Source organism: Balaenoptera physalus, assembly GCF_965194825.1.
Source record: "Balaenoptera physalus genome assembly, chromosome: 20".
In the NCBI taxonomy this organism is placed as follows: Eukaryota; Metazoa; Chordata; class Mammalia; order Artiodactyla; family Balaenopteridae; genus Balaenoptera; species Balaenoptera physalus.
The window spans coordinates 63,411,566-63,696,783 of NC_138901.1; the positions used below are offsets into that span (position 1 = coordinate 63,411,566).

Below are 285,218 nucleotides of genomic sequence, written 5' to 3' on the forward strand. Positions count from 1 at the left end.
AATCACTAATGATCGCATGTGCTCCGCATGTTTGCAAAATACTGGTGAATTCTGGAGAATTTTTCTTCAGTAAACCTTCCTTGGTCATTTTGTGTATTCTCTCAAAATGGAATCCTAAACTCACGGAACTAAAAGACACTCCCTCGTTTTTCCAGGGGGGAGTTACTCAGGCCTAGGAAAAGGGCAGGTCTTTGGCCTTTTGTTGGATGGTCACCTTCTGGACCAGGGCCTTTGCACACTTCCCAACTTCCTTCTGAAGGATAAACACCATTCCCACTTGCAGCACCTACAATAAAACCCAGAAATAAAAGGGCATGTCTGTTAATGAGTGATAAAAACTTCAAATGAGGGAGGGCAATGATTATCACAAACTTTGTAAGTGCTGACCATTTCTACGCACTAGGCAAGGTGTCTGGCCTTTGGCTGGGGCCAGAAGCGGGAGTAAGTTCCAGCAGGACGTTCAAGGTTACAGCTTCAAAGACCCACCAGGACAGCTGCCGTGCGGGGCCCTCTGCAGATGAGCCCTGGGACGCCGCGGAGGCCTCTGCTTGGGCTCAGAGTAGGAAGTGGGGGCCTACGCGGACGCGGGGGGTGGGTGGAAAGGGCCAGCAAAAGCCTGGAGGGCGTTCGTGACCACGGAGGAAAGCCTGTCTGCCGCCTGTCACTCGGGGTTGGAGCTCTTCCCGCTTCGTGGTTCACGCCAACGGGTGTTTCCTCGTCTGCTCCCTCCACGCTGCCTGCTCTGGCTGGTGCACTGCCCGGGCACGATGGGGCGCCCACGGGGCTGCTCCTCAGCTGCCCCCCAGGGAGCACTCGTGAGCCCAGGCAGGGGTGGCAGGACCCCGTCGGCGGTGGGCGGGCAGGTGCCAGGAAACAGTGGCTTCCATTCAGCCGAAGGCAGCTGGCATTTGCCAAGGAGCAAGTGAGGGTTGTGACAGTGGCATTTCCTCGGACGCCCGACTCCCCGATCTTGAATAGCCGCCAGGCTCAGCCCGAAATGATCCCAAGCCGGCCTCCACCTCCATCCCGGTAAGAACCCCCCACCTGCAGGCACCTCATGGAACGGCTCGAGCTGGGCCTCCAGACGAAGCAGAGCTCCCCATCTTGGCAAAGGGCCCTTTGTTCTTTCTAATGATAGAGCTGCCGGGTTAGCACGTGTTCACCTGCAAAGTGTTGATGGTGCAGGGATGCAGGAAAGGGTAAAAAAAAAAATACCTCTGGGCCCCCTGGAGCTTCCATTCTACCGAGGAGGTAGAGGTTGGAGGTTCGTCTGAAGTGGGTGCTGGTATTTTTCACTCAAGACAGCCCCTTGAGCCAGTGATTTAACACCCTTTCCTTCCAAAGCCCTTGCTGGCGGAAGTCACCAGGCTTCGTGACCTCTTGCCCGCGCCCTTCCACGGGCCCCCGGAGGGCTGGTTGCTGTGCAGCTCCATTTCCTCGCCGTCGCCTGGCTGACAGCGAGGGGTGGGCACCTTGACCCCGGGCCCTTCAGGCTGCTCTCTGATGAGGGTGGGCCAGGAGCAGCCCCAGCCCCGTTGGGCTCCCTGCAGAGCTCTGGGAAATGTGGAGCCTTAGAAGCTAGAAACAAGGAGACCCATGTAGAATTTTTACACGCAGGTGATATAAAAACCCCAAGCTTGGAAAACCCAGCTCACTGTTGAGCTGATGCCACGAGGTGATCAGCCAGCCCCTTCCGAGTTCTCCTTTAACGAGAATAACCAGCCCTTGAGTACTTGCCGGGTGCCGGGCCCTCTCTCACGTAAGCCGTGTGATAATCTTGTAAGTGCATACTTTTCCCTGTTATAAATGAGGAGACTGAGGCTCTGGAGGCAAAGGAATTCTCCAGGGGATCAAGTCCAGGCAGCCATTAAAAACATTCCGTTAGCTTAAAGCAGTGGTTCTTAACACTTCGTGTGCATCAGGATCCCCTGGAGAACATGTTAAAATGGGTTGCTGGGCCTCCACCCCCCGCCCCTGCCCACAGTTCCCGAGTTGGTAGGTCTGGGGTGGAGCCTGAGAATTTGCACTGTAGCAAACTCCCAGCTACTGCAGCTCACGAGACCACACTTTTGAGAATCTCGGCCTTAGAACCTTTCCTGTAAATTGGGAAACACATGTTTTCATTCCCTTTTATTGGATGTGCCCATGCAACACAGAAGTGTAATTTGAGACCTATTACTCATTCACTCAAGCACATAAATCCTTTATCAGTATTCAGATATTTGTCAAAGCCAAGGGGACCCAGACGCCAACCCGCCGTCTCATTGCCTGGGCAGGTCTGAGGCCGTCCAGGCAGGTGTCGCCCCCGGGGGTGAGGCTTGGAAGAGGCCCAGACCCGCCTCGGCCCCCAGTGCATTTGCTGGGGACAGTGCACGTGTCACCCCTTCAGGGCTGAGTCCGACCAGGCTGGTGGGTCACACCGGGGTCCCTGTGGAAGCTTTTGCACAAATCCTGCCTGGCCCACTTCCTTCCAGCTTGTCCCCAGGTCCTCGATGCCACCTGTCCCCGAGGCCCTGACCAGGCCTCTCCTGCCGCCTCTCCCTTGCTGCCTCTTTTCAGGTCCCTCCCGCAGGGCTCGGGTGCCTTGTTCCCCTTCCTCTATCTTCTCCCTTCAGCACACGCTTCCTGGGGGCCAGCTGTGGGCCTGTCCCCGGAGCAGACACTGCCCACCCTCCTTGCTGCCTAGGAAATAAACCCTGATGCACTGCTGGGGTGAGTGACCTGCTGGGGGCAGCCTAGGTGGACCCGAGGTTCATGGACTCCTGATCTGATCATTGCAGCCTTGCCCCGGAACATGCCCACTGTTTGTTCCCTCAAGATACCATTTCTTCACGGTCCCAACACGCCCAGGCTGTGCCCTCCCTCCCCTCCCCCTCCCCTCCCCCCTCCCCTCTCTCCTCCCCCCTCCCCTCTCTCCTCCCCCCTCCCCTCTCTCCTCCCCCCTCCCCTCTCTCCTCCCCCTCCCCTCCCCCTCCCCTCCCCCCTCCCCTCTCTCCTCCCCCCTCCCCTCTCTCCTCCCCCCTCCCCTCCCCCCTCCTCCCCTCCCCTCCTCCCTCCCCCAGATGGACCAGGACCCCACATCAGCATTGCCCATGGCTGCCCACTGCTGGCCCAGCCCTTCCATGTCCTCACTCCGCATCCTCCTTTGCTGCCTGGGGAAGCTGTCCTCTTATCTTCTTACCCAGCTCCGGTCCACTCGCCCGTGCACAGCATAGCCAAGCCACTGACACAGGGTGAAGGAAAGTGCAGCATTTATTGTAGAACCCCAAGCAAAGAGAACTGGCAGCTCTTGCTCTAAAGACCCAGGGCTTTCAGGGAAGGGTTTTAAAGACAGGGTGAGGGAAAGGGTCAAGGGGTGTGTGATCAGCTTGTGCACAATTCTCTGATTGGCTGGAGGTGAGGTAACAAGGTGGTGGTTCAAGAATCTCAGTCATCAGCCTTCTGGTTCCAACCTGTCTGGGGTCTACGTGCTGGTGGTCAGCATGCAGTTAACTTCTTCCACCTGGTGGGGATTTCAGTATCTGCAAAACAGCTCAAGGATATGGCTCAGGATGTTATCTATAGCCCCTGAGGAACTAAAGGTCTTCTGGCTTTGTTCTATGGCTAAACTATTATTATTTTGTTTTGTTTGACTGTTTCCCTTTGTTTCTGCATTTTCTCACTTCTCTGATTAAATCTGCTCTTTGGACCTCCGGGAAGGCCTAGGAGGCTAAAGCTTTTCATCAGACAGGAGGTGGGGGACACGGGGGTGGATCTGTCCCCGGGAAGCCCCTGCGGGGCCCTGCCCGGCCCACTCTGGTCCTGCCCGGCCCACTCTGGCTCTTTCTTCGGAACTTGCGTCCCTTTCTCACTCCCACCCCAGCAAACTGCACTGTCCATGATGGCGACCCCGCCTGGGGCTCTCCAGTCACACCCACGGCCAGACTGTCATCTCCTGCAACTGCTCTACCTCTGGTTTCCCCTCACATTTCAGCCCCCAGCAGCCTCAAGCCATGCAAGCTTTGCAGGGTTACAGATGCCTCCTATTGGAATGGGTTGAAAGAGGGGTGAGAAGCAGCTTGGGCATGGTCCCAGGGGTTTTCCCCTCACCATTACTAGAGTTGGGCTTTGGAAACCAGCGTCGAAGAGCAAGTTCAAAAGCAGTAAGTGAGTAGTTTTGTTATAAGGATGACAAGCGGGGGCTGGGGAGGACCATGCTGATGTGGGACTTGGGTCAGTCTTCCCAGTACCAGTGTGGGACACGTGTCTCGTGCTGCATCGCAAACAACTTAGACACAAGGAGAAACGCTTCGAGAAACCATAGCTCTATCATGATGAAGACTTTGGTGTCCCAGATGCACATAGAGTGAGAATAACATTGTTACTTGAAATGTGAGATGGGGAAAAAAAGCAATATTTTGTACTGATGTATTCTTGTATATAATGTTATTTTAAATATGCATGTGTAACTAAATAAATTAGATATTATAACTAGACATCTGACTATTTTGTCAACATTCCAAAAAATTTGAACTCAGATTGATACCTTACTTTTTTTAAAATTTTTTCTTTAGGAAAATCGGGGTTTGCCTTAAATATAGGATCACTTATATCATTCATTACCTCCCTGTGGTCTGCTGAATAAAATCCAAATTCCTTATTTAGCACTGAACGCCCTGGCTGACCCAGCCTCCGAGACCTTGGAACCCTAGACCCTTAACTCCACCTCCCCACACTCTTCCCATGTGGGGTTCTGCGGACTTCCCCCCCTACGCTCTGCCTCAGGAAGCCCTTCCCCTTAGAAGACTCACTCCTCCCCCTCCTCCAAGACCCTCCCTGATGTCCGGTCCCCCTGAGTCCCCCAAGCAGCACATCCTCACACAGCATCCAACTCGGCCTTATCGCGGATGGGTCCTGGCCCCGTCTGCCCCACCTGATGTGAGCGAGCTTTCCCCAGGGAGCGTGGCCCAGGAGATGCTGGGGAAGAAAAGAGAAAGTTCGCTTTAAATGAACCGGGCTCAGCTCATGGTCTTCCTGGGCTCATCTGCCCAGAATCGCAACCAAGGCCTCCCATGCCTTAGGGGCTGAAGGGGTCCCTACCTGCTGGTGGCAAGAGGCTGACGTTGAGGTAGATATCTCAACCCAGGTCCAGCAGCTCACAGGTTGCCCAAGTGTCCTGAGACCCTTTCAGAAGGTCTGCAAGGTCAAAACTATTTTTGTAATAACACTAAGACGTGAATTGTCTTTTTCACTATGTGAATATTTGCATTGATGATACAAAAGCCATGGTGACCCCTTAGCAGGAATCTGGACACACTGTGCCAGTGGTCATTGTACTTTTCCCGGCCAGGCACTTGCCATTTAAAAAAGAGCCAGTTTCCCATAAGAGTGTCTTGATGAAGCAGTAACAATTATTAATTTTATTAAATCTCGACCCTCAAGTGCCTGTTTTTAATGTTACATGGGACAACATGGGAAGGACACGGGAAGCCCTTCTGCACAGTGAGGGGTGATGGTTGTCTCCCGGAGAAGCTCTGGCCACCCGCCGTGGACCCCCCCCCCCCCAGGGCACACCCGACAAGCCGGTTATTCAGGCTTGGGTCTTGCGAAGACATTTTCGTGAAAATGAAGGAAGCGAACCTATCACTTTGAGAAGAAAACACTGCCGGTATTTATTATTGCCCGGGATGAAATTTGAGTTTTCAAGCAAAAACTAGAATTGTGGAAAACTGATACTCACCACGGCGGCCTTGATAGCTTCCCTTCCTGAAAGACGTTTCTGATGAGATCTAATATATGTGTGATTTTTTTAAATATTGTATGATGAAATGTGTCATATTTGGAAAAGCAGTGTAACCCAATGAACCAATATTTTCCAAATGACTGATGCATGATGCACAAAACAAGTAGGTGAAAGATTGGTTCAATGTGTGAGACCCACCCATAGGGTATGAAGGGTTCCGAGATGAGAAAACTTGAGAACTGCCCCGCTGGTCCAACCTCAGGCCGGTGGAGGAAGCCAGGCCTTATTTGCACTGTGTTTGTTTGCATGAAAGTAAGTTTGATTCCACATGGTGCTATATCCTTGCTGTGGGGTCTTCGGCCTTTCCCTCACCTCTCTGGGCCTCTGTGCCTTCTGTAGAAACGGAGATAATGACTCTTCAGAAACAGATGGTGGCAGACAGAGTTCGCTGGCATGAGGAACATTTGGTAGTGCAATCGGAAGGTCTGGATGATGTACGATGAAGAAGAGGCTGGAGAGCTGGTTTTCTTTGGTTTAATTACAAAGACAGACCCACCCTAACCATCTCCCAACTAAGGCTGCCCTCAGGGTGCAAATCAGCGGCTTTGTGTGCAGGCCCTGGGCTTGTGTGCATGGGCTCCTCCTTAGAGGCGAGAGGCTTTGTTTATAGTCGTGCTGTAATCGCCAGGTGTGGGGAGAACTGCTGATCCGAGGTCTCCAGCCAGCACAGGAGGAAATGAGTGTTCTGTCCTGACCGCAGGGCGCCAGGCCACCTCCTCTGCCTCTGGGGGCCCCGTCTGAGGTCAGCGGCACAGCTGGCGGGCCAGCCTCTCAGGAAGGAAGCTCGAGGAGGCTGGGGGCCTCCCTCAAAGGAAGCAAGAAGCAGAACCACAGGCAACAAGGACCAAGACTGTGCACGGGGTCTCGGAGCAGAAAAGCAGAGGTCAGCGGAACCAGATGGAAAGCCCGAAACACAGGCGAGGTCAGCCCGGCATGGGGGGTGTTGGCAGGAAGTGGATGGGGGAGCAAGCAGCCCTGCTGTCATCCCCCAGGGGACTCACCACACCTGATCTCATGAGCCCCGGGGGCCAGGGTGTCAGATTCAGGGACAGTTCACGTTAATCAAGCTCCCACAGGCTGTTAACACACAAATACAGGTCAGAAGCCTTCTTACTGATTTCTGAGGAAAAGTTCAACTGTCAAAAAGTAAACCAAGGACTTCCCTGGTGGCGCAGTGGTTAAGAATCCGCCTGCCAATGCAGGGGACACGGGTTCGAGCCCTGGTCCGGGAAGATCCCACATGCCGCGGAGCAACTAAGCCCGTGTGCCACAACTCCTGAGCCCGCGAGCCACAACTACTGAGCCCGCGTGCCACAACTACTGAAGCCCGCACTCCTAGAGCCTGTGCTCCGCAACAAGAGAGGCCATCGCAATGAGAAGCCCGCGCACCACAATGAAGAGTAGCCCCTGCTCGCTGCAACTAGAGAAAGCCCATGCATAGCAACGAAGACCCAACGCAGCCAAAATTAAATTAATTAATTAATTAATTATTTTAAAAAGTAAACCAAAAAGAGCATTTGACACAATCCAACATGCCTTCACGATAAAAACTCTCAGCAAAATAAGCTACGAGGACATACTGTACAGCACACGGAATATAGCCAATATTTTATAATAACTATAAATGGAGGATAACCTTTAAAAATTGTGAATCACCGTATCGTACACCTGTAACTTATATAATATTGTACATCAACTAGACTTCAATTTAAAAAAGAATGCTCAGCAAAGTGGGAAGAGAGGGAAACTTCTCTCAACTCTGATGTTTTTCCGACCCCACAGAATGCACAACAGCAGGCGTGAGCTTCATGTAATCTCTGGGCTCTGGGTGGTGATGACGTGTCCACGCAGCTTCCTCGGTGGTAACAGATGTACTGTCTGGTGGGGTGTTGATGGTGGGGAAGCTGTGCGTGTGTAGGGGCAGGGGTACGTGGGGAATCTCTGCTTTCTGCCCAATTCTTTAACTGAGATAGAGTTGACGTTTAGCATTGTGTAAGTTCAAGGGGCATGACACGTTGATTTGATGCATTTATATTGCAACATGATTGCCACCGTAGCGTTGGCTAGTTGGCTAACACCGCGGTTGCATCATACAATCATCGTTTCCTCTAGGGGTGGGAACAACTTTCTGCTCAGTTTTGCTGCTGTGATGTTGTTCTTTCCTTAAAAACCTTACAAAGGCTTCTCATCTGACCCAGGGACCTGTGGGACCCTACAGCCTCCGGCCTCCTGTGACATCATCTGCAATCACTGTCCCCGGTCCACTCAGCCGCAGCCATGCTGGGCTACAGGCACACCCCTCCCTCGGGGCTTTTGCACCTGGAATTCCTCCACTCTGCATGGATCACAGCCTCACTTCCTTCAGGTCTTGGCTCCGATGTCACCTCAGTGAAGTCATTCCGGGTCACCTTTTCTTAAATTGGGCCCCTCCCCCCATACTTCCTCCCTCCCTCTCAGATTTACTTCTCTCCTTGGTCCCTGTCACTAGCTAACCTCCTGGCTATTTTATTTATCCTATTTATGGTCTGTTTCCCCCACTAGAGAGTAAGCTCCTCAAGGGTAGGCACTTTGTCCATGTCGTCTTCTCATAAACACTTGTTGGATGAATGAATAAGTGACGTGTCCAGTGGATGAGAATGCTTGTATCAGGAGATCCTGCAAAGCCACCAGAGAGCCAAAGCCCCAGCGGTACTGAGTGAGCTGGACCAAAGCCAGGGTTACTCTCCGACCTCGGGTAACAGCGTTGGAGGCCCTCACCCATCGAGGCAACTGAAATCCTAACCCTCTGTCTCCTTGACTCTGCTTTTTTACTCTTCCTAGGTTCCCAGACCCTCTTTGGTTGGCATAGACTTTCTTTTCTTCCTTCCTTCCTTCCTTTCTCTTTTTTTCTTTCTTTTTTTCTTTCTTTCTTTCTCTCTCTTTCCCTCTCTCTCTCTTTCCATCCCTCCCTCCCTCCCTCCCTTCCTTCCTTCCCTTCTCTCTCCTTCTTTCCTTCTTTCTTTCTTTCTTCCTTCCTTCCTTTCTTTCTCTCTCTCTCTCTCTCTCCCCCCCCCCACCTCTCTCTCTCTCCCTTCCTCCCTCCCTCCCTTCCTTCCTTCCTTCCTCTCTCTCTTTCTCTTTCTTTCTTTTTCAGGAACTGCCAAAGTTTTCGTGTTTAACAGCACAACTGACCAAGGTCCAAGATGTGAAGTTACCGTGTTCAGGAAACATGGGGGGGCAGGGGAGGGAAATCACTCTATAAACTAACTATGTAACATGTGCTAAGAAGAATGCACACTTTAGAATATAAAACATGTCCACGCGTAGTAGTTAGCTGCAAAAAGCCATCCGGCTTCTCTTGGCTTGTAGAAAGGGTGCTTCAGATTTCAGTGTAAATGAGCGACACTCAACTCTTCTGTGTGGCAGAGACCTTGTCTTCACCATCCAGCTCTTCCACCCCAGCTTGTGTCATGAGGTCTGCGATGTTTTTCTCCGGGTCATCAATGCGACTGCTCACGTCCTCAATTCTTCCAATGATCTGGCTGGACATGGTCTGCCATTTACCTTGCATCTGTTGCAGGAGTGTCTGCACCACTGAGGTGAGATCTTGCATAGTCTTGGGGTCAGTCTCGGCCACCTCCCTGGTTCCTGGCTTGGTGGTGCTGTCTCAGACCGTCACCTACACTTCCATTTGTCCCCACAGACTGGCACAGGCCTTCTTAAGAGATGCTCGACTTTACCACCTCACTGACCTGGAGTCACATTTTTTCTCTACATCTTGCATGAACTCTGCCGTGAGCCACTGTGCTGACTTTGAACTCCAGCTCTCAGGGCCAGTCCTCCAGTAAAACGTCTACTACGCCTGCTTCCATCACAGAAGTCCCTGGGCCCAACGCAGCAGACGGGAATAAAAGGAATGCCAGAGACATCGCAAAACAGAGGTGCTTCATTTAAATCCATTATCCTGGGAAAATGAAAGAGCAATTTTTAAAAGTAGAGTTTTATTTTTATACCTTAGGAAAAGCTAAATTTCAGATGGATTTTAAAAATTAAACGCCAAAGAAAAAAAAAAACTTCCCAACTAACACAGGAAACACAGAAGATGGGGGAGGCGGGGAAAAGAAATACATGTTTGCAAATTAAAAATGTGAAATGAGGGATACCGTAAACAAAGCAAAGGGTAAATTATGGATTTGGAAAAACAATAGTCTCAAGGCAAATGACAAAAGTGTGTGTATTATATAATTCCATAAAGAACTCTGACACATTCCATTAAAAGAGACAAATCACAAAAGAGCAAATCCAAATGGCCTACAGATATATGAAAAAAATGTGCATACGCCTTAGTTTCCAGGGGAAAACATATTAAAGAAAAATAAAACATCATTTTATTGCCCATAGACTGGGAAAATTAAAGCGGTAGAAATGGAACTGTGGCAGCACTTTAGGAAAGCAATCTGGAAAAATTCATTACATTTAAAAATCCATATACTTAGACCAAGCAATCCCACTCCTGGGAATCGATTCCAAGAAATAAAAGCACCAATACATAAAGGATTAATGTAATATAGCAGTGTTCATAGTGGCCAACACACACACACACACACAAGGGAGCAGTGAATGTCCAACAACAGAGAATGAGTGAATATATTCTAGTGCATCCACACGATGGAATGTTATGTAACCATTAAAAAAGGTTAACCAGCTTTGCTCCAGTTAACTTAAAGGAATTCCATCAGTCAATACCTGAGAATAGCAAAATTCAGGAAAGTTTATCATAGGATCCCACGTTTGTCAAACTGACATACAGGAGGGATGTTTTCCACATACATGTTTGTAAGCAGCGGTCTATATATATTTGTATATGACCGTCATTGCACGGGGAAAATCTGTAATAGGTTGCTGACATGGGTCTCATGGCAGGAGAGGAAGGGAGAGGTGAACGCAAATAAAAGGGAAACGAACAAGAAAGGGAAGGAAAGCGGGGGGTCCCGATAGCATAGCACCATTTATACTTCTCTGAAATCTACATATGTGAACACACAGCTAAACTTTAACATAGTTTAAAATAGACACACTACCAATATCCCTCTCACTCTCTAAAATTGTAAACAGATCGAGCAAGAGACTATGAGTATCTCTGCCAAGACTGGATGTCCCTTGTATTTTCAAATTTGTCTACACTATTATTCTGTAGCTTTTGTTACAAGTAAAGATAATATTAGAGGGGGCTTCCCTGGTGGCACAGTGGTTAAGAATCCGCCTGCCAATGCAGAGGACACAGGTTCGAGCCCTGGTCTGGGAAGATCCCACATGCCATAGAGCAACGAAGCCCGTGCACCACAACTACTGAGCCCTCATGCCACAACTATTGAAGCCCACGCACCTAGAGCCCGTGCTCCACAACAAAGAGAAGCCCCCGCTCACCGCAACTAGAGAAAGCCCATGCGCAGCAACAAAGACCCAATGCAGCCAAAAATAAATAAATAAATGTATTTTTTAAAAAAAGGAAGTTTAAAGATAATATTAGAAACAAGAAAATCAGGGGAGGTTCCCTAATACCTACCAACTCCCTATCACGGCCTGTGTAGCTGTACCAGGTCCACCCTCCTCTCCCGTCTTGTCTCAGCCCCTCTCCCTGCTTTACCTCCTGCGTGTCCCCGACAGCTCCCAAACCTCTCTCCCATCCAGGTGCTAAACAAACGCTTGTTGAATGAAGACCTGCTGTGTGCCCCCTTCACTCTCCCAGCTCCGCCTCCTTCATCCCCTGCCCACTGCCTGTACCAGCCCCCCCCAGCTTAGTCACCGTAGCTGGACCTGCACGCTGGGAACCCTTCCTTCCTCACGTGCACCCGACTCACTTTCCTGATTCACCTGAAACACCGCAGCCTCACCTGACCCCAGATTCAAGGAGCTGCTTCTCGTGCTATCTAGTTCTGCTCTCAACAGATCGCCCGGCTTGTGGGAAGCCCCGGCCGGCGCAGGACAGCTAAATAGAGAGACAAGATGTATTCATTCAACAAATTGAGGCTTTACTGTGTGTCAGGCCCTTTTCTAGGCCTGGAGGCTAGAGTAATAGATCTTTACGTCCCAGTGGGGAACACAAATGGGGAACACAGGCGAGAAGGAGGTGAGGGGCCACAGAGACAGAAGAGGGCTCCCGGCCGAGGGAACAGCAGAGGCAAAGGCCTTGATGGGAGACATGGGAGACATCCAGGAGGGACTGGAGAACCCCGGAGAGCCTTCCTGGAGGGGGCGTCTGAGCTGGGCCTTTGAGAGAGAACAGAGTCATGCCAGGCAGGATTAGGACAGCAGTGTGAAGGGGCGGGTGGGCTTGGGAAATGACTGGTCCATGGCACATCTGGAGCTGGTTTGTGGTGGGTAATGATGAGAAATAGAGACCTCCCTGGGGGTCCAGTGGTTAAGACTCCGCAATCCCAATGCAGAGGGCATGGGTTTGATCCCTGGTCAGGGAACTAAGATCCCGCATGCCCCACGGTGCAGCCAATAAAATAAAACAGAATAGAATAAAAATAAAATATAAAATAAACAAAGCAGGAATGGGTCAGGATCCAGGTCTCCTGACTCAGGGTCTGGGGCTGCCACAGCCTCTGAGGGAACCCAGAGAACAAAACCACTACCCACGTCCCCAAATTAACTTCCACCGATTTTCAAATCACCATCTGTCCAACCGATTGCCAGGAAACTGTGGTCCCTGAGGGCTGCTCCTCGTGGCTTCAGAGGTGAGGCAACTGGTCCTCCACCAGTGACACCAGCCCCAGAGGATGTCCCTGGGCTGTAGAATGCAGCTTATGACCTGCCAGGAGGAGGTTAAGACCATCCTATTACACTCACCAAATGGATAAAAAGACTGACACCACCAAGTACTGGTGAGAATGCAAAGCAGCAAACTCACACTCAGCTGGTGGGTGCAAGTTGTCCAACCACCCTGGAGTCCACTTTATTACTGTCAGTGCTGAGATGTGCCCTGCGGCCCAGCGACTCCACTGCTGGGTGTGAACCAAACAGAAACGTACGCACATGGTCACCAGAGTCCACATACACCGGACACGGCCTGGGTGCTTATCAGGAGCAGAACGGAGAGGTAACTCGAGGTTTCTTCACATTGTGGGACCTTGAGTAGCAGCTAGAAGGAGCGGATGACTGCAGACAACAAACGGAATGATTCTCACGTCCGTAATGCCAAGGAAGGAAGCCAGACACAAACAGAACTCAATCCACAACTGAGATATTATTACTCTCTTGGGGTCAGTGATTAGATGGGGCACGAGAGGGTCTCTAAGTGAATCCAGCCCACCCCAGCTGGTCAAGCCATCACCCGGGAGAGGCACCAGACATTCATTCCAGTCGGGCTGTGCCGGATCCACCAGCCCCACCTGAGCCTTTCCTGATGCGCCCCACCGGAACTCCAGACCCACAGAAGCCTCAACAATTGAAAAAAACAAGCAAACAAAAAAAGGGTCTTGTTTGAAATCACTACGTTTTTCAAGACAGCAATTGATTATCGAAACAATTTTCATCCTTGAGGGGCTGCTGAGGACAGGGACCAAATCTTTGTTGTATTCAAAGTGATGTTAAGAACATTTAACAATATTTAATACAAATAATACTGTATGTTAATATACAAATAAATAATTTTAATCATTCTTTTTTATTCTCTGAGTAAACTAAACAACGTATACCATTAAAGCCTCTTACCAACGCATGTAAGATGCAGCATGCATTACTTATTTAATTACTTTGATCATTCCTGAATAATTTAATATTTTGAAATTGTTGGGTGATGATTTCTCTAATGTGTCTGTCACTAGTTAGATGAGGGCTCGGTCAGAAATATGATTTGACAGTAGGGAACTACGGCAAGCTCTTCTTGAGACTTCTCCATGAAATTTGAAGTCATCAGGTGTTTTAGCATTCTTAATTTCAGAATAATTTCAGTATTCTTAATAAGTAGTGAATGTCTCTTGATATTAACTATGCTGTTCTTGGCTCTGAATCTTTCTTAATCCTTGTAAGAATCTCAGAGATTTTAAAATATAGTCAACATCTTTATCATCAAGTATATATAAAATAAGTCATTAGTGTGTCTAATTAGTTGGCATAATTTTGTTAATTTTTGTTCATCTTCAATCCACGAGGCTAAAACATCATGTGGATGAGTTTCCATTTAGTAAATGGAAAGATTTAAAAGTTTACTCTAATTTTCACTTGTGTCATTAGATAATAAGTTCATTATCATAGAATTAAACAATCTAAAATTCTCTCTTGGAATTGATACTTTGTTTTATTTCTGATAGTATGCCATATCTCTTTATTCCTCTTTCTTCCACTCACTTTTCAGAGTTTCCCTTACTTAGTTTTTTTTAAAAATAAATTTATTTATTTAATTTATTTATTTTTGGCTGTGTTGGGTCTTTGGTGCTGCACGTGGGCTTTCTCTAGCTGCGGCGAGTGGGGGCTACTCTTTGTTGCGGTGCGCGGGCTTCTCGTTGCGGTGGCTTCTCTTGTTGTGAAGCACGGGCTCTAGGCGTGCGGGCTGCAGTAGTTGTGTCTTGCGGGCTCTAGAGCGCAGGCTCAGTAGCTGTGGTGCATGGGCTTAGTTGCTCCGCGGCATGTGGGATCTTCCTGGACCAGGGCTCGAACCCGTGTCCCCTGCATTGGCAGGTGGATTCTTAACCACTGCACCACCAGGGAAGCCCCCCTTACTTAGTTTTATGTGTTCAGTCACTTTTTATCATTGGCTCAATTAATCCAGCAGTTCTCAAACTTTTGTCTCAAGAGACGAGACCCCTGACATGTTTACTGTATTAAAAATTAAAACTAAGAAGTTAAAAATATGTTTGTTCTTAGTTTATTTAAAAACACAATAATAAGCCCATTATAAATGAACACAAATAACATATTATTATGAAAAATAACTATATTTTCAAAAACAAATTTAGTGAGAAAATGATTCTGCATCATCAGTGCCAATATTGACACAATAAAAAAGACAATTCATATCTCTGTGTTTTTATGAAAAGAGTTGTGAACTCACCGGAACCTCTGAAAGTGTCTCAGAAGATTTCAGGATACCACGCTTTGAGGACCGGTGAAATGATCTACAAGCTTCAACAATACCTTGTAAAGATATTGCCTTTTCTATTATAACACGTAGTAGATAATGTATAATATCTTGCCTTTTCTATTATAACACGTAATAGATAATGTATAATATCTTGCCTTTTCTATTATAACACGTAGTAGATAATGTATAATATCTTGCCTTTTCTATTATAACACGTAGTAGATAATGTATAATATCTTGCCTTTTCTATTATAACACGTAGTAGATAATGTATAATATCATTTATTAAATCCAAACTCTTAAAATTTTTCATTTATTTATTATTTATCTAGCCACTCCCATTTTACAAGTTTTATTAAACTCTATAGAGCAGGATTGATAGAATTTTTAAACTGCTTTGTCATCCTAGGATAACAGGCTGCCTATCAAGTTTTAAGTCTTCATCCAAGTTCCATTATTTCAATCCCAGCTTTCAGATATTTTATTTCATTCTCCCTACTGTTTATTTGACATGTGCTAGTAAATATAAAATGTATGAAGGAAAGACTTAAAGCAAGTTAATTGATTTACAAATTTGTTGCATCTTCCAGAGATGCAACAAATTTGCAAATTTGTTTCTATATTTGGCTGAAATGCTAGACTTTCTCCGTAGCATAACACTGGGCACCATCTGTACAAAATCCATTAAAATTTTCACATAAATATTTATGACTGAAACCATTTTTCTTGAGCACTGGCCATCAAATTTAATGTATGATTTTAGATGTTGTTCTACTAGCTCCACATAACCCGCAAGGCCCACTAAACGATCTTCCAAGTCTTCAGTTTTGCAGTTTAAGTACAGTACAGGCAGCCCTCTATATCCGCGAAAGCGCAGTTGGTTGAATCCGAGAATGCGGGATCCGCGGATGTGGAATCCGCGGATACGGAGTGCCTGCTGAACTACCCATTTTATGTAATGACTTGAGCATCTGCGGATGGGTCCTGGAACCAATCCGCCATGGACATGGAGGGACGACTGTGTTACTTGTTTGTGGGGCCTACAGCCAGATGGGGAAAATTCGCGAGCACTCTGGGAGCTAGTGACTGAACGGCGCTGGAAGCCTGGTGGGCCTTGCAGATCAGGGTGGAGAATGCCTTGGGGGCCCGCAGAGCCAGGGGAAGGCCACGTGGTGGGGGTGTGCAGTGGAGGAGTGCTTCTTCCGCAGTGAGCACGTCGGCGAATAAAAGGCTCACTGTTTGGACCTTTACCCACCAACGTCGTGGACCCGGCAACTGACTTGGAGCTAGATGAGACAGAAAACTCCCTCGGGAGCTCACGACCAAGGAGTGTGGTGTGGCTGTGGAGGATGGTGAGCCAGCCTCTGCAGACCAGTCCCACCACCTGCAGAGGGTGATGGGGCTGCTTGGAGGGAAGTGGGCTCCCTGTCTCCCAAAGGAAGTGCAGGGTCAGAGCCTCGGCGCGTAGGCCCACCAGAGAGACTGACCAGGATGAGGGTGATGTGGACCCCCAGCGGAGATGGAGTCACAGCTACAGGTGGGGTCTGCCCCCAGCCTGAACCCTCGGGTCCACACTCCCAGACTATTAAGGAAGAGGAGATGATGGAGGATGGCCGGCTCATTGTCCGGAGAGAAAAATGATGGGGCTGGAAATGGTTGGGGCCCTTGTTTGCTCGTTGTCTGAGACTCCTTCGTAGGAGTTTTCTGGAGGATTGTGGGCCTCTGGACTGGTTACCCCCCCGCACCCTCTCCCCATCCCCTGTCCAGCCTCCTCCAGGGGAGGAAGGGCCTGGTCTTGGGGTGGTGGGACCCCACTCACATCACCCCCTTGGGCCTTAAGTTACTGAGTGATGAGGCCTGGTTTCCCAGTGCAGCCCTCTTGGGCGCAGTCAGTGTGATGGGGGAGGCGTGGGGTGTGGGCGGGCCGGAGGGGGAGCTAACCCTGGCTGACGACAGTGGGCAGGTGGACTGTGAGGGGAGGGGACAGGCAGAGGACCAGTTCTCAGCGCCAGGGAACCAGACTCGGGCTGGGTTGGGCATGGTGAGATGAGCATGCAAACAGAAGAGAGACGCAGTAGGCCCCCTACATTCGCAGGGGTTCTGTTCCGAGAGCACGTCTGTAAGTCCAATTTGTTCGTAAGTCCAACAAAGTTAGCCTAGGTACCTGACTAACGCAATCGGCTATATGGTACTGTACAGTAACAGGTTTATAATACTTTTCACACAAGTATATTATGTCTGCTGAAATAAGTATAAGTACTAGGGATCCAAGGAAATCATAAAGACCACACATAATATTGATCTCAGTTTTAACAAATGTGGTCACAGTGAAGTAATTGGATTAAAAAGATGATATCTGATTTTTATCTATCAATCCAATATCTATAATATCTAAAGTACATTCCTATTCAAAATTCTTCAGAGTGAAAATGGTTCTGATGAACCCAGAGGCAGGACAGGAATAATGACGCAGACGTAGAGAATGGACTTGAGGACACGGGGAGGGGGAAGGGTAAACTGGGACGAAGTGAGAGAGTAACATGGACATATATACACTACCAAATGTAAAATAGATAGCTAGTGGGAAGCAGCTGCATATAGCACAGGGAGATCAGCTTGGTGCTTTGTGACCACCTAGAGGGGTGGGATAGGGAGGGTGGGAGAGAGACGCAAGAGGGAGGGGATATGTGGATATATGTATACATATAGCTGATTCACTTTGTCATACAGCAGAAACTAACACAACATTGTAAAGCAATTATACTCCAGTAAAGATGTTAAAAAAAAATTCTTCAGAGTGAAATTATTTTATGGGCTTTAAATATAATTTTTAAAGAAATATTTTATTCTAAGGTTGCATATTTTATTCTAAGTTCTGCACTAGTACCAAAGAAATGAACACTTCTATTTTTTACTAGTACTGTACTCTATACAGTACTGCACAGTAAAGTACACAAAAGCACAACCACTTGTAGAGGATGCATGCACGTGAAAATGTACACCAGACGTGAACTAACTTAATGTGATTGGACACACGAACACACGTTCGCATCTTTGAAAGTTGCAACTTTGAAAGTTCGTATGTAGGGGACTTACTGTAGTTGAAGATGCGAACCAAAGTAGCAGTGGAGCCCACCCACCTTCCAGCCCTGCTCCCATAAACACACACATACAGGGCAGCTCTCACCCTGCCCAGAACTCGGAACCTCCCAGGAAGACGCCCTTCTTGCAGCTTGGCCTCCAGCCCTGGGTTCCCTCAGGAAGTCTAAAACCTTGGCTACGTGGTGAGCTTGCGGGACCTGGGTTTGTTTTCTGTCTCCTCCAACCTCTCTCCAAATCTTCATCCCATGCAAGTTCAGGGATGAGGCTTAAAACCTTAATAAATAGCATCTTAGTGTTTAATCTGTGGCTGGACCCGTGAGCAGCCCTGGAATCAGCCTTCTGGGGGTTCAGCCGGGGGCCCGTTCCTGGGCCCCTGCCAGCAGCCTGGGACGTGTGGGCAGACAGACAGACAGACGGACAGAGCACAGCGGTGCTCTGAACATTTCCAAGATAAACTGTATTTCTCTTTAAAAACTAAAAAACAAAACAAAGCAAAAATACTTGTCTGTGAAACAATAGACTTGTCGTTGATAATGATAGAGACGTTACAGCCTGACTCGTAAGTTTTCCAAAGTTGTAGTCTGTGGTCGCCTGGGAGATGTGCCACCCAGACTCCCCTGGGAGGAAGGACGTGCTGCCCAGCTGGGGAAGGACTGTCAGTCAGTCCCCAGTTGTCAGCTTCTCCAGGGCCTCAGCCCGAGAGCAGCCTGGCCGCCCGGGGTCACGCCCTCCAGGGCAGCCCCAGCTGGGCTTTTTTGGCTCAGCTCCAGAGCTTTCTGCTGGGGCGGCCCCGGCGTGGTCAAGCCTGGTCAGGGTTCTCCCCATGCCAGTCACTGATGTCCTTCCTGTCCCTCCTGTCACTGGTGTCAACCCCTAATGAGCATCTGCATGCCAACTCCAGCTCAGCATCTGTTTCTGCAGAGCCCAGCTGGGACAGCTGTTTTCTCATTTCAGTAGGTATGTGATTTACAAGAGGGAGCAAAGACCTAGGCTGCAATTACACATCGATGTTGATCTTATTCCTGTCTAAAGTTGTAGTAAATCCATCATGGTTGAAGATGTGTTATTCTTTTTAAACCACGAAGTAGATTCTGTTTAAGAAGTTTTTGAGGGAATTCCCTGGTGGTCCAGTGGTTAGGGCTCTGTACTTCCACTGCCGAGGGCCTGGGTTCGATTCTTGGTTGGGGAACTGAGATCCTGCAAGCCACGTGGCATGGCCAAAAATAAAAGTTTGTAAATAAAATTGTTTCGAAGTTAAAATTTTTTCATTTCCTTTGTTGTCACATCAATCAAGTATTTCCTTTAGGAGTTTTAATATTTCAGATGCTTTATTTGGACAACGGACTCATGATGTTTTCTGAAATTTATCCTTGTGATGTTTGAAAATATTCTTTATTCCAACCATTAGCATTAACAGAACATTATAGCCATTCCTGTGAAATATATGCTTAGCGTTTTAACTTTTAATAATTCAAGTTTTGAGCACTATTTGGGTCTAACAGTTATAGCAATAGCAAATATAAGCTGCTCAAATTTTTGGTTGAAATAATCAAATTGTTTTTCATTTTAGAAATGAAAATTTTATATTGATTCTTGCACAATATAGAAAGATGCTCCTGGAAATTCCCTGGCAGTCCAGTGGTTAGGACTCCATACTTTCACTGCCTGGGGCCTGGGTTTGATCCCTGGTCAGGGAACCAAGATCCCACAAGCTATGTGGTGAGGCCAAAAAAAAAAAAAAGAGAAGAAAAGAAAGATGCTCCTTGCTGTTGCCATGTTATCATAGTATCAGAAAATTCGTGGCTGGGACTTCCCTGGTGGTGCAGTGGTTACGAATCCGCCTGCCAGTGCAGAGGACACAGGTTCGAGCCCTGGTCTGGGAATATCCCACATGCCGCGGAGCAACTGAGCCCGCGCGCCACAACTACTGAAGCCCGTGTGCCACAACTACTGAAGCCCACGCACCTAGAGCCCGTGCTCCGCAACAAGAGAAGCCACCGCCATGAGAAGGCCACGCACCGCAACGAAGAGTAGCCCCTGCTCGCCGCAACTAGAGAAAGCCCACGCGCAGCAATGAAGACCCAATGCAGCCAAAAATAAATAAATTTATTTTAAAAAAAAGAAAATTCCTGGCTGAAGTCTATTTTTTATATCATTCCAGAAGATTTGTGTTTATGATTCAGAAGATTTGTGGTTATATTTTCTAAAAGCTTTAAGAAATATATCCAAACTTTGTTGTCTCTTCACTTTATGTGCTTATTTCCATATTCTACTATAAAATCGTACACGTATAAGCATCAAAGCTCTGCACACTAACAGTCCCAAGAATTTCAAAGCATCAGCAGTATGATCAAAGTAGAGACAATAGAACCAAAATAGAAGCAAACAGCAATGATGCGATTTGAAGAGAATAATTAACTGGTGATTCTCCTAATCTCAGAATGCCTGCCTGGGAGATGGGGCCGTGAACACTTGTCACATTTACTTGTCACAGGAGGTCCTTTTACCATCACAGCATCCCGTGGCATTTGGCTGATGAACTAAGTTTATGTTAGAATTTTTATTAGTAAGTGATTTCACCTCTCACTGCGGTTACTATTACACAATTTACTAACTGAAACATTTCAATAGTTTGTCAACAGGCATGTTTACACACACACACACACACACACATACACGCACAGTTACTAGAACAAAGAACAATGAAAGTGAATCAGACTGGCAACTTGGCATGCTTTCAGAAGTAAAGTAAAAGTCCCCCTTGCTTGCATTCCTGATTAAAGCCTAAATTTGACCCCCGGTCACCCTTCCTGACTTACCCACCCAGCCCCTGCTTCTCCACCCTCCCTGCAGCACCCACAGCCTTGGGCAGCTCGACCTGCCCCCCTCAACTCCAGTCCCTGGCTTGAGATGATTGCTCAGTGCACCTCTCCTAAGCGGGGCTGATCGGAATCGCTTCCTGAAGAATCTGGGGTTGAGACTGCTGGCTGCTGGCTCTCCGCCCTTCTGCCCTGTCCACGGAGCCCTGAGGGGAAGGAACAAGGAAGCAGACGTCTCCTCCAGTCCCAGGCTCTGCTGGGAACCCGAGAGCCACACCTGTATCCTTATCTACATTCCTCTTTTATTTCTTTGCTTTATCACATTTGACGTTGGTTATGTGCTTATCCACATAGTCCTAACTAAACACTAACTAAACGTCTCCTTAGCAAAGCTTTCCCACCCCACATGCCCCCCCGCCACTTCTCCTCGGTAGTGAGCCCTGAGGTCAGAAATCCTTCTGTGCATGCTGCATACTTTATTTTTTAAAGCAATGGTGTGTTCCTGGGGCCCCTGTTTAGCCCGTGCGTACGGGATGGGATGCAGGTCTGAATTAAGGGCTTCTAGTGGCTTCTTTAAAACATCTCCATGAGGTCCTACTGTGGGGATGTAATTTTAATGATATTAAATATAAACAGCTCAAAATTGTATATTGATTATTAGCTTCAATTAACTTCAATTCCTCGTGGATGCAACCTTGTGAACATGGCTGAGTTATGAATGATGTCTCATGCACCAGCTCAGCTGACAGAGGATACACCTGTCCTCACCTGGACAGTGAGGTGACCAGCAGGAAGGTCGAAGCACTGCTCCTGGAGGGTGCTGAGGCCCCACGAGGCACCTCAGCGACGGATCCTGAAACCAGCAGCTTCGGCACCTCAGGACGGCCTGGTCGGCTCGTGCTCTGCTCCCTGGGATGTTGGCTGTTGTCAGGTACTGCATGGGAAAGGCTGCCAGCCTTAGCCCAGGTGTGTTAGCCCTCCCCACTGCTTCCCTGCTGTCCAAAAATTTTATACCCATTGATTCTTCACAGAAACTTTATAGGAAGTGAATTCTCCAGGCGACAGTTAGATAAACAGCTCTTACACAGGTGTAATGGTCCATCCCTAGAACTGCAAAGCTTGCATTCTGTTCACCTAAGCACCACCTGGGGACTGGACAGAGGAGGGAAGGGGGAGACCCCAGCACTGGGCCGGGGTCGGGGAAGGGTTGCCTATGGCCAGCTTTGATCTCACTTTACCAACCCAACACACACTGAAATAGTGCTTTGTAGAGCCAGGCAATCTTCCAAGCTCTTTCCACATTTCAGTCCTTCAATCCTCTTAACAACTCAATGAAGGTATATGTTGATGTTATATCTTCATTTTACAGATGAGGAAACCTAGGCAGGGGAGGTGAAGTGGCTGGTCCAGGGTCCTACAGCCCGTAAGATATTTATCCCAGAGAACTACTTTTCAGTGAATTTTGGCACATTGAATCCTATATCCTATTTAAATACTCATGTTTAAAGAGAAAGGAAGATAGAGAATCTTTCAAAGAGGTAAGGAATCATCTCCACATGAATTTTTGTGTGTGTGTGCAAACTTGCTTCATTTGCTCTTAATTTTTGAAGGCTGCAGACTTTCACAGGGTCTAACACGCACCTGGGCCAGATTTTGAAGTAGAGAGGGAATTAGGTAGGTGTGCAGAGTTGGGAGCATAAACCCAAGACCCCATATTTTAAGGGTTTCAGGAAGGGGCCAGTTCCTCTCCGGAGATTTCCTCCGCTGACTGCCTCAAGGTTGGAGGTTCTCAGGGTCCCTGTCTGGCCTTCAGAGGTCATTGTGCAGGGATGGGCCTGGAGTGGGAAATGTAGCTCTGGAGGTGAGGGATAACCTGAGAGCAAATACATTAAACAAGTGAACATACAGTGCATGATAGGACCTGAGATTTCTGACATTCTCAAGCACGTGGTTTATAAAATGATTTCGTAAGACACCTCTTTGAGGGAAAGGTGACAAATAAGTTCCTTGTCGCTTGAACGTTAATAATCGGGTGGAAAAGAAAACTCCCTTATGTGATTTAAGGTAAGTCTGAGGTCACACCGGCAGGACACCGGAGGCGGGAAGCAAGCGTTCTCACTAGAGCCTTGAAATTATGCAAACCTGAGTCTGCGACCATTGGCAATTCTCGGGGAGGACGGTCCTGAGCTGTCATCAGCTTCTCACAGAAGCCAAGCGACCCCAAGAAGTGCAGGATCCCTGCCCTACACGACGTCGTGAGGAACCCTGAGCAGTAAACGCAGAAGGGTTGGGACTTGGCAGCGTGACCCCTGGCTTTGGAGAGCGCGGGAAAGGCCGGGCTCTGGGAGATACTCCTTTGCCCTCACCGCAGACCCGGGGTCCACTCTGCACAGGGATGCCCCTGTCCCTCCCGCAGCCGGTGTTGGCGACCCGCTGCCCCGAAGCCCGCCTCCTAGCGGGTCCAGCCCACGGCGCGCAGGCTCGCGCGCTCCCTCCCGCCTCCATCAGCAGCTGGGCACTCATTTTCCCGGCGGAAGGAGCGCGCCTGCCGCGCCGAGCGCTGCGGCAAAGAAGATGCGCTGACGTCGCGGAGGGCCGGCAGTCGGCGCGGAGCGGCCGACGCGCGCGTGCGGGGCCGCTGCGGGGCAGGGCGATAGGGTACTGGGCCGAGCCGGCGAAGGGCGGCGGCCGGCGCTGAGCAGTGCCCGCGGAGAGACCGAGGCGCCGACGGGCGGGGATGAGGGGCGCCGGGGCCCGCACCTTTACCGGGTGCGCGCGCGGCCCCGGGGGCGCCCAGTGACGGAGGCGGCGGCGCCCCTGCCCGGCAGCGCCGAGCCCGCTTCGCCAGGGAGCCCGCTTCGCCAAGGAGCCCGCGGCCGGCATGAGGAACGGCCGGGGCCGGGCCAGGCCTCGCTGACCCCGGCCCCGCGCGGCGCCTCCCCGTTTCCGCCCGGCCTCTCGGCATGAGCGCCCGCTCGGGCCCGGGGCCTCGGCTGCCCCAGCTCGGCGGCCGGCGGGCGCGCTCGGGGCCGGCGGGCCCGCGGTGCTGATCGCCGCCCGCCCGCCCGCCCGCGCCGACCCCGGGGCGCGGCCATGGAGGTGGTGGGCGACTTCGAGTACAGCAAGCGGGACCTCGTGGGACACGGGGCCTTCGCCGTGGTCTTCCGGGGGCGGCACCGCCAGGTGAGCCCCGCCAGCCGGGCCGGGCGGGCGGCGGCGCCTGAGGCGCGGCCGCGGCGGGTGCGAGGGGGCTGCGGAGGGGCCGGGCCGGCAGCGCACGGACCTCCCCGGTGGCCGGTAATTGCAGACCCAGCGGAAAACCGGCCGGCGGCCCGCGAGCCCGGGGCTTCCCCGACTTGGTGTCGCCTTTCCCCGCGCGGGGCCCCGACGGCCCCACCGGCCTCAGTCCCCGGGGCTGGGCGGGGCGCGGGGAGACCCGAATCGACCCGAAAGCGGGCTTAGCTTTTTTTTTTTTTTTTTTAAAGCTTTTGCTGTTTCGCAAACAGGCTCCCAGCAGGTTTTAGGATCTAAGGAATTTGGAAAGGCACCTCGGGCGTGGAAATAATCCTAGAATGCTTGGGCCAAGGGGCAGGTCCAAAGGGATGGCCTGGTTGCTTAGCCGATAGAATAATAAATACTACTGACTTTATCATGAGAGTAACTTAAAACTCAAGGGAAAAAAAATAGCGAAAACACGTTTAATCCTACCTAGCTGTCAAATCCTGTTTTCAGTTAACTACACCACCTCCCAGGTTATCCTCCATAACTTTTAAATAGTTGTAAATAAACTGTGTCCTTTTTTCACTTAATGCTTGTTACTACGTGGTCTTCATATTTATTTATTTTTACTGGCTATCTTGTAGGACATTAGCTTGCTACACCTTTAATTTATAAAATCATTTTCCTGTTAGAGATTCGGGTTCTTTTCTATTTTTCTTCTCAGTGCTGTTACATGAATTTGCTAAAAGCATCTTTATGCTTATATATATATATATATTTTTTTTTTTTTTTTGCTGTTGAATTGTTTCTGTGGAATAATTTCCAGGAGTAACAGTGTTTTTCCTTTCCAGAAAACTGATTGGGAGGTAGCTATTAAAAGTATTAATAAAAAGAACTTGTCAAAATCACAAATACTGCTTGGGAAGGAAATTAAAATCCTAAAGGTATGTTTCTTTATGTGGTATTTCATACTAGATTAAAACTTAAATGGATACACGATGACATCCTTTGCAATTTTGGTAGTTGGCCCCAAGTTTGAGAATGTTCACCGTTGCTCTCGTTTTTTGCACGCTCAGTTTTTTGAAGCATTGAGTACTGGGAAGCTATTTTTAAGAATAGATGTTTGTGGCTCTTGGCCAGTGCTTAGAGGGATTAGATGAAAACTGCTTTTAGCTTTTCATCATTTCTTTCCCTTAGTTATTGCCTTATTGTTTGAGAAGAGGCAGGTCCCTCTTACACATTATTTATCTCTTCTGCTGATTCCTTTCATGTTACAGTTAATTTTTTTTTTTTTTTTTTTGGAGAAATGGGGGCAGTTGGAATCTTTCTTCCTTATAAATTGAACAAAGTTACTTGGAAGTGGTCTTTTTATTTATTTATTTATTTATTTATTTATTTATTTATTTATTTATTTATTTAAAGTGGTCTTTTTAGATCACTCACAAGTACTGTTATCCCAGTGGGATGCTTTGAGGGAAAAAGAGAGTCTGTGGTCAAATAAGTGTGGAAAATGCTGTTTACTGAATACTTCTTGGAGAGTGATAAAGCACTTGACTCATTAAAGAAAGTCGAAAAAAATTATACAATGAAGAGACCAATTTAGGTGTGTTTAACCCAGTGTTTCCCAAAGTAATATAAACATGGAACCTTCATCTAACATTCATCAGAACTACTATTCTCTGGACAGCTCTTTGGTAAGAATTATAGCTTGTTGAATTATACTTCGTTTTCTTTTAGGCAAATCGTGCTTTTTAAAAGCACTTTGGAATTTTATGCCTTTCTTGTTAGAAATTGTATATTAAATCTGAAAGACTAGCAGAAAGTATGTGGTCATACTAACTCTGACCTTTATTTTGTAAATGAGAGTACTCACCTTGTTAAGAGTCTAAAAAATTAGGACAGTAAAAAAAATATTTAGGCCCCAAGTAAAGTTCGATCAGGCACATTTGTTTTTATTCTTCAGTAGACTGAATTGTTCTAATCTAGTAACAGAAGTATGGTATACTAGAAGTAGTATAAATGGATGTATATGTGTGTGTATACTTAAATTAATTTTATTTGTGTATTGGAATATTATAATTATTAGAATAAATACAAATATTTTGAATTCTCGATTTTCTTAACAGGAACTTCAGCATGAAAACATTGTAGCGCTCTATGATGTTCAGGTACCTTATTTTGGATTTTTAAAGAAATATTTGTATGTTAATAAAGAACTTAAGTTTTTTTTCTGTTTCATACAAATGTAAGTGAATCTTGACAGAAATAGAAAATTGCCTTATTCTTGTTGAAAAGATATATAGCTTGAGCTGTGTGTTTATTAAGAATTTGTTTACAGTAGCATAGGGCAGAAGGATAAAATAAATAATGGGCTGCATGAGTAAACTTTCTGACAGATGATAATATACTATAGGAGTCGTGTTGTCTTAGGTCAAGTCCAGATCTAGCATCTCTGTGATAAATGTAGAAAGGACTATATTGAGCTATTGAAAAAACCAGGTAGAGCTTTTTTCTTATTGCAAAAGCAACATTTGCTAATGGTGGAGATATTAGGCAATATGTGGAATAAAAACAAGGAAACTCTGCATATTCATCTAGGTTTGTCTGGGATTATCGCCATGGCATACAGTAGAGTTGCATTATATGTGGAGGTGGGAAGGCTGGGTTCTGAAGTTACTTTCTTTTTTTTCCTTTTAATAAATGTATTTATTTTATTTATTTTTATTTGTGGCTGTGTTGTGTCTCCGTTGCTGTGCTCGTGTTTTCTCTAGTTGCGGCGAGCAGGGGCTACTCTTCATCGTGGTGCGCGGACTTCTCATTGCGGTGGCTTCTCTTGTTGTGGAGCACGGGCTCTAGGTGTGTGAGCTTCAGTAGTTGTGGCATGTGGGCTCAGTAGTTGTGGCACGCTGGCTTAGTTGCTCCGCGGCAAGTGGGATCTTCCCGGACCAGGACTCGAACCTGTGTCCCCTGCACTGGCAGGTGGATTCCTAACCACTGCGCCACCAGGGAAGTCCTCAGAAGTTACCTTCTAAGGCAACATTTCTACATAGTCAAAATTACCCTTGGCAATCCTTTTAAAAAGGCCAACTTTGGAGAAAATTCCTGTTTTTTGGGTGGAGCACCAGAGCAAGTAGTTGGCTTGTATTTAGGGGCCATATTGTGCTTTATAAATCCCTGAATACTGGAATCACATGTGGCCAGTGGTGTTCACCGGGTGGGAGCCCCAGGGGTCTGATACTGAGGAGCAGCAGATTGAGCTTTTCCCTCCCCTGTGATTCCGAAGCAGACCAGGGTACGTGATGGGTGTTATCTTGTTCTTTTGTTTTGCTTAGTCTGGGCAGTGGAATTCCAGAAAGTAAATGAGCGTGTTATGTGATGCTGCCGTGTATGTTTCTAGCTGAAACCTATTCTGTATACACTCGTGTTACTCAAATTCATTCGTCGCGTGAGGTTTGAGGGGCTACGGTGGCCAGGCGTTTGTAAGTGCAGGGAACAAAGGAGCAAAGCTGTGAGTAGAACGACGTCCTTGCTCTTAGTGTGGTTAATTTTAGTGGACTGCTCTCCCTCTATGTCCTTTTAAAAATATATATAGTCGTTTTTCATGTAGTCATATCATACCACAGAGTATTTATTTAACTAAACCCACGTTACAAGATGTTAAGGTTTTTCCCATTGTAAAAACAAATGCTACGAGGAGAACACATAGCTTCTGAAGATACCCAGTTATTTCTTGTAAGTTGAATTTCTAGAACTGGAATTACTAGGACAAATAGCATGAACAGTTTTAAAGCGTTTGATGGCAGTGTGTGACTGTTCTCCAAAAATATTGCAGTTTAAACTCCATGCACAGAATATGTGCGTGCTGTGGGTATATTTTATTACCTATTTAAATGGGTGTAATTTATTCCTTCATTTGAGAAATTTCAAAGCAGCCTAGAAAGAAAGGGGAAAAAAGTTTAAAGTAAGAGTGATCTGATGTCACAGTCCCTATTGAAATGCCCGTTCTCCTCAGAGCTGTTTGTGTAGTTGTCTTCGTCTCCGTAGACAGAGGGCACCAAGTGGTGCAAGTCAGCGCCTCGTACAAAAATTGTTGAATAATATTAACTCTTAATTTCCCATCTTTTGAGAAGTGCAGAAAACCCTGTCAATTTCAGAGTAGGTCTTGCTTTCAGGGTAGAGAGTGTAGTTGGATTTTTTCTATCAGAATGAGAAATATTTAAAGTACTGGTTTTGGCTGCAGAATGAGATAGCATTAGGGAGAACATGTACTCAGAAACCAGAATTATGGAACACCTGGGAATGTCCAGGTGACTGCATGAAAATGTTTACTGTTTGGTGCATTGTGTACTCCTGGAACTAATTTGTAAAAATAAACTTAAGAACTATTAGTCAAATGAATCTAGCCTTGAGCATTTGGCTGTCCAGTAAACAGAGTTTGGATTTGCTTCCTGGATTCCGACTGTTCATCAAGGGGTACAGGGTGTTTGCACCATTCTCACTGGCCATCGCTTGTGGAGGTCCACCTCAAGTTTGTGTGCACTTTGATGAATTGAGAACTTTTGACATTGTTTGTAGTGATCAGGTTTCAGCTTGGATGACACTTAAAAAGAAACACGTTTTCCCTAATTACAAAAGTAATATATGCCCACGGTTAAAATATTCCAACATTGTCAACACAAATAAATTGGAAAAGACATGGCACTTCCCAGAGATAACCACTGTTTGTTATATTTATTTTAGAGTTTTCTAAATAGATATATGAATCTATAATCAAGTGGGAGGAGGCCAGGCTCCAGTGGGGGCGGGGAGAACAGGTCAGCTTCCCATGCAGATGCGGCCTCTGTGAGGAGCCGACAGGAGGGACGGGTGTGAGGACCTGGAAGAAGGGATGTGGTGGGAGTGCAGGCGGGAGGGAGGAGTAGCGCTGAGTGATGCAGGAGAGGGTGGAGGGGCCACATGGGGTGGATCTCTAGTCTGAGGACAGTGCAGAGCCATTTGGAGGGTGCGATCATGTCTGTTTTTCAGAAGATACGTATCTTTGAGCATTCTGGGCATGAGATAAATATTGTCAGTTGGGAGTACTTCCCTGCATGAATGTCAGTGACCCGGATAAACATCCACCTCTTGGTAATTTTTAGTGTAGTGAGAAAAGATGCATTTCATAGACGGTGCTGGCCAACTGACATCTGAGACAAAATAAAGCTGGATGTCTATTTTCATCATTTTCCAAAATAACTTTTAGATGAATTAAAGGCTTAAATCTGTAATCTAAGAGCTAGAAAGGTATTTTAAATCAGGATAAACTCAGAAGCCATAAAAGTGGTAGGGACATACAAAATTTTTTAAAAATTATTTCATAGCAAATAATATTGTGAACAAATTGACAGCCATAAAAAGGAACAAACTTGATACATGCCATAACGTATGAATCTCAAACATTATGTTGAGAAAAAGAAGCCAGCTATATACAGCTACTGTGTGATTCTGTTTTTGTGAGTTTCCAGAGGAGATGGGACTCGGCTAGGGTGCTAGAAATCGGGGCGAGCAGATCAGAGGTTGCTCCTTGGTATCAGGGATGGACAGAAAAGGGGCATGTGGGAACCTTCTGGTCTGATGGAATGTTCTGTGTTTTGACTGGAAGGGTAGTTACATGGTGTATACATGTGTCACAAGTCTTTGTACACTTAAATCTATACCACAATAAAATGCAAAAACATGCAGTTGACGAATGGCAGTTTGAGAACATACGTACAACCCGAAAGGTGACGGGCTGACACCTAAAATGCATAAAGCTTCTCACAAATTAAGGAAAAGACAACCCAAAGAGGAAGTGAGCAAAGGACACAAATTGCTGGTTCTCGTAAGAGAAATAAAAATGGCTAAGAAATGGGTGATATTCATGAACAAGTAGGGAAATGTAAATTAAGGTAACAGATGTCACTTCTCAGCCTTCCGGTGGGCAAAATTAAAAAGTGCAGTAATTCTTACTGGTGGGAGTGGGGGGAGGTGTAAGCTATTCTCCTGTGTCACTGGCACAGATGTGAACCGCTAGAGTGTTTTGGGGATGCTCTCTGGCGACACCTTGCCCCCGTGCCCTGAAGAAGAGTCCCGACACTGCGGTCAGAGCCCCCCCCCCCCCCCCCCGTAGTGCAGGTAGGGCGTGTCCCTCCTCTGTGCGGACCCCATTCCTGTGAGTGAAAGCCCAACCCCGGTGCCCCTGGCTCTGGCTCCCCTGCTCTGTGCTTCGCTGCTGGTGTTCCGTCTGCTCTGGCTTTCTTGTGGTTCCTGGAGCGCCATGTCCCCTACAGGGAGACTGTATGCACAGGACGGTCTCCGTGTCTGCAGCCTGCACAGGCACGCCCCAGCCTCCTTTAGGTCCTGCGTCAAGCGCTGTGCTTTCAGGGACGCTTTCTTTAGCCACCTAAATAAAACTGCAGTCCCTGCCCGGCACGGTCTCCCCTCCTCCCAAGCACCTGTCACCTCTAACGCGCTCTGCATACGTGTTTCTTCCGTTGTCTTGCTCCTGACCCTCCCTGCTTAGAATTGAAGACTGGGGAGAACAGGGCGTTTAACTCTGTGGGCTTTCTGCTGTATCCTCAGGACCTGGAATAGTGTCTTGTGTATAATAGGTAGTTAAAAAATCTTTCAGTCAGGAGAAATATCTGTCATCGTTAGAAATACACACCCTTTTACTAAGCAACCCAGATTCCTGGGCATCTCTCCCAGAGCCATAAAAGCTTGAGAATTAGGATATATGTCCAAGAACCAATATAGCTTTGCTTATAATGGCCCAAACTAGAAACAAGTCATATTCCTTAGCAAGGGAATAGCTTAATAAATGGTGATATAGTCACACTATGACATATGACCCACTTATGAAAAAGAGTTGTCTATATGTAGTTGACCTGGAGGGATTTCTTTGGTGTATTATTGAGTGAGGAAAGCAAGGTTCAGACATCTGTATGTGATATCCTATTTTTTCAAAGTAAAGTATGTGTATGTTTAACTTATGATTGTATGAGTAGGAGAAAGATATGGAAGGATACATACCAAATGTAAACATTGGCTACTTGGAGAGGTGAAGATAATTAAACAAAAAGGTGGAAATGAATTATATTAAAATTTTAAAAACCTAGCATGTACATGCTTCCTTTGGGTGTGAGTATGTGTACAAGTATTATAGATGCATGAAAACAAGACCACTAAGATATTAATAGCGCTTCTTTCAGATGGTGAGATTAAGGTGATTTTTTAACTTTCTTCCTTCAGATTTTATGTATCTTAAGTTTTTGCAATAAGCACATACTTTTTTTAGTAATCAAGAAAAAAAGCAATTTTCTTCTTTTGGGGAAAGGGGAAAACCTATTTTTGCTTTCTTTCTTTCTGTAATCTTTGGGCAATCTTCTGATTATGAATTAGCATTCCAGGTATTCTTATGTCAGGGAGTATATATAGAGAGAGTATTAGACCTAATCATTATGGTTAGAGAAAGACATATTCTCCATTATAAATTAATATGCATATGAGTTTCTTAAAGTATGTAAAACACTGGCTACTCTGTGGAGAGTGGGCACGGGTGGATATGGGGCCACCATGCTGCAGGTGTTTGGGTGGGTGAAGGCACCAGTGGAAACGGGGAGGCCTGGACAGATTGATGGAATGTCTAGGAGGCCGGGTTGATAGGACTTGGGTACTGTAGGAGGTGAAGAAGAGGGAATCAGAGTTGGCAGCTCTTTGTCGTTTGTGTTGAAGTGGTTTTCCCAGCTCTCTGGTCTGCTCCCTGACCCTTCCTTGGGTTCCATTTTGCTAGAGTGGCTCACAAAACTCAGAGAAAACTTACCAGATTACTGGTTTATTATAAAAGGATGTAACACAGGAACAGCCAGATGGAAGAGATGCTTAGGGCAAGGTATCCACCATGAGTGGGCCACTCTCACCAGATTTCATCATGTTCACCATCCTGGAAGCTCTTGGAAGCCTGTCCTTTTGGGTTTTTACGGAGGCTTCATTATAGAAGGGGAATTTCTGGATCATAGGCTATGCATAGGCCTAGCTTATACTGCCAGCGTATTGGCTTACACTGCCACCACATTTTGACAGTTCGTCACGCCACATCCTTGCCAGCACTGGGCAGTGTTAGCCATTCAGGTGATGAGATGTCTTCTTATGATTGTGATTAGCGTTTTCCTGATGATTCCTGATTTGAGTACCTTTTGTAAATCTATTAGTCATTTAAATATCTTTTTGAAATTCCTATAGAAGCTTGTTTTTCTATTGGGTTGTCTTTTTGTTATTAATTTGTTAGAGTTCTTTATATATTGTGGATATGAGTCGTTTGACAGATATGGGTGTTGTGAATGACTTACCCACTCTGACTTGCCTTTTTGCTATCCTAATCGTTTGTTTTGGTGAGTAGAAGTTCTTAATTTTAATGTAGTCCAGTGTATTGTTTCTTCCTTTTGTATTTAGTGCTTTTGTGTCATATTTAAGAAAACTTTGCCTACCCTAGGGTCATGAGGATGTTCTTTGTTTTTCCCCAGAGTCTTTATTGTTTTATCTGGCACATTTAGCTCTATAATCTACCTGGAAATGATTTTTGTATGTGGCGTGAGGTAGGGGTCACAATTAATTTACTTTTACAAAGGGGAGCCAGTTGATCTGTTGCTGAACCGACATCCTTCCCTTCTGTACTGTCATCTCTGCATTGCGAGCTCACATGTGGGGGCCTGTTTCTAGACTCTTTTCTGTCCCCTTAGCCTTTACCTCACTGTCTTTTTCAGTATAGTTTTATGATATCTAGTATCATACTTGATATCTAGTAGTATAAATCCTCCAACTTTTATTTTTCTTTTTCTACATGATATTTAGTTACTCTTGGCCTTTTGCATTTCCACATACATTTTGGAATCAACTTGTCAATTTCCACACATGCACAAAATCTCCTTCGATTTTGATTGGGACTATACTGAAACTTAAGGAGAATTTCTTTGTGGAAAGGTTTTAAATTATAATTCAGTTTCTTTAACAGATACATACCTTTTCAAATTTTCTACTTCTTGTCAGTTTTAGTAAGTTGCGTTTTTCCTCAAATTGTTTTTCAGTGTATTCATTTCATGCAAATTTTGGCATACTGGCATTGAGTTGTTCATAATGATATCCTTTTTTTCCCCTTCTTTTTAGAGAATAGGTTTTTTTTTTTTTTATCAAGTTAATAAGAACTTTGAGTAGGGAAGTGATGCAATGAAATTCATTATGTTTAGTTTTGTTGCTGGAAGTTCTGGGGAGTAGTTGAGGAAGTGGATGTCTTAATATTAGAAGGGAGGATAAATATATATTTAGCTTTGGAAAACCCTTGGTGTGGTCTGGCTCACAGGTATGTTGGCCTCACTTCTCAGCCCTTCTGACCCTACAAACATTTCTTAGTTCTTCCCTGGGCTCCAGTACCGTTTCAGTTTTGATTTGTCTATAGATGGCTTGATTGGTTTTGCTACAAAATGAACGTTTTTTTCTGCTTCTGTCGCTGACTCTTCCTGGCACTTGCAGCTCCTCCTGCTCCAGGTTACTCGGGTGCTTCACGTAAAGGACGGGCCTTTAGCAAGGGGGGTGTGGGAGAGAATGATTGAATCTATGGAGATTTTCATTGCTTCAAAGGGGGGCAAAAGAAGGTCTGCCCGAGAAGTCAAAGATGTTAAAGTATTTCTGTCTTATTTATTATTTATTGAATGAGTGAGTGAATGCTTGGGAAAACTGAGTGGTTATGTGTACCCCCAAAATTGTGAAACCCAAGACGGGAATGTGTCTTTGTCATATTGAGGGAACAGAAGTTCTTTGTGTCTCCTTAGCCTCCCCTTAGGAGTTCCTCGCTCTCTTTCCTCTGCAATAGCTAGGTGCTCTTACGTGATTAAACAACACTGGTTTGAGATAAGATTTTTGTATTTTATACTTGAGAAGAAGAAAATTTTGTTGAAAGTTATGTTTAATGATTTCTCACGTGATAAAATGTCTTCCCTTTGCCAGCAATTCCCAAGTAATGTGATTGCCTTCAAATATACAGAAAAACCAGAAAAACAAAGAACTAAGCATCCTGGATCATGTATTCCAGAACTCAGATTGTGCATTTAGTGTTGCTAGGGAGGATTTATCAAGTCATTGCTCCAAATCGTAAACTTTTCAAAGTGGAAGTGCTTCCTTGAGGACCAGAGAATCCTTCCTTTTTTCCACAAGCGGTAACCATAACCAAAAGATGAATCTTTCTTCCAAAAGATGAATGTTTCTTTAGTTCTTTCCGTGAATAGAATTGAACTTTTTCATGACTACATTAGCGTCATTGAAGCTGAGGTGCTATGTCATTGTTTTGGGGATTTTAAATTTCACTTACGAATGGATTTTGTGATTTCATTTTACTTGTTTAAAATGGACACATGTACTATTTTTATTAACTGTCATTATTTTTTAAATTTGTGCTTAATTTTTTCTCTAATCTAAACCATATTTAATATGTTTTCTTTCAGGAATTACCCAACTCTGTCTTTCTGGTGATGGAGGTAGGTAGTATACAGGTTTCTGTTTAATTTATTTCACATTTCTTTTGATTAATATGTACTTTAAAATTGATGGTAGGTTATTTGAAAATTTGGATTAATAAAGTTGATTCAGTGATTTAGATTCTGTTTTATAAGGAATATAAAATTTTAAAATATTGATTCTATAATTCTTATAATTTGTGTGAGACTAGATTTATATTCTATACCAATGTATTTTTAATTAAAGTTAACTGATAATGAATTAAGCTTGAATCAGTGTCTTATTTTAATTACTTTTTCTTTTATATATCAGTATTGCAATGGTGGAGACCTGGCAGATTATTTGCAAGGTAACTTTTTTACTTTGTCAGTGTTCAGTGTAGTAATGTAGTCTGTTTAGTCTTCATTTACTTCTGAGATATGCTACCCCTGTTTTCTGTACTTGTACAGAAACACTCAGTAAATATTTGTGTGTGTGTAATTGTGGTCACTCTGCTGACTGACTGTCGTTTGTTGTGGTTTTGCTCCTAAACTTTGCTTGTGTATAAGTACTTGTTTATGTGTGCCTCTCTCTCGGACAGTTTGAGAGGTAGGGTGTCTCCCCAAAAGAGAAAAACCAACAGAATTTCTTTTCAAAAGACGCTAGTGGGCTGCTGTCAGTGAACCTTTAGTCCATTTCATTTACTTCACAGAAACAAAACAAAACAAACCATAATGGAAGAATGTATCCAAGAATGTGTTTATTAATGTGAATGTTGCTCGTAAGTTTTTTAAAATGTTATAAGGGATTAAGTGTAACCTTGAAATTACTATGTGGCCCAGAGGTAAGATAGTTTGTGGCCCAGAGGTAAGATTTTAGTGCTAGATGTTGCTAGTATCTAAAGTGTATTCATGTAGGACAGTAAGTGCTCAAATCAAATTGTGTGCCTCAAAAGTGCTTTTTAAAACGACGTTAGATGAGGCCAGCACCTACTTGCTTGCCCCTTAAAGATACACGGGGAGTAGGCAAAAAGACAAGGAGAGGTTCGTCACTCAGCCTAGAAACAGGCCATGGCAGTTGATGGTAAAAACACTAAGACATCAGTAAATACACCCACAAAGGGTATGGACAGTTTACAGAAGAGAAGCAACATATTTTAAATGTTCCAGTAAACAATTCCAAACAATTAAAAATGAGATTTTAAAAATCTTTAAAATATAAAATGTTGCTGAGATTTGGAAAGCCATGTAGAAATAATGTAAAGAACACAAGGATTACTCCTTCTAAATACAGCTGAAGCTCCTGTAGGCCCTTCTGTGATCCTACTCCGGTCCCTCCCGCTTAGAGACAGCCATTATCCTGACTGAACTCAGGAGTTTAGTCCATGTGTGTTTTTGTTTTTGTATTTCCCTGAGGTTCTTTTTTAAGAAATTCTCAGTTTGATAAAAAGATTTTTCAAAATGTCATTTCCTAGTGGATACAGTGCAGAGACAGGCCCTTTCTTCACTGCGGGGGGAGAGGAGTTGGAGCTAGAAGACACCTTGCCTTACCTTCTGGTCCGCCTCCGAATCTTGAACTCCTTGACTGCTTAGTGATCCTGATGAAAGCACCTTTCCCTGGGGTCAGGTTGAGGGGCACCTTAGCCGTTTAGAGCCCTCCCTGGAGTATCGGTTTCCTTCTTTCACAGAGGTCCTGTTGGCTGACACAGGCGCTCATGCTGCTGTAGCGGATTTGTTAGCTTCCACAGCACTTTTGTCTGTGATGTTGAACTCTGCATTGGATATTCCAGAGCAATAGTGTGAGAACAGGAGACCCAAGAGTACAGAGCTTACCTGAATGCTGCAGTCAGGCAGGCAGGCTGGTTTGCAGTAGTTCTGTTGTTCATATAACTTAATCACTATGCGATTTTGGTCATTATTTAACCTCTCCCTGGTCTCCAGCTGCCAGTTGAAGAGACATGTAAACTAAATTTAGTCCTTAAGGAATTGTCTAGAGCTGTACTCTTCAATATGGTACCATGGACCACATGGGACTGTTGAGCTCTTGAAACGTGGCTAGTCTGAATTGAGAGATGTGCTGTGATGTAAAACACACGTTGGATTTTGAACACTTCATAGGAAAAAAGAATGATTATATCTTAAGTTTTTTATATTGATTATAGGTTGAAATGATAATATTTTGGAAGTGTTAGATTAAATATATGTTATTCCACCAGTTTCTTTTCATGTTTGAAAATGTGGCTACTAGAAAATTTGAAGGTACGTATGTGACTCACATTATATTTCTGTTGGAGAGCACTGGTCTGGAAGATCTGGCGGTCAAAGGTCGGGCTGGTCTAATGCCACCAAATCACAAGACAGCTATTTAGTCCTTTTATTTGCTTTGATAAATAAAGTCCTTTTTCTATCAAAAGATAGAAAACAAATTCTATCAATTGCAAGTTTTAAATAAGACAAATTGTAGCGTAGTTGGTAAGTTGTGCTTTAATTCTAGCAGGTATCTTCAGTGTGGCGGCCACAGCTGAGCCCGCCCTGCTAGGGCGAACTGCTCAAGAGCTCATTCATCTGAGAGCTTTCATGTTAGCTGTGCCTCTAAAATGTTAAGCTTTTAACGCGAGAATTTCAATTTATGGGATTGTGTTGAGAGTAGGCATCCTGTGTTCGTAGAAATATGTGAATTTTTACTGTAGTTTGTGCCCAGAAGCAGCCTAAACTAGATCATTAATTTTTCCCCGCAGGAACAGTGTTAGAATTCGGACTCTGAATCAAATAAACCCTAAGTCTATTCAGTAGTGTGTCGTGGGGCAATGATACAGGTTCTGAGCAGCCGTAGTCATTTAAAGTAGCAAAATTTTTCTAAGCCCTAGAATGAAAATGTAAATGAATGAAATGGAAGAAACTGTACCATCCATTTTATTTCTTATTTTATTTATTTATTTATAATACATTTTATTTATTTATTTATTTAATTTTGGCTGCGTTGGCTCTTCGTTGCTCTGCGTGGGCTTTCTCTAGTTGCGGCGAGTGGGGGCTACTCTTTGTTGTGGTGCGCGGGCTTCTCATTGCGGTAGCTTCTCTTTTTGGGAGCATGGGCGCTAGGCGCGCAGGCTTCTGTAGTTGTGGCTCACGGGCTCTACCGGGCAGGCTCAGTAGTTGCGGCGCACGGGCTTAGTTGCTCCGCGGCATGTGAGATCTTCCCAGATCAGGGCTTGAACCTGTGTCCCCTGCATTGGCAGACGGATTCTTAACCACTGCGCCACCAGGGAAGCCCTACCGTCCATTTTAATTGTTTCAGTGTAATTTAAGTAAGACATTACAAAAATAAAGCTCTAGTTGATTTGATACTCCCACTAATGTACAGTCATTTATGTGTTGCCACCTGCAAGAAAGTAGATCTGGAAGAATATACTCCAGAGGTAAACAGTGTTCATTCATCTCCAGGATGGGACTAGGGAAGATTTCACTTTTTATATGTTTTAGTGTATTTGGATTTTTATTTTTTAATAGCATCAGGAAAAGAACTCCAAAGAATTTTAAAAAAGGGATAGGTTAAGAACTGCCCTCACAGAAAAAAAGTATTTGATAATTTTTTTAAAAAATAAATTTATTTATTTATTTTTGGCTGTGTTGAGTCTTTGTTGCTGCGCGCAGGCTTTCTCTAGTTGCAGCGAGCAGGGGCTACTCTTCGTTGCGGTGCACGGGCTTCTCATTGCTGTGGCTTCTCTTGTTGGGAGCATGGGCTCTAGGTGTGCTGGCTCAGTAGTTGTGGCTCACGGGCTCTAGAGCACAGGCTCAGTAGTTGTGGCGCACGGGCTTAGTTGCTCCGCGGCATGTGGGATCTTTCCGGACCAGGGCTCGAACCCGTGTCCCCTGCATTGGCAGGCGGATTCTTAACCACTGCGCCACCAGGGAAGCCCAATTTGGTAATTTTTAAACCGTGGGGATTTAGTTTATTTGAAGATGTTAAGGACATAAACTGTCACGTAATGTGTCATTAAAATGATTTTTAAAGTAACATTTCACTTGTTCTGGGTGTTTATGGAAAGGTTATAAAGAACATATTCTAGAGTTGTATGGGCAGAAGTATGTTCACAAAGGCTTTAAAATGGGGCCATGGATATTAAATCCCTAATGCAGATTCAAGGAATGACTTTCAGACCCATTGTCATGAAGTATATATTTGTGTACTGCCCACATTTGAGTACTTATGTGCCAGGCCTTTTTCTAAAGTCTCTATTATTAAATATGCTGTCGTGCTTGATTGTTACAACAGCCCCGTGTGGTTGGTCTGTTTTCAGCTTTTTGTAGATGAGGACGGGCACAGAGGGGTCGTCCTCCAGGGTCACGCAGTAGGTGGAGGAGCTGGGATTTGAGCAAAGGCAGCCTGACTCCAAACCAAGCTCCGTTCCGTTACACGCTCCAGTGGGCGCGTAGAAACACTGCCGTTTGCTGAACAGCGACTGCCCTCAGATCATTCCCACCCCCTCTTCATAGTACTGAAGACGTGGCTCCTTACGGGGGTCTTTAGTTAGGAGAGATGCTGCGGTGAGGCCGTGTGTTGGCAGCAGGGAGATGAGAGGAGGCAGGTGTAGGGCCGCAGACCCCGGCAGGCCCACGGGGAGGTGATGCCCAAGTCTCGCCAGCCAAGCAGTTCACCTGTTTTTAATTCTTGCTCAGGTAATGGCTGGAATTAAATATGGACATTTATCCCAGGTATTTGATATGAAGGGGACTTATTTTTGGCTTGTGGAGGAGACTCACGTTTGTTGAGCACCTCTTGGTGTGCTCGTTCTTCCCAGTAAAAATGGGAAAGGAAAGCCAAAAAGGAACACCAGTGAAAATGGAGGATGCAAGTGTAAATCAGCTCTCTTTACAACAGATTGATTAAAAATTTTGAGATATCCGCTCTCTCTTCACAGACTTAAATTGTTAAAGTAAAAACAATGAGAAAATGCGAATCCCAGTTCCGTACTCCCTCAGTGTTCTCCTCAGAATACGCAGATGATACTTGAATGTTGATGGAGCGCCTTTTCTCCCAGCTAAAGGCACTCTCAGTGAAGACACCATCAGAGTCTTTCTGCATCAGATTGCCGCCGCCATGCGGGTCCTGCACAGCAAGGGCATCATCCACAGGGATCTCAAGCCCCAGAACATCCTGCTGTCCTATGCCAATCGTAGGAAGTCCACTGTCAGTGGTATTCGCATCAAAATAGGTACCTGGCTATGTATTGTCTCATGCAAAGAACATTTTTGGGACTTGGTATTTTTAGATAATTTTAGTTCAGCTTTGTTAGAATGATGGATTTTGTTGAGACACTTTAAAAATTTTTATTGAGTTCAGTGAGGTACATTTGGATATGGGAACCCTTTACGTTATTGGCAGCAGGTGCTAGACGGGGCCAGAGACCCCATGCTAGGAACTCTGAGTGTGACTCCCAGCGGGAAATCCTGCTTCTCCTTATCACAGGGAAGCTAATGTATCATGGTTGCTGGCAGCAAATTAATAGCCCTGATTCTTTACAGCTTGTTGGATTTTAACGTAAGGGATCTGAGAGATCATTTAGTTCAGGCTTCTTACTTGGAAGGTTTTTTAGCACTCTCAAGATTATTTGAAGCAGTTTATAATGCTAGATTTTTTTTAAAGCTTTTCTCTTCATTGGTGGAAAAATAATTATTTAGCAGTATTTTAAGAAATCTCTGATATTTTATGGGTTACATCTGGTATCTGGAGGAGGACAAAAACAGCTCCAATTCTATACCTGGTATTGATATTGGATGAGAGCTGTATTAATGAATCATGTATTATAAGTAGCATTTTCTCTTGCAAAGTGTGGCACTCCCTTCTTGGTTACAAAACTGGCAGAGCAGTGACTTGTGCAGTTGGTGATGACTACTGTTTCTTAACTTGTTGAAAGTGAGGTAGCTCTGTTTTCTTTGGTGGACAGTCTTATTCAGTAGGCTTTAATTTCTCACAGTTCTTTTGTACCCTCTTGTATCTTTAAAGAGTCATATGATCTGTGTTAACTGAGCAAAGGTGTCATTTGATTTTCTCCTTTTTATTTTGTGAAATAGCGGATTTTGGTTTTGCTCGTTACCTACATAGTAACATGATGGCTGCAACGCTGTGTGGGTCTCCAATGTACATGGTGAGTGTTTGCACCCTTGTGTGTTTACAGCACAGCAGCATAAGCATTGGAATTTGAGTATAATGCTTGTTTCCAAGTAAGATGTGATTTTATATATAGTCTGAGTTTTTATTATATTACAAATGTTAATTCTATTACTGATAATGATATAATGCAGACGTCTTTTGCTCTAGTATAGCAGACTATGAAAGTCTGTCATCTTTGCCCATTGGCATTTATTTTTTAACATGATTAGTTAGTTATTATGGTAGAAATCTCCTGTTAGATTAAATTGAAAACAAAAGTTGATGAAATATGGTCATGCTATACATAATGTATAATTTTAGGAATACTTAAAAAAAAAAACCTTTTGGGGTACCTCTTCAGCTGTAGGATGTAGTCATCTTTTGCATGTTGTCTCTTTAGACAGGATCCCTATATTGTAGAAGTGTTTTCCATCAGTGTCACACTTAACAGCTGAAAAAAAATCTTAGTTTTCCGCTTTATCCTCTCCTGTGGTTACTGTCAGGTCTAATAGGGTGAAGCTGTGAAACTTCTGAACTAATGTGAGGTGTTAAGCCTGGAAATACCTTAATTCTGGAACTTCAGAATCCTGTGAAGTAAATAAATGTACCTATTTCAGTTTTAATTTAAAATGGGTTTATGTTCAATTAGGGTTTATTCTAATGTAAAATCACTTTGAGCTAAGGGAACTAGTAATCAAAGTTCAAAAAAATTTTTCTGTATTAGACTTACTTTTTCTTGATCATAATCTTACTGCTTATATAGCAAATGTTATAATTTAATATAATTAAATACTATTTTGCACTTCTTGAGTGTGAAACTAGTTCAGCCTTGAACTAATAGCCTTGAGGATAGACAGAGTGCTTGGGCTGATTATTAAAGGGAGGTGGCTCAAGAAGAAATTTACTAGGGACAATAAATAAAAATGTTATGCCTGGAAAATAAAATTTCACTACCTTTTAAGTGTATTTGACATTCCTATGTAATGCTATGCTTGCCTTGATTGATGGTATTTTTAAAAAGCAACATCTATTGAGAGGATGGGAAAATAGCTGTGACAAAGCAGCAGAGAAAAAACATTTTTATTTTTTTGGCTGCTCTGAGCGGCATGTGAGATCTTAGTTCCCCGACCAGGGATCGAACTCACACCCCCTGCATTGGAAGTGCGGAGTGTTAACCACTGGACTGCCAGGGAAGTCCCAAGATAGTTTTCATTATTGTATTTTGCATAACAGATTTTACATTATTTTAAAAGTTTTCAAATGACAGGAATAATATAGCAAACACTTGTGTACCCACCATCCGTATTTAACAAAGTTAACATTTTGTCATGTTTGCCTTGATCTTTTTTTAGAAAGAAATAAAGTATTTCAGAAACAGTTCATGTGCCCTCCGTAGCCCTCCTTTTCCCATTTCCCACTCTCCTACTCTCCTACCCCAGAAGTAACCTCTATCCTGTAATTGGGGTATATTTTTCTTTATTATTATTTTAATACTCTTTCTGTATTTTATGTGTCCATAATATTGTATAGAAATGTTTGTTTCTGCAACTTGCTTCTTTTAATGCACGGTTGTTTCTGAGATTTACCAGTAAGCCTCAGTGTAAGAATGTGGTTCTATATTCGTTGCAGTATCATTTGATTAGGGCAATATCACAATGTGTTGTTTTTATTTTTGTAGTTTTGTTAGGAGTGTGACCTTTTCCAGCTAATTAATCCATACATATTAATTATGTAAATGACCTAATGCATGTCTCTTGAATTGTTTTATCCCCAGGCTCCTGAGGTTATTATGTCTCAACATTATGATGCCAAGGCCGACCTGTGGAGCATAGGGACAGTGATATATCAGTGCCTCGTTGGAAAACCGCCTTTCCAGGTACCTTGACTTTTTTTGGATGTGCTCAGTTTGAGGATCCTCTCATTTTGCAGTTGCCTTTGACTTATAAAATGGGGAATACAGTTGACCCCTGAACGATGTAGGGGTTAGGGGTGCTGACCCCTCGCAGTGGAAAATGTGCTGTAACTTTACAGTCGGCCCCTTGTACTTGCTGTTCTGCATCCGTGGGTTCAACCAACTGCAGATCGTGTAGTACTGTAGTATGTATCGAAAAAAAGTCCCGGCACAGTTCAAACCCATGGTGTTCAAGGGTCACCTGTACTTTGAAAGTAGTATTTCTGGTTCCTCTGTGACTTGTTTTGATTTTGTTAACAGGCGAAACTGCTGTAGCGAGCCAGAACATCTTTCGCTTTTTCCTTTTTTATCTGCCTTCCCTTGTAGTTGGACTGGGCCTGGGGCCGGTTAGGTTCTCCAGGCTCATGAAAGCTGGTGCGGCTTAGCGTAACGACCTGGTGGGAAATAGGTGTGAACAGTGAGGTCAGCGCCTCCTGCTTAGCCTGGCTTTGGGGTCCTGGAATCCACGTGAGGGCTAGGGCAGGTCTGGGAAGATCACTGGAGACTGTCCCCAGCTCTCTATTCCTGTCACTGCTGGGTGAGAGGTAGTTATTTAGGCTTTATGGAAGTTACTTTGAGTAGGTCTTCCTCTCCCTTAACATCCTGTCAAAAAGAGGCCTCCTAGGATATAATCACAGTGATTCCTCTTGAGTTCATACTGCCCAGTTACAAAGAGGAGTTTTGAATCTGAAAACTGGAACAGAGTGAAATTATTTGCCCAACATGGTTTTTAAAAGTCGGTGACACAGCCAGGTTGAACACTGCATTTCCCAACCTAGCTTGGCCGTAGAGACGGTGTCACTGATTCAGCAGCACTTACCATGAGGGTGCTGCTCGTTACTGCGGCAGAAGAGCAGCAGTCATCTGAGCTCTCTGCCTTGAATCCCTCGAGGGTGAACTACACCCTGGTCTTACACAGTAAAAACACACCTGTTGGGTAGGCCATGTAACCTCCAGAGTAGTAATTCTTTTCTAAGTTTCAGGCCTCTCTGAGAATCTGACCTCAGAAAAGGTACATTATTATGCCCAGATGTGCAGAATTCACGTACAATTTCAGAAGTGTGTTAAGTTCCTCGTGCCCATCTGTGGCTCCTTCAGCATTTCATGGCTTTCAAGTTCAGAGTCTCTGTTCTATAGCAGAATGTGAGCTTCGATCATATGATTTGGAATTTTTGCCCTTAGTTGTTTAGGAAATTAAATGGTTTTCTTCCCTTTTTTTTTTTTTTTTGAACAGGCTAATAGTCCTCAAGACCTAAGGATGCTTTATGAGAAAAACAGAAACTTAATGCCTAGGTATGTGTTTTGATTACACTGGGTTTTACCATTTGTCAATACAGTGTTATCTATTTGAATTCTATGTGTTTTATGTTTTTCCGTTATTGAATCTTTTTTCAATTAACAGTAAGGAGAGCTTTCATTTTAACAGGAAATTAGAAAATTACTAGTGTATCATAGGTGCCTGTATGCTGTACCATTTTCTTTCTTTTTAAAAATGTTAAGTTTATTTAAAAGAAAAAGCTACAGAAGTTATATGTATTCTTTGAGGGGAGGGAGATGCAAACAGAATAGATGGGCATAAAGTAGAAAATAGCTAGGCTTTCCCCTAGAAAATAGCTAGCTCTAAAATAGCTAGAGAGTCCCCTAGTTAGATGTAACGTATTTTGTTTAATCAGATCCCTGTTTTCATTTTTTTGGATACTACAAACAGGCTTTAGTGACGAGAGATTGTGTGTGTGTGTGCGTGCGTGCACGTGTACACACATTTGTGCATTTCTTTAGGATGGACTCCTAGAAATGGAATTGTTGGGCTTAGAGACACTCTGTCCAGCTCGGCTGGCCCTGTTTGCACTGCTGAACAAGCAGTGCGCTCCTTTCCTGCGTTCTACCAGCAGGGGTTGTTACCAGTCTCCATGCCTCCCAAGCAGGGCCAATTAGCTCTTCATTTAACTTGCATTATTCTCTTTACTAGTGAGGTTGGCTCGCTATTTGTTTAACATCCTTCTGTAGTTTTTATTCTGTGAATTACCTATTCCTATTACTCACTTTTTTTTATTGCCTTGTCCTTTTTTATTGGATTTCAGGAAGCTGTGTTATTTCTCACTTGTATTTATTTAAGCTCTGCCCTTTTGCAGACAGAATTGGAGGTGGCTGTTTGTCTAACAGAGAACTCTGTAGCAACTGTTAGTGCTAGGTCGACATTGTGTTAAAACTCAGGATGGTCTGTGCTTGTGAAGTGCTTTGTTCTCGCAGATATTCCAACAACAGCAATAAGAAGCACAATGCAAGAATCTTCCCAAATTGATGCTGCTTTTCAAAGGCAGTTGCTTAGTGTTTGTTTGTTTGTTTTTTCCTTTAAGGAGTGAGGGTCTGCCATGGTCCTCTTGGTATAAAATGTAGGATTTGTGAAACTGCATATACATTTTCATTTACTGTAATGAAGGCGAAAGTCGTGTAGTTAATATATAAACTCACCACTTAGGTGGTTTTTTTTTTCCTTTCTTCCCAGCATTCCCAGAGAAACATCTCCTTATTTGGCTAATCTCCTTTTGGGTTTGCTTCAGAGAAACCAAAAAGATAGAATGGACTTTGGTAAGTAATATTTTCAAATTTTGTATGTATGCTAGTTTCTAATTTTATTTTTGTGTATTCCAAAATTTTTTTTTAATTTATTTTTTATTGAAGTATGGTTGATTTACAATGTTGTGTTAGTTTCTGGTGTACAGCAAAGTGATTCAGTTACACGTATGTATACATTCTTTTCATATTCTTTTCCATTATGGTTTATCACAGGATGTTGAATATAGCTCCCTGTGCTATACAGTAGGACCTTGTTGTTCATCCATCCTCTATATACTAGCTTGCATCTGCTAATCCAAAACTCCCGCTCCATCCCTATGCCCCTACCCTCCTTGGCAACCACATGTAAAGATTTTTTTTAAAGATACTATAGATGTTTCAGAAGAAAATGATAATCAGTTTTACTTTTCTTTCTATCTCTTTGTCTTTTTTCTTTCACATATTTTGTAAATGTATGGAAGGTATGTAAATAGTTAAGATAATCGATAATTTAGAAACTATTATCCTATTTGTCGTTCCACTATTGGCCGACATTTCTCATGGTTACAGAGCAATCTCAGTTTAATTTCTCCATCTGAAAGATAAAAATATTTACCAAACTACATGACTAAAGTTTAATTCCAATTTTTACCAAACTTTAAGAAAAGATATAGTTAGACTATTTCATCTTTCCCCCGTACGGAAACTGTTAGAGCTACTGTCTACTGAGAACATTTACTGGGACGGTGAACTGAGTGCTTCTGAGTGTGAGGTAGTTTAGACTGAACCTCACTTAAGCTCATTCCTGATTTTGTATTACCTGGTGAACCTCTGTGCTGGGCTGTGCCATTCTCCTTGTCTGCTCTGTGCTATTTAGTAACATACAATTTGGAGACTTAATGATAAATGAGATGGTCTTCGTGAAGTTTTAAAGAAATAACGAAATAAATTATACAAACAGGAAAAGAGTAAATTAATGAACTGCCCTGTACTTACCTACCTATTTATCTTTATCTAATTAGCAGGCTTACTGTGTAGGTTTTATCCTTGGTGAATAGCTGAAGAAACTAAAAATCAAATCAATAGCTTTTTAAAAAATGTGAAACCAGCTGTAGGAATATTTCTTCTGGGATAGAGGAGTAGAGTTTATTATACAAATCAGCTGTCTAAGATTTCCCGCTAGGACAGTTAAGAGCCGTAGTTCACAGAGTGATTCGCGAGGGCCTGGTCACAGTTCTCCGTGCCCTTGTCTGTTTGAAGACGGCACACACTAGAGGACGCGTCTACTTTAGTCGCCTCAGGGGTGCTGTGCTGCTCATGAGAATTCACACCATTATTTTAAATTTTTCATTCATTAAGAATTACTTATAATTTGATGGGTTTTATGGATGGTTTATAAAATAATGTGCTTTTACATTTAAAAGAAATGGAGTCTATGTAAAGAAGTTAATAATAATTATGTATGATCTCAAGGATATTATGTTGACTACATTGACGAGGTTAACCTATCTGCAAAAATCAACATCAGTTTAATGGTTGCATTCTCATTTTCATTATAGAAGCATTTTTTAGCCATCCTTTTCTTGAGCAAGTTCCAGTAAAAAAATGTGAGTACCCACTTTTTACATTTCTACTTAAAGAGTGAATGCAAGCTTAAGGAAAAATTAGTATTTGGAATTACAAAATTAATTTTTTATGTGCTTCTCAAGATTTCATTGAGCTTTTCTTAAATATTTGTAGTTGTGTTTATTTAATTACAATTGTGTTTTTCCTTCCAAGTCCAAATTGAAGGAGTTTAGTAATTACTGCATTTTTGGTTTCACCCATGGGAGCTGTAATAAGTAGGTGAATGTAAATTTTTGGCCAACACAAAGCTGTAGTAGTTGTGACAGGCTTGCTAGTGGACAGCTCGTGTAATCGCACTCTCTTTGTCGGTGTTTCTCCCCCAGCCTGCCCGGTTCCGGTGCCCGTGTACGCCGGCTCCGCCTCTGAAGGTCCCTGTAGCAGCTCTCCATCCTGTCGCTTCGCCTCTCCACCTGTAAGTCCTGGTTGTATTAAAGGTAACGTTAGAGCCTGTGATATTGCATCTGCTCACAGAGCCTGCAGATGCGTGTGGGTATTCTCTTTATGTGTGGAGTTTCCTAGCGCAGCTGAGGCCTGGGCAAAGAGTGCTGTTGTTGAGGCCCTCGGTCTGGACTCTGCCGTATCTGGCTGTGCACACTTCAGCAAGACGTGTCCCCTCTGACTGGTGGACACAGTACTCTCAGCCTTTCGTGACCAGCGAGGTGGGGAAGGATGTCACTGTGACACGTAGATAGGTAATTCGCATTTGTTTCATGAATGTCATAAACATCGGTCTGGACAGTTATCGTACATAGAACTTCCAGTGGTGGACGAGCGCCCTCTGAGCGGACTTCACTGCCTTAGACCCCGTAGTCATGGTGACGGGCCCTGTGAGCCGGCTCCACTGCAGCCTCTTCCCTCCCCAGGGCTGCCCGAGCCGTGTACCCCGTGGCCATCTTCCCTGCAGTCTCAGTGCTTCTTCCTGATCCTGAGAACTTACGGCCACTTCTGGTCATTCCTTCCTTCTGCTCTGCTCTCCCAGGTCTTGCCTTTCTGACTTCTGTGCTTTTCTAGACTTTCCCCCACGTTTCTCTTGCTGCCTGAGAGGGCTGTGACCTTGAGACTTTTCACAAGCCAAGGCCCAGGGGCCATTGTGTCAGCCACTGCAGGTATTTTCTAGACTGGCCTGGCAGACGTGCATTTCTTGAATTCTGCTGGCAGAAGGGTCGGGGAATCGCAGAGGGAGCTGGTTGGGCGATGAGCAGCTTGAGGCTTAAGAGTCTGGGGCGTGGGAGCTTCCACATCCCTGACTTGCCACATTGCCTATGACAGGTGACTCAATCCCTCTGAGCCCATTTCTCATAAGTAAAGTGAGTATAAGTTACCCACTTCATGGATAAATGAGCAAAAGCACCTACTCCAGTGCCTGGCACACAGTAATACTCAGGAAGTGGCAAGTGCTGTTAGTCTTATTTTCCAGGGAAACCCAGTACCCCACAGAGAAAGCAGATGCTGCAGCAGCCTGTTGCAAACGGATGAGTCCTAGAGCTGGCAAAAAACCTTTCTGCACAGCCCTGCAGACTCAAACCAAACAGAAAAAGCAGATGGACTAATAAGACTTACATTACAGTCCCATGAATTTAAAAAAACTAAGAGGGGAAAAAAGTGTTGTCTATTTCCAGTTTCAGTCTGGAATATAGGAAAACACTGGATTTGGAGCGACTGGGGAGAAATGCAGAGGAACTGCAGGGAAAGACCGAAGGGTCTGTTTGGAGCCGGGCAGGACCAGCCTCAGCGCTGGCCCTGCTGCTTGCTCACTGTATCCTACGGGGCGGGTCAGTTCCCAGGCTGAGCTGAGCTTCCTTGTCTGTAACGCCTGGTTAACCTCTGGTTGAAGGGGAGTGGGTGGTAGTATGTAGTGAGTACTTGATAACTGTAGCTACCATGATGGAGCACGTATGTGATACAAGGTGACACGTGGTGTGAAAAGCAGAGATGGTGCTGGAGAAGGACAGCTGGGGAGAACCTGAGTGTGGGGAAGCCTGGGGGATGGTAGGACCCCAAGGGGAGGAGAAATAGAGGGGCCGCCAGGAGGGACGCAGCTGGGAAGTGCTTTGACTGGACAGAGTGTGCTGGGCTTTTGTTGGATGGGGATGCTTTGAAAGGGAGCGCAAGACAGCAGCGCGTCTTGGGCCGCTGGGAAGAGCGGAACACGTGCTCGCAGGGGGAGGGGCGAGGGGCGGGGGAGGGGAGACATACTTAGATGCGCAGAACTTCGGTGGAAAAACCTTTTTTTGAAGGCCTTTTTGAGAAGCTAATGCTTGAAGTGAAAAGAAGGAAATCTGGAAATAAGAGGAGAGCAGGAATAATATAATATAATATAATGTAATGTAATGTAATTTCCAGTTAGTGAGATTAGAAAATGGGATGGTTTGATAGGCCTTGCTTTCAACATAGTCTGCAAAAGTGAGAGGACTTCCTATAGGCACTGCCTTCCTTCCTAGGGCTGCAGCAGACTTGTACTGAGGGTGGCCAGCGTGCAGGCAGGCCCACGTAACATTCTCTTTTTTACATTCTCACACAAATATCCAGCTGCTACTTCCTTCCAGAGAAATCTTTGAAAGGTGAAAAAGAAAAACTCTGTAACAAAAAACTCAAATCACTCTTTTAGTTATGATACTGGCTATAGGCTAAATGCTATTTAGATAATATCTCTTGAATATCTGTTGCTTTAATGACATTTATTAAATGCCTACTTTATGTGAAGTTTTGGTTGATACCAGTGGAAGATATGACCAGATCCCTTCATTGAGGAGCTTTTAGTTTAATTGTGTGGAGAAGAGTGAGGTAAAGCATCGCTATAGAATCATATGTATACACGCCTTTACTGCCTGTGGGAGTGTGGATGAGGGGCATGAAATCAGACTAAGAAGCCAGCAAAGATGCTCAGGAGAGGCACTGAGCTGAGTTTTTTGTTTTTGTTTTTGTTTATTTATTTATTTATTTTTGGCTGCGTTGGGTCTTCGTTGCTGCGCACGGGCTTTCTCTAGTTGCGGCAAGCGGGGGCTACCCTTCGTTGTGTTGCGCAGGCTTCTCATTGCGGTGGCTTCTCTTGTTGCGGAGCACGGGCTCTAGGCGGGCGGGCTTCAGTAGTTGTAGCACACGGGCTCAGTAGTTGTGGCTCGCGGGCTCTAGAGCGCAGGCTCAGTAGTTGTGGCGCACGGGCTTAGTTGCTCCGCGGCATGTGGGATCTTCCCGGACCAGGGCTTGAACCCGTGTCCCTTGCACTGGCAGGTGGATTCTCAACCACTGTGCCACCAGGGAAGCCCTTGAGCTGAGTTTTGAAGGAAGAGTAAGCACGGTGAATTTGTAGAAGAGTGGTGTTGTAAGCAGAGGAATCCCTGTGGAATGGTGACCCGCTGAAGGAATCTGTAGCCGTCCTTGGCCACAACGTTTATTAGAATTAAGTTCAGCTCCGTAGTCTCCCTGGCCACATTTCAAGTGCTCATAGCCACATGTAGCTGGTGGCCGCCACGCTGGATAGAACAGAACTCTCCCATCGTTGCAGGAAGCTCTGTTGGACAGGCTTCTCTGACGATTCAGTCTGTAGGGTGCAGAGAGCTTTGGTGATGTGCTGAGGGGAAAGCAGAGCCAGAAGGGTAGGGAGAGGCTGTGTCTTGGCAGAATTTGGGCACCGAGCAGAGGCTGCCAGACTTTTTGTGGTGAGCCATTTGAGAGATTCTAAGTGGAGGCGTCACCTGATCCGCTGTGTTTTAGCGAATAAACCCCTCTGTACGCAGGTGGAGGATTGGATCGGGGACACGGAGAGAAGCCTCTCCACCAGATCAGAGAGAACAGCCTGTGACCATTGCAGACTTTTCGGTTTGGGTTTGGTTTTGCTTTGTTTTTATTGAGAATGAGGACCTGAAGTAAGTCAGCAGTAGGAAAGGGGAAGACGAGGGGCCAGGAGGAGCAAGGTGAAGCGTTCGTGGCACTTGGATTGCTTGAACTGGGGACCTAAGGAAGAGGGTGATCTTGACGGGACCCAAGTGGGTGGACTTCGATGGAGCCACTCAGCGAGGGAGCACAGAGGCGATGCGCTGGTGGTGTGCAGGCGCGGGGGCAGGCGCCGGGGCAGCCTGGGAGAGGCAGAGCTGCAGTCGTCCCTCTGGCAGTGGTAGCCGAGGCAGGAAGGTGAGAGTGACCCCTGGTGAGGCTACGAAGTGTGCGGAGTGGAGGCCCAGGGTGGCCCTGGGGAATCCCGCAAGCCACTCCTCTCCGTCAAGGGGCAAAGGAGACTAAGAAGTAGCGGGGAAAGCAAGAGAGTAGGGTCACTGAACGGAGGGGGTGGGTCAGGAGGAGAGCGGCCCACAGTGTCGGAGTCGCAGAGGCAGGCAACTGAAGGCATAGAGGAGCCTCCGGAGAACGCGGCCACAGGGGTCCCCGGTGGGCTTCATAAGGGCGGCTTTGGTGGAGGGTTGAAAGCAGGAGGTGGGTTATGGTGGGTTAGGCGACACACAGGGGGTGAGGAATTGGGGTCAGTGAAGACTGAAGTTTCAGGAAACGTTGTTAAGTGAAGAAGGGAGAGAAGATGGTAATTGAGAGGGTTGCATTGATTTGAGATGTGGAAAAATTAAACATGTTTGTGTGCAGAGGGGAAAAAAGCCAGAATAAAGGGAGAGGGTGAAAGTGTCAGGAGCAGAGGGGAGTGATCTGGGTCCTTGAGGAGGTGGGGAGAATTAGTGGAGAGATTAGCTTTGAACGCAAGAAGCATCTCTTCCACCCAAGTGGTTGTGGATGAAGGTGATTTTATAAATAGCAAAGGAAGAAACTGAGAGAGTTCCTGCCTGGAAAGAAATGGCACTGGAAAGAAATCGTGGAGTTAGATACTTGGGATCCAGCCCAGCTCAGCTGCTCTTCAGTTGGCAGATTTCCTCATCTTCTGAGTTTTGTTTATTTATATATGAAATGGATTTCAGAACAGGGCCGAAGTTAGATCATAACACGGAAAGCTCTTAGCAGTGCCCAGCCCGTGGTAGGTGCTCTATAATGTTAGTCCCTCCATCTTCCTCTCTCTTATAACCTTGAAGCATAAGTGCTCTTCAAAAAGTGATAAGGAGAATTTATATCATGTGTATGTCAAACACACACATACACACAAAGAAGTGATCAGGAGATTTGAGACTGATTTCATTGCTCCGTGACCTTCAAAGGAGCGCCAGCAGTTTAAGACTGGGGTTTAAAGAGCATTTTGTAGTATTTTTCTTTTTCTTAAATAGAAACAAAGGTTAAACATGGTAATGGTTTGTTTTAGTGAAACACAACTAACAGTGAATGATTACTTTCTTTCTTTGGGGCTATGTGGGTGGAAATTAAATGTAACTTAAACATTCAAAATGTAAAACTATTACGTGATTAAACTACACCTAAATTTAAAAAACAAAACAAAACATGGTAATGGGGACCTAACACAATAAATTATGAAGTTCATTGTTTTAGGAAACTGTTGTATGATGAAGACATTCAATTAGAGTTGTCACTAGTGTCCTTGAAGTGGGCAAGTGTCAAGAGGTCTATAGCTACTTACGCCCACGTATCTTTAAATATCTTTATATGCTTTTCTTCCCTTCCTGTCCTATCTCCCACAAATCAACTCCTTCCTCTGACAAAAAAAGAACACAAAAGGAACACACCCACGCCTGTAAGGTTTTCTAAATCTCTCCTTCTGGAAGTGTAAATAATCTCTGTGCTTACATGCCCTTATCCTTACTGTTAACATGGTCTCTTGCTTTCCCTTTTATAATGTTTTCTTCATTGGAGATTTAAAACTTTGTGTGTGCAGGATGTCATTAATTTAAAGTCCCTGGACGTTTTGTTTTAGTCATTAAGTAAACAGGTATTGAGTATCTGCTTTGCTAGGCCATGCGCTGAAACGGGGATGTGGAGATGATAAAAACTCACCTGAACCATTTCAGGAGAGGCAGCGTGTACATGTGATAACTGGTATGATGGTTTTTTTGTTGTTTTGTTTTGTTTTTTTTTTTGGTATGATGTATTTTTAAGTATCATTTTTGGAAAACATTTTAGAAGTCATTATGCAAAGACACTTTAAACTGTGCTTTTCTAAGGGAAAGATTTTCCAAAGAGATTTTTTAAAATCTTAAATGGAATTGAACTCTATGCCACTTTCATGAAAAAAATATTCCTTAGTCTGATGGCTATTCTGACTTGCATTTTATTATGAGGCCACTTTTAATTTTATGTTGTTAATTTTAGTCCCTTCCAGATATGCAGCATATTCAGGAAGAAAACTTATCCTCCCCACCATTGGGTCCTCCCAGCTATCTCCAGGTGTCCAAAGGTTCTGCCAGTACTAGTAGCAAGAACTCTTCTTGTGACACGGATGACTTTGTTTTGGTTCCGCACAGCACCTCGTCAGACCACTCATGTGAGAATCTTTTCTGCTTGTACACATTATATTTCTGAATTGACTAGACTAGCATTTTTTAACCTTCATATCACGCTCTCTCGTGTAGGACACCTTTTCAAATGGACATTTTATTTAGTTGATGGAATTCGCAGAACTATCTACCTACCTTCCTGTAATCTGCTCAGTCATCTTCTATAAGACAGTAACCTTGGATTCTGAAGGTAGATGAAAACTTTGTAGGAAATGATCTCAGATTCTGTTTGTATCCAAACAGAAAGGAATAGAGAAGCCAACATAATGAGAGAAATTAAATTTAAGGAAAGGAATTAAAAGAAGACCTCTTTTGGAAGAAAACAGAGTCAAAGGTCTTAAAAACAGTCTGGATGGTGCTTCAGGAGCTACTGGCCTGAGTTCAGGAATGAGTCTCATAAATTTACAGGAAGAATTTTTTATAAAGGAAGCAGAATCCAAGCTGACTAAATACAGTCAGGGTTCTGTGGAACAGTGAAGGGCACCAGAAAACCTACAAAAAGAGAAGTTAGACAAAACCATGAAAAAGGACGGAAACATGGCTTGGAAATTTGATTACTTTCAACAAGTGAATAGTACCCAGTTGACCGTGTGCAGATGTAGAAGGTTGGAGACGTTTGTATCAAGAGGTCTCTAGTTGTTTGTCAAATACGTATTTAGCAGCTGCTTACGTTCACCCCTGCGCTGGCTGTTGTGAAGGCTGTGGCCCTAGACCAAACACGCGTCGGGGCTGGTTGGCTGGGGCAGGGGAAACACACGGCACATAAGGCACGCGGCGGGCCCTGATCCGTGTGCTGAGAGCTGGGAGCTGCCTTTAAAACTCATCCTGTGTGGCGGTTTTATTTCACTAAAAAGTTAATTAAAACTTTTAAAATTGTGAAATATTTCAAACAAAATAATACGGCAGATACTCAGATCATCCACCGTGCTAATTTTATTTATGTCAACATTTTGCCATATATGTTTTAGATGTCTTTTTAAAGGAATAAAGTGCTGTAGGTACAACCAGAGCACCTTGCATCATTCTTCTCTTGCCAGAGATGTATTCTTCCTCTTGATCTGTAATTCTAATATGCCCCTGTATCCATAAAGAACATAAAATATTTTTATGATTTTAGTTTCAAGTAAATGTTATATAGAATATTGTTTTCTATAGTTTGCTTTTTTATTCATATTTTTGCTGTATATCTAGATCTATATCTAGGCGTGTATCTAGTTATTTTAATATATGATATTTATAGTGCAACTAAACCACCATCCATTTCCCTACTGATTATGACTTGGAACATTTCTTTTTACTGTTCAAAATGTGTTATAAGAGATGTCCTTGTGCCAGAATTTCTTCCAGGTGGATGCTCTAGATATGTATAACTTTAACTCTATAAAATATTGGTATAAGCAAGTTGTAGCCACTAACACTTCTGCCATGCTGCCCCAATGTTATCATGGTGCCTTCTAAAGATTTTCATGGTTTTTTTTCATATTTAACTTTACCTGGAATTAATTTGTGTAGATGGCATAAGGGCTCGATCAATTACCCTAGCATTATTTATTGAATATTCTGTCCTTTCTACACTGATACGCAATTCCAGACTTGTCGTATCAGGCTTATATAAAGAATTTGTTTCATTGTGTGTGCGTAAGATGGGGTGGAAGGTGATGGTGGGGGGCATCCTAGAATTCTGTGGAGTCACCCGGGCTATTCTTGGCCCCCTTTGCCCCCCCCCATATAGTTTAATTTCAACTTGAAAATCCTACAAAAAACCATTTGGGGATTTTGACCAGCATTGTACTGATTCTCTAAGACCTATTCAGGGACCTAGAGAATTGTCTGCTCAAGAATGTTTGTGTGTTTGTTCCTCCACTTACTTAGATTTCTTTAGTGTGTTTTGATGCATGTTTATACTTTTCTACGTAAAGGACATTCACACCTTTTGTTTTATTGAAGTTACCTTTGGTTTTTTTTGTATTGTATAAATGTTGTCTTAAAAACATTTCTTTTTTTCCCAAACTGCTCCTGTCGAGGTCTTTTTATGCTGCCAAATCCCAGGGGTCATTTCTCAGTCCTCATCTTTTTGATGTGTCCACAGCATTTGTTACGGTTGACCACACCCTGCCATGTAATTAGTAAAAATTTGTTATTGTGAAGTATATCATATGTATAAGATAGTTTTGTTTTTTGTTTTTTTTTACTTTTTTTTTTTTTTTTTTAAACTTTTGGGTTTATTTAATTTTATTTATTTATTTATTTATGGCTGTGTTGGGTCTTCGTTTCTGTGCGAGGGCTCTCTCCAGCTGTGGCAAGCGGGGGCCACTCTTCATCGCGGTGCGCGGGCCTCTCACTATCGCGGCCTCTCCTGTTGCGGAGCACAGGCTCCAGACGCGCAGGCTCACCAATTGTGGCTCACGGGCCCAGTTGCCCCGCGGCATGCGGGATCTTCCCAGACCAGGGCTCGAACCCGTGTCCCCTGCATTGGCAGGCAGACTCTCAACCACTAGTGCCACCAGGGAAGCCCCTATAAGATAGTTTTTTAAAAGATTTAATTTTTCCTTTTTGGCCACGGCACGCGGCTTGCGGGATCTCATTTCCCCAACCAGGGACTGAACCTGGGCCACGGTAGTGAAAGCTTGGAATTCTAACCACTAGTCCCTCAGGGAGCTCGCCAAGATTTAATTTTTTAGGTCAGTTTTAGGTTATACAACAAAATTGAGAGAAAGGTACAGAGATTCCCCATATACCCTTATGTACCCCTTATTGCATAGCTTCCCCCGTTGTAATCATCAGTCACCAGAGTGGTACATTTGTCACCAACGATGAACCGACATTGACACATCATAATCACCTAACGTCCACAGTTTACTTCAGAGTTCACTCTTGGTGGTGTACATTCTGTGGTTTGGACAAATGTATAATGACATGTTTCCACCATTGTTATTATACAGAGCATTTTCACTGCCTTAAAAATCCTCTGTGGTCCACCTACTTATTCCTCCCCACCTAACCGCTGGAAACCACTGATTTTTTTTTTTTTTTTTGAAGGGGACTGCGGCTCCTGCATTGTGGGTGGGACTTGTGGCTCCTCTGTACAGCTCTCCCTCCCCCTTTCCTACTTTTTTTTAAATTGAAGTATAGTTAATTTACAATGCTGTGTTATTTTCAAGTGTACAGCAAAGTGATTTAGTTATACATATATGTATATATGTATTCTCTTTCAGATTATTTTCCATTATAGGTTATTACAAGATATTGAATAGAGTTCTCTGTGTTATACAGTATAGGTCCTTGTTGGTTATCTGCTTTATATACAGTAGTGTGTATATGTTAATCCCAAACTCCTAATTTATCCCTCCTTATCCCCTTTGCTAACCATAAGTTTGTTTTCTATGTCTGTGAGTCTATTTCTGTTTTGTACATAAGTTCATTTGTATCATTTTTTTAGATTCCACATATAAGTGATATATGGTATTTATCTTTCTCTGTCTGACTTACTTCACTTAGTATGATAATCTCTGGATCCAGCCATGAAGCTGTAAATGTCATTTTTCATTCTTTTTTATGAGTAATTTCCATTGTGTATATGTACAACGTCTTCTTTATCCATTCATCTGTTGATGGACCTTTAGGTTGTTTCCATGTCTTGGCCATTGTGAATAGTGCTGCTATGAACATACGGGTGCACGTATCTTTTTGAATTAGAGTTTTCTCCAGATATATCCCCAGGAGTAGGATTGCTGGATCATATGACATCTCTATTTTTAGTTTTTTGAGGAACCTCCATACTATTCTCCATAGTGGCTGCACCAATTTACATTCCCACCAACAGTGGTGGAATAGGAGGGTTCCCTTTTCTCCACCCTCTCTCCAGCATTTATTATTTGTAGACTTTTTGATGGTAGCCATTCAGACTGGTGTGAGGTGGTGTACCTCATTGTGGTTTTGATTTGCGTTTCTTTAATAATAAGTGATGTTGAATATCTTTTCATTGGCCTGTTGGCCATCTGTGTATCTTCTTTGAAATTTCTGTCTTTTAATTGTGCATTTAGACCACTGATGTTAAAAGTGATTATTGCTGTACCTGGATTAGTTTCTACCATATTCATTACTGTTTTCTGTTGTTGTCCTTGATCTTTGTTCTTGTCTTCCACTCTTTTTCTACCTTTTGTGGTTTTAATTGAGCATTTATTATGGTTCTATTTTCTTTCCTTTCTTAGCATATCAATTATACCTCTTTTTTATTTTTTTTAGTGGTTGCCCTAGATTTGCAACATACATGTGTAACTAATCCAAGTCCACTTTCAAATATGCTATACCATTCATAAATAGTGTAGGTATCTTATAATATCAATAACAAAATAATCCTAATTCCTTCCTCCCATCCCTTGTATCACTGTCATTAATTGCACTTATATATAAGCTACATAAGTATGTCTGTATATATACACATAAGATATGTAGGGAAGCATACATAACTGAGTACATTGTTGCTGTTGTTATTTTGAACAAATTGTTACCTGTAAACAGCTCATGGAGCTCAATATCAAAAAAACAAACAACCCAATTAAAATACGGGCAGAAGACCTAAACAGACATTTCACCAAAGAAGACATACAGGTGGCCAAGAGGCACGTGAAAAGATGCTCAACATCACTAATTATTAGAGAAACGCAAATCAAAACTACAATGAAGTATCACCTCACACCAGTCAGAATGGCCATCATCAAAAAATCTATAAACAATAAATGCTGGAGAGGGTGTGGAGAAAAGGGAACCCTTTTGCACTGCTGGTGGGAATGTAAATTGATACAGCCACTATGGAGAACAGTATGGAGGTTCCTTAAAAAACTAAAAATAGAACTACCATATGACCCAGCAACCCCACTACTGGGCATGTACCCTGATAAAACCATAATTCAAAAGGACACGTGTACCCCAATGTTCATTGTAGCACTATTTACAGTAGCCAGGACATGGAAACAACCTAAATGTCCAATGATAGGTGAATGGATAAAGAAGATGTGGTATGTTATATACAGTGGAATATTACTCAGCCATAAAAAGGAATGAAATTGGGATTTGTAGAGATGTGGATGGACCTAGAGTCTGTCATACAGAGTGAAGTAAGCCAGAAAGAGAAAAACAAATATCGTATATTAACGCATATACGTGGAATCTAGAAAAATGGTACAGATGAACCTAGTTCCAGGGCAGGAATAGAGACGTAGACATAGAGGATGGACATGTGGACACAGTGGGGAAGGGGAAGCTAGGACGAATTGGGAGCTTAGGTTTGACATAAATACACTATCATGTGTAAAACAGATAGCTAGTGAGAACCTGCTGTAAAGCACAGGGAGATCAGCTCGGTGCTCTGTGACGACCTAGACGGGTGGGATGTGGGGGGGTGGGAGGGAGGTCCAAGAGGGAGGGGATATATGTCTACATATAGCTGATTCATTTCATTGTACAGCAGAAACTTAACAACATTGTAAAGCAATTTTACTCCAATTAAAAAATAATAATAAAAATAAAAGTTTTTATTTTACCTTCACTTATTCTTTCTTCAGTGTTCTTCCTTTCTTTATGTAGATTCGGTTTTCTGATCCATATTATTTTCCTTCTCTCTAAAGAACTTCTTGCAAGGCAGATCTACTGGCAACAAATGCCCTCAATTTTTATTTGTCTGAGAGTCTTTATTTCTCCTTCATTTTGGAGGATAATTTTGCAGGGTACAGAATTCTAAGTTGGTGGTTTATTTCTCTCAACACCTTAAATATTTCCCTCCACTCTCTTTCTGCTTGCGTGGTTTCTGAGGAGAAGTCTATGTAATTCTTATCTTTGTTCCTCTGTAGGTATGGTGTTCCTTTCCTCTGGCTTCTTTCAGGATATTTTCTTTATGTTTGATTTTCTGTAATTTGAAAATGACATGCTGAAGTGTAGTTGTTTGGGGCATTTACCCTGCTGGGTGTTTTCTGAGCTTCCTGGATCTGTGGCTTGGTGTCTGACATTAATTTGGGGAAATTCTCAGTCATTGTTTCAAATATTTCCTTCTGTTGCTCCTCTTTCTTCTCCTTCTGGAATCACCATTATGCATATGTTATACCTTTTATAGTTGTCCCACAGACTGTGGATATTCTGTTCTGTTTTTTGGGTGTTTTTTTTTTTTTAAGTCTTTGTTCTCTTTGTTTTTGGGTTTTCAAGGATTCTCTTGAAATAATACTCTTGCTCAGAGATTCTGTTCTCAGACATGTCCAGTCTACTAATAAGCACACCAAAGACATTCTTCATTAATGTTACAGTGTTTATCTCCAGCATTTCTTTTTGGATCTTTCTTAGGATTTCCATCTCTGCTTACCTTGCCCATCTGTTCTTGCATGCTATCTGCTTTCCCCATTAGAGCCCTGAGCATATTAATCATACTTGTTTTAAATTCCCTATCTGATAATTCCAACATCCTCACCATGTCTGGTTCTGATGCTTGCTCTGTCTCTTCAAAGTGTGTTTTTTTTTGCCTTTTGATATGCCTTGCAATTCTTTCTCTTTTTTTTAAAGAAATAAGATTCTTTTTTAAAAAAATAAATTTCTTTATTTTATTTATTTTTATTTTTGGCGGCGTTGGATCTCCGTTGCTGCGCACGGGCTTTCTCTAGTTACAGTGAGCGGGGGGCTACTCTTCGTTGCGGTGCGTGGGCTTCTCATTGCAGTGGCTTCTCTTGCTGCGGAGCATGGGCTCTAGGCGTGGGGGCTTCAGTAGTTGCAGCACTTGGGCTCAGTAGTTGTGGCTCGCGAGCTCTAGAGCACAGACTCAGTAGTTGTGGCGCACAGGCTTAGTTGCTCCGTGGCATGTGGGATCTTCCCGGACCAGGGCTCGAACCCATGTGGCCTGCGTTGGCAGGCAGATTCTTAACCACTGCGCCACCAGGGAAGCCCTGTAATTCTTTCTTGATAGGCGCACATGATGTACCGGGTGAAAGGACCTGCTGTCAGTAGGCCTTTAGTGATGTGGTGGTGAGGAGTGGGCGAGTCCTGTGATTGGGGCTCTGCCTTGCGTTGAGCCTGTGCCTCTGGGCTGTGAACTTCACAGGTGTTTCAGATTCTTCCTCTCGCCTCAGGTGGAACAGGAGGACTACAGGGGCCTGGAGTTGGGTGTTTCCCACCCACCCCCCCAATTAAATTACTGAGTTTAAAGTCACTTGAAAGCATCCCCAGACTTCCCTGGTGGCGCAGTGGTTAAGAGCCCACCTGCCAGTGCAGGGGACATGGGTTCGATCCCTGGTCAAGGAAGATCCCACATGCCGCGGAGCAACTAAGCCTACGCGCCACAACTACTGAAGCCCACGCACCTAGAGCCCATGCTCCACAACAGGAGAAGCCACTGCAATGAGAAGCCTGTGCACCGGAACGAAGAGTAGCCCCCGCTCGCCGCAACTAGAGAAAGCCCACGCACAGCAACGGAGACCCAACCCAAACAAAATCAAAAACAAAAAATCCTCAATAAAGAACTTAAAAAAAAAAAAAGAAAGCATTCATTCCCCTCTGGTGGTTATGCTACCAAGTTGATATATGATTAGGTTCCATCGCTTCATTTTATTTTTGATTTCTAGAGCTTGTTCTTTTCTTTTGACTTAATTTTGTTTCGTAATGATGTATGATTCCAAACTCAAAGCTACAAAATGAAGAGGTGAACTCTTAGTGAACTCCAGCTTCCAACCCTGTCCCCTCTGCCCCGTTTCCTCCGTAGGAAACTATTGTCTTTAAAATCGACTCCTTCCTTGCCCCTCTCTTTATCCCCTTACCCTGATTCACTTTCCTTTTATCCATCTTATCACTGCCTGGTATTATTACCTTCTTTCACTACTAGAATGTAAGCTTCATGAGAGTAGCGACCAAAGTAAATGTATTTCTCAGTTCCATGTGTGGCCATTCAAAAGGATATTTATGATTATTTTTTTCCTTTTTGAGTATTTTGAGGTTACCACAGTTTATTTTATTTTTAAAAATTTATATTATTTGGTCAACACTGCTATTTCACATCAACACATATGAATTATACCTTTGCAGCCATGTAAAGGTCACACAGGGCAGTATGATCTAGTGGGTATAGAGGTGACAGGCCCCTGTGTTCTGAGCTGCGCTCTATTCCCTTAGACGGATGAGGTCTGAGCATGAAGATGGCCTGTGGCATCTGTGTCCAAGAGGCCCCAGTTTCATGACATCTTGTTCAGCTACCCGTGCAAGACACAGGAGAGTGTCACGCAGGAGTGCGGGTGCTCCAGCGTTAGAGTGAATTAGACTTCGGATACAGGCAGCTGTACTAGAATGTGACACACGTGTTCCTAAAAGTCACCACACCCTGCAAAGTAGTTCAGTAAAAACCACAGAGTTTATGGGCAAATTGGGATTAGGAGCATAACACTCAAAACCTTTGTCTGTGGCACATGAAAAGGAACATGATAAAAACAGCACAGATTTTGCACATGTTAAAAGGTGAAGAAATACGTATACACTGCAATAAGTATGACACTTTACCCTGAAAAGACCTGATGTTGGCAGCCTGTGAATTCAGCTGGGTGCAGTGTTCCGTGCTCACCTGTTGTTACTCATGGGCAGAATCACAACATAAGCAAATGGTAAATTTGTACTGTGATCAGATTGTTTCCTAATAGTCATGTTGGAACAATATACATTTTTTAAACAGGTGGTATAGCAGAACTGACTGTATTTTTCTCTTTTTCCTTTAGATGATATGCCGATGGGCACTGCTGGCAGACGTGCTTCTAATGAGTTCTTGGTGTGTGGAGGGTATGTTTGCATATATTTCACTAAACATTTTTTCATATTTTTTGTGTATGTGAGTAAAGTTATAGAGCTCTGTGTTCTTGATGTAAAATTTATTTTGTTTCACTTTTTTAATTGTGTTAAAAAACATAAAATCTGCCGTCTTAACCATTTTTCAGTTTGAGTTCAATAATAGCATTAAGTATATCCACAATGTTGTGGAACAGGTCTCCATATACTTATTATTTTTTTTAATATACATTTATTTATGTATTTATTTTTGGCTGTGTTGGGTCTTCATTGCTGCGCGCTGGCTTTCTTTAGTTGTGTCGAGCGGGGGCTTCTCATTGTGGTGGCTTCTCTTGTTCCAGAGCACAGTCTCTAGGTGCACGGGCTTCAGTAGTTGTGGCACGCGGGCTCAGTAGTTGCGGCTCGCAGGCTCTAGAGCGCAGGCTCCGTAGTTGTGGCGCACGGGCTTAGTTGCTCCACGGCATGTGGGGTCTTCCCAAACCAGGGCTTGAACCCGTGTCCCCTGCATTTGCGGGCAGATTCTTAACCACTGCACCACCAGGGAAGTCCCTCCATATACTTTTATATGGTTATATATTATATTGTTATATTTAGATCTTTAATCTATTTTTAGTTGATTTTTGTATACGGCATAAGATAAGGAAGGGTCCAGTTTCATTTTTTGCATGTGGATGTCTAGTTTTCCCAGCACCATTTGCTGAAGAGACTGTCCTTTCTCCATTGAGTGGTGCTGGCACCCTTGTCATAGATCATTTGTCCATGTATGCAAGTGTTTGTTTCTGGGCTCTCTATTCTGCTCTACTGGTCTATAGATCTGTCTTTATGCCAGTGCCACGCTGTTTTGATTACTGTAGCTTTGTGATATTTTTTTTTAATTTATTTATTTTTGGCTGTGTTGGGTCTTCCTTGCTGCACATGGGCTTCCTCTAGTTGTGGCGAGCAGGGGCTACTCTTCATTGCGGTGCACGGGCTTCTCATTGTGGTAGCCTCTCTTGTGGAGCACGGGCTCTAGAGCACAGGCTCAGTAGTTGTGGTGCGTGGGCTTAGTTGCTCTGCAGTATGTGGGATCTTCCCGGACCAGGGCTTGAACCTGTGTCCCCTGCATTGGCACGCAGATTCTTAACAACTGCGCCACCAGAGAAGTCCTGAGATATGTTTTTAAATAAAAAAGTATGAGACCTCCGGGAATTCCCTGGTGGTCCAATGGTTAGGACTCAGTACTTTTACTGCTGTGGGCCTGGGTTCAGTCCCCAGTTGGGGAACTAAGATCCCACAAGCCGTGTGGTGCAGCAAAAAAAAATAAATAAATAAAAAGGAGAAGTATGAGACTTCTAATTTTATTCTTCTTTTCCAAGATTATTTTGACTATTCAGGGTCCTTGCAGATTCCATATGAATTCTAGGATAGATTTTTAAATTTTTCTATTTATGCAAAAATTGCCATTGGGATTTTGATAGGGATTGCACTGATCCATATAAAACACTTTGGGTAGTACTATTGACATCTTAAATACTAAGTCATCCAATCTATGAATATGAGATGTCTTCTTTAATTTCTTTTAGCAGTGTTTTGTAGTTTTCAGCATACAAGTCTTTCGTCTCCTTGGTTAGACTTACTCCTCAGTATTTTATTCTTTTTGATACTATTGTCAGTGAGATTGTTTTCTTAATTTCCTTTTGGGATTGTTCATTTTTATTAAATGGAAATACAGCTGATTTGTGGGTGTTGATTTTGTATCCTGCACCTTTGCTGAGTTTGCTAGCTCTAATGTGTTTTGGGGTTTTTTTGCATGTGAAATCTTTAGAGTTTTCTACATTTAAGGTCATGTTATCTGTGAACAGAGATCATTTTACTTCTTCCTTTCCAGTTTGAAAGTCTTTAATTTCTTTTTCTTGCCTAATTGCTCTGGCTGGGAATTCTACGTTGAATAGAAGTGTTGAGAGTGGCCATTCTTGTCTCATTACTGATCATAGAAGAAAGGCTCTCTGTCTTTCACCATTGAGTATGCTGTTAGCTGTGGGCTTTTCATATATGACCTTTATTATATTGAGGTAATTTCCTTCTATTCCTATTTTATTTAGTGGTTTTATCATGAAAGGGTGTTGGATTTTGACAAATGCTCTTTCTGCATCAATTGCAATGATCATGTGGTTTTTGTCCGTGTTCTGTTAATGGTGGTATACTGTAAATCCCATTTGGTCATGGTGTTTGATCCTTTTAAGGTGCTGTTGAATTTGGTTTGCTAGTATTTTGTTGAGGATTTTCACATCAAATTTCACCAGGGATATTCTGTAGTTTTCTTGTAGTGTCTGTGTCTGGCTTTGGTACTAGGGTAATGCTGAACTCATGGAATGAGTTTGGGAGTGTTCCCTCCTCTTCAAATTTTTGGAAGAGTTTGGGTGTTTGTGTTAAGTCTTTAACTGTTCGATAGAATTCACCAGTGAAGCCATCTGGTCCTAGACTTTTCTTTGTTAGGAGATTTTCAATTACTGATTCAGTCTCATTACTAGTAATGGGTCTGTTCACATTTTCTTTCTTCATGATCCAGTCTTGGTAGTTTGTGTATTTGTAGGATTTTTTCTGTATCTTCTAGGTTATCAGTTTGTTGGTAAGCCGTTGTTCATAGTATTCTTTTAAAATCCTTTTTATTTCTGTGGCATTAGTTATGTCCCTTCTTTCCTTTCTGATTTTGAGTCTTTTCTCTTTTATCCTTAGTTAATCTTGCTAAGGGTTTGTCAATTTCATTGATTTTATTTAAAAAAAATAAACCAACTCTTAGTTTCCTTGATTTTTTTCTATTGTTTTTCCATTTTCTCAATTTTCTTTACCTCTCCTCTAATCTTTATTATTTCCTTCCCTCAAGTGGAAGACAACCAGAATCTTAGAAAAAGAGTTCTGAATAAATCAAGATGCACAATCTGTATATGTTCTGACATCTACCTGTTATTTCCTTCCTTCTGCTAGCTTTGAGTTTAGTTGTCTTCTTTTTCTAGTTCCTTGAGGGATAGAGTTAGGTTGTTGATTTGAGACCTTTTCGAATGTGAGATACAAACTTCATCTTAGCACTACTTTCACTGTATCCCATAAGATTGGGTACATTGTGTTTTCATTTTTCTTTTTCTCAGGTTATTTGCTGATTTTTTCCAAGAATTCTTCTTTGACCCATAGGTTGTTTAAGAGTTGTGTTGCTTAGTTTCTATGTATTTGTGGATTTTCTAGTTTTCCTTCTGCTGTTGATTTCTGGTTTCTATCCTTTGTGATTGATTGGAAAAGATACTTTGTATGATTTAAATTTGTTAAGATTCATTTTGTGGCCTACCATGTGGTATGTCCTGGAGAATGTTTCCAGTGCATCAGAGAAAAATGTGTTCTGTCAGTGGGGGGAGTGTTCTGCAGCGTCTGTTAGGTCCTGTTGTCTGTGGTGTTGTTCAGGCGGTTGTTTCTTTATTGGTCTTCCATCTGGTTGTTCTATCCATGATTGAGGGTGTGGGTTCAGCCTGCGATTATTTTTGTAGAATTGTCTTTTCTCCCTTCAAGTCTGTTATGTATGTGCCTCATATATGTGGTAGTGCTGATGTTTGGTGCATGAATATTTATAATTGTTATGTCTTCATGGTTAATTGACCCTTTTATCATTAAATAATGTCTTTTTTTTGTTTCTTATAACAGCATCTGACTGAAAGTCTATTCTGTCTGATGTTAATGTAGCCACCCCTGCTCCCCTTTGGGAACCATTTGCATGGAATATCTCTTTCCATCCTTGCACTTCCAGCCTTATAGGGAAAGATTTATTACTGCCATTTTGTTACTTTTCTGTATGTCTTGTGGCTCTTTTGTCCCTCATTTCCTTTCTTACTACATTTGTATTTTGTTGTTTTTTTCAGTACTGATATGCTTTGATTCTCTTCTCATTTCCTATTGTGTATATTCTGTAGGTATATTCTTTGAGGTTACCATTGAGAGTATATAAAATAATTTAAAGTTATAGCAATCTATTTGAAACTGATAACAATTTCAATCACATATAAAAACTCTACTCCTATAGAGTATAAGAGTATACTGCCCCCCACCTTTATGTTACTGATGTTCCAGATTACATCTTTATTTAGTGTTTACCCATTAATATCTAGATTTATAATTTGGGGGTACTTTTGTCTCTTAGATTCTTTTTTTTTTAATATTTATTTATTTATTCATTCATTCATGCATGCATGCTGCGCTGGGTCTTAGTTGAGACATGGGGGATCTAGTTCCCTGACCAGGGATCCAGCCCAGGCCCCCTGCATTGGGAGCGCAGAGTCTTAACCGCTGGACCACCCAGGAAGTCCTTAGATTTTCTTTTTATTTAAATATGAAATAATGGTTCCAAAAGTTCTAAAGTGACACTTTAGAAGATAATCATATTGTTTGTTTAGGTAACTAAATATATAATCTCTTTATCTCTGTAAGGTTGTAATTGGGCAAAAATGGGAGAGTTTGTGGCTTTTTTAGAATTACAGAAGGGCAAAAGAAGGAAATAACTCATCATTCTTAAGGCCCAGTACTGTCCCTGATGTTTTAAGGTATGTTGTAAATTGAACTGAAAGTCATCGAAGGACGTGCTGTTTCTGAATTTATGAAAAGCAAGGAAAGAAACCAGCTACACTACGAAATGTGGACCTCAGATGGGTTATGTGCAGGGAGAGTCACACAGTGTATTTTCAGTCTTCATCAAAGTCCAAGTTCCTTGGGAACGCTTACTGCACTCACAACTTTTGTAAACATTCCAGTCATCTCTACTCTTGAACTTCCTGTTCTTTTACCCAGCATATTTTCCTAGAAGTATTTTTCCTCTTGCATGAGGAGTGCATAGCAGAGTGTGAGCAGATGAAGCTCCGTTTTGCGGCCTGTGGCTCTTTCCTGTTGTTGCAGAGGGGCGTCTGTCCCCTTCTTCTTACAAGTCTTCCTCCTCAGTATGCAAGTATGCATGTGCAGGCCAGTAGACTTCTGTAAAGGACAAGTGTGGTTTTTTTGGCTTTATGTATATTTTCAAGGTGATCATTTCTTATTCACATTCAGAAGTGATCATTTGGCTTCTTATAGAATTTCCTCTAAATACCACCAATGCGTCAGATGAAAGGAAAGCGGTCTCACTTGTATTTCTTTCCTTTTTCAATGAATGATGTCTGCAGGCAGTGTCAGCCCACTGTGTCCCCTCACAGCACAGCCACCCCCATTCCCGTCCCTACTCAGATAAGGAACTACCAGCGCATAGAGCAGAACCTCTCCTCCACTGCCAGCTCTGGCACAAATCTGCATGGCTCTCCAAGGTAAGCTAGCAGTTGCTTCCTTTCCCAGTTCTTCCTTTCTTTTAAAATTGTTGCTGTGATTGAAAGATCTGTTAATTTCCATGGTCAACTTAGACTCTTACCTATGTGTATAATGGAGATGTACAAAATTGAATAATAATAAATTTCTTTGTAATGGGTCTATTTAAATGATATTTAAGCTTGGCTGGGTAATTAATATAGTATGAGATATATATATATATATATTTGTCCACAAGTATAATTATTTTTAAGAATTGAGGAAGAACTTGTTAAAAAATGAAATCTCACCAGTTTTAGCAGACTATGTACATATTATTTATTTCTCCCACATCCTAAAACCCCACTCAAGTAGAAAAGGAATGACAAAGGTATAAGTCCACAAAGACAAGTAAAACGAGAATAAGTATTGAGTGGGTGAGCACTTCGGACACATTTCTGGAAGTGAGAAAGAGAACAGCGGAGGGGTGCCTGCTGTCGCCACCGGGCAGGGTAAGTGTGTGAGCAGGTGGGGCTCAGGCAAAACAGGGCAGCCGGAGTCTTAGCTCAGGCGGGGTGGCCAGATGGAGGCGGACGGCTGAGAGCAGGAAAGCTGCATCTGGAGGAAAGCGCATGAGTGCAAAGAGAGGAAAACTTACGTGAAGAACTAGTACCTGAGAGCTAGGTTAGAGACTGCATCTGTAAGTAAGAACGAAATGCTACTGAAAACAAGCGAAGTAAAAGAGACCTCTTGGACATTACAAAATAGAATAACTGAACTAAACAAAAATAAATGTTGGAAGACAGAGCTGAGGAAATATTTGAAATAGATAATCAAATCAAGAAGATGGAAAGTGTGAATTAATAATACTCTTCAAGGATTAATTAGTTTAGGCATTCTAGAAAGAAAACTATAATAGCGAGGAAGAAAATTTCCAGGAAATAATTAAGAAAGTTTTTTCCAAAATTGGAGGAGACAAGATTTTAGATTAAAAGGACCCACCAAAGGAATAGCTCAGTGAATGGAAAAGGATCCCCACCGTCTTGTACGATGTAAACTAAGAAAACTTCTAGGAAGGGCGTTTGGCAATATCTGTGAAAATCAGTAATGCATATATCCTTTGACCCATCAGTCAGCTTCTGGTAACTTATTCTAAGATACGTATTCCTTGCCCGTGTATAAAATCGTATGTATACAAAGTGGTTAATTGTTATAATAGCAAAGGATGAGCAACAAGCCCAGTGCCCACCAGTAAGGGACAGATTTATTCTGATCCATCTGTGACAGTGGAACACCTTCCAGAGAGAGTCAGGAAGCTCTCTGTGTGGTGAGGTAGGGCAGTTTCCAAGGTACATTATAAAATGAAAACAGCAAAGTGAATAACAGCGCACTAGCAGTGGTTCTCAAAGTGTGGTCTGCGGCTCCATTTCAGAGGGTCCATGAGGTGGAGACTGTTTCCATGGTAATTGCAGGATACTGTTTGCTTTCTTCACTGCACTGACATGTGCACTGTTGGTGTGAACACAGTGATGGGAAAGCTGCTGGTGCCTCAGGACACGTCACAGGAGTGGTTCCCGTTCTGCCGTTAGCCCTGGTCTCTTTACCTCCACACACTTGTAGTTCTGAAGAGTGTCTTTAGTGAAACAGTGAAAGGTATTATCTCTCTTTGAAAATCTCGACCTTGAGTGGAAAGTAGGCATAAAGCACCTTTGCTGCACATCGGAGTAGCGGTCCTAAGGAAAAGCCCTTGTATGGTTGTTTTCATTGTGAGCTGAATTTTAGCCACTTTTTCATGGAACACCTGGTGCTTGAGAGGACAGCTGTGGCTGTGGTGTTGACAGCCATTTTGTCAAAAGTGAACTAAGTTGGTGGTGATATTTTGATATGAGTGTGACTTTTTGATATTATATAATGCGTCAGCGTTTGGAATATCTGCATAACTCTGTCAACCAGTATTTTCCAAATGACCAAATTTTTTAAAAAGCATACACAGATATAAGATCCATTCCAAGTCCAAGATACTTTTGCCAGAGAATGGAGTTTAATGGAACAGAGTACAAATTTTACCGATGTGGTTTCAGATTCCACATTGCAGCTGATCTTAGAAATGACCACTTGCTGAGTTTGGGGTAGCATCAAAGAGGAGTGTCACAGTATCTGAAAGGCTACCAAAGTGCTTCTCCTATTTCCAGTTACAAATTTATAAGGCAGTATTTTCTTCATGTACTTCTCCCAAAATAACACGTATAACAGACTGAATGTAGAAACAGTTATGAATACCCAACTGCCATCTCTTGAGCCAGACATTAGAGATTTGCAAAATGTAAAATAATGTCATGCTTCTCAATAATTTGTTTTGGAAAATATTTTTCATAATCTTGTGTCATAAGTTTATTATTTTTAATGAATAATTACAAAAATTTCTCAGTTTTAACTTCTAGTACCATAAAAATCAATAGATACAATAAGTTGCATAAATAAAAACTCTCTGGTATCTTCAGTAACTTTAAGAATATAAAGGGGATATAAGACCAAGAAAGTTGAAAATGATTGGTATGGAATCTATTACCTTTGTTAAAACAAGATGAAAATAAGATTATATATTCAGTTTGCTTGTATTTGAATTAAGGAACTCTGGAAGGATACATTAGAAACTAAAAATAATGGTAACCTTTTGAGCAGGATTGAGGAAGTGTTGGGAATTAGGTAGACGGATACAAGGATGGGAGGGAGACCTCACTCTGTATAATTTTATAGGTTTTATGTTTGTTGCATATGACTATGTTCCATATGTTTAAAGAATCGACTCCGCGGCATATTGTTAGGAAGTTTTAGGAAAAAAGAGAGAAATAAAGTCCTAGAACCTGCCGGTGAGGGAGTAATATTATTTTTCCCTTTAGATCTGCGGTGGTACGAAGGTCGAACACCAGCCCCATGGGCTTCCCCCGGCTGGGATCCTGCTCCCCGGCGCCGGCAGACGCAGTACAGGCGGTCGGACGAAGACTCTCCACGGGGTCTTCCAGGCCTTACTCACCTTCCCCTTCGGGTAAGGAGAATTTATAGCAGTTGTTTCCAACCTTTTTTCATTATGACCAATGCGACATGACACTCTCTTTAGGAACACTGGCTCACGATGGCAGTGAGTCCCAGCTGACTGGGAGCCGTATCCCGCCCCTCCAACCCTACCCTGCTCTGATTCCCTCTTGAGAATCTCTGTATAAAGCCATTCAGACGGCTGTCGGAAACTGGGTAATATAAATGGATCTTGCGGATAAAAAGCATCTCCACTGGGTTTGGGCTCTAAACACCAACTCAGAAACCCTCGGTGAAAGTACATAAAATGCCTACCCTACTTGGCACTAGGAGTTAGGAGGATTAAAAGGCAGTAGAGTACGTGACGGCGCTGGGTTACGTCCACCAGAGGCCTTCCCGCTGCGGAGGGACCGGGGGGCAGCTCCACTGCGGATCGTCCCACCTCTCCTGGACACCGCGGGCAGCAACGCGGGGAGCTCGAAAATAGCCGCCCGAGGCACGCCGGGAGGCCACAGAACAGCCAATCCCAACCCCACAGGAAGACCTCGAACCACATTTTCAGGGGCTTAACTAAGAGAAAACGCTCCAGCTTCAGAACACACGCGAGAGAGGCCAGGGCAACGGAGATCCAGAGTCCGTGAGCAGCGGCCCCCTAGCGGCGCCGTGGGGGAGAACGGGAGCAGGGAGGGCCAGCGCGCACGCGCACACACGCACACACGCACCCGAAGGGGGAGGCCCCACCCTCTGTCTCCGCCCCGGCGTAGGACTGGGAGGGAGGGGCGTGTCTCGGAAGCAGGCGGAGCGAGCGGGACCGAAGCCTCGCCCAGGAGCCGCGGTTCACAAAGCGAAAACCACAGTGATCGTGTTTTTTAAAAGTTTATGTCACCACTTCCCCTGTGGCAGTGGTGTGGACACTACTTTTAGCTGGAAAATCTTGAAGCAAAGTCTTGGCCCCTCTTCGCCCCCTCAGAGGCCCCCGGGCCCCCGGAGTTTGCGGACGAGGCCCCAACCCTTGCTCTCAGGGAGGCGGCCCTCCCTCGGGGTCGAGTCTCTGCCCGCTGTTCCGCCGCTGCTGGAGACACACGTCTCTCGTCTGCTTGAGATCCCGGAAGCTTTCCCCGCCTCCCCCTCTTGTTAATTCGGGTTCGCAGCGGTAGATACAAAGAAGGGGCTGCAGAAATGTGCACGGAGCGCCTGGGCAGCCGCCGTGAGGAAGCAGGGGCCGCAGGGCGCCCCTTCTGACCACCTTGTAGGCCTGACGCCCGGGGGGAGAGGGCAGGAAGGAGGGGTGGGCAGGCGTCTCGACGGCCGGTGAGTTCTGAGGAGCGTCCCCAGGCGCAAGCCACCCAGAATCCCCGTGACCCACACAGTCGGGCTGGGCCAGCCGGGGGGCAAGCTCGGCGGGAGGGGAGTGCGGCGGGTGGAGGGGCAGCAGCTGGGCCCCGGCAGCCCCACACCCGAGACCCACGGCAAAGGTTTGCCTGGCTCTTGCCCAGTCTCTGCCCTCCGGGTGGGTCGTACGGTGCTTTGATCTATCTCAGCGTGCCCAGCACGCTGTCGCTTAGTACATGTGAGCTGAACTACATCTTCGCTAGTTGAATGGTGTCAACTGTAATGTGCGATCTGTGCATGTGTCGCCTCTTCCATGCTGTATTAGTTGTGAGCCATTTTTCCGTGCTTTGCCCTTCCCTTCTTCACAGTTGGCACCATTCCTGAGCAGTTTAGTCAGTGCTGCTGTGGGCATCCTCAGGGCCAGGAATCCAGGAGCAGGAACTGGTCAGGTAGGAGATGGACTCGCAATGTTAATAGTTTAAATCCCGTCGTAAGTGAATTTGAGACATGTTTTTCCAGTCATAACAAACCAACAGAATTTATGGGAAGTATTTTCTCTGCTCTCCTGTCTTTTATGCTAATGTGCTCTAGCGTATCACTGCCAGTTGGTTCTCGCCTACGTATAGGATTCTTTTATGAAACTAAGTTCTGGGAATTACACAACTTGGCTAAACTCCGGTTGTTGTCTCACAGATAATGAAAATCAGTCTAGAAGATGAAATTTCATTACTTTGATTAATACTGGTTTTGATAAGAGCTACCAGTTAGCATCAGATAAAAAAGAACTATGGATGTTTATTTGCTTTATTATCTAAAATATATATGCCTGAAAAGATCTGCGCAAATCACACTTTGATAAGTCAGATTTTATTGTATGTGCATTTGAGGAGTTGGGCAGTGAAAGGAATGCTGTGTTACTTAGAAAAGCACTCTTGGGACGTCTCTGGTGGTGCAGTGGTTAAGAATCCGCCTGCCAATGCAGGGGACACGGGTTTGATCCCTGGGCCGGGGAAGATCCCACATGCCGCAGAGCAACTAAGCCCGTGCGCCACAACTACTGAAGCCTACACGACTAGAGCCCATGCTGCACAACAAGAGAAGCCTGCACACCGCAACGAAGAGTAGCCCCCCATCTCCGCAGCTAGAGAAAGCTTGCGCGCAGCAACAAAGACCCAACGCAGCTGCAAAAAAAAAAAAGTTTAGAGGTTTTTTAAAGAAAAGAAAAGCACTCTTTTCTAGGTTTAGTGTTTCATATTTTGTGTTTCTTTAAAAATAAAGCTTGATTAACTTTGTCCGGATCATAACATTTTGTCACTGTTTATTTGTGTATGTGTACGTATATACACACATGTGTGGCAGAACCCAGTTCTGAAAAATGAAATAGTAGATTTAGGAGGAGATTAAGCCATGAGTGGTCAGCAGCAAGAGCTCCTGTTTGTTGGGAAAGATGATGGTTATCAGCCACTAAGAAGGTTTGTGTGTCTTTAACGTTCTTGGTGGTAGTTTGGCTTGCAAGAAGCTCCAAGGAATTTGTAACCGGAGCCCCAGGCTTAGTGAATGTCAAGTCAGCAACAGCAGGGTTTGTGGGGGGGAATTCCTTGTTATAGCCAGCTGTTCATCATATCAAGACCCCATCACCCAGTGTCCCCTTAAGAGGCAAGAATATCTGTGGACAAGTGTTTTCTTTGTAGAGAAGATGGATACTTTAGGTTTTAAATGAATTTCGTGAAACTGACAAAAATAAATGTGCATATGCTTGTTATTTTTAGACAAAATAAAATCCAGGAAAAGTATATTATCTAATTTTCTTTCCAACATTCTTTTTTGAATAAAGAGCTATTCTAGGTTAGCTTGAAAAGTTTCTTTTAGTTGCTATGTGAGAAAAGAGAATAATTACATTGATAATACACACATACGTATCGATATGAAGAGTGGAAATCATCTCGTTCCATGTAGATTTTTGTTGTTTTCTTTGGCTTTACGCACTCTTTAGCTCTCTGTGGTGCTGACTAGACGTTACGTTAATTGAGTTGTGTGCCCGCTGTTGGTAAAACAGCCGACAGGCCCGTGATCACTAACCCCTGTCTCCTGGGAAGGCCAAAGGCAGCGTGCTTGTCACTGTTTGTAAAGGATGCCAAAAAATGTCTCTTGCCAGGTGAACAACTTTTAGAGTATCTCACGGGAAACAAGACATTCATTGGAACTCTCCTTGAAGAGGTGTCTTCTTAACTCGCCAGTTCCTGCCCTGCACGTCTTCCCTGTGGGTTAACGCTGTCTCTGTCCCCGGCAGGCTCTCCCGTGCCGCAGCCTCCGTCGCCGCAGCCACTCTTGTTGGGTGCTAGACTGCAGAGCGCCTCCACCCTCACCGACATCTACCAGAACAAGCAGAAGCTCAGAAAGCAGCACTCGGACCCCGTGTGCCCGTCCCACGCCGGGGCCGGGTGCAGCTGCTCCCCCCAGCCCAGTCGGCCCGGCAGCCTCGGGACCTCTCCCACCAAGCACGCGGGGTCCTCCCCGCGGAGTTCCGACTGGTTCTTCAAAACTCCATTACCAACAATCATTGGCTCTCCTACTAAGGTGTGTTTATTAAGCCCTTTTGTAGATGTTGTGACTTTGCTAAATTAACATTTGTTAACTGGGGCATTTTGTTCTGGGTGGTCAGCTGAGGTCCAGCAACGGACCACAGGAGAAAGTGAAATAGAGAAGTTGGTTACTCAGTGGTCCTGGAAGAAGCACCCAGATGCCATACGGGGAAGTCAAGTCGAAGTGCAGAGAGAGGCAGGACCTGGGCACGTGCCTTTATGAGGGCCTGTGGGTGGAGTGCGCTGGGGTTCCCGGGCTAGGGCTGGATGGGTCAATCCAAGCCAAAAGAGCAGGGTTCTGATAAGCTCCACGGGGGTCTTGTCTAAGGGGCACACAGCGGGAAGGCCCTGGGAGACGGGGGCAGATCACCAGGCCTGTCAGGGAAGTCGTATCCGGAACGTACATTTATTTGGGATTCTGTGGGCTGCTGTCTAGGGCGTGTGCTTGTACAAGGGGCTGGTGTCAATTTAAGGTCCCTGCACGCCGCATAGCCAAGCACAGTGGATGTGGAAGCAGCAATACCATGGAGTAGCTTAACTCTCAGTAGTAGGTCATGAACTAGTATCATAAGTACTTTATAGACAGCGTTCAGGAAGAGGATAGCTGCAATTTAATCAGCACCTGCCGTGTACCAGGCAAAGTGTAAGTCCTTTACTTGCTGAATGCTTTATATACATGTTCCCATTTAATGCTGAAAAAAGGAAACAGGCCTAGCGTGAATGAGCTGTCAAGGTCACAGAGACTGGAAGCAGGAGAGCCGGCGCTTGAATCCAAGACTGACAGAGTCTGGAGTCTCTGCTCCGGCCACTGTGCCACGAGCCTGACGGTTCTGAACATTCCTGCGTCATAGCAACCAGTTTACATGTGTTCCCTTAGACCACGGCTCCTTTCAAAATCCCGAAAACGCAAGCGTCTTCCAACCTGCTAGCCTTGGCCGCTCGCCGCGGGCCTTCTGAGGGGCAGTCGAAAGATGGGAGTGACGCACGGGGATCCTCTCACCTTCTCTCAGTACAAGGAGGGGAGAGGCAGACGTCCGAGCGGCAGGTCAGGGCGGCGTTCGGCAGGTAAGAGACGCCGTTCCCTTCCAGCCCTGAACGTGGGAGCTGTAACAGTGCCTCCATTCCTGTCATGAAGCAGCCAGACCCGGTGAGGAGCTGGTTTATGCCGGTGGTTCGTGACACTGTGCGCGTGTAAGGCACTGCACACGCTTAGAACCTCTGAAGGCCATGGCTGTTGCCTATACCTGTGGGAGTCCGGAGCCCCTCCTGAGCTTCCTGAGTAGTCTGTTTCTGCCTTTTTGTTTATTTTGGGTATTGAAGTTTATCTCTACCTTGAATTGTTCGGTCTCTATTTTTTGTCTCCTTGTTCTCTGACCTTCCTTTAACCCTTTTATGGCTTGGTCTAAATCACCCTTATTACTGATAGGTCTGGATTTTTTAAAAGTATACATTTACATTATTATCATCCTTCTTTTTAGATCTGTCAGTACTGGGAAATTATCAGATCAACCGATAAAAACACCTTTAGGTGGACATCAGGGCAGCACGGACAGTTTAAGTACAGAACGACCAATGGATATAGGTAAGAGAAGTCTGGTTTCTTTTCAGGCAGGTAATCTGTTTGTTAACTTTCCTATTGTGCTGTAACAAATTACCACAAGCTTGGTAGCTTAAAAACAACACAGATGTATTATTTTACAGTTCTGGAGGGCAGAAGTCCACAGTGGGTCTCACTAGGCTAAAATCGAGGTGTAGGCAGGGCTGGTTCCTTCTGCAGGCTCTCGGGGAGAGTGCACTTCCTGGCCTTTTGCAGCTTCTGGGGGCTGCCCTCATCCCTTGGCTTGTGGCCCCTTCGACCGTGAAAGCCAGCAATGGCCAGTCTAGACTTGGACCTTCTGCCCCCTTAAGTCTACACTTAAAGGACCCTTGTGATTACATTGGACCCACTGGATAATCTGGATAATCTCTTTAAGTTCAGCTGATTAGCAGCCCTGGTTCCATCTGCAGCTTTAGTTCCCCTTTGCCATGTAACATAGCCTATTTACGAGTTTCAGGGGTCAGGACGTGGGCATCTTTGGCTTGGGCGTGGGGGTAATTACTCTGCCCATCTACTCCTGTTGACTGTTGACGAACCTGTTGACCAGATTTCTTCATCCAGTCCCTATCATCTCATCTAATTTCTTAGGAGCCTGTCAAGACAGGAACTTGTTCAGTGTCTTGATGATCAGCAGCCCATGAGTTAGAAGTTAGATGCCGACCAAGATTGCTTTTTATCAGTAGGATAACACTGGCCAAAGTTGCCTTACACATCTGTACTCTTGAGCATTTCTTATACAGCAAGCCCAACCTATGAAGAACCATAGGTCACTGAGATCCCTGGCTCTTTCATAGTCGTTCCAGGGAACTTTATGTCCATGGACCCACATCTAGATTACTTCAGACTGCTTATCAAAAAATGAAAACAAAGGGCTGGCTCCAGACCCTAACCCAGACTTGTTTAATCAAGTTTTCTGGGAAAGGATTTTAGGAATCTGTGTCTTTAACAAGTTCCCCACATGATTATTATGTCCACTTAAATTTGAGAGTCAGTATTGGAGCCTCTTTGTTCTTGTTTTCTCTGTAATTCTTTTACCGTCTCTCCCATGAGCCTCCAAAGGAGGAAATATCTAGACCAGCAAACACCCGAGTATGGTTTCTGTGCTGTAGGGCTTGATATTTCACTCCACCATCATCTTGCTGGCATGGTTTCTGAAGAGAAGTCTGGTGTAATTCTTACCCTCGTTCCTCTTATAAATGAGGTGCTTTTTTTCTTTGGCTTCTTTCAGGATTTTTTCTTTGATTCTCTGCTGTTTGAAGATGAAATGCACAGGTATAGATTTTTTGGCATTCTAACTGCTTGGTGTTCTTTAAGCTTCCTGGACTTGGAAGGTTTGGTTCTGCATTTATTTTGGAAATTTCTTGGTCATTACTACTTCACATATTTCTTCTGTTTCTTTCTCTTTGTCCTTTTGATATTCCTGTTGCACATATATTATATCTTTGTAGCTGTCCCACAGTTCTTGGATATTCTGGGATTTTTGTTGTTGTTGTTGTTGTTTTAATTCTTCTTTCTCTTTGCTTTTCAGTTTTGGAAGTTCCTATTGACATATCTTCAAGCTAACTGATTTTCTTCTCAACCATGTCCTGTCTGTTGATGAGCTCATCAAATACATTCTTCATTTCTGTGTCAGTGATTCTGACTTACAGCATTTCCTTTGAGTCTTTCTTAGAGTTGCCATCTCTCTGCTTTGTTACTCATTTGCTCTTACATGTTGTTTATTTTTTCCATTAGAGTTCTTAACATTAATCAAAGTTATTATAATTTCTGGTGTGATAAGTCCAATATGTGTGCTATATCTGAGTCTGGTTCAGTGCTTGCTCTGTCTCTTCAGGCTGTTTTTACCTTTTAGCTTGCCTTTTAATTTTTTATTGAAAGCCAGAAATGATATTACTGGACATAGAATTGAGTTAAATAGTGTGAGGGTTTTTTTTGTTTATCTGGCTAAGAGTTAGGCTGTGTTTAGTGTTTGCTGTAGCCATAGGTATCAGGGTAAACTTTTCTCTGGTGTCTTTGTTTTTGTCTCCCCTGTTGTCTTTGAGTTTCCCTAGATACCCCTTCTTAAATGCCTAACACTATATTTTCTTCTAAGAAAATATAAGCTATAAAACAGCTTAGGGACTTCCCTGGTGGCACAGTGGTTAAGAATCCGCCCGCCAATGCAGGGGACATGGGTTCGAGCCCTGGTTCGGGAAGATCCAACCTGCTGTGGAGCAACTAAGCCCATGCGCCACAACTACTGAGCCTGCGCTCTAGAGCCCACGAGCCACAACTACTGAAGCCCGTGCACCTAGAGCCTGTGCTCCGCAACAAAGAGAAGCCACCGCAGTGAGAAGCCTGTACACCAGCCCCCACTCGCCACAACTAGAGAAAGCCCGTGTGCAGCAGCGAAGACCCAGCACAGCCAAAAATAAATAAATAAATGTATAAGAAAAACAAAAACAAAATCAGCTTAGCTCTTAGTTTCTCCACATTCTCACCAACGTTTGTTGTTTGTGGTCTTTCCGATGATAACCGTTCTGACAGGTGTGAGGTGATGTCTCACTGGGGTTTTTATTTGCATCTGCCTGATGGTTAGCGATGTTGAGCATCTTTTCATGTGCCTGTTGGCCATATGTATTTTTTGGAAAAATAACTATTCAGGTCTTCTGCCCATTTTTTTAATCAAGTTGTTTCCCCACATTTTTATTCCCAGTTCTTGGTTTCCACCTTTTCACATTATCCTGAGGTGTGACGGCAATTCACATAGAAGTAACTGAATTGTAGGCTTTGGCGAAAAGAAGATTCACAGCTGTGAAGAGATTACCATAAAATATTTTTAATGGAGATCTATACTGAATTTTCTGTTTTTAAGAGTAATAAATGTGGGGACTTCCCTGGTGGTCCAGTGGTTAAGAATCCTCCTTCCAATGCAGGAGGCGTGGGTTCGATCCCTGGTCGGGGAACTAAGATCCCACATGCTGCACGGTGCGGCCAAAAATTAAAAATAAATAAATAAATAAAATATAGTAAACAGCAATTAAAAAAAAAAAGAGTAATAAATGCTTATTGTAAAAAAAACAAAACTAATATAAAAGTAAAGGTGTCCCTATAAACCCACCCTCCGGTATGTGACACATTTGGTGAACTTTTTATTGCAGCCCCTGCAGGAGCCTGTGGTGTTGCACGGGCTCCTTCTGTGGGAACAGCAGCGAGTCCCAGGGCTGTGCTGTTCACGGTAGGGTCTCCTCCACACAGGGCCGCGACCCCCGCTTGTACCCATATAGTCCTTCGGACAAGAACCACCTCAGGTGAGGATTGTCTTAGTTCCGCCTTGGGCTCGTGTTTGGTGTGCAGATTCTGATAATGGCTTAATGGTGTGACGTAGTTTCTTTACCAATGACGTGGAGATAACAATTTACTTTACCTTAAAGGGTTATGAAGAGTAGATGAGGGGACTTACCTGGCAGTCCCGTGGTTAAGACTCTGCGCTTGCACGGCAGGGGGCATGGGTTCGATACCTGGTCGGGGAACTAAGATCCCGCATGCCACGCTGTGCGGTCAAAAAAAAAAAAAAAAGAGTAAATGAGACAATACTTGTGGGGAAAAAAAAAACTTTGCAAAATAAAAGGTACTATGTTATATATTTGTAATAATATTTATATAATTTTATAACATTATTACATAAATGTGACTTCTCCACAGTGAAGCAGCTATGCATATTGGTGCTTCTTAGCTTATATTGAAGGCTTATTTTAGTACATCCAGTAAATTTTTTGAAAATGATAGATTGTTGTTTATTTTTGTTTTTGTGGGTATTTTTAGAAACCTAGGTTTCACCTTTTTTTTGGTACTTTGAGTCCCAATCTTTGCACTTAATCCTATATCCTACTTTTAGATAGGCTGATAGATTGGGTTTATCAGCCATAGTCTATAAATAGGTAATTGGTACGAAAAATTAAGAAAGTATTTAGATTGGACTTGAGTTATCGTTTGACATCATATATTATACCTTGTGTCCCTTAAGTTCTCTTATGCTAAATCAGTTACTAATCAAGATACCAGTAGATTAATAAGCAAAGGATATAAATAGATAATGAGAGTGGAAAAAGAGCTAATAATCTTGATTTTAGGATTATTAAGAGTATTAAATAATAAGAAAATACCACTTTGAGAAAATAACTTTTTATACCTGTTAACTAAGCCAACATTTAAAAAATGTAATGTCCAATGTTGTTGAGGCTTAGTGGGATCTCTGTGCTTACTCACGGCTGCTTTAGAAAATAGCGTGGCAAGTCTTACAAAGAGCTATAAAAATATTTATAGTAATATTTGATCTGTGGTAATCCCATTCTGTTTATAAGGCCACTTACAACAAAGTGGTCTTATAAAGTCTTTATCACAAATAACTCAAAAGAAGGAAGGATTTCATTACAGTGTTATTGGTGGCATTAAAAAAAATCAGAAATAGTATAAGTGCCTCCACATAAGCATTGGGGTATAATTTTAGTGAAGCGCACGCATCCGCTGAGTTTTATCACCGTGAGGACTGTGGAGCAGCAGGGAGAAATGTGTATGCCAGAAATTTGTTTAGAACAGAATTTAAAAGTAGCTCTGCTGATTCTGTAAGGAATGAAGGTGAGCCTGGGAAGATAAAGCCTGTTCGTGTGCTCAGGGAGGGGTCGGGGGCCTTCCTTTTAACGCTTCCTCGCCCGTCTCCGCAGGGGGCTCCAGCGGCTCCGGAGGTTCCCTGGGCTCCGCCGGGGGCCGCGTGTCTGGGGGCTCCCCGCCTGGGCCGTGCTCGGGGTCTCCCCCTCCGGGAGCAGAGGCAGCTCCCAGCCTGAGACACGCGCCTTGTGGTGCTTCACCCCCCAGCCTGGAGGGGCTCGTCGCCGTTGAAGCCCCTGAACTGCCCGAGGAGACGCTGATGGAGGTGGGAAGAGACCCTGTGGCGTGCTCCCTGAGGGTGCTCCGAGGAGGGTGTCGGCGATGGGAGGACGAAGTCCCCCTTACCTTTCCTGCTTGGAACGTTGCGCATATATTTGCAGACTAATGTTGACAGTGACACTCATTCATAACAAGCTTTGCTTGACAGGAAGTGACGCATACAGATTTTTGTATTCTTAATTTCTTTATCTGAAGTTTATTTACTACTTATAGGACTTTTAAAACATAATCTTTTTCCTAAAACCATAACTTTTTATTCTCAAAGCTTGCTTTTCTTCATAAGATAAAATGATACACTTAAACTTAGGTTTAAAAAAATAAATTAAGATGCCAAATCAGTCAATAACGCTGAGGAATAAAGCTGCCCGGCAGACTGGACAGTCGCGTGTGTGCACCAGTACCTTCCCTCCGCGGAGCCAGGTCTCCAGGGAAGAACACCTCAGAACGTGAAGTGTGCTGAGCACAAATGCAGAATGGAGGTGAATTTTATGATTCCAGAGCCTCTGCCGGCTAATTGGCTCAGTGTCGACTCTAGGACAGCGTTCCATAGACTGCATCTCCTCCAGGTCAACTAAAGAACAAATTCTCTTTCCATATTTGTATTGTGTGTGAAGGAGAATTAAGTATTTCACATAAAAGTTATAAAGTACTGCATGCAGAATTTTAGTAGTGATTCTGTAGTAAGTTGTAATTTTGAAAATATGTATAATCTGAGATTGGAAAAGCAATCTTCAGAGTTTTTTCAATCTCCATCAAATTAGGCATAAATTATGTTCCAATATGTATTGGAACATATAGTCTGATATGCTGTCATAGAGCAGAGAGACTTTCAAAAGTTGATTGGTTTATTCTTCTGTCTCTAGTACACTGATTCTCATCCCTTTTTAACCATAAAAGGAGAGTGAGAAACTTAGTCTTATTTGAGATTTCAAAATACATTTATAGCTAAAAACAAATCTCAAAACAACATTAATTTTAGAGTACCCAATTTTAATGCGCTGCTATTATGTCTATCTATACTCCACTCTTTAACTAACTGAAAAGATCACAAAATTTAGAGCCTTGGTATTAGGAATCACTGTTAACTGAAGAGCCACCAGAAATTAAAATAAAGTGTCTCTGAAATTGTAAGTCAGTAGAATTCATTAAACTATCAAGAAGTGTGGTTTACTGCACAGAATATCCTTACAGTCTTACCTCTTGGTATCTATTTTGCCATGTTTCTGTCTCATATATATTGATTTAATTGTCCTGTGCTTCATTTTTTTCCTGGTGCAAGGACAATGACCTCATATCTTTGAGGCTGGGTTTTGTGGGTGCTGTCATACATCCATACACACAAACACATGCCACACTCTTGTTTGGTTTCATTTGTGTTTATTTTTCTCGCAGTTTTCTGGAATTTAAAACTTTCATTCTCCTCTGATCATTCTGACATTCATAAGTATAGAAAACATTAGCAGTGGCCACAGTTTATGTGCAGAAATGAGTGTGCGCCTCTCCTTAACCTGCAAGTTTCTAAGACGATTGGCTTTGCCGCAGCGAGAGCACACAGACACCTTCCGCCACCTGAACGCAATGCTGTTGTTCACGGAGTGTGTGCTGGACCTGACGGCCGTGCGCGGGGGAGACCCGGGGCTCTGCGCGTCCGCGGTCTCCTTGTACCAGATCCAGGAGAGCGCGGTGGTGGACCAGATCAGCCAGCTGAGCAAAGACTGGGGGTAGGTGCCCCCTTGCCGTCCATCTCCAGAGGCTTCCTGCCCTCTGTAAACTGGTGTCCAAGCTGGGGGCCGTGTCATCCACTGAAGGTCATGGGCGTCTCTGAGTTATCTCCTTGTGCTCGATTTCACTGTGTGAGCCAAGACTTGGAGGTTCTGCAGCCTTGGTGTTTCCTTTCCTGTAAATCATGCTGTTAAGATATTTGGTGATAAAGAGATTGTATTTTTATCTGAGTGTGCCCATCGTATTCAAAGTACACACGTCTTTCTCCATGCCGGCCCTTCTCCCTTCAGGAGGTGTTCGTGCCCTGAAAGTGTCAAGGGGAATGATGTTCCCTTAGAGAGACTGTTGTGATGGGGCCCTGGCCTGTCGGTTCGCAGGCTGACGCTCTGCTTGCTGTCTCTGGTGCAGGCGGGTGGAGCAGCTGGTGTTATACATGAAGGCCGCACAGCTGCTGGCAGCCTCTCTGCATCTCGCCAAAGAGCAGATCAAGTCCGGGAAGCTGAGCCCGTCCACGGGTGTGAAACAAGGTACAAGCGGAGCGTGACGGGGCTGCTTTTCCTCTTACACTGGGAAGGGAAGTTTTTGGTGGGGGGTCACCGTGGTATTAAGCATTCTTAAATGGGAAAAGATGCTGGCTTTTCTGTTTTTTGGTTTTGCCATTTAACGGATACAGAGAGCAGTCAGAATTACTTTGTTCTCAGTCTTCTCTTCACTGAGCGAGAGAACATGTGGAAGAATGATTTCCAGTCACTTTTTTCAGTGATCATTTAGTGTCGCTTTCCATAAATCAGCAGGAAAGTTGCATGTCACCATGACTCTGTTTCTGGAGGAAAATTAAAATTCTCATTTCAATTTTTTTTCCAGTGGTCAAAAATCTGAATGAACGATATAAATTCTGCATCAGCATGTGCAAGAAACTTACAGAAAAGCTGAATCGCTTCTTCTCTGACAAACAGAGATTTATTGATGAAATCAACAGCGTAACAGCAGAGAAACTCATCTATAATTGTGCTGTAGAAATGGTAACCCTTTTTAAGGTGTAATATTGCATAGTAATACTACTTGTCTTTAAGAGCATCTTTTGTTTTTTGTTTTTCTTGGCTGCGTTGGGTCTCTGTTGCTGCGGGCGGGCTTTCTCTAGTTGCAGCGAGCAGGGGACTGCTCTTCCATGCGGTGCGCGGGCTTCTCATTGCGGTGGCTTCTCTTTGTTGCGGACCACGGGCTCTAGAGCGCAGGCTCAGTAGTTGTGGCGCAGGGACTTAGGTGCTCCGCGGCACGTGGGATCTTCCCGGACCAGGGCTCGAATCCGTGTCCCCTGCATTGGCAGGCGGGTTCTTAACCACTGCGCCGCCAGGGAAGCCCCCTAAGAGCATCTTTTGAAGTGCACACCTACTTGACATCATCCTTTTAAAAAGAGTTTATGCCCCACCACTCCCAAGTCTCAGGTATTGTGGTCCCTCTTCCTGAAGGAGTGATTACACTTAATTAACATGCAACAAACATAAGTTATGTTGGTTACCTACCACATTTGGTAAAAGTTTACCATACCTCTTAAAAATTGCTAACATTAGGCATGATCTAATCTTCTTATAGTTTGCATCTAAAAGCTTTCACTGGATCTGTTTCTTCTGTTTTCTACTATTTAAGAAATTTGGCTGATAAAACATTAGAAAAAATACTGCTCTTATTACCCAATCTGCAGAAATTCACGTGCTCAGATTCCACAACTGACCGACCTTAAGTGTAGACACACAAAGTATAATCTACTTTTCCAACTGTCTGGTTATATTAGTGGAAATGATTTGTTTTTTGTATCTTGGGGGAAAAATTGCTCTGAAGGAAACATGAAATTAGGGACTGTCAAAGAAGTTAATTAAGTGGGGAAAAATTTAATTACTGACCAACCTTATAGTTCTTACCATATTAACATAGTTGAGCTTCCTTCTCCCTCTCAAATTTGTGTACTTTGAATTGTACTGTTATATTACCCCCTTGGTCTTATTTTGAAAGCCATCATAATAAAAAGGCGTATGAAAATAGTTTTGGAATATAAACTGTTGATGAGAATAATATACATTATATTGCCCTGAACTGTTGACATGAATAATATGCATTGTATCGTCTTGTACCGAATTAAGACTTCATAGGACAGATTTTCTTGTAGAAATTTGTGCCAGGAAAGACGTCCTCTCGTCGGAGTTACGGTGCTTCTGTCTCTTCTGATGATAGAGCCACGTGCCTCCAACAAGTCTCTCCTTGTGTCCTGGCTGCTGAGCAAGCTTGGAGACACTCAACTTATATTTAGTTATTTCTCTCTCCTTCCTTTTCAGGGCTTGGATTTTCTGTATCCATTTTATTTATCGTATTGTATGTGGCTTTACTCTTTGAAAGAGACAGAGCATACTGACAAGTAAATTAGGAGACTGGATTACTGACAGTCTGGGCAGTGAATGATTAAAGAGGAAATCAGGATGCTGTTGGGGAAACAAATGCTCCTAACCCCGTGAATGACACTGTGCCCGTCTTTCTGGGGAGCCCTACCCACCTCTCCCCCTGCCCAGCTCGCTGCTGCTTCCTTATGGCTCTTCCCAGCATCACTTCCTGGAGGCTCTCCCTAACCATCTCTTCCTCCCTAGTCGGGTTAGATGCCTCTCGCGTGTGTTCCGTACCGTCCGGGGCTTCCTCCTGTGATGCCATGTACCCCTTGGAGTTCACAGCCCACGCCTCCCTCTGGACTGGGAGCTCACCTTCATCGTATGCTCTGGGCCGACCCTCAGCAGGTGCCCAGTAAATACCTCTGAGTGAATGAATCCCACCCACCAGAAAATTCTGTAACTAAAAGGAAAAGCTGATAAGTGGCTTTTAACATCATTTAATTATTTCATTGTAACAAGATCTACTTTAGTGAAATGCCAGGTTACTACTGTGGAAGTGTACTAGTGGAAAAGTTTAAACAAACTTTTTAGTGAAGTCATAGAAGAGCCAGTTTAGAAGTATAAATATTGTGAGTTATGAATCTCTGAGTTCAAGAAGGTTATGTTTGAATGCAGAGTAACTCTTTTGTCAAGAAGCTCTTTTATGTTGCTTACCCGATAGATTATATCATTTTGTCAAAACGTATTAATTTTAGACAGATTCCATTTAAAGCTGCATTGCCTGAATGGATTCATATTTTCATGGGAAAGCTGAGAACCTTCTTGTTTTTGCTGACTGGTTGCAGGTTCAGGCTGCAGCCCTGGATGAGATGTTCCAGCAGACTGAAGATATTGTTTATCGCTATCATAAGGCGGCCCTTCTTTTGGAAGGCTTAACTAAGATTCTCCAGGACCCAGCAGATATTGAAAATGTACACAAATGTGAGTTGACTTAGAAAGTAGTGTGCGTGTTGGTTGCACTTGCATTGTCTCCTCCTGGTGCAGTAGACAGAGCATGGAGTTCGGAACCGTGCAGCCTGGGGGTTGCATCTTGGCTTCCCAACCTTGGGCAAGTCACTCACCCTTTCTGTGGTCTCTGTCTCTTCTATAAGATGAGGAACAATGCCTGCCTTGCGGAGCTGTTGTGAGGATTAGAGAGGTTGCTTGTACAGAGCTGTTGGCTTTTGTCATTAGTCTTTAGATTTCTACACTGCATGACTGTATAGGTGGGTGTGTTTGTGTATGCAGGGAACTTTGCTTTTATCATTAAACAATAAGAAAGGCAACTGTTTCAATCCTCGTTGGCTTAGTGACCGAAGAGCCCTGTGAAAACCCTGTGTACTGCAGATTTGCTGTACAGAACGGAGTGGAGGCCGGTAGGGTGCCAGGATGGTGTTTCCCCTTGTCAGATAAAAGACCAGTGATGTTTTTTGAGGAGGAGGAGGTGGACCTCTTGGAGGAGGAGGTGTGGTCATGCCACATTTTGAAGAGCCAGAAGGGGCTGGCAGTTCTAAAATTGTTGGCAGTTGTGAGCGAACTAGCTGTTAAAACCTAAATGTTCTTCATTTGACGTCTAATCTAGCTTTTACCACTGTGCAGCACTAAGCTAAACAATTACCAGGCAGAAAGAAGAAAAAATACTCAGAACTGTTAACTCTGGGGCAAAGATAGAACAGAGGTGAGGGTGTAGGTGGAGAGTGAGAGATTTTTTTTCATTGGTTCTTCTTTCCTTGCTTTTGAAAATATAAATGATTTTTATTATGAATTTATTTTATTTCTAGATAAATCTAGTATTGAAAGGAGATTGTCGGCCCTCTGCTACAGCACCTCGACCTCGTGAGCCGCAGCAGGCCTGCCCCCAGGACCAGTGGTGGGTGTGAGGGGATGCGTTCGGGAGCACAGCTTGGATCCTGTCGCCCCACCCCCAGGAAACTGTAGGTTCCTACACGGTGACTGCCAAAGAGCAAGCAGTGATTTCAGAAAGGAAAAACAACCCCAGAACTACCTGCCTTATCAGAGAAGTCACCCCTTCCCTTTTTCTTTGTAGAAGCGGAAGCAAGAGTATTCCACTTGGCTTTCAGTTTGAACTTGGTAAATAAATGCACCTTAGAGCTAGAGTTGTCAGTACAGTTCTTCTTAAGGATAATTAGGAATGAAACGATGAGTGGCTCTTCACGCCACTCACCAGAGCAAAGTGTGGGGTTCCACACGTTCACTGAGGCGAAAAAGTAAAAAGCCACGTCTCATCCAGGCAGTTTGGTACTCGGGGTAAGTTTATCTGAGTCTGAGCACGCGTCCATAAACAGCTCAGGAAGAAATAGCTTAAGAGGGAATGAAAGACGTCTCTTGGAAGAAATTGTGAAATCTTCAATTTGATCTAATATGGACACATATTAATAATCTTCTGAAATCTTTCATATTGCACTAATTTATTAAAACAACTGTGTATTGGATTTTGCAATTTAAAACTAACTGAGGCACAATGGACTTGTTTAAAATATTTTACTTGATTATATACACGTACCCTTTTCAGAATTCACAGGTAATCTCTCGTGGACTTTTAAGTGGTAAAAACTTGTGTTGTGTGAACCTTTGCATTTTCTTAACCTATTCGTCTACGCCTACAGGTTTCCTCAGTGATATTTTTAAGTTGCTGGTTGTCTGCTTCTGTTTGCATCTTTTGCTGTGCATGCAGAATGTGCATTCATGCCTATGACCTCTAGGTTTACTGAAGGCTATAGGTTCATTGGGGCAGTATTAGAACAGGTGTCAATCCAGAGATACTCTCGAGAGTTGTAATAGGGCCAAAACAAAGTGGGTGACTTAAAGGCTTACTAGTGATGTGGAATTTTACATGAAGTTAGTGAAAAATGAGGTTTGTTTTCTCTTAGGAAAAGGGGCAGCTCTTTCCAGCCTGTGTGCGTTTCCGTGTTAACCCTGACGGTTCACCAGATAGCTAGTCATGGAGAATGTGGGCCCTTAACATCCCTCTAGAAATGGTGCCTACGTTGTAGATTATTTCGTTTCTCTTACTTACCTGCTTGAATACTTGAATAAACCATTCTCCAGTTTTAATCCTTTTAGATAATATAATCTGAACTCTGACAAATTGCACAGAAGCTCTTTGGCATTAATCTAATTTAGTGTATTGATAAAAACAAAAACATGGTTTCTCTTTACTTTGACGAAGTAATGTAATTTTTACTTTATTTATCTATATGAAATTCCAGCAGTTAATTTGAACATTTATTTATATGATGTTTATATTTTTAGGTCTTTAATACAGTGTTTCTACCTCTTATTTGTAACTGCATGCATTATTCATGAAACTAGGTAAAACTCACTGAATTGTTGTGTAATAGCCTTTTTATTATTGCCTGTACAGATGTATATTAAGGTAAATAAAACTGACCAGGTGTTTCTAGGCTAAGGCTGGGTCCCTGTGACGTGGCTTGTCAGGCCAGGTCCTTCCTCAGTGAGTTTGGAGGCTGGGTGGTTAACACCCGTTGCCCTGCCCCAGGATTTCAGATGCTCGGTGACTGTCCTGCAGGCTGCCAGGAGCATGGGCTGCGTGGTGGGTTCCTGCCTTCCCTGCAGGGGTGGTAAGCACTGTCACTGGCGATACCCCATTCTGTATGATTTTTTCGAGAGTAAAGGGCAGTTTCTTGTATGTTCTCTCAGTTACCGCCCGTGTCATCTCACTGATCCTCCGAGGGGGTGGGTACATTCCGGCCCCTCCTCCCCTCTTCCGTTTGTTTTTTAAACACAGGATGAAACAGGTTCACAGCGAGGAAGTGCTTGGTCTGCAGTCAGTACCTAGGGAAGTGGCCGGGCTGTGCTTTGTGACCTCCAAGTGCATTCTTCTTCTTCTTCTTGTACGACCAAGGTCAGGTGGTAGGTGGTATGTGTGAGACCGTGAAGTCTGAACAGCAGAGAAGAACAAACTGTAAACTCGTGATTAATGGTTCTGATTATATTTCCATCATCAAGGCCAATTGTTTTAAGAGATTTTGCCTTGATTATAGCAATAATAAACAAATGCTTTATGTTTCCACGTGTATCTTTTGATTTTGTATCATCTCTTTTATAAAAAAGAAAGAAACCAACCCACACATGCACGCGTTGACAGTAGTGCTCAGGCGAGCCGGAAGGTCGCGGGCGCGCAGGTGCGCGCGGGGCTGATCCGTGAGCGCCGAGGGGCCGTTCCTGCTGTGAGGACTCGCCCTCGTGGCGCGTGCGCTGGGCCCGGGGGATGCTTCCAACACGCCCGTCTCCCCAAAGCGGGCGTCCTTCTGCCCCTCCTGGGGTCCAGCAGAGGAGCCCGGAGAGGGGGTCCCTGTTGGGGCCCGGTCGCCTCGGTCCGCACAGGGAATGGCAGGGGACTCGAGCTGGGCACCGTGGGTGTGAAGTCACTGACGTGGCTTCCCCCTGAGGTGACGGAGGAAGACTTGCCGCTCGCACCGAGCGCCTCCGGTCGCTTCTGTGGGCAGCGCCCGCTCCTGCGGGGGCAGAGCGCGGCTCTGTTGTTCCAGGGAGGCCGCTGCCGCCCGGAGGGCTTGGTGTCTTCCCGCGTTGACGGGCGCAGCCTAGGAGCGTCCGTGTCCACCGCTGCACCCGGGAGACGACGGACGCTGGGTCCTGGGCCCTGCCCGAGGCGCCGCCTCGCCTGCCACAGCCCTGGCCGGAATGCTGTCCTTGGGAGAGGGGTCAAGGTGGCATCGTCCTCACCGGAATCACAGGAAGTCACATCAGAAGCGACCCGCCTGGGAAGGCACCGCACGGCGGGAAATGACAGTCGGTCCCTAAAGTCCCAGCTTCGGTGGACAAGGCGGAGCCAAACAGGTGAAGGGTCACAGGGGTCAGTGCCCAGACTGTTGTGGAGGAGGGAGCCGAGGCTGCGAGCCTGCCGACAGCTCGGGCCCACGCAGAGCAGGGCGCCTGGCAGAGCCCCCGCGTCCCCTTGCACAGAGGGCCTCGCTCGGCCAGTTGTGAGCATGCCGTCCTTTCTGAACAGCCTCCTGGCGTGGATCTGAGCGGGGGCTGCTGCGGCGGTGGCCGAGCCCTGGGGCTTCCCCTCGCCCCCCTGCTCCCGGGCTGCCCCGTCTCAGGGTTTGCTCGCTGCGGGCTGTTCTCCGCTTCCTTGGGTGCAGCTGTCTTGGTCTTGGACTCCTGTGCAGAGCGGCGCGTCCTTGGGCGCTGTCCCTCCCTAACCTCTCCACACCTGTCCGCGTCCGGCACGGAGCTGGTCAGTGGTGGTGAGAACGAAACGAGTTACTGGGCATGAGGTGGTTTGAAGAGCCCCAGCCGAGGGCGGTGGGCAGCCTGCAGCTCCTCACTGTTCGGCTTGGTTTGGGACGAGGCCCGGTTTCAGGCTCTGTGTGGACACCTTCCGAAAGGACCAGTCCCGCCGCCACGGCCGAGCCCTGGGCACCTGCTTGCAGACGTCCTTTCCCTGTGGATTGATCTGACCCTTGTAGTTCAAGGTTTGTGGCAATCTAATATTTATTACTTCATTTGGTCTTCGTACCAACCCTCATTGGCCTCGTTTCACAGATGGAAAAGGCAGACCTGGCAAGTAGTTTCCAAAGAGAAAAAAGCCAGGGCTGGGGTTTGGCCAGCCAGGCTACTGGGCAGGGCCTGGGCCCACGAGCTCCTCATCCCGCACACGTGCCTGGAGCCCCGGCCCCTGCTCACCCCTCGGCCTTCCAGCCCCTCCTTTCTGCTGGTGCACTTCTATGCTTCCTGGTGCGCAGGTGTCTCCGGCTGGACTCCCCCCTGCCAAGCGGCAGGCAGCAAGTTTTGAGAAGCAGGTGAGGTTAGCAGATCTGCCATCCCCTTGGGGGCTGGAGCAGGAGCCCAAGAGCAGAACCACTCTCAGAACCCCCAGGGGAAGGGCTTCAGGGGCACAAGGACAGATGGGCACTTTGCAGGTTCCCTGCTTGTTTATTTGTACATGAGCCGCTGAGATAGACCAGCAGGGATTCGGCCAGTCCTGGGTGGGAGGGGCCTCAACCCCAGGTTTGCCAAGGGGACCCCTGCAGGCCCTGGCGTCCTAAGACCAGCTCTTTCGCTGACGGCGGCATGTAGGGACCGTCTCCCAGGGACGTAAGCCAGCGCCCTCCCCTCGGTCCCTCAACAGGAGGTGGCACGTGGAGCCCTGTCTTCGTCTAGAAGCACAGAGGCCCACCCAGCTGCCCCTTCTCCCACCTTCTGCCCTTGGGCCCCAGCCTTGCTGCAGGGTGAGGTCGGTGGCCGGAGGGGGGCGATGGTGGGCCAGGCAGGGGCAGGTCACAGGGGCCTTTGCCCAGAGTCCTGTCTGGGCGACAACAGGACTTCTGCCTGGCACACTGAGCTGTGGCCAGAGGCTCTGGTGGGGCCCGACAGGCCTGCCTCTGTTCCAGCTGGAGGGTTCCTGTGAAGATGGGGGGTGAGCGGGCTGTGCGCTGAGAATGAACCACAGGGCGGGCGGCCGATCTGGGGATCCTCGCGAGGGCAGGCTGCCTTCCACGGAGGGGAGGGTCTGTGAGGTGATGAAGACGCACGTCGCCGCTGGTCCAGCGGGACAACAGGTTTTCCTTGCCTGTCGGGAGTGTCTGTCGTGGGGGGTGGTGATGCTGATGTCGTTTCACTGTGAGCTTGTTAATTTTCTAATTCTTTAACAAGGTGTTCTCGGTACAGGAAGAACTCTAAAGCTCAGGTCATCAACTAGGAAGGGTATTGGCAGTCAACACAACAGATGAGGGGAGTTAAGGTGGGGGAAATGCTAGGAGAAAGTAAGGAAATTCCCTCCCCGCCCCGAGAGCCCTCCCCCCCGCTCCCCTCCCCCTCTTCAGACTGAAGCCTTCTTGGAGCAGCAGAATAAAAAACCCCTGGCACAGACGGGCCGAGGGTCCTCGTCTCTGGGCTCAGAATAGGGGGGCGGATCTAAGCCCCAGGAGGTGGGTGTGGGGTGGTGAGCGAGGCTGAGGCGGGGGGCCCTTCTCCAGTCACAGGCCGGCTCCTTGTCACATCAGGATTTTGGAGACGCGAATCCTCCCTTCCACTGAGAATGTGCTAAAATAACAATTCTTAGACAAGTTGGTGCAGAGCACACATCGACATTTATTCAGTCGCCATCAGAGGAGCCAGCATGTGACAAAAGGGTGTCAGTTCAGGAAGGATGTGAAACCTGGGGGGATTCTCGGGAAACAGATGCCTGTTACATAAGCAGCTTGTTTACTCGTGAGGATCCCAGCTTCCTTCCACACGGTCACGAACACATCATCTGTTCGTCTGTAGCGTCGTGTCAGAGGAAATCGGACAGGACGTCCAGGGCACCACACGGTGCCCACTTTCTCCGTTCAGGACCCTACGGCAGCGCCTTTGACAGCTGCTCGGCTCTGCTGTCATGCCACGGAAAGTAGACGGGGCCGGTACGATGCACCTGAAATTTGAGTTTCTTGTAACTTTCACATGTCACAAAATAGCCTTTTCTTTTCCAATCCACTTAAAACGTAAGAACCGTTCTTAATCTCTAGGCTGTGGACCGGACCTGGCCTGCAGGCCGTCGCGTGTGGCCCCAGCGCACAGATGAACCGCGGAAGAGCCAGGCATCGAGGCGCACGCAGCGGCGGACCCAGGCCACCAGGGACGCGTGCTCCTCGCCCTCCTGGGATCAGCTAGCCCGGATGTGGACGGTGTCCCCGGGTCAGCAGCGCCTCCCCAGCGACGGTTCTGCTCTTAGACATTTCATCAAACGGCTAGTAAACACACAGAATGTAAGGTCTGTACAATTCTTAGTTTTGGAATATTTTGGGGAGCACATGTTTTTTCTGCTTTGGCAAACGAGGTACTTCTCACTCTTGCTGTGTGGCCCTGGGCAGGTCCCCTCGCCCTCCTGGGCCTCCAGTTTCCATCCATTGAAGATCAGAGTAGTACCTTCTCACACAACTCTTGTGGGGAAAATGCCCTTTGCGCAGTGACGGGCACTTGAGGGCCTGAGGAAAGCCTAAGCGCAGGAGCTCACAGGGTCCCCAGGTGCCCACTTGACCCTGACCCGGAGAAGCCCAGCTCCCTTCTGATGGGAGCAGGGAGATGAGTCCTACACCCACTTCCTCCAGGCAAACTGCCCCGAGGAGCCCCCCAGGCTCCTCCTGGGGCTGGTGAGACCAGCCTTTCCCTTGAGAGTGGGCGGGGCATCGGGCCCCAAAGGAGAGACAAAGGGACCCTGGGGGAAAGGCTGCCCTTGGTCTCCCTCTGACTTCTGCCCCCAGGGGCCTTCACGCTCTTGTGTTGAGGGCGGCCCTGGAGGGTCTTTTGTGGGCGAGAAGAGCCAGGCCTCCAGCCAACCAGGGTAGAGAAGGAAAAATCCCAAGTTTCTCTATGATTGGATTCAGGGTGAACACCTGGAACGCACGCAGGGAAGAGGGGTTTGGTGTGAGGCAGGGTCTAGGGAAGGCGTCTCCTCCTCTGAGATGTTTCCTAGGCCAGAAGCTGATGGATAAATTTCAAGAAACGGTAATGTTTGACTTCAGATTTGGTCTTTTCTCCAGCTTTGTTTGTTATTCAAAACTGTTAAGCACCTGCTGTGCTGGGGGTACAGCAGCGAGAGAGAGGCTTGGCTGCCCTCACCGAGTGTACACTTCAGACAAGACTGATAAACACACAGGTATGACGAATGCCGCAAAAGAGAGGTGGACGATGTTATTGCTTGTGGGGGGGCTTGTGGCGGGGGTGACGGGACCAAAGTCAGGAAAAAATGAGTGGCCGCTGACCAGGTTAATGAAGGAGGGGAGGATGTTCTAAGACCGGGACTAGCATGTGCAAAGGCCCCGTGGCAGGGGGCGCCTGCAACGACAGAGGCACCGCCGACACGGCAGTCATTCTCTGTCCCACCACCGTTTGCTTTTTGCAGCGCAGTAACCAGTTTCTGAAATTACCCTGTTTATATTTTTACTTGTTACTCTACTCACCTCACTAAAGTGTCAGCTCTCTCAAGCCAGGAATCTGTCTTGTTAATAGTGTCCGTAGCTCCTAGGACAGTGCCTGGCAAAGAGCAGGTGCTCAACAAATATTTGTGGAAAATGACAGTGACATTGATGATGGTGGTGGTGGTGATGATGGTGATGGTCATGGTGATGGTGACAATGATGGTGGTGATGGTGGTGGTGGTCGTGGTGGTGATGGTGATGGTGGTGGTGATGGTGGTGGTGACAGTGATGATGGTGGTTACGTCCGCATTCCAGGCAGACACTGTGTGCAGTCCTGTGCCATTGCACTTCCAAGAATCTCAAGTGTGTGAACTTGTGTGAACCTCGCAGCCACCTGTGAGAGACGAAAGTAACTTGCTGAATCTCACAGTGGTCACTGCCTGCGTCAGGCTTCATCTCAGGCAGGCTGTCCCGAGCCCATGCCCTGACGAACCGCCGCAAGATGCAGGTATAGCAAGGACTCTGCTTGCGCGCAGAGACTGTTTTACGCGTGTCTGTGCACGTGTGAGCGCGTCCATCCCGTGATGGACACAGGCTCTCGGCACCAGCCCTGCCTGACCAAAGGTCGGCGTGTGGGGACAAAGTGAGCAGCGAGGAAGGCTGGGGGAGGCCCTCTAGCAGCCGTAAGAAGGTTCGAAGCAGAGCGGGTGGCCTGATCGAACTGGCGGGTTGGAGAAAAGATGGGAGGCGGCATAAATGGCTGCAGGGACACCCATTGAAACATAGAGGAGAAAATAACTGCTTCCAAGAGGTAGGGAGGAGCGAAAACCCACATGACTTGGAGAGGAATAGGATGTAGGTGGATCGGGTAGGGTTCTCCGTTGCTAGACATCGTGTATGAGCTCACGTTTGCTGTGTAACAAAACCACTCCAAAGACAGTGGCTTAACACAATGAACACGTATTATTTCTCATAATTCTGTGGTCCAGTTGGGTGGCTTTGCTCTGGCTCAGTGTGGCTGGTGCTCAGTGGCCTGAGGTGGCCTCACCTGTGCTTGTGGGTTTGCTTGACATTCTGCCGTCGACTGCCGGCCCAGCCCTGTTCAGAGGACAAGCCCCAGGCGCTCACCCCTCAGCCCTGTGGCATCAGATCTGCCAGCGTCCCGTGGACCGAGTCCAGGTTCAAGGTGGGGAAGCACGGCAACGACCTACCACGAAACCCTGTGCTCACAACGGGGGGGCGGGGGGGGCGGGGGGAGGAATCCCTGTGGCCATTTTTGAAGCCTGCCACGAATGGAAAGGACTCTGGCTGATTTAAGCAGAACGGAATTGGTGAAAAATGACTATTTGTAAAAAGAATTTTGCGGCGGCCTGGGAACAAAATCAGAAATCAGGGCACAGGACGTGCAGAACGGGTGTCGCTGCACTGCTGTGACCCTGTGTCCGTGCTGCTCTGGGGGTTTGATCCTGCAGCAACCCTGCCTGGTGTCAGAGAGGAGACCACACACACACACACACACACACCCCACACCCCAGATCACCCACGCACACACACACCCCAGATCACCTCGCTCTTCCTGGGTCGCACGCAAGACCCCGTTTGCAAGGCGGGCAGAGCTTGTGCACAGTCATTGCCTTTGCGTGGAGGGGAGAGGTCCAGGGTAAGGGTCTACGCAGACATGTGGGTGGTGGTGAAGGCTGTGCTGGGGGGCCGGGGCGTAGAAGGGAGACCGGGAAATCAGACGTGCGGAGGTCTGGGGGTGGCCCGAGCGGATGACCTCGGGAGTGGGCGCACAGCGTTGCGTTTCATGCCAGTGGCCACCAGGGGGAGCGCCGAGCAAACCAGGTCGTGGAAGACTTGTCCAGTGGTCGACCAGCCTCTGTCCAGAGACCCCAGTGCTTGTGCCACGAGCCACAACCAGCGACCCTGGTGCCTGACCTGCAGCAGCCCAGCCTCCAGGCTGGCCCCCACGTGGTCCGCAGCAGCCCGCATCCGGGGTGGCGTGGTCACCAGCGCAGCACCCGTCCTCCTGTGGGCTCCCCTTCCCCATCTCATGTCCCCTGGGCTTGCAATCCCGGCGAGGTCCTGCCCAGGAGCCTTTATCTCGGTCCTGCCTTTTCGGGGCCCGAGGCCAAGACTGTGCTTCAGGCCCCTCCCCACCCCTACGCCGCAGATGGAGGGCCGAGGGCTGCTGGCACCGAGGAGCCTAGGGGGACTTTTATGTGTATCTTCTGACCGGGGGCCATTGTGGATGGTGTCTGAGACCTGAGAACGCAGGTGGCCAAGAGGTCGCACCTAACCAGCGGCTCTCAAACACTTTGCAGTGTTTGCAGAGGATGTGAGGGGGGCTGTCGAGGGGAGAGATGTGGGCTGGGGTCTTGGCCAGGCTGGTGTAAGGGGACCTTGGCAGAAAGCTGGAGACACCGTCAGAGGCTAAGGGCAGGGGGAGTGCACAGCCGTCTGCCTGAGGCGTGGAGTCTCCTATGTCCCGGGGGTGGAGGGGTTGGGGGCTCCCCCAAATCCACCCCTCGAGGGAAGGAGAGAACTCTGGACCCTGCTGTGTCGGAGGAACCCGCGCTCAGACCCGCAGGCAGGGAGGCTTCCCTACGCCTCGCCTGCCTCGCACTGGGAAGGGCCGACAACGTGCCCGTCTGTCTCCCAGGCCTGGCCCGGTGGAGCCCAGATGCTGGCTGCCCCGGACGGAGCACGGCTTCCCTGCCGTGGGACCCACTCCTCTCTCAGCGTCCCGGGAAATGACAGGACCCGCTCCCTGTGGAAGGCCCTTCTCCTTTTCATATTCGTAAGTACTTTGTGTTCATTGCAGAAACCTTTACAAAGGCAGATAAATAAAAAGAACAAACCTCGCATCATCCCAGAGATTATATTAACATTTTAATTCATCTGCCCACATGATTTCCCTGTGCAAACAAAATCTTTTATAAAAATCGAATTGTAGGGACTTTCCTGGCAGTCCAGTGGTTAAGACACTGTGCTTCCACTGCTGGGGGCCTGGGTTTGATCCCTGGTGAGGGAACTAAGATCCCACATGCATGCTGCAACTAAGAGTTTGCGTGCCGCGACTAAGAGTTCGCATGCCACAACGAAGGAACCCGCATGCCACAACTAAGGAGCTGGTGAGCTGCAACTAAGGAGCCCACATGCCACAACTAAGACCCGGCGCAACCAAATAAATAAATTTTTTTTTAAAAAGTGCTTCCTACACCTACCCAGGGTAATACTTTAAAAAAAAATAGAATTATACAAAATATACTATTTTAAAACTTGTGTTCCTTATGTATGAATATATTATGAACATCTGCCCTTTTTACAGATCTGAAGCTATTTCTCGAATGGCTGCGCCTTCATTTGTTTAACTGGTCCTGACCTGTCAGGCCTGCGGGCTGCTCCAGTCCTGTGCTGTTCACAGTGACGCCCCAGTGAGGCTGCTAGTACCTAATGGTTCCCTCACTTCTTTGGTTGCACAGATAAATTGCTCTGCTGAAGCTGCGCCTGAATCCATTGCCTCTCTCCCCCTATGTTCGAGCCCGTGGCTTCCAGGATTCAATCCTGTTTTCCCTTCTTTGGCTCTCAGTTTCACCCCGCAGGGGAGCCCGTGTCTACAGTGGGGCTCTGACCCAGCAACACTCCCATGACCACCGGACACTTAGCTTGGATGTCACACAGACACCTCGAAAGCTACATTTTTCTTCTTTTGGGCAGAGAAAATACTCTGTGCCATATGATAATGATAGATACAGCTCATGATACATCTGTCCAAACCCACAGAATATACAAGAGCAGGGGTGAGCCTTATGTAAACTATGGGCTCTGGGTGGTGATGACGTGTCCACGCAGCTTCCTCGGTGGTAACAGATGTACCGTCTGGTGGGGTGTTGATGGTGGGGAAGCTGTGCATGTGGGGGGGCAGGGCGTGCACAGGAACTCCCTAAGTCTTCCCCCCCAGTTTTGCTGTGCCTAAAACTGCTCTAAAAAATAGTCTTAACTTTAAACAATGAAATATATTAGGCATATAAAAATATACAAAAATACTTAACACCTGTGTTCCTTCCACCCAGCTTTAGAAATGACGTACCTAGAAAGCCCCTGGTGCATTCTCCCCGCCCCCCATCTATTCCTCTCCCCGCCCCCAGAGGTTACCGCTGTCCTGATGCGGCTTTATCTTCCTCCACCCGTGTCTCTCAGCAAGTCCGGCCTTGCTCACTTAAAACCGGAGCTGGTTCACACCTGGACAAGTGCTGGGGCCACTTCCCCTGACCCACCGCACAGGGCCTCCACCCAGCTCCCCGAGAGCCTCTGCCGTCCCTGTCCCTGTGGGGTGGGGTCTCTGTGAGGGCGAGGGTCGCCTCTGCCTTTTGTCCACTGCGGCTCCCGCCCCAGTACCCAGGGCAGGGGGCTCAGTAGAGGGTGTCCATGCATTTGCTACATTACTGGGTCCATGTGGATGGGATTTTTTTTTTTTCAGTATTTATATTTTCTGATTAAAATAGAAAAAAAAGGGGGCGGAGGGTAAGGGCAACAGAAATTACACTGTGCTGAATTCTAGTCAGAGTTAAGGTCCATATTAAAGGGCAACTGATGGTTCCAAGGAAATAACTACATGGAGTCTGGTTGAGACATACATGAGTTGAGTCTCATTATTAGCCGCAATGATGTAGGAAAACGACTCTCAGCGAAACTGGAGTCCACAATTGTCAGGCACGGGTAGGGAAGAGTCTGGAGAAATGGGTTCTCTCCATGCCCCCGTGACAAAGAAGGCCCCTGCTTTGATGGGAAGAGTAGCTCTGGTTCCCCGATGGTGTCCACAGCTCAGAGCCGAGTTTAGCAGTGGAATTGAGTGGAGAACTTAGGCACGCACACAACGTAAAAGTTACCATCTTCATCATTTTTAAGTGCACAATTCAGTGTCATTAAGCACATTCACGTTGTTGTGCATCCATCCCCACCATCATCTCCAGAACTTTCTCATCTTCCCAAACTGAAACTCTGTCCCCATTGAACCCTCACTCTCCACCCCTCCCCCAGCCCCTGGCACACACCCCCATCCCACCTTCTGTCTCTGTGGATTTGATGACTCCAGGGACCTCACACAAGTGGAGTCATACAGTACTCGCCCTGCTGTGACTGGCTATTTCAGCACAATGCCCTCCACGTTCATCCTGTTGGAGCAGGTGTCAGGATTTCCTCCCCGACCCTTATTTTTATTTATTTATTTATTTATTTATTTATTTTATTTTTGGCCGCGTTGGGTCTTTGTTGCTGCACGTGGGCTTTCTCTAGTTGCGGCGAGCGGGGGCTACTCATTGCGGAGCATGGGCTCTAGGCGCGTGGGCTTCAGTAGTTGCAGCACTTGGGCTCAGTAGTTGTGGCACGTGGGCTTAATGGCTCCACAGCATGTGGGATCTTCCCAGACCAGGGCTCGAACACGTGTCCCCTGCGTTGGCAGGCGGATTCTTAACCACTGCGCCACCAGGGAGGTACACCCCTTTGTTTTTTTAAACATTTTTTAAAAATTTATTTATTTGGTTGCACCGGCTTGCAGAAGGCGGGCTTCTTAGTTGCAGCTCTCAGGCTCCTTAGTTGCAGCTCGCGGGCTCCTTAGTTGTGGCATGAGGACTCTTAGTTGAGGCATGCATGCAGGACCTAGTTCCCTGACCAGGGATCGAACCTCGGGCCCCCTGCCTTGGGAGCGCTGAGTCTTATCCAATAGACCACCAGGGCAGTCCCCAGGATTTCTTCCAATAGACCACCAGGGCAGTCCCCAGGATTTCCTCCAATAGACCACCAGGGCAGTCCCAGGATTTCCCCCCTTTTTCAAGGCTGGATGATGCTCCGCTGTAGTTAGTTGCGCAGGTGGTTTTGACCGGGCCGTGTTCCCCGTAGTGGCTCCACGGTCCCACGAGCGGCTGCCGAGCCCTCCCCAGCGTCACCAGGATGGACTCAGGGGAGACCGGCATGTGTGCCAGTGTGGGAATGGCCAGCTCTCCAGCCACCCGCCAGGGGCCCCAGGGCCTGAAACGCCCCCTCCCCTTGGGCTCTGTCTGTCCTTTGTGCGCTCTGGCCCTTCGCCCCGTGGAGACCTCGCTCCAGGTGAGGGAGAGAACTGCTTCCAGCATCTCTCTGCCATGGAGACAGGGAACTAGAAAGTGCAGCAATTGTAAGAGTCAAGGTCATGCACCTGAGGGGGGCCTGTGGCCTTTTCCCTTCCCCCCCCGACACTCCCCCAAAGGTGGAGTCCCCACCTCTCCAAGCCAACCGAGGGGGGCTCCGAGAGTCACCGAGAGAGATCGGGGTGCCTGGGGAAGGGACATCTCCTCACCCAGGGGGCTTGCTGAGCTACCCTCTGTGTCATCCGAGATGATGGAGCTGGAAAAGAAAGAGAGAGACAGCCGGGCAGAGGGGGCCCCATTTGCACACGAAGATGTGTGAGTTTCCTCCAGCTGACCACACTCCGAGGAAGCAGGCCTGTGGACCATCTCGCTGATACCAGGGGAGCTGCCAGCCAGGTGAGGGGACCCGAGGAAGGTGCCCTGGAGGGTGGGGCTGGAACTGAGGGTGCGGGGAAGTCTCTCCTTTCCTGGGACCTGTGTGGTGGCAGGAGCTGCGGGACCCCTGGGAGTCCCCAGAGGCCGTGGGGAGCGCCAGGTAAGCAGAAGGACGCTGCCCTGGTCCCTTCTCCTCCTGTCAGCCCTTGCGCCAGGGGGACGGAGCCTCGGGGGACGTGGCGGGATGAGACCTGTCCCCTTCCTTGGGGCCACAGACTGGAGCTGAGCTGGCGGAGGCTCTGCACTGGGATCAAAGTGCTAAGTTAGTCTGGACGGAGCTTTGGGCACCGGAAATTGACCAGGAAGTGATGGAGCCGCTCGGAATGTTTGAAGGGACAGAAAGATTTGAGGAGGCGCAGCTGGAAGCAGGAATTGAAAACACATTAAAAAGCCATTTCGGGGACTTCCCTGGTGGCAGAGCTTTCAGATGAGCAGGGAAAGGGAGGAACCGTGACCATCAGAGAGGAGAGAGCGACATGAAGAGTGGACACAAAGGTAATGGGAAGAATACGATGGAAGGTCTCAGTCCTTCTAGTAAAATAGAGAGACTGTCAGAAGGACGGCTAAGACAAACCCTCCCTCTCTCACTTACGAGAAATGCATGTAAAGCCGCAGGCTAAAGAAGGGCTGGAGGGAATTAGGTGTTCAGACAGGTGCAAACAAAAATAAGGCAGGACCACCCAAATTAACATCAGATAAGGTGGCCTTTAAGATCAAAACAGAGGAAGAAGAAAAGCAAAAATTATAAAGAGGATCAAACAGTCATAAGCTTGTATGAACAAAGCAAAATGTGGTTAAACACACAAAGCAGAAGTATCAGAATTGTAAGGACAGCTGGATAATATACCCAGGAAAAATCAGTACATTTGATTCAATAGGCGGAGATTCTTACATCTATGAACAGAAATAATACATCTCATTCATATGTCCCTGGAACGGCTACAGAAATTATCTATTCGACCACAAAGAAGGCCTGAACCAATAGAGAAAAGCAGAGAAGGCGGCCATATTTTTATCATAATCTGAGAAAACTGGCAGTAAATAATAAAGGTGTGACGAATATAATGTTAACTACTTTGATATTAGGAAACACACTTATAAAAAACAAAGAGGCCATCAAGAGGGAAATTAAAAATTATTGGAAAGCTGTGAAAATAAGAATGTTACATTCTCAAAACTCCAGGACACGGCAAAACCGTATTCAGTGGAAAATAAAGACAAAGGCCATCGGTATTAAAATAGGAAAACAAAAGTCAGAGGGCCTACTTACCCAGTTTAAGTACAAAAAGAAAGTAGGAAGATGGAATTGATGAAGAAGAACAGAAATGAATGAGAAACCTATATTCACGCTTCTCTTAGAAGGTATGTGCGGCCTGTTCTTTGCAAACACCGATGAGCAGACCCCGAGCTCACCCTGACTTGCACTTTCTTTGTGAAAGAAAAACGAGACACAGAAACACACAAGATTAAGGTTCAGAAAGGATACATAATGACAGGAGATTAAAGCGTTTTAAGGAAACTATTCAACACTACAGCAAAAATTCGAAAACCAGGAGGAAATGGGGAAGCCCAAGGGTGTGAGCCTTCGAAGGGGGATCAAGGAATCGATGCCAGGTGAGGCCTGGCTCTGTCACTTACCAGCTGTGTGACCTTAGGCCAATTACTTAGCCTCTCTGTGCTTCCGTTTCCTATCTACAAAATGGACATAACAATAGTTCCTACCTCTTCGCAGTTGTGAGGATTAAATGAGCTCATATAGGGGACGTCCGCATTATTGATAAAACAGTCTCTTGATGGGCTCAGAGTAAATAATAAAATAATACAAATCTTACAAGAATGTCCCGAGAATTAGATGAACCATGTAGGACGGAAGAGAGAACTCTCCTCGTTCAGACTAAAACAGAAGAGTTCTCGCTGGCTATACTAAAACTCGTGTGTAGCAAAAGGTGCCATAAATCCAGTCCACGGACAAGTGACAGATCAACGACAGTACTAGTGACTCAGCAGCTGTAACAGCAAGAGCTCCTAAACATTGACAAGGAAAACACAGAACAGAAGAGAAGTGGGGCGAAGGCCTGTGGCCGGCGCAGGTGTGACAACGCACCAGCCCGCCCGCCGGGGTCAGGGAACAGCCGAGAAGCGGCAAGAACGCAGGGCACTGGCTGCCTGACTGAACCCGGGCCCGGACAGCCTGCTGGCCTCCAGGGACCGCCTCGTGGAAAGCCATCGGGCAACACGCAGGAAATCAAAAATGCCAGCATTCTTGGGATTCTGTTACAAAGAAATAAAAACAGCCGTAAGTTCAAGGAGGCTTATGGAGCATCGGTCAAAAGCTGGAAGCCAGGTGGCTTCCCCTCAACAGGGAGCATTCTGGTCCTGTGCACATCAAACGTTGTTGATATTAATACTAAACAGCTGCGAGAGGGGGCAGAGTGCATCCCGCGGTCCCCCTGCCTGGGGGACTTGAGCCCACCGCTGAGGCAGCGGGGGCATCAGAACCCGTGTCTGAGGAGACCCCGTTTTAAAAGCAGCGACAGCCTCCGGTGTGTCATGTACATCTAACTTTATCGGATGTTATATAAGCATCGGGAAAAACACAGGCTGCACTGGAATTTTACGGGGTGCTGACAGAGGGAGAGGCAAGCCAGTTAAGTGTGAAAGGAAAGGGCGGCTCTCAGAACTAGTCATCACATTGTGCAGGTTCACGGAATTATATGTGTGATCACCGTGCAGAAATAAAACGGAGAGATGCTCGCCCTCTTTAGAGTAAATATCAGACTTGGTGTGCGATGGGGTGCACTCGTGTGTGTCAGGAATCGGGGTGCGGCTTCCCACGCTCGGAGGAGCAGGAGTGCCCGGCGGCCCGGGCCTGGCCCCCAGCGGGCGGGGGCTCCGGGCGGGGTCGGGCCAGGCGCCCAGCTCACCGTGACTTGCACTTTGCCGGGCCCCGCAGCCCTGCCCCCTCCAGCCCCGGGCTGCCCTTTGTTCCAGCTCAGCCCTGGCTTCCTGGGTGCTTCCTGGGAGCCTGCACAGGGGAAGGTCAGGGTCGGGTGACAGTAGGGGACCTTTGCGGCATCCCTGGGGGAGCTTCCCTCTTGCTCCCACTGACTTCCTGGGATGCACACCTGCAGCTTCTCCGGCCCAAGTCTCTGCCCTCAGGGCGGGTAGAGGGCAAGGGACCCCCGGGGGATCCTTCCTGCGTTTTCCCAGACATGCAGCCAGTCTGCTCTCCTTGCCGCTGTCCGGGGAGAAGCTCTCTAAACAGTAGTTGAAATCCCAGTGTCCTCCAGTGGCTCAGCGCTGCAGCCAGGAACCCAGGACGGCAGCGGGGGGGACCCCGAGGTCAGAACTGCTGGGCGAAGCCGAGTCCAGCCTGCCCCACCCACGCGGTCCCCTCGCTCCAGCCAGGCCCCAGCAGCCAGCCTTCTAGGTCAGTGAGCCCCAGCCCTGTGCCTCATCCGGAAGTTTACACGGGGAGTTTACATGGCGGGATCTCAGTGGGCAGGTGACACCCATGGTGCCAGGAGGGGGGCATCCACCAGGCGACAGCAGGGGAGCCGGTGCCGGATTGGGAAAGCAGTGGGGACGACGGGAGGAGGAAGGGCAGCCCGCCTGGAGGCTGAAGGGTTCCCGAGGCAAAGACCTAGTGACAGTATTACATGAGGAAAAGGAGGTTAGCTTGGGTCAGTGGTGCAGCTCACTGAAGCTTACATCTTTCCGTGGATGATTTTGGAAGGAATTTCACTTTCCAAAATCCTTTCACGCATGTCGCCTCCTCAGGGTCCCACACAACTGCTCGCGATTCTGGCGCCAGTATTTTAACTGATGGGGAAATGGGGCCCCGGGAGGGTAAGCGTCTTTCCCGGGCCTCACAGCTGGGGACCCCTGAGCTAGCACTCGTTCACCCTGCGTGCTGCCTCCAGATGAGATTTTAAAATAAAAATCTTACTTTTGAATTGTTTTGGATTTACAGAAAAGTTGCCAAGACAGTGGGGAGAGTTCCTGGGTCACCTGCACGTGGATCCCCTATTGCTGATATCTTGTTTGTTGTAGCTAGTGAACCAATGCTGGTGTGTTATTAACCGAAGCCCATGCTCTCTCCGGGTTTCTTTGGTTTGTGCCGAATGCCCCTTTTCTGTCCCTGGATCCCATCCAGAGACCACCTTCCATTTACTGTCCCGTCTCCTCAGGCTCCTCTGGGCTCAGACTTCCCTTGTTTTGGTGACCTTGATGGTTTTGAGGAGGGCTGGTCAGGTATTTTGTTGAATTTCCCTCCGTTTGGGCATGTGTGATGTTTATCTCATGGTTAGACTGGGGTTTTGGGTTTGGGGAAGCAGACCACAGAGTGGAAGCCCTGGGTTTTATCACCGGGTGGTATCCAGGGGACATGGGGTCGCCATGACCTTGACCTTGAACACCCGCTGAGGTCGTGTTCATCGGCTTCTTCCGTGTAGAGTTAACTCCCCTGACCAGTCCACTCTGGCCTCTTTGGAAAGAAGTCACTACACGCATCCCCGCACGTAAGAAAAGAGGGTTAGGCCCCACCTCCTCCTGGGGGCGTTATCTACGTAAATGATTTTCAGTTCTCTGTAAGGGAGATTCCACATTTTCCTAATGCATTTTCCTATTTTCTCAGAGTGAGGATACTGAATATAATATACATATTTTAATAGCTTCATTGAGATATCATTCAACACCATGTTATTCATTTCGGTGTGCAACGCAATGATTTTCAGTTTTTTGTGCAAACATCCCCACAACCTAATCATGAACATGTTTGTCCCCCTAAAAAAACCCTGTACCCGTTAGCAGTCAATCCTCGCCCTCTGCCCCCACCCCCTTTCTCAGCCCAGGCAGCCCCTAACCTACTTTCTGTCTCTATAAATTTGCCTTTACTGGACGTTTCATATGAATGGAATCAATCGTACACTACGTAGTCCTATGTGTCCGGAGCATAATGTCCACGAGACTCATCCATGGTGAGGCATGTATCCAAACTTCATTTCTTTTTACGGCGTAATAATGTTCCATTATTGGTGTGTACAGATACACCACGTTTTGCTTATCCATTCATCAGTTAATGGACATTTAGGTTGTTTCCACTTTTTGGCTCCTATGAATCATGCTGCTGTGAACATTCATGTACAAGTGTTTGTGTGGACACAGGTCTTCCTTTCTCTTGGGTGTAGACCTAGGAGTGGAATTGCTGGGTCATATGGTAGCTCTGTGTTTAACTCTTTGAGGAACTGCCTGTTTTCCAAAGTGGCTGCACTATTTTACATCCCCACCAGCAGTGTAGGAAGGTTCTGATTTCTCCACCTCCTTGCCAACACTTCTTATTGTCTGCCTTTTTTTTTTTTTTTTTAATAGCCACGCTAGTGGCTGGGAAGTGGTTATCTCATTGTGGTTTCCTCTTTCATTTCCCTAATAACAAATGATGCCAAGCATCTTTTCATGTGTTTGTTGGCTGTTTGTATATCTTCTTTGGAAAAATGTCTGTTTGAATCCTTCACCCATTTTTAAATTGGGTTATTTGTCTAATATTAACAAACAATAAAAGTTGAGTTGTAACCGTTCTTTATATACTGCAAGTCCCTTATCAGATACATGATTTGCCAGTCTTTTCTCCCAGTCTGTGGGTTTTCTTTTCACTTTCTTTTTTTTTTTTTTTTTTTTAACAATGGTTTCATGAGCAGTGATGGGGGGCCTCTGTGTTTTTTTTTTTAATTTATTTATTTTTATTTATTTATGGCTGTGTTGGGTCTTCGTTTCTGTGCGAGGGCTTTCTCTAGTTGTGGCAAGTGGGGGCCACTCTTCATCGCGGTGTGCGGGCCTCTCACTATTGCGGCCTCTCTTGTTGTGGAGTACAGGCTCCAGACGCGCAGGCTCAGTAATTGTGGCTCACGGGCCCAGTTGCTCCGCGGCATGTGGGATCTTCCCAGACCAGGGCTCGAACCCGTGTCCCCTGCATTAGCAGGCAGATTCTCAACCACTGCGCCACCAGGGAAGCCCTCTTTTCACTTTCTTGCTGGTATAATTTGCAGCACAAATGCTTTGACATTTTTTTTTAATTAATTAATTTATTTATTTTTGGCTCTGTTGGGTCTTTGTTGCTACACGTGGGCTTTCTCTAGTTGTGGCGAGCAGGGGCTACTCTTTGTTGCAGTTCGAGGGCTTCTCACTGCAGTGGCTTCTCTTATTGAGGAGCATGGGCTCTAGGTGCGCGGGCTTCGGTAGTTGTGGCTCGCAGGCTCTAGAGCGCAGGCTCAGTAGTTGTGGTGCACGGGCTTAGTTGCTCCGCGGCATGTGGGATCCTCCCAGACCAGGGCTTGAACCTGTGTCCCCTGCATTGGCAGGCAGATTCTTAGCCACTGCGCCACCAGGGAAGCCCACGCTTTGACTTTGATGTAGTCCAATTAGCTGTTTTTTTCTTTTGTCACTTGTGCTTTTGGTCTTGTTATCTAAGAAACCATTGCCTGACCCAAGGACATGAAGATTTACTCCTGTGTTTTCTTGTAGAAGTTTTATAGTTTTAGCTCTTACATTTAGGTCGATGATCCATTTTGAGTTAATTTTTGCGTGTGGTGTGAGGTAACGGTCCACGTTCATCTTCTTGCATGTGGATATCCCATCATCCCAGTGCCTTTCGTTGGAAAGACTGTTCTTTTTCCTCACTGAATTGTCTTGGCAGCCTTGTCAAAAGTCAATTGGCTGCATGTGTAAGGGTTTGTTTCTGGACTCTGAGCTCTATTCCATTGACCTGCTTGTCTGTTTCATGCCAGTATATTGATCTCTGCAGCATGGTTACAGTTTTGAAATTGAATCCTCCAGCTTTGTTCTTCTTTTTCAAGATTGTTTTGGCTTTTCTTGGTCCCTTGCAGTTACATACGAATTTTAAGATCAGCTTTTCTACTCCTGAGAAAAAAAAGAAAAAGCCAGCTGGGATTTTAACAGGAATTGCATTGAGTCTGTAAATCAATTTGGGGAGTGCTGTCACCTTAACAACATTATGTCTTTCAATCCACAAACTTGTGATTTCTTTCCGTTTATTTAGATCTTTAAGTTTTTTCGACGACCTGTTGCAGTTTTCAGTGCATAAGTCTTACACTTGTTTTGTTAGATTTACTTCTTCTTTCTGATGCTGCTGTAAATGGAGTTGATCCTTTCAGTCAGCATCTTCCTCGCTGTCCTTCACAGCTGTTCCTCCCCATCATCCTTCCTCTTTCCATCTATTCCCTTAGCCTGAGGAGCCAGATCCCCAGGTTGGTTGGAACCGTCTGCATAATGATAATCGGAACGTTCATATGGAGGGCAGGAGGGCACCCCCGTGAGGAACGGGCATGGACTACGTCACTTCCTGTTGGGGTTGCTTTGGCTGCATCTCACTTCCGGGGAGATGGCTTGCATTCGGTGAGTGAGCCTGGGCTTTGGTGGGTTCAAGGGCTTCTTCTGCCACCTGTGAGCAGCCAGAGCCTGGACCAACGTTCTTACGAGTCTCTGGTCCCCCTTATATAAAATGGGGAGAATAACACCCTCCCTGTGGAATTGTCACCAAAGGCCCCATGCGTTCAGTTACGGCACAAGTGACTGCTGCCTGAGTGCTGGCCGTGGTGACCACAGGCAGCCCGAGATCTGTGATGCGCCCCTGGAAAAATGCCTCACGTCACACCTGCTGTCATCTGATGACTTCACGTTTGCCACTACAAACTTTTTATTCGTTCCTTAGAACAATTTCTCATAAGGTTTTATGCCATCACCCTAGCTCCTTGGCCACTTGAAACATGTAAACTGAATTCTGTGCCACAGGCCAATATAAAATCTCTCTCATATTCACATCATTACCAACAGTCTTCCCAGCTTTATATAGTTACAAAATATAATTTTATAAATCCATATATATGTCTGTAACATGTAGCAGATATTAAACAATAAATAATATGATTTTCTTATAGCAATTTCTTAAAGGAATAAAAACACAGATCAAAGGGAACTCCTCCCAGTAAACTGTTATCAGTAACTGGTGAGTCACTGGTTCTCCAACTTCACCTGGATGCATCAGAATCACCTGGAGGACTTGTTACACCACCAATGACTGGGCCTCATCCCTGAGTTTCTGATTTTGTCGAGCAGGTGGAGGCTGGGAATATGCATCTCCAACAGGTTCAATTACATTTGTATTTTTTCTTTTATTTTTTTAACTTTTTATTTTATATTGGAGTATAGTTGATTAACAATGTTGGGACTTCCCTGGTGGTCCAGTGGTTAAGACTCCGCGTTTCCAATGCAGGGGGAGCGGGTTCCATCCCTGGTTGGGGAAGTAAGATCCCACATGCTGTGCAGCACAGCCAAAAAATAATAATAATAAAATAAAATCACAACGGAAAAGAATATTTTAAAATAAAGTTTCCAAATATTAAAAAACAAACAAACAAAAAAACCCAATGTTGTGATAGTTTCAGGTGTACAGCAAAGTGATTCAGTCATATATATACATGTACCTATTCTTTTTCAAATTCTTTTCCCATTAATTACGTTTTTAATAGCACCTTAATAACTGCGAAGACACACGACTTTGTTTCCTGCCTCTGTGCCTTTGCTTTTGCTGTTCCAAGCCTAAATACCTCCCATTCAGCTCAGACTCCGTTTCCCTCCCTCGGGACTCTCATCTGAGGCCCTGTAGCATCTTGTGTGTATTCCAGCCACTACAGGGTTCATATTATTTTGAAACTTTCTGTTTATTCCGTCATTCATTTCTTGAGCACCTACTATGTGCCAGACAGTGTTCTGGGTGCTGAGGATACAGCAGTGAACAAAGCAAATTCTAGTTGGAGGGTGGCAGGTGACAAACAAAATAAGTAGACAAATAGCATCTCAGAGGGTGATAGATACATGGTCTGGAGAAAAGTGACATGGAGGAAGAGGAGGAAGCGTGATGATGAGGGTGGTGAGCAGAGCCACGTGGCTGTACGGGAGGGGCATTCCAGGGGGCGGGAGGGGGGAGGGAAGAGCACCTCTGCAGGGGCCTGTAGGGAAGCAAGGCTGGTGGGTGAGGGTGGCAGGAAGTGCCCGGTGGGAGGAAGCCCAGAGTCCAGGTAGCAGGGGCGGTGTGAGAAGTGGCCAGATGTGTCTTCCACACCGGCCTCCATCCCCACTGAGCAGACGCCCAGCAAACATCTGTTATCCCAGAGTCCTCTCTGCCCGAGCATCTCTGGCTCCGTGGGTGACCGACCACACCGCGGAGATTCCTGGCAGTTGGTACTGGTCCGTGGCCCTCTTCTCTGCTGTTCAACAAGTGGGCAGACCCACGTATTGCTGGGGCCTCGTGTAGAAAGCCCCGGCCTGCGATTCCCCAGGCTTAGACATGTCACCTTGATGGGGCGTCTTCGGGGAGCTGCGTGCACGCTCACTGTGACCGTACCTCCCCCGCCCTTATGTAATCGGGGAGGTCGGGAGGACAGCAGCTGGCAATTGCACTTGGAAAACCTGGAAGCAGTCAGGTCAGGTTGAATCACTCAGCAGCCCCACGCCCCAGGCGAACACAGGGGCTCCTTTGGAGGACTGGATCCGGCCCTGCCCAAGCCTCCACAGACACATTCTTGCATTTCTGATCAGAACAAAAGCAGACAACCCCAGGCCTAATCCCCCAGACCGGGAGCACAGGGCCGGATTACTACACCCCACGTTTGAAAACTGTTTTGTTCTTGTTATGCAAACTTCCTGGGCAGGGACTCCAAGGGCCCAGGGGGCGGGGAGATGGGTCCTTAAATGCATCCCCTCTAGGCTGATGCCCATTCCTGGAGCTCCAGCCCCGGTAGAGCCTGTGTCGAAGGTAACTCTCTTCCCCGTTCTCTCCTCCTCCTAGAAATCTCGAGCTGCAGCCTGGCCAGGAGCGGGTCCATCTCTGTGGCTGGTCCTCCCCACACCCAGGAGCGTCTTCTGAGAATCCGCGGCTGGCTGCCCCAAGGGCCCGAAGCTCACGCCTGGCAGCTCTACCACCCCTGCCACAGGGAGGTAGAGGCCCCGGGGACCCTTGGAGCAGGGGGACCCAGGGGACGGTGGGTGAGAAGCCTTGATTCAGTCACCCAGAGGCAGCAGAGCCCTATAGTTAAAGGCACGAGCAGCATGAGATAGAGACAGAAGCGGGTTCAAATCCTGACTTTGCTACTTGCTAACTGGGAGACCAAAGACAGAGCATTTATTGCATGTCTATTGGCCTCACTTTTCTCATCTGTAAAATGGACTCGTAACAGCTCCTTCTTGGTGGGCGCTCCTACAGAGCGAGGATTTTTGTGAGGATCAAAGGGGCTGATGACACCTGGGAACCAAGTGGCACAGGTGAAGCAGGCGGGATGCAGGGGTGTGGGAAGAAGGTTGGGTCCTGGGGGACTAATTCCAGCTGCTCCCACTGGGGCGTCAAGCGCAGTGTTAGCTACTTTCCGGCGCCATTAATCTTTGTAATGACTGTGAAGTGACACTGCTGTTAACGCTGCCCACAAAGGAAGCTCCTTCCCAGAGACCACGTGGTTCTGAGTGCTGAGCTGGGGGCCAGCCCTCCCGGTCTCCCTCCCACCAGCTCTTCTGCCCTGAGCCGCCAGGCCTTGGTGGCCGATGGCCAGAGGCTGCTGCCCTGGTTTGCCCACGCGAGGCTGGGGAGGGAAGCAGGACCTTCCTGCCGGGCTGTGTGGCTGGGGTCACGGTCAGCAGGGTGGCCTGGCCCATGGCAGCCTGGGCCGAGGGATCCCAGAGGGCTCCCTCCGATTTCCCGTCGAACCTAGGGAGGGGGCCGTGGCACCCCAGGCTTGGGGCGCCCTGGATGCCAGCAGGGCCTTCCTCTCCGTGCTGAAAGCCAGGGTGGGGGTCAGTGCTGCAGAGAGGGGAGGTGATGGGAGGAATCAGAAGCCACTTGCTGGAATTCAAGCAGGATTTCATATATATACATATACACACATACATACATATACATCTATAAATGACTATTTCCATTTTGCAAAAAATTTATATATACCATGTATGATAATATATACACATATATCATATGTATTATATATACCATATCTACATATATGTATACCTACAAATATGTAGATATGGTATTTTATTTTTTTGCCAAATGGAAATAGCCTTATTGTGGGTTTTTTCTGATGTCAGAGGTTACACTGTGTCTGAAAGTGGGTGGAAACCTCTTGGAGGACAGGAAGAATTGCTGGGGGAGAAGGGAGGAGGAACACTTACTTTTCTCTGTGTCCCTTTTGTATCTTTTACATTTTCTACCATGACCGTGTGTTACCTGTTCAAAAAGTGAACAAACATTTTTTAAAAATGCAAGTTCACTGCAAAGAAGTGAAGCCCTCCAGAAGATGAAAATGAAGATCACCTCTAATCCACCCCTAACCCCCATCCCCCCCCGCAGTCACCACGTCGGGGCTGGGGGGGGCGCTGGGGGGGGCCGCCCCTCTGGGCTCTCGCGTGAACAGGCCCGCACATGCCTGGGGTATCTGTTGTTCTGGGACCTGTTTTGTTTCTTATCCCTCATGCCCGGGACACATCTGGTACAGAGAGCGCCCTTATAAAGGTGCTGGAACACTTGTCCATCTCTGTCCTAATTACTGCACGATCACCTGGTATGTGGGTGCAGCAGACGTCTTTGAAATTGTCTCCTGCTGATGGACATTTAGGATGTTTCCAGTATCTCTCTGTTATGTAGAAACCTGATGAACTTTCTTGTTCGTGAATGTTTAGGAATGCTCTCATTTCTATGAGCTCCTGAATGTGGACCTACTACGTCACAGAGAAATAGATTATAAAGGTTTTTGCTGGACGTAGCCAAATGCCCCCCAGCAGAGCCATCCCACTTCGCCAGCATGGTCTCCTGTACGGGTAGCTTTTTTGTGGAAATCTGAAGCTCTGTGAGTCGGTCTGTCTCACAGGTGTTACAGGCACACACGGGTTTAAACACCAAGCCTGGTTCTGTCTGGGAAGCCGCCAGTGCTTTTGAGAATGACGGCTCAGCCAGAAAGGTGGTGTGGGAATCCTGATGCTAGGTTTTCTTTAATTAGCGTGGGTGTGGAATCACGACGCGTGTCCTTTAATCTGATCTGGAGAGTGCCCTGGTTGGGTGTGCAGAGCACTTGGAGTGATTGCCTGGAGAGTCACCAACTCTGCACGAAGGTAGAGGTGGGCATGGGGCCTGAGAGATGCCAGGAAGGGCCTGCCCCCAGCACCCTGCCAAGAACCCGCCATCAGCAGCTGTAGACACCCTTAGGACCGCAGGTCACTGCTGCCTGGTCCTCACCGCGGGGGTCTGTCATCTGCTCAGGGAGGGAGTACGCTGAGGGCCAGAAGAGTCCAAGACAACAGGGTTAGGGAGCTGAGAAGGCAAAAGGAGGCCATTTCCCGGTGCTCCCAGGGAGATCTTCCTCTTCCTATAAAATTATCAGTGCGGGTGGGTGATGCCCTGGGGACCCCGGCCAGCAGGTGGGTGCCGCCCTGGGGACTCCTCCCCGCTCCAAGGAGCTCTCTGTCCTCAGGAACCATGAGCACAGTCAGCGAGGTGGTGCAGCGGGCCAGAGCCGCCTTCAACGCGGGCAAGACGCGCCCGCTCCAGTGCCGCGTCCAGCAGCTGGAAGGGCTGCGGCGCCTGATCCGCGAGCGCGAGAAGGACCTCGTGGGCGCGCTGGCCGCCGACCTCCGCAAGGTGCGCCCCGACCGGCCGCGGGCCAGGCTCTGCGCCCGGCTCTTTACACTTAGCCCCCAAAACACTCCGGGCGCCTCAGGACCCTTTTACGGAGGGGAAAGCGCAGCCTCCGAGATGGGGCGCGCCGGCTTCTCCTTGCGTCCTGCGGCGCCCCAGGTCCCACGCGCCCGGTCCGCCATCCCCCCTCCTGGCTTCACGCCCTTCTCCACCCAGCCCAGCACACGAGGCCACCCCTTTCCGGCCTCCTCTTTCCTTCAGCTCTCAGCCCCGTGCCGGCCGGGTTCTCCACACCAGGGAACAGCCCAGCCTGGCTGCGCGGGGGGGGGCAGTCTGCTCTGCTGGGCGTCTTCCCTCCCTCCCTCCCCATCCTCTCCTCCCCCTGGGCAAAATCAGACCCCTCCGAATTCTCAGCCCCGCCCCCTCGCTGCCCCCAAGTCACCTGGGCCTGCTTCCACCCTTCCGTCCGCCTGGCCTTGGAGCCCATCCCCCTACCGTTTCCTGGCCTTTTGCCGCTGTATTTTTTTTTTTTTTTTTAATCTTTCAAGATTTCTCATCTTACAGCAAAAAACAAAGACAAGAACACCCAGTGCTGACCTCACGACTTCTGTCTTGCTCTGCACAGCCAAAGTTCACAGAAGGCTGTGTATCCCACTTTGCACCCCTCTCTCGGGAGCCCCCCACACTGGCTTCCTCCGCTGGCTGAGGGTCTCCTGGATTTTCTCCTGACTCTCTTTGGTGGCCTCTTTCCTGAAGCCACTTCATCAGGGTGGTCTTCTTAGGGCTCCTTCCTGGCTTCAAGTCTCGTTTTCATCTATAAGCCTTCCCGGACACCCCTCGGTTCAGTTCCCCTCGGCTCACTAGTGACCTTCAAATCACTACTCAGGTCTGAGGTGCCCTCAGACACCTCATACTTGATGTGTCCAACCTGTCTGGGCCCCCAGCACTGGCAGAAAGGGGCCCTCACAGACCCACCACCTGAAGGCTAATCCTCAGCTCTGCCCCCTTGTGCCTTCTTGCCTGGCCCACCGGGCTGGGGAGCCCACGGTGAATGGCCCCCTTCATGTGGGCAGCAGAACAAGCCAGGCTGTGTCCAATGGGCCCACCTGGAGCATGAGGTCCAGTCATGTTCCCATTTTGCAGATTGGGAGACTGGGGTCAGGAAGGTCATTCAGGGTCACAAAGCTGGGAAGCAGCAAGCCAGGACCACCGCCAGCCCCGGGGCCTCTGCTCGGAGCCCTGGCTGCGTGGTCCTCACCCTGGGGCCTGCGAGCCTCACGGAGCCCTCTCGCTGTAGAACGAATGGACCGCCTACTACGAGGAGATCGTGTACGTCCTGGAGGAGATCGACTACACGATCAAGAAACTCCCTGAGTGGGCTGCGGACGAGCCCGTGGAGAAGACCCCCCAGACCCAGCAGGATGAGTCCTACATCCACTCAGAACCCCTGGGTGTGGTCCTCATCATCGGCGCCTGGAACTACCCCTTCAGCCTCACCATCCAGCCCATGGTGGGCGCCATTGCTGCAGGTACCGTGGGCCCCATTCTGGGTCGGGGAGCCAGGAGGGATCCCTCTTCTCCACTGCAGAGGAGGGCCTGGGGTGGGGGCCTCAGGCCTGTGCGAAGAGGCGGCCTGGGGTCAGGGAGCCATTGGAGGGTCCGGCTCTCACAGGAGGCTGCGGGGACCAGGCTTCCCGGTGCCCAGGCCCAGCCAGGATCAGATGTCCACACAGCCTCACCGCCCGCCATGCGCCCTTGGTCTCTGGGAGGGCAGAGCAGGGGGGTGGCCCCAGCATGGCCCTGATTCCGTGTGCTCTGCAGGGAACGCGGTGGTCCTCAAGCCGTCGGAGTTGAGTGAGAACACAGCGAGCCTGCTGGCCACCATCCTCCCCCAGTACCTGGACAAGGTGACAGGCTCTCCAGGGCACACGGAGAACTGGGGCGGGGCCGTGTCTTCAGGGGTTGAGAAATAGTGAATTCTTGCAGCCAGGGCCCAAGCCACGGGTGGGGTGAGGACAGCTGGCCACTCCCATTGGGGTGACTGGAGCCCCTGAGCCGGGAGAGGGGGTCCACTTGGTGGTGACTGCCCGGCCACGTGGGGAGGGGGCTGTGGTCCTTTCTGAGCCTCGCTTCTGTCCTCTCTCGGAAGGATCTGTACCCGGTGATCAGTGGGGGTGTCCCTGAAACCACGGAGGTGCTCAAGGAGCGATTCGACCACATCCTGTACACCGGGAGCACCGGGGTGGGCAAGATCGTCATGACGGCCGCGGCCAAGCACCTGACCCCCGTCACGCTGGGGCTGGGGGGCAAAAACCCCTGCTACGTGGACAAGGGCTGCGACCTGGACGTCGCCTGCAGGTAGGGGGGGCCTGGCTTTACTGCCCCCCAGGCAGGCGGCCGGCAGTTCACTCTGAGTGACGCTGACGTGGTCCCTGCCCTCAGGGCGCCTGAGGTCCTGGCCGGAGCTGGGGGTGGAGGTACCACGCTCGCAGAAGAGGTGCAGGAAGGGCTTCCCGCAGAGGAGGGGTCCAGCCAGCGCCTTGCCCACCCTCGTGTCCCGCACACGTGGCCTTCTGGGGTGTGGGACCCTGAGCACAGTGACATCTGGCCGTGCAGGGCTCAAGGCTGTGAAAAGAGGGGGATAAAGGCCGCCCACCCCAGACACCCCCCGCCAGTCAGTGATGAGGTCACCGCAGGCCCTGTGAGCACGTCCAGGGTCACGGGATCTAGAAGCCAGTGGGGTGCTAAGGGGCCCCCCCTGGCGGACAGCTCACAGGTCAGCCCCAGGTGCCCTGACCCTGGGCTAACTGAGCCAGAGGCCTGTTCCCGGGGAGCCCCCCGGGCTGGCGATAGGTCATCTAACCTGGGGTTTTCACAGACGCATCGCCTGGGGGAAATTCATGAACAGCGGCCAGGTCTGCGCGGCCCCCGATTACATCCTGTGTGACCCCTCCATCCAGAACCAAATCGTGGAGAAGCTCACAAAGTCCCTGAAAGTGAGTGTTGGCCCCGTGGGTGGGTGACAGGCTGCCAGGTGGTGAGATGGACGTGGACTTGAGAAAAGACTGGATTATTTTTTTCTGATCATGAAAATAATCCACACTCACTGTCGATAATTTGGAAAAGATTAAAAAGCATAGAGAAGGGGAAAAAGCTCCACCCAGAATCCCACCACCTAAAGCCAGTCGCTGCTGACTTGGTGTGTCCCCTCCATTCTCCTTGCTGTAGACGCACGCATTTGGTCCCAGTGTGATGTCCAGACGCTGTGCGTGTGTCTCTTTCAAACAACACAGCTGTCTTGCAGCACTTCATGTGCCAGGGAAGTCGTGGGGCGCCCAGGGTGCGGCAGCTCCGTGGTTCTCGGTGTCGCTGTGCCATCCACCGGGCGGTGCCCACGTGTGCTCCCAGCTTGGGGTCACCGGTGACCTCACAGCCTGTGGCCGCGACGAGGGTCCACATCCTCACCTGGAGGCTCTCCTCCACAGGAGTTCTACGGGGAGGACGCCAAGAAGTCCCGCGACTACGGGAGAATCATCAACTCCCTGCACTTCCAGAGGGTGATGGGCCTGATGGAGGGCCAGAAGGTCGCCTACGGGGGCACCGGGGACGCGGCCACCCGGTACATAGGTGCGTGCGCTGCCCTTCAGGGGAGCACCGCCTGCCCGCCTGTGCTTCCAGGGGCCCCGCGAGCGGGCGGCGGGTGGGCACACGCCCCGGAAGAGCAGACGCAGCCCCATGGTGTGTGTCCGTCACTTTCACCAGTGGCCCCGGCTTGGCTCTGGGCCTCTCGGCGGGCAGGGGCTGGGCACAGCCCCTGGGAGGCCCCTCCCCAGCCCAGAAGCCCCTCCCCTCAAGGCCTAGAGGAGGCTTCACCTCCTCTGCATCCCGGCAGCTTCAGCAGAGGCCACAGGAGCCCCAGGTGTGCCGAGCGGGAGGGGCCCGCCGTGCCTGGGCTGGAGGGTCAGCAGATGGGACCCCACTAGGCCCCCACGTTGCCAGGAGGCTGAAGAGCTCCAGCAGGGCTCACGGGGCCAGCGGGGCACAGGGCCCCCGCCCCCTGAAGTGTGGAGCCCGGGCTCCGCCCGTATAGGTGAATCCAGGGTTCTCTCCGTGGTCCGCCGGGATGGAGCCTGGCAGGAGGAGGCCCCGTGCCTGCCCCCCACTAAGCCTTGCTGGCCTTGTCTGTAAAGGGCTGAGGAGAAACCAGACGCCTGGGCTGGGGTCTCTGCACTGGCTGACGCCAGCTTCTTCCCTGCTCCAGCCCCCACCATCCTCGTGGACGTGGACCCCCAGTCCCCGGTGATGCAGGAGGAGGTCTTCGGGCCCATAATGCCCATCGTATGCGTGCACAGCCTGGAGGAAGCCATCCAGTTTATCAGCCAGCGCGAGAAGCCCCTGGCCCTCTACGTGTTCTCCCTAAACGACAAGGTGAGCCAGGGGGCCCTCCTCCAGGGTCCTGGGGCCCCGGGCGCACCGCTCCTGCAAACAAGATCCAGGGGTTCACAGACCTGGGAGCAAATCCCAGCCTCACCGCTCACCGCAAGCCGCTTAACCTTCCTGAGCCCCTTTCTTCTCAGCTCTGAAATCAGGACAGAGCGTTGAATGAGAAGATGAGCCCCTCGGTGCCGCGCACGTCTCCCCACAAAACTACGTGGGGGGAGTGGGGAACCCAGACTGGGGCTCGGGGCGGGGAGAGGCCCGGGCCGGGGCTCTGCCTTCACCAGCTGCGCGTCCTGACGCCCCAGGCAGCGGGGGGGGGGGCTGGGTGTCCCGGGGCGGCAGGCTGAGCCCCGGGGCTATTGCAGGTGATTAAGAAGATGATCGCGGAGACTTCTAGTGGCGGGGTGACGGCCAACGACGTCATCGTCCACGTCACCGTGCCCTCGCTGCCCTATGGGGGCGTGGGTGAGTCTGGGGCCGAGCTCACGGCCCGCTGCCCCCCGCGGGTGTCCCCCCCACCCTTGGGCTGGGCCTCAGACTCCCACTGACCTCTCCCTCTGCTGGCACATCCATCAGCCACATTCAGCCTTGAGACCCCAGAGGGTCCCAGAGGTCACCTGGGGCCTGAGAGAGGCCGCATGGGCCAGAGGTCACAGAGCCACCTAGTGGCAGGGCTGGGATGAGACTCTTCCTGGCCACACCCCGGGGATCGGGGCCCCCGGCGGCTCGGAGAAGGGGCGCAGGAGGGGCGTCGGGGCCTCGGGGCCACGCTGAGCCGGCTCCTCCCACAGGGAGCAGCGGCATGGGGTCCTACCATGGCAGGAAGAGCTTCGAGACCTTCTCCCACCGCCGCTCTTGCCTGGTGAGGCCTCTGCTGAACGAGGAGGCCCTCAGAGCCAGATACCCACCGAGCCCGGCCAAGGTGAGAGGCGGGGCGGCAGTGCGGGGAGCCACTGGGCCCCGGGCAAGGGCCTCACGACGCCTCGTGTCCCCCACAGATGCCCCGTCACTGAAGCGCCGCCCTGGCCTCGCTGTGCTGCGCCCTTGGACGGCTGCTCCTGGCACCCCTGTTGCTGCGAGGGCATCCTCGCCTCCCTCGCTAGAGTAGAGACCAATAAAGTATCCCAGCAGCCCAGGAACGTGTGTGCGTGCGTGTCTCTGCAGCCCTGCTCCCCACCCTCTCTGGTTCCCCCCATTCCCCTCCACCCCCCGGAGCCTCACTTTAGCCCCAGGGCCCCTGGGCTTGGGGACGTCAGCTCCATTTCAGGTGTGTCCAGCGGAGGGGTGACCATGGAGGCCAAGGCGGGGGTCCCTGGTGAGACCCGCGGTGGGTGGTCAACACGACCCGCTGGGTGACTCCAGAGTGATGGTCCTGGGGCCGGAGGATGGGGAGCCGGGGGCAGCCCCAGGAGTCTCAGTGCCGGCGGCATCTGGGCCCCGGGGTCTGGCCTGAGGGGCCTCAGGAGCCAGGACAGGGTCCAGCGAGGACCACGGGAAGCAGGGCGCGGGTCAGAGCAGGAGCCAGGAATCAGGCCAGCGGGTGGGCGGGGCAGCTGGGGAAGACTGGCCGGGGCTGGCCGCTGGCTGTTACCTTAAGCTGTTACCTGTGCCTCGTCCCCTCCAGGAGAAGGGAAGGGGGCCCGGGCAGAAGGTGAAAGGTCCTGTGTCACCGGATGTCTACTGTGCATGCATACCTGCTCCTTATTTTGCAAACATCAAATAACTGAATAGTAACAAAACCAAAATCTTCTCCAGACCTGCTGCCCCTGCAGTTACTACCTCATTTCCCTGCCCTCCTTCTTCCTGCCCACCCGTCTGGCCGAGCCCGTCCGTCACCTGCTCTCTGCCGAACCCATCCCGTCCATCCGGGCTCCGACCCGTGTAGGCAGGCCCACCGTCGTGGCCACAGCCTCCCCAGGCCCTGCCCGGCCACCCCTCCTTCCAACACCCTCCCCCTCAACTCTGGGATCCTGGGACCCCACACTTCTGTTCTCCCACCTCCCTGGATTCTCCTCCCGCATTAAAGTCTCTGGCCCTGGCCCTGAGCTCCTGCCGGTTTAAGCTGTATTAACAGCAAAGACCACATCCTGCTCAAAGGTGTGCCCTGGGCTGGGTCGGGGGAGGGAGTCTCGCCGGACCGCCCCTCTCTCCTCCACCCCTACCCACCAGCAGCCCTGCGCGCTGTTGGCAGATGAGGAAACCAGGCTAGGGAAGCGGTGTCGCCTGGGCTCGCTGCGCCACTCACCGGGGCCGCGTCTCTGGAGCATCTGCTCCTTCCTGACACCACGGAAGTGTCACCTGCAGTGGCGTTTGAGGGTCTCCTCAAAACCCTTGCTTGAGGAGGTGTCGAGAGAGCTGGAAACGCTCAGCCTGGGGAGAAGACGGCTCAGGGTTTCCAAACACCTGATCTGCCTTGTTCCAGAGGGAAGATTAGCACCTTCAGGAGAAATCACCATCATCTCTCTTTTTCTTTCCTCTTCCTTTTCTTCCCACTTACTATCTTTATAACAAGACGTAAAGATCTAAGCCGTTTTATTGTGATGTCCCAGACCTGACCCGTTCTGGACTAATCCTATTTCCAAACTAGATTTAACTCAAAAGAAAACAATGGAAAAACCCCTTGATCTTGCCTCCACCTGATGATCCCATCTACTGTTTTCTCTTTCTACTGTTTTTTCCTGGACTAAGGAATGAGCTGAAAAAATATTTGCACAACTGATTCATTCTTTCCAAACAACTGCCATTGTCCAAAACGTAAATGACCGAGAACCATCCCAACTTGCAGCTCACCAGCGAGAGCAGGTGACATTCCGGGTTGCTCCTCACAACCCCCGTCACGCTGGACGGAGGGCACAGAGGGCACCCGTGACTTCCCGATGTGACTTCCCGGTTCTCAGCCGGATAGCCACAACCTTAGCAAAGCATCCTTTGTTTCCATTGTGTGGTGCTTCCAGTGTTTAGATTCTCAGACATAAAACACGCAAACCGTCTGTTGTGGTCACTGTCTCTTCTTCTGTTGTTGTTACAGAACAGAAGGGAAGATTTCCCCCACTCGTTTGTTCGTTCAGCAAATATTTTTTGAGTGGACTGTCCCGGGTGCTGTGACAGGGTGATAGGGTCTGTGCTTTCGAGGAGCCACGTTCGATTGGGGTGACTTAGGAAAGGCTGGGTGCTGCTGCAGCAATGGGCTGACCCCAGGACAGCTGTGGGTAACCCGACAGGAGGTTGGCCGGGCTCTGCTCCTCGAAGGCCCCTGCTAATGGAGGCCCCCCTGGCTCAGGGCAGGCCTTGGGGGTTCACTGAGGCAGGGGAGGGGGAGGCGGAGGGTCGCTCATGGGTCGCCGCGCTCACATCCCGTCTTGTACCCCACCCCTGCCAGCTGAAAGGGTGCTGGGAACCACAGAGGACCGTCGCCATCGGGCAGCAGTACGGACACAGACGCTAAACACAGGAATAACCAGACGGGAAAAGTCCCGGGCAGGAGGGCAGTGCCACTCCAGTGATGGAGGATCTGCCCGCAGTGAGAGAGGCCCACTCGAGGAACTGACTGAGGGAAGGTAGGCCACGCTCCCCTTGTCACGGCCCCCGAGAGCTACCCCGACCCGCAGTGACTCCTGTGCCCCCCCATCCCAGCCTCCCCGCTCCCTGCACCCCACCGCCCGGACTCCACCTGCAGCCTCTGGCCAAGGTTGAACAGCGGGGAAATGTACCATCTCCCACTCCGGAGGGAGGGCAGGTGCCAGGGGAGGACCGGGCCGGCTCTGCTCCTGACGTTCTCTTGGCCCTGCCTCTCCTGTGGGCCAGCATCGCCCTCGGGCAACAGCAGGATGGCCCTTCTCCGACTCTCCTCCTTTCCCCGAATGTCTCCGGAGTCACCCTGATGACTTGGACTGACCGCGCTGTGGACCTTGGTGAGGGTAGCAGGTGCCTCGTGGTCTGTGCCAACTCCATCCCCTCCCCCCTCCGTAGCAGTATCCTCATTTCGTTCAGATACTCGCCTCTAAGAAAGGTCACTTTGTCCCCAGCTCAGAGAGAAATCTCAAACAGTCTAAACCAGTCGTTCCTCAACCCTGGTGGCGTGCTGGAATATTATAATAATTTTAGGAACTTCTAAAAAGATACTAATGCCTAGGATCCTGAGCTTTAAAAACAAGTTTTATATAGACTTTATTTTTTAGAGCAGTTTTAGGTTCACAGCAAAATTGAGCAGAAAGTACAAAGATTCCTCCCATATGCCCCCTGCTCCCACCCACGCACGGCCCCGCCCACCAGCAGCGACCCGCACCGGAGTGGCGGGCTTGTGACAGTCGGTGGGCCTACATTGACATGTCGTTAGCAAGGGTCCTGAGTTAGTCTACATTCCGGGGTGGAAACTGGACGTTAACACATACATTACATATATGTGTTTTTTAAGTTCTGTAAGTGATGGTAATATTCTGCCAGGGTTGAACACCCCTGGCAGAAGTCAGTACTGAAGTGTGCTTTCCCAGCCAGTGACTAGGTGAGGGTGGGCACGCCCCCCAGTTGTGGGCGGTAGGGTGTGAGGGGAGGTCTGCGGGGGTGGATCCTGGGAGAGGTTCCTCCCTGATGAAAACAGAAGCAGCAGAAGGGATGAGTCCTCTTCTTAGAAGCTGGGGTGTCTGGATGTGACACCTGGAATAGTGCAGCCGTCTGTGACCACGAGGACAGCCTCCCTGAGGCTGAGTAGACCTGCTAAGGATGGGGGCGCAGAAAGATGGAAGCAACTTGACCCTGCCCTGTCTTAGGAGTCTTTGTTATACGTGATGATGAGATGTCCTTTAAAAAAAAAAAAAACATTTGAAGTGTGTTTTCAGTTATTTACATTTGAAAGCATCTTATCGGATGCAAGGAATCAACCACTCTGCCTGGGACAGACTCTCCCCTCCTCCCCTCCCCTGGCTGGAGTCCATCTCTCCTCCTCTCCCTCTTGGTCTCTCCTTGTCCCGGCGTCTTCCCAGCAGGGCTGCTGGTTCTCCTACCTGAGACTCCTGCTCGTGCTTTCTGGCAAGTCCGTCCTCCTGGGCTCCCCTCCCTGGCCCTGAAGCAACTGCCAGCCGGGCCTCCTGACTCTAAAGCCCCGAGCACACCGGCTCCTCCCTCCGGCCACCGCTGACCCCGTGTCCTGTGCTCCGAACCAACAGGAGAGACGGGACTTGCCCCATATCTGCTCTGGGACTGTGTCAGCCAGGTTGAGAACGGGACACGGACTCCACTGCAGGTGTTTTCAACAGAGAGAGATTAAATAAAGGGAATCGGGGAACTCCCCGGCGGTCCAGTGGTTAGGGCTCAGCGCTTTCACTGCCGAGGGTGCGGGTTCAATCCCTGGTCGGGGAAATGAGATCTCACAAGTGGCGTGGCATGGCCAGATAGATAGATAGATAGATGATAGATAAAGGGAATTAGGTGTCTACAAAAACACAGGAAGGGCTGGAGAAGCAGCCGCTGGGCAAGGCCTCCAGGAATGGCTCCCAGGACGCACGGGAAGGGCACTCCTGCAGAGTTACTCCTCCACCTGGGGAATGAGACCCACCTCTGAACTCACTGCCATGGGCTGAGAGGTGGCACTGCCACCATAACCGCTCTTGACCCCAACCACAGTGGTGATGGGACACACGACGGCCGCGGCAGAAGCCCCCAGGCGTCCATGCCCTTGCTTACCAAGCCAAGTTGCCAATCTTGTGTGTAAGGACAGAACTGAATTCTCACTGAGAGCCCTGGCTGCAAGAGAGTCTGGGAAAGGTGGTTTTCAGCAACACAGAAAGCTGCCGGCAGGAAGGGTAATGGATGCTGAGGGCCAGCTGACCTACGGCTTCCTCATCGCCAAGTGGTTCTAATTTCAATGCTTACGTCCTGGGGTTAGTGTGAGGATGCAATGAGCTAACGCAGGGGAAGCACTTGGCACGGAGCTGTACCAGGGCCTGGTTAATGCCCGTCACCGCTGCTGAGGCCTCCTCCTGCTGCCCCTGTGGTCCTCCACGCCTCGCTCTGAAATGGGCTCGGAGGTCACTCCCCGGTGGAGAGTTTTCACTTTAGGAAGTTTAGAGCAAATGGTCTTGAGAGGGTGGCCCGGCAATGGCCAGGGCTGACCAAGGCCCTCCTCAGCACCAGCCTCCCTGGACGTGCTGCCCCCGGGGCTCCCACCGGCCCCTCAGCCACGCCAGCAACCGTTGACTTTCCAGCCAGGAGTGTTATATAAGCTGCATATTTATTTTGTTTCTAAGAAATTTTGAAAATACCAAGCAGGTGTGGCCTAAGCGGCTTAATTCCTAAAGGCAACAGAGATGGTTCGTGCCGGCGAGGCGGCCACAGGCAAAGCCGCTGCCCAGGCTCAGAGCCCGGCCCGGCAGGACGGGCAGCTCTGGTGGCCACCCAGTCAGCTCCTTTCCGGGAGACGAGCACCTCGGGAAAGCCGTGTGCCCTCGGGGGCAGGTCCAACGACTCTCACCGCGGGGCCGAGCCCGCGGCCTCGGTGCCCCGCCTGGGACTGAAGTTCTCTGCTGGGAGGGCAACCTCCACCTGCCAGGTACTCACTCCAGGCTGCCGTCAACTCCGACGGCTGGCTGCAGCGTTTCAGCAAAGCAGGAGGGGAGAGGGCTCGGTGGGAGGGAGGACGGGGGTCGGTGAGAAGACGTTCTCACCTCTCTGGTTTGACCCAAGCTTTTACGTCGAAAGATGGGGAGAAAACTCACGCCTTCTGTTGCCTCACATGACAACAAGACCCTGCAGGTGCCAAGCTTTCCCAACGACTGCCTTGCCGCCCTGGGGAATGCTGCCCGGGCCTGGTGCCAGGGCCCCGTATTCACAGAACATCTTTCCTTTGAGCCAGAGCCAGACGTGAGCTCACGAGTACTCGTGTGACCTTCCGGGAAATAAATGTTCATGCTGGCAGCTGTTTTGCTGGAGAAAGACGACAGCTCTCTGTTTCCCGAAGCCTGTCTGCCTGGTAGGTGTTTACAGGGTCAGGGGCTGGTAGAAACTGGAATGGCCCGTCCTCTCTCTCAGGAAGGCAGAGGGAGAGAGGAGAGGAGACCAAGCCCGACTAGATACCCTGGCGGGAGGAGCATTTCAACGCTGAGTTCTTCTTCAGAGAACAGGCCAACAGTTCCTAGACAGACAGAGAAAAGTTTTCTTCCTCTTTCTGCTCCAAACCTGTGCTCAGTGTGATACAGGCTGGAGAGGCAGTTGCATAGCACCCGTACCGTGTCTCCTCTACCCAATGCCCATGGCAGACATTGCGAGTTGATCCCAGAACTCGTCTACTGAACTGTCTGAGGTTCACAGCACAGTAGTGCAAGGTAACATCCATGCAGAGCTGGCAGGCTGGAGGAAAACTCTTGCCATCCCAGATGGAGCAGAAAGAAAGTGCACTTTGAGATGACACAGACCCAGCCTCATATTCTGGCCCCGCCACTTTATTTGGGCAAGCTCTGTATTTCCCTGAGCTTTGGTTCTCTCATTTGTAAATTGGAGATAAGCATATCTACCTGAAAAGGTTGGGACCAGATCAAATGTGCTGATGTGTCTAATGCTGCTGGTCCAATTAGCACATAATCGAGAGACACCGCTACACACCCTGGTAAACTCGACACACATCCTGCAGGAAATCTCTACAGGTGAAAATGCCGTGAACCAAGCTCATTTTTCTCTTGAATCCTTTTCTCCTCCTCCTCCTTCTCTTTCTCCTCCTTCTTCAAAAAGATTTGTTATGCAACAAAATCTGTTATGCAGATTATTTAACCTACTTAAGAAAAGAATCTCAAGGATTTGTGCAGTGTTCATTGACCTAAAGGTAAGTTCTGGGCCTCTAATAAGTTAGTCTCATCTGGTCCATACCTTTAGAACATCAGGAATCAAGGACCAGAGTTTAAGGAAGAAAGAAAGAAGAAAGACTCTAACGTCTATTAAATGCCTACGATGTTCCAGGCACTTCCATGTATGTTAGCTCATTTACTTCTTGTGTCAGTACTTTCTGTGAGGTTTAAAAAAATTTTTTTTTTTAAATTTTGAATTGTGGTAGGGACTTCCCTGGTGGTCCAGTGGTAGAGAATCCACCTCACAATGCAGGGGACGTGGGTTAGATCCCTGGTCAGGGAACTTAAGACCCCACATAGTGTGGGCAACTAAGTCCACGCGCCACAACTACTGAGCTCACACGCCTCAACTAGAGCCCACGTGCCACAAACTACAGAGCTCATGCACTGTGGAGCCCGCGCGCCACAACTAGAGAGAGAAGCCCGCGGGCCGCGACGAAGATCCCGCGTGCCGCAGCTAAGACCCGATGCAGCCAAAAATAAATAAAATAAATAATAAAAAATAATAAATCTTAAAAAAATTTTTTTCAATTGTGGTAAAATACACATAACCTAAAATTAAACATCTTAAACATTTCAGAGTGTATATAGCTCAGTGGTGTTAAGTATATTCACACAGTCATGCAACCAATCCCCAGAACTCTTTTCATCTTGCAAAACTGAAACTCTAGACTCATTAAACAATAACCTCCCCTCCCCCTCCCCCAGCCCTAGGCAACCGCCATTCTACTTTCTGTCTCTATGAATTTGGCGACTCCAGGGACCTCATATGAAACCTCATCAGTGTGTGTCTTTTGGTGACTGGCTGATTTCACTTAGAACGATGTCCTCAATGGTCATACTGTCGATGTGTTGTGTGGCATCTGTCAGGATTTCCTTCCTTTTTAAGGATGAATAATAGTCCACTGAATGAATAGATCACATTTTGTTTATCCCTCAGTGGACACTTGGATCGCCTTCACTTTCTGGTTGGCTGTTTGTGATTGGTTGTCCTTAGGCTTTGACCTCCTGGCGTTGAGGCATTTACAGGCTTAGGTGCTGGTTTGCTTATGTAGGCCTCCTTGTTTATTTAACTTAACGCTCCCCTGAGCAAACAGTTGGGTTCAACAAACCGCCTCATGAAAGGGGTGCAGGTGTGACAGAAGCTGGGGGAGGGGTGTCCTCTTGCCTCCCAGGCTGGCTGGGATCTGATGGGTCAGGGAGGGGCTTGCTCGGTGGTCTGGGAGCATCCTTGACCCTTCATGCTAGGAGGTCTGTCTCCCTAGCAAGACCACGTGAAGGACAGTAAGTAAGGCAGGGGTTTGCTCAGTGGGGTCACTACGAAGACAGGAGGCTGGGGTGGGGAGAGAGCGGCAGGTGCAGGGGTCAGGAGGTTGCAAGGAACCGACCTCCATTCACATCATCTCCAGTAAAACGTGAGGCTGGAACGATGGGGCATCATCTCGTAGGAAAAGGAACAGCCAGGCCACAAAGGGACCGGACATGGAAAAGACATTGAAAAAACCAAATGAGTGAGTGAATGAATGAATGAATGAAACGGTGGCCCCCTCCCCAGAGGGGCACAGGGTCTCCCATCTCTGCCCCTCACTGGGGCTGCCCTTCTCTTCTCCTCCCACATGTATGCCTCCACTGCTCCAGGCCCCCAGCGCCCTGTTTAGTGCAGGATTCCCTCCAGCCTTGCAGGGGCCTGGCCGAGTCTGCGCAGAGCTGCGCCTCCAGCCCCGCCTTCTCTCGGACCCAGCTCCACGCCCACCCCCGAAGTCCGGGGAGAGAATCTGATTGGCCCAGCCTTGCCTTAGCCGCCAATAAACTGTGGTGGAGAGGTGGTCACGTGGCATGTGGACCCGCCCCTGCCGGGCACGGTGGGCGGGGTCCGCAGGGCCTGGTGCGCCGCGTGCACCACGTGCACCACGTGCTACCTTGCCGGCCGCGTGATCGGCTTCCCCCTCGGGGCGCCCGGGCCTCGGTAATCCGCGCCGGCTGCGCGCAAGGCTGGTCTGAATTAAGGCTCATTTTAGATCGAGGCGGTTGTTCCCACGTGAGCCGCCTAAAGCTCGGGCTCGGCTTCCTGTTTGCGCTCCAGCGTGGATCCCGCGCTGGCCCTCGAGGCGGTGCGCGGGCTCCGCCTGCCTTGACCTCAGTAAAGCCCTTCGTTTGAGGCCAGCTGCTTCGTGCCTGCCGACAACAGTGGCCTGAGCTCGGGGTTCGTGCTGGGGAGGGCTCCCTGCGGCTGGGCGCCCAAGACCTCACCGTGGCTCCCTGGATGGCATCTGCGGGGGCCGGACAGACGACGGCTGTCAAGGCTGAGGCGTCCCCGAGGGCTCCCCCGGCAGGTAAGCAGCTGCCCCCTGACCGTGCGCTCCCCCAGCATAAGCCTTCCTGGGCGCTGGGCTCTCCCAGCCCACCAGGTGCTTTCCAAATCCTCCAGTTCAGGATGGGGGTTGGCCAGGGTTTGGGGGGCGGGCGAGCAGTAGCAGGTCACTGAGCCCTGACAGCCCCGGCAGTTTCTGGAAGGGTCATCTCAGGGACAACTAGGGCCAGTGGGGAGAAGCAACAGTAGGCCGGGCTCAGGAGGCCCCTGCCACATGGGACAGGCCTAGGAAAGGTGGCCTCGGGCCTTGCATCTATTGATTTAAGAAGTAATGGTGAGCTTGGTGCCTCCCAAGGCCTTCATCTTTGCCAAGGAATTAGTTGGGGGTGGGATTAGGGCAGCAATGTGCTGGGAAGGTGGGCGGAGGTGTCAGGCCTGTGGTTCTCAGCCCAAGCTGCACTGGGGGAAGTTACCTGGGTGGGTCTAAGAATGCCCGGCAGAGGAATTCCCTGGTGCTAAAAATGAAGTGAGTGATTATCCTCGGTGGGAATAGTGACTGAACACGACGTCAGGGGCCTTAGAGGAGGCTAGTGAAGTAAAAATGTTTCTTGAGCTGGCTGCTGGTTACTCAGGTGCGTTTAATTTATGAAAACTCGTGGAGCTGTTTACTTATTATATGTGTGCTGTTCTGTATGAATGTTATACTTCAATAAGAAGTTAAAGAAAAAAGGAAAAGAAATTGCTGCCTGGGCCTTAATTAATTTAGAACATCTGTGGTGGGACCTGGGTAGTGATATTTTTTTTAAAAGCTTCCAAGGTTATTTTTTTTTTTTTTTTTGGCCATGCTACGCAGCATGTGAGACCTTAGTTCCCTGACCAGGGATCGAACCCGCGACCTCTGCATTAGAAGCACAGAGTCTTAACCACTGGACCAGCAGGAAAGCCCCTAGGTGATTCTAAAATTCAGTCAAGGGTTAGAACTGCTGGTTTAACCCCGAATTTGGTATTCCCATCCCCTGGAGATGAGCTTAACTTAAGCATGGGTGTGTGTGATACTAGAGGAAGTTAGTTGGGGAACTTCTGGGAAAGTTATCTTGCTCCCCAAAGTGGCCTGAGACAGAGATTTGAATATGGATGTTGTCACAGGTGGGGGTGAGGGGAAGGGAGTGAGATGCTCGGGGCTGCTGCAGCCATTTTGTAGTCATGAAGGAGAGCCGGGGGAGCACAGCTGAGCCGCGTGATCCGTAAACACCGTGGGTCTGATTTCCTGCACCAGCACAATACACACAAAGCCTACGTTTTCTAATTTGTTCCATCACCTGGATCTTGATCCCGCCCCTACCTACGATGCTTTTTTTTTTTTGGAGGGCGTACCTCCCACAGTGCTACACACTGCGGTCCCCCTTCCACCTCCTGCCCAGCACTCCCCTCGTGAGGGTGTCTTTGGATGGATGGGCTGAGAACACAACCTAGGCTGCCTCATAGCAGCACCCCTGGGGCAGGAAGGCTGCCCAGACCTCTGGTTGTCACAGGCTTTGGGTGTCTGAGTAATGAAGGTTTCCCTCCCCTTTTTCTAGGCTGTTTTAGAATGTAGGTTTTTTTATTATTCAGGGATGGCAGGGCCAATAGATCAGGAGATGACTACTCACAGTTCCCAAGAGGTGGGGCATGCCATACAGGCCACTGGGGGAAGCACCAGGGTCAGTCAGGAGGGGAAACGTGGGAAAGAGTCTTTCTCGTACTTTCTGGGGAGTAAACGACTGAGGCAGGACAAACAGGCTTCAGATCGGCTCGTTTGAATAACCTCAGCCGGCTCTGAGGCCTACGACTGTGCCGCGGTGTCTGGTACCTGCTCTGGGGTGGTTAAGGCAGCTGGATGGTGGCCCAGAGCCCTGAGGGACAAGGTGGCTGGTTTGCTGTGAAAGGAGCAGAGTTGTTTGCTCTTGTTTGCAGGCAGAGTTGTTCGTATCTCTAGGAATGAGCTGACCCTGGAGGGGTAGTCCCTCTTCAGGGTCAGCAAGGCCCTCTATGTCTTTTCCTGGCTTGATAGCCCGTTTCTTTTTAGCGCTGAATAGTATTCATTTTCATTCTTGTAAACTTCTCCCCGGCTGGAAATTCCCCCCCCCATCTTTTGGACTTTGGAAGCCCTTGAACTTGGCAGATCCCCCATGAAGACCCCCAGTCACTGTTGAGGCTTGGCCATCCCCAACCCTTGCCCACCTTGACGTCCCACCAGGACCTGAGCCCAGGCGTTTCTGTGGGGAAGGTGCCTAGTGAAGTCTGGTTGGAGGAGGGAGGGGTGAGGGATGGAGGAAACAGGTGTTGGGCGGAGGTAGAGAGGGAAGCGGTTGCCAGATCTGGGGGGGTTGGGGGCTCAGGGGTGGCCTTGGGCGTTTTGCAGATGTTGGTCCTGCGCAGCTGTCCTTTGCCCTGATGATGTATGGGGAGCTGAGGGACCAGGCCAGAGTCCCTCACTGCCCAGTGGAGAGCTGGGTGTTTGGCAGTCACAGGGCAGGGAGGAGGGGTCAGAGAGGAACATTGGCCCCCTGGCCTGGGGGAGCAGGGCTCAGGGCAGCCAAAGGGCAAATGCAACGCCTTTGGGCCTGGTGAAGTGTAACCAAGTGAGGAAGGTTTGCAGGGGCCCGGCCCCAGCTGTGCCTGGCAGGTCCCTGGGCCGTCAGTTACCTGAGGGCAGGGCCCACAGGCCAGGCCTACCCCCAGGGGGACTCGACCTCTTGGTGCTGCAGGAGTTGCAGCGGGAGACGGCGTCCTCCTTGGATGGCTCTGTGCTGGCATTTGCTGCAGCGGGTCTGTGGCAACAGGGGAGCCCGAGGTCCGCCCCACACCCCCGAGGTTGCTAGGCCACCCAATTTGTCCAGGCCAGTGGCTTCTGTTCCAGTTCCACACGTGCTTCCTTACTGAGTCACTGAGCCCTTCAGGGCACGTTCCAGTGCCTCATGGCACAATAAGGCTGCCGGGCACCGGAGCCAGCTCCAGGGGAGGCTCCCTCTCCTTGGTTGGAAGCCTCCCCGACCCCAGTGTGTGTTGGGGGCTTGCAGTGACTCTCCACCCCCTTCCCCTCAGCACCCCCACCATTCCCAGGACCTGGTAGCTTTGGGCCCTTCTTCCCTGAGAGGGTCCTGGGCAGGCCTGAGCCCCTCACTGCTCTGCCCTTGTTCAGGGTCGGGGTGTGGGGAGGGGGATGGGAGGGGAGAGGTTGGAGATGGGACAGAGGAGGGGGGTGGGTCCCAGAAGCTGCAGGGTCTCCAGCTCCTCCCATCAGGAGGTGGACGCCGCTTCCTCTTGTGAGCGTGGGCCAGCCCCGCGGTTAGCGATGGCCAACAGGCAGAGGTGACCTGTGAAACTTCCCAGCTGGGTGTTGCCATGGGTGCGGCTTCCTCTTGCACTCCTGGAATGTTCCTTCGTCGGGCCAGCTCCATGCCATGAGATGCCAGGCCGCCCAGAGAGGTCCCGCGAAGGAAGACGGGGCCCCAGCGGAGTGCCCACTGACCACAGGCATCCACGGTGGACCATTCCACCCAGGCGAGCCTCGGGGCAGCAGCGGACACATGGACACAGGTGCAGTAAAAGCACTACCCAGCGGATCCCAGCAGCCCACGTGATATAAGTGGTGGCTGATTTAAGACACTTAAGTTTTGGGTATACAGGTGATACCATTTTTTTATCTGTTCAGCATCCCATCCTTTGGGGGAGCCAACCTGGCCCCTTCCAGGTGGTCTCCAGCCCCCCTCCTTCCCACCCTTTCCCCTCTGTTGCCATCACAGGTTGGCTCTGCCCCAGTCTTCCAGAATCTCCCTCTGGGGCTGAAGGTGTTTGGAGCTTAATCATCTCATGGGCTTGCCCTTGAAAACCCAGGTTTTCTCATTCTAGCTCAGCTTCCTTCTAGATCACATGCCAACACTGGCCCCTCTCCCCCCCTCCTCCCCCCTCCCTCCACACCATCTCAAGTTAGTTTCTCCTGTTTCCACTAAGGAACCACCAATGACACAAACGTTGGCAGGAGGGAGGAGATGGGAGGCCGCCGTGCCCTGGGCCAGGGGCCTGAGGACAAGTTCTCACCTGAGAAGGGAGAGGTTCCCGAGGTCCCAGGGTCCGTGGCCCTGTCGCCGAGAGCTGAACCGCTGATCGTGTCCAGTGGGGGTCTGCACGGCTGCCCCTGACGGCGGTGGGCCGTGGAGGGGGGCTCGCTGACCCCGCAGCTCTCGCCCGGCTGCGGGGTGATGCAGGGCCGGTTGGCTGCTCTGCTCTGAGACTCCGTGCCGGCGCCCCTGGGCTGCAGTCCCGGAAAACCGAACTGGGGGCCGAGCCCGCATGTGCTGCACGAGACGCTGGGTGAACTTGCAGTCACTGCAACGAGAGGGGGGCGTTCGCTGGAAAAGGCTGGAAGCGGTGGTTTGAAAGTCGACACCTGGGGGGCCTGGGAAGCCCCCAACCCAGAGGGAGCAGTTCCGCCGCTGGTGGAAGGTCGGGAGTTCCCACGGCCCTGCCTTGCTCCCAATAGGCTCCGGGCAGCGATCCCGAGAGCAGCCTGGGGACAGAGAGCTTCCGCAGAGGGAAATGGAAGAAGTCGTGGGTTTCCGTCGTCATTTGTGAGACAAGGACCTGCCCTCCGGACGATGAGCTGACACTGACCTGCTTAGTACCCCCCGGGGGGCACCTGGCAAACCCTGACCTCACCTGGTGCCCTGCAGGCGGTCCACTGAATGCCCTCCATCTGGGGGGCAGAGAGCAGTTGGCCCCTCGTTAGAACTGGCCCTGGGTGCCCCCTCCACCTCACCCCCCCGCCGGAACCTGGCTCTGCCGCCCGGGAGTGCGCGTCTGCCTCTCTTCCTCTGGGCCTGGGAGTCCTCAGGGCCCCCCGGGCCTGCCCACGCCTGTTCCTCCCGGGCCTTGCTGCTGACCCCCGGGGAGGGGTCAGCCCGGTGATTCTGGGGGCCCAGGGCTTGGTCCTGTCTGGGGCCAGTGGGCCAGGCAGCACGTGGGCCGGGGGCAGGGCCGGTGCCTTGGGTGGCGACGGCCCCTCCTCCCAGCCCTTACTCATTAGCCAGGCTGCACGAGGCCCCGGCCGGCCGGGCGAGGCTGGCTGTGCGGGTGCCCCGGCCTGCAGCGGGGCTCGGAATGGACGGCCCCCGGGACACGGTTCCCCCGGGCCGAGGGAGCCGCTGCCGTGCCCTCCGCAGGCTGGTCCCCGTCGGCTTTGGGGCCGAGGCGAGGACGCTCTTTGTCCTTTCTGGACCCCTGGTAAGGAGGCGGCGGTGGGGTGGAGGGCCGCCGTCCAGGCATGACGCGAGGGCCGGCAGGGGCTGCTCACGACCTTGCCCAGAAACTGCCCCTGATGACCGTGTCCAGGTGGCCCCAGGGGCTGCTGCCCAGAGCCTGGCAGGGCCTGACCCCCTCAGCAGCGGGCAGCCCCCCTCCTCCCGCCCCCGTCAGAAGGGGCAGGCGTGTCCTCCTTCAGGAACCCACGGGAAGGCTGGGCCGAAAGCTGAGAGGGCGAGTGAGGTCCCCTGCTGCGGGAAGCTGGGGGTCCCCTCTGGGCGTTTGCAGGAGAAGAGCGGCCTCTGCCTGTTTTATTTCCAAAGGGAAAATGGCTTAGATGCATTTTTCCCTGACCGTAAAGACTAATAAATATGTGCTCGCTGTTAAGAGTTTCAGACAACACGAAAAGTGAGAAGAAACTTCTTTCTAATCCCAGCCCCTGGACAGAGCCGTTCCTAAGGTTTTGGTGTCTTTAACCCCGCTCCTCTGTTTGTGCGTGGCCTGACGAGCTGGTGACAACAGCATCGCCAGCGGTACCCTCTCCAGCCCCTGTGCGGGGTGCTGCTTGGCGGGGAGACCAGGGCTCAGGGGTTAATGCAGTTGCGCAGCGGGGGACCGGGGCCTCCCGGCACCCAGCCTGGCTGCTGCAGCAGCCTCGGCCCATGCTCCCTCCCCCGCTCTGGGTCACTTGCCCTGTGGCCTCGAGGGGCTTTTGCGGGTCTTTGCTTGGCCTCGCAGGGCCTGGAGAGCCTCTCGCGTGGGGCTGGGCTGTGAGGGGCCAGCAGGACTGAGGGGGGCCCTTGACCGTGGCTGCCATCCTCCAGTTCCTCTTCCAGATGCTGAACTTCATGACCTACGTCGTGAGCACGGTGTTCTGCGGACACCTGGGCAAGGTGGAGCTGGCGGCAGTGACCCTCTCGGTGGCCGTGAGTACAGCCAGCGCCGCAGGGACCTTCTCCCTGGGGCTCCGGGGCGCAGAGACAGCCTCAGGGCACAGCTGGACCTCAGAGCCTCGCCCAAGGCACCCACATGGCGCAGGCAGGGCCCGGCCAGGACGGGTCACCGGCTGCTGGGCAACCCCCCACGTGCAGGGTCCCCCCTGGGGCTCCGCCTGACAGGCTGCGCTCTCTCCTGTGTGTGCCTCCAGTTTGTCAATGTCTGCGGCGTTTCCATTGGATTCGGCTTGTCCTCGGCCTGTGACACCTTAATGTCCCAGGTAGGTGGGCCTCCGAGAGCCGGGCAGGGGCAGAGCTAGTCCCTCAGCTGCTGCAGAAACGGTGGGGCTGGGGGCCCACCTGAGGCCCCTTAATGTCCCCTGGATCTGGGAGCTCGTCAGGCCCTGGGCGGGGCCCGCTGTCCCTGGCACACCCACCCCCAAGGGCCATGTGCTGCAGACCCTCCCCTTGAAAAGAGCCCGGGCAGCTGGGCGAGAGAGCCCTGGCGGGAAAGACAGTCCCCTGACCTCGAGTGCGAGGGCCCACGGACGGGGCCTCCTGCTCTCGGGCCCACAGCCCAGCAGGGCTTAGCTCTGGGGATCCTGGTCTCACGGTGGGCCTGGCTGCCACTCACCCCCAGGGAGAGTGGGCAGGTGCTCTGGCGCCGGAGGGCGGCGGGGGCGGGGGCGGGGGGCGATGCCTCCCCCATTGGAGCTGTTGGCGAGCCGGGCACCATGGGCGGACGGAGGCTGGAGCTCAGCAAACAGCTGCTGCTGTCCCTCTGTGAGCAGGCCGAGCCTCCGCCGGGGCCGTCCCGGGCGCGATGGAGGGCTGCCCCACCCCGCCCTGCCGGGCGCCTGCGGTGCCAGCCCGCCCCCCAGCCCTGGCAGGGCCCCCGGGGCAGAGGGCAGGTGCGCGGGGCGTGGGCGCTGACCCGCTGTGTTTCAGAGCTTCGGCAGCCCCAACAGGAAGCACGTGGGAGTCATCCTGCAGCGGGGCGCGCTGGCGCTGCTGCTCTGTTGCCTTCCCTGCTGGGCGCTCTTCCTCAACACCCAGCACATCCTGCTGCTCTGCAGGCAGGACCCGGCCGTGTCCAGGTACCCCGGGCGGGGGGGGCCCCTGGCGAAGCCCACCCCCGGGCCCCCCGCTTCTCTGGGTCCCGAGCTGTCGCCAGCGCGGCCCCTCTGGGGACGTTGCGGGGTTGGTTTGGAGATTCTTCCGCGCAGCGTGCTGCTCCAGCCGTGGCCAGCAGGGGGCAGGCCAACGGCCAGTTTTAACTGAGGAGGAAAAGACAGGATTTGCGTGGCGTTTGCGTTTTTGTGTCACAGCGTGTGGTTGGAGCCTCAGAGATGCTTTTTGAAGAAGTGAAGGGTGCACCACCCCAAATTCCAAACAGTGGAAAGAGGACTGAGCCCAATTTCTGATGAATTACGCGCTTTGTTATTAATTTTAGCTTTGCCCCCTCATGGGAACACCTTGCTCGTTTAATATTATGCGCGCTGAATTTGGTTATTTCTGGATGTGATAGAACCTTTTTTCCCCCTTACAAACCACACGTCACCCCGAATTCAAGTTCCCCAACCCTGAGACCCCGTGGTTGGGTCCTTGGGCCCCTCCTCCTGCGCCTTCCTAGCACGTGGCGGCAGCCTCCCCCGACCGCTGAGGTCCCACTTGACTTGGGGGTCTTGTCTCTGGGGTAGAGCCTGCTGAAGCCTCTCCTCACACCCGGGGGCGCAGGCTGCTCAGCTCAGAGCCCTGGTTCCCCCGCAGGCTGGCCCAGGAGTACGTGCACGCTTACATCCCAGCGCTCCCGGTGAGTCCTCTGCTGAACTTGCGAGGTTGGGCCCACGCTCCCCGAGATTCTGGCTTTCTGCCTGTCTCCCCATCAGCTGGGGAGGCCGTCGGCCCTCACGCTGGCGGCCGAAGGGGCCAGAGAAAAGTTCTCATTTTGGTTGGTGCAGATTGAACTTTTAAAAAGTAGAATGGGGACTTCCCTGGCAGTCCAGGGGTTAAGACCCCGAACTTCCGTTGCAGGGGGCACAGGTTCAATCCCTGGTCGGGCACTGCAATCCCACATGCCGTGCAGTGCAGTCAAAAAAAAAAAAAGTTATTACAATATTACTTTTTTTAAAAAGTAGCACAACATGTTTTTCTGATTAGAAAACCGTTTATGGGAGAAATTATGGAAAGCCTGGGGAAGAAAAATTTCAAATCTGTAATCCCACCACCCAGAGAGAACACAGGTTAATCCTTCTCTCCAGGATTATTTCTCTTCGTGGGCTTGTGTGTTCAAACATACAGACCCATGCGTAGTGTGAAACGGGGCCAATGTGTGTATGTTGTATTATAACCTGCTTTTTCCCTTTCAAATAAATATGTCATTAGTCTCTTGATAGGATTAAATAGCCTTCCACAATATCCATTTCAAAGGCGATGTAGTATCCCCTAGTGCCGTAATTTATTAACCAATCCCTACATGTTAGGTATTTAGGTTGTTTGCAATAGTCACTATTATAAATTAGATTGTGATAAACATTCTTATAGAAAAATCTTTGTGAACATCTGGAATGATTTCCTTAAGATGCGTTATTGGAATTAGAGTTGCTCTGTCAATGGCTTTTGATGCCAGTTTGTACCAGTTCTACCCCCAAGAGCAATATTCTCATCAGCACGAGTACTATTAAAAAATTTTTTCCAATTAGAAATAAGTTATTTTAACACGCATTTTATTGCTAACGAAGGTGAGCGTTTTTTCATGTATTTGTTGATCATTTGTTTTCCTTCTGTGAATTGTCCGTATCCTGTGCTTATTTTAGGGGGTTCATCTTTTTCTAATTATTTTAACTCTTGTTAAATAATTTCTTAACCCTTTGACATGTCACGAACATTTTTCAGTTTTTCACTTGCCTTCTAATTTTCGATACTTTTGACTTAGAGTTTTTAATGCATATGTAACAGTCCCATAAACCCCATCCTTTATGACGTCTGTCTTTGGGCTTAAAAACAATGAACCCATTGCAAGGTTATAGAAGTATTTGCCTATATTTCCTCGGAACCCTTTCATGGTTTCTGTCATTACATTTAAGACTGTAATCTAACAGACTTTTTTTAAGACTCATTGAATATTCTCTCCTTTCTCTGTTAATTTATTAAATACTAAATAAGCAGTCCATCCCCTCCGATCAGTTTCTGAGATTCGAGCCCCGCCCAGTGGTCTGTGTGTCCACCCCCAACCCATTGCTACACTGTTTGATTTGCTGTGGTTCAGTGCACGTGGTACCAGGTGGCAGTGCTGTTTCGGGGGAGTCCATCTTCCCATCTCCGGCCCCCCCATCCTCCTCGGCACACCAGCACTGGGGATGGAGCTCTTAAGGAGGGGGCTGGGAAGGGGGCGGGTCGGGGTGAATGGGTGCGGGGTGCCCACAGGGGACTCCAGGCCTGCCAGGGAGCCCCAGCCTCACCCTCCTCCCGTCTGGAAGGCCAGTGCCATGACCTCTTTGGGGCCTGGCCAGCTCCACATTTCTTCTGTATCGTGGAAACCACCTGAAAAGTCTGGTTTTTCTCCTCCAAGCCTTTGGCTCTTCAGACCAAGTGAAGGTATCTTGTCAAACAGGGCCATTGGGGCTGTGTCAGGGGGAAACATCACGTTATCACTGTGGCAGCAACTTTATCAAATAAACAAAGTCCCTCTGCAGTACAATGGTGCTGCAGAGTTTAACTACCAATAAAATAAGAATCATAATGACTGTTAATGTTTACATGATGCTTACCTAACTCTTGGAGCACTTAAATGTGCCAAATACTGTTTTGTAAGCACTTTGCAATATTAACTTTGTATATGAATGTATGTATGAATATTAAGGATTCACACGTATGTTATTGTCCCCTTTATAGGTGAGGAAACTGAGGCACAGAGAGGTTAAGTACATTGCCCAAGGCCACACAGCTCACAAGAGGCAGAGCCAGTGTCTGAACCCAGCTCCTCGCTCTTGCTGACTGTGCAGTGCTGAAGAGAAGTGGAGGGCTGAGGAGAGGGTGCGCAGGGGGTGCAGGCCCCGGGCCAGGCCTTGACAGAGGACAGAAAGGACAGGGCAGTGCCCCCGACACACACACTGACGCACAGGCCCTCTCTGTCCTCCGCAGACAGGGAAAGGCCCACCACCCCTGTGGGGTCTCCAACCTGCTCTGCAGAGGCTGCTGGTGCCACACCCCTGAGTGCCCCCCGCCCCTTCAGTCCAAGGCCCACCCCCCTCCAGATCCTTGCCTCTGGCGGCTCCAGCCAGGCCCAGGGTGTCCCGACCTGTGGGTTTGGGCTCTGGTGGCCCTTCTGTGAGCAGGCCTGGATCTCCTTCCTCAGCGGGTGGAAGGCCTGGCCGGCAGCCAGGAGCCCTGAGGCTTTCAGGCCACCTCCCTGCTGGTCCCAGGCCGGGGGCTGGAGCGCAGGTCAGCACACAGCCCATCTCTGGGGTCCCAGAGGTACCGTGGTGAAGCAGTTGCCCCAAGTCATCCAAGAAGTGTCTATTAGTGTTCGTCTGGTGGTGTTTTGGTAGTTGTTGCTTACTTCGTGTGTGTGTTTATTTTATACAGGCAAATTTTCTTTACAGCCTGCTGGCCAAATATCTCCAAAATCAGGTACGGGTCCCTGGCTGGAGCTGCCCCCAGCCCCACCCTGTTCCAGTGGGCAGGGGTGCCCGGGGTCCCCTCTGTGCTTTGCCCCGTCCTGATCGCCACACGGGGGCCCTCGAGGAGCTGCGGTCCCCAGCCTCCGTCCACCCCCCTCAGTCCTACCCTCACCTACTTCAGGGCATCATGTGGCCCCAAGTCCTCAGCGGCGTCGTGGGCAACTGCGTCAACGGGCTGGCCAACTACATCCTGGTTTCCGTGCTGGGCCTGGGGGTCAGGTGAGCACTGGGGCTGGGGGCCGCAGGGGCCTGGTCGGGAGCCCTGCCCATGGAGTGCCACCCCTGACCGGGCAGGCCAGTCCCCGTCACGAGAGGGACTGCGGAGGCTGCCTGTGCGTTCCAGCATCCGGGGGTCGTGGGGAACTGGGGGCTGCTGTTCCCTCGGGTTCTGGGGACCCACCGCCAAGGAGGCGGGGCAAGGAGCCGCTGCCCACCCCTGCCCGGCCTGCCCGAAGAGGCCCAGAGTGGGTCCCTCCGGGGTGGGGCCCATCCTGGGATGGGGGTGCCGGCAGAGCCAGGCCCGTGGCCTGCCCCCCCCGCCCAGGGCCGGACTCAGCCGTGGCCCCAGCCCTGCCCTCCCTGCTCTGCCAGGGGCTCAGCCTGTGCCAACACGGTCTCCCAGTTCACGCAGGCCGTCTTCTTGCTGCTCTGCATCGTGAAGAAGAAGCTGCACCTGGACACGTGGGCAGGTGTGAGGGCCGCCCTTCCTGGGGGCTGAGCGGGCAGGTGGCAGGCGGGGTCCCAGCTGCAGCCCGTTGCAGGAGGCCTGGCCCGGGCCCGCCCGCATGTCCCTCAGGGCCCCCTCCCTGCCGCCCCCAGAGGCCCGGGCTTCCCCATCCAGTGTGTCGTGGGGCAGAGCCCTGCTGCGGACAGGCCCTGCAGCTTTCTGCCGGCTCCCTGGTCTCGGGCTGGAGACTGGAGGAGCAGCGCGGGTGGCCGGCAGTGGCGGTGCTCGGTGAAGCTTCACGACACCTCGTTAGCCCCATTTACATGGAGGAAGCTGGTGCAGAGAGGGCTGGTCATTTGCCCCGAAGGCCAGAGGTGGTACGTGGTGGAGCCTGGACCGGACCCGTTTCCAGGCCTCAGGTTCTGAGCTCTTAGCCCCTGAGACCCAGCGACGCGGCCAGTGAGCTCCTCTCCCAGCTGCTTCAGGAGCAGCTCTTGGGCCTAGTCCCTTGTGGCTGCACAGCCCCGTCCGCCTCGCGAAACCGTTTGGCACCTTGGTGTCGTGCAGTCCTCCCAGCAACACTTCCGGGGAGGAGGAGATGAGGACTAAAATTTTCATACGAGGGAACGGGGTCCAGGAAGGGCGGGGCGGTTACCCAAGACCCTCTGGTGTCACAGGCTCACGGCCCGAAGCACCAGGGGCGCTGGCCGGGCATCCTCCTCCCCCTCCAGGCCCCTCTGGCCCCCTCCGGCCCCCTCCGGCCCCCTCCAGCCCTCTCCAGCCCCCTCCAGCCCTCTCCAGCCCTCTCCAGCCCTCTCCAGCCCTCTCTAACCCCCTCCAGCCCCCTCTGGCGCTGGGGCCGCTGGCCAGCCCCCGCAAGACGCCAGGTGCCCGGGCCGAAGGCAGTGGGCGGGGCGGGGCCGCAGGGTGGACCGCGGCTCAGCTGGCGGGCCTCTGCTCCTAGGCTGGTCCAGCCAGTGCCTGCAGGACTGGGGCCCCTTCTTCCGCCTGGCCGTGCCCAGCATGCTCATGACTTGCATTGAGTGGTGGGCCTATGAGATCGGGAGCTTCCTCATGGGTACGTGGACAGCAGGGTGCGGGGAGCCGCGTGGGCCGCCCTGCAGCTCAGGACCCCCTCCCCCTGATGGGCGGTCCCCCAGCCCGCCCCATCTCCCCACCGGGCCGTGAGCTCCTGGCGCTGCCCGGCGTAGGCCTGGCACTGAGTGGACGCCCGGGCGTGGTGGTCAGTCAGCGAGGGAGTGAGGTTGAGCTGGTGTGTGAGTAGTTGTGGCCAGCACCTGGCATGTCGTTGCTCAGCAGCGGACTCAGTCCAAACAGCCAGGGCTGGGGTGGCCCCGAGAGGCCTTCCAGGCCACCCCTGACCCAATTACAGATGAGAACACTGACCCCGAGAGTTTAGACGGTCCAGAGTCACCCGGCAGGGCTGAGAACCGAACTCTGGCTTCCTGCCCCTGGTCCAGTTTTTCCCTTCCTCATCACACCTCGTACACAGAGGAGAGACCCTGACCCTGTAACACCTGGACAGGGGTCTCCTGGAGGGCTGGAGCCCAAGTGGGAGCGTTCTTTGCTGCATCTGCCCTTGGAAACCACTGGCCCCTTGGCCCCCGAGTGAGGGGCTTGCTGTCAGCCCAGGGCTGTGGGCTGGCCGGCCGGGCACTCACCGTGTCTCCCACCACCCCCCAGGCCTGCTCAGCGTGCTGGACCTCTCTGCCCAGGCCATCATCTACGAGGTGGCCACTGTCGTCTACATGGTGAGGCTCGATGGGGGCGCCTTTGCCATGCCCTGCCCCCAGCCCGGCCCCCTGACGGCCGGGGGGTGTCAGAGGAGGGGGGGGGCTGTCCCCTCAAAGGCTGTCTCTGTCTCCCGAGGGACCCTCTGGACCTCCTGCACCCACCAGGCCCAGGCCCTGCCAGACACACGTGGTCCACGGCTGCTCCGCTGAATTCACGATGTTGCAATTGTTTTGAATTAATTAGCACCATTTAAAATTGGGAGATTTCACATCACAATCTAGATACTTGCATTTTCTTGAAAAATGGGACATGCCATTTAGCAGTGAGCCCACGTTCCTGCACACCCCAGCTGGTGGGCGCTGGGGGACAGTGGCCCTCATGAGGGCATTTCCTCGTGTCCACCGTGGTCCCTGCAGCTCCTTCCTCTCCCCCGGACACGTGGGTTGTCCTGTGTCACTCGTGTAGCATCTGCCAGCCTCCTGGGGCATGCAGTCTGTGACCCTAGCTTTAATCAAGGGAGTTGCAAAAATCTACATGCACTAAACTAATTTATAAGGTGATTCTTGTTGTTATGGATGGCTTCCGCTGAATCTTTTCTTCTTACAGGGAACTTTTCTAACATAGTTAAGACCACATCCACCTCTTTAACATGCGTTTACTCGTGAGTTTCTGGCAGTGCGTTGATTTTGGTTGCCTGTGATGTCTAACGGCGCGGCCCGGTGGGTTTGGCTGGCCCTGGGTAGCCCACCCCACCTCCCAGGTCTCGGCCTGTCGCCAGCACCCTCGCGGGCCCCGCCCCCCTGGGACACATCCTGCCTTCCTCCCTCTCGGCCCCCAGGGCAGGAGGGGGGCTCTAACCACCGCACCTTCTTTTCTCTGATCCCAGATTCCCATGGGGCTCAGCATCGCGGTCTGTTTCCGAGTGGGGACGGCCCTGGGAGCCGCAGACACCGTGCAAGCCAAGCGATCTGCCGTCTCAGGCACTCTCTGCACGGGTGGGTGGGGTCGGGGCCTAGGCCGGAGAGGGCCTGGGAGCCAACAGTTCACCTTCCAAACCTGTCATACCTGCCACGTGGCCTAGGGCAGCCCCTCTGGCGAGCAGCAAGCCTGCTGTGCCCCTTCCGCTCCTTCCCTGCCGCTGGGGTTCTGGGCTGTCAGTTTCCATCACTTAGTGCGACTCTGGGAAAGCCGGTCCTCCTTCGAGCCTGCCCTGCCGCGTTTCCAGGAGCTTGGGACCTGCCCATCCCAGCCCTCAGCGTGGCCCCGTCTGTGTCCATCCTGCCTCTGTTTTCTGTGGCCGCCAGGCTCAGATCAGCTCCTCGTGGAGAGCAGTGGCTCTCAGGCTTCAGCCCTGGGGGTGGGGTAGGGGTGTGTGTGTGAAAACACAGAACCCCACCTGCCAGAGTTTCTGACTCCGTAGGTCGGAGGTGAGGGTCTGAGAACATGCCTCCTCTAACCAGCTACCAGTGGTGCTGCTGCGGCCGGTGCAGGGACCCCACTTTGCGAACCACAGGGGGAAGGGCATTTCACACGTGGTGCCCTCCTTACCAGACCACAAACGAGGGTCTTAGTCCAAATGAACGTGGGGTGGAAGCTGGGCTGTGCCTTTGGTCTCTTGCAGTTGGCACCTCGCTGGTCGTGGGCACCGTGTTGAGCTTCCTGAGGAACAAACTGGGCCACATCTTTACCAATGACGAGTAGGTAATCAGTTCTCTCGCTCACTGCTGGGGATGCCAGGTGCGCCCCGGCTGGTCCCCAGAGACGCCCCCTGTACCGCTCACCTGTCGGTAGACCGGGCACCGACCGAAGGGCAGGGCAAAGTTTGGGGGCTCCTCGGGGGGTTAAGACGTGTGTCGCCCAGACACAGGGAAACTCAAGAGACAGGAGCACCTGTTACGTTGGCGTGGGGCAGGGGCGGAATAGAAGGGACACGAAGGGCGCGCCAAGGATGTGCTCGTGTCTTACCGCTCCCGTTCTCCTGCAGGGAAGTGGTCGCCCTGGTCAGCAAGGTCCTGCCGCTTTACGTCGTCTTCCACCTGTTTGAGGCAGTCTGTGTGAGTCCTGCTCTGAACCCCCCCCCCCCACCACGTTCACGCCCCCTCCCCGAGGCCGGTCAGGGCCGTGAGCGTTAGCTCACCGATTCGCAGAGAGGGCTGACCGGAGAAGACGTGCCCAAAGTGTCTGCTCGTGTTGGTTCTGTCATTCAAAATAACAAGCCCCCTTCTGCCGTGCAATTCCAACACGCCAGGGATGCACGCAGGTGAGCAAAATACTGAACACTGGCCCCAGTGTAAACTCACTAATCTGTTCCTTCCTCATTCCCCAGAGCGGGGGCCAGGAGCAGTCGCGCCAGTTGCCAGAGCAAAGGGACACTTCGGAGGAGTGGGTCAGCCCAGAGTACAGTGGGCCTGACTTTCTGCTCCTGTGATCGCTAAAGGGCAGGTCCCATTTAGTGCAGGTTTGAATTATGTGAACTTTTAAAAGCGTGGCATAAAGAAAGAAGGCACTAAAGTCTCATTTGATAAGCAGAATTTGAAATTCTGGGTCTTCTACTTCACATCACGGGTGACGTGAATCTTTCAGGAAGGCATCCCGAGCGTAAAATCCACATCTCTTCATGGAGCAAGTGCTTAGCTAGCGGCACAGAACACTGGGGCAAACACCTGCACAAGAATTATTATCAACTCTCATGGAAAATAAATAACCTTGGGAGAAACTACTCATGGAGGAATTTTCCAGAAGCCCCAGTGCTCTCTGCCCAGTTCCCTGTATGTTCCAGGACTGGCCTTTGAATTTGCCGGGCAAATACCTGGAGCACATTTCTGACCTCAGCAGGACTGCTTGCTCTGGGCTGGTTTTCGTCATCAAATCCATAGCTTTTACCGCAGAACATTAAGAGAAACTATCTTATGGATTCTGTTATTGCTTTGGTCATGGGCTAGTGTTAAGGACACTGTTACTACTTTTTCTGTAGCTCCAACGTGAGGCCACAGCTGAGAGATTCTTCCTGCAGTGTAAGGTCGGGGAGAGCTCTGGCTTCTAAATGTTCTGAAGGCAGCACCTCTCCATTCAGTTTGCCCACCAGGAAACCCGAGGCAGACGTACAGTTAGCAATTGCGAGGGACCTTAGAGCTTGTGTATCTGCATCTATCATCTTTCCGCCCAGCTAGATCTATATCATTCTTTTTTTTTTTAATTTATTTATTTATTTTTATTTTTGGCTGCGTTGGGTCTTCGTTGCTGCGCGTGGGCTTTCTCTAGTTGTGGTGAGCGGGGGCTACTCTTTGTTGCGGTGCGTGGGCTTCTCATGGCGGTGGCTTCTCTTGTTGCGGAGCACGGGCTCTAGGTGCATGGGCTTCAGTAGTTGTGGCACGTAGGCTCAGTAGGTGTGGCACGTGGGCTCAGTAGTTGTGGCATGCAGGCTCTAGAGTGCAGGCTCAGTAGTTGTGGCGCACGGGCTTAGTTGCTCCACGGCATGTGGGATCTTCCCGGACCAGGGCTTGAACCCGTGTACCCTGCATTGGCAGGCAGATTCCTAACCACTGCGCCACCAGGGAAGACCCGATCTATACCATTCTTAATTTATGTGTTCCATGGACCTCATCTTTATTTTATATTTTTTATAACTTTCTGGAGTTATAATTTATGTACCATAAATTCATGCATTTTAAGTACATAAGTCAATCCTTTAAAATAAATTTATACTTGTGCAGCCAGCATGGCAATCCAGTTTTAGAATATTTTCATCACCCCCAGAATATTCCTGGGGCCTGTTTTGAAGTCACTCCCTGCTCCCATGGCCAGCCCTAGGCAATCCACTGACTTGCTTTCTGTCTGTGTGAAGTTGCCTTTTCTGAATATTTCATAGACATGGAATTCACACAGTATGCAGTCTTTCGTGTCTGGTTTCGTTCACTTAGTGAAATGTTTTTGAGGTTTGTCCATGTTGTAGCATTTTTCAGGACTTCATTTCTTTTTTGTGGCCGAATGACGGTCCATTGTGTGGCTGTAACATGTTTTGTCTACCCATTCATCAGGTGAACACTTAGGTTGTTTTCAGTGTTGGCTGTTCTGACTAAGGCTGCTGGGAACATTCACATACAAGTCATCATGTGGACGTATGTTTTTGCTCCTCTTGGTAGAGTCCTAGGATTTGAATTGTTAGGTTGAAGCATAAGTTTATTTTTAACTTTCTAAGAAACCATTAAGCTGTTTTCCAAAGCAGCTGTACCATTTTACATTCCCCCCAGCAATATATGAGGATTCCAGTTCCTCCCCCTTCCTTGCCAATTCTTGGTATTGTTTGTCTTAAAACTTTAAAAACAGATTTTATTTTTAAGACCAGTTTTGGGTTTACAGAAAAATTGAGAAAATACAGCGAGTTCCCATAAACCCCTCTCTCTCCTCCTTTCCCCTTTTATTTACATCCGATATTAGTGCAGGACATTTGTTTAGTTGATGAAAGAATATTGATACATTATAATTAATTAAGTCCATAGTTCCCCATAGGGTTCATTGCTGGCATTGTACATTCTATGGATTCTGACAAAGGTATAATGACATGGACCCACCATTATAGAATCATACGAGATACAAACTACTATATAGAAAATAGTTAAACAACCAGGTCCTACTGTATAGCACAGGGAACTGTATTCAATATCCTGTAATAAACCATAATGGAAAAGAATATATATATATATAACTGAATCACTTTGCTGTACAGCAGAAACTAACACAACATTGTAAATCAACTATACCTCAATTAAAAAAAAAGAATCATGGGAGTTCCCTGGTGGCCTAGTGGTTAGGATTCGGCACTTTCACTGCTGTGGCCGGGGTTCAATCCCTGGTCAGGGAACTGAGATCCCACAAGCAGTGTGGTAGGGCCAAAAAAAAAGGAATCATATGCATAATTTCACTGCCATAAAAACCCTCTCTGCTCCCCCTGTTCATTCCTCCCCTTCTCCCGCTGTCCCCCTCCCCTACCCGCTGGCCATCCCTGGTCTTTTTATTGTCTCTGTAGTTTTGCCTTCTCCAGTGTCTTATAGTTGGAGTTAAACAACACGTAGCCTTTTCAGATTGGCTTCTTTCATTTAGTCATGTGCACGTAAGGTGCCTCCACTGGGTCTTTTCATGGCCTGACAGCTCGTTTCTTTTTAGCACTGATGCTTCACTGTCTGGACGGACCACATTAAAGGGCATTGTGGTTGCTTCCAAGTTTGGCCAATTATGAATAAAGCTGTGAACATTATTGTGTAGGTTTTTGTGTGGACATAGTTTTCAACTCTTTCTGCAAATACCTGGCTGCGTGATGGTTGAATAGCATGGTAATATTATGTTTAGCTTTGTAAGAAATTGCCCAACTGCCTTCCAGAGTGGCTGCACCATTTTGCATTCACGTCAGCAGTCAACGAGAATTCCTGTTGCTCTGCATCCTCGCCAGGATTTGGTGTCGTCAGTGTTTTGATTCTAGTCATTCTAACAGGTGTGTAGCGGTGTCTCATTGCTGCTTTAATTTGTAACTTCTGACTGACACGTAATGTGGAGCATCTTTCCATACGCTTATTTGCCACCAGTATGTCTTCTTCGGTGAGGAGTCTGTTCAGAGCCCATTTTAAAATTGGCTTGTTTTCTTATTGTTGTGTTTTAAGAGCTTTTGTATAGTTTGTTTTTAATTTTTATTTTTATTGGAGTATAGTCGATTTACAATGTTGTGTTAGTTTCAGGCGTACAGCAAAGTGATTCAGTTATACACATACACATTTTAAAATGTATTCTTTTCCATGATGGTTTATCTCAGGGTATTGAATATAGGGCCCTGTGCTACACAGTAGGACCTTGTTGTTTATCCATCCTACATATAATAGTTTGCATCTACCAACCCCAAATTCCCAGTCCATCCCTCCCACACCCCCCTCCCCCAATAATTCTTTAAATGTTCTACACATAAGTCCTTTATCAGGTATATGATTTGCAAGCCCAGTCTGTGGCTTGACTTTCATTTTCTTATTTATTTATTTATTTATTTATAAAAAATAACTATTTTATTTTTATTTTTGGCTGCGTTGGGTCTTCATTGCTGAGCGTGGGCTTTCTCTAGTTGCGGCAAGCAGGGGCTACTCTTCATTGTGGTGCGTGGGCTTCTCATTGTGGTGGCTTCTCTTGTTGTGGAGCACGGGCTCTAGGTGTGCGGGCTTCAGTAGTTGTGGCGTGTGGGCTCAGTAGTTGTGGCGCACGGGCTTAGTTGCTCTGCGGCATGTGGGATCTTCCCGGACCAGGGCTCGAACCTGTGTCCCCTGCATTGGCAGGCGGATTCTTAACCACTGTGTCACCAGGGAAGCCCCCTCATTTTCTTATCTTTTGAGCTGCAAAAGTTTGCACTTTTTAAAATTAATTAATTTATTTATTTTTGGCTGCATTGGGTCTTCATTGCTGCGCACAGGCTTTCTCTAGTTGTGGTGAGCGGGAGCCACTCTTCATTGCGGTGCATGGGCCTCCCATTGTGGTGGCTTCTCTTGTTGCAGAGCACGGGCTCCAGGCGTGCGGGCTTCAGTAGTTTTGGCACGCGGCTCAGTAGTTGTGGCTCGTGGGCTCTAGAGCGCAGGCTCAGTAGTTGTGGTGCACGGGCCCAGTTGCTCCGCGGCATGTGGGATCCTCCCAGACCAGGGCTCGAACCCATGTCCCCTGCATTGGCAGCCGGACTTTTAACCACTGTGCCACCAGGGAAGCCCTGCACTTTTAACGCAGTCCAGTTTCTCATTTTCTTTTCTTTTATGGTTCACGCTTTTGCTGTCATGTATAAGAAATCTTTGCCTAACCCAAGGTCACAAAGATTTTCTCTTATGAATTTTTCTAGACATTTTATAGTTTTAGGTCCTACATTTATGTTTATGATTCATTTTGAGCCCATTTTTGTGTTTGGTACGAGGTAAGGGTCTAAGTTTATTTTTTTGTGTGTGGATATTCAACAGTCCCAACACCATTCTTGGTGTGTGAAAGAAAGGCTATTCCCTCCCCAGTGAATTATCTTGGCACTTTGGTCAAAAATCAATTGATTGTAAACGTTGTGATTTATTTATAGATTCATAATTCTGTTTCATTAATTTATATGCCCATCCTGTGCCAGTACTACACTGTCTTAATTACTGTAGCTTTATAGTGAGCTTTGAAATAAGTTAGTATAAATCTTCCAACCTTGTTCTCTCTTTTTTTTTTTTTTTTTTAAGAAATTCACGTTCTTTTATTTATTTATTTATTTATTTATGGCTGTGTTGGGTCTTCATTTCTGTGCGAGGGCTTTCTCTAGTTGTGGCAAGCGGGGACCACTCTTCATCACGGTGCGCGGGCCTCTGACCATCGCGGCCTCTCTTGTTGTGGAGCACAGGCTCCAGACGCGCAGGCTCAGCAATTGTGGCTCACAGGCCCAGCAGCTCCGCGGCATGTGGGATCCTCCCAGACCAGGGCTCGAACCCATGTCCCCTGCATTGGCAGGCAGATTCTCAACCACTGCGCCACCAGGGAAGCCCTGTTCTCTCTTTTTAATTGCTTTTGTTCTTCTAAATCCTTTGCATTTCCATATGTATTTTAGAACCAGCTTGTTAATTTCTACTAAAAAGCCTGCTGGGATTTTGAAAGGAATTGTGTTGACTCTACAGAGCAATTTTGGGAGAATTGTCATCTTAACAGTATTGTTAAAATGGACATGGAATGTCTCTCCGACTAGTTAGATTTTCTTTAATTTAGCTCAGCAATGTGCTGTAGTCTTCAGTGGTCAAATCTTGTACTACTTTTGTTAAATTTATCCCCAAATATTTTGTTCTTTTTGATGGTATTATGAATGGAACTCTTAATTTCATTTTTAGGTTGTTCATTGCTAGTTTATAGAAAGATAATTGATCTTTGTTTATTGATCTTTTATCCTGTGACCTTGTTAAACTCATTCTAGTAGTTTTTGGTGTGTGGAGTCCTTAAGATTTTCTACATATAGGATCATGTCATCTGTGAATAAAGAGTTTTACTTCTCCCTTTCCATCTGGCTAGAACCTCCAGTACGATGTTGAGTGGAAGTGGCAATAGCATACACCTGTGCCTTGTTCTCAGTGTTAAAGGGAAAGTATTCAGCCTTTCAGCATTAAATATGTTATCTGTAAAATTTTTATAAATGCCCCTTATTGAGGCTGAGGAAGAGCCCTTCTCCTAGTTTGAAACATTTTCTCATGAATGCGTGCTGGATTTTGTAGAATGCTTTTTCTGTATCTACTGAGATAATCATCTGGTTTTGTCCTTTATTAATATGGTGTAATTACATTAATTGATTTTCAGATGTTTTACCTTGCATTCCTGGGATAAAACCCTCCTGATCATGGCATATATCTTTTCTAATATATATCACTGAATTTTGTTTCCTAGCCTCCTGGAATGATTTTGAAAGTGTTCTCTCCTCATATCTATACATTTTGAGTTTGTGAAGGATTGGCATTATTTCTTCTTTAAACATGTGATAGAATTCACCAGTGAAGCCATCTGGGCTTTTGTCAGAAGATTTTTAACTAATTTAATTTATTTACTTGTTATAGGTCTATTCACTTTCTATTTCTTTTTTTCTTAATTTATTTATTTTATTAATTTATTTTTGGCTGCATTGGGTCTTCGTTGCTGCATGTGGGCTTTGTCTAGTTGCAGTGAGCGGGGGCTACTCTTCATTGCGGTGCGTGGGCTTCTCATTGCAGTGGCTTCTCTTGTTGTGGAGCACGGGCTCTAGGCGCACGGGCTTCAGAAGTTGTGGCACATGGGCTCAATAGTTGTGGCTCGCAGGCTCTAGAGTGCAGGCTCAGTAGTTGTGGCGCACGGGCTTAGTTGCTCCGCGGCATGTGGGATCTTCCTGGACCGGGGCTCGAACCCGTGTCCCCTGCATCGGCAGGTGGATTCTTAACCACTGTGCCACCAGGGAAGTCCCTCGCTTTCTATTTCTTGTTGAGTTTTTTTTTTTTTTGAGAACTCCATATGTAATTTATTTATTTTTTAATTAATTAAATTTTTTACAGTAGGTTCTTGTTGATTATCTATTTTAAACATAGCACTGTCTACATGTCAATCAATTTATAATTGCTAGTAACCCCACTGAAAAGAAAACCACGCAATACTCCCCATCCCTCATCGTAAAAAAATAAAAGTAACCAAACATCTGTTGATCAATAGTGCTGACAGAGCATGCGCGGAGCCTGTAGTTCTGTAGCTCATTAGGTCTGGAATCGAGCTGGGAGGATGAGACAAGTGAAGAGGTAGTGCTTTCTGTGCACAGGTCTCACGAGAGCCTCACATGGGGGCAGCAGCGGGAAAGGCTGCCTCTTCCATATGGAACAAGACACCTTCACCTGCCGGTGCAGAAGGCAGGATAATGCCCCAAAGCCATCCACATCCTGATCCCCGGACCTGTGGGCGTCACGTGGCAAAAGGGGTCTTTGCAGATGTGATTAAGCCGAGGGTCTTGAGGTGGGGAGACTGTCCTGGATTATCCAGGTGGCCCAGTGTTTCCAGAGGTCCTTAGAAGTGAGAGAGGGAGAAGCAGAGGTCAGAGCGATGCCTTTGCTGTCTGGGGCCCGCGGGCAGGAATGCAGGCGCCTCTAGAAGCTGGAAAAGGCAATGAAGCAGATTCTCCCCGGGCCTCGAGAAGGAACCAGCCCCACCTTTAGCACAATGGGACCATTTCGGCCTTCTAATCTCAGGAACTGTAAATAATCCACGTATCTTGGTTTAAGCCACTGTTTGTGGTAATCTGGTGCAGCAGCAACAGGAGACCTACACACAGTCCGGATGAAGCGAGTTCAGTTTCCCAAGCCGGTGGGTAGTCCGTCACCAACTTCGCCTTCCCTCTCCAGGGAGGCAGCCAAGGTGTCGACCGGGGCTCTGGAGTTGTGTCCGAAATGCAGCGGCTTCTGCGTGACCCCGCGCAGGTCCCCGCTGGGAAGGAAGGGGGACAAGGGCCCATCCTGGTCCCGCGCTGTGGACTTAGACGAGGCCAGGCCCCGTAGATCCCCGCGGAAGCTTCCGCTGCTGAGACCCCCGTCAGCCTCCGCGTCACCAACCCCGGCCCCCTCTGCCTCCCCGCAGTGTCTCTACGGTGGGGTCCTGAGAGGGACCGGCAGGCAGGCCTTCGGGGCGGTCGTGAACGCCGTCGCGTACTACGTCGTCGGCCTCCCGCTGGGCGCCGTGCTGACCTTCGTGGTCGGGCTGGGGATCACGGGTACGTGGAGCGGGGGGAGGCGGGGGGCCCGGGCGGCCATCAGACGCTCCCACTGCCCCGTGTCCTGCAGGCCTCTGGCTGGGCATGCTGGCCTGTGTCTTCCTGGCCGCCGCGGCCTTCGTCACCTCCACCGCCTGGATGGATTGGAAGCGCGCCGCGGAGGAGGTGAGTGCTGCTCCCCCGACACGCCAGGGGGCGCCCTGGGCTAGGACTGCGGGCGTCATAGAGACGGTGCGGCGCCAGCGGCGCCCCATCCAGGTACCGCCGGACACCGCGCCAGACGCACAGAGGAAACCTCAGCAGACTCGTCTGAACGTGGGTGAGCCCCGAGGGTGCTGTGACCTTGGAGGAGGTGACGACAGCGCCCTGTCACCATCCTCTCGGAAGAACTGAAACCGGGCGGACGGCACTTGCTCGTCAGAGGCGTTAAAGCCACAGCTTAGGCTGCGGGCTGAGCGTGGAGGGGGTGTCCTCAGACCGAATCCCCGCGGAGTGCGGGTTTGCCTTCGTGCGTGGATCCAGTGCTCCTGACGTCTGAGACGACGGATTAACACAGACCTAGAACACCACCGCTGTACAGTCCCCCAGAAGGGTGAACACGGGCAGACCTCGCTGTGCCGCGCTTTGTAGATGCTGTGGTTTCTACAAGTTGAAGGTCTGGAGCGAGCCCACGTTGAGCAAGTCTATCGGCGCCATTTGCCCAGCAGCAATTCTCACTTCATGTCTCTCTCACATTTTGCTAATTATCATATGTCAAACCTTCTCATTATCTCCCTCATGGGGAGGTGTGATCACCGATCTCTGATGTCACTATTGCAAAAAGCTGATGGCCTGTTGAAGGCTCAGGTGATGGTTAGTATTTTTTAGCAAAGAGGCACTTTTTAGCTGCGGCAGGGACAAGGCTTTTTTAGACATGATGGTATTGTGTGCTCAACAGACTCCAGTAGCGTGCAAACATCGCTTTTATATGCAGCGGGAAACCAGAAAACCCCTGTGAGTGGCTTTGTTGTGACATCCGCTTTATTGCAGTGGTCTGGAGCCTCCGAGGTGTGCCTGTGTGTGACCACGTCCTGCTCGGCCTGCCGGGCACAGCTGAGGCCGGGGTGGACAGCAGGCCAACCGGACGACTCCGTCTCCTTCAGGTGCAGAAACGCGTGGGGCTGCCGCCCCAGGCCGCTGAGAGCGCAGCCCCCAGCCTCAGACCCGGGCCCGAGAGAGCGGTCATATCTTCAGGTAACGCTGCCCCGCGTGCTCGGGTGACCGGGAACCGCGCGAGCCCCAGCTGCCTCTCTTCCTCAGCGTGACAGTGACGTCCGTCCTAACGCCAGGAGGGTGACACTAAAGTCCACTACCTAAGAGGCCCCGGGATGCAGGCCCCGTCCCTCCCCAGCCTGGGGGGCAGTGAGCCTCGGTTCCACTCAGATGAGGGAGCGGGTTGAGCGCTTAGGTCTCTGCTCCGTCATCCTGCAACTGCAAAGGCAGGGGATGAGGTTGGAGCACGGACCGTTGGACCCTAGAGCATACTGTCAGCACTCCAACCCAGGGTGGGAGGCCTGCAGGCGTGAGTTGGGCAGGTCAGCCTGGCTCGACTCAGCAGCATGCGGGCGCTTCCCGCCGACCCCCCAAACCCACCAGGCGGCGGCTCTGCTGCCCCAGGGCGGGCGCTGGTTATCACGGCCCAAAGCCCCGGTTATCACGGCCCAAAGCCCCGGTTATCCCAGTGCCCGTGCCTTGTCCTGCGGTGGGGAACCAGCTGCAGACTCTATGGGCTTCACTTGTCACGAGGGAATGTGCAAAGGCAGCTCGACTAAGCGTTTCATACGGGCCCTGAGGTCACTGGTGAAGGTTAGGCATCACGCAGGCTCAGACAGGCACACGCGTCTGATCTCATCTCAACTTAGCGACAGCCTTTCCTGTGCATCCCACGTAGTTCTCTTCTCTGGTCGTCCCGTAGAGAAAAGGCGGGCGTCTCCTGCTGTGAGGCGCAGGTGTCGATCGTGCACCTCCAGGCACCCCCCAGCCCCGCCCCCATGCTAAGCTGGCCCGTTTGCCTCTGCAGTGGCTACGGGCAGCTACCCTGGCGTGACCCTGACAATGTACTCAAGGCCCGAGGCCCATCTGGACCTCTTCGGGACTCCGGAAGCAGCCCAACCCCTGCCAGCTCCCCCTGGCAGACTGTCGGCCAAACAGCTGGCCATCCGCCGAGGGGCTGCTCTGGGGGCAGCGACGGGCACGCTGGTGGTGGGGCTTGTCTTCAGGGTCCTCACTGCCAGGCCCTAGCAAGAAAGGAAGCAGAGAGTGGCTGCCCACCCCACATCCTCAGAAACAGACCTTCAGCTGGTGCCTCGTGTGACGTAACGGGTCTGAACTGCGGTTAACTGCTCTTTAGAAGACCTCAGCTGACCGGAAGACGAGGCTCCTGGGGGTGCTACCATTATTCAATAACGTAAATGGCTTCAAACTGGAGATTTCAAATCAAAACAAAATGGCAAATGCCACTGTTACATTAAGAAGTGCATATTTCTAGGCTGAGTCTGCTGTCCAAGTCTGTACACAAAGCCTTTGTGAAGCTCTGGAAAGGGGGCCAGTGGGCCCCGCCCGTGCAGCAGCCCACCTCGCGGAGACCCCCATCTGCGTCCTGCCCATGCACCCTCCGCAGATCCAGGCGCCGTGAGGCCCCGACCAGGGCCGGGCTGGTCACCTTTCCTTCGGTCCTCTCGTGGCATCAGCATTTTCACGTATCACAGACCTTGAGAAACACCTTTCATACAGTAGCGATAAGACATAAACAAGGGCAGCGAGGCCCAGATCGTTGGGCCACGTAGCCTCAGGGTGGAATCTGATGCTGATCCGAATTCTAGGATGCTTTTGCGGCCTGGGACTGGTGACCATTTCTGGGCTCCAGGCCGCACACCACCACCCAGTGGGGGCAGCCTGGCCTCTGTCGTCATCAGCCCCTTCAGCATCAGTAGCTATAAACACACCCACAGACAAACGGATTTATTGATCAAGGTCAATAGCAAAAAAGGATGCAGGGTGCAAACCCCGGTTCTGAAGAGCCAGCACGCCGTGGATCCTGCTACAGGCCCTCCGCCCACAGGAAGGCAGAAGCCTGCACCCTCCTCTGTGACAGGAAGACAGCTTCTGCACCCAAACACAACGACCAGGTGCAGAGCACAGCAAAGTCACGTCACGTGTCCTAAGGTTGAGAGGTATTGAGCAAAAAGACTCCATGCTCAAGTAAGTTTGGGAAACAACACACACCGGCACTTCAAAGGTTCCGTAGGCCTGGGATTTTTAAGATGCTGGTGTGCTTTACAAACCCCTTCTAGGCAGGATCGGCAGTGGGACCAGTTTTTGTGTAAAATCTTATGGGATTGGTGTCTCGTGAATGTGCTTACAGAAATACTTGTTTTGGGTCAGCAGGTGGGGAAGGAGGATATAGTTGGAAAAAAAACCCTATTTACTCTATAGATTATTTTAAAAAACAACCCACAAATGACAAAGTAAAACTTGAGAAATATCTTCTTGGCTGAGAATTTAAAATGAGAAATAATCAGTTAAAGAAAGCTGACCAACACCTCCTTTGATAGATAAAGGCAAAAAAAATGGATTTATAGTTGGAGAAAACCTGTGGTCAAAGAATTGTCTCCAACAGGGGATATCTGGAAACTAAGAACATTATTACAATTCATGCCAATTTTACCAAATATAATGTATTTATTCTAAAGCAGAATATACTAGTAGACAAGCCAGTACTTTTGCTTAATTAGAATGTTTAATATTTGCAAACAAATCAACAGACAAAGGATTAATCTCCAAAATATATAAACAGCTCATGCAACTCAATCTTAAAAAAAGCAAACAACCCAATCAAAAAATGGGCAGAAGACCTAAATAGACATTTCTCCAAAGAAGACATACAGATGCCCAAGAGGCTCAACATCACTAATTATTAGAAAAATGCAAATCAAAACTACAATGAGGTATCACCTCACACCGGTCAGAATGGCCATCATCAAAAAAATCTACAAACAATAAATGCTGGAGAGAGAGCGGAGAAAAGGGAACCCTCTTGCACTGTTGGTGGGAATGTAAATTGATACAGCCACTATGGAGAAGAGTATGGAGGTTCCTTAAAAAACTAAAAATAGAACTACCATATGACCCAGAAATCCCACTCCTGGGCATGTACCCAGAGAAAACCATAATTCAAAAAGAGTCATGTACCACAATGTTCATTGCAGCTCTATTTACAATAGCCAGGTCACGGAAGCAACCTAAATGCCCATCAACAGATCAATGGATAAAGAAGACGTGGTACATATATATACGATGGAATATTAGCCATAAAAAGGAACAAGATTGGGTCATTTGTAGAGACGTGAATGGACTTAGAGACTGTCATTCAGAGTGAAGTAAGTCAGAAAAAGAAAAACAAATATGTCGTATATTAACGCATATATGTGGAATCTAGAAAAATGGTACAGATGAACCGGTTTGCAAGGCAGAAATAGAGACACAGACGTAGGGAACGAACGTACGGACAGCAAGGGGGGAAAGTGGCAGGGGGTGGTGGTGGTGGTGGGATGAACCGGGAGATTGGGATTGACATGTACACACTGATGTGTATAAAATGGATGATTAATAAGAACCTGCTGTATATAAAAAAAGTGTAACGTACAATATACCAAATGAAAATTCCTTATTGAAATTCTGTCTTAGCTGTTTTATGATTGATTATTCTGATAGTGGTTTAAGCAGCTGTTTCCTAAACTAGCCTAGTGATTGACTCTCGCCACCTCGTCCCGTGATGTAGATGTAACGTACTGCGGACAGCCTAATGGAGCAATTCACTCAGTGGTGGATCACACGTTCCTAGGGTGAGTTACACTCTCTCACCGGCCACCCCACTCCCCACCCCGCCCCAAGGGCTCTCCTTCAGACTTTCCATCTGGCTGAAGTGCCCCAGGCGGGGTCCTGGCCGTGCTCGGGGTGGGGGGGGGGGCGGGGGAGGGTGTCTTCTGTCCCCTTTGGCGGGGCAGCTGCTGGGCTCAGGGTTCTCCTCCAGACACCCCCCCACCAGCCCCCAAGGCTCTCAGGGCTGCAGAGCCGTGAATGCCCAAGGCCTCCTGTCCAGGACAGGAAATGGTCCCCACGTTAAGTTCTGTGGACCCAATCTATTCAGAAAGGCATCTCTCTCACGTTTAAAAAAGGGAAATTTACTTGCCTTGTGCTACAGAAATAAGAAACTTAGATTTGTCCCTGAAGAGCCACTAACTTGCAACTTGAAGGTCCTATTATGTGAGGATAAGTATCGTTATGAGTACTTTCAGGACAGCAGTAAAAAATGCCAGGTGGGTTTTGTAAGACACAGAACTGTACAACTCCTGCACCCTACGAATGACAGCTGATACTTGCACGAAATTGGCAACTGTCTTCCGGGAAGCCCGAGGATTTACAAGATGCTCTGAGTGACATCAGTCACAAAACCGTGTGTGGACGGCCCCACGGACCATCACAAACCAAGCACGAGACGGGACAGAGAGTGGATGAGAAAGGAGGGCCGACTCCCGGAGGTCAGGCTTTCAAGCCCCAACAGACGAGGGACAGGGACCCCCCCCACCCCAGTTCTAGTGCCTCGAACCCCAAGGCAGCTGGGAGACCTCGCCTCACCTCTCTGGACTGAGACCTGGAAACCTGGGCGGGGCTGGGCTCTGGAAGGCCACAGGGTGATGCCCGAGGCGGTAGGGGCGGGGTGTCCCATGTCCCGTGAGCAGCAGAGTCAGTCGCTGAGCAGGTTCTGGGAACTCAGGTTCACCCAGCACGCTCTCCCCTCCCCCAGCACGCTCTCCCCCACCAGCCTGCTCCCCCCCCAACCCCCGCCAGCACGCTCTCCCCTCCCCCAGCCCAGAGCTCTAGGGATGGGGCTTCTCCGAGTGTCTCACTGCTGGGCGGGAGAGCGGTGCGCTTTGGCTGAAACAGCGAGTTTTATTAATGGTGAGTGGCAATGACTTTTAGGTTCGGCCATGGTGCATTTGCATATTGTCTTACAATTTGTGGTAGGATTTAAAAATTATTGGTTCGTTAACTATTTGGTAGAAGAATAACTCAGGAGAGAGGATGAGGAGGCGGCACAGATCACTCTTCAGCAGTATCCAGCCTGGGGGAGGAGAGAGGAATCCGGGTTACCCGCTGGTTTACAATGCCCCCACCAGCCCTGGAACATGGGCCCGGGATCGGGACCCTGACACGTGCCGTCTGTCCTAAGAACCATGTCAACAAGGCCCACAGATCCCTAAGGGGTCTTAAGTGCGGCTGGGCTGAGGATGACAGGTCATGCCCTCCCCCCAGAACGACAGCAACAAGACAGGCGGTGTTGGAGGTGGTACGCTGTCCAACGTCAAGTAGACGAGGGCAGAGACAGGAGGTGAAAGCACTCATTTCCCGTCCTGGCTAAGGAGGGCGCTGACTGTCCACACGAACTCTCAAAACTGGTGAACGATTTTGCTTCTCCAATTCCAGACCAGTAGTGAATTTCATCAGTACCCACTGAGGCTTAAAGAAGCATGGCCACAACCTCAGAGTTCAAACGTTGGATTTAATTTTCAAAGGCCCAATGACATCGTTCAATTTTAACCTTTTATTTTCCTCAACTTTTACAAGCCCCTCAATGCCTTCCATAGCTTATGTTAAGCTTTATTGGAACTTTACTTTGTGTAAAATGCAGAGAAAATTCCCCCACTCTGAGGTTCTGACATGTTCCCTTTAGACTGACAGTTTTGCAGCTTTCAGTTTCCCACTTTAAAATGTTGCAAATCCATTCTAATTCTAGTAAAGTGAATTACTAAAATCATACCGAAGCACGTAACAAAATAACTACTAAGTGCAAAAAGCAATTTCAGAAAACTGTTTGCAATTACCATCAGTAGATTCCTCAAGTAAATAGACAATTTAGGCTCAGAGTCATTTGTTTAAAAGGTGATTTGATAAGAAGCGGGTAAAAGCACAGAGAGAAGAGTAGAGAAGCAGCAGAGAGGAAGAAAACCCCAAATCTTTACCCAATCTCACGCGGAATCCAAAACAACCGGGACAACGAACGCATCGGCTCCCAGTAAGGAGAGCAGAGAGGTGGGGCTGGAAGCGGCCTGGACCTCCGGGTGCCCACGCCCTCGCTCTGTGGGCTCAGAAGAGGCCTCGGCCGAAGCCGTAATTAAGTCGATCCCACAGCCCGGGATCAAAGCCATATTTTCTTGTTCCCGGCTGAATAAACGTTTTTATACACTGCTGCTTCTCTAGACCCTACCAGAGAAAGGTTTGTCTGCCAAACCCTTTCGGGAACTCTGGGCGGGCCACCTGGCCTGCCCTAGCCTGTGGGGCACGGGCCATTGCACCTGGGGGCGCCCTCCTGGGAACACGGGGCACAGTCAGCCTACACCTCCGAATTTTCCATGAGGCTAAGAAACTCCATCCCGACCAAGAAGACGCCTGTCAGGCTGGGGACCCATGTCTCGGGAAAAAAGATAGGCAGATAGTGACCAGAGACCCAAGCGCACCTCCGACCTCAGGAAGAAGCAGAAGAAAAAAACCAGAAAGTCCTACACCCCACAATATGTTTTGATTCACTAAGTCTGCTACATGAATTCTCAAGTCGAACTTTTAAAAAAAAAAACGAAACAACTTAAAACCAAAATAAATAGTGACTTGGAGCGTTTTATAAGATTATTCTCAAATTCTGAAACAAAGGATGGTGACCATGAGTGGGTCAGCGGGCACGTCCTCTGGGACAGCTGAGTGCGTGAGACCATCCTTTTCTGGAAGTAATGACTGCTTCACCCAGACCCAGCTAAGCCACGACCTCTAATCTGGAGAGTCCAGCAAGCCGACCTCACCCTTGAAAACCTGTGGCCAAGTTAAGTTTTCACCCTCTGATGCTCTAGGCCAAGGTCCAGAATGTCTGGAGACATTCTTTTTATGATAATGCCTAAGCCTCCAAGTGTAGAAAAACAAACGACTGGAAGAGAACACTCCCCAAGCTGGCCCACTTCACAGAAAGGAAAGAAACAGCCCAAACTCCTCTCAACAGACAGGGCTGGGTTCTGGCGTTCCTGGCTCACAGGACGGCACAATCTGTGAACTGCCAGAAAAATCAACAGGGCCTTTCTCCTCAGCACAGCCTGGTATTTCCGAGGAAACCCAAGCGATCTCAGACGTGACCAGTATCTCCAGTTCCACCAAAGCTGTGACGCCATAAGGTGAGCCGACCCCCTTTCAACGTTTAAACAAACTACAGACAGGAACACAGCTGTTGCCATTAAATGCTTGAATCTGGCTTCGCCCCAAGGATATGGACCGTCCAAGGACGCTGGCTGTCATGAGGGTCTCTTAGCAAGTCCACGCCCCGAATGGCCAGTCGCCAGAGAGAAATGCTACAGGCCAGCTCCCCCCGGCACAGCTGCTTCCCCACCAGCCCCGTCCCCAGCACGCACTCCTCCACCTCCATGCACGCCGGGTTCCTTCACAGCCAGGAACCAAACTGACGCTGAGGCACCAAAAGCAAGAAGATCAGAGGGCTAGGCGGCTCGACGGGGCTTTAAACTCAGGCCAGAGGCCGCCACGCGCCCCCTGTGAGGGCTGAGGCCTGTGGGCTGGACGGTCCCTGCCGCCGGAGCGCAGAGGCAGCCAGGGAGGCCCAGAAAAGCAGGGGGGGCCCAGCAGCCGGAAGCTCCCTGACCTTAGAGTCCTAGCCTCTGGAAGTGAATAGGAGAGAGCCGATTTAAAGATCGGAGGTGCTCCCGAGACGCAAGAGGTGCGCCTGCAGCCGTCGGGCGCCCGAGCGCCGGGGACTCACCTTCATGAGCGCCGCCAGCACGACGCCCAGGAGGGTCAGCAGCAGAAGCCCGAGCTTCCCTTTGTTGAGCCGTTTCAGAAAGAACAGTTTCGCCCAGTCTACCTTCGACTGGCTGTTGGGAGGATACCGGAGTTTGTTTGCACCTTCTCGCTTCAGGCTTTTTAACAAACAGGGACGTTGATGCGAAAAAGTATCGAAACTGTGTTTTCCGTGATACGCTCCCATCCCACTGGACCCTGAAATAAAGGAACAGACGAGACGGGCTCCGCTGTGGGTGACGGCGCTCCTTCCGTGCACACGGCGCCCCGGCTGCACCCCTCCACCAGCGCACGTGGCTCGTTCCAGGACGTCCTCCTGGCGCCCCCCGCACGGCGGAGCCCTGGCACAGGACGCTCTCCAAGAGCAGGGCAGAGACCGGCAGCTCCCGGGGTGCTGGCTGTCACTGATGCCAGGGACCAAGCTCATTGTCACCGGAGCCCCACCTCCAGAGAGGGAGAGGGGGCTGGGCAGGGCCCAAGCGGGACTCCAAGCGGCCCGCTCTGAGAGCCGCGTGTGCCCGTTCCCACCGTCGCACGTGGCTGAGCCACGGCTCCCTCGGGCTCCTGGAAGGTGACCAAGGCCAGGACAGCGGGGTCACGCGGCTGGGCGGTAACAGGCCTGTCAGATCTGTGCTCCGGGACCGTGCTCCCGTCTCTGCTCGGTCACGTGAGCCGGGCAGACATGCATGTGGCACAAGGCACCCGGCACGCAGCTTACTGGGGCCGGGCCGCTCGGGCATCACTTAGGTGACAGCTGAAGCTGCAGGGAGACTGTGATGTGTATCAAGAGACATGCATTTTAAGGAAAAAAATCTAAACGACAAGCCAAAATATTAACAGTGTTTATGCCTCGGAGGTTACTACATTTTCCCTTGTAACTTTCTGTAGTGTTTTGTTTGGTTTTGCCCCTTTATCCCAAAAAAGCAAAGGGACGTTCAAGCACTTGGCTGCTGTCTGTTCCTGGCGCTGTGAGCCTGTCATGTGCTACCTCATTCGATAAAGGACAGAGGGCATTTATCAGTTCAACTGAGACCTGATTTTTGGCCCAAGAAATGCCCTGAATCTGGGAGAAGATCCATAAACCAGTGAAGCGGCGCCAGGAACCGTCGTGACAGACTGCGGATGCGGAGGCGGACCCCAGGCAGCGGCTTGCGGGGGCACTGACGGGGGGGGGGGGCCTCACCCACGCCTCCGAAGGGCAGGGAGCTGAGCATGAAGTGCATGATGACGTCGTTGCCCGTGACGCCCCCGCTGGACGTCCTGTCGATCATCCGCTTGATGAGCTGAGGGCGAGAAGGAACAGAGGCGCCGGGTCAGCCGCCCCTCGAGGCTGGGGGCAGTGAGCGAGACCCGGCTGGCCTGAAGACTTGGGCCCCCACGCCCGGCACACCCCAGCGCTGGACCCCCGGGACCACGGCCAGGGCCTTTCTTACCAGGGATGGTTCAGGCTATATTCCAGGTTTTAAAAATTGTTAATATTTCTCTACCTCTGCTTTAAAGGATAGCATGTGATTAACAGGTATCATTCCGTTTCTATGAAATGTAAAAAACATTCAAGATTTCAGAGGTAGCATCCTGTTTTTGAAGGAAATCGCTGGTTGGCCCAGGACCTGAGTGGGCACGATGCACTTGACTGGTAAATGTCGCCTCCCCTGGCTGCTGGCCCACCAAGTCCTCTGTAGCAAAGGTCACTGCTGACCGTGGGACCGAGCCTGACCCGCCGCCCCGCGCCTGGGCCGCAGACCGCGGCTTCCACCCCGTCCACCACTGCCTGTGGTCATTTCAACCGTCAGACCGCTGTGTGCCACTAACCCGTTCCTAGCTGAGCCCCGCACGTCCGGTCTCCCTGGACGGTCTGTAGAGATCGGTACCGCGCCAGCACCGCCAGCACCGCCAGCTCTAGAAGCTGCCCCGAGACTCCCTGCGTGGCCCCGGCAGAGGGTCTGCAGAAAACACCTGCTGTGGGAGCTCCTCGACCTCAGCTGGCTGCACCCTCCCTTCTGAGTTTTCCCCTTTTTTCAGAGGCTCCTGGCCTACTGGCCCACCTTGAGGCCACTGTCCCTTAGCAGCGGCCGGTCACCTCGAGGCGCATACGGACGGGCCGCGTGCAGGGCGGCAGCGGGGCTGCTGGGCCTGGGGTGGCGTGTGATCTGCCCACCCGGCTGGGACGGCAACACCTCTCCAACCACAAAGCCACGTGGCTGGAGAAAGCCAAGTCCGAGGCTTCCCAAGCACCTTCCTCAGCAGCGCCAGAGACACCGCCCTGTGGGCTGCGGACGCCGTGTGGGTAAGAGCCGGGGCTCTACACAGGACGCCATACAGATCAGCAGCAGAAACGTTTGATGCTGGCGCTCAGACGTCTCCCAGTGACATGGCAGGTGTCTGTGAGTCACCAGGCTTGTGACACTTGCCCCGAAGACTCAGCTCTGACCCCGGGGAGTAAGGCAAGGGTCACAGCGATAACCCCAGGGCCTCATTACCCAGGACTGGGGGACTCCGGCATCACACGAAATAATCAGCATTTGCTTTACAGCAGAGAAGGAGCATGGCTCCTGAGAGCGAGCTGCACGCTGGGAAGTTTACCTTAGTGTTACGAGAAAACACGTAGAAGGCCAGGGGCTTCTCGCGTTCATTTATGAATTGTATGGCCTCATCGGCATTCTTCACAGGCACTATTGGAAGAACTGGTCCAAAAATTTCTTCTTGCATCACCTTGGTTTCAGGATCCACATCAGTGAGTATCGTTGGGGCTGAAAAATGAAAACGCTCAAGCAGAAGACAGAAATGCCAAACTCTCACCTCACGTCTGGCTCACTGGGTCACCCACCCATCCCTTCCCCACTCCCGCCCAGGTGTCATCTACTGAGACAAGTCCCAAGTACGTGGGTGAACTGTGCAAATATTACATCTCCACGCGTGTGCATCAGGGATCCCTGTGCAAACCCAGGGGGAGATACAGGCTTGAGTAAATCCTATGCATGTTTAACCCTGTTCAGCACCACATTCCTATGTCTTTCTGTGGACAGGCCTTCCTGGGAGCGCAGAGGGCCCCTCGGTGGATCAAACCAGTACAGCTTCTTAATTGAAGTGCGTTCCTGCCTGTGATCTCTTTGATCTTGATTACAACTGCGTCAGGTTCAGAAAACGTAATGAAATGGTGGGATTCCCTAAGTCTTAGCTCAGCGTTCCGTCCACTCTGGGGAAAGACACAGACAGGAGGACGACACGGATCCTGAAGAGCTTTGTGGGGTGTCCAGTGTCCACACCAAGAAGTCCCCAAGCCGCAGTGCTCGGGGAGACCCTGTGGACGGGCTGGAGGTCGACTACAGGAGAAGACACCTGACGGAACAAGCGTGCTCTCTCCTCCACCCACAGTTACGACCAGGTTGTTCTGGAGGCATGGCACAGGACGGCTCTCTCCAGCACGCCCGGGGGTACAGAAGCCGCTGCCTCAGATCCGCCGCCCGCGGCTTCCCTGGGCCAGAGAAGTGTCCATCCCCCTCTGCAGAGCCACGCGCTAAGGTGAGGTGACCCTGACCAGGTCGGCGGAAACTCCTAACTAGTCTGAGCTAATCACGGCCGACCTTCCCTCTCACCACTGATGGGCGTAGAGGCAGGCAGTCAACATGCTGGGCCGGCAGGACCCGAAGACGAACCCCCGGGACTCTGGGGGTGTTCCTGAGCCGCTGAACTAACAGGCTGAGAGCATACTTTTCTCCGTACTGTTTAAGTCTTTTAAGTTCTGCTTTTGAAAAGCTGGGGTTTTTGGTGATGATGAGAGGAGACAGGTAAAAAGATTTGCGGAGCAGCTTTTTCGCCAACTTCATGTGTGATTTTTTTAAAAAAATAAGTTTATTTATTTATTTATTTTTGGCTGCGTTGGGTCTTCGTTGCTGTGCACAGGCTTTCTCTAGTTGCGGCGAGCGGGAGCTACTCTTTGTTGCGGTGCGCGGGCTTCTCAGTGCGGTGGCTTCTCTTGTTGCAGAGCACGGGCTCTAGGCGCACAGGCTTCAGTAGTTGTGGCGCGCAGAATTCAGTAGTTGTGGCTCGCGGGCTCTAGAGCGCAGGCTCAGTAGTTGTGGCACATGGGCTTAGTTGCTCTGCGGCATGTGGGATCTTCCCGGACCAGGGCTCGAACCCGTGTGCCCTGCATTGGCAGGAGAATTCTTAACCACTGCGCCACCAGGGAAGTCCCCATGCGTGATTCTTCTCTCATCTTAGGTGTTATTTTAGATAAGTGTGTTTAAAATTGAAAAGTGATACATACTCGTGGCAAAAAACAAAGAACACAACAAGAAAGTAAATAACGAGGTCAAGCGTGATAGGTGAAAACATTCTTTCTGGAGCAGAACTGCTGTCGGCTAGCTGTGCAATTGTGGCTGAGCTATGTCCTTCTCTGGGCTGTTTTCCCGGCCGTAAGCTGGAAATAATTAGAGTCTGGTTCTGTTTCTCAAGGTTGCCAGGAAGAAAAAATTAGATAAAATACGTGTGTAAATACAAACAACGAAATAGAGTTACTCAAAGTATACATATATAAAATCATCTTTAACTCGCTTGTAACAAAGCAGTATACCAGAAAGCAGTATTTAATAGCTTATTAAACGCTTTATACCTAATAGTTTATTCAGTGTCGGTAAACTGTGTCAATAAAAACTGTTAAGTTGCCCCTCCCTGCAGGACGAGATGAGTCTCCATTACCTATGTAGCGTGTGGCCTCATCGGTCTCCCCACCAAAAGCTATCTTTTGTCCTTCAAGCAAACTTCGTATCCTCTTAAAATGACGAAGATTGATGATCCTTTCATAGTCGGGGGATTCTTTTATATTTTCTCCATAAAATTCCTGTTTAAAACAGTAGTATCTAGTTGTCACCAAAGGCCCATATTTTAATTTCTTTAATAATTATAAAATTCACCATGGCCCCAAATCTGGTTTTGTATCCTCACAGAACCCAACCCCCCAGCCCCCAAGTCCTTTAACAGTAGTAAGACTAAGCTCTTTGGCAGGTCAAGGACAGGAGTTAAAGCACGCACACAAGTCTCCCATTTCCCATGGTTTCGGGGGTTGGCATGGGTCCCTCCTGGGGGTGGACACAGAGGGGGGTCTCGCCCCGTGTCAGGGCCACACGTGCGCTTGCCTATCAGCTCTGGCTGCTGTCCTGCGAGGAGCCGGGTGGTGGTGGCAGAGGCCCTGTGACCTGCAAAGCCTAAAACACTGACCGCGTGTGTTTTTCCCCTTTTGCAGAAGGGGTTTGCTGAGCTTTGCGCTATTTCCTCGTGTTAGGTCTTCTCTGGACTGGAACTTCCACCAGTCAGACAGCCGTGAAACCGCTCGAAAGATCAGAACACAGTTCTGGCAAATCAACCAGAGTAAGAGAGCCTCAGAAGCCAAGCAGTCAGCCCCGCGGGAGCCCTCCATCTACTCTCCAGTGGGAACGAGCACAGTCCAGCCCCCGCACCCGCCTCGAACCCGGGCGGTAGGAAGCTCCTGGGCAGCTTGTTGCAATGCATGTTCTCGGGCCCCAACGCCGGAGCCACAAGAGTGGTTTTCAGTGCTGGCCGCACCTCAGAATCACCTGGAGACCCAGCCCAGCTGAACCACAGTCTTTGGAGGGGGAGGAATGGAAGCTTTCCTTAAACGGCTCCTGGTGAACCTCAGTGGAGAGCCACGGTGACAAGAGAATACACGCCTCCTGGAATCCCAGTTCCTCACCACACTCACCCGAGCATGTCCCCTGCAACCCGTGTCTTCCCAGCGTCGGGCCAAGCTCCCCTTTCACACTCTCCTTGTCCGGCCCCATCGCGGTCCCGCCACTAATGTCCAACTTCCACATCACCTAGCTGCTCACCTACGTCACTCCTGGGTGTTCCGGAGCCTTCCTTTCGGGGCTCGGTCAGCACCCGGCGAGTGATCAACGGTTGTTTCAGTAATTTCTCCACCCAGTGGGCTCCCACCGCTGAACTGTCACAGCCTCACCCCTTCCTTTCTTCCCGTCCTACGTTCCTTCTGGCTCAGCTCAGGACACCACCGTGTAGCCTTCCTTGGTCCCCTCACTAGAGATCGCCATTGGAAACGCCCTCAAAGACTGATGGCCGCGTCAAGAGTGCACGCTCCTCGAAACTGCTGGCCTCTCTAAACCGCCGGCACAGCCGAGAACCGAGAACTTTGACTGCTGCAGCCGCGGCGAGAGGGCCTTGCCACACTGGGCCTCACAACGTTCTCCCCAAACCACACAAGAGCTACTGAGCTTTTTTCTTTAAGGCCCGTTCTACAGCTAACCAGTTGTGCCATCAACAAATCGACTAGACAGTGTCAGCGTGTGTAGCACCAATCTCACCCTGCTACCACGTTCTACGAGAGCACTTTTCATTAGCCAGGAAATTAGTTCAGTCACATGTGCTCCTGGAATGTTCCTGGGCGGGGGGGCAATGCCCCCTGCAAACAGCTGACTTCACTCCGTATCCCAATGAGACCCATGGACCCAGAGGTGGGAAACACGAACCTTCACGGCCTCCTTCACCTTCTGCACGATCAGGTCCTGGAGGGACGGCTCGCAGAGCACGTAGTCGGGGGCGATGCAGGTCTGGCCGCAGTTCATGTACTTGCCCCAGGTGATGCGTCTGGGAAAAGCACCAGCAGCCAGAGTTCAGTCCCCACGCACCTGTCACACACTTCGGCGCTGTCTGAATGTTTTTCAGCTAGCTGTCAAGATTACTAGTACATAAACGTATTTGGTAATCTTGATAAAAAAAATGTTTTGAAAACTCATCTCTAAATCGGCTGGAACTGAGAACGCATTTTCAATTGGCGTAGAATATTCTACAAAGCAGGGAAAGCCTCATGCCAGTTCATGAGAAACAGTACTTTATATGCAGGGAAGCCACTGCCTGCGGCGGGAAAGGAGAAAAACAGCCTCCTGACACCCTCCTCCTCCTCCCACCCCGGCCAAGAGGACATCTGGGGGGACAGGGGTTCCACAGACACCACGGCTCCTGCTGTGGCTTCGTCCTGCTGCACGATGCCAGGTACCAGCAGGACCAGAAGCCCTCCCCGATCTGGGACGCTGCGCCCGGGCTCGGACGGAAACCCACGAACCGGGGTCCCCTGTTCCAGCAAGTAGACGTCTACTTACAAGCCAACCTGGAGCCTGGCCAACGCCCCCCGCTCCCCTCATCTGAAGGGAGGGAGAGCCATGCCATGCCAGCACAGTCAGCTGCGGGTTTGGGCACTTCCTGTTAGCTGAACTGATTTAGCGGAGACAACCCGAAACCTTGCATCTTCTAGTTCTCAGATGCAAGATGCTCTTATTCTCAGTTACAAGATGAGAATTATTGGTTTTATCAATAAAGGAACTCAGTTAAGAGATCAGCATAATGCCCTTTCTTTGGAAATTTAAAGATTTTATTAGGCACACAGGATCCTTGGCATTATCTACTTCCTGGATCAGCTATCAGCAGAACAGTAAAACTTCTCACCAGGTCTATTATCTAGAGAACAGACATAGCTTTTCCTCATCCTGAGGGCCACCGTGTGATGTCACAACCTCGTGTTCATCTCCGGTTGTGGCACCAAGGCGTGGTTTGTGAAGGAGTCCTGGTCCCTGTGAGGACATCGACCGGCAGTGCCCAGCGAGGAGGCACGGAGGGCGTGCCAGCCTGCCGGGGGAGTCCAGATAACCAGTCTCACCTGCAGGCGACGTCCAGGTCACAGTCTTTGTCAACGTAACACGGACTCTTCCCTCCCAGTTCAAGGGTCACCGGGGTCAGATGCTTGGCGGCGGCTTCCATGACAACTTTTCCAACAGCGGTGTTTCCCGTATAGAGAATGTGGTCAAATCGCTGCTTCAGAAGCTCCGTGGTTTCCTCGATGCCACCATTAACAACCGCGTACAGGTCCTTCAAGAAAGAAAAACACTCGCGTCACAGAAGGAATCCTATCGTCTGATGTAAACACGTAACATTCAGTGAAACCAGGAAAAGGTGGAGACTGGCCCCGGGAAACCACAAGACGGGGGCTGGGGGCGAGGGGAGGGCTGTGGGAACGTGGCCGCTGTCGGTGACCACAGGACAGGCCCCAGGCGCGTCCACCCGGACGTCCTCTCTGCACTCGGCTCAGCGTGGGGCTCAGGCCGTGGGGGGATCCGAGTGACTGCCGCCCGAACGTGTGCCAAGGCCAGCAGGGGAGCGTCTCCAGGGGCAGGTCCCGGTGCCCCCGCGCCCCATCGTCCACTAGCTCGTGTGCCCGCTGGCGGCCGCCCGATGCCTCGAGCCTCAGCCTCCTCTTGGGATGGGGGGACGTCACGGGGCTTTGCACTGAAGCCTCGTGTGCACCGGGCGACCGTCTGCAGCTGTCGCACGAGAGAGGGTAGCAACGGCGTGGAGAGCGGCGGCGGGACACCAAGCACGAGGCGGCTGGTGGGCCTCGCGTTGCCCCTCCATCTCTACTCACAGCTCAGCGGCCCGACAGGTGTTGCAAGCTTTAGCTTGCCTCCGCCTGCATCCACAGAGCCTGTGTGGTTGGTCCCCGACAAGCCGAGTGAGGCAGGGCCGGAATGACGACCCCCGTCCGGGCAGAGGGAGACAGTGAAGCGTCTGCCCCACCGCCCTGCCTTCACCGCCCTTCTGCACTGGGTACCCCAGGCCCTGGGACAACACTGCTCCGTGGCCGCCGTGGCCGGGAATGAGCCAACACGGGGAGCACGGCTCCTCCGAGGGCCGGAGTTGGCCTGTAGGCTGCTGTCGGAAAACGCGGCCGACTCCACGCGTGATGCCGCAGAGCTGCGTCTCCCGGGCGCGCACGGACCACTCCTCCGCGCAGAGCTAACGGCCCCAGTTCACATGGCATCACAATCCCCTCCACAGCGGCACCAGACCTCTGCTTCAGAGATCGTCTTTTCTCCACAGCTTCCGATACTCTTCTTTTTAAAGATTTTTTTTTTTTGATGTGGACCATTTACAAAGTCTGTGTTGAATTTGTTATAATATTGCTTCTGTTTTTTGTTTTGGTTTTTTGACCACGAGGCACGCGGGATCCCAGCTCCCCGACCAGGGATTGGACCCGAACCTCCGCCCCTGCATTGGAAGGCAAAGAGCCTTAACCACTGGACCACCAGGAAGTCCCAGCTTCCGATACTCCTAAATGCCAGTACTGTAACCTGAGTGAGGGTCCACACTCTGGGTCAGGAGGCCTTTTTCTTCCTGTAGTTTTCAGGCCACAAACATGCCCGTTTAAATGTAGACGTGTGCTCACGTAACCGTACCTCATGAAGAGCGCCCAGGCCGGTATCAGCCCCTCATTACATAACTCACTAAACGGATACACCTAAAATCACGTCAGATCAAAGGTTAATTCGAAATGCCAAATGGCAGCGGAGGCTTTGTTAATAGCAGGGGTGCCGATAAAGCCACGGGCCTGACCAAACCGTGTAACTACAATAGCTGAACTATTCCACAGTATTTTTGGAACTTAACTTCTCTTGTTAAGCCAGACGTGGGAGGCTGAGGGAAAATGAGTGTGGAGGCCTGACCACCAATGACGCAAGCCAGCACGAGGAGCAGAGTGGGTTCCCCACGACAGACAGATGTGCCAGACAGACAGACATGCCAGAGGCGGGGCAAGGCCCTCTTACCTGGTCTAAGTACTGAGGGAGGAGCTTAGCCAAGACCTTGGCTGTATTTTCACTTATTTCAGAAGGCTTGATAATCACAGCATTTCCTAAACAAAGCAAAAAGCAGGACAGCGTTGTCTAGGACTTGAGTGATTCTTACATCCTCGAGACGGGGCTCCTGCGGGGAGCACAGGCTAAGGGTTCCTTCCTCTGGTTATTTCTGGCTCTGCGTTCTGCCTTCCTCCCCACAAGCGTGCGCGCTCGTCCCACTGCCTCTTTCCCAAAGGCTAACTCCTCAGTGCTCCCCACGTAGGTCCTTGACGAGAGGCCCCAGCCAGGCTCCCCCAGGCCTCCGGCCTTCTCTCACTGTTCTCACTCCCACCCCTGGATTTTCCTTTTGCCCTGGGATTATTGCACAAACAAGCTTCGCCAACACAAAGCTGTTGGTCTGGATCCTGGTTAACTGAGAAATGAATCCCTTGGCATTTGCTGTAGACCCAAGCACGCATTACTCCCAGAGCCCTTATTTGAATGAAGAAAGGGGTCAGACAGAATCAACTGGTTCATCCAAAGCCAGAGGTGGCGACTGAAACCACATGACGATATGGACGTCTGACTCCAAACCCGGGCCTGTGGACTCGCGCATGCCTCTACACCCTCACGGGTTCATTCTCCGGGGCTCCAAAAGGCAGTCACCCCACAAATCTCTGGAGCCCACTGAACAAGTAATAATAACGTTTATGAATTCTCAATACACTGCTGGTGTAAACCAAGACAAGCCACCACAGCAAATGCATTTAACTAACCACTATCCTTAATGTACAACCAGTTTCAGAGAATACGCCTCTCGAAGACAGCATAAGGACGGAAGCTGACACCAGACCTGCAGCGATGGCTCCTATCAGAGGCTGGATGGTGAGGACAAAGGGGTAGTTCCAAGCTCCGATAATCAGCACGACTCCTAGGGGCTCTGGCTGGACGTAGGCCTCGTCCAGCATGGTGAGCAGGTTCTTCTGAGCTGGTTTAGCCGCAGCCCATTCAGGAAGCTTCTCCAGCACGAGATCAATTTCCCCAAGCACGGTGATGACTTCTTGACTGTATGCGTTGAATTCACTCTGTTACAAGAGGGTCACAGTTAACCTTTGTGGGTAGGACACACTTGGCCCTGAATGTCAGAAGCATCGGGCCAGGGAATTCCCTGACGGTCCAGTAGTTAGGGCTCTGTGCTTCCACTGCAGGGGACACGGGTTTGATCCCTGGTCGGGGAACTAAGCCGTACGGCAATGCAAAAAAAAAAAAAAAAAAAAGCATCAGGACAGGCACACCTGTCAGACTAGCTGGTTTGCCATGCAGATTCCTGTGTGTCCTCCAGGCCCACAGTAAGGACTTGCTAATTCCCTTCTTAATATATTCAATCCCTTTAAATCCTTCTTTACTGATCCAAGCCATTTCAAGTCAGGCTTAAACGTTAACTCTTTCACGAAGACTTCCCTAATTAATAATGGTGTGCCTTGATCACACTTTATAAACCATAGTCATTATGCTTTCCCCTATATCTTAACATTTCAGCCTTAATACGCTGGCTTAAAACTATAGTCCCACTTTATCTGTGCCTGCTTTGTTTCCCAACCAAACTTAAAGCCCTCAAGGGCAAGGAATTTATTGTATTTCTTTAGAACTGTCATCAACAGTTCCTCTCCACCAGAAGTGCTACACAGGAAGTTTTAGAGTCCCTGTTGTTACTACTGATGTAACAATGTAACTGATGTACTACCCCTCAAAATAATCTTCCGGGGGGAGGGGCCGAAGGAGCCTGGCAAAGCCAGAGCAAGGCCTTGTTACCCCTAAAATGAAGAGAAAAATTAGAAACAAAATGGTAACAACAGTGATATAAAACATAGGGGACTATTTTTAAACCCGAAACACTCCCCCAAGACCTTGCTACTCAAAGCGTGGTTCCAAAACAGGGCAGCTTGGTACATCACCTGGGAGCTTCTTACAAAAACTCGGGCTCTCAGACACCCCTCCCCCCAGACCCAGTGAAGCATCGTTTGCATCGTAACAAGGTCCCCGGGTGACTCGCGGGTGCACAGATCTGACACCTAACATCATCGAGGGAAATCTGAGCGCAACGACGACAAGCAAAACCCTGTGTCTGCATAAGAAACCGCAAAGTTAAAAGACAAGAACCCGACTCGGAGGAAGAGGCCTGCAATACACGAAGCGGACGAATGACCCAAATCCAAGGGAAGGCAAAGGGCCACAGCTACCCGCGGAAAAGGGGCAGGCCGTGCAGCGCAGGTCCCGGGGGCGCACCTTGCTCAGGTCGGCGGCGATGGCCGCCAGGATGTCCCTCTCGCGCTCCTGCACCATCGCGCGCAGGGCCTCGAGCTGCCGCCGCCGGAACGTCAGGGGGCGCGAGCGGCCGGACCCGAACGCCGCACGAACCCGCTGGACCTCGCGCTCCATGGCCAGTCCTGCGGGGACAGGGGAGATCGGGCGCCGTGGGGGGTGAGCTGGCCGGACGCGGGGCCGCCGGGCGGTGCCTCTCCATCCCCGGCCCCCGTCCCCGGGCCCAGCGACCCCGGCCGCACCTCCGTCCCGCCGGCGCGCTCGCTCAGCTGCCGCTAACTGCCCGGCCACCGCCCTGCGAGCCCGGGTCGACCCCGAGCCGCGCGCCGATTGGCCGGCGTGGCCCACGTGACCTCCGCAGGCAGGACGCCGCGCGGGCCCCGCCTCCAGGAGTCGGCAGGCGAGGGGGTGAGGACGGCGGGGCGGCCGGCTGGGCTGGAGCGGGCTTGGGCTGGAGCGGGCTGGGGCCGGGGCCCGCGGTCACGACCCCGCCGACCGGGCCCCGCGCCCAGCGGCTCAGGAGGCGTCGCCGTTCCGCCGCGGCGCCCCTCGGCCCGCCCGGCCCGCTCCCTTCCAGCTCGGAGCCGCGGGGACTCGGCGCCCAGGTGAGTGCCCCTCAGCAGCCCCGCCCCCACGCCCTCCTTTACCCTTTACCAGCCGCTCTCCGGGCCCCCCCCCCAGGTCCCTGCCCCCTCCCTCCCTAGAGGGGCAGCTAGCTCGGACCCCCCTCCTGCGCCCACGTGACAATGCCCGCGGCAGCTGGGTTCTCGCCTCGCTCTCCTCTGCACCTGCGGAGATTGCAGGAAGTCCTTCTGGCTTGTACCTGATTTGACTTGGGCTTTATCAGTTTGTCACGTGGTTGTTTATCTCGTGCATCTGCTTTCACCACTCAGGGAAAGAATGCGTTATCCAGAAGTGAAGGACTCCGCTTTGAAGGTGGGGACGTCTGTCCCCTTCCTGGGACGCCGGTGCTGACGCTCCCTCGAAGGTGAGCTTCCCTCCCAGACGCCAGGGTCGTGCTGGCTCGCTCTCTCTTTTGAAACCTTGAAGGAATGTATCCTGTCGTCCTGTTTGATGTGTGTTCTTTGTCCTGACAAGATATAAAACTGTGTTGAAAACCATGCTTCGCCAGAGCGCTTTCCTCCTTGGTGGAGACTGCACTCCTGGGCTACAGTCCTCAGTTTGGCCAGAAAAAAAACCCTCTTCTAGTCTTACGATAAGTTGTTTATTGATTACTTGGCCTCCACACTCAGCAGTCATTGCCGTCTTCTGGAGAGACAGTGTGTTTGCTTGTTCGCCATCACCCTGTATTCTTCTGGTTTTCCTTTTCCCTCCCTGACCAAGTCCTCTGGGTTTTTCCTTGCTGGACCTTTCTCCCCTTCCAGGCCTCCTGACGTGTTCAGGTGCCCGAGGGCTCAGTCCTTGGACCTCGTCTCTTTCCACAGTCACAACCTCGTCTAATCCCGTGCATGGTGGTCAGAGAAGATTTTAAATCCCATCTGGTCCCACCCTTTCCTCTGAACTCCAGCCAGTATGTTCAACTCTATCCCACTCATACTGGGATTCATAATAGGCATCTTAAAGGTAGCTGTACGTAGAACTGTTGGTTTCTCTTCATCCACGAGACAAATACAATGCACGCCTCCTCCGGTGTTCTCAGTCTCAGTAAGTGGTACCATCCTTCATCCCATTTACTCAGGCCAAAGTCCTTAGCATCATCCTGACTCTTCTCTTTGACCCTAGTTTCAAAACATAAAAATACCAGTTGTTTTCCAGTTGAAGGACAACTGGTCATGTATGTATTTGTCAATTAAAAGAAATAATAGTATGTCATTTTAACAGGATGGTTACAAACTCTCAGAAAGTTTTGGAGACTATTTTTACAACACTGGCCATAGAAAGAGAAATATATCATAGTTGCTGAGGTTGTTTGAGTTTTCTCTATTACATTTGTTATGGACGTGGAAAAAAATCTATGAAAATTATCGTATCAGAGTAACTCACATTGGAACATAGTTTATTTCTTTACAGAATAAAATGCATATTATTAATTAAAAAGAGTACCAGTGGTTGAAGAAAAAAAATACCATAAAAAAAATACTAGTGGTTGAATTCAACCACCTTTGCCCTAGTTCAAGCCATAATCATTTTCACCAGCACTTTATGTAGCATTCTACTGGGTTTCCTGCTTCTACTGTGGACTCGGTGGAGGTTATTTATCTGTCGTTTCTCAGTCCTCCACTTGCCCTCTGGGTGTTCAGACACCCAGAGTGTGTGAACGATTTTCCCGGGTTCTCCTGCCGGCTGGCCTCCAGTGAGTTCTACTAGCAGGAGGCGTGAGCAGGAATCAGAAGGTGGAGGAGGAGAGCAGCTTTCTGCTTCTGGAGTCAGCAGTGTGGCAGCTGCTGGGTGTTTCTGTAGTGGAAGAGGAGCTGGGATGATTCCTTCCTTGGTCAAGGTGGCCCCTCTCTAGGAGATACAGGGTGACAGTGACAGCATCTCCAGGCGGCACCGGTGCTGGTGCAGCTCCCCTGGGTTCCTTCCAGCCAGGGGAGTTTTCAGCAGCTTCTCATCTGTGGTGTCACCGCATGCGTCCTTCTGGCCTCTCTTACTCTTCAGATCCCCTCCGCCTGCAGTGACTGGGGTGGGTTCTCTTTTCACGGCTGGATCCTGACTGATACGCTTTGCTGCGGCCGTTCTCCACCCAGCTGTCAGTGATCCTTTCACAAGACCCTTGACCCTGTTACTTCCCTGCTCAGAGCTTTCCAGTGGCTTCCTGTGACATGTAGAACAAACTCCAAAATGCTCGACTAGCCATGCGTGTCCTGGCCTGCAGCCTCCTCTCCAGCCTCAGTCTGTATGATTCTCGCGCTTAGTGGAGGGCTTGTCCTGCTGTTCACAGAATGGGAAGCACACCTCCACTTCGGGGCTTTTGCACTCCGCTCTTTCCTCGGCCTGGAATGCTCAGCTGAGTTAATTCCATCTCTGCTTAAACGTAACCTCCTTAAAGAAGCCTTCACTGGCCACCGTGTCTGAAATACCAGGCTCTGCCACTCTGTCCCTTACCCACTTGTTTGTGTCTGTCTTTCGTGTTCAACGTAGTGTCAGTACCAAGCAAAGAATCTGGTCGGTTGTAGGTACTCTGTAAATATTTATTGAACAAAGGAATGGTACAGTCTCAAGTGCTCCAGCCTCCGTGTCTTGCACTGTCCACGTTTGTGGCTTTCTCAATAGCCACAGTAGTTTGAGAGTTATTTAAAGAGATTCTTGGTGAAGGAAGGAAGGTGGCATGACCATCAAACTCTCCTTCACTTTCTTCCTTGCCTTCTTTTGGCCAAAAAAATGAAGTCCACGTGGAGATACCACGGTGATCCTGCTGGTAAAGGGGAGGTTGCTGGTGAGCAGGCCTTTTGCTTTACCGGGAAAAGCTGGAGCTTCCAGCGCGTCCCGGTGTCCAAGCCAACTTCATACCCGAGCGTTGCCTGTGCACAGTAGGCCCACGGTCTACGGTCAGTGCAGGATTCTCCCGCTGTCCCAGAGGACAGCATTCCCATGAACCCGTCCCTAAGCCAAATGGGGTGAAGCCAAGTAGCAATTACAGACGCTGTATGCTGTTTTCACTCGTCACCTCCTTCGCTCCTAAAAGTGAAAATCCCCTTTGGATTTCTTTCCATTAGCAAACACAGGTGCTAATGTAGGTCTTTAGGAAAAGCACAGTGGTGTAAAGCAGACTTTCAAAAAGTGGGGGAAACCTGTTTCTGGAACCGTGCGGCAGTGTTTAAACTGGCCCACAGTTCATTGAGTAACCATTTTCAACGCTGAGCTAATAAATGTTATGTAAGGGACTAGGTAAACTGACATGTGACTCAGGCCACAATTTTTTAAAATGTAAATAATGAACAGAATTCCAACGTGAAGATAGGCAATCTGAGGCATGATATCAAAATATCATCTAAGGCAAGTTAACCTCTGAGCCGCAAAGGGCTGCTTCTCCTGCTGAGGGTGAGACAGGACCTGAAGAAGAATCTACCGTGGTTCCAATGGCAGCATCACCGGGAGTTTGACTCTTGGCCAGCTCGTGAACATTCTTTTATTAACTGGAGAAATCAGTTGATGGCATTTTTTTGGGCATATTTTAAAACCACATCCAAATTGTTTTTTTGTGTGTGTCATTTTTTAAATTGAAGTAGAGTTGGTTTACAGTGTTGTGTTAATTTTTGTTGTACAGCAAAGCAAGTTATATATATATATATATATATATATATATATACTTTTTTTTTTTTTTTTTTTGCCGCACGGCTTGTGGGATCTTAGTTCCCCAACCAGGGATTGAACCTGGGCCCTCAGCAGTGAAAGCACAGAGTCCTAACCACTGGACTGCCAGGGAATTCTCTATATACATTCTTTTTTTTTTTTTTTAATTCTTTTCCATTATGGTTTATCATAGAATACTGAATATAGTTCCCTGTGCTCTACAGTAAGACCTTGTGGCTTACCCATCCTGTATATAATAGTTTGCATCTGCTAATCCCAAACTCCCACTCCATCCCTCCCCCAGCCCCCTCCCCTTTGGCAACCACCAGTGTACTCTCTATGTCTGTGAGTCTGTTTCTGTTTCGTAGATAAGTTCATTTGTGTCATATTTTAGATTCCACATATAAGTGATATCATATAATATTTGTCTTTCTCTCTGACTTACTTCACTTAATATGATAACCTCTAGTTGCATCCATGTTGCTGCAAATGGCATTATTTCATTCTTTCTTACGGCTGAGTAGTATTCCATTGTGTCTATATATATACTACATCTTCTTTATCCATTCATCTGCTGATGGACATTTACATTGTTTCTGTGTCTTAGCTATCGTGAATAGTGCTGCTATGAACATAGCCGTGCATGTATCTTTCTGAATTAGAGTTTTGTCTGGGTATATGCCCAGGAGTGGGATTGCTGGATCATATGGTAGTATATTTTCTGAGGAACCTCCATACTGTTCTCCACAGTGGCTGCACCAACTTACATTCCCACCAACAGTGTAGGAGGGTTCCCTTTTCTCCACACCCTCTCCAGCATGTTATTTGTAGACTTTTTAATGATGGCCGTTCTGACCGGTGTGAGGTGATACCTCATTGTAGATTTGATTTGCATTTCTCTTTTTTAAAAATTTTTATTTTATTTATTTATTTGCGCCAGGTCTTAGTTGCGGCATGCTTGTGGGATCTAGTTCCCTGACCAGGGATCGAACCCAGGCCCCCTGCATTGGGAGCTCAGAGTCTTAAGCCCTGTGCCACCAGGGAAGTCCCGCATTTCTCTGTTAATCATCGACGTTGAGCATCTTTCCATGTACCTATTGGCCATTTGTATTTCTTCTTTGGAGAAATGTCTGTTTAGGTCTTCTGCCCATTTTTCGATTGGGTTGTTTGTTTGTTGTTGAGTATCATGAGCTGTTTGTATATTTTGGAAATTAAGCCCTTGTTGGTCGCATCGTTGGCAAATACTGTCTCCCATTCCGTAGGTCGTCTTTTTGTTTTTTTTATGGTTTCCTTTGCTGTGCAAAAGCTTGTAAGTTTCATTTGGTCCCATTTGTTTATTTTTGTTTTTATTTCTATTGCCTTGGGAGACGGACCTAAGAAAACCCACGTCCAAATTCTTCAGCAGATCAAGGTGGTATGTTTATGAAACCAAAGAGTGGACTGGGGATTCTTTCACCCCAAGTTGAAACGCTCCCCTTCCAGCTTTTGATTATGATGTGCCCATGGATTTAAGTATCTCTGGGCGAGTGAGGTCACCACTGCAGGGTACAGGATTGTGGGGTGAGTGCCTACAAGCTGTTTCTTTGGGAAATATAGTACACCTGGCCACCATACTTTTCCTAGTCCATTACCCCTTTTTTGTCCTTAAAGTTTCTTCATTGTGGGTGGTCCACTCTGTGACCCCTCCCCGGTGCGGGTGACCCAAGCCTGACCATTCAGCCCTCCCAGAACTTTGCTTAGAACTATCATGACAGAGACATGCTTTCCCCATGGGCTCACCAGCTATGCGGATGGTAGAATCCTAGAGCCACCTGTAGCTAATTTGTTGGCACCCCAGGGGAAATGACTCACTGAGAATAAAGCTGATACAGAGGAAGGCAGAGCTCAGAGACAAGTCCTGATAAGATCGTTTGTGTTCAGTTAAGGCTCGAAGCTAAAAGCACCTCTGCGAAGGACATCTTCACAGTTCCTGTCATAAACCAGTCAATTTCCAAATGTCAGGGACCCAATGTTTGAATTGAATTTTTTTGCCACTTGCTACCAAGAGACCTGAACATGATAGAGAGACATGCCACATTGCACTTAATTCTGTTATCCAGGTCCTCAGACTAATCCACGATGGGGTAAAAGGAGGTTCAAGATGTTAACATTTTAAAAAATATGTATGCAGTCAATACATTCCTTGCAGTGTGGCATAAATTATGAGCAAATCATCCAGTTTTCTAGGAGACCAGATTAGGGCCAGAAGGAAGGAAGAAGTCCTGGGCATACACTCACAACGTTCGTCCCCTGAGACTGAGAGAATTAACTTGCCTTTAGGAAAGCTCTCCCTGCTGACTGCTGAAGAGATCACACGTTTGAACCGTGCATGTAGTCTAGCATATTTTTGGGGGGTAATAAAACACTACATTTTTATTGGATATGACATAAATACAAAACAGTACATGAATTATAAATGTGTACAATGAATTATGGCAAAGGTAACCCACCTCTATATCTACCACCCAGAAGGTTACCAGCATCCCCCTTACACCCCTGTATCTAGTCACTGCTAGAGAATTTCCAGGTTGAAGCAGATACATGCATAACTTCAGGAGTCAAATAACTTTCCACTGTGCTTGTACCAATTCACAGCCCCCGTGTGTGTGTGTGTGTGTGTGTGTGTGTGTGTGGAGTGTTATATGTGTGTGCGGGGTGGTGCGTTTGTAGAGTGTTGTGTGTGTGTGTGGAGTGTTATATGTGTGGTATTTGTGTGTGTGTGTGTAGTGTTATGTGTGTGTGTGGTGTGTGTGTGTTACATATGTGTGTGTGGGGGTGATTGTGTGGGGTGAGTGTTATATGTGTGTGTGGCGTGGTGCGTGTGTAGAGTGTTTGTGTGTGTGTATGTATGTGTGTGTGGCGTGGTGCGTGTGTAGAGTTGTGTGTGTGTGTGTATGTGTGTGTGTGGCGTGGTGCGTGTGTAGAGTGTTGTGTGTGTGTGTGTGTGTGTAGTGTTATGTGTGTGTGGCGTGGTACGTGTGTAGAGTGTTGTGTGTGTGTGTGTGTGTGTGTGTGTGTGTGTGTGACAGTCTACTAGCTCCACAGCCTCTCCAGCACTTGATGATGTCAGTTTAAAAAAAATTAACCATTCTGGTAGCTGTGTAGTGGTTTCTCAGTGTGATTTTAACTTGCATTTCCCTGATGACTAATGATGCTGGGCACCTTTTCATATGTTTATGACTATTTGCATATATTTCCATGGCAGGAAAAAACAGATTTTATGAAAGATGTTAAGACAGTAAACCTGAATTGGAGCCTCAGGCTGCCTTGGATACCTGCCCTAAACCACCATGCTCTTCTTCAGCAAATACTTGCCCGCTAGAGCTGTTTGTGTCCACAGATGAGTATTAGTCAGAAAAGAACAAGCCCAGTGCCCATGCATAGATGCTACACACATGTGTACACACACACACCTCTAAGGAAGAGGAGATAAAACCTTATATGAAATAATGAACATCCAGATGGATAATTCTCACAATTTCTTGAGAGACCGAAACATAATCTTTGAAGGAAAAGAAAAAGCCCAAAGAAATGCTTTAAAAGATTACAGAACAGATGAGAAAACAATAAGGAGAGGACAAACAAGTAATTAAAACTTAGGAAAGAAATGGAAAAGAAAAAGAACACTTGAATAGAAATGAAGACCACTTTAGAAACAACCAAAGGTAGAATAAAGCAGAGATACAAAAGGGGAAGTTTGACAAAATCATGTAAAATGAACTGGAGACAAATATCACGTGATTCCACTTATGCAAGGTACCCAGCCACGTGCATAGAGACAGAAACAGAATGGTGGTTACTAACGTCTGGCGGGTAGTGGGCTCATGGGTGCACAGTTTCCGTTTGGAATGATGATAAGTTTCTGTCCATGGATAGTGGTGAATGCGTGTAATGCCACTGAATTATACGTTTTAAAATGCTTAAAAGGGTAAATTTATGTTATGTACATTTTACCACATTAAAAAAAAAATGAAATGGGAGAGAAAAATATGTAAAACTGATTCACAAAAGATGAAAGATTGTCCAGCATGATGAAGGCCATAGATAAAGAACTGACGGCTAATGTAACACTCAGTGCTGAGACAGAAGGTTTCCCCCCGGACCAAGAATAAGACGAGGATGTCTGCTTTCGCTCTTTCTATCCAATATGGTATTGGAAGTTGGAGACAGAGTAGTTAGGCAAGAAAAAGAATTAAAAAGGGTCCAAATCGGAAAGGAAGAAATAAAATTTTCTTTCTTATTATCTCGGTCCAAGACCTGGAGGCCATCTGTGTTTTCATAAAATAGGTGCTTTCCTGGCAGTCTCAGCTTCTATGTTCAAATATCTTATGAACATTTGAGAAATGCTAGCTTCTGCTCAGGCATGCTTTTGTCATTTTCCTTGTAAAGAGTATCCCTAGGCATTGTATCCTTTTGTTGCCATTGGATGCCTTCTCTTTCATTGCATAATCTAAAAGTTGGTTGTATGTAGAGAGCTGTTAATGATTGTGAATTTTCTATCTTGTTACAATTCTGAATTCCTCTTGCTGTTTGCAGTAGTTTTCAGATGATTCTCAATGGATTTTCCAAGGATACAATCATATCGTCTACAAATAATCTTATAATTTTATATTCTCCATTCCAGATGTTATTCCACTGATTTCTTTTTCTGGCCTGAACACCTGTAGTAGAACAATAAATTGTCATGGTATTAGTGGAAATGCTTGTCTTGTTTAGGACCTCAGACATAGTGCTTCTAATGTTTCTCTACCAAATAGCATGTTGGATTTGGGGCTGACATACACACTGTTGACGCCAATAATCAATAAACAATCTGTATTAAGGAACAGAAGAGAGTTTTATTTGAGGCAAGATGAGGACTATAGACTGGGAGACACAGATTCAAGAAGCTGTTCTTGTTTTCTGCCAGACTACAAAACGGGGGAGGCTTATAAAGGCAAAACCCACAAAGCTGCGTAAGCTGTTTGTCAAGAGTTAGTATTGCAGCTGGCGAGAAGTAAGGGTGCTTGTTAAAGCAAGGATTGGCTGGGGTTGAAATGGTGGCATAGTTACAAGGGGAGACCTTGATATCATAAGGTTGCAGCTGCTGGCAGAGATTATTTTGAGAACGGCTGTTGGTGTCCTTGAGTCTGATACAGTGCAGAAAATTCAAGTTCTTGATGATGCAGGAACGTGTGTGAAACCACATCCACAAAGGCCAGCCAGCTCCATGCCTGAATCACAGTTACTCCGTCTTGATTTTTAAATGGTCTTAAATACATCATCAAAGCATGCACAAAGACACACATAAATAAGTTTATGTGTGCATCTTTTTTAAAACAATGTTCAGGAGGTATCCATGGAGTCTGCTTTATTGAATGTTTCCAACAAGAATGGTTGAGGATTTTGTCAGGTGGCCTTTTAGTGCCTATAGAGATGATTCTATCATTGTTCTCCTGAGATCGACTATGATGATGTGATACCACTTGGTTTCTACATATAGAACAGTCCTGATTGTTGTGTGCTATTGTTATTCCAGTGAGCTGCTGGACTCTGCTAATATTTTATTCAAGAGTTTTGCAATGATAGTTATGAGGAAGATTGGTCTGTAGCTTTATTTTGTATGTAATCTTTCTAAGGGTTGATATTAATAGCATTAATGTTACATTCATAACATAAAGAGAATTGAAATTATTTCCTGTTTGGATGCCCTGAAACAATCTACATAGTATAGGAATGATCTGTATTACGAAGGTTTGGCTAAATTCTATGAAACTGTCATGCTGGGTGTTTTGGAGGACTTTGTTACAGATTTTACAGCTTCTCCTCTGAAATCAGTTTGTTTAGACTTTATATCTTTTGCGGGAGGGGGGGTCAACTTTGGCAAATTATACATATTTTCAGAAATCTATCCATTTTATCAAGATTCTAAATGTATAGAATTGTGCAAAACAACCTGTCATGTGCTTTTGGGGTAAGTTGTTGTATGTGTGTTCTGCAACTATATCCACATCTGCAGTTTCTCTGGATTTCCTCAGTAACGATGAGTTGTATTTTCTGCAGAAAATAGTCTGATTCGAGGACCGAATGCTGTAGTATGTATTCAAGTAGCTCCTTTTGTTCTGTGTCAACCAGTACATTTTTACCGTGTAAACAATTTTGAATCTGTCCCCATTGCTCTGTGAAATTTTAATCCTGCAGCTGTCGTGAGAGCCTTCTGTGTCCACACACACAGAGGTGCTTAGTTTCTTATCCTGACTTTTTGGAAATGTTGTCATGTGATGGCTTAATGAGTAACTGTCCTCAAGGTCATGTCTCTTTTGATGACCAGTTCAGGCTGGGAGCCTGGGGGGTATTTGATCAGGGTCAAGCAGGATTTCGTCCTTCTGTTTGGGAGACAGAACTGCCAAGTATTTATTACGGTCTCATCCCTGCCAAGCACCGTCGTCGACACCAGGGAAATACCGTTTAACCAAAGAGCCAGAGCCTCTGCCTTATGAGCTGCTGGGGTTTCACAATTCAGCTTTACTTTAAAAAAGCAAAAAACATAAAAACCTCTACTCTAGTAGATGCTAAGCTCTTTAGAATAAGAACACGTCCGATTTCCCTCTTTGTCCATAAAAGTGCTTCTCACTATTGGACTTATTTAGCAGGTGCTCAGATTTGTTAAATAACACTTTTAAACTATTAATTATACATTAACAACATGGAAATCTTGTGAAAATACATAAAAAATATAATGATGAAAATTAAAATTACCTCTAGTTCACTCCTCAAATATAAAACCTGAGGTATTTCAATGTATTTTATTCCAGCCTTTTAAAATTATTTTTCTCCCAGTACTTTTTCTGTTATTCACAAAAGTGGGGTTATACTGAATATGTAATTTCCCCCGGTCCCATGTTAAAGACATGGTTTTTAGTAATTCCCTAGTATTTCCTTGTATCGTTTATTTAATGCTTCCCTAATAGTGGACATTTAAATTGCTCCCCTTTTATTTTTTAATTGAAGTATTGCTGATTTACAATGTGTTAATTTCTGCTGTAGAGCAAAGTGACTCAGTTATATACATATATACATTCTTTTTTATGTTCTTTTCCATTGTGGTTTATTCTAGGATACTGAATACAGTTCCCTGTGCTATACAGTAGGACCTTGTTGTTTATCCATTCTATGTGTAATAGTTTGCATCTACTAACCCCAAACACCCAGTCCATCTCTCCCCGCCCGCCCCCCCAGCCCCGGCAACCACAAGTCTGTTCTCTGTGTCTATGAGTCTGTTTCTATTTCATAGATAAGTTCATTTGTGTCATATTTTAGATTCCACATATAAGTGATGTCATAAGGTATTTGTCTTTCTCTTTCTGACTGACTTCACTTAGTATGATAATCTCTAGGTCCATCTATGTAGCTGCAAATGGCATTATTTCATTCTTTCTTATGGCTGAGTAGTATTCCATTGTGTATATGTACCACATCTTTATCCGTTCCTCTGTTGATGGACATTTAGGTTGTTTCCATGTCTTGGCTGTTGTGAATATGCTGCTATGAACATTGGGGTGCATGTATCTTTTTGAATTATAGTTTTATCCAGCTATATGCCCAGGAGGGGGATTGCTGGATCATGTAGCAACTCTATTTTTAGTTTTTTGAGGAATCTCCTTACTGTTTTCCATAGTAGCTGCACCAACTTACGTTCCCACAAACAGCGTAGGAGGGTTCCCTTTTCTCCACACCTTCTCCAGCATTTGTTATTTGTAGACGTTTTAATGATGGCCATTCTGACCAGTGTGAGGTGGTACCTCATTGTAGTTTTGATTTGCATTTCTCTGATCATTAACGATGTTGTAAGTTGCTCCTCTTTTAAATAACATTGTGACGAGCATCCCAGGTATATGAATTATTAACGACATTCCTGAGTCTCTCCTTAGGATGGATTCCTAGGAATGGAATCGTCCATCAAAGGGTATAAAGTGTCCATCCATCTGCTTCTCAACTCGAGAGGTTATTCCGGTGAAATGGCCAGGAGTCCACGGGAGGCCCAGCCTCAGTGACCCCTTGCCAACGTGGGGCCCCAGACATGTGAACAGGTTAGCAGACTAATTCCCAGTTTATACTGGGTTCCAACTCAAGCCTAGACAGCTGGCTTTGTAGTGTAGTTATTCATATGTGAATGGGTATTTTATATCCACTTTGTTATGCAATGATATTTAAGTGGTTTAAATAGTTTCTTCTCATAAGGAGATAGGCATTGTTTATAATGTTTCTCAGTCATCTCTTGTACACAGCAATTGGAGAGATGGTTCTCAAAGTGGGCTTCTAGAAACATCAGGCCTCACAGGTACATGCACACACCCACCGAAAGCCTTCCAGTGGGTTCCCACTAGAGCTGAAGTCAAACCTGGTCAGTGGTAAGCTTGAGTCTGATCCTGGTCCATAATTATCTAAAATTTTAGCGTAAGCTGCAGTTTACGCTGTGGATACGGTAGTTACGGGAGAATGTTAATGATGCCGGGAGGGGGCATTGCAGAAAATCTGAATGGGATACTTGTTTCCCACCCACAGGTCTCTGGTCCGGATTGATGGTCTGTGTCTTCTTTCAAACCCTCTTCTACTTGGTGTACACCTGGAGGATAAACTGGAAAAGAGTGGCAGAGCAGGTAACAGATGGCGGGTCCTCTTAGAGATGGGACCCTGTTGATCCCAGGGCAGGTAAGGAATCTTTCAGGGTGAAAATGGTAAGAAATCCATTGGCAGCATGACGCACTTTGATTAGTGAAATGCATCCAACGTGAGAGCTGGGGGCAAAAGGAAATCCTGTGTCAGCACGTTTTCCTCTTAATGTGGAGTTAATTTAGTATCTACTAAGCAGGGCTCAGCCAGAAAAAAAGAGAATTCGCTTAGAAACTATTTTGCTGTTTTGGTGTGGTAGTCTCAGAAAAGCAGTAGTGTTTCCTGATCTGTTGTCTAGTTTTAGGCGTCTTAAAAAGGATCTTTTGGTCCATGGTTTCCTAAGAAATGCAAAATGCTAAGTGCCTGTGATCTGGGAAGTTCTTGGGGCAGAACCTGTCCTGCGGGTTGAGGACCGGGACCCTGAGCCTCTGGGCATCTCTGTGTTGAAGTGGGAGCCCTGCTGCCTGCGTCAGGGTTTGAGAGGAGAGGGGCGGGAGGCCGGCTGAGGGGAGGGGTCCTGGGCAAAGAGCTGTGAGGAGGAGCTGAGCTGTGCAGACCGCCACCGCCTGCGTCTGGACCGCCCTCGAGGGTTCGCAGCCCTTCTGCCTTTCCTTATGGTGACGTATCATGTCCTTCCTCCCTTCAGTGTGATTGCTGGAGGGAATGAAGTGCACAGGATGTTCAGTTGGACCATAAACTACCCCTTAGGTGACTGTACCATTTATCTTTAGACTTTATTCCTTTTATCGGGATTTAGGAGCAGTAAAGGGCACAGTGCAAAAAATATGTTAAGTTTGCAACTATGGCAGCAAGTAATTTTCCATTATGGAATAGCATTAGCTGTTGCTGTACTTTTAACGTAAATTTTAATAAGAGTTTTCAAATACCATAACTAAAACAGAAGAATTGTCACCAGGCTACAAACTGGAAATGATAATTTTATACCGTTTATGAAGCGTGTTAACTAACCTTGTCATGGTTTTCTGTCATTTGTGTGTGGATAAATATGAGTGATGTTTTCTAAGTTATTTGGAAGATCTGCAGTATCTTATTGGAGATCAGAAAAGGAGCTACAATTTTATGTAAACATTTCTCCCGGATGTTAACTCAGTCATGGGTTTTCAATGTGTGAATCTGATTATCCCTTTTGTAGGTTTCTTACTCTTTCTCATATGGAATATTTCTTCTTCCATGGAAGCAGGTCACTTTCCTATAAAATATTAATTGCTGATCTAGTTTTGTTTGTATTTCCCTCTCAATGGATTTAATCCTGTCAATGAGTTTATAGTAAGGGCCTTTTCAAGCTCTACCACTGGTAATGTCGTATCAGCTTTTTCTTTTTCTCAATTTTTATTGTGGTAAAATACAACATAAAATTGACTATCTTAACCATTTTTAGTGTACAGCTCAGTATACTAAATATGTTCATAGTGTTGTACCATCATCCCACCATCCATCCCCACAATGTTTTCATCTTGTAAATCTGAAACTCTCTGCCCACCAAACAATAGCTGTCCATTTCCCCTCCTCCCAAGCCCTGGAGATCACAAGTCTGCTTTCTCTCCTTATGAGTTTTACTGCTCCAAGTACCTCATATAAGTGGAGTCATATAGTATGTGTGTTTTTGTGACGTTATTTTACTTAGCATAATATCCTCAAGGTTCATCCATGTTGTAGCATGTGCCAGAACTTCTTTCCTTTTTAAGGCTCAATAATATTCCACCATATGTATGTACCACATCTTGCTTATCTGTTCATCTGCTGATAGAAACTTGGGTTGCTTTCACATTGTAGCGGTTGTGAACAATGCTGCTGTGAACATGAGTGTGCTACAGAGATCTGAGTCTGTGCTTCCAGTTCTTTTCACTGTACGCCCAGAAGTGGAATTGGTGGGTTATCTGGTAAACTATTTTTAAATTTTTGAGGAACCGCTATACTGTTTCCCATAGTGGGTGCACCATTTTACATTCCAACCAACATTGTACAGGAGACCAATTTTCCACATCCTCATCAACACTTGTTATTTTCTGGTTTTTGTCCTGTTTTGTTTAATAATAGACATGCTAATTAATGGGTGTGAGGTAGTATCTCATTGTAGTTTTCATCTGCATTTCCTTAATGATCTGTTATGTTTAGCATATTTTCATGTACTTTTTGGCCATTTAAATGTATTCCTTGGAGACATATCTATTCAAGTTTTTTTTTTTTAATTAGTTTATTTATTTGTTTTTATTTTTGGCTGTGTTGGGTCTTCGTTGCTGTGCATGGGCTTTCTCTAGTTGTGTGCGGGGACTACTCTTTGTTGCAGTGTGCGGACTTCTCATTGCGGTGGCTTCTCTTGTTGCAGAGCACAGGCTCTAGGCACATGGGCTTCAGTAGTTGTGGCATGCTGACTCAGTAGTTGTGGCTCACGGGCTCTAGAGCACAGGCTCAGTAATTGTGGCTCAGGGGCCCAGTTGCTCCGCAGCATGTGGGATCTTCCCGGAACAGGGCTCGAACCTGTGTCCCCTGCATTGGCAGGAGGATTCTTAACCACTGTGCCACCAGGGAAGCCCTCATTCAAGTTTTTTTGCACATTTTTTAATCAGGTTGGTTTTGTTTTTGTTGTTGTTGTTGAGTTTTTGGAGTTCTTTATATATTCTGGACATTAGTACCTTATCAGATAAATGATTTATAAATATTTTCTCCCATTCTGTGAGTTGCCTTTTTACTCTTTGATATTGTCTTTTAATTTTTTTATACATATTTATTTATTTATTTTTGGCTGCGTTGGGTCTTTGTTGCTGCATGCAGGCTTTCTCTAGTTGTGGCGAGCGGGGGCTACTCTTCATTGCAGTGTGTGGGCTTCTCATTGTGGTGGCTTCTTTTGTTGTGGAGCACGGGCTCTAGGCGCGTGGGCTTCAGTGGTTGTGGCACACGGGCTCAGTTGTTGTGGTGCATAGGCTTAGTTGCGCCGCGGCATGTGAGATCTTCCCGGACCAGGATCCGAACCTGTGTCCCTGCACTGGCAGGCGGATTCTTAACCACTGCGCCACCAGGGAAGCCCTGATATTGTCTTTTGATAAACAAGTTTTTAATTTTCATGGTCTAATTTGTCTATTTCTTCTTCTATTGCATGTACCTTTGGTGTCATATCCAAGCAATCGTTCCCAAATCCAGTCCTGTGGAGATTTTGCCTTATGTTTTCTTCTGAGAGTTTTATAGTTTTAGGTCTTACATTTAAGCTTAATCCACTTTGAGTTAGTTTTTTTGTTTTTGTTTTTTTTTTTAATATTTATTTATTTATTTGGTTGCACCAGGTCTTAGTTGCGGCAAGCGGGCTCCTTAGTTGCAGCTCACAGGATCCTTAGTTGCAGCAGGTGGGCTTCTTAGTTGCAGCTCCAGGGCTCCTTAGTTGTGGCATGCAAACTCTTAGTTGCGGCATGTATGTGGGATCTAGTTTCCTGACCAGGGATCGAACCCAGGCCCCCAGCATTGGGAGCACAGAATCTTAGTCACTGCACCACCAGGGGAGTCCCTGAGTTAATTTTTGTATGTGGTGTTAGGTAAGGATCCGACTTCATTCTTTTGCATGTGGATATCCAGTTTTCCCAGAAACATTTGTTAAAAAGACTGTCCTTTCCCCACTGAATGATCTTAGCATCCTTATCAAAAATCATTTGACCATATATGCAAGGGTTTATTTATTCAAGGGCCCTCTGTTCTATTCCATTGGTCTATATGTCTGTCTTTATGCCAGTACCACACCATTTTGATTACTGTAGCTTTGCAGTAAGTTTTAAGCCCAGAAAGTGTGGTTCTCCAGCTTTTTTCTTCTTTCTCAAGATTTTTTTGGCTATTCCAGGTCCCTTGAGATTCCATGTGAATTGTAAGATGGATTTTTCTATTTATGCAAATAATGTCATTAAGATTTTTATAGGGATTGGCATTGAATCTGTGGACTGGTTTAGGTAATATTGCCATCTTAACAATGAAAATGCATCCAATCCTTGAACATGAGCTGTAATTCCATTTATTTATGTCTTCTTTAATTTATTTCTGCAATATTTTGAAATTTCCATTGTACTAGTTTTTTACCTCCTTGGTTAAGTTAATTTTTAAGTTATTTTATTCCTTTTGATGCTATTGTAAATGGGATTGTTTCATAATTTCCTTTTCAGATTGTTCATTGTTAGTGTATAGAACAGAAATACAACTGTGTCTTGTCTGTGTTGACATTGTATTCTGTGACAGTACTGAATTCATTTATTAGCTCTAACAGTTTCTTTGTGGAATTGTTAGGGTTTTCTATACATAAGATCATATTATCTTTGAACAGAGATAATTCTTCTTTTCCAATTTGTATACCTTTCATTCCTTTTTCTTCCCTAATTGCTCTGGCTAGAATTTCCAGTACTTATGTTGAATAGAAGTGGCAAAAGTGGGCATCCTTGCCTTGTTCCTGAACTTAGAGGAAAAGCTTTCAGTCTTTCACCATTTAGTATTATGTTTGCTGTGGGTTTTTCATATATGGCTTTCATTACATTGAGGTACTTTCCTTCTATTCCTATTTTGTTAAGTGTTTTTATCATGAAAGGGTGTTGCGTTTTTGTCAAATGCTTTTTTTGCATCAATTGAGATGATCCTGAGGGTTTTTCCCTTCATTTTGTAATGTGTTTTATATTAATCCATTTTCCTATGTTGAATCATCCAGCAATAAATCCCACTTGGTCATGGTATATAAGCCTTTTATATGCTGCTGAATTTGATTTGCTAGTATATTGGAGATTTTGTCATCAGTGTTCACAGGGGATACTGGTCTGTAGTTTTCTTCTCTATAGTGTCTTTGTCTGGCTTTGGTATCAGGGTAATGCTGGTTTCATAGAATGAATTAGGAAGTCTTCCTTCCTCACTTTTTGGGAAAAGTCTGTAAATATTGGTTCCTCTTCAAATGTTTGGTAGAATTCACCAGTGAAGCCATTAAGTTCAGGACTGTTCTTTGTCAGGAGATTTTTTATTACAGATTCAGTCTTCTTACTAGTTATAGATCTATTCAGAATTTTTGTTTCTTCATGATTTAGTCTTGATAGGTTTTGTGTTTCTAGGAATTTGTCCATTTCTAATAGGTTATAGACTTTATTACCATACAGTTGTTCATAGTATTCTCTTATAATCTGTTTTAGTTCTGTAAAATTGGTAGTAATGCCCCCATTTTCATTTCTGCTTTCAGTTATGTGAGTCTCTGTTTTTTCTTAGTCCATCTGACTAAAAATTTGTCAATTTTGTGGCTCTTTGCAAAGAACCAATTTTGGTTTTATTAATTTTCTCTATTTTATTTTATTATATTTTTACTTATTTAATTCTTTTAGTTTATTTAATTCATTGTTTTACTATATTTTATTATAGCCATTCTAGTGGGTGTGAAATGTGGTTTTAATTTGTACCTTTACTTCATGCAAATTAATCTTGAGCATATTTTCATAAGTTTGTTGGCTATCTGTATACCTTTTTTTGTCTGTTCAAGTCCTTTATCCATTTTGTAATTGAGTCATTTCTCTTTTTGCTGTTGAGTTGTGAAAGTTTTTAATATATTCTGGACTCTTATTAGATGTATGGTTTGCAAATATTTTCTTCCATCCTGTAGATTGTCTTTTCACTTTTTGATAGTGCCCTCTGTTGCACAAAGTTCTAAAAAAATTTAGATAAAACTGACATATAAAATTATATTAGTTTCAGGTGTACAACATGATGATTCGATGTTTGTATATGTTGTGAAATGATCACCACAATGTCTAGTAACATACATCACCATACATAGTTAAAAGAATTTTTTTCTTGTGATGAAAACTTTTTAAGATTTTCTCTCTTAGCACGTTTCCAGTAGACGGCACAGTGTTATTAACTCTAGTTTCCATGCTGTGCATCACATCCCCGTGACTTGTTTATTTCTTTGCTATTGAGTTGTTGCACAAAAGTTTTTAATTTTGATGAAATCCACCTTGTCTATTTTTGTTGTTGCTGTTGTGCTTTTGGTCCATTTCCAAACTGTCAAAAAAATTTAAGTGGTGTTGGAATATAGAAATATTATGGAAAAAATAAAAAACAAAGTAGAAGACTTTGTTTTCAGTCTGACATGTAAGTAGCCCAGAAATCATCATACATGTAGGGGAGGCAAAATTTTACCTTTCCCCTCTTAGGGTTTTTCAGCTGGACCTAAGAATTAAACTGACATTAAGACAGATTCCCAGGAGAAAAACATACACATTTATGTAAGTTTTATGTGACACAGGAGACCTCGTAAGGAGGTGAAGACGCAAAAATGTGGCAGAATCTACATGCTTTTATAGTGGCCTGTAGCATGTAAAGAGTGGCAGCTGTGGGAGAGTAACTGAGCCATGTGCAGAGGCTAAAGGAAGGTAAGAATTATTTTAACAAGGTCTGTTTGTGTAGAATTCTCTCAGCTCTGACTCCCCAGCAAAGAATGTTTCTCTTCTCCCGGTACAGGGATGATGGCATCTTTCACATGGGAGTTTTTATGTCCTCTTTTCAAAAAGAGAAGCAGAGATTAAATTGCCCTTCTAACCACCTTTCTAACAACAACAACAACAACAAAAATCTGCCGTTTTTTCAAGTGCCTTTAGTTCAAAATAATTCTTACGCTAAAGTGGCATATTTGGGGGTGGCATATTCTGCCACCCTTCATTCCTCTCCACTCCCACTTTGAAACTTCCACCAGAAGTCTCACAGCCCAGAAGCTAAGGTACCTCGTTTCATAGCTCACCGAACTAGCGTCTTAGTCTCGAGAATAAGTCAGTGCAGTTGAACTCTTCTGTCTGTTTCGAGAGGCGGTGGTGCAGGGGGGTGTCTGTGTCCATCTAAGTTAGGTCTCTGTGTGGTGTGAGCAGTCAGGCATTCATGAGGGGAGTTTCTGAGGAAACAAAAGAAGAACAAAGATTCATAGTTGGAAACCTAGTTTCTGAGTCCAGAGGGCATCCAGTCAAGAAGATTTCTGGATTTGAGCTCAAAGTATCTTCAGATGGTGGAATGAGGATGGCAGTTGTAATCTGGTGAATTTCCTGGTTTGCAGTTTGAACGTCTCTGTTTATGGAATTGGGTGTTCCCATGAATTTTCTTAGTGGCCTGCAGAACAGCAGGCATGAAGGTTGTCCGTACGTGATCTGTGGTGGTGGTTTCTCTGAAGTTTATATCGTGTCATCCAGCTTTAGCTTATAGTGTTTCAGGAAAAGGATAGTTTTATTTCTTAGTGATTCCAAGTTAGAACGGTGGGACAAAACTTGCTATTGTTAGTTTGAGCAGTGGTAACTAGACACTGGAGGAAACTAGAATAATTCAGGATCCAGTCCAGTTTACAGGTAGATAACAAAACCTCAAAGAAAACGAATAGGGCCATATCTAATAACCACAGGGGTGTGTGATAGTTTTCCATTGAAACATAATTTTCTCTTTATAGTTACCCTACTTTTCTCAAATGCCATTATAGTAAGACGATTTGTTTGTAACATAAGTTTAGTCTTATCCTGGCCTGATTATTTGTATAAACACAGCAACAACAGTGGTTTATCATATAGGTCCTTTTCAAGTCACCTTTGTTGGAACTTTTAATAAGGAATTCTAGAGTGGACCTTTAAAAGTCTTTCAAGTCTAGGAAGCCAAGCCAAGAATTTGCCATCCGACTTCCCCTGCAGTACCTATAGATTTGGGTGAATTCCACTCTTCTTGAGGTCCCCAGTGTATCTTAAGGTTCCTGGGCCAGCTGGAAAATGACCATCCTTACTCAAGTGTAAGTAAGGTACCAGGCCAGTGTTTCAAGGGACTTCATAAGCATTGGCTCCATAAAGTCAACATCAGTTCCTTAATCTGTCTGATCACATCTGATTCTATGTACATGTAGGTCAAATAGGATGATCCAGACACAGCCTCGGTAATAAATAAATAAACCAGTGTTTCCAATTTTGTGCTGTTATAGGGAGAACAGATTCTGATCGAACCTATGCAAATAAGTATTTTGCCATGAAAATGAGAAACTAAGAGTATCTGAATTCTGCAAGGATCAGGTAGAGAGAAAAGATACATGTTTTCATTTTTATTTTAAAAAGTATAATCTATTAAATTGTGGTAAGTTATAGATGGCTTAAGAGAAAGAGAAAAGGTTTCCTTAAATCTGGAAAACAAAACATTAAAGAACCAAGACTGCTTCAAACAAAAAGTGCAAAAGTTATAATCATCCGCATCAGTTCATTTCAGTCACATGTAATTAAGTCTTGTTTTGCTGTATCTTGGGTTAGCAGTTTTATGAATCAATTTCTTCATTAGAGTTCTAAAAATTGGTACCCAGTTCAGTAGTATGATCGTAAAGTTGTCAGAAACCTGTATTCTGGAGTACTTGTCAGGGTCCTGTCCATGAATCTCCTTGAAGATGAAGCGTTTTTTCCCTGTAATTGATTGTAGATGCTTTCAGAGAAGAATCAAAGGTAAAACAATAACTGTGAAAGACAAAAGACGTAAAAATAGCCATGGTGAAAGATTTGGTGAGATTTGACAATTAAAAAAAAAGATGCAGTTGACAAGGAAATTTGATTATTTCTGTGACATAGAGAATTTTAAAATAATAATTGGAATTATGACTGATTATATGGACACTAAGGACATTGTCAAATTGATAGTTGAACTTCATTAAAGTTTTAAATTTCTGCTCTGCAAAAAACACTGTTAATAGAATGAAAAGATAAGATAGGGACTAGGAAAAAATCTCTAATAAACATATCTGAAAAAGGACTGGTATCCAAAATGTACAATAAAAAGAAAACTTTTATTTTTTTTCCTGTATTAAATCTTTTTTTTTTAATAGATCTTCATTGGAGTATAATTACTTCACAGTACTGTGTTAGTTTCTGTTGCACAACAAAGTGAATCAACCATATGCATACACATGTCCCCATGTCCCCTCCCTCTTGAGCCTCCCTCCTATCCTGCTTATCCCACCCCTCTAGGTCATCGCAAAGCACAGAGCTGATCTCCCTGTGCTGTGCTGCTGCTTCTCACCAGCTATCTGTTTTACATTCGGTAGCGTATGTGTATCGATGCTACTCTCACTTTGCCCCAGCTTCACCCTCCCACCCCATGACCTCAAGTCTATTTTCTATGTCTGTCTCTTTATTCCTGCCCTGCTACTAGGTCCATCAGTACCATTTTTTTTTCTTAGATTCCATATATATGTGTTAGCATTTGTTTTTCTCTTTCTGACTTACTTCACTCTGTATGACATACTCTAGGTCCATCCACCTCACTACAAATAACTCAATTTCGTTTCTTTTTATGGCTAATATTCCATTCTGTATATGTGCCACGTCTTCTTTATCCATTCATCTGTCGATGGACATTTAGGTTGGTTCCATGTCCTAGCTATTGTAAACAGAGCTTCAATGAACATTGTGGTACATGACTCTTTTTGAATTACAGTTTTCTCAGGGTATATGCCCAGTAGTGGGATTGCTGGGTCATATGGTAGTTCTATTTTTAGTTTTTTAAGGAACCTCCATACTGTTTTCCATAGTGGTTTTATCAATTTACATCCCACCAAGAGTGCAGGAGGGTTCCCTTTTCACCACACCCTAGAATTCCAGCTCTTATTGTTTCTATATTTTTTGATAATGGCCATTCTGACTGGCATGAGGTGATACCTCATTGTAGTTTTGATTTGCATTTCTCTAATAATTAGTGATGTTGAGCATCTTTTCATGTGCCTCTTGGCCATCTGTATGTCTTCCTTAGTGAAATGTCTATTTAGGTCTTCCACCCATTTTTTAACTGGATTGTTTGGTTTTTTTGATATTGAGCTCCATAAGCTGTTTGTATATTTTAGAGATTAATCCTTTGTTATTTCATTTGCAAATATTTTCACCCATTCTGAGGGTTGTCTTTTTGTATTGTTTATGGTTTCCTTTGCTGTGCAAAAGCTTTGAAGTTTAAGTCCCATTTGTTTTTTTTTTATTTTATTTTTTTAAAATTAATTAATTAATTAATTAATTTTTAGCTGTGTTGGGTCTTCGCTTCTGTGCGAGGGCTTTCTCTAGTTGTGGCAAGTGGGGGCCACTCTTCATCGCGGTGCGCAGGCCTCTCACTATCACGGCCTCTCTTGTTGCGGAGCACAGGCTCCAGATGCGCAGGCTCAGTAGTTGTGGCTCACGGGCCCAGTCGCTCCGCGGCATGTGGGATCTTCCCAGACCAGGGCTTGAACCTGTGTCCCCTGCATTGGCAGGAGGATTCTCAACCACTGCGCCACCAGGGAAGCCCCCATTTGTTTATTTTTGTTTTTATTTCTGTTACTCTAGGAGGTGGGTCAAAAAAGATCTTGCTGTGGTTTATGTCAAAGAGTGTTTTTCCTATGTTTTCCTCTAAGAGTTTTATAGTGTCTGGTCTTACATTTAAGTCTTTAATCCATTTGGAGTTTATTTTTGTGTATGGTGTTAGGGAGTGTTCTAATTTCATTCTTTTACATGTAGCTGTCCAGTTTTCCCAGCACCACTTATTGAAGAGGCTGTCTTTTCTCCATTGTATGTTCTTGCCTCCTTTGTCGTAAATTAAGTGCCCATATGTGCGTGGTTTTATCTCTGGGCACTGTATCTTGTACCATCGATCTGTATTTCTGATTTTGTGCGAGTACCATACTGTCTTGATTACTGTAGCTTTGTGATATAGTTTGAAGTCGGGGAGCCTGATTCCTCCAACTCCGTTTTTCTTTCTCAATATTGCCTTGGCTATTCGGGGTATTTTGTGTTTCCATACGAATTGTAAAATTTTTTGTTCTAAATCTCTGAAGAATGCCATTGGTAGTTTGATAGGGATTGCGTTGAACCTGTAGATTGCTTTGGGTAGTATAGTCATTTTCACAATATTGATTTTTCCAATCCAAGAACATGGTATATTTCTCCATCTGTTTATGTCATCTTTTAATTCTATCATCAGTGTTTTATAGTTTTCTGAGTACAAGTCTTTCACCTCCTTAGGCAGGTTTGTTCCTAGGTATTTTATTCTTTTTGTTGCAGTGGTAAATGGGAGTGTTTCCTTAATTTCTCTTTCTGATTTTTCGTTGTTGGTGTATAGGAATGCCAGAGATTTCTGTGAATTAATTTTGTATCCTGCAACCTTACCAAATTCATTGATTAGTTCTAGTAGTTTTCTTGTGGCATCTTTAGGATTTTCTATATATAGTATCATGTCATCAGCAAACAGTGACAGTTTTACTTCTTCTTTTCCAATTTGTATTCCTTTTATTTTTTTCTTCCCTGATTGCCGTGGCTAGGACTTCCAAAACTATGTTGAATAAGAGTGGCGAGAGTGGACATCCTTGTCTTCTTCCTGATCTTAGTGGAAATGCTTTCAGTTTTTCACCATTGAGTGTGATCCTTGCTGTAGGTTTGTCATATATGGCCTTTATTATGTTGAGGTAGGTTCCCTCCATGCCCATTTTCTGGAGAGTTTTTATCATAAATGGGTGTTGAATTTGGCAAAAGCTTTTTCTGCATCTATTGAGATGATCATATGGTTTTTATTCCTTAATTTGTTAATGTGTATCACATTGATTGATTTGCATATATTGAAGATTTCTTGCATCCCTGGGATAAATCCCACTTGATCATGGTGTATGATCCTTTTAATGTGCTGTTGGATTCTGTTTGCTAGTATTTTGTTCAGGATTTTTACATCTATGTTCATCAGTGATATTGGTCTATAATTTTCTTTTTTTGTGATATCTTTTTCTGGTTTTGGTATCAGGGTGATGGTGGCTTCATAGAATGAGTTTGGGAGTGTTTCTCCCTCTGCAATGTTTTGGAAGAGTTTGAGAAGGATAGGTGTTAGCTCTTCTCTAAATGTTTGCTAGAATTCGCCTGTGAAGCCATTTGGTTCTGGACTTTTGGTTGTTGGAAGATTTTTAATTACGGTTTCAATTTCATTATTTGTGATAGGTCTGTTTATATTTTCTAGTTCTTCCTGGTTCAGTCTTGGAAAATTGTACCTTTCCAAGAATGTGTCCATTTCTTCGTGGTTGTCTATTTTATTGGCATATAGTTGTTTGTAGTAGTCTCTTATAATCCTTTGTATTTCTGCAGTGTCAGTTGTGATATCTCCTTTTGCATTTCTAATTTTATTGATTTGCATCCTCTCCCTTTTTTTCTTGATGAGTCTGGCTAAGGGTTTATCAATTTTGTTTATCTTCTCAAAGAACCAGCTTTTAGTTTTATTGATCTTCGCTATTGTTTTCTTAGTTTCTACTTCATTTATTTCTGCTCTGATCTTTATGATTTCTTTCCTTCTACTGACTTTTGGTTTTCTTTGTTCTTGTTTCTTTAGTTGTTTTAAGTGTAGGGTTAGATTGTTTATTTGAGATTGTTCTTGTTTCTTGACGTGAGATTGTATTGCTATAAACTTCCCTCTTAGAACTGTTTTTGCTGCGTCCCATAGGTTTTGGGTCGTTGTGTTTTCATTGTTTCTATGTATTTTTTTATTTCTTCTTTGATTTCTTCAGTGATCTCTTGGTTATTTAGTAGCACGCTGTTTAACCTCCATGTATTTGTGTTTTTTACAGTTTTTTTCCAGTCTCATAGCATTGTGGTCAGAAAAGATACTTGATACGATTTCAATTTTCTTAAATTTTCCGAGGCTTGATTTGTGACTCAAGATGTGATCTATCCTGGAGAATGTTCCATGTGCACTTGAGAAGAAAGTGTATTCTGCCACTTTTGGGTGGAATGTTCTATAAATATCAATTAGGTCTATCTGGTCTATTGTATCATTTAAAGCTTGTGTTTCCTTATTTATTTTCTGTTTGGATGATCTGTCCATTGGTGTAAGTGGGGTGTTAAAGTCCCCTACTTTTTTGTGTTACTGTCAATTTCTCCTTTCATGGTTGTTAGCACTTGCCTTATGTATTGAGGTGCTCCTATGTTGGGTGCATAAACATTTGCAACTGTTATATCTTCTTCTTGGATTGATTCTTTGATCATTCTGTAGTGTCCCTCCTTATCTTTTGTAACAGTCTTTAAAGTCTATTTTTTCTGATCCGAGTATTGCTACTTCAGCTTTCTTTTGATTTCCATTTGCATGGAATATCTTTTTCCATCCCTTCACTTTCAGTCTGTATGTGTCCCTAGGTCTGAAGTGAGTCTCTTGTAGACAGCATATATATGGGTCTTGTTTTTGTATCCATTCAGTGAGCCTGTGTCTTTTGGTTGGGGCATTTAATCCATTTACATTCAAAGTTATTAATGATATGTATGTTCCTATTACCATTTTCTTAATTGTTTTGGGTTTGTTTTTGTGGGTCTTTTTCTTGTCTTGTGTTTCCTGCTTAGAGAAGTTTCTTTAGCATTTGTTGTAAAGCTGGTTTGGTGGTGCTGAATTCTCTTAGCCTTTGCTTGTCTGAAAAGCTTTTGACTTCTCCATCGAATCTGAATGAGATCCTTGCAGGGTAGAGTAATCTTGGTTGTAGGTTTTTCTCTTTCATCACTTTAAGTATGTCCTGCCATTCCCTTCTGGCCTGCAGAGTTTCCACTGAAAAATCAGCTGATAACCTTATGGGGATTCCTTTGTATGTTATTTTTTGTTTTTCCCTCGCCGCTTTTAATATTTTTTCTTTGAATTTCATTTTTGTTAGTTTGATTAATATGTGTCTTGGTGTGTTTTTCCTAGGGTTTATCCTGTATGGGACTCTCTGTGCTTCCTGGAGTTGAGTGACTGTTTCCTTTCCCATGTTAGGGAAGTTTTCAACTATAATCTCTTCAAATATTTTCTCAGACCCTTTCTTTTTCTCTTCTTCTTCTGAGACCCCTGTACTTCGAATGTTGGTGCGTTTATTGTCGTCCCAGAGGTCTCTGAGATTGTCTTCAATTCTTTTCATTCTTTTTTCTTTATTCTGTTCCTTGGCAGGTATTTCCACCATTTTGTCTTCCAGCTCACTTATTCGTTCTTCTGCCTCATTCTGTTATTGATTCCTTCTAGTGTATTTTTCATTTTGAGTTATTATGTTGTTCATCTCTGTTTGTTTGTTCTTTAGTTCTTCTAGATCTTTGTTAAACATTTCTTGTATTTTCTCAATCCGTGCCTCCATTCTATTTCCGAGATACTGGATCATCTTTACTATCATTACTCTGAATTCTTTTTCAGGGAGACTGCCTATTTCCTCTTCATTTATTTGGTTTTGTAGGTTTTTACTTTGCTCCTTCATCTATGACATACTTTTTTGCCATCTCATTTTTTCTTTTTTTTTAAGAGTGGAATTGTTTTCCTGTCTTACTGATTGTTTGGCCTGAGGTTTCCAACTCTGGGGTTTGTAGTCTAGTGGGTAGAGCTGGGTCTTGGTGCTGAGATGAGGAACTCCGTGAGACCTCACTCCGAAGAATATTCCCTGGGGTCTGAGGTTCTCTGTTAGTCCAGTGGTTCGGACTCGGAGCTCCTGCCGCAGGAGCTTCGGCCCGACCCCAGGCTTGTGAACCAAAATCCTGCAAGCTGCCTGGGGTGGCAAAAAAAAAAAAAACAATAACAAAGTAAAAAATAAAATTAGACTAGGAAACTAACAGATATGTTAGGGAGAATATAAAAGTAAAAATATAGATGAGTCAACAACCAGGAGGTACAATAGTACCGCAATAGTAAAAAAAAGAGGAGAAGGGAAAAAAAAGAGGGGGGGGAAAGGCCTTGGCTATGGAGAGCGGGGCCTAAGCAAGGGCATGGTTTGGGCAGTGGGCGGGGCCAATGCTTAGGACCCACAGGGCTGGAAAAGGCCCTGGGGGCTGTGGGGAGTGGGGCTTAGGCTCAAGGAACAGAAGAGGCCCAGGCGTACCCTGCACCCCTGGTCTCAGAGGTCAGGGGACCTCACCTGGGAGCCCAGCAGGCTTCCTGGGCTCGAGTGGGCGGGGCAGACGCCCTTCTTTCCTCTCCTGCCCCTCCGGTCTGGGAGGGCCCCTCCCTCCTGCCTCTCCTGATCTCCCCGGCCTCAGGGGCGCCGATCCTGTCTGGCCTCCGCTTCTCCTCCCCCCTCAGTCCCGCTACGTCCTACCAGTTCACCTTGGGGTTCCTCTGTCTCCTTGGGGGTCAGAGTCCCCCACCAGCAGCTGGCAGGTGCTCTAGACGTGGGGAGACGCTAACTCTGCATCTTCCCACACCGCCATCTTGACTCCGCCCAGAAAGAACACTTTAGATTCAATAATATGAAAACAACCCAATTAAAAAATGGGCAAAAGATCTGACTAGTCACCTTATCAAAGAGTATAGATGGCAAATTAGCATATGAAAAGATGCTCAACACTGTAAGTCATCAGGGAATTGCAGATTAAAACAACGAGATACCACTCTATACCTAGTAGAATCTAATCTACCTGTTAGATTTTACCTATGGCCAAAATCTGGAACGCTGACAACACCCAATGCTTGCAGAGATGTGGAACAACAGGAGCGCTCATACATTGTTGGTAGGAGCCCAGAATGGTACAGCCACTTCGGGAGGGTTTGACAGTGTCTTACAAAGGTAAGCATAGGCCTACAGTATTGTCCAGTGTTCATGGTGCACTTATTTACCCAAATGAGTTGAAAACTTACATTTACACGCAAACCTTGGACACAAATGTTAATAGCAGCTTTATTATTTCTTTTTTTGTTTTTTTAATTTATTTTTGGCTGTGCTCAGTCCCAGTTGCGGCACACGGGATCTTAGTTGCAGCATGTGGACTTCTTGGTTGCGGCATGCAGACTTCCTAGTTGCAGCACGCGAACTCTTAGTTGTGGCATGCATGCGGGATCTAGTTCCCTGACTAGGGATTGAACCTGGGCCCCCTGCATTGAGAGTGCAGAGTCTTACCCACTGGACCACCAGGGCAGTCCCTAGCAACTTTATTCTTTTTTTTTTTTAATTTATTTATTTTATTTATTTATTTTTGGCTGCATTGGGTTTTCGTTGCTGCGCACGGGCTTTCTCTAGCTGCAGCGAGTGGGGGCTACTCTTCGTTGCAGTGCACAGGCTTCTCATTACAGTGTCTTCTCTTATGCAGAGCATGGCCTCTAGGCACACGGGCTCAGTAGTTGTGGCTCGCGGGCTCTAGAGCGCAGGCTCAGTAATTGTGGCGCACAGGCTTAGTTGCTCCACGGCATGTGGGATCTTCCCAGACCAGGGCTCGAACTTGTGTCCCCTGCATTGGCAGGTGGATTCTTAACCACTGTGCCGCCAGGGAAGCCCAGCAGCTTTATACTTAATTGCCCAAACTTGGAAGCAACCAGATGTGCTTCAATCAGTGACTAGATAATCAAACTCTACTACATCCATACAAAGGAATTTTACTCAGTGGTCAAAAGAGCTCTCAAGCCGTGAAAAGACCTGGAGGATCCCTAAGTGAGAGCAGCCGGTCTGAAAAGGCTCCATATCCTATGACTCCAGCTGTGTGACATGCTGGAGTTGGCAAAACCATAATAAAGATCGGTGGCTGCCAGGGGTTTGGGTGTGGGCAGAGAGTAGTCCATGAGCAAAAGGCATTTTCAGGGCAGTGAAGCTAACTCTGTACGATACTGGCATGGTAGGTACATGAAATACACTTGTCTGAAGAACCCATGGAACTAGATGATACCAAGAGTCAACCCCAATGTAAGCTGTGGTAAGCTGTGGACTTTAGTTAATAATAATGTAGCAAAGTTCATTCATCAATTGTAACAAATTTATTACTCTAATGCACAATGTTAATAAGAATCTGTGCATGGGTCTGTGAGGGGCAGCATTTGTGGGAACTATGTACTTCTGTGAAATTTTTCTGTAAACCCGAAACTGCTTTAAAAATTAAGTCTGTTTTTAAAGTGGGCAAAGGGTCTGCACTGGCATTTCTCCAAGGGTAATATAAAAATGGACAATACAAAATGGATAATATAAAAGTGGACAGTAAGCACATGAGAATGCTCAAAATATTAGCCATTAGACTCATACAAACGAAAACACAAGGAGACACCACATACACTTGGTGGCAGTAATGACAACAAGTGTTGGCCTAGATTTGGAGAAACGGTGCAGCCACTGTGGAAAACAATAACATAGAGTTACCGTATGACCCAGCAGTTGTACTCCTGGGTATATACCCAAGAGAATGGAAAACGCATGTCCACACAGAAACTTCTACATGAATGTTCCCAGAAGCACTATTCAGAATAGCCAAAAACTCTTCAAGGAAATTTCTGTGAAATCACTAGGTGACCACTAAGGTAATGGAACAGAGACTCAGTGGCCATACACAATAAAGAATACTGTTCTAACAAAAATAGTTTTAAAAAGTAAAAAAAAAAAAAAAAAGTAATCTTTATCAAGCAGTGGGAGTGGAAAGTATCTGACTCCAGAATTGCCAGATTGTAATAGTCAAAATTCCCAATTTTTAATATAAAATTACTAGGCATGCAAAAAATCAGAAATGTATGGCCGCTTCACAGGAAGAAAAGATTAATAGACATTGTACCTGAAGAAGCCAGACAGTGAACTTTTCTGAGAAATAGGTTTTTTTTTTTTTAATATTTATCTATTTATTTAGTTGGTTGCACCAGGTCTTAGTTGTGCCTCCTTTAGTTGTACCTCACAGGCTCCTTAGTTGCAGCACGCAGGCTCCTTAGTTGTGGCATGTGACCTCTTAGTTGCAGCATGCATGTGGGATCTAGTTCCCTGGCCAGGGATTGAACCCGGGCCCCTAGCATTGGGAGTGCGGAGTCTTAAACCACTGCGCCACCAGGGAAGTCCCTAAATTAACAGTCTTAAAATGCTCAAAGAGCTAAAGGAAACCAAGAGCATGATGTCTCAACAAATAGAGAATTCCAACAAAGAAATAGGAAGTATAGGAACCAAATAGAAATCCTGAATAATACTGTATCTGAAATGAAAATATTACTTGGTGGTTTTAGGAGCAAATTGGAATAGGTGGAAGAAAGAATCAATGAACTTGAATATAGGACTCTGCTGACACCAGCTGTGTGTCTACAACTCAGTTCGATTCAGTTCTGAACTCAAGTTAGTAGCATCAGATGCCACAAGCTGAAGGGCAGTGTCCTCAGCAGACTGCACTCTCTTCAGGTACCAGCCACAAGTGGGATGCCAGGATACCCGCACGTCTGCCTGGCTGACTAGAGTATAAATTCAGCATTTCCCACAGCTTCCTCCATTCTGTACTTGGCTAGAGTGTGTCCCAGAACACACTGAAAATGCTATACTTATGATTATGAATTTTATAAAAGAAACAACCGAGGCACACCAGATGTAGTAAGTAAGGCAAGGTCTGGGGGCCAGAGATGATGCAGAGCTTCCAGGCCCTCTCCTCTCGGGGTCTGAGCCCATCACCCTCCCAGTATATCAAGTGTTCACCAAGCAGGAAGCTCCCCTGGGTTTTATAGCCCAGAATTTTTATATGGAGTTTTATTACTGATACATAGATATGATTGATTACACCATTGGTGTGATTGAACTCACTCTCTAGCCTCTCAGGGAGATCAGGGAGGTGAGGCTGAAATTTCCAACCCTCTACATGTGTGGTTGGTTTTTTAGTGACCAGCCCCCATCCTGCAGCTATCCAAGGGCCCCTGCATGTGTCACCTCATGCTACAAACACTCCTATCACTCAGGAAAGTCCAAGTATTTTTAAAGCTTTGTGCCAGGAACTGGGGGGTCAGAATCCAGATATACTCATTATATCAGAATAGGTCACTTGAGATTATCCAGCATGAGGAGCAGAAAGGAATAAAAAGGATTGAAGAAAAATAAGCAGAGCCTAAAGACCTATAAGACACCATCCAGTGTAGCAACATATTCATAATGGGAGTGCCAGAAGAGGATAAAAGGAGCAGAAGGAATATTTGAAGAAAGGTCAGAAACTTCCCCAAGTCGGTGAAATACATGGATCTACAAATCCAGTAACCTCAATTAGCTCAAAGCAAGATAAATTCAAAGAGACCCACACTGAGACGTATTATAATCAAGTTGTACAAAGACAAAGGGAGAATTCTGAAAGCAGGAAAGAAGTGACTTAGCATGCAGAAGGGAATCCTCAGTAAGTCTGACAGCCACTTTCCCATCAAATACCATGGAGGCCAGAAGATGGGGGGATGACAGATTTAAAGTGCTGGGAGAAAAAACTGTCAACCAGGAATCCTTTATTTGGCAGAACTATCCAGAGGACAGGAATATTAAAACACTCCCAGATAAACAAGAGCTGAAAAAATGTGTCACTACTAGGCCTGCACTATAAGAAATGCAAAGGGGAGTCTTTTAGGTTGAAATGAAGGGGCCTTTGGTAATAATACAAAGCAATGTGAAGAAATGAAAATCACTGATAAAAGTAACTACATAGTCAAATATAGAAGCCAATATTATTTTATTTTTATAAACTTATTTTATTTATTTATTTTTGGCTCTGTTGGGTCTTTGTTGCTGCGCGTGGGCTTTCTCTAGTTGCGGCGAGCAGGGGCTACTTTCGTTGCGGTGCGCGGCCTTCTCGTTGAGGTGGCTTCTTTTGTTGCGGAGCATGGGCTCTAGGTGTGCGGTCTTCAGTAGTTGTGACACGCGGGCTCGGTAGTTGTGTCTCGTGAGCTCTAGAGTGCAGGCTCAGTAGTTGTGGTGCATGGGCTTAGTTGCTCCGAGGCACGTGGGATCTTCCCGGACCAGGGCTCAAACCCGTGTCCCCTGCATTGGCAGGCAGATTCTTAACCACTGCGCCACCAGGAAAGCCCTAAAAAAAATTTTAACTTTTTAAAAACCAGAGTGGTTCTACAAGTTAACAGTCTCGCTAGTAGTGTATACGAGTTCCTGTTATTTCACATCCTTGATGACACTTGATATGGCCTTTTTTTTTTTTAGTACAGTTGATTTACAATGTTGTGTTAGTTTCAGATGTATAGCGAAGTGATTCAGTTTTATATATATATATGTATATTATAACTGATAATTTTCATTATAGGTCATTACAATATATTGAGTATAGTTCCCTGTGCTATACAGTAGGTCCTTGTTGATTATCTACTTTATATATAGTAGTGTGTATCTGTTAATCCCAAATTCATAATTTATCCCTGACCCCCTTTCCCCTTTGGTAACCATTTGTTTTCTATGTCTGTGAGTCTATTTGTTTTTTAAATAAGTTCATTTGTTATCATTTTTTTTAGATTCCACATATGAGTGATATCACATGGTATTTGTCTTTCTCTTTCTAACATCACTTAGTATGATAATCTCTAGGTCCATCCACGTTGCTGCAAATGGCATTATTTCATTATTTTTTATGGCTAATATTCCATTGTATATACGTACCACATTCTCTTTATCCATTCATCTGTCGATGGACATTTAGGTTGCTTCCATGTCTTGGCTATTGTGAATAGTGCCATTATGAACATTGGGGTGCATGTGTCTTTTCAAATTAGAGTTTTCGTCTTTTCCGGATATATGCCCAGGAGTGGGATTGCTGGGTCATAAGGAACTCTTGATATTGCTTTAATTTTTAATGTTTGGGAATCTGGTGGCTGCCTAATTGTTTGCTTTTCCTGATTGTAAAAGTAATGCATAATTTTTTTCCAGTAAATACAGAGAAGTATAGAGAAGTAAAAACTATGTGTAATACCATCACTCCGAAGTATCCTCTGCTAATGTGCTGTATACTTTCAGACTTTTTTCTTATACGTACTCACGGTTTGGTTCCCAAACTCTGGGCCGAGGTGCTATGGGGATAGCAGTGAATCCACAGGCACATTTCAGAGTATTTTAAAATTTCAAGGGAAACAGAATGAGGCTTAATGCCTGTTATACACCACGCAAGCTATCAGCTGAAGGCATTTTACAGCTCTAACGTTAGAACGCATCATGTGTTTTTTTAATGATGTCGCAGTTGCTGTGATAAAACGTTGTGTGAAAGTCAGTGTGAAAAAGGCAATGAGGGTAGCAGCGTCCAACCGGACCTCAGGGCCTGAGAAGTTGTTCAGTGCCCAGCAGGTGCAGGCGTCCACTTAAGAATGAGACAAAAAAAGACTATTATTTTTTTCCATTTATGTGTATTATTTTTTCAATAGCTACTAACTTGTTAGGCTATGAGTAATTAACAACTAATTAATGAATAGGTATTTGTTTTGGCCACAGGGTGCCATGAAAAACATATTGCTAAGGCACTAACGAACAGTGCCATTAACCAGGAAAGTTTGGGAACCTCTCTGTCATACACACTTTTAAAAAAAGGAATCTGAGATCACACTGTGACAGTCTGGCTTTCAGAGTGTCCAGGGACCTTCTCCAGGCTGTGGGCCCCTGCTGGGGGTCAGCGGAGGTAGAGGTGTCTTGTGGGGTCCTTGTCTCTGCTGCCCTGAAAAGTTCTTGAATACTTCATGGCCTTAGTGCGTGAAGGGGCCAGTTCTTTGTAAAGAAATAACTTACTGTTGTTTTGTAAAAATGACATTAGTCATTAGTTTTAAAAATTTAAGTAATACGGAATTATACAAAGCAAAGAGGAATAAAATAATTCCAGATTCCTCCTCTCAGAAATAACACTACTTACTGGGGACATTTAGTGAATGTCATTCCAGATCTCTCTCATACATACACGTGAGGATAGAAAGTAAATAAGCTGATAACAATGGGATTATCTGTAGTACTATTTTTTAATTCAATTAAATTTACTCTTAAATTCAATGAAAGACTAAACTGAAACTGAATTGCTGAATTTCAAGTGAGGTTTCATAATGAGACAGTATTTAATTAAAATAGCTCTTAGTGTAAAAAAGAGTTATTTAAAAAAAGAAGTTGAAGCTTGTTTAGACCCCAGCTTTCAACCTTCCATAGGATTTACTGATATGAAAACATAAAAATTAGGGAATTTATGCTTTATCCCACCTCCGCATTCCCTGCCTCCTGATTTTTTAGAAAACATTATTTTTACATTTACGTTCTGTTCTATGATCACAACTCACGTTGTTCTACCAAAGAGTCCAATTCCTGAATTATTTTGATTGCAAGCAGTTTTTTTTTTTTTTTTAATAGCCAGGGGTGCTATAGCTGCTGAGTTGTTACATGCTTGAGGATATTTATGTGTTTGTTGGCTTTATTCAGCATCTGAGGGACACATGGTCCTGGGTCACATTTTTCTTGCTTCTAGCGGACATTGCTGTAGTGTCCGCTAGAAATTAATGCAGCTATGTTGAAGAAATTGCGAAACCACCTGATTTTTTTTTCTGCTTTGTAGGTGATTTGCTCTTTCTTCCTGAAGATCTAGACATTACTTGTCATCAGAGAACAGAATTGTCATCAGGCTCTATCTTAGTATTGATTTTTGTTTGTTTTTTAGGTACAGAGTACCCATTAAAGTGTCAGACTTCATGCTATTACTTGTTTGAATACTTCTTCTATTCTGTTCCTTTTTCCAAGAACAGCAGTACATATTGATATATTAGCATTAATTTTTCTGCCTTTCATCCTTTCTATTGTACTACAATATATATAGCATAAAAGTTGTCATTTTCTTAATTTTTAAGTGTAGATTTCATTGGCATTAAGTACATTCAAAATGCTGTTGTCACCACTGTCCATTTCCAGATCTTTTTCATCATCCCAAAGAGAAACCCTGTACCCATTAAATAATAACTCCCCATTTCCCCCTCCCCCAATCCCTGGTAACTCTTATTCTGTCTCTCTGAATTTCCCTACTCTAGGTACCTCATGTAAGTGGAATCCTACTATTTCTGTCCTCTTGTATCTGGCTTATTTCACTTAGCATAATGTTCTCAAGATTCATGCATGTTGTAACATGTGTCAGAATTTCATTCTTTTTATGGCTGAATAATATTCCTTTGTATACACATAAATCCATTCATTTGTGAGGGACACTTGGGTTGTTTCCGTCACCTATTGTGAGTAATGCTGTGGTGAACACTGGTGTACAAGTATCTGTTCGAGTCCCTGCTTTTAATTCTTTTGGGTATAGCCTAGTAGTGGAACTGCTGGATAATACGGTATTTCTATGTTTAAGTTTTTGAGGAACCGCCAAACTGTTTTTCACAGTAGCTTGCATCACTTTACATTCTTACCAGCAATGCAACAAGAGTTCCAGATTTCTCCACATCCTTACCAACACTTAAAGTATTTTACTTTGTGATTGTAGGCATCATAATAGGTGTGAGGCGCTATCTCACTGTGGTTTTAATGCGCCTTTCCTAGACGGCTAATGACGTTGTTGGGCATCTTCTCTTGTGCTTATTGGCTGTTTGTGGCTGGCCTGGGGACCCCACTTGTGGCCGGCAGCTGAAGGGCAGTCGTTTTGGAGACATGGTCCTTTAACTTGTGGGATCTGATGTTGACTCCAGTTTGTTAGTGTCAGACTTGAGCTGAGTTGTAAACAAACACCCAGTTGGTGTCAGATCAGTCCTTCCTTCAAATTCCCCGGCTTCCTTCCGCCTGCTCCAGTCTGCCGCAGAACCCCTGCAGTGACATTTTCATTTCAGGTTTCGTATTATTCAGCTCCAGGATTTATGTTTGGTTCCTGTACTTTATTTCTTTGTTGGCATTCTCTCTTTGTTGAGAGATCATGCTCCTGGTTCCCTTCACTTCTTTGTCCCTTGTCTGGGCATATTTATTCGGGGAAAGTCTCTATTAATCTTTTCTTCCTGGTAAATGGCCATACATTCTTGATTCTTTGCATGCATAGTAATTTTGTATTGAAAACTGGGCATTTTGAATACTATAATTTCATTAAACAGTTTTTGGCTGTCTTGAATAATGCTGCTAGGAACATTCATGTAGAAGTTTCTCTGTGGACATGTTTTCAGTTCTTTGGGTATATACCCAGGAGTACAGTTGCTGAGTCACATGGTAACTCTAGAGTCACATGGTAACTCTGTTTCACTTTTTGTGGAACTGTGAAATTGTTTTCCATAGTGGCGGCACCATCTTACATTCCTACCAGTGATGTATGAGGGTTCCAGTTTCTCCCCATCTACGCCAGTGCTGTATCTGTGTTTATTACAGCCACTTAGTGCATGTGTAGTGGTATCTCCTTGGGGTTTTCTTTTGCATTTGTCTAATGGCTAAGATGTTAAGCATCTTTTCATGTGTTTATTGGCAATTTGTACATCATCTTTGGAGAAATGTCAATGCAGATCATGTGCCCATTTTAAGAATAGACTGTTTTGTAGAGAAGTTTCAGGTTTAGGGTTTAACGCTAATAACGTGACTCATGGGGGGCACCTGCGTAGCTTCAGGAGGGCAGTTGGTCATCAGAAGGACCACCTGAGCACCGTCACCTCTGTACTTTACCCTGTGCATCTCTTCCATGTGGCTCTTCCTGAGTTGTATCCTTTATAACAAACCAGTAATCCTATGTGAAGTGTTTTCCTGAGTCCCTGTAAGCTGTTATTTAGTTTTAAATTTCTTCTATTTTCATATTCCAACAGTACTTAATTTTTTTTCTGACAATGAATGTGGCAGTGGATTTTTAGATATGACAACAAAAATGAAAGCAACAGAAAAAATAGATAAATTGGGCTTCATCAAAATTAATAACTTTTTGTTCAAAGAGCAGACACTATTGAGAAAGTGAAAATATGGGCTACAGAATTGGGGGTGGAGAATACTGCAAACCACACCCATCTGATAAGGACCCAGCATCCAGAGTGTATTAAAAACTCTTACAACTCAGCAACAAACAACTCAACGTAAACATGGGCACATTTCTCCAGAAAACAAAGATACACAGATGGCCAGTAAACCTATGCAATGATAATCGACGTCATTAGTAATGTGCATTAGAACTGCAAACTAAAATGACAGGGAGACACTTCACACCAAGATGGTATAATAGTTTTTTTAAAAATTAAATTATTTTAATTTAATAATTAAATTATTAATTTAATAGTGTTCCAGGGGAACACTGCTCTCCAGGTCATCGGGTGGGCTTTGTGTTGGGGAAGCTCCAATGTCCGTCAGTCATTTTTTTTTAGGATTTCCTATTTGGATTGGTCAAATTCCCTTTAAAAGGCTCTAAAAATCTCCATCGAGAGGTGCAGCCATACCTGCTGGCATCTGGGAGCTGAGCAGCAGGAGAGAACACAGATTTATTTTTTAATTAATACAAAAGTTTAACAAAAACTTCTTAAAAGGCAATAAGCTACAACTTATGATTTAGGTAGAAATAGTCCGACCACACATTTTAAAGTGTTTATTTTATAAAAGCTCACATGGCACTACCTGGGACTGGACTAGATAGCACTTCGTACAAACTCACGGACAAGACTGAACACGTAACAGAGAAACACAAAGACAGCGTGACCAGCGGTTAATGTTAGAGGACCTGCTTTCCTGGAAGACGAAAGATATTAAATATACGACGGCATAAAGAACACTTACAGCCGGGAAAACCAGGTTTGCAGATTTAAAAACCATGACAGAGTTAATGTTTGGGAGAAAAGTTCACTTAAAATTATAACTCTTTTCGTGATCTTCAGTAAGCAGTAAGATCGTGCAAACTCTCAGAATAACTAAGCACACATCTCAACTAAGTGGTATCCTTTCCACATTTAGTTGAGAGCGTAACCACTGTCCCGGTGATTCCGTTTCAGCCACAGTCAGTGAAAACTCTTATTACAATTCCTGCTACCAGGACAGCGAAAGCTAAAACTACAGCCGCCCCGTGATACAAAATCAGCTGGGTCCCCGTCAAGACCTCCCCGATGGTGGCCACCCCACACGAGCTGTTCTCCTCCACCAGTTGCATGGCCTGGCTCTCAGGTCGGATGACATCAGGTAGAATCACCCCATCGGCTACCTCTTTCTTTAGGATGGACAGATCTGTTTGCAGAGAACAGTGAGGTATTTCCTTACGTGCTAGTCTGAGTAAAGGGTATTCCTGAAGGTGACACGAGCCTACGTTGTAAATGGTTTGTTACATGTGGGGTTATTAAGCACGTTCCAGAGGGGAACGCAGAGTTGGCCTCCCAATGAGAAAGGCAGAGACAAGCTACTGCGCAAGGGAGCAGGAGCTCATGCACCGAGTTCCAGGCGTGAGAACCAGAAATAAAGGACATTGGAGAACGTCCCCCGTAAACTCCCTTACCTATTGCAGTGGGCACAGCCTCTTTCGTCCCGCTCAGTCCGGCTCGAACCTGTGCCTAAACAAAGCGTCACAGAGGTAAAGCAAGTGCAGTCAAGTGAGGCCAGTTCACTGCTGTTAAACTGTGGTTAAGCTCCCTCGGAAACTACGCTAGAGGTGACAGCATCGAGCGCGGTCTTGCTTGGTCCTGAAAACGCCAGTGACAGTAGAACACGACACTAGAAACCACTATTCTTCGCCCCAATATCAGCTCACAAAAATGAGCTGATAAGTGCAACTTATTAATATTGGGAGCTGATAAGTGCAACTGTTTGCACTTGTTGCCATAGTTGCAAACATAACATATTTTTTGCACCGTGGCCTTTACTGCTCCTAAATCCCGATAAAAGGAATAAAGTCTAAAGATAAATGGTACAGTCACCTAAGGGATAGTTTATGGTCCAACTGAACATCCTGTGCACTTCATTCCCTCCAGCAATCACACTGAAGGGAGGAAGGACATGATACGTCACCGTAAGGAAAGGCAGAAGGGCTGCGAACCCTCGAGGGCGGTCCAGACGCAGGCAGGCGGTGGTGGTCTGCACAGCTCAGCTCCTCCTCACGGCTCTTTGCCCAGGACCCCTCCCCTCAGCCGGCCTCCCGCCCCTCTCCTCTCAAACCGTGGCAGGCAGCAGGGCTCCCACTTCAACACAGAGATGCCCAGAGGCTCAGGGTCCCGGTCCTCAACCCGCAGGACAGGTTCTGCCCCCAAGAACTTCCCTGATCACAGGCACTTAGCATTTTGCATTTCTTAGGAAACCATGGACCAAAAGATCCTTTTTAAGACACCGAAAACGAGACAACAGATCAGGAAACACAGGAAACACTACTGCTTTTCTAAGACTACCACACCAAAACAGCAAAATAGCTTCTAAGCGAATTCTCTTTTTTTCTGGCTGAGCCCTGCTTAGTAGATACTAAATTAACTCCACATTAAGAGGAAAACGTGCTGACACAGGATTTCCTTTTGCCCCCAGCTCTCACGTTGGATGCATTTCACTAATCAAAGTGCGTCATGCTGCCAATGGATTTCTTACCATTTTCACCCTGAAAGACTGCTTATCTCTAAGAGGACCCGCCCTCTGTTACCTGCTCTGCCACTCTGTTCCAGTTTATCCTCCAGGTGTACACCAAGTAGAAGAGGGTTTGAAAGAAGACACAGACCATCAATCCGAACCAGAGACCTGTGGGTGGGAAACAAGTATCCCATTCAGATTTTCTGCAGTGCCCCCTCCCGGCATCATTAACATTCTCCCGTAACTACTGTATCCACAGCGTAAACTGCAGCTTACGCTAAAATTTAGATAATTATGGACCAGGATCAGACTCAAGCTTCCCACTGACCAGGTTTGACTTCAGCTCTAGTGGGAACCCACTGGAAGGCTTTAGGTGGGTGTGTGCATGTACCTGTGAGGCCTGATGTTTCTAGAAGCCCACTTTGAGAACCATCTCTCCAACTGCTGTGTACAAGAGATGACTGAGAAACATTATAAACAATGCCTATCTCCTTATGAGAAGAAACTATTTAAACCACTTAAATATCATTGCATAACAAAGTGGATATAAAATACCCATTCACATATGAATAACTACACTACAAAGCCAGCTGTCTAGGCTTGAGTTGGAACTCAGTATAAACTGGGAATTAGTCTGCTAACCTGTTCACATGTCTGGGGCCCCACGTTGGCAAGGGGTCACTGAGGTTGGGCCTCCCGTGGACTCCTGGCCATTTCACCGGAATAACCTCTCGAGTTGAGAAGCAGATGGATGGACACTTTATACCCTTTGATGGACTGATTCCATTCCTAGGAATCCATCCTAAGGAGAGACTCAGGAATGTCGTTAATAATTCATATACCTGGGATGCTCATCACAATGTTATTTAAAAGAGGAGCAACTTACAACATCGCTAATGATCAGAGAAATGCAAATCAAAACTACAATGAGGTACCACCTCACACTGGTCAGAATGGCCATCATTAAAACGTCTACAAATAACAAATGCTGGAGAAGGTGTGGAGAAAAGGGAACCCTCCTTTGCTGTTTGTGGGAACATAAGTTGGTGCAGCTACTATGGAAAACAGTAAGGAGATGCCTCAAAAAACTAAAAATAGAGTTGCTACATGATGCAGCAATCCCACTCCTGGGCATATAGCTGGATAAAACTATAATTCAAAAAGATACATGCACCCCAATGTTCATAGCAGCATATTCACAACAGCCAAGACATGGAAACAACCTAAATGTCCATCAACAGAGGAACGGATAAAGATGTGGTACATATACACAATGGAATACTACTCAGCCATAAGAAAGAATGAAATAATGCCATTTGCAGCTACATAGATGGACCTAGAGATTATCATACTAAGTGAAGTCAGTCAGAAAGAGAAAGACAAATACCATATGACATCACTTATATGTGGAATCTAAAATATGACACAAATGAACTCATCTACAAAATAGAAACAGACTCATAGACACAGAGAACAGACTTGTGGTTGCCGGGGCTGGGGGGGCGGGCGGGGAGAGATGGACTGGGAGTTTGGGGTTAGTAGATGCAAACTATTACGCATAGAATGGATAAACAACAAGGTCCTACTGTATAGCACAGGGAACTGTATTCAGTATCCTAGAATAAACCACAATGGAAAAGAACATAAAAAAGAATGTATATATGTATATAACTGAGTCACTTTGCTCTACAGCAGAAATTAACACAACATTGTAAATCAGCAATACTTCAATTTAAAAAATAAAAGGGGAGCAATTCAAATGGCCACTATTAGGGAAGCATTAAATAAATGATACAAGGAAATACTAGAGAATTAATAAAAACCATGTCTTTAACATGGGACCAGGGAAAATTACATATTCAGTATAACCCCACTTTTGTGAATAACAGAAAAAGTACTGGGAGAAAAATAATTTTAAAAGGCTGGAATAAAATACATTGAAATACCTCAGGTTTTATATTTGAGGAGTGAACTAGAGGTAATTTTAATTTTCATCATTATATTTTTTATGTATTTTCACAAGATTTCCATATTGTTAATGTATAATTAATAGTTTAAAAGTATTATTTAACAAATCTGAGCACCTGCTAAATAAGTCCAATAGCGAGAAGCACTTTTATGGACAAAGAGGGAAATCGGACGTGTTCTTATTCTAAAGAACTTAGCATCTACTAGAGTAGAGGTGTTTATGTTTTTTGCTTTTTTAAAGTAAAGCTGAATTGTGAAACCCCAGCAGCTCATAAGGCAGAGGCTCTGGCTATTTGGTTAAACGGTATTTCCCTGGTGTCGACGACGGTGCTTGGCAGGGATGAGACCGTAATAAATACTTGGCAGTTCTGTCTCCCAAACAGAAGGACGAAATCCTGCTTGACCCTGATCAAATACCCCCCAGGCTCCCAGCCTGAACTGGTCATCAAAAGAGACATGACCTTGAGGACAGTTACTCATTAAGCCATCACATGACAACATTTCCAAAAAGTCAGGATAAGAAACTAAGCACCTCTGTGTGTGTGGACACAGAAGGCTCTCACGACAGCTGCAGGATTAAAATTTCACAGAGCAATGGGGACAGATTCAAAATTGTTTACATGGTAAAAATGTACTGGTTGACACAGAACAAAAGGAGCTACTTGAATACATACTACAGCATTCGGTCAGTCCTTGAATCAGACTATTTTCTGCAGAAAATACAACTCATCGTTACTGAGGAAATCCAGAGAAATTGCAGATGTGGATATAGATGCAGAACACACATACAACAACTTACCCCAAAAGCACATGACAGATTGTTTTGCACAATTCTATACATTTAGAATCATGATAAAATGGATAGATTTCTGAAAATATGTATAATTTGCCAAAGTTGACCCCCCTCCAAAAAGATATAAAGTCTAAACAAACTGATTTTCAGAGAAGAAATTGTGAAAGTTGTAACAAACTCCTCCAAAATGCCCGGCATGACAGTTTCATAGAATTTAGCCAAACCTTTATAATAATAATATTCCTATACTATGTAAATTGTTCCAGGGAATACAAAAAGGGAACATTTTAAATTTTCCTTATGTAGTAAGTGTATATTAATACTGTTAATGTCATAACTTTACAAAGATTACACAAAGAAATGAAACTACTGACCAGTCTTATAACTATCATCGCAAAATTCTTAAATACAATATTAGTAGAATCCAGCAGCTCACTAAAAGAGTAGCATATACTAATCAGGATTGTTCAATATGAAGAAAGCAAATAATATGATTTATCATCATAAGAGATCTAAGGAGAAAATTTATAGGATCATCTCCCCAGGCACTAAAAACTTTATTTTTAATTAAAAGTATTAATGGGATTGTTTCTATATACTAACAACTGTATTGCACTTCTGTATACTAACAACGAACTATCAGCAAGAGAAACTGAGGCAACAATCCCATTTACCATTGCATCAAAGAGAATAAAATACCTAGGAATAAACCTACAGGTAAAAGACCTGTACTCTGAAAACTATAAGACACTGATGAAAGAAACTGAAGACAACACAAATAGATGGAAAGATATACTGTGTTCTTGGACTGGAATAATTAATATTGTTAAATGACCATCTTACCCAACACAATATATAGATTCAATGCAATCCCTGTCAAAATACCAATGGTATTTTTCACAGAACTAGAACAAATAACTTTCAAATATGTATGGAAACACAAAAGAATAGCCAAAACAATCTTGAGAAAGAAGAACAGAGCTGGAGGAATCACATTCCCTGACTTCAAACTATACTGCAAAGCTACAGTAATCAAAACAGTACCACACTGGCACAAAAACAGACACATAGATCAATGGAACAGAACAGAGAGCCCAGAAGTAAACCCACACACTTACTGTCAATCTACGACAAAGAGGCAAGAATATACAATGGAGAAGAGACGTCTCTTCAATAAATGGTGCTGGGAGAACTGGACAGCTACATGTAAAAGAATGAAATTAGAACATTCTCTAACATCATATACAAAAATAAACTCAAAATGGATTAAAGACCTAAATGTAAGACCAGATATCATTAAACTCCTAGAGGAAAATATAGGCAGAACACTGTTTGACATAAATCGTAGCAATTTTTTTTGATCCATCTCCTAAAACAAAGGAAATAAAAGCAAAAATAAACAAATGGCGCCTAATAAAACTTAAAATCTTTGCACAGCAAAGCAAAATCTTTTGCAAATCAACAAAAAGTAAAGAAAACCTACTGAATGGGAGAAAATATTTGTATATGATCAGTACAGGGTTAACATCCAACATATATAAATAGCTCATACAACTCAACATCAAAAAAACAACCTGATTAAAAAATGGGCAGAACTGAATAGAAATTTTTCCAAAGAGGACATGCAGATGGCCAATAGGCACATGAAAATATGCTCAATATCACTAATAATCAGTGAAATAGAAATCAAAACCACAACGAGATATCATCTCACACCTGTCAGAATGGCCATCACCAAAAAGAAGCCAAATAACAAGTGTTGGCGAGGATGTGGAGAAAAGGGAACCCTCGTGCACTGTTGGTGGGAATGTAAATCAGTGCAGCCACTATGGAGAACAGTATGGAGGTTCCTCAGAAAACTAAAAATAGAACTATCATATGATCCAGCAATTCCACTCCTGGGTATATATTCAAAAAAAACAAAAACATTATTTTGATAAGATACATGCACCCCAATGTTCATAGCAGCATTATTTACAGTTGCTAAGATATGGAAGCACCTAAGTGTTTATCAACAGATGAATGGATAAAGAAGATTATGGTAGGTAAGTATTCCATCAGAGATCAGCCATAAAAAAGAATGAAATTTTTGCGGCTTCCCTGGTGGCGCAGTGGTTGAGAATCTGCCTGCCAATGCAGGGGACACGGGTTCGAGCCCTGGTCTGGGAAGATCCCACATGCCACGGAGCAGCTAGGCCCGTGAGCCACAACTACTGAGCTTGCGCGTCTGGAGCCTGTGCTCCACAACAAGAGAGGCCGCGATAGTGAGAGGCCCGCGCACCGCGATGAAGAGTGGCCGGCCTCCCCTCGCCGCAACTGGAGAAAGCCCTTGCACAGAAACAAAGACCCAACACAACCAAAAATAAATAAATAAATTAATTAATTAATTTTAAAAAAATGAAATTTTTCCATCTGCAGCAACACGGATAGACTTGCGTATTATGCTAAGTGAAATAAGTCAGAGAAAGACAAATACTGTATGATCTCACTTATATGTGGAATCTAAAAAAATACAACTAACTAGTGAATATAACAAAAAAGAAGCAGACTCACAGATACAGAGAACAAACTAGTGGTTACCAGTGGGGAGAGAGAAGTAGGGAGGGGCAAGATAGAGGTACAAACTATTTTGTATAAATTAAGCCACAAGGATATACTGTACAACACAGGCAATATAGCAAATATTTTATAATAACTATAAATGGAGTATAATCTTTAAAAATTGTGAATCACTATATTGTACACCTGTAAAATATAATATTATATATCAACTATACCTCAGGTAAAAAATTTTAAATTAAGAAAGAAAAATTTAGGACTTCCCTGGTGGCGCAGTGGTTAAGAATCCGCCTGCCAATGCAGGGGACACGGGTTCAAGCCCTTGTCCAGGAAGATCCCACATGCCGCGGAGCACCTAAGCCCGTGCACCACAACTACTGAGCCTGCGCTCTACAGCCTGCGAGCCACAACTACTGAGACGATGTGCTGCAGCTACTGAAGCCCGTGCAGCCTAGAGCCCGTGCTCTGCAACAAGAGAAGCCACTGCACTGCAACCAAGAGTAGCCCCCGCTCTCCGCAACTAGAGAAAGCCCGCGTGCAGCAACGAAGAGCCAACACAGCCAAAAATTTAAAAATACATAAGTTAAAAAAAAAGAAAAATTTAAAAAGTACTAGAGGAGAATAAAGAAAAAATGTTAAAATCCTATTGTAGCAGTTCTTGCCAGAACAACAAGAAAAAGGCAAAAACACTAGAAAGGAAGGAGTAGAACTATTTATATTTACATGACATGCAATTACATTTGACAAAACGCTCAACCATTTTTGTTGGGAACTTTCAGCAAAGCAGACTCCATGGATACTTCCTGAACGTGATTTAAGAAGAAATGCACAGGGGCTTCCCTGGTGGCGCAGTGGTTAAGAATCCGCCTGCCAATGCAGGGGACATGAGTTCGAGCCCTGGTCCGGGAAGAGCCCACATGCTGTGGAGCAACTAAGCCCATGCGCCACAACTACTGAGCCTGCGCTGTAGAGCCCATGTGCCATAATTACTGAGCCTGCGTGCCACAACTACTGAAGCCCATGCACCTAGAGCCCATGCTCTGCAACGAGAAGCCACCAAAATGAGAAGCCCGCACACCGCAATGAGAGTAGCCCCCGCTCACCACAACTAGAGAAAGCCTGCACACAGCAACAAAGACCCAACGCATGGGCTTCCCTGGTGGCGCAGTGGTTGAGAGTACACCTGCCAGTGCAGGGGACACGGGTTCGAGCCCTGGTCTGGGAAGATCCCACATGCCGCGGAGCAACTAGGCCCGTGAGCCACAACTACTGAGCCTGCGCGTCTGGAGCCTGTGCTCCACAACAAGAGAGACCACAACAGTGAGAGGTCCGCGCACCGCGATGAAGAGTGGCCCCCGCTTGCCACAACTAGAGAAAGCCCTCTCACAGAAACGAAGACCCAACACAGCCAAAAATAAATAAATAATTCTTTAAAAAAAGACATGCACACACGTTTGTTAATGTATGTGTGTTTTTGTGATTAAAAATCTTCCAGCAAACAAAAGTCCAGGACCAGATGGCTTCACAGGTGAATTCTATCAAACATTTAGAGAAGAGCTAACACCTATCCTTCTCAAACTCTTCCAAAAAATTGCAGAGGAAGGAACACTCCCAAACTCATTCTATGAGGCCACCATCACCCTGATACCAAAACCAAAGACACTACAAAAAAAGAAAATTACAGACCAATATCACTGATGAATATAGATGCAAAAATCCTCAACAAAATACTAGCAAACAGAATCCAACAACACATTAAAAGGATCATACACCACGATCAAGTGGGATTTAACCCAAGGATGCAAGGATTCTTCAATATATGCAAATCAATCAATGTGATACACCATATTAACATATTGAAGAATAAAAACCATATGATCATCTCAATAGATGCAGAAAAAGCTTTTGACAAAATTCAACACCCATTTATGATAAAAACTCTCCAGAAAGTGGGCATAGAGGGAACCTACCTCAACATAATAAAGGCCATATATGACAAACCCACAGCAAACATCATTCTCAATGGTGAAAAACTGAAAGCATTTCCTCTAAGATCAGGAACGAGACAAGGATGTCCACTCTCACCACTATTATTCAACATAGTTCTGGAAGTCCTAGCCATGGCAATCAGAGAAGAAAAAGAAATAAAAGGAATACAAATTGGAAGAGAAGAAGTAAAACTGTCACTGTTTGCAGGTGACATGATACTATACATAGAGAATCCTAAAACTGCCAGCAGAAAACTGCTAGAGCTAATTAATGAATTTGGTGAAGTTGCAGGATACAAAATTAATGCACAGAAATCTCTTGCATTCCTATACACTAATGATGAAAAATCTGAAAGAGAAATTATGGAAACACTCCCATTTACCACTGCAACAAAAAGAATAAAATACCTAGGAATAAACCTACCTAGGGAAACAAAAGACCTGTATGCAGAAAACTATTAAGACCCTGATGAAAGAAATCAGAGATGACACAAAGAGATGGAGAGATATACCATGTTCTTGGATTGGAAGAATCAATATTGTGAAAATGACTATACTACCCAAAGCAATCTACAGATTCAATGCAATCCCTATCAAATTACCAGTGGCATTTTTTACAGAACTAGAACAAAAAAATCTTAAAATTTGTATGGAGACACAAAAGACCCCTAATAGCCAAGGCAGTCTTGAGGGAAAAAAACGGAGCTGGAGGAATCAGACTCCCTGACTTCAGACTATATTACAAAGCTACAGTAATCAAGACAGTATGGTACTGGCACAGAAACAGAAATATAGATCAATGGAACAGGATAGAAAGCCCAGAGATAAACCCACGCACCTATGGTCAACTAATCTATGACAGAGGAGGCAAGAATATACAATGGAGAAAAGACAGCCTCTTCAATAAGTGGTGCTGGGAAAACTGGACAGCTACATGTAAAAGAATGAAATTAGAACACTCCCTAACATCATACACAAAAATAAACTCAAAATGGATTAAAGAGCTAAATGTAAGACCGGACACTATAAAACTCTTAGAGGAAAACATAGGAAGAACACTCTTTGACATAAATCTCAGCAAGGTCTTTTTTGATCCACCTCCTAGAGTAATGGAAATAAAAACAAAAATAAACAAATGGGACCTAATGAAACTTAAAAGCTTTTGCAAAGCAAAGGAAACTACAATCAAGACGAAAAGGCAACCCTCAGAATGGGAGAAAATATTTGCAAACAAATCAACGGACAAAGGATTCATCTCCAAAATATATAAACAGCTCATGCAGCTCAATATTATAAAAACAAACAACCCAATCAAAAAATGGGCAGAACCTGGAAAGCAGAGCTAGAGATTGACCCCACGTTTTCCTTAAGACATGACCTGGTTACTGCAGCCTCCCAGGTGACCTGCCTTCTTCTCTTTTAATCAAGATTGACAGTGAAGACATCCAACCACTACTTCTTCCTTCTCATTTGGAGCACTAAAAAGATAGGTTTCCTCTCTTCTCTACTAGAAATATTATAAAGTGGTAAGCATGCAAACATTTTTGTAACATTATAGTACATCTGAATATTCTTTCCTTCCCTTTGATGTAATTTATATACATTATTTTGCGGAAGAAGAACAACCTAAGCCTAAGCTAATACAATATTTTCCCAGTGACAGCTTAGCTCATCAAATGACAGTTTATGATGTCTAAATACTCACAGGCATATGGCTACAGTCTCATCTTGCTATTCAACACATGCAAAGTTAATAGGTTTCCTTGTACATGAATGTTTATAGCAGCATTATTTGTAAATAATAAATAAAAAATAATGAAGTACTAAAAAAAAAAAAAAAAAAAAAAAAATGGGCAGAAGACCTAAATGGACATTTCTCCAAAGAAGACATACAGATGGCCAAAAAGGACATGAAAATCTGCTCAACATCACTAGTTATTAGAGAAATGCAAATGAAAACTACAATGAGGTAGCACCTCACACCAGTTAGAATGGGCATCATCCGAAAATCTACAAACAACAAATGCTGGAGAGGGTGTGGAGAAAAGGGAACCCTCTTGCACTGTTGGTGGGAATGTAAATTGATACAGCCACTATGGAGAACAATATGGAGGTTCCTTAAAAAACTAAAAATAGAATTACCATATGACCCAGAAATCCCACTACTGGGCATATACACAGAGAAAACCGTAATTCAAAAAGACACATGCACCCAAATGTTCACTGCAGCCCTATTTACAATAGCCAGGTCATGGAAGCAACCTAAATGCCCATCAACAGACGAATGGATAAAGAAGTTGTGGTACATATATACAATGGAATATTACTCAGCCATAAAAAGGAACGAAATTGAGTCGTTTGTTGAGACGTGGATGGATCTAGAGACTGTCATACAGACTGAAGTAAGTCAGAAAGAGAAAAACAAATATCGTATATTAACGCATGTATGTGGAACCTAGAAAAATGGTACAGATGAACCGGGTTACAGGGCAGAAGTTGAGACACAGATGTAGAGAACAAACGTATGGACACCAAGGGGGGAAAACTGCGGTGGGGTGGGGATGGTGGTGTGCTGAATTGGGCGATTGGGATTGACATGTATAAAGTGATGTGTATAAAACTGATGACTGATTTTAAAAAAAAATGTATGTGTGTTTACACTGTGTGTATATGTGTATGTCAGCCCCAAATCCAGCATGCTATTTAGTAGAGAAACATCAGAAGCACAATCTCTGAAGTCCTGAACAAGACAAGCATTTCCACTATCACCACAGCAATTTATTATTCTATTAGAGGCTTTAGGCAGGAGAAAGAAATCAGTGGTGTAACATCTGATAAGGAGAATATAAAACTATTTGTACACAATATGATTGTATGCCTGGAAATCCTGTGAGAATCAACTGAATACTACTCAAATAAGAGGAATTCAGAATTTTAACAAGCTACAAAATTCACAGACAGTAATTAACAGCCCTCAAATATACAAGCAACAACCACTTAGATTACAGGATGGAAGAGAAGGCCTCGTCTACAGTGGCCACAAAAGGATAAAATGGGGATAACCTTAACAAGAAATGGGCAAAAGCTTTACAAGGGGGGCCTCCCTGGTGGCGCAGTGGTTAAGAATCTGCCTGCCAGTGCGGGGGACACGGGTTCGAGCCCTGGTCTGGGAAGATCCCACATGCCGCGGAGCAACTGGGCCCGTGCGCCACAACTACTGAGCCTGCGCGTCTAGAGCTTGTGCTCCGCAACGGGAGAGGCTGCGACAGTGAGAGGCCCGCGCACCGCGATGAAGAGTGGCCCCCGCTCGCCGCAACTGGAGAAAGCCCCTGCACAGAAACGAAGACCCAACACAACCAAAAATAAATAAATTAATTAATTAATTAATTAATTAATTAAAAAAGAAAAGTTCTACAAGGAAAATGATAAAAACTATACTGAGCAGAGGCTAACATTTCCAAAATGTTCGTCCAGTATTTGAACATAAAAGCTGAGGGTGGGACTTTCCTGGTGGTCCAGGGGTTAAGACTCCACGCTCCCAATGTAGGGGGCCTGGGTTCGATCCCTGGTCAGGGAGCTAGATCCCACATGCCACAACTAAAGAGCCCGCATGCCGCCAAGAAGACACAGTGCAACCAAATAAATAATAAATACATATTTTTTAAAAAGCTGAGGGTGTCAGAGGCACCCATTTTATAAGAACACAGATGGCCTCCAGGCCGCAGACCACGGGCAGGTGGATTTCAGAGTTGGCTCCCGAGTCTTTTGGCAACAGTGCGTTTATTCTCTGCAGACAGAGGTCTATTGGTCTTATCTTGAGATGCAACCCAGGAGGGAAGAATTTCCCTGAGGAAGAAACAAGGTGTCTGGAAAACAGAATCTGCCTCAAATACGTCCCCTCACTGCCCCCCAGCAACAGGAAACCGGATGCTGAGTGGGACCCTCTTAATGAGCGTGACAGAGAGCACCTGCGTGGGTGCAGAGTTTGCTGGAGATGATGAACGCTCAGATAAACGCCACAGCCATCACACACTCTCAACTCCTCTCCCCTGAAAGTGCGATAAACCCCACTTTCTACAAGACGAGAGAGGTTACAGAGGCGGAGCTGGTGAGACTTGGTAGCGTGACTGGGGCCGGGCTCTTGACCAGGGGACTGAACCAGGAAGGGGCCAGGAACCAGAGGTGATGGTGTGATTGCCCAGGAACACCTGGGCAGCCAGGAGCTCAGGCTCCAAGTCAGGCCCCGAGATGACAGCTGAGAGCCCTGGGCCTTCCAGGGAGGAGAGTGGGGACAGGTCAGCAAGAGGACCCTCAGGCAAGGCCTACATCCCAAGAGCGTAAGACGGAAAGGGTGCCAAGGGACAGAGAGGAATAAAACCCCGGAGCCTGGGGTGAGCTCACAGCAAACAGGGATCTGACCTGTTGATCTTTACATCCCCGGGTTCCAGCACCACCCAGGGCCAGGACATACAGGTGCTCCGTGAATCTTCAGGATCAATGAGGGAATCATAAACCTCAGAGAGACAGGCATCGCAGTAAAAGAGAGGCTCTGGGGGCATCTGGGTTCAAATCCTGTCTCGTCACCTACTGTCTGTGGGACACGTTACTTCACCTGTTCAGGCTTTAGCTTCTCCAAGTGTAAAACGGAGCTAACAGGAGATCACATCTGATGTCCTCATAAATTTGAGCGACATAATTTACATAAACAGTTAGCATATTTCTGCAAAAGCCCTTCATGAAAATTCTCTCACATCCTGTAAACTATAGCTTTACATTGTTTTTTAATTAAAAATAAAACTACTGCTCTGTAATGACCTATATGGGAATAGTGGATATATGTATATGTATAACTGATTGACTTTGCTGTACACCTGAAACCAACACAACATTGTAAATCAAATATACTCCAATATAAACTAATTTTAAAAAATAAATAAAAGTACTGCAGGAGAATATAGAAAAATGTTAAAACCCTACTGTAGAACAGTAAGGCAAGAAAAAGAACTAAAAGGCATTAAAATTGGAAAAGGAGTAAAACTATTTCTATTTATATATGACGTGACCCTGTATATAGAAAATTCTAAAGAATTCATACACACAAAAATACTAGTGCTAATCAATGAATTCAGCAAACTTACAAGATCAACACACAGAAATCAGCTGTGTTTTAATACACCAGCAAAGACCAATCTGAAAAGGAAATTAAGAAAATAATTCCATTTACAATAGCATCCAAGAGAATCAAATATCTAGGAATAAATTTAACCAAGGAAGTCAAAGACCTGTACGAAAACTACAAAACACTGATGCAAGAAATTAAAGACCCAAATAAATGGAAAGACGTTCTGTGTTCATGGGTTGGAAGATAATATTTTTAAGATGGCAGTATTCTCTCCAAAGCAGTCTAACAGATTCAATGCCGTCCTGATAAAAAATTCCAACAGCCTTTTTTACAAAAATGGAAAAGCTGATCCTCATAATCATATGGAACTGGAAGGGGCCCTAAATGGGCAAAACGAAAAAACTGGAAAAGAACAAACTTGGAACACTTCGCTTTCTAATTTCAGAACTTACTGCACAGGAATCTAAAATACACAAAGGAACAACATGAACATCCTCTACGAAACAGAAACAGACTCACAGACATAGAGAACAGACTTGTGGTTCCCGGGGTGCAGGGGGGAGGGGGGATTGGGAGTTTGGGGTTAGCAAATGTAAGCTTTTATATATAGGATGGATAAAAAAAGGCCCTACTGTATAGCACAGGGAACTGTATTCATTATCCTGTGATAAACCATAATGGAAAAGAATATGAAAAAGAATGTCTATATGTGTATAACTGAGTCACTGCTGTACAGCAGGAATTAACACAACATTGTAAATCAACTATACTTCAATAAAAATTTTTAAAAACTTGTATAAAATAGATAACTAATAAGAACCTGCTGTATAAAAAAATAAATAAAATTAAATTAAAAAAACAAACAAACAAAAACTTACCGCACAGCTACAGTAATCCAAACGGTGCGGTACTGGTGTGAGCTGGACATAGAGACCGATGACGCAGAACAGAGTCCAGAAATAAACCCACGCGTCTCTGGTCCACTGATTTTCGACAAGGGTGCCAAGACCATTCAACAGAGAAAGAATCGTTTTTCAACAAATCGTGGTCACCTCGTCTTGGTGATTCTCGTCACGTCTCAGGACTAAGCTAATGCATTACAACCTCAGGGAGCTGTTCCAAGCCATCACAGGAGATCACAGCTTTCACAGTACTTAACCCGAATGGAATAACTGTGTAATTACTTAATCTTGGTCTCATCCTGAGGGCAGCGTCATGTTTATTTACTTCAAGTCGACATTTCCAGTGTTTTTGTATACTGAATACACAAATTGTTTTCATATACCGAATATACAGATTGTATTTTCTATATACAAAATAACTCTGTAGGGAGAAAATCATTTTTCCTATTCCACAGGGGTCACTTTCCAGACAACTGCTTTGTATCTCAAGCAGCCTATCTTAACAGGACAAGTGAGATTTGAGGTAAGTCACCGAGGAATCAGACACATACCTATTATCCCATGATTAGCAGCAAACATCAGAGATGCTCCAAGGGGAAAACCAAAAACATAATAACCAATGGCATTCAGGAAGGCACCCATCTTTTGTTTCCTGCACCTCTCAGGACTCCACCAGAGGTGCCCTAAAGAGAGGAAAACCAAAACCAGTGTTGCCGTCACTCAGGTGTCATCATCACATCAGGTCAGAACACAACCCGGTATTTCACAGCTCTGAATACAGTCACATACCCTATCTCAAGACAGGGACCACACCTTATGTAAGAGATAAAGGAGAACATTTGCTTCTAAAGTTATGTTAAGGGACTTCCCTGGTGGCGCAGTGGATACGACTCTGCGCTCCCAATGCAGGGGGCCTGGGTTCGATCCCTGGTCATGGAACTAGATCCCACATGCATGCCGCAACTAAGAGTTCTTATTCCGCAACTAAGGAGCCCACGTGCCGCAACTAAGGAGCCCACGGGCCACAACTAAGGAGCCGGCGAGCTGCAACTAAGACCCCACACAACCAAATAAATAAATTTTTTTTAAAGTTACATTAACAACAACTACAGCAGCTTTCATCCAGAAACCCACCAAGTAACAGCATTTAAATCTCTATTTAAAAATAGTTCATAAAAGCATAGTTTTAAATAATGTAGAGGTTTCATTGATGGAAGTCTCAGCAGAAACTAGTCTGATATCATGGCTGAAAAATATTAATCCAGTTAGGCTTCAAAAATGCCCAGAAAAAAAAAAAAAAAAATGCCCAGAGCCAGAGGGGCGATGACCGTCTTGCTCTCTGTCACATTCTTGCCACGGCCAGTGTCCAGTCGTGGGCACCACATCTTCAGAGTGAGTGTGACACAGCAGAAGGAATCCCTTGGGAAGAAAAGCAAGGTGGCAAATGGACCCAGAAATCATGTCATGAGGACTAATTGCTGAAACCAGGAAGAAGCCTCAAGGGATGATTCCAGGGTTTAGCAGAAGGGTCTTCAAGTACCTGTAAACCTAGAGAAGGTCAGCCGGGAGAAGGACCTTCTAGAGGTCAGAGTGGACTCTGAGGTAGCACGGCCCGCCTTGGAGGTGTCGCCACGTGGCCAGCAGTCACGAAGAGCATCCAGCCCCAGGTGAGGTAGGGGAGGCTGGCTAACTCAGGCCCCTCCCACCTGAGACGCTACACTGTCAATCAACCTGTCTGTCCCGCAAGTGGCTGCAACTGCTCAAAGCAAGAGCTCACTCTTTTCAGAAATGTAACCATGGGCATTCAACTCAAAACTAGACACACAAAACAAAATCGTGCTGCATATGGTACACAGAGGTAAGATCACTGCAAATACTCACCGCAAGTGCATCAAACAGATGAAAGGGAGCAGAAATGGGCATCACTTGGCTCCCAAGGGACATGACATCTCTGTTGGAGGAAAAGAAAGAGTCAGTGACCCAAAACTCACAGTTCAGTGTAGCACTAATCACCTGCTGGCCGGACGAACCTGCCAGAGTGACCAACCAGTCAACTCAGTCCACATACTACTTCCCTATTTGATAAAATGAGGACACGATAAGACCTCACTAACTTCAATGTCACCAGTTAGAATTTAGGTCGAAAGGGACGTGGGCTAGGCTGCCACTACAGAGCATAATTTTTAAAGTTTTGTTGATGAGTATAAACATGTGAGAGTTGGTTACAGATGAATTCGTTTGCAGGGCAGAAATAGACACACATGTAGAGAACAAACGTATGAACACCAAAGGGGGAAAGTGGCGGGGTGGGGGGTGGTGTGATGAACTGGGAGTTTGGGATTGACATGTATACACTGATATGTATAAAACAGATAACTAATAAGAACCTGCTGTGTAAACAATAAATAAAATTCAAAAATTCAACAACAACAAAAAAAAGGGTTGGGAAGAAAAAGCAGCAGGTTTCAGCCTGTGAAGGGTAATCTTCCCCTGTGGCTGGGCGTCTTCCTCAAAAATGCAGCTGGAGGCCAGTGTTCAAGGCAGAGAAAACATCTGCCTCCTCGGGGATGCCCTGAGCTCCGGCAGCTGTGCTGGGAGGTCTGTCTGGCGAGGGCCTTGCGTGGGACTCGGGGCCCCTGGAGAACGACTCAGCAGAGTGGCGGTGACTGCAGGCCTACACCATGGAGCCAGTGTGGATGCAAAACACACAACAGACGGCGGTGCTCCCCCCAGAGCTCCAGCCTCCCTCCCCTCAGCCTGTGGGGAAGACCGTTAGCCAGCAGGTGCCACCAACTCAGGCAGAGCCCACAGGCAACCCGCTCACCAGAGCAACGACCTCCTCCGCGGAGCAGACCCAGGACGGCAGCGTCAGCTAACCCTGCACCGTCTCTACTAGTCAAAGTGACAATGTGGTCCTTCCTTCCCAAGTATCAACATTAAACCAACATGCAGCAAACACTGAAGAAAATCAACAGCACAAAAAAAAGACCAAAATGAGCAGGCAGAAGAGCTGACACAAAAGGAAACAGAAAGAATGCAAAGAGCAAGAGAGAAACTTTTAAATATTATAATTCCTATTCTTAGAAATATTCATAAACAGTAGGCATTTAAGGAAAAAGAGCAACTGGGAAAAGTAACTGGAAATGAAAAATATGAACACTAAAATACAGCATTCCACTTAAAGACTGGATAATGAAATGGACAAGGTTAGAGACTAATGGTAAATCTGAGGAAATATCCGAAAATACAGACAGATAACCACAGAAAAGACACATGTCAAATTAATCCATAAATTCTATCATTTATCTAAATTTCCTAGAGCTAAAGAAAAATCCACTGCTTGAGACTGAAAGCCTACAAAGTGCCAGGCAGAATAAAAGATTCACCTGCACCTAAGCACAGCCAAGGACAAAAAGAATATCTGAAAGGGACTTCCCTGGTGGCACAGCAGTTGAGAGTCCACCTGCCAATGCAGGGGACACAGGTTCGAGCCCTGGTCCAGGAAGACCCCACATGCTGCAGAGCAACTGGGCCCATGCACCACAACTACTGAGCCCACGTGCCACAACTACTGAAGCCCGCGTGCCTAGAGCCCGTGCTCCGCAACAAGAGAAGCCACCGCAATGAGAAGCCCGCGCACCGCAACGAAGAGCAGCCCCCACTCGCCACAGCTAGAGAAAGCCCATGCACAGCAACGAAGACCCAATGTAGCCAAAAATAAATAAATTTATAGGAAAAAAAGATTTCCAGAAAAATAAAATTTCTGGGACTGACGGAGAGGCAGGCCCATTGTCTTAACCCCTCTGGGCTGAAGTGCCTTCCCAGGCAGTGCCTGCTGAGTAATTTAAGGAGACATAAACTTTTTAAGAAACTCTTCTTTGGGAATTCCCCGGGGGTCCAGTGGTTAGGACTTGGTGCTTTCACTGCTGTGGCCCAGATTCAATCGCTGGTTGGGGAACTAAGATCTGCAAACTGTGTGGCCAAAAAAAAAAAAAAAAAAGAAGAAAGGAAAAAAAAAAAAACTCTGTTGGGCCATTGGCTGACTGCGGAGATAGCAGACACCACACATGACAAGGAACACAGTCTCTGTAAAAACTGGTTTAGAAAAGTCACCAAACGAATGGGAGAACTGCAGACCAGCAATGACAAAAAGCAAGAACAAGCAAGAACAGCACTGCCTGGGGAGGGAGGAGAGCCTGGTTTCCAGAGTTATCACAGTACAGTATTAAAGACGTCCAGTTCTTAACAAAAATTTAATTTGTATTTGTATGGAAATATGTATGGAAATATGTTAATATAAATGTTTCAGACATTACATGAAATTTCTAAAAAAAAAAAAAATTTACAAAGCATACAGAGAAACAGGAAAGTAGGGAAAAGGAGATTGTCACAACTGGCAAATATTGTCAGAGTTGACTGTTTCAGAACTATGGAAATTAACCAAAGGCTTGCAGTTACTTGGGGAGCCCACATTCATGAAAAGTGGCTGAATCTTGGTAATGATAGCTCTGTGGTATCATCCCCTGCTCCCAGCTCAGCAGTAACCTTAAAGTAACAGCCCACACATACTTCCAAGGCTGGAGGAGGAAGAGTGGGTCGGACTCTTTTTAAGTTTCATTCCCAAATTATAGTTACTAAGTCACAAAAGGCCACCTGTCTGGTGGCTCCTTAGAAGACCCCCCAAAAGGCCGTCTTTATTTCATCAGGCTCCAACTGCCCGGTGCCAAAGTTGACCTTTAGGAGATTGTTTGTCAAAAATATTTACAGGCGGGACTTCCCTGGTGGTGCAGTGGTTAAGAATCCGCCTGCCAATGCAGGGGACACGGGTTCAAGCCCTGGTCTGGGAAGATCCCACATGCTGCAGAGCAACTAAGCCTGTGCGCCACAACTACTGAGCCTGCGCTCTAGAGCCCGCGAGCCACAACTACTGAGCCCACGTGCCACAACTACTGAAGCCTGCATGCCTAGAGCCCGTGCTCCGCAACAAGAGAAGCCACCGCAAAGAGAAGCCCACACACCACAACAAAGACCCAACGCAGCCAAAAATAAATAAATAAATAAATAAATTTATTTTTAAAAAAAACTTACAGGCACATGTTCTAGTTGCTGCTTCCTGAGGCAGTGGAAACAGGGCAAACAACAGACTAACCAACCAGCTTGGTAGGAAAGGCTGGGGATGAGGGGTGTATCAGGGCTCGCTCTGGAAGCTCTGACATGTTACTGGGGATCTAGAAGGCCACGTGCCTACCTAGGGCTGCACAGAGGCTCAAGAAAGACCAGGAAGGGCCTAAGCTCTCACCTGGGGCTGAACTTGAGACTCTGCGTGAACAGGAAGTGAGAGTTAAGGCCAAGCTGTAAACTGCCTGGCTGGGTGTTGAAGGTGAACCTGACGCAGGTAGAGAGCCCGTCAGCAAAGACTGGGAGATGTTTGGGATGCAGACTGTCCAGTCATTAGCTGACCTCTAAGCTAATGCAGCAGAGACTTCAGTGGCCACACTCAACAGAGAATACAGACCTTTACCGAAATAGTTCCTAGAAGTCACTAAGCAAACGAGAGCATCGACAACAAGAACCCAGGGGAGGAGGTGAATATGATTTCCAGAATTGCCACATTATAATATTTTAAAATGTCTAGTTTTCACATAGAGAACAGACATGTGGTGGCCGTGGGGGAGGGGTGGAGTAGGAGTGTGGGGTTCGCAGAGGCAAACTAGTATATATAGGATGGATAAAAAACAAGGTCCTGCTGTAGAGCTCAGGGGCCTATAGTCAAATTTTGTAATAACCTATAAGGGAATAGAATCTGAAAAAGAATGTATGTATATATGTATAACAATCATTTTGCTGTACAGCAGAAATTAACACAACACTGTAAATCAACTAGACTTCCATTTTAAAAAACCCCACATCTAGTTTTCAACAAAAAATTATGAGTCATGTAAAGAAACAACAAAGTATGGTCCATATACAGGGTGAGAAAAGGAATAAAAATTGTCTCTGAGGAAGCACAGACTTTGGACTCGCTAAAATAGACTTTTAAATCATCTGTTTCAAATATATTCAAAGAGTTAAGGAACACCATGTCTAAAGAACTGAAGGAAAGTATGAGAATGATGCCTCACCAGACAGAGACCATCAAGAAAGAGACGGAAATTATAAAACATAAAAAGCGTGGAGTTGAAAAACCCAAAAAATAAAATGAGAAATTCACTAGAGGGCCTCAACAGTAGATTTGAGCTGTCAGAAGGAAGAATCAGTGAACTTTAAGGTAAGCAAGTTGAGATTATTTAGACTAAGTAACAGAAAGAAAAAGGAATGAAGAAAAAGGAATGAAGAAAAATGAAGACCTGTTGGAACACCATCAAATACACCAACACACACATAATGAGAGTGCCAGAGGTGAGAGAGAGGGACAGAAAAAATACTTGAAGAAAGAATGGCTGGGGCTTCCCTGGTGGCGCAGTGGTTGAGAATCTGCCTGCCAATGCAGGGGACACAGGTTCGAGCCCTGGTCTGGGAAGATCCCACATGCCGCAGAGCGACTAGGCCCGTGAGCCACAATTACTGAGCCTGCGCGTCTGGAGCCTGTGCTCCGCAACAAGAGAGGCCATGATAATGAGAGGCCCGTGCACCGCAATGAAGAGTGGCCCCCACTTGCCGCAACTAGAGAAAGCCCTCGCACAGAAATGAAGACCCAACACAGCCAAAAATAAATAAATAAATAAATAAATCCAAAAGTTTAAAAAAAAAAAAAAAAAGAATGGCTGAAAACTTCCCAAATTTGATAAAAGACATGAATCCAAGAGACTCAACAAACTCCAAACAGGATAAACTCAAGGGGGAGGCAAGTCATTTGCTGAGAGTGATGGCTGAGGGTGGTACAGAGGGGTCAGTGGTTTGAGGAGAGTGGAGAAGGTCTAATATGGACTGCAGTGATGGACAGTGAGATGGCCAAGGAAAAGCAAGATGGACAATGCTGAGGGTCTAACTGTGGTCATAAGTTTCTAGTGGAACCAACATACCCTCTTCCGTGACTTTTCCAAAAGTGATGCGCTACTGACACAGTGGGCACCTGGGTTCCTCCAGGCTGGGGTTCTGCCACACAGGAGGGCCAAAGGGATTCAGGAGTTCCTCAAACAATGAGCCATGGCACCTGTGCTACATGAGGGAAGGCGTAAAGGCAGGAACGTCATGATGGATTGAGAAAGAGTGCAGGGCCAGAGGAGTCAACAGACTGGAGAGCCCAAGCAGCTGAAGAATCCTCTTAAGTAGACATGGCTGTTGGAAGCGTTGGAGTTGTGGCCAACTGAGGACCGGAGCTGGAACAGTTGCGTAATGACAAAGCCCCAAGCATGACCACGGGAGAGTGTGCCTGCGGAGAGCAGAGGTTAGCGGGGTGAGGACTGGGGCACTGCACGGCTCATCCACGTGGATGCTGAGCTCAGCCGGGATGCTGCTAGGGTCTGGGGGGCGAGAACACTATAATGGAGATGCCGGAGTGTTAGGCAAAGGAGGAGGAAATGGAGATATACGAGCATGTATCCCATGTACAGATGCCGGAAGCTGAAAAGGGTAGGAAATACTGTCACTGACAGAATCAGGAACCCAAAATGTCACGATGAGTCAAAAAATAAGAAAATAAAGACGAATGGGAACAAAAGTAGGATCTGCATTTGGGTTCAAGACGATAACCAGAGGAGGGCAGAATGTGGATGCCAGGGCTGGTCGGGGGCACACTGGCAGTCAGCTCCACAGACGTAGTGTGCTGCAGCCACCAAAAACCTAATGCTTCACCAGAAGGCCATCAGGTAGAATGAGGTACAGTGGACACAGTTCTGCTCTAAGTGGAGCTAAGAGCACTGCCTTCAGGTTTGTATGAATTCAAGACTCAAAATCACATTCCATGGGAAATGTGTGAAGGAATCTCAGACGGTTACCATGGAGAAGAGAGCATGAGAGATGCCTTCAAATATCTGCAGGCTGTAACTCAGGAATGGATCTAGATTCCTACAAGCACAAGAACCAGAATAAGTGGGTGAAAATTATGAGTACATTTCAGCTCAAAATAAGGAAGGTGTCCTGGGACTTCCCTGGTGGCGCAGTGGTTAAGAATCTGCCTGCCAATGCAGGGGACACAGGTTCAAGCCCTGGTCCAGGAAGATCCCACATGCTGCAAAGCAACTAAGCCCATGTGCCACAACTACTGAACCCACACTCTAGAGCCCACGAGCCGCAACTACTGAGCCCACGAGGCACAACTACTGAGCCCGCAAGCCACAACTACTGAAGCCTGCGCACCTAGAGCCTGTGCTCTGCAACAAGAGAAGCCACTGCAATGAGAAGCCCATGCACTGCAACAAACAGTAGCCCCCGCTTGCCGCAACTAGAAAACGCCCGCGCACAGTAACAAAGACCCAACACAGCCAAAAATAAATAAATAAATAAATTAATTAATTTTTTAAAAAAAAGGAAGGTGTCCTGAGAATCAAAGTTGCCTTCAGAGGTAGCAAGATCCTCACCACTGAGGTTATGAAAGCGTAAGTTGGACAACCTGGCAAGGATGTTTTGGAGGAATCCTGATGTAAGATGAGTGATTACATCAAATAGCCTTTTAGATCTCTTTAATTCTAAGATCTTATCAAATTTAGAAAGATTTGCCATTATTTCTTCAAGTTTTTTTTCCTGTCCCCTCTCCTCTCTCTGTTTTGAGAACTCTAGTTACAGCCTTTTTAGGCCAATCACAGCTCACTGATGTTCATATTTTTCCAGTCTTTTTTCTCACTGCACTTCATTTAGGATATGTACTATTGCTCTACCTTCAAGTTCACTAATCTTTTCTTCTACACTATCTAATATGCTGTTACTCTCATCCAATATATTTTCATTTCAGACATTTACTTTCAGCTCTATAAGTTCAATTTGTTTTTTAAAAAATCTTTGATGTCTTACCTTAGCATGCTCATGTTTTCCTCTATCTTCTTGAAAATACAAAACATAGTTATTAAAATTTTTAATACCTGTGTGTACTAATTCTGTCATATGTTTCATTTCTGGGTTGGTTTCAACTGATTGATGCTTCTATGGATTTTAATTTCTTGCTCCTTTGTATGCCTGGTAATTTTTAATTAGATGCAGACATTGTGAATTTTAGTTTGTCGAATACTGCATGTTCTTGTAACAATTTAAGTACTCCTGAGCTGTAATACAGTTAAATTTCTTGCAAACAGTGTGATCCTTTCAAAGTCTGCTTTTAAGCTTTGTTAGGTGGAACCAGAGCAGCCTTCATTCTAGAGCTAATTTTCCTTGTACTGAGGCAAGGTCCTTCTGAGAACTCCACCAGCCATCCCATGCATTACGAGGTTTTGTTCATTCCGCGTGGTGGGAACAAACTCTTCCCGACCCTTTATGAACTTCAAGAATTGTTCTGCCTGCTCCTTTCAGGTGTTCCTTCCTGCCCCTCACCCCACTCCCCTGGCCTCAGGTAGGACCCTTACACGCACAGTCGGCTCAGTGGTCAGCTGAAGACTTGAGGGAGAGCTTCCATAGATCTCCACAGCGCTCTCTGGGCACTCTCCCTGCTCTGGGACTCTGCCTGGGAACTCGCCACACAGCCTACCCACTCCCAACTCCAATTCCCCAACCCAAGGAGATGGGGGGCTTTGCCAGGGCCCCCGTCTGCACTTTGTCCTGGAAACTCCCTCACAGTAAGCTGGGGCAATCACGGGGTTCTCCTCAGGGATTTATCTGGGCTGCCTGTGGTCCAATGTCTGAAAGCCATTTTTTAAAATACAGATTTTGTCTGGTTTTTTAGTTGTTTAAGGCAGGAGGGTAAATCTAGTTCCTGTGCCTCCATCTGACCACCTCCCTAGCCCTAAGATTTTACAAGAATATATTTAAGCACTGGTCTAAAACCAGTGGGGTTGGGTGAAACTAGACGAACACACTTAAAAGTAATAAAACCGAATTTCTCCGTAAGCATAATCTGAGGCAACTGGTGCAAATTACTGAAGCTTTTTCATAAGGATTTGGTTTATTCAAGACACTTTATTGCATCTAAATAATTACGCAAACACATCATTACAGAAAATGCAGTAAAATTCAACCTAAGATTGGGTCAGTGGTTTATGCAAACACTGCCCAGATGATTCAGGCATGCTTGCTGCCAGCGTGCCCTGGAGGTGCCTTTCTGGGGATGAGGTTTTTCCATGTGCTTTGTCTGTGTTTCTCTGAGCAAAAACACACTGAGCACAAGAGAAAGCCCACTCGCGTTTGATAAATGAACTGGGTATTGGAGGGGTGGAGGGGGTTTCCATGGGCTTCCTTCATTCAAACCTGTTCAAATTCACTCCCAGCTGCACTACAGATTTTCCTATGGAGTAAAATGCTACTCACCTCTCAGAGTCAGAAAAGTATAGTGAAGAAAGAAAGCATAAAACTAAAAATGTTCTCCTAGAAGATGGTACATACTTGTCACTGGTAAATTCATAGGCAACCACGTCCTTTAAAGCGGCAAGTAAGATACCCGTTACAAGTGCGCAAACACCTGGAAAATACAGAAGAAACAACAGGAAATGAAAATCCTCCCGAGTGTGATAAATCCTCATACTGACTTCTCATGAGATATCTGTGTCAATGATTTAAGAAATGTAATAATTTAAAGTGTTTCTTCTTACTGTCTAGGAAAAGAGCACCTAAGGTCAGATGATTCTAACTTCTTTTTCTAAGGGAGACTCATAGAAAAGATGTTCAATAAGATGACAACCCAATCAGAATCTTCTCTAACTGCTCAGATTCCAGAACATTCATACTGCCCAAGGGTCAGTGATCCAGGAACCTGGAGAGCTGGGCACACAGATTCTGGTCAGAAATAAGCCTGCACATGATAACAACTGCCTTTGAAATGATTCCTGTTAGTACCAAGTGGAACAGTATTTAGTTGGTACCTAATAACAGAAAATCATATTTCGGAGCTTTATTTAACTGAGTAAACAGGAGTCAGCATAAAGAAGAAAGATTTCAGTTGAGTTTACACATGTAAGTTCCTAGAGAAATTATGATATATATTTCTAAACTTAGACACAGCTGCGGCCAGCAACCAGCAGTGCCACACTCACCTGCACACAGGAGGACGGTGGCACAGGAGTGTCGTGCCTGCTGGGCATCCCCTGCCCCCAGGGCACCGCCCACCTGGATGCTGGCTGCCACGCCAAGGCCTAGAGGCACCTAGAAATGAATGATCACAAAATCACGAGGAGGAGTCAGAGGGTCTGAAAATCAGAGTATCAGTGCACTAGAGTCTACCTGCGCGGAAACCCGGGACAGAGTCAGAGCTCCGGGTTCTAGACCTGGTTCCAGTACGTCCTTGCCGTGTGACTGGAAACAAGTGGCTTGGCCTCGCCCACTGTTACAGATGTGTAACAGCTGCCCTGACCGCTGCTCCCATCAGAGGCATCAGAGTAGAACCTCTTACAGATGCTGGATTTGAGGGCAAAGCACCTCCCTTATTAGCTAAACATACACTATCAAGAGTTAATTCACCTTTGCTACATTCTACAAGATTTAATGAACTATAAATATATAAATCAGTCGTAAAAGTGAAATGAATCATGTGAAAAAAGCACTTAGAACAAAGCCTGGCACACTGTAGGAATTCCGCAAAAGCTGATGAAATCTGACTCCACCATACGTTATGTGTCCAACATTCCTACGTCTAATTACCCATTAAATCGAACTATGGCCCTTCATAGTAGATGGTCAAACTTTATTTTAATTACTGGTTATGGAAATCTGAAGCTGTAAGCTTGCTTGCTTCTTAAATAGACCATTATTCAACCTGCGGGGTCACGTCGGTTGTTCTCCTGTGATGACGGTGCTGCCCTCGGGGGCTGTTTGTGAATCACGGGTTGTGTAGTAACCCGACTTCAGTTCTCAGGTCTGCCTTCAGTAATTTACGTGTCAGCTTTAACTTCTTATTCCTACTAGAAGCAGCATCCTCCTGAGAGCCGTCTAATTTGTTGCTGTTTGAGAACCAGCCTAAGCAAAGTTGATAAAAAATATGTATTAAAAACTGTTAAGATTAAGAACTTGAAAAACAATGGACCTGACTATATAAAAGTTTACAAGACTTGTGGGCTCAAAGTATACATATTGGCTTCAGCTCAAGATGAATGGCCAGCTCACATGCTTAACCCCCTTCCTTCCCCAAATGCCACTAAAATGTCAGTAAAGATGCTTAACAGAGAAGAAACTCATTAACAACTCTGAGACTAAGCGAGCTGATGAGCTTCTGGAAGAGGGAAAGGACAACAGGAAGCCGAAGTCCAGATGAGGAAGAGGAAAAGGCTACATCCCACTCGCTCCTCCCACGGGGGCCCCAGGAGGCAACAATGAGCAGTCCTGGGGACTCACGACAGGGTCACCGAGAGCACGGCCAGACCCCACTGCCCACCGGCCCTCCCTCTCAGACTCACTGCGCAGCAACTGGTGGCGTGAGTGCCTCAGAGCCAAGCCCTTCTCGTCTTGGGGGATGGGAGGTGGGGTGGGGCAGTGGGGGAGGTCAGGACTGTGCTCCCTGCTCCCCACCCATAAGCCCTTAAGTGAAGATGTCATGTGACAGATCCCACCTCTGTACTGAGCCGCCTGTTGATCCTTCCCACACGGGGAGAGGTCTGCTGGAGAAAAATCCACAAACAACAGGACAGGAAAGCCATGTCAGCCATTTAGTTTATAAATCGATGCATTTTCCTTTTCTTGCCTAATTGCACAGGCTCGAATCTCCAATAAAATGTTCATTATAATTGTTGAATATTCAGATTCGTGTCTTACTTCAGTTATCTAATGGTCTCTGTCTCTCATCAAAGGTCTCTGAATACGGCATCCCCGCCAGTCTCTATCCTCTCCCTGTGGAATTCCTACTAGATATAAGATATATAATGGGTCTACATCTTTCACATGTTCCAGTTCTACTTTTTCTCACTTGTATTTACCGTGGCAAAATACACGCAACGTGAAATTTACCGTGTTAGCCATTTCTTCCCTTCTCATTCCAGTAATTACTATGTGGTGTATTTTTTTAACCATTATAACCATTTTAAAGTATGCACTTCAGTGGTATTAAATACGTTCATAATGCTGTGCAACCATCACCACCATCATCTCCAGAACTCTTTTCATCTCCTAAAGCTGAAACCCTGGACCCATTAAACAATAAATCCTCACTCCCCCCTCCCCCAGACCCTGGCAACCACCCTTCTACCCTGTCTCTATTATTTTGACTAGTCTAAGTACCACATGAGTAGACTTGTACCGTATTTGTCTTTTTATGTCTGGCTTATTTCATTTAGCATAATGTCCTCAAGGTTCATCCACACTGTTCCATGTGTCAGGATCTCCTTCCTTTTTTTAAAATAATGATTAACCCCATTGTATGTATATATCACATTTTGTTTAACCATTCATCTGTGGAAGGACATTCGGGTTGCTTCCACCTTTTGGCTCTTGTGAATAAGGCTGCTGTGAACATGAGTGTGAAAATATCTCTTTGAGATCCTCCTTTCAACTCTTTTGCGTATACATCCAAAAGTGGAATTGCTGGGTCATGTGGTGATTCTATTTTTAATTTTTTAGGAACTACCATTTTTCTATTTTCCCATGGCAGCTGCATCATTTTACATTCCAACCAACACTGCATAAGGGTTCCAATATTTCCACACCCTTGCCAACACTTATTTTCTGTTTCTTTTCCTTTTTCTATTTTTTTTTCTCGAGAGTAGCCATTCTAATGGGTGTGAGGAGGTATCTCAATGTAGTTTTGATTTGCATTTCCTAATGATCAGTGATACTGAGCATTTTTTCATGTGCTTATTGGCCATTTGTATATCTTCCTTGGAGATAATATCTATTCAAGTCCTTTGCTCATTTTAACATCAGGATGTTTTGGTTTTCGTTATTGAGTTTTAAGAGTTGTCTATATATTCTGATTAGTAATCTTTATCACACAGGTGATTTGCAAATATTTTCTCCCATTCTGTGGGTTGCCTTTTTACTGTTGATACTGTCTTTTGATGCACAAAATTATAAAATTTTTATAAAGTCCAACTGTCTTTTTTCTTTTGTTGCCTGTGCCTTTGCTGTCATATCCAAGAAATCATTGCCAAATTGAATGTTGTGAAGCTTTTGCCTTATGTATATACTTCTAAGAGTTTTATTGTTTTAAGTCTTAGATCCACTTTGAGTTGATTTTTGCACATGGTGTTAGGTAAGGTCCAACTTCATTCTTTTGCATGTGGATATCCAGTTTTCCCAGGAACATTTGTTTTTGTCAAAAATCACTTGACAATATATGTAAGGGTTTACTTCTGGGTTCTCTATTTCATTGGTCTGAGTATCTAATTCCATCTATTTACATGCCTTTGTTTTATTATGGGAATTTCCACAGATCTATCTTCAAGTTCATTATTTGATTTTTCAGTTTTAACTAATCTATGAAGTATTAAATTTCTGTGGCTATATTTTCAATTTTTTAAAATCCTACTTGGTTCTTTTCCAAATATCATTCTTCGGGTTTCAATTTCTTCTTTTATGTTGAATGATTTTGAACATACGACTTTTCTATTCTCTGATTATTATACCATCATCTCAAATTCCAAACTCTAACTTTCCTGTTTACTGTATCTGTTAACTCTTGCTCTTGGTGGATTATTTCTCTGTATTTTATCATTTTTATTGTAAGTTCACCATTAAGGGGACTTGTTTTTTTTCCATAAAAATAATGAACACTTATTGCTTCAGAGTCTCTTAACAAAGGGAAGCCTGGGACAAGAAACAGAAACTAGAATGGTGGTTGCCAGAGGCTGAGGGCAGGAGGAACGGGAATTATTCAATGGGCAGAGTTTCAGTTTTGCAGGAGGAAAAAGTTCTGGAGATTGGTTGTACAACAATCAAAATATGCTTAACACTACTGAATTGGGCAGTTAAAATGGTAGTTAAGATGGTAGACTTTACATTATGTGTATTTTACCACAATTAAAAATAAAAATTAATTTAAAAAAATGAAGCCTGTGATAGAACAGGTAGAAAAACAGAAGATCTGAAGATAAGGTAGAATTGGCAGATAGCTTCGGTTTACTGCACACCTATAAACAAGCTCCACGGGACTTTCCTGGTGGCCCAGTGGTTAAGAATCCGCCTTCCGATGCAGGGGACGTGGGTTTGATCCCTGGTTGGGAACTAAGATCCCAAATGCTGCGGGGCAACTAAGCCCGCTTGCCACAACTACAGAGCCCACGTGCTCTGGGGCCCGCATGCCACAACTAGAGAGAAGCCCACATGCCGCAATGAAGAGCCCGCATGCTGCAATTAAGACCCAACACAGCCAAATAAATAAAAACACTAAAAACAAACAAACTCCAGGGCTACCATTTAAAAACAGAAGCAAGGACTTCCCTGGTGGCACAGTGGTTAAGAATCTGCCTGCCAATGCAGGGACACGGGTTCGATCCCTGGTCCGGGAAGATCCCACATGCCACGGAGCAACTAAGCCCGTGTGCCACAGCTACTGAGCCTGCGCTCTAGAGCCCGTGCTCTGCAACAAGAGAAGCCACTGCAATTGGAAGCCCGCACACCAAAACGAAGACCCAATGCAGCCAAAGATAAATAAATTAATTTTAAAAAATAAAACCAGAAGCAAAACCAAACCGTGCCTTGATGGAATCTTTCCCCCGTCAACAGCCAATCCTCTAGACAGAACTGACTGCCAGCAGCCTCTGCTTCTTCACCCCTGAGAAGGTCAGTGCCCACATCTGGCTCCTGCTCTTCATCACTCCAAAACGTCTCCAATGACCCTACATCCAAGGGACCCTTCCCACACTCTACCCGGCTCCTTCCACGACCTGTTCTCGGGGTCGCCCCCCTTCCACACCTGCCTGGGCCTGGCTCTTGGTGGGGGTCTCCTTCTGCTGCTGACTTCTGTGTCTTGGGGTTTGCCCTTAGACACCCTCCCTGCTCACTCCTACACGACCACATCAATCCCCACTAAGTCCTTCTTTCACTTCTATGACTAAAAAAACATATGTAAACGGAAACAACAATGGCCTCTCATCCTACTGCCCAGATGGCATCTGTTTTTCAAAAACAAGGAACAAAGGGCCTATATGTGCAGAACTGGAACATTCAGAAAGCCTCAGAAGGTAAAAGACATGACCCCATGCAGTTGTTCAAGCCCAAAACCCTGGAGGCATTTGTGATTCTTCCCGTGCATTGCCGAGCCTCCCACATCCAAACCCTGGTCCTGTCACTTCAGCTCTGCCCGATGGCATCACTAACTCAGCCTCTCTGCCCCTCCTCCACCACCAGCCGCCATCCACTTGCTCCCCTCGACGATTCCAACAGCCTCCTTCCCGCCTCCCATCCCACACCTGTCCTCCAAGCCAGCTTCCACACAGCAGCAAGAAGCTTCTGTCCTTGCGAACCCCTCAACCGGGCTCGTGTCAGGTCCCTGAACATGCAAGGGCTCTCCTGCATCCCTGCATCTCAGGGCCTGTGTGGTCAGCCCTGACTGTGGGCTTCCCAGGCTGGCACCTTCTCACCCTTCAAGTCTCCGCTTACACAGCAACTCAGGAGGACCGTTCCTAAACACCTATCTAAAAAGGTGTCTGTCTCTGTTTTCATACATCTTAGACTTTTTTTTGTTGTTTGCTTCTTTTACGGTGCATATTATATGTTTATATGATGCTCTTATTCATCTGTTTGCTTATCTCCATGCCAGCCCACCAGCCACGAGACGGGGACCGTCTGCACCTTATGCCCCACCGTATCCCAGCACCAGGTTATTTGCAGTAAACTCCGTTATCTCCAATGGACGTGCCAGGCGCTGTGCTAAGTATTTTATATAAGCTTTGTCTTAATTTTCACCTGCCAAGTAGGTATTATTTTTTTCCCACTGTGTATATGAGGAAAGTAAAGCTCAGAAAGGTTACATAACAAGCCCAGCATCACAGAGCTGGGAAGCAGCACGGCCAGGACCCACACCCAGCAGTGTGTCTGGCTCCAAAATCCACGCTTGCTTCTCCAGCTGCGTTCCCCCCTCGTACCGTCTAACTCTCCGAGTGGACAGCACGGCATCGCCTTGCCATGTAGGCCGCAGAAGCCAGTACATAAACGACGGCCTGGGCTCCAAGCTCTGTCACGCTCATCAATCCTGAAATGTTCAAAAAGTGGAGCAAAGTGAACATTTTCCTTATGAAGCTAGAACCTAATGTGATTTAAGAGAAGCCAAGACTGCCCCCAGAAGCGTAATCCAATGGCAGAATTCACTTTCTGTGCCAAGGAGAACCCCATTCAGGAAGCGTCCAAGAACTTCAGCAGCTAAGATGGGGTACAGGCTCATCCCAGAAGCCCCCACTTCACCAGGGAACAAAACACGGGGCTTAAGCAGAAAACCGTGCGGTGCGCCGGGCTGCAGGTCATCCTTCAGGGAGACGGGGGGCCACAGCGTGGAGGGAAGGACAGAGGGCAGTGGAACTCCATGAGGAGTGATGGGACTGTTAACGCATTCCAGTGTCCACAGAAACTTTCAGATCAAGTATTATTACCCTCTGTCTCCGCTGTTTTCTCTATTCCTTCACTAGCAGTGGACGGCTAAGGTGAATGCCCGTGACCAAAACTGTTCTAGGTCGGAAAGAAACACAGAGGGAGGCTAAAACAGAGCAAAATCAGTCACTCTGTAAATGCCCTAGGATCTTGGCACAATGCCTAGCAGAAGTCGGCTGAGCCACAGGATGGCCAAAGAGTCCTGAGACCTAGACTCGGGCTTTGTTCTCCTGCTCTGTGACCTTGGCAGGGCGCTCCATGACCTTAGCAAACGTCCCTTTCAGAGCTACAAAATGAAAGGTAGCGGGGTAGCACAAAGCCTCACCCAGCTTGAACAGTGTGCTTATGGTTGGATGAGGAGTGAAACCTGTACTGAAATCTTCCACGAGGGCCTGATGAAACCAAGAGGAAGGAGAAGCAAACCTGGGTCTCCGGAAAAGCTCTGCAGACATGATTAACCAGGCTGTTGACAGGTTTCCACCGAACTGCTGACCAACCTGCAAGGAAGGTCCCGACTTCAAAGGTCCACCACTCAATGCACACCATGGACATGCTGGGGATGGCCAGCTGGATGAAGGAGCCCCACTCCTGGAAACAGTCCCTGGTCCAACCTGGAGGACAGGGAAGAACACAGCATTTACTTTTCCACAGTCTGATACCAACAATTCTATCTCACCCGCGTGCCTCCACCAAAAGCTCAGAGACTGGGAGGAACCAGTGTTCACCGGAAAAATAATATATTTTAAAGAGGTCAACAAGCCCAGAGTTTGAGATGGTGGGAACAGAGCTGACAAAATGTAGTGAAACTGAAGCCTGTATATGCCCTATGACCCACACGTTTCACTCCCGTTATACACAGCAGAGAAACTTGTGCAGAGTCCCATAAGAAACCACATAGGTATCCCTGTGGGCGGTGCGCTTGTGGGATGATGGGGGCATCAAGGATACAATCACTAGGGAGCTAGAAAAGTAAAATATGATGGATGGATATTATAGGGAAAAGCGGAACACTGGGCATACACATGGCAGTATGATTAGATCTGAACTCCACTGTGCCCACAAGCAACTAAGGTAAAACTAGATAAACTGAACTACATCAAAATTGAAAATTTCTGGGCATTAAAGGACACAATCAACAGAGTGAAAGGGCAACACACAGAACAGGAGAAAATACTAGTAAATATTCTATCTGAAATGGATAACTGGATATCATAATATCCAGAATATAGAAAGAATTCCTACAGTTCAACAGCAACAACAATTAAAAAATGGGCAAAGGCTGGTGGCGCAGTGGTTAAGAATCCGCCTGCCAATGCAGGGGACATGGGTTCGAGCCCTGGTCCGGGAAGTTCCCACATGCTGCGGAGCAACTAAGCCCATATGCCATAACTACTGAGCCTGCGCTCTAGAGCCCACGAGCCACAACTACTGAGCCTGTGCACTTAGAGCCCACACTCCGCAACAAGAGAAACCACCACAATGAGAAGCCCGCACACTGCAACAAAGAGTAGCCCCCGCTCTCCGCAACTAGAGACAGCCCACGCACAGCAACGAAGACCCAACACAGCCAAAAAATAAATAAATTAAAAAACAAACAAAAAACAAAACAAACAAACAAAAAAAAATGGGCAAAGGACTTGAGCAGACATTTCTCCAAAGAGGATACACAAATAGCCAATTGGCACATTTTTTAAAAACACTCAACATCGCTGATCATTAGGAAAATGCAAATAAAAAAAAACACAATAAGATATCATCTCACACCCATCAGTTGGCTGCTTTAAAACAACAAACAGGGGCTTCCCTGGTGGCGCAGTGGTTAAGAATCTACCTGCCAATGCAGGGGACACAGGTTCGAGCCCTGGTCTGGGAAGATCCCACATGCCGCGGAGCAACTAAGCCCGTGAGCCACAACTACTGAGCCTGCGCATCTGGAGCCTGTGCTCTGCAACAGGAGAGGCCACGACAGTGAGAGGCCCGTGCACCGCAATGAAGAGTGGCCCCCACTCGCCGCAACTGGAGAAAGACCTCGCACAGAAACGAAGACCCAACACAGCCAAAAATAAATAAATAAATAAATAAATAAATAATTTTAAAAACAACAAACAAATAGAAAATAACAAGTGTTGGTGAGGATGTGGATAAACTGGAAGCCTTGTGCACTGTTGGTGGGAATGTAAAATGATGCAGCCACAATGGGAAAACAGTATGGTGGTGCCTCAAAAAATTAAAAATAGAACTACCATATGGTCCAGCAAAATCATTTCTGGATATATATATGTATAAAAGAATTGATAGCAGAATCTCAAAGAGATATTTGTATACCCACGTGCATAGCAGTATTATTCACAATAGCCAAAAGGTAGAAGCAACCCAAATGTCCATTCACAGATGAATAAATAAGCAAAATGTGGTCTATACATACAATGGAATATTATCCAAACTTAAAAAAAGAAGGAAATTCTAACACATGCTACAAAATGGATGAACCTTGAGGTCATTATGCTAACACATAAGACAGAAAGGCACAAAAGACAAATACCGTATAATTTTACTTATGTGAGATATCAAGAGTAGTCAAACTCACAGAATCAGAAAGGAAGACAGTGGTTGCCAGGGGCTGGGGGAAGGGAGCATGGAGAATTGTTAAATGGATACTGACATATAGGGAGAAACTGACAATAATACAATAGTAGTAGTAACACCCCACTCATTACATCAATGGACAGAAAATCAATGTGGTCTTAAATGACACAATACACCAGTTGGACTTAACGGATATCTACAGGACATTACAACCAAAAACAGCAGAATACACATTCTTTTCAAGTGCACATGGGACATTCTGCAGGGTAGATCACATGCTGAGCCACAAAACAAGTCTCAACGAATGTAAGAGGACAGAAATTGTATCAAGCATTTTTTTCCAACCACAATAGTATGAAACTAGAAAACAACTTAGAAAGAAAAATGGGAAAAGAACAAACACATGGAGACTGAAAAACATGCTACTAAAAAACCAATGGGTCAATTAAGAAATCAAAGAGGAAATCAGAAAATAACTTGATACAAATGAAAATGGAAACACAACACTGCAAAAATCTATGGTATACAGCACAAGCAGAGGGAAGTTTATAGCCATACAGGCCTTCCTCAAGAAACAAGAAAAATCTCGAATAAACAACCTAACCTCCCACCTAAAAGAATTAGAAAAAGAAAAACAAAGCCCAAAGTCAGCAGAAGAAAGGAAATAAAGATCAGAGTGGAAATAAATGAAAGAGAGATTTAAAAAAAACCAAACACAATAGAAAAGGTCAATGAAACCCAGAGCTGGTTTTTTGAAAAGATAAACAAAACTGATAAACCTTTAGCCAGGCTCACCAAGAAGAAAAGAGAGAAGACCCAAATAAACAAAATAAGATATTTGCAAACCATATATATGATACGGGATTAATAGCCAAAATATACAAAGAACCCATACAGCTCAACATCAAAAAACAAACAATCCTGGGACCTCCCTGGTGGTGCAGTGGTTAAGAATCCGCCTGCCAACACAGGGGACACGGGTTCGAGCCCTGGTCCGGGAAGATCCCACATGCCGCGGAGCAACTAAGCCCGTGCGCCACAACTACTGAACCTATGCTCTGGAGCCCGCGAGCCACAACTACTGAGCCTGCGTGCCTAGAGCCCATGCTCCGCAACACAGAAGCCACCGCAATGAGAAGCCCGCGCACCACAACGAAGAGTAGCCCCCACTCACCGCAAATAGAGAAAGCCCATGCACAGCAATGAAGACCCAACGCAGCCAAAAATAAATAATAAATTTTTTTAATTAAAAAAAAATCCGATTTAAAAATAGGCAGAAGACTTGAATAGCCATTTTTCCAAAGACATACAGATGGCCAACAGGCACATGAAAAGATGCTCAACATCACTAATCATCAAGAGAAATGCAGATTAAAACTGCAATGAGATATCACCTCACACAGGTCAGAATGGCCATCATCAAAAAAGACCACAGATAACAAATGTTGGCAAGGATGTGGAGAAAAGGGAACCCTCTTGCACGGTTGGTGAAAATGTAAATTGGTGCAGCCACTATGGAGAACAGTATGGAGGTTCCTCAAAATACTGAAAATAGAACTACCATATGATCCAGCAATCCCACTCCTGGGTATATATCCAAAAAATAAGGGAAAGACTAATTCAAAAAGATATATGCACCCCAATGTTCAAAGCAGCACTATTCACAATAGCCAAGACATGGAAACAACCTAAATGTCCATCGGCAGAGGAATGGATAAAGAAAATGTGATACGTATGTACAATGGAATATTACTTGGCCATAAAAAAAATGAAATAATGCCATTTGCAGCAACATGGATGGACCTGGAGGGTATTATGCTTAATGAAATAAGTGAGACAGACAAAGACAAATACTGTATGGTATCACTTATATGTCTCAAAAATAAAACAAACTAGTGAATATAATGAAACAGAAATAGACTCACAGATACAGAGAACAAACTAGGGGTTATCAGTAGGGAGAGGGAAGGGGAAGGGGCAAAATAAAGGTAGGGGATTAAGGGTACAAACTATTGTGTATAAAATAAATAAGCTACGAGGATATATTGTACAGCACAGGGAATATAGCCAATATTTTATAATAACTATAAATGGAGTATAATCTATAAAATTTTTCTATCACTATATTGTACACCCGAAACTAATGTAATATCAAAAAGTCACGGGGCTTCCCTGGTGGCGCAGTGGTTGAGAATCTGCCTGCCAGTGCAGGGTACACGGGTTCGAGCCCTGGTCTGGGAAAATCCCACATGCTGCAGAGCAACTAGGCCCGTGCGCCACAACTACTGAACCTGTGCATCTGGAGCCTGTGCTCCGCAACAAGAGAGGCCGCGACAGTGAGAGGCCCACGCACCGTGACGAAGAGTGGCTCCCGCTTGCCACAACTAGAGAAAGCCCTCGCACAGAAACGAAGACCCAACACAGCCAAAAATTAATTAATTAATTTTTTAAAAATCACTATACCTAAATTTTAAAGAGTAATGAAAAGAATTTTACTTGTTCCTTTCCATCAAGACTAGAAAGGAGGGGCTTCCCTGGTGGCACAGTGGTTAAGAATCTGCCTGCCAATGCAGGGGACACGGGTTCGAGCCCTGGTCCGGGAAGATCCCACATGCCGCGGAGCAACTAAGCCCATGTGCCACAACTACTGAGCCTGCGCTCTAGAGCCCATGAGCCACAACTGCCGAGCCCGTGTGCTGCAACTACTGAAGCCTGCGTGCCTAGAGCCCATGCTCCGCAACAAGAGAAGCCACCGCAATGAGAAGCCCGTGCACTGCAACGAAGAGTAGCCCCTGCTCGCCGCAACTAGAGAAAGCCCGCGTGCAGCAACAAAAACCCAACGCAGCCAAAAATAAAATAAATAAAATAAATCAATTTTTAAAAAAACACACACACACAAAAAAGAATTCTTTAAAAAAAAAAAAAGGGCTTTCCTGGTAGCGCAGTGGTTGAGAATCTGCCTGCCAATGCAGGGGACACGGGTTCGAGCCCTGGTCTGGGAGGATCCCACATGCCGCGGAGCAACTGGGCCCGTGAGCCACAACTACTGAGCCTGCGCGTCTGGAGCCTGTGCTCTGCAACGAGAGGCTGCGACAGTGAAAGGCCCGCGCACCGCGATGAAGAGTGGCCCCCACTTGCCGCAACTAGAGAAAGCCCTCGCACAGAAACGAAGACCCAACACAGCCAAAAATAAATTAAAAAAAAAAAGACTGGACAGGAACAAGTAAAATTCTCTCTTCACACGTGACACCATCCTATACCTACCCAAAGAATCCACAAGAAAGCTCCTAGAAAGAACAGATCACTTCAGCAAAGTGTCAGGTACAAGATCAACAGAAAGGGACAGAAAGTAGATTAGAGGTTACCCAGGGCTGGGCAGAGGGAAAATGGGAAGTTACTGCTTAATGGGTAGAGTTTCTATTTGGAGAGATAAAAATGTTTTAGAAATGGATAGTGGTGATGGTTGCATAACATTGTGAACGTACTTAAGGGCACTAAATTGTACATTTAAAGATGGTTAAAATGTCAAATTTTACATTACATATATTATATTTTACCACAATTCAAAAAATAGAAAACAAAAACAGATCTATTTTACTAAATTTACAAATGGATGTTAGGATACTTAAGGGAATTTAGCTAAGTTGAAAGTGGTGCTGATTGTTTAAGAGTTCCATCTGTTCATGTGATTTGATAAGACATTATAATCAAACTTCACTTTAACAGAGCAGAGTGATTTGCAAGAAACAGCTACTAGGATTTTGTATTTGTAATTTTAACTCATTTAATATTAATTCTTACAAACTAGTAGGTTTCTATGAACAAAAGCTGCCTTCATAGATGTAAAAAAAAAAAATTCTCATGTTGAACCTGTAACTTTTATATTTTCGGTAACTTAAATATTTTATAGAATTTTTAAATTTCCCAAAAGATAAAAACAAAAAAACTCTGAGGAAAAAAAAAAATTCAGAGACCAGAATCACATCTTTCTGAACAATAAATAACATAAGAAATTGGCTGGAAAGGCGGCCGCCCCCTCGCCCGTCACGCATCACACGTTCGTGGGGAACCTGGTGCTAAACCATTCGTAGACGACCTGCTTCTGGGTCGGGGTTTCGTACGTAGCAGAGCAGCTCCCTCGCTGCGATCTATTGAAAGTCAGCCCTCGACACAAGGGTTTGAAAAAAATAATAAAAGAAGAAAAAAATAAAAAGAAAAGAAAAAAATGAAAGAAATCAATGTCCTCATTACCTCCCCAGGTGTTGACGTGGACTTTTTTCCACCACACGTACAGGAAGAGAAGAGCAGACAGGCAGAACTGGGAAGTGGTGTTCGCCCAGGCAGATCCTCTGAAGGAGAAAAAGCTATCATCACCCGGAGTACATTCCTCCCAAATAATAAGCTTTCGCTCTCACAGTCATTAGATGAGCCCAGAGCTCCTGGACTATCTTCTTTTTAAACACTGGATCCACTTATAATAGATTTGTTTTCTTTTCATCAAGATTGAATTTTTGTGGAAGAACCCAATACTACTAGTAAAGCAAAAGGACATAAAGACTTATCACCCTTCCTTGTTCTGATAGCCTTAAATAAACCATCAAATAAATTCTTAAACATACTTAGTTCAAAGGCTATGGCAGGGACTTCCCTGGTGGTCCAGTGGGTAAGACTCTGCACTCCCAATGCATGGGGGCCTGGGTTCGATCCCTGGTCGGGGAACTAGATCCCACATGCATGCCGCAACTAAGACCGGGCGCAGATTAAAAAAAAAAAAAAAAGGCTATGGCAAACAGCTACTGTGTTCAACAACTGGTCTAAGGTCATAGTAGTTTTATTTCCCAGGATTATAATAAATTTGTTTTGTCTTGGGAAATAACCTGAGAGCATCATCAATGGATGACATTTTATCCCCACAAATAGAATGTGCCCTGTTCTGGCACAGAGACCCAGGAACTCTGCATTCTCTTCTATTTTTTCATTTCACTCTCCTGACCAGTTCTCACATTTTATCATTTCTTAATCCATTCCTGTGTTTTTTTCCTCTTACCCACCTATTCCCAAACTGCCCTCTGTATATCTGTTTAAAAAAACCTTCTAAAAGACAGTCTCTGAGGTTCACCTTCAGGGAAGCCTGCTGAGATGCTTATGTGGGTCAATGTCACCGCTTCTCAAACTTGGCCCCTGACTCTTCACTCCCCCACGGCCAAAGCCTCTTTCGGTATTCTGGAAGGTGTTACAAATGTTTTTTCATTGATTGGTCTGTGTTCCAACTCTGCACAATCCTTCAATTAACGGCTTTTGTATATATTTTTTACTGCAACCGACAGTAAGAATTAAATTTCCGTCACTATCCAGTACCCACATGCCATAGAAGCAAACGTCTCATGAAAAACACCCCCAGGCCACCTTCTATTTTCTATTCTATTTCATCTTATTTCATTCATAATATATTTAACTTTTCAAAGTGCTGGTCATGACCCACGAAACCAGTTTTCATTTACAAAGAAACACACTGCCCTAGGGAATTCCCTGGCGGTCCAGTGGTTAGGACTCTGCACTTTCACTGCAGTGGCCCAGGTTCAGTCCCTGGTGGGGGAACTAAGATCCCGCAAGCTGTGCAGCACAGCCGAAAAAAAGAAAGAACACACTGCCCTAAAGCACCTCAAAACTGCTGAGGCCCGGTCCACGAGTGCTGGTGAGATCACGATAGCCACACGGAGGAAGCAGGCTCTGGGGGCCTCAAGCGAGGGGGGGACCAGCACGTGGCACCCGCCCAAGGAGGTCTTACTCTGTGTGACCCCCGCCTGCTCGAGCTTCTTTGAGACGGAATCTGGCTCCATTCCTTACAATCCAGGGACAACGGGAAAATCCCTACAGGCCTCTCTGCCCACCTCCTGCCTTTGCTGGGGTCACCCCTCCCTGTCTGCCCAGGCTCGGGGTCACCCTCCTCCAGGCAGGTGTCAGCTCCCCGCTCTCCCCAGACTAAGCCCCACCGTTCCTCCCTCCCGGGTTCCAGGGCACCCGCCGCCCATGGACACAGCTTGGCATTCCCCACTGGGCTGCCCCCTCCCCTGCATCCCAGCCGGCACACAGTAGGCACTCAGTACCCGGGGGGTGGAGGGGTCACTGCTCACACGACTCCGAAGTGCAGGGCGTACAGCAGGAGGGCATTCGTGCCCACGTTGGGGACGTTCGCTGCGATGCCGGTAACCACTGGAGGCGTGATGATGCCCTAGGAGCCCCAAGCAAACAGGGAACGTGAGCACTTCAAGAGCCAGTCAGCTGGGTGGTGAGAGAGAGCAGGAGACATATACATCGGTCTCTGCCCCAGGTCCCAGCACGGAGCTCCTAAGACCCTTGCCGTCCCCGCAGTGCTGAGCGCACCAGCAGCATCTCCTATTCTAACATCTGGTCTTTGACCCCGCCTCTGACACGGAGCTCCTGACGCCTTATGAATTCCTTAGTTACAAGAGCACCAGGAGTATCTTTGGTTCTAATGAGGCGACCCAGGATGGGCTCCTGATGGGGGCCGGTCACCACGATTTTCAGGCTCCCCACCCCCACTCTCCAGAGAGGGGGGACGGGCTGGAAATGGAGCTAATGAATGATTGTGCCCTTGTGAGGACGCCTCCATAAAGTCCCAACAGCGCGGGCTTCGGGGAGCTTCCAGGCGGGTGAACACGGGCACAAGCCCCTCCCCATACCCTGCCCCACATACCTCTTCCACCCGGATGTCCACCTGGATCCTTTATCATGTCGTTTTATAATAAACCGGTGAACAGTAAGAGACAGTGTTCCCGAGTTCTGTGAGGAGTTCTAGCAAATTAATCGAACCCAAGAGGAGGTCGTGGGAACCTCTGATTTATAGCCAACTGGTCAGCACAGGTGACAACCTGGACTTGCAGTGAGTGTCTGGGGGAGTCAGGGGAGCAGGCACGTGGGACTGAGCCTTAACCCGTGGGATCTGACGCCATCTCCAGGTACACAGTGTCAGAGTGAAATTGCACGACACCCAGCTGGTGCCCTGGATTGCTTGGTGTGGGGGAAAAAACCCACGTCTGATGTCACTTCTGAGCGTGGTAGTCGTGTGAGAGTGAAGGACAAATGCAGGAGGAAGACTGAAGTTTTCCTGAACAGGTGATGAAATGAACATTCAGAGTTAAACAGGTGACAATTTTAAATGACAGCAAAGTAACCCAAGACCAACAACGGCAGGAGTCGGGACCACGGGGCATCTCCCCCACTGGTGCCGCCTGAGCCAGACCCGCCCGGTGGGTAACTGCCTCTGCGTGACGACAGCATCACAGAGAGAAAAGAGGGGACAACCACGCCAAGAGCCAGCCGGTCCCGGCGTGAGGTCTGTAAGGAAAGACCACCTGCGAGGTGCCAGGACCAAGGCTAAGGGCACACGAGGTCACCTCATCCAGGGTACCCAGCGATGCCCGCGGCGGAGCAGGGGTGCAGCAAACGCTCATCCCTTTGTTCTTACTTTACTCACTTCGTTTGTATCTGCTGCCCACGCGACACTGGTACTTTCTTTAAGTAAGACTTCTGCATTTCCCCCCTGCATTTAAACGGCTGACCACTGTCAAAGTGCAATGGCTTCGTGGACAAACGGTGACATGCAGGCATTGGAAGCTCATTCGGTGGGCCGGGGTGCCACTCAACTCTGCCCGCACCCACCCTGCCCTGTGCTGCACGAGGCCCCGGGGGGCCCTGCACACGGCTGCGGTGGTGGCCGTGGGACACTGGGTCCTCCTCCCCTAAAACAGGCGCCAGAGTCAGTCTGAGGCCGGTGCAAAGCCAGAAACCAGGTGGCCTAGAGGATGTGACAGGGCCGGGCATCTCTCTAGGGCGGGGCACATCCATCCACAAGACTCCACCCAGACAGAGCTCGGGGTAGAACCTCAGGGAAAAAACTGTCCATTACTTTTATGGAAAATTCCCTAAGATATTTACTGGGGGGTCGGGGTAGGTGGGCGGCGGCCCGGTTGGCAGCGTGGCGCTCTGGCCGGTCCCGCGGGGCCAGAAAGCGGGCTGTGGACACGCAGGTGGTGACAGTGCTCAGCCTGGAGCTTGGACCGAAGCCCGCTCCCCTGGGGACCTCAGCGCAACAAGGCCTCTGCTGGAGCCTCAGTGCGTCTCTGTCTAAGCACAGTCAGGGTCGGGGCGCAGAGCGAGGACGTGTGGGGGGGTTAAGGATGGGCGAGATGGACGCACGACGGTGGGGCTGCAGGTGCGGCCCGGATGGAGAGGGTGCAAGCCGGTGGGGGACAGGTCCCAGGTGGCGCCCACTACGAGGAGCCACACGTTTGGTTCGGTCTGGCTCCGGAGTCTCACTGAGCCTGGGGGAAGGGGCGGTGTGAGCTGGGATGGCCCAGGGTCCAGAGCCTCTGACCCCCAGCCCCATTCCACCTTGCAGCCCACCTTCCACCGTAACCCTCAGGCCCAGCCCAGCACTGGGCTGTCGTGTTGGAAAGAGAAATAGTCGAAGCAGATCCTTAAGGCAGAATAGTTTGTAGAAAAAAATCTAGCTCTGAATCCCAACTCAGAACCTACCCTCTTCAGCCCTAACTCTCTTCTTCTGTAAAGCTGGGTAAAGTAATTACTTTCTTGCAAGATTGCAAGAAATGACTCTCAGCACGCTGCTGGGTGTGTCTGCCTAAAACCAAAACTGGGGAAAGCTAGGGAAAAGCCCGCCCCAGAAATACAGACTTTTAAATACCGAAAACTTTAGATCAGACTTTGGAGCCAGACTGAGTTCAAATCCCAGCTCCTTGGCTTACAATCTGTGTGACCTTGGGCAAGTCACATCATCTACATACCTTAGTTTTCTTATCTAAAAATGGAAAAGATAGAGCCTACTCACATTGTTATTAGAATTAAGTTAATATATTTATAAGGCATTTAGAACAGTATCTGGCACAGAGTAAACAGACAAATTATTGTTAATAAATAAACAGAACAGAAATACCATGTTGAGTTAGGGAAAAAAATATTTACTACACATTTCCAGTATTATGGAGTAAAAATATTAAAAACTCTGTACCTGACTTTGTAAATATTTTGCCTGCAGCTGGAACAGGAATGTGGCCTGCAAGATAAAATAGAAAAACAGCTCTCGTTGATTAAAAAAAAGTCTCATTCCCACAGTTGACGTCAGTTCTGGTTTTTAGTAAGATATTTAATCTTGTTATGTGACCTCAAATTCAGAGACTCAGACCCACGCTAACCAAATGCTAGGATAATCAGATGCTAACTATTTGGATCTTCCCAGAGCGGACTCCGTGAGGACATAAGCGAATTCTAACCAGCTCAAGAGAAGCCGCTCACTGCCTTGACATCTGAATGGCTCTGAGGGTGACAGCTGGCGGTCCTTCCCCAAATCCAGGCGGAACCCAGGAAGCATCCTGATTAATTTGGAATCAAAAGTAACCCTAACCTAGAGACCGTCACACAGAGTGAAGTCAGTCAGAAAGAGAAAAACAAATACCATATATTAACGCGTATATGTGGAATCTAGAAAAATGGTACAGATGATCTTATTTGCAAAACAGAAATAGAGACACAGATGTAGAGAACAGACATATGGACACCAAGAGGGGAAAGTGGAGGAGGGGGTGGGATGAATTGGGAAGTTGGGATTGTCATATATACACTGTTGATATAAAATAGTGTATGAAATAGATAACTAATGAGAACCTACTGTATAGCTCAGGGAACTCTTCTCAGTGCTTTTTGGTGACCTAAACGGGAAGGAAATACAAAAAAGAGGGGACATACGTATACAGATGGCTGATTCGCTTTGCTGTACAGTAGAAACTAACAACATTGTAAAGCAACTATACTCCAATAAAAATTAATTTTAAAAAAAGTAACCCTAGAATAAGGAAGGAAATGTCTTCCCCTTATCAGTGTTTGATTTAAGCTCTTGGACATCAAAGTGGCACAAGCTCTGAGGATCAGTGGGGTGGGGGCGACAGGTCCAAGAAATGCTCAGCTTTTGCATGAATAGCACTTTGATAAAATAAACAAACAAGAGGAGGGGAGGCCCGCGTCCACGAGCTGCTTCGTGTACCGACACACAAGGATGTTGTTGACACTCACCGGAAGAGAAGGGATTAAAATCATCACATAGATCTGGGCTATCCTAAAACAGACAACAAAAGAGCCTCCAGTTAATATTAAAACAATTGCTGCTCATGCTGTCTTCAAGCTGAATCCACAGAGTATTTTCTAAAATTTAAAACTAAAAATAATTTATATGGGAGAAAGTTAACAACACTTGTAAGTGACTGTTTCCTTGCAACGTAAGTCGACATCACATCAGGCCTGCTAAATGTCTGCTGACTCAGGAGAGCTGGACTTGACGTTGTTCAGGTCATCCCAGGCAGAAAAGCTGGAAGGAACACAGCCAAGTGAACTGAAAGCTGGGCAAAATTCGGAAGCCTCTTGGAAGAGCCAGGACTGCAGCTGCACCTCACGAGGAAGCACGACCAACAGTCTCCAGAAAGGACAGCCCCCCTGCCTGCGGCATCCCCAACATCACTGGGGAGCCTGCTAGAACAGAGGGTTAACAATCCCGACTCTAAAACCAAGCGTCAGGCGACCACGTTGCCCTGTTCTACCACGTCGGGGAAAGACACTCTGTGCGTGTGCAAAATGCCAAACGGAGAAACTCCGCGAAGGGCAGGCGGGGCCATGTCTCCCGGAGGGCAGGGTCCCCCTGCATCCGCATCAGGGGGTCCCCACCAGCCCAGGGTCCCGCAGGCCAGAGTCACAGCTTCCACCTTCCACAGGGTTCAAGTCCAGGTGACTGACCGAAAATGTCAGCACAGGCGAGATAACCAGCCAGCCACTGACCGCGACCCTGGGGTTGTGACGCTAGAGATAGGGCTGACCTGGAGACGTGGGGGTCTTGCTTCAGCAGCAGGAGGAGGCGCTCGGTGTTGAGGAGGAGGGCCCAGCGCGGGAAGCAGCACAGCATCGGGATGAGGATGGCTCTCTGAAGGACGAGCCCCACACGTTCTAGGTTCTTGGCTCCGAAGGACTTGGGAACACAAATACAGTGATGGAGAACGCAGCGCCTGGGCCGCCTGCCCCGCGAACAGACCCCCACCGGAAGCGCCCTGCCCGCTGCCAGCAGCCCTGCCGGGTGCTTCCTGCCATCTGCTCCCACCCCAGCCGCTGAGCTAGTTGCCCGGGATGGCTGGTCCCCTGCTCCAGGGAACCAGGCAGGAAAGAGCTGAGCTTAGAAGGTGTGAGAAGAACTGGGCGCATGTTAGAGCCGTCCAGATTCATTCAGCAGATACTTCTAGAACACCTACTATGTGCCAGACAGCCGTGAGGCCTGGGAACTAACTCAGCAGGGAGCAAAGTCCCTGCTCTCATAGAAAAAAATCAATCTGGGAAGGGGAAGAGGATGGAGTGTTGGGGGCGGCGGTGAGCACGGCTCTTGACCTGGTGATGGGGGGGCCTCCCCCCGGGGCTGATGGCAAGAGAATGAGCGGGAGCAGCCTGGGGGCGCTGCAGGGCTGGAACAGAGTGGGGGAGGGGAGGGGAGAGGGAAGGGAGGGGGAAGGGAAGGGAGGGGAGGGGAGGAGAGGGGAGGGGGAGGGGAGGGAGGAGGGGGAGGGGAGGGGGGAGGGGGGAGGGGAGGCGGGAGGGGAGGCCGGAGGGGAGGCGGGAGGGGAGGGGAGGGGAGGGTTCACTGGGCAGCTCCAAGCAGGGGAACCCCATGAGCGGCAGAGGGGCAGGTGGGGGGCCGGGGCACAGAGAGTGGGCAGGTGGACAGGCCACTCCCCAGTGCCCCAGCCCAGGCCTCCTCTCTTCTGCAAGTAACGGAATGACTGTCCCTTTCTTCAACCAAAAGCGTCCGACCTCAACACACATTAAAAGAGACAATGGAAAAAAAAAAAAAAATGGGACTAAATTAAACACTCAGTAACAGAAGAATGGAAATACTAGTGACATATTACAGAATATTATGCAAATATTAAAAGGGAAAGTATACACCGACTTCACTGAAACAGAACATTCTCCAAACATTGTTGAAGGGGAGGGAAAAAAAACCATATGTAAATTCTAGAATTGTGTGGGTGCAGAAATGTACACAGACTGAAATCTTTGTAGGATATTCACCAAAAAGTTAATAGAGGTAACTGGGGGATGGGCGGGGGTAAATTTTAGTGATTTTTTTCCACTTTTTAAAATACTTTTCTAGATAACCTAAAATTTCTATATGTGTTTGGCCTTTATAATCTTTTTAAAAAGCTATTTAAAATTTGGGATTAACCAAGATGGCAGAGTAGAAGGACGTGCTCTCACTCCCTCATGCGAGAGCACCAGAATCACAACTGTCTGCTGGACAATCATTGACAGGAAGACCCTGGACTTCACCAAGGAGGATACCCCACGTCCAAGGACAGAGGAGAAGCCACAGTGAGACGGTAGGAGGGGCGCAATCAGAGTAAAATCTAATCCCATAACTGCTGGGTGGGTGACTCACAGACTGGCAAACACTTATACCACAGAAGTCCACCCACTGGAGTGAAGGTTCTGAGCCCCACGTCACGCTTCCCAACCTGGGGGTCCAGCAACGGGAGGAGGAATTCCTAGAGAATCAGACTTTGAAGCCTAGTGGGAATTGATTGCAGGACTTCGACAGGACTGGGGGAAACAGAGACCCCACTCCTGGAGGGTGCACACAAAATAGTGTGCACATCGGGACCCAGGGGAAGGAGCAGTGACCCCGGAGGAGACTGAACCAGACCTACCTGCTAGTGTTGGAAGGTCTCCTGCAGAGGCAGGGGGTGGCTCTGTTTCACTGTGGGGACAAGGACACTGGCAGCAGAAGTTCTGGGAAGTACTCCTTGGCGTGAGCCCTCCCAGAGTCTGTCATTAGCCCCACCAAAGAGCCCAGGTAGGCTCCAGTGCTGGGTTGCCTCAGGCAAAACAACCAACAGGGAGGGAACCCAGCCCCACCCATCAACAGTCAAGTGGATTAAAGTTTTACTGAGCTCTGACCACCACAGCAACAGTCAGCTCTACCCACCACCAGAGCCTCCCATTAAGACTCTCAGATAGCCTCAACCACCAGAGGGCAGACAGCAGAAGCAAGAAAAACTACAATCCTGCAGCCTGTGGACCAAAAACCACAGTTACAGAAAGATAGACAAGATGAAAAGGCAGAGGGCTATGTACCAGATGAAGGAACAAGATAAAACCCCAGAAAAACAACTAAATGAAGTGGAGATAGGCAACCTTCCAGAGAAAGAATTCAGAATAATGATAGTGAAGGTGATCCAGGACCTCGGAATAAGAATGGAGGCAAAGATTGAGAAGATGCAAGAAATGATTAACAAAGACCTAGAAGAACTAAAGAACAAACAAACAGAGATGACCAATACAATAACTGAAATGAAAACTACACTAGAAGGAATCAATAGCAGAATAACTGAGGCAGAAGAACGGATAAGTGACCTGGAAGACAGAATGGTGGAATTCACTGCTGCGGAACAGACTAAAGAAAAAAGAATGAAAAGAAATGAAGACAGCTTAAGAGACCTCTGGGACAACATTAAACACAACAACATTCACGTTATAGGGGGTCCCAGAAGGAGAAGAGAGAGAGAGAAAGGACCCGAGAAAATATTTGAAGAGATTATAGTCAAAAACTTCCCTAACATGGGAAAGGAAATAGCCACCCAAGTCCAGGAAGCTCAGAGAGTCCCATACAGGATAAACCCAAGGAGAAACACACTGAGACACATAGTAATCAAATTGGCAAAAATTAAAGACAAAGAAAAATTATTGAAAGCAGCAAGGGAAAAACGACAAATAACATACAAGGGAACTCCCATAAGGTTAACAGCTGATTTCTCAGCAGAAACTCTACAAGCTAGAAGGGAGTGGCATGATATACTTAAAGTGATGAAGGGAAGAACCTACAACCAAGATTACTCTACCCAGCAAGGATCTCATTTAGCTTTGAAGGAGAAATCAAAAGCTTTACAGACAAGCAAAAGCTAAGAGAATTCAGCACCACCAAACCAGCTCTACAACAAATGCTAAAGGAACTTCTCTAAGTGGGAAACACAAGAGAAGAAAAGGACCTACAAAAACAAACCCAAAACAATTAAGAAAATGGTCATAGGAACATACATATCGATAATTACCTTAAACATGAATGGATTAAATGCTCCAACCAAAAGACACAGGCTTGCTGAATGGATACAAAAACAAGACCCATATATATGCTGTCTACAAGAGACCCACTTCAGACCTAGGGACACAGATAGACTGAAAGTGAGGGGATGGAAAAAGATATTCCATACAAATGGAAATCAAAAGAAAGCTGGAGTAGCTATACTCATATCAGATAAAATAGACTTTAAAATAAAGAATGTTACAAGAGACAAGGAAGGACACTACATAATGATCAAGGGATCAATCCAAGATGAAGATATAACAATTATAAATATATATGCACCCAACATAGGAGCACCTCAATACATAAGGCAACTGCTAACAGCTATAAAAGAGGAAATCGACAGTAACACAATAATAGTGGGGGACTTTAACACCTCACTTACACCAATGGACAGATCATCCAGACAGAAAATTAATAAGGAAACACAAGCTTTAAATGACACCATAGACCAGATAGATTTAATTGATATTTATAGGACATTCCATCCAAAAACAGCAGATTACACTTTCTTCTCAAGTGCGCACGGAACATTCTCCAGGATAGATCACATCTTGGGTCACAAATCAAGCCTCAGTAAATTTAAGAAAATTGAAATCATATCAAGCATCTTTTCTGACCACAATGCTATGAGATTAGAAATCAATTACAGGGAAAAAAAACGTAAAAAACACAAACACATGGAGGCTAAACAATACGTTACTAAATAACCAAGAGATCACTGAAGAAGTCAAAGAGGAAATCAAAAAATACCTAGAGACAAATGACAATGAAAACATGACAATCCAAAACCTATGGGATGCAGCAAAAGCAGTTCTAAGAGGGAAGTTTATAGCTATACAAGCCTACCTCAAGAAACAAGAAAAATCTCAAGTAAACAATCTAACCTTACACCTAAAGAAACTAGAGAAAGAAGAACAAACAAAACCCAAAGTTAGCGGAAGGAAAGAAATCACAAAGATCAGAGCAGAAATAAATGAAATAGAAACAAAGAAAACAATAGCAAAGATCAATAAAACTAAAAGCTGGTTCTTTGAGAAGATAAACAAAATTGATAAACCTTCAGCCAGACTCATCAAGAAAAAGAGGGAGAGGACTCAAATCAATAAAATTAGAAATGAAAAAGGAGAAGTTACAACAGACACCGCAGAAATACAAAGCATCCTAAGAGACTACTACAAGCAACTCTATGCCAATAAAATGGACAACCTGGAAGAAATGGACAAATTCTTAGAAAGGTATAACCTTACAAGACTGAACCAGGAAGAAACAGAAAATATGAACAGACCAATCACAAGTAATGAAATTGAAACTGTGATTAAAAATCTTCCAACAAACAAAAGTCCAGGACCAGATGGCTTCACAGGTGAATTCTATCAAACATTTAGAGAAGAGCTAACACCCATCTTTCTCAAACTCTTCCAAAAAAATGCAGAGGAAGGAACACTCCCAAACTCATTCTATGAGGCCACCATCACCCTGATACCAAAACCAGACAAAGATACTACAAAAAAATAAAATTACAGACCAATAATACTGATGAATATAGATGCAAAAATCCTCAACAAAATACTAGCAAACAGAATCCAACAACACATTAAAAGGATCATACACCACGATCAAGTGGGATTTATCCCAGGGATGCAAGGATTCTTCAATATACGCAAATCAATCCATGTGATACACCATATTAACAAATTGAAGAATAAAAACCATATGATCATCTCAATAGATGCAGCAAAAGCTTTCGACAAAATTCAACACCCATTTATGATACAAACTCTCCAGAAAGTAGGCATAGAGGGAACCTACCTCAACATAATAAAGGCCATATACGACAAACCCACAGCAAACATCATTCTCAATGGTGAAAAACTGAAAGCATTTCCTCTAAGATCAGGAACGAGACAAGGATGTCCACTCTCAGCACTATTATTCAACATAGTTCTGGAAGTCCCAGCCACGGCAATCAGAGAAGAAAAAGAAATAAAAGGAATATAAATTGGAAAAGAAGAAGTAAAACTGTCACTGTTTGAAGATGACATGATACTATACATAGAGAATCCTAAAAATGCCACCAGAAAACTACTAGAGCTAATCAATGAATTTGGTAAAGTTGCAAGATACAAAATTAATGCACAGAAATCTCTTGCATTCCTATATACTAATGATGAAAAATCTGAAAGAGAAATTATGGAAACACTCCCATTTACCATTGCAACAAAAAGAATAAAATACCTACGAATAAACCTACCTAGGGAAACAAAAGACCTGTATGCAGAAAACTATAAGACACTGATGAAAGAAATTAAAGATGATACCAACAGATGGAGAGATATACCATATTCTTGGATTGGAAGAATCAATATTGTGAAAATGACTATACTACCCAAAGCAATCTGCAGATTCAATGCAATCCCTATCAAATTACCAGTGGCATTTTTTACAGAACTAGAACAAAAAAATCTTAAAATTTGTATGGAGACACAAAAGACCCCGAATAGCCAAAGCAGTCTTGAGGGAAAAAAACGGAGCTGGAGGAATCAGACTCTCTGACTTCAGACTATACTACAAAGCTACAGTAATCAAGACAGTTTGGTACTGGCACAAAAACAGAAATATAGATCAATGGAACAGGATAGAAAGCCCAGAGATAAACCCACACACCTATGGTCAACTAATCTATGACAAAGGAGGCAAAGATATACAATGGAGAAAAGACAGTCTCTTCAGTAAGTGGTGCTGGGAAAACTGGACAGCTACATGTAAAAGAATGAAATTAGAACACTCCCTAACACCATACACAAAAATAAACTCAAAATGGATTCGAGACCTAAATGTAAGCCCGGACACTATAAAACTCTTAGAGGAAAACATAGGAAGAACACTCTTTGACCTGAATCACAGCAAGATCTTTTTTGATCCACCTCCTAGAGTACTGGAAATAAAAACAAAAATAAGCAAATGGGACCTAATGAAACTTCAAAGCTTTTGCACAGCAAAGGAAACCATAAACAAGACGAAAGGGCAACCCTCAGAATGGGAGAAAATATTTGCAAACGAATCAATGGACAAAAGATTAATCTCCAAAATATATAAACAGCTCAATCAGCTCAATATTAAAGAAACAAACAACCCAATCCAAAAATGGGCAGAAGACCTAAATAGACATTTCTCCAAAGAAGACATACAGATGGCCAAGAAGCACATGAAAAGATGCTCAACATCACTAATTATTAGAGAAATGCAAATCAAAACTACAATGAGGTATCACCTCACACCAGTTAGAATGGGCATCATCCGAAAATCTACAAACAACAAATGCTGGAGAGGGTGTGGAGAAAAGGGAACCCTCTTGCACTGTTGGTGGGAATGAAATTGATACAGCCACTATGGAGAACAATATGGAGGTTCCTTAAAAAACTAAAAATAGATTTACCATATGATCCAGCAATCCCACTACTGGGCGTATACCCAGAGAAAACCATAATTCAAAAAGACACATGCACCCCAATGTTCACTGCAGCACTATTTACAATAGCCAGGTCATGGAAGCAACCTAAATGCCCATCGACAGACGAATGGATAAAGAAGTTGTGGTACATATATACAATGGAATATTACTCAGCCATAAAAAGGAACGAAATTGAGTCATTTGTTGAGACGTGGATGCATCTAGAGACTGTCATACAGAGTGAAGTAAGTCAGAAAGAGAAAAACAAATATCGTATATTAACGCATGTATGTGGAACCTAGAAAAATGGTACAGATGAGCTGGTTTGCAGGGCAGAAGTTGAGACACAGACATAGAGAACAGACATATGGACACCAAGGGGGGGAAAACTGTGGTGGGGTGGAGATGGTGGTGTGCTGAATTGGACGATTGGGATTGACATGTATACACTGATGTATATAAAACTGATGACTAATAAGAACCTGCAGTATAAATAAACAAACAAACAAAACAACTAATACTAAACTTTCATTGGGTTATTTGTATGGAAATATGTTAATATAAATGTTTCAGACATTACATGAAATTTCTAAAAATCTTACATGTTCTGGTATAATGTTATAAGTCATAATTCTAGTTTTTACTTTAAAATGTATACCTCAGAAATAAAAAAAATAAATAAATAAAATAAAATTTGGAAAACAATGCGCCACTATGGAAGTACATTTAATAATACAGAAAGATGTCCATTATATATTGATAAGTGGGGAAATAAATTAAGATACAGCCTTTTTGTTAAAATATATATATATGAATTAAAATGACTGAAATGTTGAAATGGTGCAAAAAAAAAAAAAAACGGGACCCAAAAAACTCTTTTGAATTAAAATTTCATATCCTATATCACGCCAATCCAGAGTTAGCTTTGGCCTAAATTACATTACGTCCTTCAGAGCCATGTTCAGCTTAGCCTGGAAAAATGATCTCAGGAAACCCTCATGCATTACCTGATGGGAGCCAAGGGCAACAGCTCAGGAGATACTACATTCGCTCAGCCCTGCTCCTTCCTTGGCATGTAACCCTGTCCTCACTCTCCCAGGCTTTGGGTTTAAAGGTAGGACTCATCCATCATATACCACCCCGCCCCAGCCATTCATTCATCCATCCGACCATCCACCCACCCACTCACCTACTCATTCATCCACTCATGCATCATATACCCACCCACCCATTCATCCGTCCATCCATTATCCATCCACCCTCCTATCCACAATCCATCCATCCATCCATCAATCATACACCCAACCCATTCATTCATCTACACACTCATTCATCATACAGCCACTCATCCATCCATCCATCCATCCACCCATCTCTGCCTCCTTCTCACCCATTCAACAAATTTCCAAGGCACCTGCTATATAGCAAGCACAACGCTGAACCACAGGGCTTCAGAGGCTGAAAGGGACACAGCCTTTCTCCCTAAGGAGCTCAGAGTCTAGAAGGAAAACCACCACGGTTATAGATCAGGTGGGTGAGGTAAGAGACTGAGCCAGGAGTAAAAGGCCTTGACTGGCATCTGTCTCTGCGCTGGTGATGCCTGCACACCAGCGCAGAGCTCCCAATCCCGAGACAGGCAGTAAGGATGGAGAGAAACGAGCAGAGTCAAGAAACACTACGAGTCAAAGTCAATAGCAATCAACAGTTCTGCTAACGTGTGGAGATGGGGGAGGAAGCGGACGGCTTCTGGCTTGAGTAGCGGGTGGTGTACTCCTGAGAGAGGGAGCTCTGCAGGGGAACACGGGTGAGCTTAATCCTGGATGAGCTGGGTCTGAGGACAGAATGGAGCCTGGCCCTCCGGGAAGAGATGTGGGCAGGAGATGGCGACGTGAGTCTTCACCACCGCTGGCGGCGGGGGAGACAGCAGCCGTGGGGGGGATGTACCACAGTGGGAGGCAGGTGAGGGCAGGGGGCTCCAAGGGGCAGGAAGAAGAAGAAGAACAGACACCACAGACTGAGGAGGAGCCACCGGAGAGGTGGCTGGACCACTGGCAGGATCTGTAACCGTGGCAACCAGGGAGTGGTGGAGAGCGGCGGTGGCTGAGCGGGTTGAGGACCAGGATGGGGGGGCGCGGGGGGGATGCGCAGGAACGGAATCAGTGATGGGTGCCAAGTCCAGGGTGGTGTCCAGACAGGGACCACAAGGGACACCTTCAAGCAGCTTGGTTTGAAGGAGAGGAGAGACAGAGGGGCAGTGGATGAAGGAGGACGGTTTTAGGGTGGGAGGGATCAGCCAGGAGGGAAAAAGGAAAACAGCCCCGAGCAGATGTACGCAGAGGATGGGATTAGTGAACCAGCTCCACTTCATTCACAGCCATCAGCAGCGGCGTATCTGACAAACAAAAGGCCGCAAAACCACAGCCTGTCCTCCACCCCCTAGACTGGTTCTAAAACGAAAGATAATTGACAAAGAAAGGTCTGTGGGGCAGGGTGGTCCTCACCTGAGACATGAGCGTGTCACAAGCGGAGGCCAAGCCAGTTCCAATGGAAATCCCAGCGACATTCACAACCTGCAAGGAACAGCAGACCAGGTGTGGCAAGCATCTGGGGACCAGGCGGGAGCAGCTGGTGATCTGTGTCCCAGATCACATGGTGTCCACATCTGTCCTTGTCGACTGTCACACAGGACGTACAGTCTAACTAAAGGATCACAGTCACCTGCGTCAACCAGGGGCGCCAACAACCTAGTTTTTCCTAAACCCACAGCGCACTGCAACTTCTGTATTTAATAAAAGCAATGTTGTGGTTAACACCTGACGGTGATACCCCTGACCTACGGTGTGCATTTAATGATAATAACGGCGAACCTGGACTGAGCACGCGCTACGCGCAGGGCCGTCCCAAGCCCGTCACACACACAACGCTACGACCACGACTCCCGTTTATGGGTCACTGAGTCACGGCAAGTTTACATCGCTCAGACGGTGACCTGAAGCTGGGCAGCCTGGCCCCAGGCTCTGGTCCTCCAGGGAGGAACGGCACTACTTTCGTGTCAGCCTCTCGCCCAGACCCCACCCAGTGCCCCCGACAACCAAGGGCACAAGCAGTAACCTGCAGGTAAGGGTGAGAGCCCAGCAGAGTTGGGTGGGGGGAGCTGAAGATCCTCGTTTCCATCCTGGGCTCACATCTAGCAGTGACGGCAGCCCCAGGATGACCTTCTCGGCTGAGCAAGACCACCGACTCCAGCCCCCAGGAGGGGGTGACAGGCCACCCTCAGAGCAGGAGGGGGCACCCACCCCAAGACACCCTCTGCTCTGCGTCCACCCAGGACAGCGTCAGGGCAAAAGCCCCAGAACACCTCGGCGTTCCAGGAAGAGAGAAGGATGAAGCATGCCAATTTCTCAAGAGTTTTGTATTGAAAAACAATGTCACACGTGAGCCTTTTTTGGGTAAATGGATGCACTCTGGTGTCATTCTTCCTCTACAACTTCAAGTCCATCTGGGCCAAGTCACTATTCAGAGACGGCTTTGGCTAAAGTCAACGAGCTTTTACCAACCCAGCCCTGATGTCACACTTTCCCCTCCCAGCAGCCAGTGTGATAAAAGATGCACAGGAACTGCTACTGTATGTCTCAGAGCACGTCATCCGGGACATGGGCTTTCACATCAGGGTGTCCACTTTATGAAACTCTACAAGAGAAACTCCCTGTGACTCAGCATCAAGAAAAGCTGCTCTTCCCTGAGAGGTGGCTCAGGAACACTTGGGGGAACCACATGGGTGGGGAGTTCAGAGCAGAGCTGCAGCCCCTCAGACGCCAGTCACCACCACCCCACCTTGCGTCTTCTTCCATCCGCGTGTCTTGGACCCGACTCTGTCTGCCTCGAAAGTATTTTTATAAACCAACTCAAATGCTTCGTGGAACAAGGTGGGTATATGGAAATGTTCTTTTCTTTTAAAACCAAACACTTTTGTAAACCCTCTCATACTATATCCAGAGTTTATTCACAAGGTAAAAAAATTTCTAACTGGGCCTGGCTTTCATAAATAGAGTTTTCTTGAAATGAGTCTACTGTCTCCCTAGCAATTTGTTACAATTTAACAGCTGATTAAAAGGAAAAGTCTGGCCACCCACTGCCCCCCGGAAGACAGGCACAGACCCCCTTATCTAAGACCTTATCCACACAAATGCCTGACTGGAATATACCCACCTTCCCACATGCCCTTTTCAAGCCTGTCTGTATAATTTTAGGTTTGTATTTACTGTATTATTATGTTTTTTCTTGTTAGTCACACACCAAATCTTTGTTTTTATTGAAATATAGCTGATTTACAATGTTGTGTTGGTTTCAGGTGTACAGCACAGTGATTCCGTTTTATATATGTGTATATGTATCCTTTTTTAGATTCTGTTCCATGATGGTTTATCACAGGATATTGAGTATAGTCTCCTGTGCTGTACAGTAGGTCCTTGCTGGGTGTATTCCTATTTTATTTTTACTTCAAAAACTAGAAACTCTTTCGTTACCCTCTTATCATTGAGTGCTTCAGGGGAAAAACAGAAAGAGGGAAAGAATCACCAAAAAACACATATAAAATCTTAATTCCCCTCCCAAGATAGGTTTCAAAATAGTTTTGGTGAAATAAATGAAAAAACAGGCACCGTGGGATTCTACATGCATACACAATCATCATGCTTTAAACCGTCACCACGTTACAGATGGGAAAACATAAAGGCATAGAGCTGAGAAGAAAAACATACATTCAGGGGACGCCTGGGTGAGAGTCGGCTTGCTCGGGTCTCCGAAGTTACGCATTTCTGAGATGTCTGCTGGGGCCGCATCTCTGCTGGTACCAGGCTCAGCAAAAGTTAACAGGAGCTGGCCGATCACAAGAAAGCAGGCAGAGACAGACCAGCACAGCGCGGAGGAGGGGGCTCTGGGCTGCCCGGGAGTCCTCAGGGACAGTTTTGTGCAGGTGACCCTGCCCTGTCTAGGCAGACACACCTGGACCTCACACGCAGGTAACAGAAAGCAGTGGGCACCACAAGCAGGGGGCTGAGATGCCCGGAGGTCAGAAGCCGGGAGGGGCGCGACTCTGGCTGCAGAATGGGGGAGGGCAGGATGCAGTCAGGGCGGGAGGAGGAGAGGCCGTGCGGCTGGCAGGAGGGATGAAGGCCGAGCTGGGAGAGTGTAGCAGGAAACAGAAAAAAAGTGATTTTAAGAAATGTGGGAAATTCAGGCAGCAGGGCTTGCTGACTCTGCAGACGGGGGGCCGTGTACGGTGCTCCCAGGGCAGGATGGTCACCAACAAACAGAGGAGGAGGGGGAAGAGGATACGCAGCACAACTACCGGAAGGGGAACCAGGGAGGACTGACAGGTGCGAAGAGTTCCCAGGAGGGAGGTGGGGGAAGGCGGCCAGGTGAGGGCGAGTCTCTGGAGATTGGGGGTGGGGGGGTCACTGGCAACTTTCGGAAGAGTAGGTTAAATGGAACAGTGGGGAAATAGAGGCCAGTTTGCAATGGGGAGAAAAGGAAAATGAAGACGCCGTGTAGACTTTCTGGCAAAGAGCGTAAGTGGATAGAGGCCAGAGAGGGGGCTGCACAAGGAGAGACTTGGATACTTTACCATAATTCAGTAGCACTAGTGAAAGGGAAGGGGCTGGAGGAGAAAGGATAGTTCTGAGCCCAGGTAGAAGGCTGGTCTCAAAGAAAAGAGTGATGAGAGACTTCCCTGGTGGCACAGTGGTTAAGAATCCGCCTGCCAATGCAGGGGACACGGGTTCGAGCCCTGGTCCAGGAAGATCCCACATGCCGCGGAGCAGCTAAGCCCATGAGCCGCAACTACTGAGCCCGTGTGCCACAACTACTGAACCCGTGCGCCTAGAGCCCATGCTCTGCAACAAGCCACCACAATGAGAAGCCTGCGCACTGCAACGAAGAGTAGCCCCCGCTCGCCGCAACTAGAGAAGGCCTGCGTGCAGCAACGAAGACCCAATCAATGCAGCCAAAAATAAATAAATAAATTTATTTAAAAAAAAAAAAGAGAGAGAGAAGAGTGATGGGGATCCAGGTGGCAGGGCTGAAGGAAGCGGGGGCGGTGGGGGGGGAGGGTCAGGCACTGACTGGCCCTGGATTCTGGGAGGGGACCAAGCGGGGGCTGCAGAGCGAGCGAGGATGGAGGGATCCCAGCATGGAAAACCCCCTTGAGGGCAGAGGCCAGACAGCACAGGTGTGAGGCCTTGACAGGGCTCCAGGGATAAAGGGTGGTGAGCGGAAGTGTAAAGTTTAAAGCTTCTGCTGTGGGTGCACGCGGAGGGGTGGAAATGTGCAGGGCGTGGGGCCCGATGTGCATTCGGGGGTCCTGGAAGCCAGCGAGATGGAGGGAGGTGGACCCACACACCCAAGGAGACAAGCACTCAGGTCCTGAGGTTGTCAGTGAACACAGAAGAGGCCACGTACAGATCAACAAGGAAAAGTCCAGGATGGTGTACCAGATAGGTTGTCCAAAACTGGGCGCTGGGAAAGGAGAGTCTGCATGCACAAGAATGAAACTGGACCCCTATCTCACACCATACACAAAATCAACTCAAAATGGGTGAAAGACTTGAACATAAGACCTGAAACCATGAAACTCCTGAAAGAAAACTTAGGCGGTAAGCTCCTTTAACAAGTCTTGGGCATGATTTTTTGGATCTGACACCAAAATTAAAGGCAAGAAAAGCAAAAATAAATGGGACTACATGAAACTAAAAAGCTTCTGCACAGCAAAGGAAACCGTCAACAAAATGAAGAGGCAACCTACCAAACGGGTTCACCCAATAATAGACCTGTAAATAAAATGTCTGATTCCACATACCAAAGTAGTCTCAACCATAAGGAAAACTTCTGTGGCCCTGCCATGATCTTAGGGCTCTACCCACCTGGGTGGGAACAGGAGGGGCATTTTCTGAGACTGGGAAAGACCATCTGCCATTACCAGCAGAAGCTTTTCACCTCCTTTGAAAGCATGGATGAAACGCAGGAGAGAGGCAGCTTTCCACTACATCACCAACAAAAATGCAGGGACTTCAAAGGGGGTGTAATTTCAATCCATGGTGGAAGGGAGACACTTTATTACAAGGCTGAAATAGCACCACCTTAATGAACTGGGTAATTCAAACTAACAGCAGTCAACCTAGTTCTAGATAAGTTATCTTGTTTAACTTCATAATAGGAAAAAAAAAAAAAAAAAAAAAGCAGTTCTTTTAGTTCTACCAGCAGAATTTGCCTCACTGCTACGAATTCTTTGCAGTACCTGGTCCCCAGACCAATTAGAGGTCGGTCACCATGGGATGGTTTGAGTACACAGAACACCTTTTCTAAGTAGTTGACACAATCTCCTTCCAAATCTAACGATAAGGTAATGGAACCCCCGGGTCAAGCTCGGACCCTGTGAAGGTGCAGGTGTCAGGCATCACACAATTCAAATTCCAGGCTTTTCCAAGTCGTCAGTGCCCCCCCCCCCCAAAAAAGAAAGGAATGTAAAAACCTACCGAGACAGCAAGCGTAACCGCATCCATCTCGACCTTGCCCAGGTGTCCGCAGAATACGGAGCTGACGAGGCTGATGAGAAAGGTCAGCAGCTGCGCGAGGAACTGGGGGGGGGGGGGGGGAGGAAAGCGGAGGACAGCGCGTTACACCGACCCTCCCGCCCGAGACGGCGCGGGACGGCCCTGGTCCACCGGCCGGACCGCGGGGGACGGGAGGGACCGCGGGGAGAGGGTCCACGGGATGAGGGACCGCGGGGGACGGGGGGGACCGCGGGGAGAGGGACCACGGGATGAGGGACCGCGGGGGACGGGGGGGTGACCGCGGGGAGAGGGACCGCGGGGAGAGGGACCGCGGGGCGGGCGACGCGGGGCCGCGCACTCACCACTGGGCCCGCGAGCGCCGCCAGCTCCGCCGTCTCGCGCCCCACGTCGGGCGGCAGCGCGCCCTGCAGAGGCCGCAGGCGTTCGCGCCAGCCCGGGGTCCCGGGCCGCTGGGCGCCGTCGCGGGCGGACGAGGGGCTCTCGGCGGCGGGCGGCGTAGGGGCGGCGGGGGTCTCCATGGCGTCGCGGGAGGAGCTCGTCGGCGGGCGCGCCCGCTCCGGGAGTGCGCGGGAGGCGGCGGGGGCGGTGGGCCAGATAGGGTAGGGGTGGGTGGGCGGGGCGGCGGGCGGTGGCGGGATTGGGGGTGGGGAGGCCCCGCCCCCCGCCTTCCGTGGCCCGCGGGACTCGGGGGAGGGGCGGCCTTGGTGGGGGGCGCGGAAGGGGCAGGTGGGAACAGTGCGGGGGGCTGAGTTAGCCTTCGCTGGTTTCCGGGTGGTGTCTTCCCCCACGCTGGGGCAAAGAATTTACTCCCTGGGGGGTTGCGCTCCCTGCCGCCCGCAATTTGCAGCGAGTACGACGAGCCCCCGTGCCCGGTGGGGAGGTGACGAAGAACTCGGGGTGCCCGGTGGGGAGGGAACGAAAAGCCGGGACGGGGGCTTTGCTGGGGCCCCACCGCGAGGGCCACCTTGGGTGCAGCCTTCGTCTTGGTCCCTGGAAGGTGACCCTCCACTTAACTGACCCAAGAGGAATGAAGCGCTGAGGGTGGAGATGCCTTAAGGGAGTACCTCCACCTCCCCCCGCCGAAATCTGCCCTGGCGTGTTTTTCACTCGAAGGAGCTACCTTTTCTCATTTTGTCCGTTATCTGTTCTTCCGGGGCAAAGGCCACGCCTCGCAGTTTGTATCCACCCCAGAACGCAGCGTGCTTAGCAGGTAGTGAGGCTTGCTAAGCTAACGGCGCGGAGCTAGCCCGGCAAGGCGGCATCCAAGAATGACCCCTTAATCCAAGGCCGCTGTTGACTCCCCTCCCACCCGCTAAGAGGAGTTAGCAATGATTGGATTTTCACAGCTCCAAAGACTTTCCCAGTGATTGCCAAGGCCAAGCAGAAGGGCGCATTCATTCAAACCTCATCTTTTTGAGATGGGGCCGCACAAAACCTTCCGGATATACCGCGTCTCTGCCACTAAAAGCCTGCGCCTTTTTTAAGACGAGGACAGGCCCAAACAAGACGAACAGGGCCTGCCCAGGACCCCATCCTCCCCTCTCCTAGAACACTCTTTTCATTTTTGCTGCCTTCCAACTTTATCAACTCTTCCTTCTATCAGAATAGGAAAGGGTCTGATTTTTCCCTCCAGTTTGCCTGGATTAGCTCTTCGAAGCCTGTATTTCTCTCTGTGGGATGCCCACCACTCAGAAACAAAGTGCTGGTCCTTTACCCTTCCCTGCGCCTGCCAACGTGTCAATCCAAACCCGCGTTAAGCCAGGCCCTTGACAGGAAGCAAGCTAATTGATGCCACCTGACTCCTTTCTTCTTCGTAATCTGTCTTCTCCCCTTTTAAGTTTCTTAAGCATGTCTACTACCCTTGGTACCAAATGAATATTAACAAATGTCGTTTCCTGCTGAATAATAATCTAAGGGAAGATATATTGTAAAATGTATTTTAAATAATTCACATAGTAAGAATCCTTAAATCCTTGGTATATGGGTTTGTGTCTAAAAAAAAAACAGTAAGTAGAAGAAACATACAAAGCCATACCTCGATGCATCCGGTACAGAGTGGTCTTCGGTTGAAATGGTGGTGGATGTAATCTTCCAGACGTTGTTTTGGACTAGCACGTACTTTTTACCTTCATTCCTTTTCTTCATCAGAAAATATATCTTGGAACTCTCAGTTCTTGACGTCCATGGGCACAGCTGAATAATGTTAACTGAAAACGAACTGCCACCTTTGGGCCAATGAATTTTTGTTGGTAAGGTCAGAAGCATCCCTTGGCCTACTCTCTCTCTCCCTCTCTCTCCCTCTCTCTCTCTGTCTCGCCACATCACTGAATTCGGACATAGACTCTCACTAAAACCCCCACCAGCAAGATGACAGTGACCCCGAAGAGCAGAAGCCCTCGCCGCAGCGCCAGCTGTCTCCCAGACAATTTCCACGCGGCCCTTGGTTGAACCTCAAGACATTCTACCTGGCATGTCTGCTGATCCGACTGAATCTCCTCTGTTTTTTCAACCTCTCTTATCCACATTCCTCCATGGTTTTCAGGGCCTGCTGGAGATGAAAAGGAACTCAGTGCCTTAAAAGGGTGTTTTTCTTCTGTATAAAAGGAGATGCATGTAGGCACTGCTAGCTGGGAGAATGGTAATTCCAGAAGCAGTTGCTACCGTGGAGAATAAAGGAAATCCTATGGCAGGTGCTGTCCACTCACCCACAGACACGGACTGGATCCCACTGTGGTCAGCTGGGGTCCCCAGGGGCTCTGCCCCACCAAGTAACGCAACAAATAAGGTAGCTCTTTAGGTTAAGAGGCTTCAGGGAAATGTTCAAGGGGCCAGCACACATCGAATTAGCATCTCAGAAAGAGAATAAGGCCAGTGGAGGAGAAAGATGACCTAAGAGATGATTCAAGGCCGTTCACAGCACTGGGGAGAGATGTGAGTCTTCTCATCAGAGGGCCTGCTAAGTACCAGGCAGGATAGTGACCGAGACCTAGACTTAGCCTCAGGATGCCTCAGAAGAGTAACAATAAGGAAAATACCCTAAATGCTTGCATCAGTACTGAATTGATCACCTGCAGCTTTTAATGATCTGTAGCAGTGTGTCTGTGTCTGCAATTAAAGCAAACAAACTTCAGGGGCTTCCCTGGTGGCGCAGTGGTTGGGAATCCGCCTGCCAGTGCAGGGGACACGGGTTCGAGCCCTGGCCCAGGAAGATCCCACATGTGGCGGAGCAACTAAGCCCGTGCAACACAACTACTGAGCCTGTGCTCTAGAGCTCACGTGCCACAACTACTGAGCCCGCATGCCACACTACTGAAGCCCATGCACCTAGAGCCCGTGCTCCACAACAAGAGAAGCCACCGCAATGAGAAGCCCACGCACAGCAACAAAGAGTAGCCCCCCGCTTGTCGCAACCAGAGAAAGCCCGCGTGCAGCAACAAAGACCCAACGCAGCCAAAAATAAAAACTAAAAAAAAAAGCAAACAGACTTCAATTGTTTACCTGAAATTGGGTGTTCCTTATCATTTGTTTCTGAGACATTATTGCCCTATTTAAGTGGGAGCTCAGTGCAGCAAATCTCGTTGTGAACACCTAGACAGGCCCGTCCCAAGAGTGGGGGCAGCTGTGTCATACCTGGGCAAAGTGGGTCCTGGGAGAGAGCCGCAGTCCTGTCCTGGGCCACGTTTCGTTTCAAACTGGCAGGTACCTGAGCCTAGAAAACGAGACCAAGTCAATCCACAGGCTTCACCACAGTGCTAATCAAACACTTGCTTAATTCCCCAGTGGAGCCATTTTCTTTAACTGACGTGTAACATGGGAGCCTCTCTAGTGGGGTCAGTGGGTAGGGAAGGTTGGATGGCAAAAAGATGAGGGCAAGTCGGGGACCAGGATCCTGTAGAATTCTCCCTTCCTCGTCCTTCACCTCTTTTCTCCATCCCCTATTTAACACCCTACACTGACCCTAGGAAGTTTACAGACAAAGATGCCCACAGGTATCTTAATGAAATACTGGGAGATCATAAAAACAGGATAGGGACTTCCCTGGTGGTGCAGTGGTTAAGAATCCACCTGCCAATGCAGGGGACGTGGGTTCAAGCCCTGGTCCGGGAAGATCCCACATGCCACGGAGCAACTAAGCCCGTGCGCCACAACTACTGAGCCTGCGCTCTAGAGGCTGTAAGCCACAACTACTGAGCCCGCATGCCACAACTACTGAAGCCCACACGCCTAGAGCCTGTGCTCCTCAGCAAGAGAAGCCACTGCAACGAGAAGCCCGCGCACCACAACAGAGTAGCCCCCGCTCGCTGCAACTAGAGAAAGCCCGTGCACAGCAACAAAGACCGAACGCAGCCCAAAAAAATAAATAAATAAATAAATTTATTTTTTTAAAAATAATAAATAAATAAAAATAGGATAAATATCAGGATAAATCTGATGGCATTCCACCTTTCTCTCCAGTTCTAAAGCTTGTCCTGAAATTGGCTTTTCAGGAACAGAGGCGGAAGTTTAGCATAGGACCCAGGGAAGAAGAGAGCCCCTGTTTTTCTATCTGATGAATAAACAAAGGGGAAAAGATAAAGCCAGGGTCACCGGCCCTTCACATCTGAATTAAGTCCAGTTAAAACAATGACACATAGTCAATATTTTGTATAAGGGAAAAGAATCTGAAAAAGAATATACACACACACACACACCCCATATATATATATATGGGGTGTGTGTGTGTGTGTGTGTATATATATATATATATATGTATAACTAAATCACTGTGCTGTACACGTGAAACTAACACAGCATTGTAAATCAACTCTAATAAAATAAAATAAAACAACAATGACAAAGAAGTAGCATTTATAATAAAAGAGAAAAGAACCTTCCAAAATAAGGGAGAGAGAGGTAAAACTGGTTGTGTGTATTTTCCAGGAGAGGAGAGCAACGAGTATAGTTACCTGCTGACAGGCCTTTTTCCAATTTAGCCGGGCAATAAAGCCTAGAAAACACACAGCCTGAGAGACGGCACAGATGATGATCCCTAACCGCAGACCTGGACGTGGAAATATCTAATAGAGGTTAATTCAGTGGAACACCAGCCGCCCTGGGGTGTATGTTTCTCCCAAGTGCTGCTGAGAATCTGCTTTCATGGCTGAGGTGGAGCCCACGGTGAGCCAGAAACCTCCACCCTGCTCTCCCTGTTAGTTTCCAGAAGGTTCCAGGAGGCCCAGAAACCCCTCAGGCCACCTTCCAGGTTTCTGGATCTCAGAACAAACATTCAGAGGCTATTTTTGGCCATAACATTTGTCTTTAAGAAAACTGCCAATTATAAGGAAATACTCAAAGACAAACTATTGATACTTGCTAACAGTACTTCCAAACTACTATGCCCCGTTCTCCTCACCAAAGGGGAATGCAGATGTTGGGAGTCCCCTGGCGGTCCAGGGGACTCGGCAGTCTTCCACTGCTGAGGGCCTGGGTTCAAACCCTGGTCGGGGAACTAAGGTCCCACGAGCCGCATGGCGCGTCCCCCCACCCCCCAAAAATGCACGTGTCGCCAGCCCTGTAAAGGACTGCCTCGGAGCTTTGTGCAAGACCTGACTTGCTCTGACTTCAGTAGCTCCCAGGGCAGGATTATCCCCAGAGAGGCGACGACACAGAAGGAGTGGCTGAGTGGGAGTGGAGGATGGGAGAAGCCTCGCCGACCGTACAAACTCTGCCCCATTAACCCACACAGGACCCAGAGGGAGACCCCAGGCGGCGAGAGTTCTTTTGGCCAAGAGTGAACCCACAGCAGAATCCGAAACTCCAAGCTGGGAGAGCCTGAATATGCACGTGGCCACGGTGCTCAGACTATGTACAAAAACAGAACTCTGACCCTCAATCTAAAGCAACCCGCCCAGAAAGCCAACCCCTTATCTGTAATAAACAGCCCAGAAGCCAGCCTATGTCAGACTCCGGAGAGGCCAGATCCCTATCTCTAGGGATAATCCAAGAAGCCAAATAATAACTTCTGCAATAATTGACCCAAAATGTCCAAGCCTCCATCAGTAACTGACAGCTTCCCTAATTTCTGTCCCTGTTTCCAACTCAGGACCAGCCAGAGAAAGGCAGACATGGCCCCTGACCAAGCACACAGGACGCCCCACTTCCGGTCAGCCGGCCTCCAGCCCCCCCCCCCAGGCCAGCGGCCTCCAGCAGGGCAGCCCTGAGCCTCCCCTCTGTCCCGCCGTGAATCCTTCCCTCACCTCAACCCGCCTTGGAGTCTCTGCCAGATTCCAGTGCTGGTGGTTAACACCCACCCCCCACACACACTCATACAGCTGGGCATGAAGAGCCTTTGCTGGTCCCCTTTGGTTGGTCTGCATTTATGTTCACACCTTCTAGTTCCTTCCTCCACACCAGCCAAACTCAGTTGGAAGCCAGAGGGCAAGGGTCACAGTGACCGGTGCACACAGGCGTCACATGGGAGGGTCATATACTGGGTCAGACACAGAGGGGGCTGTAAACGTCCACGTCACAAATGGGAGACCCAGGAGAGATGTCACATTAGGACGGGGTCAGGGACAACGGGTCACACCTGTGACATATGGAAGTCACCCACAGGGTCACGCAGGGGCCTCCAGAGGAACCCTCATCTGCTCCACCTGTCCCCACACAAGCCACCGCCAGGGGCCTCCCATCCCAGAGCCTAGACACGGATGTCAGAGGTTTTGTTCTAGAAACGTCTTCTCTGCCTGTGCCCCTCAGGTGCCCGGGTCCCTTAGTCCCGGAGGCTTTTTACTGTCTGCACTTCCCGCCTGCCCAACACCCTGTCATTAAAAACTGTTCACGTCGGGGCTTCCCTGGTGGCGCAGTGGTTGAGAGTCTGCCTGCCAGTGCAGGGGACACGGGTTCGAGCCCTGGTCTGGGAAGATCCCACATGCCGCGGAGCAGCTGGGCCCGTGAGCCACAACTACTGAGCCTGCGCATCTGGAGCCTGTGCTCCGCAACAAGAGAAGCCACGATAGTGAGAGGCCCGCGCACCACGATGAAGAGTGGCCCCCGCTTGCCACAACTAGAGAAAGCCCTCGCACAGAAACGAAGACCCAACACAGCCATAAATAAATAAATAAAACAAATACTTTAAAAAAAAAAAATCTGTCCACGTCCAAGTGTCCTTGGGAAGGTCTTCCTGTGTCCTACAGCATCCACCCGTGTGAATAACTTTTTTTGGATGAGATAATATATTCACTTTGTGGCAAAAAATCAAAACATCATAAAAATGCGTGTGAAGCATTTGGTTCCCACCTTTGCCCTCTCTGACCTTATTCCGTCTAACTAGTTGTTGGTGTTTTTTATAAAAACTATCAGTTTCCGTACATTACTTTCGTATTTCACCATCTCACTGATGTCTTTTGCTCTCAGTAATTTTTCAGCCATTTTAGGTCCTTCAGTTATGCAATCACATCTTCTGTAAATGACAGTAGTTTCATCTGCTCCTTTGCAATGTTTATACTTTGTTTTTTAAACTGTCTAAGTGTACGCTTTTGTCTTTCACCTAGGAAGTAACTTAGAACTGTTTTCTTTTTTCTTTTTTTTTTTTTTTTTCTGGCTGAGCCATGCTGCCTGTGGAATCTTAGTTCCCCGAACCAGGGGCCACTGGCAGTGACAGTACTGAGTCCTAACTACTGGACCACCGGGGAGCTCCCAGAAGTGTTTTCAAATATCCTAATTTTGGTAAGCTTTTTCTGACTGATTTCTAGCTTAATCGTAATTTGCTCAGAGAAAGCGACCTGAGTAATACACACGCTTTGAAATTTGTTGAGATTTAGTTTATATTCTAGAAGGTGATCACATTTTTATAAAATGTTCCATGTGACTCAAGAACGTTGCTAATTATTGTATGCAGAGTTCTCTCTGTGTCCATTTTATCAACATTGTTAATTTTATTATTCAAATCTTTATATCTTTTTTTTGAATTTTATTTTATTTATTTTTTTATACAGCACATTCTTATTGGTTATCTATTTTATACATATTAGTGTATAGATGTCAATCCCAATCTCCCAATTCATCCCACCACCACCACACCACCCCCGCCACTTTCCCCACTTGGTGTCCATACGTTTGTTCTCTACACCTGTGTCTATATTTCTGCCCTGCAAACAGGTTCATCTGTACCATTTTTCTAGGTTCCACATTTATGCATTAATATACGATATTTGTTTTTCTCTTTCTTTCTTCACTCTGTATGACAGTCTCTGTATGACAGAATTCACCTGTGAAGCCATCTGGTCCTGGACTTTTGTTTGTTGGAAGATTTTTAATCACAGCTTCAATTTCCTTACTTGTGATTGGTCTGTTCATATTTTCTATTTCTTCCTGGTTCAGTCTTGGAAGGTTATACCTTTCTAAAATTTGTCCATTTCTTCCAGGTTGTCCATTTTATTGGCATAGAGTTGCTTGTAGTAGTCTCTTAGGATGCTTTGTATTTCTGCGGTATCTGTTGTAACTTCTCCTTTTTCATTTCCAATTTTATTGATTTGCATCCTCTCCCTCTTTTTCTTGATGAGACTGGCTAAAGGTTTATCAACTTTGTTTATCTTCTCAAAGAACCAGCTTTTAGTTTTATTGATCTTTGCTATTGTTTTCTGCTCTGATCTTTATGATTTCTTTCCTTCTGCTAACTTTGGGTTTTGTTTGTTCTTCTTTCTCTAGTTCCTTTAGGTGTAAGGTTAGATTGTTTATTTGAGATGTTTCTTGTTTCATGAGGTAGGTTTGTATTGCTATAAACTTCCCTCTTAGAACTGCATCCCATAGGTTTTGGATAGTCGTGTTTTCATTGTAATTTGTCTCTAGGTATTTTTTGATTTCCTCTTTGATTTCTTCAGTGATCTCTTGGTTATTTAGTAATGAATTGTTTAGCCTCCATGTGTTTGTGTTTTTTACGGTTTTTTCCCTGTAATTGATTTCTAATCTCATAGCATTGTGGTCGGAAAAAATGCTTGATATGATTTCAATTTTCTTAAATTTACCGACGTTTGATTTGTGACTCAAGATGTGATCTATCCTGGAGAATGTTCCGTGCGCACTTGAGAAGAAAGTGTAATCTGCTGTTTTTGGATGGAATGTCCTATAAATATCAATTAAATCTATCTGGTCTATGGTGTCATTTAAAGCTTGTGTTTCCTTATTAATTTTCTGTCTGGATGATCTGTCCATTGGTGTAAGTGAAGTGTTAAAGTCCCCCACTATTATTGTGTTACTGTCGATTTCCTCTTTTATAGCTGTTAGCAGTTGCCTTATGTATTGAGGTGCTCCTATGTTGGGTGCATATATATTTATAATTGTTATATCTTCTTCTTGGATTGATCCCTTGATCATTATGTAGTGTCCTTCCTTGTCTCTTGTAACATTCTTTATTTTAAAGTCTATTTTATCTGATATGAGTATAGCTACTCCAGCTTTCTTTTGATTTCCATTTGTATGGAATATCTTTTTCCATCCCCTCACTTTCAGTCTATCTGTGTCCCTAGGTCTGAAGTGGGTCTCTTGCAGACAGCATATATATGGGTCTTGTTTTTGTATCCATTCAGCAAGCCTGTGTCTTTTGGTTGGAGCATTTAATCCATTCACGTTTAAGGTAATTATCAATATGTATGTTTCTATTACCATTTTCTTAATTGTTATGGGTTTGTTTTTGTAGGTCCTTTTCTTCCCTTGTGTTTCCCACTTAGAGAAGTTCCTTTAGCATTTGTTGTAGAGCTGGTTTGGTGGTGCTGAATTCTCTTAGCTTTTGCTTGTCTGTAAAGCTTTTGATTTCTGCATCAAATCTGAATGAGATCCTTGTCAGGTAGAGTAATCTTGGTTGTAGGTTCTTCCCTTTCATCACTTTAAATATATCATGGCACTCTCTTCTGGCTTGTAGAGTTTCTGCTGAGAAATCAGCTGTTAACCTTATGGGAGTTCCTTTGTATATTATTTGTTGTTTTTCCCTTGTTGCTTTCAATAATTTTTCTTTGTCTTTAATTTTTGTCAATTTGATTACTATGTGTCTTGGCATGTTTCTCCTTGGGTTTATCCTGCCTGGGACTCTCTGCACTTCCTGGACTTGGGTGGCTATTTCCTTTCCCATATTAGGGAAGTTTTCGATTATAATCTCTTCAGATATTTTCTCGGGTCCTTTCTCTCTCTCTTCTCTTTCTGGGACCCCTATAATGCGAATGTTGTTGCGTTTAATGTTGTCCCACAGGTCTCTTAGGCTGTCTTCATTTCATTCTTTTTTCTTTATTCTGTTCAGCGGCAGTGAATTCCATCATTCTGTCTTCCAGGTCACTTATCCGTTCTTCTGCCTCAGTTATTCTGCTATTGATTCCTTCTAGTATAGTTTTCATTTCAGTTATTGTACTGTTCATCTCTGTTTGTTTGTTAATTCTTCTAGGTGTTTGTTCTTTAATTCTTCTAGGTCTTTGTTAAACATTTCTTGCATCTTCTCGATCTTTGCCTCCATTCTTTTTCCGAGGTCCTGGATCATCTTCACTATCATTATTCTGAATTCTTTTTCTGGAAGGTCGCCTATCTCCACTTCATTTAGTTGTTTTTCTGGGGTTTTATCTTGTTCCTTCATCTGGTACAAAGTCCTCTGCCTTTTCATTTTGTCTGTCTGTGAATGTGGTTTTCCTTCCACAGGCTGCAGAATTGTAGTTCTTCTTGCATCTGCTGTCTGCCCTCTGGTGGATGAGGCTATCTAAGAGGCTTGTGCCAGCTTCCTGATGGGAGGGACTGGTGGTTGGTAGAGCTGGGTGTTGCTCTGGTGGGCAGAGCTCAGTAAAACTTTAATCTGCTTGTCTGCTGATGGGTGGGGCTGGGTTCCCTCCCTGTTGGTTGTTTGGCCTGAGGCAACCCAGCACTGGAGTCTACCCGGCTCTTTGGTGGGGCTAATGGCGGACTCTGGGAGGGCTCAAGGAGTACTTCCCAGAACTTCTGCTGCCAGGAAGTACTTGCCAGAACTTCCCTGTCCTCATGGTGAGGCACAGTCACCCCCCGTCTCTGCAGGAGACCCTCCAACACTAGCAGGTAGGTCTGGTTCAGTCTCCTATGGGGTCACTGCTCCTTCCCCTGGGTCCTGATGCGCACACTACTTTGTGTGTGCCCTCCAAGATTGGATTCTGTTTCCCCCAGTCCTGTCAAAGTCCTGCAGTCAAATACCGCTAGCCTTCAAAGTCTGATTCTCTAGGAGTTCCTCCTCCCGTTGCCGGACCCCCAGGTTGGGAAGCCTGACATGGGGCTCAGAACCTTCACTCCAGTGGGTGGACTTCTGTGGTATAAGTGTTCTCCAGTTTGTGAGTCACCAACCCTGCAGTTCTGGGATTTGATTTTATTGTGATCGTGCCCCTCCTACCGTCTCATTGTGGCTTCTCCTTTGTCTTTGGATGTGGGGGGTCTTTTTTGGTGAGTTCCAGTGTCTTCCTGTCAATGATTGTTCAGCAGTTAGTTGTGATTCGGTGCTCTCGCAAGAGGGAGTGAGCGCACGTCTTTCTACTCTGCCATCTTGAACCAATCTCCCCAAATCTTTATATCTTTAACTAACATTTTGTCTGCGCCACCAGGGAAGCCCCGCTATTGTTTCTTTATGGTCTCGGTTGTTAGCTCTACCCAGTGTTTTTCATTTTCTTTTTTCCTAGTCCTTGCCTCCCAGACCTTTATCTTGGGTCATTTCCCTTCTTCCTGAAGTACATCCTTCACATAGTCCTTCAGGGAGGGATGCTGGTAGTTTCATTTACTTGAAAATCTCTCTGTTCTTGAAAGATAATTTCCCAAGTATATAATTGTAGGTTGGCACTTACTTTCTTTCAGTAGTTTGGAATTATTAGTGCACTTTTCCTGGCTCCTATTGTTGCTGCTGAGAACTCTGCTTCAGTCTAAGTGTTAGTTATTTTTCTTAAAATAATCGTTTTTTCCCCCTCTGGTTGTTTTTAAAATCCTTACTTTCTCTATTGTGCATTTCTTTATGCGGTATATAGGTATTCTCTCTTGATTTATTTTCTTTTAAAATATATTATGAGGGCTTCCCTGGTGGCGCAGTGGTTAAGAATCGGCCTGCCAATGCAGAGGACATGGGTTCGAGCCCTGGGAAGATCCCACATGCCGCGGAGCAATTAAGCCCATGCACCACAACTACTGAGCCTGCGCTCTAGAGCCCATGAGCCACAACTACTGAAGCCCGCGCACCTAGAGCCCGTGCTCCGCAACAAGAGAAGCCACCGCAATGAGAAGCCTGTGCACCACAACGAAGAGTAGCCCCTATTCGCCGCAACTAGAGAAAAGCCTGCGCGCAGCAACGAAGACCCAATGCAGCCAAAAATAAATAAAAATAATAATAATTTTAAAAAAAGAAAGCCTAGGTTTGAAAAAATAAAGTAAAATATATTATGAGAGCATTTTGCCTGGGACTTTATATGCTAAAACTAGATGGACTGTTCTTTTTGTTTTTTAAATTGGAGTATAGTTTCTGTACAATGTTGTGTTAGTTTCTACTGTAGAGCATAGTGAATCAGCTAGACAGATACATATATTCCCTCTTTTTTGGATTTCCTTCCCATTTAGGTCACTGCAGAGCACTGAGTAGAGTTCCCTGCACTATACAGTAGTTTCTCATTAGTTATCTATTTTATACATAGTATCATTAGCGTATATATGTTGGAACTTCCCTGGTGGCGCACTGGTTAAGAATCCATCTGCAAATGCAGGGGACAAGGGTTCGAGCCCTGGTCCGGGAAGATCCCACATGCCATGGAGCAATTGGGCCCGTGTACCATAACTACTGAGCCCACATGCCTAGAGCCCGCGCACCACAACGAAGAATGGCCCCCGCTCACCACAACTAGAGAAAGCCCGCATGAAGCAAGGAAGACAAAACCCAGCCAAAAATAAAGAAATTAAATTAAATGAATTGAAAAACAATAGTGTATATATGTCAATCTCCATCTCCCAATTCGTCCCTCACCCCCCAGAAGGCCTGTTTTGAGGATGTATTTTTTTCGGAGAGAATTTACTTCTGCCAGCATGCTGGGGGTCCTACTGACTGGGGAATTATCCATTAACTTCTTGACTTGGAGATTTTGGACTATGCCTGTAGAGTGAACGCCGACCTGAAACTCATGATTCATAAAGTTAGATCTCGTGAACTTCTAACCAGATTTAATAAATATTAATGTCTTGGCTACTTTCACTAAAAAAATTTTTTAGAGTAGAATCTGCTTCCGTCCCCTCTTCCTCCTCATTCCCTGGGTGGGAACCACCCTCCCAGAGCTGGTGTGTATAATTCTGATCCACGGTCCGACATGGATACATATTAAGCAGGTATCCATTAACATGTACAGTATGTGTTCACATTCTTTGTGTGTTTAAAGTTTTTGTGCAGAGGGGGAGGGGCAGGCCTTGCTCCTTCCCAGGCAGATTTTTCCCAAATCCAAAACCCAGCCCACTAGGCACCCACTTGGAGCAATTGAGAGCGTTTCACCAAACGCCGTGCATATGGCATCAGATTGTGTAACCTGAAAAACGCTCCTGTCATTTTTCGCATCTGTACAGTGGGTATGATTTTTTTTTTCTCATCAGTCAATTTCAGGTTTTGAGTCCCACCATGGCTATCACACGGTTTCGGTTATTTAAAGTTTGTACCTGCCTAGCAACAGTATTCTCATTCCTAAAGAGATTAATATGCAGATCTGGCAGAGGACGGAAATTAAGTGGAGACCAAATAACTTTCCCAGCTACAGTTGATTATTCATCAGTTGCTAAACAGACAGACGTTGAAGAGTGGACTTCTTGAGATGCAGATGCACCCACAAGTGTAAAGATTAAAGGAGGGAATAGGAATGTGGCAACACAACAAAATGCTTTAGAAAAACTGGCACCTGACTATTTTAAGGACATGACACCAACTATAAGGAGAACTCAGAAAGTCATTATTAAGAAGAGAGAACCATTAAATTTTGGCATCCCAGATGGTAGCACAGGTTTCTCTAATACACTAGCAGCTACACAAGATATGCCTTTTATTCACCAATCTCCTGAATTAGGTGACATGGATACCTGGCAGGAAAATACCAATGCATAGGAAGAAGACGATGCGGCAAGCAGAAGTTCTGAGGCAGCAGAAGATAGCAGACAGAGAAAAGAGAGCAGCAGAACAACAAAGGAAGAAAACGGAAAAGGAAGCACAGCGGCTAATGAAGAAGGAACAAAACAAAACTGGTGTGAAACTTTCATAACAAATGTTCTTCAGATGTCATGGTGCCAGTGGGAGAAATATGAGCTCCATAACCCAAGCAACATTCGCATGGAGCTAAGAGTATTTTCAGAATACAGATAACACTGCTTGACTT

At 47.0% G+C, this 285,218-nt stretch overlaps 6 protein-coding genes, 2 long non-coding RNA genes and 1 pseudogene across 33 annotated transcripts in view; 5 read left to right on the forward strand and 4 right to left on the reverse strand.

Annotated features, from left to right (window-relative positions):
• The first annotated feature begins 23,314 nt into the window (after window positions 1-23,314).
• Window positions 23,315-88,920, forward strand: ULK2 (unc-51 like autophagy activating kinase 2). Of its 13 annotated transcripts, XM_082441042.1 has the most exons (28): window positions 23,316-23,953; window positions 24,841-24,933; window positions 26,116-26,157; window positions 34,501-34,533; window positions 34,826-34,862; window positions 39,531-39,704; window positions 40,564-40,637; window positions 42,417-42,518; window positions 43,828-43,886; window positions 45,073-45,182; window positions 46,709-46,756; window positions 47,099-47,187; window positions 52,989-53,160; window positions 61,912-61,972; window positions 67,150-67,287; window positions 70,165-70,310; window positions 71,998-72,078; window positions 73,920-74,206; window positions 75,089-75,276; window positions 75,690-75,793; window positions 78,949-79,098; window positions 80,512-80,720; window positions 82,250-82,455; window positions 82,865-82,983; window positions 83,321-83,493; window positions 85,677-85,812; window positions 86,652-86,740; window positions 88,640-88,920. In XM_082441042.1, exons 1-27 carry the CDS (start codon window positions 23,864-23,866, stop codon window positions 86,708-86,710), a joined length of 3,180 nt encoding a protein of 1,059 aa, XP_082297168.1. In that variant the 5' UTR covers window positions 23,316-23,863; the 3' UTR covers window positions 86,711-86,740; window positions 88,640-88,920. The 13 variants fall into 13 exon arrangements, with proteins under 13 accessions (XP_082297174.1, XP_082297168.1, XP_082297166.1 ...); XM_082441048.1 differs by lacking the exon at window positions 86,652-86,740 and having other exon boundaries at window positions 23,315-23,953; XM_082441037.1 differs by having other exon boundaries at window positions 23,317-23,953; window positions 86,652-88,920.
• A 3,720-nt stretch (window positions 88,921-92,640) lies between these two features.
• Window positions 92,641-108,874, forward strand: LOC309650133. The gene is made up of 4 exons (XR_014257428.1): window positions 92,641-96,579; window positions 100,155-100,303; window positions 107,584-107,752; window positions 108,295-108,874. It is a non-coding gene; the product is annotated as an uncharacterized lncRNA (long non-coding RNA).
• A 1,198-nt stretch (window positions 108,875-110,072) lies between these two features.
• Window positions 110,073-118,608, forward strand: ALDH3A1 (aldehyde dehydrogenase 3 family member A1). 3 transcript variants are annotated; one of them, XM_082441078.1, is made up of 12 exons: window positions 110,073-110,171; window positions 112,399-112,510; window positions 112,870-113,036; window positions 114,331-114,562; window positions 114,855-114,940; window positions 115,183-115,391; window positions 115,912-116,029; window positions 116,519-116,660; window positions 117,295-117,461; window positions 117,839-117,938; window positions 118,265-118,395; window positions 118,472-118,608. In XM_082441078.1, exons 3-12 carry the CDS (start codon window positions 112,875-112,877, stop codon window positions 118,484-118,486), a joined length of 1,362 nt encoding a protein of 453 aa, XP_082297204.1. In that variant the 5' UTR covers window positions 110,073-110,171; window positions 112,399-112,510; window positions 112,870-112,874; the 3' UTR covers window positions 118,487-118,608. The 3 variants fall into 3 exon arrangements, with proteins under 3 accessions (XP_082297204.1, XP_082297206.1, XP_082297205.1); XM_082441080.1 differs by lacking the exon at window positions 112,399-112,510 and having other exon boundaries at window positions 110,091-110,171; XM_082441079.1 differs by lacking the exon at window positions 110,073-110,171 and having other exon boundaries at window positions 112,399-112,516.
• A 109-nt stretch (window positions 118,609-118,717) lies between these two features.
• LOC309650131 lies at window positions 118,718-127,189 on the reverse strand. The gene is made up of 3 exons (XR_014257427.1): window positions 126,082-127,189; window positions 124,026-124,599; window positions 118,718-122,270 (listed from the first exon to the last, which is right to left on the reverse strand). It is a non-coding gene; the product is annotated as an uncharacterized lncRNA (long non-coding RNA).
• Window positions 127,190-129,197: 2,008 nt separating this feature from the next.
• LOC309650127 (uncharacterized protein) lies at window positions 129,198-132,660 on the reverse strand. Its single transcript, XM_082441098.1, has 3 exons — window positions 132,315-132,660; window positions 131,697-131,984; window positions 129,198-131,165 (listed from the first exon to the last, which is right to left on the reverse strand). The coding sequence occupies exons 2-3, from the start codon at window positions 131,948-131,950 to the stop codon at window positions 130,697-130,699; spliced, it is 723 nt and encodes a 240-aa protein (XP_082297224.1). The 5' UTR covers window positions 131,951-131,984; window positions 132,315-132,660; the 3' UTR covers window positions 129,198-130,696.
• LOC309650116 (multidrug and toxin extrusion protein 2-like) lies at window positions 132,637-170,522 on the forward strand. Of its 11 annotated transcripts, none has more exons than XR_014257420.1 (18): window positions 132,637-132,878; window positions 133,721-133,822; window positions 134,044-134,112; window positions 134,780-134,928; window positions 135,602-135,644; window positions 138,419-138,463; window positions 138,635-138,732; window positions 139,105-139,202; window positions 140,145-140,258; window positions 140,885-140,952; window positions 141,822-141,930; window positions 142,557-142,632; window positions 142,920-142,989; window positions 151,049-151,181; window positions 151,252-151,346; window positions 152,324-152,414; window positions 153,241-156,064; window positions 170,505-170,522. XR_014257420.1 is itself a non-coding variant. In XM_082441070.1 (17 exons), exons 1-17 carry the CDS (start codon window positions 132,756-132,758, stop codon window positions 153,459-153,461), a joined length of 1,704 nt encoding a protein of 567 aa, XP_082297196.1. In that variant the 5' UTR covers window positions 132,637-132,755; the 3' UTR covers window positions 153,462-157,033. The 11 variants fall into 11 exon arrangements, 7 of the variants coding, with proteins under 7 accessions (XP_082297196.1, XP_082297199.1, XP_082297200.1 ...); XR_014257421.1 differs by lacking the exon at window positions 170,505-170,522 and adding an exon at window positions 165,352-166,564; XR_014257422.1 differs by lacking the exon at window positions 170,505-170,522 and adding an exon at window positions 159,358-160,016.
• Window positions 157,153-172,372, reverse strand: ALDH3A2 (aldehyde dehydrogenase 3 family member A2). The gene is made up of 11 exons (XM_082441077.1): window positions 172,270-172,372; window positions 171,992-172,152; window positions 170,559-170,790; window positions 169,697-169,782; window positions 167,755-167,963; window positions 166,571-166,688; window positions 164,769-164,910; window positions 162,654-162,820; window positions 161,254-161,353; window positions 160,033-160,268; window positions 157,153-157,344 (listed from the first exon to the last, which is right to left on the reverse strand). Exons 2-11 carry the CDS (start codon window positions 172,142-172,144, stop codon window positions 157,330-157,332), a joined length of 1,458 nt encoding a protein of 485 aa, XP_082297203.1. The 5' UTR covers window positions 172,145-172,152; window positions 172,270-172,372; the 3' UTR covers window positions 157,153-157,329.
• Window positions 172,373-210,048: 37,676 nt separating this feature from the next.
• Window positions 210,049-271,442, reverse strand: LOC309650130 (multidrug and toxin extrusion protein 2-like). Its single transcript, XM_082441101.1, is given in 18 exon segments — window positions 210,049-210,800; window positions 211,066-211,120; window positions 212,191-212,285; window positions 226,001-226,099; window positions 226,102-226,132; window positions 227,331-227,400; window positions 235,917-235,992; window positions 236,564-236,672; window positions 242,579-242,646; window positions 243,536-243,649; window positions 249,876-249,973; window positions 251,759-251,856; window positions 254,674-254,718; window positions 255,732-255,774; window positions 256,526-256,674; window positions 265,789-265,857; window positions 270,820-270,921; window positions 271,200-271,442. Coding segments are annotated over 18 exon segments (1,731 nt in total). The 5' UTR covers window positions 271,377-271,442; the 3' UTR covers window positions 210,049-210,567.
• Window positions 271,443-284,473: 13,031 nt separating this feature from the next.
• LOC309650126 (receptor-binding cancer antigen expressed on SiSo cells pseudogene) overlaps window positions 284,474-285,218 on the forward strand; it is a 5,446-nt pseudogene continuing 4,701 nt past the window's right edge. The window contains exon 1 of the transcript in view: window positions 284,474-285,218. This exon is cut by the window's right edge and continues 4,701 nt beyond it. The product of the transcript in view is annotated as a receptor-binding cancer antigen expressed on SiSo cells pseudogene (transcript).

Bases quoted from the DNA above. Each gene is read 5' to 3' on its own strand.
- ULK2 (XM_082441042.1), top strand. From the start codon at position 23,864: ATGGAGGTGGTGGGCGACTTCGAGTACAGCAAGCGGGACCTCGTGGGA. The intron at 67,288-70,164 runs GTAAGCTAGCAG...TTTTCCCTTTAG, and splicing joins AATCTGCATGGCTCTCCAAG to ATCTGCGGTGGTACGAAGGT. The intron at 70,311-71,997 runs GTAAGGAGAATT...CCTTCTTCACAG, and splicing joins TTACTCACCTTCCCCTTCGG to TTGGCACCATTCCTGAGCAG.
- ALDH3A1 (XM_082441078.1), top strand. From the start codon at position 112,875: ATGAGCACAGTCAGCGAGGTGGTGCAGCGGGCCAGAGCCGCCTTCAAC. The intron at 113,037-114,330 runs GTGCGCCCCGAC...CTCTCGCTGTAG, and splicing joins TGGCCGCCGACCTCCGCAAG to AACGAATGGACCGCCTACTA. The intron at 117,939-118,264 runs GTGAGTCTGGGG...CTCCTCCCACAG, and splicing joins GCTGCCCTATGGGGGCGTGG to GGAGCAGCGGCATGGGGTCC.
- LOC309650127 (XM_082441098.1), bottom strand. From the start codon at position 131,950: ATGCGGGCTCGGCCCCCAGTTCGGTTTTCCGGGACTGCAGCCCAGGGG. The intron at 131,166-131,696 runs GTGAGAACTTGT...TGCTGCCCCGAG, and splicing joins GGGAACCTCTCCCTTCTCAG to GCTCGCCTGGGTGGAATGGT.
- LOC309650116 (XM_082441070.1), top strand. From the start codon at position 132,756: ATGGACGGCCCCCGGGACACGGTTCCCCCGGGCCGAGGGAGCCGCTGC. The intron at 134,113-134,779 runs GTAGGTGGGCCT...GCTGTGTTTCAG, and splicing joins GTGACACCTTAATGTCCCAG to AGCTTCGGCAGCCCCAACAG. The intron at 138,733-139,104 runs GTGAGCACTGGG...CTGCTCTGCCAG, and splicing joins GTGCTGGGCCTGGGGGTCAG to GGGCTCAGCCTGTGCCAACA.
- ALDH3A2 (XM_082441077.1), bottom strand. From the start codon at position 172,144: ATGGAGCGCGAGGTCCAGCGGGTTCGTGCGGCGTTCGGGTCCGGCCGC. The intron at 167,964-169,696 runs GTAAGAGGGCCT...TCTTTCTTGAAG, and splicing joins TCCCTCAGTACTTAGACCAG to GACCTGTACGCGGTTGTTAA. The intron at 161,354-162,653 runs GTAAACTTCCCA...TCTCGCCCTCAG, and splicing joins TGTTTTCTCGTAACACTAAG to CTCATCAAGCGGATGATCGA.